Source organism: Haemaphysalis longicornis, unplaced genomic scaffold, assembly GCF_048455015.1.
Source record: "Haemaphysalis longicornis isolate Haplotype H1 unplaced genomic scaffold, Haemaphysalis longicornis Haplotype H1 scaffold_7, whole genome shotgun sequence".
Lineage (NCBI taxonomy): Eukaryota > Metazoa > Arthropoda > Arachnida > Ixodida > Ixodidae > Haemaphysalis > Haemaphysalis longicornis.
The window spans coordinates 85,623,418-85,911,775 of NW_027526422.1; the positions used below are offsets into that span (position 1 = coordinate 85,623,418).

A 288,358-nucleotide genomic window follows, 5' to 3' on the forward strand; every position below is an offset into this window, starting at 1 on the left:
ACGAACGCTACGTCGCCGCACCTGGCGGAATAATGTGGGGCTTATGCACGTCCCTACACAGTGGCTGTTGTTCGCACACAGAAGCAAGTTAGCCAGGCAAATAAAGGAAATCTTTCACGTCAACGATGAGGTCACGGATTTTGTGGTTCAAAGGGACAGACAACAGATTTTTGTCGAGTAGATTTTCTCTATTCCAAATGTAAAGGCATCACTTGAAACACCCTAATTCGAAGAGGGTTTGTATGATAGCGCCTTAGAACTTCTGAAATCTGAATTTTTACATCTGCCAGCATAGGTGTCCCGCCGAAAAGAATGCTGGCAACCATGACAGTCAGCCATGTGGCAACATAATTTTAACTGGTATTTTAAGAGGTATTTGAACTGGTATTTTAAGAGGTATTTTAAATGGTATTTAAAGAGGTATTTTAACTGGTATTTTAAGAGGTATTTCAAAACTTGCCCCCGACTAAAACAACAATAATGTTCAACATTTCCTATTTCTTTATGTGGGTTTTGAATCGACGGAATTGTTTGGACCGTTTGGACACGTACGGTAGTGTAACGTTTAAACACCACATGGCGCCACCTCTGAGACTTTAGGAATTTTAGAGCAAATTTGAAATTATTTCCGCCTGTTTATATAAAACTTTCTTGCGGTTACACCAGTACATAAAACGCAGGCTTTCGCACGAGCTAGAGGACATGCACTAAATAAAGATCGATGTATGTCCCTTTAAGTGCTCTGTGTTTCTGACTATGTCGTGTGCCGCGCGGTGTGCAAGACTGCGCCCCCCCCCCCCCCCCGCGGTGGCTGCTGCCTCGCAGAAGTGACGTCAAGCTAAACTAATCACGTGATTTCTTGTGACGTCACTAAATAAACCATATTGACGTCATTTGATGTCGCTTTTTTTGCGCAAACAAGGACGACCAGCACGGCGTTGACGGCGTGTGTTCTCAACGTTAGTGTGTCATGTAGGATTCCAGCCGTGTTTTCAACCGCAAGCTTGACACATCGTTACGTCCTTATCGCCTTGCACAGCGACTGCCTCGCAGCCTTTTTCGTCTTGTCTGGAGGATTGCCTGTAATTATTTAGATGGGGTATTTTTTGTGAACTTGCTGCTGCACGCCTTGCTAAGCCTGACGCATCCTTCTCTGCACGCTGCTTCGCACCGCTTTTCCCATGCTCCTAGAAATGTCGTGTTGCCGTTTAATATGTTGTAAGCTTCATGTTGTATTGTAGTTCGCATGCCATCGGCTTTAGTCTACCGCATTCGGTGTCTACTTGTGCCTCGCTACTTGCATGCCAAGCCTTGTGTTTTAATTCTGGTGGCTCAATGATAGAACGCGTGGCTAACGAGGTAGCTGGCTTTGATGACATGACAACACGAACGACGCAATATCAGCGTGTGCACGAATCAAGCATCGTCAGCTAGCGCAGGGCATTTTCGAGCTCAATCTGTCCTCGCATGTAGCTTCTGCAATTTTTCCCGCGGGTCAGTATACTACTTTCGCCGAGAAGTTCAATCGTCCTGATAACTCCGCGGAAATGATCTGTGCACGTGGCGCTGCAGAAGGTGTGCAGGGAGCGCAGCTTCACTTTCATAAGTGGCCTGGTGAATGGGTGAAGCCCAGCTGCCCGTCCACGGACAACGCCACTCAAGGTACGACGGAAACCACCCGCTGTCTGGCTGGCTTCCTTTTCAAGGAGGCTCGAGCTTTAACTGTGCAAGTTTTGGAGAAGTCCAGCCGATAAGATTTGACACCTCTGCTAAAAAGTGCTTTAGAGTTTGGTGTGAACAAGGTAAGGAAGTGACAATTCATTTATTAACAGCGAAGCTGTTTCGAAAGTCGCAATTTTTGGTGTCCGCAGCTAAAAAAACCTAGACATTGCCGAGCGCGGGCCTCGCGGCGACCACCTATCGTCCCCGGCACCCGTTTGTCAAGCCAAGCATACCCACTTAAGGAGATTGGCCAAGATGGGCCCACAACTCCAGCATTTTTTGTAACCGTGGCAACACTTCCTCTAAATGAGAAAGACTCCAGCGTTCGCCGTAATCGTGGCAACAGTTGCTCCGAACCAGAAAGACGCGTCATAGCGTACTCCCCTCCATGGTGATGACCAATGATTATCACTTCAACAAAAATGAAGGAAGCTCATACTTAAAGCAACAGTGATGGAGTAAAGGTCGTTGCGGTAGTGAAGAAGAAAATCAACTGCAATAGGGGACTTAAACCTTCTTGATGGTAGTGGAGGTTGCGTACAGCTACCTCCAAGTCTAACGCGTTAGTGTGAGCTTCCTCCGTTTTTTATTCATCTACGTTGTGCAAATTTGTTGCTTCGGATACCATTGTGCTGTCAACTTGAAAGTCTTAATGAAATGATAGGCAAAACTTAAAATGAGCTGCGAATTTTAAGCAATTTTTAGGCAGCCATCCTTGAATGCACAGGAAACAGATTTATAGCGCTTTGACTGCCTCGAAATTTTCCACAGAGGGTATGTGGAACTGGCAGTTAACAAGTTTGATGAAAAATTCTTATCTACTCAAATGCATGAAATAATGTGGCAAACGATAGCTAGGATAGCCTTTCCCCCTCGCCAGTTGTCTGCTAGCCTCAGGATTTTGTTCACAATTACCACCTGGCTTTTATTTCTCTTTCCTTTACTGCAGTGCCTTCTGCCTCCTCTAACCTGGTTAGGCAACAAACCTTCCCCCTGCGTCTGTTTTGAGTATGTATTTTGATAAGCTCGTTCCCTTTTTACTCTTTTGTTTGGCTTGTAACATAACATAACAATGCTTTCATTCCCCTCAGTTGGGTGGGCCAATAATGATGACAGCTCCTCTCGAGGACTTGAAGTCAATCCACAAATTTCAATTGGCTGTGACATCTATGTACTCATCCCGAGCACTCTGAGGAATTCAACTCAACATTAATGCTTGTATTCACAACTGATGGAGAGTGCTTAGGCGTCTGCTGTCTAAGCCTTGGGGTGGTGAACAGAAAAAGTTCCCAATTGTGAGTGGATATTTCATATTCTGCTGCCTTTTGACTCCGCGCTGTGTAAACTGTTTTGAAAAAGTGCTTAAGTGAATCTGCTTAGTGGTAAGAGCCATTATAAACTGATCCGCATTTCGTTCGCAATGATGCAAGGCTCGGCAGAGGCCAGCTGCTAGAAAGCTAATTCACGGGTTGTGTGTTGTGTGCCCATTACGTTTTTTTGTTTCTACTCGCAAACATGCATTTGAACAATTTTTTAAGCCAACAGGCTTAATAAATTGTTTATGGAGCTCAACTACGGGGAAAGGTTTTTGTCGAGCTTGACATTGCCCGCTTCCGAGAGTACTTGTTAATACTTTGTGCAGGACCTGGAGCCAAGGCCACCTGTGTGGATGTGAATGTCTGTTCAAGTTTGTGAAAGTTGCAGTACAGCTGGAAGGTGTACGTACCACGGATAGCTTCAACAATAAAATGACTGTACTGAACGTACTTTTGCTCTGGTATCAATGGGCAGATGGGAGCATTGATAAGTGTTTTTCTGTTGACATTTTTGTGACCCAAAAACAGGCTATGTTCTGGCACCCTGGCACATATTCATGAAAAACACGGAAAAGAAACAGGACAAAAAGAGCTGCTAACACATGGAAACTGTGTTAATTACGGCACCTTTCCTTGTACTTCAGTACCGTTTATTAGAGCTGCATTTTCCCCCCTAACTATTAACCAACTATCCTGACTTCACACCTTAATCCAGAAAACACGGTGTTTGTCAATGAAAAGTGATTCTGCCAAACTTCCGTGGCTATACAAAAAGTCAGTGAGTAGCTCTACTTTCTTTGCACAGTCTGTGGTGTGAAGCTCCCCTTTCCAACAAAATGCCATGATTTTTCTGAAGGATACACAACAGTGAAAAGAAAAACGAATACGCAAGTGATACCTTCTTGCACTACACTAAAGTCCTGCAGGAAAGCCAAACCACCAAGTGATCTTTTCGCGTCATTACAAAGCGCTGCATAGGAGCCGAGAAAAAGATTCCTTTTTACAGCGAAGCTGTTAGCCTCTCGTTGGTTGGAAAATTTCGTTTCGTAAACAAAAAAAAACCAGGAAGGACCCAGCAGTTCCTGCCCAAGACGCCAAGCGCATGCGTCAGGCTAATCAGGCGTGCAGCATATAGCTCAGTATTCGTGTAAATAAAAGGCACAAAACAAACATAAAACACGCATGATTGATGATAGGGCACCGGTCAAGAATGGAACCCCCTCCCCCCATGTATTCTGGTAAAGATTAGGTTCGCAGCTGCTCTCGAAAGGGGATGGGGGGGAGAGGGTCACGTCATTTGAGGGCTAGAGCATGAGTGAGGCTGGGCAGGACCCAGCAGGTCTCACCCAAGACGCCGAGCACATACGTCAGGACCAATCATTTGCCGCCAGAGAGGCCAAGACACCGAGCACATGCGTCAGGACCCAGCATTTGCCGCCAGAGAGGCCGAGAGCAAGCAAAGAGCCCGCCGAGACGACGAGGAGCATTTCATACCCTCCCCCATGAGCGTGTGTAGTGGTTTACAACAGCTGCCCTGGACGTCCACTTTTGCAGGGCGCGATGGCGTCCATCTTTCTGCTAACACCAAAGCTTTGCCGGAAATCCAAAACCTGTGGTTTCTGTCACTGCAGATTTGCTGTAAGACAGGCATGTGAATGTTTTGCAATAAGGCATTTGTTTTGTAAATGTTCACACCAAGATATACGAACATGGAGGCTCGGTAACAAGAATCTGGAGTGGGGTTACAGCAAAATGGGTTATAAAAAATGATAGAATACTGTTTGCTATAAATAGCAATTAAAGGTTTAAAATGGCTTTAGCACTAGTTAAGTGGCCTGTTAGAAATCATTGGCAAAAGCTGAACAGCAACATTTCATACACCTGCAATCGTGTGAAATAGCAACGAATGGTTTGGGCCCTAAATTCAGCAGGCATGCTTCAGCTAGGAATGTATGTTTACAGAGCACAATAATAATAAAGGCACGGGGAAAAATTCTCAGGCGAGCTTAGTTGAGTTATCACCAATGTATTTAGTAGGCAGTTGCGATAGTTACAAAAATAATTAAGAAATAGTTTGGACACCCTGACACATGGAAAAATTCACTCGCCCTGGTTTAGATTTTAGTACTGAGCTTCATGATCCGCATGTAACACCATCGATGAATGTTGCGCCTGCATCGCCTCTTCACAGTAGCTTTTACGGTAGAACACACAGTTTACTTCGAATAGAGGTACGTAAAAGAATATTGCATAAGATATTCATTTATATGCAAATTAGAAACAGCAGGGTTTTTATAACGAAGCTCGTAAACGTGCTGAATGACGGGGACGAATGGCAAGTTTACACTGCGTTTATAGCGCACGTCCATATTACTTCACTCCTGCCCATTATGCATCAATGTAGTTTGAAATTGGGATGTTTTTTTCATAATTTCTTTTGGTAAACTCACCCCATGACAGCCTTGACGTTTTCCTATCAATTACATTTGCAGCGCGCTCGCTGGTTATACCCATGGACACAAACAATCCATAGATGCTTTCACGTTCCAGGCACGTCTTAAGATTCTCTTTGACGTTGATTATTGGGCCTGCGCAGAACCCGTGGTTTTCATATGCTTGAGTGCATGTATGTGCATTGAACACATATGCTTGAGTGCATGTATGTGCATTGAACACATATGCTTGAGTGCATATATGTGCATTGAACACGATGGTCGGCCAAGTGTATTATTACCATCTGTACAGCTTCTTCTGTGACCCTATCGTCTGGGCGTCCTGAATTAAGTCGTTAAAGATTCCCAGGTGGTCAAAATTAATCCGGAGCCCTCCACTACGGCACGCCTCATCACCTGGGTTGCGTCGGCGCGTTAAACCCTACAATCAATCAATCAATCAATCAATCAATCAATCAATCAATCAATCAATCAATCAATCAGTCCTGAATTAAGTCCCTTGGCAAGAAGGGACACAGTAATGCCTGGCCAACATAGCATATACCGCAGGATATACAGCGAGAGGTGAAAGTTATGCCATTGCAGCTGCTATGAAATAAAGTGAAGCATACCTTTTTAAGGACCCAGGTCCTAATTTGTCATAGAATCATGTTTGTGCCAATTTGAGGAGTTGGATGCATGACGGAAACCACCCAGCCACGTTCTGGGCCATGGCCTATAAGAGACCGCTACCTCGGTCTCACTCTTTCGGTATCCTTTGTGTCGCAGATGTATTTTTGCCACATTTTATTGTTGTAACAAGGCTATCCCCTACAGCTGCAGTAGTTTCTTCAGGGAAATCTTTTCAAGCACTGCATTTAATGCATTTATGATGCTTGTGGCTCGTGCTCACAAGACTTTTCTGCTTGCAAAAGGTATCCTGCTTGTAAAACAAACTTTAAGCTACGATATCGTCCACTCGAAATATATACGAAAGTTGCGAAAAACTGCGCGATTTTCGGTAGCCTTCCTTACTAATATTCCTGAAGGGGAGATCTATGTAGTGGGTCGTACGCGGTACAGGTGGGGGGCACCAAAGATTACCTTTGCTAGTTATTCCTGGTGCTATTGTTTGTAATTGTAATTCGGACATGTGACTAGCAAAAAAATCTGTTGCCGCGTCTACCCATCGTCCTGAGCACTGTACGTTCTGGTCGATCTTTTGGCGCTGCTCAGATGTATTCATTTCGAGAACACACACCGCGACTTCAGGCCACCCATTTAAGCATTCTGAATTTGCCGTGGTGCAAACTGTTGATAGCTGATGCCGCCGCACCGACGTGCCCCAGCAGGTTCCCATAATTACGGTCGGACAGCCTTTTCTTTCGTGGAACGTGGGTTGTTCGAACGGGGCCAGCCGACTGCGCAAGGTCGTCTTACGTACGCTTAAATTGTACGCAGCTACCATTGGCGTACATCAGGCGGTTACTGGTCAACATTACTCGAGAGCGGTGATTTTGCTACCGTCAGGAAAAGTTGGCTTTGTCAACACGCGATACTTTACACAAGCAACGTTCTCCCATTTTCAGATAGTGTTTCTAACATTATGAACTCCGCTATATCTACGTCGTCGGCCCGAGAAAATTGGGGCTTCGTCCCACTTTAGGATACGCGATCCGGTTAATACGGCTGCAGCACCAGCAGCGCCGGCTGCTCCCGCAAGAACAAAAATAGTGTGTTTAGAAAACTGCTAGCAATTTATTATATTTTTAATTTTTATGACAAATAAACAAAAATGTATATTTCGTACTATGCTACGCAAAATAACGATATTATTATGACGTCACGCGGGGCAGAAGCCACGGCGTGGGGGACGTGTCTCGTACCCTGCGCGGGGCACGAGATGACGTCACTATGACGTCATGTTAGGCAGAAGCCACAACCGGGAGGGGGGGGGGGGCTGTCTCGTACCCCGCAAGGGGCACGAGACGCTACCCTGTGTTGCTTCCTTCAAGATGTTTCCTTGGAAACACGGAACGTGTACCATGACTGCACAAAATTGCCTTGGCCTGCCTGTTAGTGGCGTGTTTTTGTTGTTGTTGTTGTTGTTGTACCCTAATACTTTTAAGTAGATGCCCAACTTAATCTGCTTATTAGTGATCGACTACGCAAAAGTGCAATTTAATGGCGTTCTGCTACAAATATACGGCGGATGTCATTACAGCCCTAGTTTTAAGTCGGCGCTCATTCTGTGCGCTCTTTCTACGCTGCGTGCAATCGTGCTCGCCTTGTTGACTAATTTCTTAATATTCAGTTAAAAAAACCTTCACTCGTGCTTTTTGCTCTGCGCAATCCAAAGAGCGATACGGTAGCCGACGAAACTGCGTTATCGACAGATGTTTGGCGGCCGACCGCCCCGACAAAAAAGGTGCCCTTTTCTCCTTGTGGGAGTTTGCGAAATAATCTGACGTAGCTAGTATAAAGTAGGTCGCGGAGGAGCTTAACAGGTCCCCCGAAATAACATCCTCCTCTCGTAGCCCACAGGCCACTCATTGATAAATAAGGCGTTTTCTTTATTTATTTATTTTTTTTCGGAATGAGCCAGATCCAGAAACCGAAACTGAGTCGGATAAAGCTGCAGCGACAAGAAAAGTCGGAACCTTTCTCCTGCAAAAGGGGTGGCTAGAAAATAGTTGAGACAACGCCCTGAAAACGTGTATGCAGATCGTAGTTCGTATCGAAAATGAGCCAGATCCTGCTGTTTCACGGATCGAAATGAGCCAAATGCATTTGCCTGATGGCAGTTTTCTTTTGGCTTGAGTATTCAGACTATTTCGTGGGTGTTTTCGGTAATTTTTTTTTTCGTTTCGATGCTGGCTTATTATGAATTCAGACGGCAATTAGGCGTTTTGATATGAGGGCATCGAAAAACCTTCGAAAGCCTAGACTAATGCAGCTTCGCTGTAAAATGCGAGGTAATTCAAAGGCGCTCAAGCGGAAACAATCTGTGAGCATTACACTTTTATGCGAAACCCTTAGACGTCTATGTTTCAAGGCCGTGTCGTCGTCGTCATCATCATTATCATCATCATCAGCCTATCTAAGCCCACTGCAGGGCAAAGGCATCTCCCATTAATCTCCAATTACCCCGGTCCTGTGCTAACTGCGACCAATTTATCCCCGCAAACTTCTTGATCTTGAAGGCCGTGTAGAGAGGTATAATAAAGAAGTACAAAAAACCATTGTGAGGTTCAGAAAATAGGAGCGGCGCCGTGGAAGGGAGAGAGCAGCGCCGGAGGAGGGTTCTCAGAAAGGGCAACGGACCGCAGCACGTTCTGTACTCTCCTGGAATACGTCGCGGCGTGAGCTCAGAGCTTCATTCAACATTGGTATGGGTGGTGACGCAACAGGACCTAGACCCAGGCTGGAAAGACGGAGAAAGTACGTCACGGCAGAAGAGGCTGCAGGTCAGCTCTAAATGCCGTTCGTCGTAATCGCCGTCGGGTGGAAGCGGCTGTGGATGAAGCTGCAGCAGCGGCCCGACTAGAGGAACACCAAAGTTCAATAAAAAGTTTACCTTCAAATCACAAAACGCCCTACTGGACTTTCGCCTTCACATTCTTAGAAGGTTGCGGGCATTCCGCGTAACTTTCCCTATTTTCCCCTTTTCCGTATTCCCGCTTTAGGCGCAATGATCGGGCGGACACTGATTAAAGGTTTTAGCAGAGACATCGCCACAAGACGTTGCCTTTTGCTCGTATGTTTCCTCAGGTCGCCTTCGTTGCACAGCCTCGGCGTAATTTCGTCGACTCTCTAGAGCAAGATTAGCCGTACTTGTTCGAAATCACTCGTTCCACTCGTAGAACTGCTCGTACAAGGCGCGGCGTTATTCGTTATTCTTCGCTGCCCAGTCCGCAAAGCGAAAACGCACAGACTAATGCAACTGGCAGAACGCGCGATTGTGCCAGGACATAGGGACAGGGCGGCCGTTGTATGGCACCACCGTCGTTTCAGCGAACAGCGCCGCCCGTGGCGAACCGCTAGTCGCCGGTGGCGGTCAGCGCAGCGTAGTTGTGCATGGCTTTCTGTCGTTTTTCTGCGGTGCAGCTTGCAAAGCGTACGTAACTCCACGTGCATTTTTCAGATCAGTAAATCTTGAGCGCGGATGTGACGTTTACGAGGCATGCCATGTGTGTTATTTACGCCCATACTCAGTATTTGCAAATAGCAGACGACGCTCAATGCGCCAAGCTGGAAGTCAAGCTGGAAGTGAAAGTTCGTTGCTTCGCGCAATTTTTTCATGCCTGCATGCAGTTTCGCGAATCGAGGAGTATATTGCCGCTAAATGCTCCCACAAAGCCGGTGTGTGCAACCGATCTAGGAATGCTGCGGCGCTGGCCTTTGGCAGTTGATGACGATACGGCGTCGACGTCGTGCACAAGCGAAAGACAAATTTGGGCTGTGTCTTCGAAGATTTACCTCAAAACAGAAATTGTGACGGACGACGCTTCCGTAACCTCATTACCTACGGCTGAAACGTGTTTGATTTCACAGAAATGCTCTTACTACAGTCATCGGGAATCGTTGATAGAATAAATACCGCATGATAGTAGAACGTTATTGCTTGTCGTGGAGAAGCATTGCTTTACAAGAATTGTAATGGTTACTGGCTAGTTGGTAAATGGTTTTTCAAAAACCAATTCCTGCGTGGCTGAAGGACGAAAGACAGGAGGGTGCCCGAAACCTGTACTCAGCTTCACAACTGAATGCTGCGGTCGGTTTACAAGCAGCCACCTACGCTTGAAAAATCATGCACACCTCCGTCTAACGACGATGATGGTTTATCGCAAAGCTCTATCGTATGGGTTTCCTTGGTTGCCTTCTGGATTTAAACTTTGACTAGTTAAGCGTCGAATTTGACCAGCACGCAGTTTGGTCTTTTGATCACAGTGTCTTTGACTTTGACCATTGCCCATTCGATTTCGCACGAAGAAAGCTTTGTGTTCACCCGCCGCGGCTAAGGCGTTGCGCTAAGGCGTTGCTAAGGCGTTAAGGCGTTGCGCTGCTGAGCACGAGGTCGCGGGTTCGATTCCCGGCCGCGGCGGCCGCTTTTCTGATGGAGGCGAAAAGCAAAAGCGTCCGTGTGTACGAGATTTCGGCGCACGATAAAGATCCCCAGGTGGTCAAAATGAATCCGGAGCCCTCCACTACGGTACAATCAATCAAAGCTTTGTGTTCAACCATCATAATCATTAGACGGAGGGCTAGATGATTTTGCTGTTTAATTTTGAACTTCCATGCCCCCTCTCCAAATCTAAACTTCTTCCAGCGTGTTGGAAATGTGTCTGTGGTGGAGGACTCGGGCTCATGCACTCATATCTGAGGCAACTAATCGCGTGTTTTTGGTGTCTTCACCAGGCATTACACGATATTTTCAGGTACTCTGTAAAGAATACTTTAGCATTAAAAAACACCGGCTGACGTTAACACTGCCACATTTTTAACTATCGGTGCCATCCTTCATTCTACGCAAGGGGTAAAACGGGAAGGGGAGGAGGGATGGTTTGTAGCTTGGGCTGTTGAGTTGGTGAATAACTTTGGCTCTTGATAAAATGACCACCACAAAGGTGGGATTTCCACTTCGGCTTTCAGGCTCCCATGCTGTCACAGTGTCGCCCACCAAAACCGAAGGTGCAAAGCTCACGGTTACAGAAAGTGTAAACTACCGCAACATTTCTACTGCTACACGGTAATCCATCTCGCATGCAGGTGCATTTTTATTTAAAGCACACGTATCGAGGTATCCCAGTGCTAAGGCTGGCGTGGAAACCGTAGTCATTGAAACAAGTGAAGATAATTTAAAGTGGTAAAAATAAATTCTAATATTGCTAATAGTTTTATTTCTACTCAGATCGCGCGGAGCCAGGCGCAGAGCGCTGCAAAAAGCGCTCGTGTCAATGTAGCCCTTCCCCAACCTTACAAGCACCCAATAAGTTTGCGTAGCTGTTAGTGCATTTAAGAAGAAAATAATACTAATAATAGTAGTTTTATTCGTTCTCAGAACGGGTGAAGCCAAGCGCAGATCGCTGCAAAAAGCGCTCATGCCATTGCAGCCGATACCCAAATTTATACGCGTCCGACAAGTTTACGTAGTCATTACTGCATCTAAGAACCCAACACATCTGTCTAGACTTCGTTTCATCTCACATGTCTGCTCACAACGCCACCAAAACATACAAAGCACCGAAGCAAACACGACAAAAACAACGGGAGGCTGTGTAGTCCAATGCACCGGCTCATTCCACTGACGAGGGGAGCGCCGAGTGGTGGCGCCACCCGTCCAGCTGCCCGGTCCCTATGCCCGCGAACAAAGTGGGACGGTCGAGCTGGCCACGTGCCAGCTCTGTGGGGGCCGCTAGTGTCACTAGATAAGATACAGAGTAGCGTCAGTGAGACACGCAAGTCAACAACGGCGGTCATTTTGGTGTTTATCAGTGTTGCCAGATTGCCGCTTCTGCGGTCTTACCGCTGACGGGGTCATCTGTAAACAACGCTGCCCAAGACGCAGCAACAGGGCACCTTCGGACACACTTCTGCAGCTGAAACAATGCGAAGCGCGTTATCTTTGATCCGCATTTGGAATCGCGCGCAGCCGCAGAGCAGGGAGGACAAGCTCAGACTACCATAGTTGACCGACAGAAAACGCACGAACAATAAAATGGCGGTGCCCATGAACCGTCGCAGTGTAAACAAATGTCACGTGATGCGAACTGACAAATGATCACGGCGGCGGCACGGAACAATAGGATAAAAGAGTGTCGATACCCTGTAACCTTAGCAACTGACACTAGGGGCCGCATTCCAGCCCACCCGGTCCTCTAGTGTTTCATTAGCTCCGCAGCAGATGGCCGCGGAGCTAATGAAACAACAGACCGGTTTTCGATGGCATGAGCGTTCTAATGTGCGCATAAAAACGACATTCAAGCTTGCGTGCCTTCGAAAATGCATTTATGACACCGAAACATTGTGGGGGCAAGAGATGTAGAGAAGTAACTCTAATTACCTCGAGCGCCCGTCCATCCTATCGCCGAGGCCCGTATTGGCACTTAGAATAATGCTGGAACTTTGGCTGGCAGCCCTCACTCTGCCGCTGGCATTTGATTCATGTTCTCGCGGTGTTATCCCTAGAAACCGCTCTACGCGGCCACCGTGCATTTGCAAGACAATGGCAAGGCAACTCTTTCAGGCTATCCCGCAAGTGCAGATGTGTTATATTTATTCTCGCTTTTTTATCACGCGCTGTTTTTGTTGACCGACTTTGCCGTGGAAGTTCGTGATGGTGTTCCAAAAAACTAAGCGCATCAAAGAAAAAAAAAACCCGGGCCATCTCCACTAACGTGAAACCTGGGGAGGAACGAAGCACGCAGTAAGTGTATTCAAAGATTGTAAATCTCTCCTTCCACACGGCGCGCACTGATTGAGCGCGAAGAAGCGCCAATGGGAGGACCAATTGCGCGCTTATTGAGGCGGTGGCACCGCCTCTTGTGTTGAACCGGATTTAAGCCATTAAATGAGACAGACTGGCCGTAAGTCGTCTTCATGTCACACGCTGAACCATGCTAGGACATGTGCTTTACAGGAGAAAAACTGGCGTCTGAAACCTATTAGACGCGTAGCATCTCTTGCTCGGGGGGATGTCACTTGTCCGTGCCCCGTCCTCAGCGCCTCTGATGATGATTGTGGCAGGATGCCCCTATAGGGATTGGCCAACCAAAGAATCTATCACGAGATAGCTTCGCGTTCAACCACCGTCGTCATCTTCCCGTAGGGGAACCGCTGAAGAAGAAGAAGGAGAATAAGACAAAGCTGCAAAGAGGAGGGCGTGTACGTTGCTAATCCATCACGAGATAGCTTCGCATTCAACCACCGTCGTCATCTTCCCGTAGGGAAACCGCTGAAGAAGAAGAAGGAGAATAAGACAAAGCTGCAAAGAGGAGGGCGTGTACGTCGCTAATCCATCACGAGATAGCTTCGCATTCAACCACCGTCGTCATCTTCCCGTAGGGGAACCGCTGAAGAAGAAGAAGGAGAAGACAAAGCTGCAAAGAGGAGGGCGTGTACGTTGCTAATCCATCACGAGATAGCTTCGCATTCAACCACCGTCGTCATCTTCCCGTAGGGGAACCGCTGAAGAAGAAGAAGGAGAAGAAGACAAAGCTGCAAAGAGGAGGGCGTGTACGTTGCTAATCCATCACGAGATAGCTTCGCATTCAACCACCGTCGTCATCTTCCCGTAGGGAAACCGCTGAAGAAGAAGAAGGAGAATAAGACAAAGCTGCAAAGAGGAGGGCGTGTACGTCGCTAATCCATCACGAGATAGCTTCGCATTCAACCACCGTCGTCATCTTCCCGTAGGGGAACCGCTGAAGAAGAAGAAGGAGAATAAGACAAAGCTGCAAAGAGGAGGGCGTGTACGTTGCTAATCCATCACGAGATAGCTTCGCATTCAACCACCGTCGTCATCTTCCCGTAGGGAAACCGCTGAAGAAGAAGAAGGAGAATAAGACAAAGCTGCAAAGAGGAGGGCGTGTACGTCGCTAATCCATCACGAGATAGCTTCGCATTCAACCACCGTCGTCATCTTCCCGTAGGGGAACCGCTGAAGAAGAAGAAGGAGAAGACAAAGCTGCAAAGAGGAGGGCGTGTACGTTGCTAATCCATCACGAGATAGCTTCGCATTCAACCACCGTCGTCATCTTCCCGTAGGGGAACCGCTGAAGAAGAAGAAGGAGAAGAAGACAAAGCTGCAAAGAGGAGGGCGTGTACGTTGCTAATCCATCACGAGATAGCTTCGCATTCAACCACCGTCGTCATCTTCCCGTAGGGGAACCGCTGAAGAAGAAGAAGGAGAATAAGACAAAGCTGCAAAGAGGAGGGCGTGTACGTTGCTAATCCATCACGAGATAGCTTCGCATTCAACCACCGTCGTCATCTTCCCGTAGGGAAACCGCTGAAGAAGAAGAAGGAGAATAAGACAAAGCTGCAAAGAGGAGGGCGTGTACGTCGCTAATCCATCACGAGATAGCTTCGCATTCAACCACCGTCGTCATCTTCCCGTAGGGGAACCGCTGAAGAAGAAGAAGGAGAAGACAAAGCTGCAAAGAGGAGGGCGTGTACGTTGCTAATCCATCACGAGATAGCTTCGCATTCAACCACCGTCGTCATCTTCCCGTAGGGGAACCGCTGAAGAAGAAGAAGGAGAAGAAGACAAAGCTGCAAAGAGGAGGGCGTGTACGTTGCTAATCCATCACGAGATAGCTTCGCATTCAACCACCGTCGTCATCTTCCCGTAGGGGAACCGCTGAAGAAGAAGGAGAAGAAGACAAAGCTGCAAAGAGGAGGGCGTGTACGTTGCTAATCCATCACGAGATAGCTTCGCATTCAACCACCGTCGTCATCTTCCCGTAGGGGAACCGCTGAAGAAGAAGAAGGAGAAGAAGACAAAGCTGCAAAGAGGAGGGCGTGTACGTTGCTAATCTATCACGAGATAGCTTCGCATTCAACCACCGTCGTCATCTTCCCGTAGGGGAACCGCTGAAGAAGAAGAAGGAGAAGAAGACAAAGCTGCAAAGAGGAGGGCGTGTACGTTGCTAATCCATCACGAGATATCTTCGTATTCAACCACCGTCGTCATCTTCCCGTAGGGGAACCGCTGAAGAAGAAGAAGGAGAAGAAGACAAAGCTGCGAAGAGGAGGGCGTGTACGTTGCTCTCAGCCGGTGCACCAACGTCAACAGCCTTTACCTCACCAACGCTGACGGAGACTACCTATTCTACCGCAGAGACGACAACAGCGACAAGAACACGACGGACGAGTTTCGGCGCCTCGAGAACCACCGCCTACTCACCGTCACACAACAGTACTTGCGTGCCTTTGCCACCGGTGTGGACCCGGACGCGGAATTCCCTCTGGCGCTACTAAACACCAGATCACTCAACATAACGGCAACACAATGGAACCACACGGAACCCCATGATGCTTCGCATCCTCATCAGGGTTCCCCACGGAAAGATGGTGTAGGTTTTGGGTGGGGGGCGGAATTTAATAAATTTGGGTTATTAATGCTATTAAATCCTAATTATTCCTGTATGTTAAATTAGTTTAAATCATGTTACTTATCGTTGAACTGTTTTTAACGGATTTTATCCGTTATGCACTTGTTTTGTGACCATCTTTTAACAAGTTGATTTACCGTGACAACATGAGACGACGACCGGAGACGCCGACAGCCTGAGCCCTTTAGGTGCTTCGCCCCTACAAAAAGCGCTTCCCGTGGTTGTTATCAAACGCGGGTCTCTTGCGTTACGAAGCCAGCGTCTCTCCGATTGCACCATCCGGACACAGCATTCATAAGCAAACCGTGGCAAAACCGACGGCGTCGTTGCCACGGACGCCGTCGTTTCTAGGCCGCACTGCACGCTGGGAGATGAGCGGCTAATTTAAAACGGGCGCGCTGCAGACTCGTGTACCTGTTTAATTCCCGCAGCGCCGTTCACTCCGATGCTGGCGTTCATAGGCCGCGTTGCATGCCGGGAGATGAGCGGCTGATTTGAAAGTTGCTGAGAATTATACCGTGATGACAGCAGACACGCCAGCGGAAGTGAATCTGTATGTGATGAGGTTATGCGGCGATTATCTATGTGGTGAGGGGTTATTGTTTATCTGGTGTGTGTGAGGTAGGGTTTCTATTTGAGATAGCGTCAATCTCAGCCATTGGGTTGGGTGGGGTTTGGTTTAATTGGGTTGAGTGAGGGGTTGGATAGGGGGTGATTGGGAATGGGTTTCAGCTTGGTTAAGGGTTGGTTTCAAGTTTTCTGGTTTGGTTTGGTTTGTACTGACTGGTGGCAAGCCTCACGAGCACACATGTCCTCTTTAGGGAAGGGGTTGGTTAGTTTTTCCTTTTACTCAAGACGATTCTTCATGTATGTGTACATGTCTACCAATTACCATGTTTTTCCTTCCGCTCAATAAAAAGTGTTGTTTCTCCGTACAGGAACACCTGCGAACCACCTCTTCGTCTCTTTTTTTACTTGCGCTATAAGGCACCACAATGGCAACTACAATTAAGGAAACCACCGCTCAAGAATATATACTTCTTGGTTGCAAAAGAGAATTTGACGTCCGCCTCCATGCAATAGAAAGGAAAGCTGTACAGCTTTCTCAGAAACTTTGCAGTTGAAGAAAAATTCGTACTGGTCCAGGATGTGAACGTTAAACTTCGGATGCCAAGCATATTGTTTCACAGAATCGAAACCGAAACTGGTTTGAATTATAATCTTGGACATCGTCCAATCACAGTATACCTCGTATGGACGTCGCTGCTTTAGTTGGTGCGGCCACCACTGACCACGCATGCTGGTTTTTCCTCAATCGGGATTTATAAAATAAATACCGCCTTATCGACCGGAAAAACGAAGAAAAGTGTGCTTATTTGAGCCAGTCTACGCAACGCAACCAAACACAGAAGCTTGGCAACTTCACTTCAGCGTCCCTTTAAGGTGAGCGTGGCACCGCTAAAGGCGTTTTATGCCTTTAAAAGAGCTCGTTCCAGCGGCAGGCGGCCCTAGCACTTACTGTGAGCCAAGTTAATGAGACGCTAACGCAATAAGTTTATTTTTTATGTCGCTCAAAGAAAGCCAGGTTACTTCTGACCTATAAACTTCCTCTCCGCTTCTTGACGGCTGAGCACCTCTGCAAAGTGCCGAGCGGCGGCTGAACGGCTTCATAATATGCGAGTGAATTGATGAGCGCCGCCATTTATTGAATTGAATTAAAAAGCCGCGGTAAAAAGGCCGCCCGCACGCTTCTCCCTGCGTTACTGCCCGTCAAGGCGGTTCATTTTATATACCTTCCGGTTTTTAATTTCCCACTCACGTCTGAGCCGCCATCACATGAAGTTTTCCGACCTAAACATAAAGCAAAGATCGGAGGTATTTTGTTATTTTGTTACGGGTAATACTACCAACATCTCTCAAGCACTCCCCCCTGTATAACGTCAGAAATTTAATGAAGGCACGCTCAAGCATAAAAAGAAGATAAAAAGAAGACTGTTGTAGAGGTCCAGGTGTAAATTAAACGAGCTCTGTGGTTAAATAAAAAAGAGTAGGCAGAGTGAAAGGAAGGTCTTTACGGTGCGCTTTTTTTTTTTTCTTTTTTTTGCCGTTCTTTCCCTGAACCTAACCCCGGCCTCGTTAGGCATTTTGCCAGAGTAAGGTAGACGAAACGAAGAACGAAGCGTCGGCGAGAAACGCCAGCCTCCGCAGAGCAAGCGCTGAAACTACGTGCTTCAAGACCGCACACCACCCTGACCTGCACTACGCCTTAACCATATTCCTTACATTTTCCTTTATTACTGTGGTTAGCGACAAATCCATAATTCATTTATTAGCCTTCCTCGCAATTTTTCGAATAATAACTTGCGTCTATTCTGCATGGTCACACACAAAAAAAATTCAAGGACGGTTAAGCTTCGCTTTTAAGCGTGGGACGCGATAGCGTTACCGGGCCCCATTCACACCCCATTAAAACTTTCCGAGCGGTGAAAACTTTCCGCTCCTGCTCGCGTGCCACCTGTTAACGCCTTACGATCCACGGAGGTTTTGGTAGGTGCCGCAAGGTGGTGCTATATAAGATGTCTTGCTCACACCGATCTTGCTCTTGCGGTCAACGCCACCAACGGCGCCGTGGTTTATCCAACGCGGGACTTTTAATGCCACTAGAATTAGAAGCACGCTTTCCCGGATTTTTTAAACAAAAACAACTGAAAATGATCGGCATCGGTGTCGCAAGTTCGTTTCCCAACTTCTGCATTTGATTGTGAAGCCGACCTCGTGAAGTCCAGATTTTATGAGGGCGCGCACCTCAGCAAGGGACTCATATTTTTATTTACTTTCTGTTCGTGTTTTTATCACGACCCCCGGTACATGAACAATGTAGCCAACTCAAACCGATGAGCTCAAGCAGTGTTTCCCTTGATCCCCAATGACCCATCTTGACATCCGCCACCATCGCTAATGCCAACACCATTACCGCTGAAGAGGCATCCATAGCCCTCGCCACCACTACCATCCCCATTGACAACATGTTATCATCCTTACCGATTCTCAGCACCCCTGCCGTAACTTTCTCACCGGCTGCATTTCTCTCCCGCTCTCGAGCTTCTCCGGACGATCAAGACCTCTTCCCACACCCAAACCATGTACACCCCTCGTCATGTCCGCGATATCCTACTCAATTCCCGACGAGGACGGGCGACTTGACCGCTTCTCTCACCGACCTTCTTACACCGATATCCCCCCCCCCCCACCTTTACTGGCCTATTTCACTACAATTTATCAAAAAAAAAAACAGCTCAATATTAACCTAAGAAAACATTGGAATGTTGAGTGGCAACAAGAAGGAATTGAAAGCTACACATTCCAATGGACAAAGAATATTCACAAAATTCCGGACCACTTTTCCACCAACTATTACACGTACGTCACAGTTTATCACTGGACACAGTAGATTTCCGTTCTATTTTCATAGGTTCGCCATTACAAATAACAACATATGTAAATGTAACCTATCCAGCAGACAGTTTTGACCACTATTTACAGGACTGCCCAATAACAAACAAACACAGAGAACAACTTCTCGATATCCATTGAAATCATCTCGTAGAAGGAAACCAGAGCTAATAAAACATACAAAAACATTAAAAATTTCAGAAGAAGTGACAATACTAATTAACTCTAATATTCAACAATACTAACCCCTCAAATATTTTGTCACAATTTCACTCACATGCAGAAACAAAGTCAGCGGCAAATAACGCGATAATAGCTTTTATATCTTTTGTATTTATCATTGTTCTGTAGTGAGTCATTTTCTGCGTAATTATCTTATTAATTACCTTTTTCGTTTTTTTATTTTAAATCCAAACATTCATTTTCAATGTATTTAATTTACCCGTTATACCTCGGTGGAACGGGAAGGGTTTCAGTTCATGAGCACGTTTAATAAAGTTGTCATCAGAGCCGCCTCCATTGCACACCTCCTCGTCTGGCCCTCAAAGCCTGCCCTGCAACACTCGCCTATGGCGCAGACTCCAGACCCAAACATACTTCAAACACCCCTATCCCTCATGAGGTACCGCCCACTACGTACTCTTACAACTGTCCAACCTGCATTAGGCCCAATGCAACCAACGATCGCGTATGGGCGTGCTCCGCCCACCCAAATCCCATCCCTTCCCCCTATCCGGCCGGGGCATGTTAGTTAAGGCTAACCCGCTCTCACAGCAGAGGGACTAAGAAGAGGCCCCCAACCTTCATTTTATTTTATTTTTTATTACAGGCCAACACCAACATTTGCTCGAATAAACATTTATTATCTCTCTCCTTATTTATCGGCCCCAATGAATGTTTCAACAATTTTTTTTTTCCGAATTCTTTTTCAACTATTCGTTTTCAGCTGCATTCATAAATGTTCGCGCAGACACATATACACACACGCGCGCGCCGCGCGTACGCACGCACGCATGCACGCAACGCACATGCACACATGCACAATGTCTCTCCCGTCCATCTCGTCTGCTTGTGCTCCCATTTTGTTATGTCGTGTTTTCGCGGTAAGGAATTATGCCTTATTTGGCACGTACACCTGCACGTCACGGTCCTCGGTAGGTGAGGAATTGTCCCTATTGAGGCCAGCGACCATACCCAATGCGATGATCGCGTGTTATTCCCATGTGCCATATACTCATGTGTCACTTTATGCGGAGCGGTATGACTGACGACGACGATTATGATGATGGTAGTGGTGATGGTGGTGGTGGTGGTGGTGGTTTGGTAGGATACGTACTGGTCAAGCTATACCAGAGACTCGATCTATCAAAATTTTTGCAAGAGCGTAACGCCTTAGCAGTCGTCATTGTTATTTAGCCTTATCCGCTACAGGGTATGCTGAGCGCGATAAAAGTTTGTCGAAGAGTCTTCCTGCCGTACGGATGATACTGAGTACAAACTTTTCTCAGGACCAAAGATACAAAACAATTCGTTGCTCATAGATGGGTACAGGTTGTAGTTGTAGGAGAAATTACATCTCTGAGTTTTCTTGGAGGCTCGAAGCCCAAGACAACGTATCGGCCGTCTGTTAGAAAAGTCCTTACTCGCAATGGCTTCAGAAGCGGATACTTTTGCGTCACTACGTCAAATAAGATAGCGCTTAGAATGTCCCGATACGAAATCCGTGGGGCTCCAGCGCACCTGCTGGGTTCTGGCTTCTGCACTTATTGAGAAAAAAAAATCTCGCCATCTCCACGAAGTTAATGATGATGAGAGGGGCGAAGCTAAAATGCTTATCGGTAAAACCGTGAAACATTCGCCCACACATCATATAAAGACTCGACACGTCAAGCTTTCCACCGCTCCGTTGACAACCCCGTCGACGACGTCGATGTTTGTGGTGATTATGTAGGGCTTGTTTGGGACGATGAGAATCTCCATGGGTAAGCTTCCGCAGAGCGTCTTGTGTCGCGTACCCCCGGTATGTGTCTTCAGCTCGCAGGTGAGGAACGACAACCTCTTCTTCTTCCTCTTCTCCTTGTTGGGTAGCAACGAACGCGTTGAACGTTTTGGCCCCTTCGGCCAATCTGTGGTTGGCCGATCCCTTGGGGGATCCTGCCACAATCATCATCATTCCGCCGTGTATGGCAGCAACGAGGGACGGGACAGGGCCCGAGCAAGAGTATTGAGCTCGCAGACAACAAACGACAACCTCTTCTTCTTCCTCTCCTCCTTGTTGGGTAGCAACGAACGCGTTGAACGTTTTGACCTCTTCGGCCAATCTTTGGTTGGCCAATCCCTAGAGGGATCCTGGACCAATCATCATCAATGTGCCGTGTACAATCTGCCGTGTACGGCCGGGACAGGGCCCGAGCAAGAGGAGCTTCGCCCCTAAAAATCGGGAAAGAAACTCAAGGCTGCTTGTGTCTGATAATGCGAAAACCGAGCAACAACTCCAGAGCGCAGTTCCCGCCACTGAAGTCATGTGATTTTTGGTACCATTCGTGCTGATGCCTTCGCCCTAAGAAATCGTGCTATCGGAGAGGATCAAGCAAATTACCGGTACATAAGTTCTAGTGCTGCGAAATTCATACAAAACACGCCCGGGGCTGACCAAGGTAGACTTCGACAAACACGTAATCTACAAACTGCTCGCACGTCATTTATGTTGCCGTGGAGTGGCAGTGTGGCAAGGTGGAAAATGGCATACCTTTTGCCGGAGCACTACATGCGCTTCAAGGCTTCCGATATACATTGAACCCCTTCAGCCCTGGAATATTTATTTTCAGCAAAAAACAATAAATTTCTGCGTGTTTTCGTGGAGGTTTGGCCCTAAAAAGCACAGAAACGCAAAACTTAGCTGAGAGCGCAAGTATTTAATAATTTAGAAGCATGAGAAATAATTCCGTCATTACACAATAAATTTTTTTCGAGTACAAGAACTTTTTTACTGTTTTCCTAAAAGCTACGACAACCTGAGCGCAAAGGAAAAAATAAAGCTGGCAAACCTGTATTTCAGTTTTTTTACCCTCCTGTCGTCATATCTTGTGTCTACTGGAGCTCCTTCTTTTTTATAGACTCTAGATCTGCGAGAACTCAACAATGGTGATTTCTATCGCAAGGGCCAACCTTGAAAAAACTATTGCCCGGAATACTAACAGTTTTAGTTTTGTTCTCAAAGCGCTAGAACAAAATTTCTGTGGTTTAGTCAAATGACGACACCAGGGCCGGAAGGGTTCAAAAATGGGGGAGCACAAGTTGTTACAAAGGACGAGAAAAGAAGAAAACAGGCAGACGGTTTCTTATTTTTCTCTGTTGTCGTCTTTTTCCTCAGTTTTGCGCTCACTCATGGGAGAGGTTATTTACACCCTTATAGGACAATAAAGGTGCAAAAACGTCTAGTGCATTGCTGGGGAAAGAGAGCGACAAGGGGAAATAGGCCCGGAAGGGGCCGTATCCACAAAAGAATAGTACTTTGATTAAACGAAATGTATTACACCAAGATGGCAATTTGGGCGAGTTGGTACGAGTTCATAATGAAAAAAAAAACACCCAGCGCAAGAAAGACAAGGACAAACACAGCGCTACGTGTTTGTAGCCTTCCTCGTCCTCATCTTTGTTGAGCTGGTTGTTTTTTGTTGTTGTTGTTTTTTTGTTGTTGTTGTTGTTCTTTTTTTTTTCATTTTAGTAAACGAGCTATAGTGGGCCAAGCGTGCCACATTTCGCACCAAACGAAGTATTGTATCAATTTGACAACGATTTGTTTTGATCTGTCGTACGACCTTGCTCTCTCAGTTGACCCGGCTGCGTATTTCCAAACGCTTCGCTGCACAGAGCACTCACGTGACATGTCTGTTCGCCGATGGGGAACGGTAATTCAACGTGGTGATTGGCTGCGCCCCAAGCCTAAAGCGACCTAAAACATACCAAATCACCATTATTAACAAAACGACGGGAAGATTTCAGTTTAGAAAAATGAAACGTAGAAAAAAATAAACAATGAAAAAAAAAAACAAGAGATAGACGAGCTGAGACTCGAACCCAAGCCGTCGGCGCCAATACTCAGTGCTCTACGTGAAGGCTACAGAGCCAGAACGGCGGGTTTGTTTTAGCAGGCGCTCAAAAGAATAGCGCGCGCAGTGATATCACACCTGTCACGTGGGTGCTCTGTACAGCGAAGCGTTTGGAAACACGCGACCCGGCTGCCCGGATGGCGGGGCACAGACGAGTGCAGGTTTCTTGCAGTTGGGAACAGACAGATACCACCGTCTTCCAAAATTTGCGCTGCCAATTCCACGGCGTTCTAGTTACATACATTAAATTTGACTTTTTGACCTAAAAATGCTTATTGCCGGGGCTGCACATGAGTTGCAAACGGCACCTTTTCGACCCAGTGATATCCTCTTTTTTTTTTGACGTTTTATTTTTCTCTGCGGCAATCGGTTCGTTATTTGTGAGGCAACCATTTAGAAGTAATGACCACAATTTCGATGCTCTCTCTCGCAATTTTGAAAAGAGCGTATCGGGAATTAAAACAACGGCGATTGCCTACTTTAGGTTACTTCTACTATCTTACTTCGTTAGGCGCGAAATATGGCAGGCTTGACCTACTACAGCTAGTTTAATCAAAGTACTGTTCTTTTGTGGATACGGGACCTATTGGCCCTATTTCACCTTGTCACTACTCTGCCCAGCCATGCACTAAACGTTTTTACAGCTTTAATGAACAATAAGGGTGTCAATAACCTCTCCCATGACGAGCACCCGCTAAGGGTGTTTCTGCCGAAAAACAGTGTTGAAAGGGAAGGATATACAAGCAAAATTTCACAGCGTTCCACACACACACATAATTACTGATTCACAGCAGCACACATTCTTACCGCGACCTACTTACACTTTCAACGCGCATTAACAAATTCCCAACTCTTTCACATATCGACATATTACAGAGAAAGTGTCTGCCTACAGACAGTCTGCTCCCCTTGCTTTTGTAGCCACAGAATATAACCAATCGCGAGAGTTGTAGGCTCGTTGTAAAAATCAAACACTTTAGAGTTTATTACGGTACTATCGCCGTGTATGCAAGACAGTATGTACCTTTATAAAAACTTTTTTGAGTTAGCGCGAAGCTGGAACTTTGCGTTGAGTTACAATTTCGCGTTAATGCGAAATTCCGATCTCGGTGATATACATGGCCTGAATCAAGCAACTACTCAACACAGTGCCACACCCTTCCAACATCCTAGAGAAACGTAAGGTGTTCAGTCGGCAGCGGTGCACCCTTTTCGCTAGTCAGAATCGGTGGGAGGATGTCGGCACTTGATTACAGTCGGTGCAATCACCTTCCAACGTCTTCAAGTTACCACGAACACAACACGTTTTGGTTTATTTAAAAGGCTGTTTTCTACCGGTAACACAATAGCAATTTTCCCGCCAACTTCAAACAAATAACCGAGGTATTAAACAAAACATATTTAACATTGGAAGCTCTCCAGCCACCTCCCGGCATTTTTTCTATGACGTCACAGAGTCTTGTTTGTGCTATTGGCTGCCGCCGTCCAAAGCCAGCGCCAAGAACATGAATGGGAGATTGCAGTGGCAATTAATGAATGAATTTATTGTTAAAATGGAAAGGAAATACAACCAGCAGGCGTAGTTTGTGTTACCTAAGGATGGACACCGGAACGCTTGCTGGTTTTCCGGTGTCCACAGGTAGACAGGAAAGGGAGGAGAGACAGAGAAAAGGGAAGGATACATATATACGTATATACAAGGCTAATGAGTACATATATATACCATATATACAAGACTAAAGACTCAACACTATATATACAAGACTAAATACTAAACGCTAAGAATACTAAGAGAAAAAAAACCCGCGCACACCCACACACACGCACAAAAGAACAGTGGTTGCTTCCTCTGTCATAGGAATCGATAAAACACGAAAGTAAAACGTGCAGAGAAATCTGCAGCTGAGCATGATTTGCGGGTCGGCGGCTGTCTTGTGTGTGTGTTTGGCGAGCGACGTCCTGCTCGCGCGCCGCTTCGGCAAAGGTGTACTGGCGTCATTTCTGTGACGGATATGACGTCAGTGAAATCTTAATGTATCCCGCCATAAAACACTTTCGTGTTAAAATATAAAACCCGAAAACGAACAACCCGAAGTATAACGTACTCTTTAGTACTAAAGGTTACTTCCCCGCAAGAAGACCCTGTGTGCAGGGGTGCACCCTTTACAGGTCGCTTTCTTCGCTGTACTGGCGTCACTTCCGTGACGGATATGACGTAAGCGAAATCTTCGTGAATCCCGAATAAAACACTTTCGTGCTAAAAAATACAGCCACAGTTCAATTTAACTGGGGAAAAAGCGAAGAGCCTGGATGAGTCCCGAGGCGTAGAGGTCGGAACCCAGAGCCTCATGGCCTCTATTTCCGTTTTATAGTATCACTTGTATGCTAACGCGCAGTTAACGCATTGATAAAGATGTTTTTTTTTTATTGCCGGTCTATGACATATCACTCCTACTCATATATCGTCATTACGGAGAGAAATTTCAATGATCAATATTTCGTGCTTTCTTTCGGTTAAAGAAGGCTGGAATGGGGATGAGTGAGCTTTGAAAGACTAACTCTTTCAAAAGTAACAAACTTGTATTTTGTCTTCATGGTCCCTTTAACCCAGCCAATTTCACACCTTTTAGAGGGGACATAGGGTGTAAAAACGTGTAGTGTGCACTAGCCGCTCACACCTTACCTTCCCAACATTTTTTTTTATGCCAGCAACTCAGACTGTAGCACTCCAGTTGAGTAAATTGCCACAGTGTTTCCTCGTCTCCCGGCGCAAGGACAGAGCAACGACTCCCTCCACTAGCTATGCTCTTAAAATACCTCCTAATACTCCTCGCACCTTCCCTTTCCAACTTCCTTCCTTGCAAATACTCGCTGCTGTATTTACCCATATACTCGTGTCCATTCTAGACACTTCACTCGTTGAACTCTTTCTATCATTTGAGTAAAGGTTATCACATCTAAACTCAGTTATAACTGCCAAAGAGCACAATCATTATTTTATATGCAAAGTATACCATTATTTCGGTGCCGCTTTCGTGCCGTCGCTTTCTTCAATCCAAGATCCTTTCGCGGATCTGAACGAACTAGTTTGGAAATGAATTATTGCGTAAATCTACGGGTTCTCTTTAATCAAGCTGGGTACGATGGAGCTGCTTTATTATCGGTTCGAAAATGACGTTCGTTTCGGCTCGGACAATTTCTCGGCAGGGAACATTATTGTCACTCTCTACACATCGTCATACTGCGCACCTGTGCAGGGGAAGCGCCATGTTATTAACAACACTGCCAACATCATCATCATTACCACATCCACCACCACCATCATCATCATCATCATGTTTGTGTCCATACTTCATCGCAGGTTCGCTTTGTTTAAAAAGGGACAAACGTCATTTGCAACTAGACGAACGAGGTTTTCCCGGTATCCCTTAATGACACCTCAAATTATGTAAAAAGATAGTGATTTTTTTGCTATTGAAACTCATCAGGAGCAAGGGAATGCCGGTATGATATTTTCTCAGAGGCGAAAAAATTTAGTAAAACACACCGGCACTAGGCTCAGACGGAAAGCAAACAAATAATAATTAAAATCTTAAACATTGAAGATATCTCCATTTATAGACCCAGGGCCTTTAACGGAACTACTGAACGTTTTCAAATCACGATAACGTCGCCAAGGTATGAAGACACAATTTCAAAGCTTACGGCTGTTTGAATTTGGAAAGTCCCTTTTTTGAGACGGATTTTGATGGCATTGGTTCGTGATGAAGTCATCTTTGCTGCAGAATAACGCTTGGCGGTGGGTTCATATATCAACGGGTCAGTGTAAAAAGATCCCGTTCAAATTCCTGTGCTTTGAATTACGCTAGAGATAAAGCTCTCGAATTTTAAAAGAAGACATCTGTACTGACACAAGCCTTAGCACAGAAACGACCAGTTTTCGGGGTGCCCAATTTGTGTTCATGAAGGTGCTTATTTGCCTCCTCAGCTACAGTTCCCAATAACGCATGGTGACTGTGCAAGAAACCTGTCGTATATTAGAAAAGTAAGCACCCTCAATGTTTGACATTTCAAGACATATCATAAATTACGTTAGTGGACAATTACCCGACAGATGTTTTGTCTGCTTTGACCGAAAGATTCTTTGCTCATTGAGCATCGAAGGTACATTTTTCTTTGTTTAAAAAATTGTCATGTCCAAGAGACGAAAGCCATCGCGAACAACTATATAAGCAGACACCTCGGAAGACTAAGTACACCAAAGTCATAGATATTTCAACCAATTTACCTCGCTAAGTAAGTGCTTAAGTGTTGGGCGCAAGCGAAACGTCGCATTTCAACACTATTACAATCTCAAAACGTGCACTCAATGGCGGAAGTCGCTGAGTATGGGGTGACTTCCCAATTAAGAGGTTACAGCGTAGGCCCGACTGGAAACATGTTGTACACCTGTCTTTCAACGTTTTTAGTGTTACAGAGATTAGACTTATTCCGTGGCTCGGTTCTCCCCTGCGTGCAAGAAAGGTTTATTCGTCGTCCCGTACGAGGCAGGCAAAGAATTGCAGCAAAGAATGATCCTCATTGCGTCACACATGCCTCGGTCTGGTTTTCGGTCGTGCACCGCATTAGGGAGTGTGTACGTGCAGCGCGCGACGATGTTGGGAGGGCGCGGCAGCAGGTGCAGCGGGCGGAACATGGCGTCTAATTAACGCCTAAAAACACCAAGGCCGGGAACAACAGCCCGGAGAAAGGACAAAAAAACTAAAATACCGGGCTTGACAGCAGCACGGGACTGGCTCGACGCTGGGTTCCTTCGTTGCAGCAACTTTCTCTGGGCGAAATCGTAATTCATTTTTACTATACGGCCACGGCGGCGGGACAAGCGGTTGCGACCGAAGCGCTTCCAAGCGTTGTCGCTCGCGCGCGCGCACTTATGCCCGGCGACCGTGCGCGAGGGGCGGCTGGGTCTGTCACCCAACACTCGCACGCATCAAAACGTGGCGGTAAAAAAAAAGCAGGATAGAAAGAAAGAAGTATAAAGACGGGAGCTAACGGTAACTTGCCCTGAAGGAAAACAAAACGCGAGGCAAAGCGCTTGGGAAGGGAAACGGAAACACGCAAGAGGGCGACGTTACCCTCGGCGACGGTTGGGCGGCCTTCGCGGCTAGGTTGACGTGAGCGTGATAAAACCGCGACTCGTCGCCGCCCGCCATTTACGCCGCCGGTGGAGCCGCCCACCACCTTTTTCGTGGTTCTCGGAAGACGCGCACGCGCTGTTACAGGAATTTCTTTTCAGTCGCCGAGCGCGAAAGAAGAACAATGTTGCGGCGGATGGAAGCGCCAGAAGTGGCTGCGCTCAGGAGGGCTCTTCAGTCGGTGTGCATCGTCCTACTGCTTCAAAGCATCGCCGGTAAGCCGTTGATTTGGGCAACAGTGGTCACTGTTAACCAATGTACAACACTTATGTCCCGTCTGGGTTGTGCATAGACAATCAGCCAAATCAGCGGTTAACATGTCGAAAGAACACGTGACCGGTGGGGCACGGTATAATGACCGGTTTCAGATTCATTTATAAGGGTTCAATTCCCTTGCTGTAGGCCTAGTTGTCCCTATTACGGGTGCTATCAAAAATTGCCCAGAAAACCCTAAAAAATATTTAAAAACTTCTCACAACAGAACGCTTACAGGCAGACTCAAACAAAAGGTCACAATTTCTTTGCACTCGCGCTTTCGGCAGAGACACACCATCGAATTCGATTGGCAACATTTCCTACGCCATTTTGTATAACCTGTGGATCATGTGCATATTTGTGTACAAAACAGTTTAGCTAGCGTAGCGAGAACTTAACCAGCAAATTATTATTGCTCCAAACTGTCGTCCTCATGACCTTGCAGCATTATTTTCAACAAACGATTAAATCACTAGCGACGGCCTTGTTGCAACGAAGATCTGAGCGTTTACGAAAGTGTGAAACTTGCACTCCGCTTATGCATGCAGGTGCAGGGCTTCTGTTCGCAAACAATACCTCGGAAAGTTTGTAATGGCTGTTTCAAGTTGAAATTTCTTGAATCAAACGAGATGATGTCGTCCGCCAGCTCTGGTGTAATATAACTGCAGCAGTATTTTACTTACGTATGGTCGTATAGATGACCACTCGCAGCGTAGTGTTAGTTCAGTTGCTTTAATGAAGTTTCTGTATTTTAAAAAAGCAAAAAATAATAGGGAGCTCTGAAAAGTTGCGATAAAGCATCGTCCAACCTGGACCCAAATTCCCACAATTTGTTTCTCAACTCCATTACTGAACTTAATTTACAGGAGCTTCCCTGACAAATGTGACTTCAATACGCGCATTCTTTTACGTGTTTTTATTCTCCGAGCTGTCGGCCATTTTCTGTACCGTCTGTGTCCCGGGCGCATGATTTTCGACTTGCCGAAGTAACTAATGCTTTCGCAATTAAAGGATTGAGTATCATGTGAAAGCTTTCTTCTGCACCACGCAAGAACAGAGTAGGAGCTCAAAAGGATGTATTATGGGGCTAGTTGATGATGCTTCATATTGCATTGCGCTATGTATACAGACAAATAGGACGCTAACGGGACTGGGACGAGGTGCATCGGCATCGTCCCAGTCCCGTTAGCGTCCTATTTGTCTGTGTACATATATAGCGCAATTCAATATGAAGAGTAGAAGACACCAATCCACCAAAGAAGATGTAGGTGCCAGCGTTGGTGAATTTCCGTGAACCAATTTCTTGCAAACTAGCTTTGAAGCGTGTTGGTCTCGAATAGACTTCCAAATGGAGGATTACGCGAGCTGATAGGGCCTATACGAGAGCTAAACGCGGCTAGGTTGTGCTTGACAATGGTCCTAGTAATGATTACGCATTAAAATAGACATTTGGGAAGTTAGCAGCTTTTACCGATTTAATGATGGCCCCCAACTTATTGCACGTCTAGAGACCTTGCCCGTGGTATCATGTGACCCAGCGTATACGCCGCGTCGTCAGCGAGAAGACATATAACGGCGGAGTTCGAACGTGTATACAGACTGCCAGCTGCACCGCGCACGTTCGACCGCGAACACTTCTTGTGAAGCTAATGAATTCAACAGCAGCTGCGGCAGCGTTCGTCTAGCAAAATAGCGGAACATTCGTCATCTACTGACCCACCTGCGCCTCCTCGGGGCGGTGGCCGAGCAGCGCTTTGGACACGACGCGCGCGAGAAAGCCACACCCGCGCGTGTTGCCCTCATCACAGAACATGACCTACGCTTGGATGGAGGCAGAAAAGAAAGCCTGTCCGTTCAAACGTACGCATGTCACGGCATCCGGATCATCATCGTCATTACGAACGCCTTACTGACCTGGGCTACGAAACGCTTGTTTGCCTGAGAGAGAGTTTCTGATCACGGTGAGGCGTGAAGCAGGGAGCGGAATCTTTCCTGTCATGGTTGTGGATGACGAACAGGCAGACAGAATATCAAAGTTTTTCCTTGTCTGGCTTTATACGTTTGTCCCTCTCCTCATGACGGCGGAAGACGAAGACAAGGTAGGAATCTTTTTTTTTCCTCTAAATCTGGTGCTGCCTCCTTTTAATATCCACCACGAGAAATTACCCTAGAGAGAGAGAGAGAACAATCTTTAATGAAAACTGGCGATGTCAGCCCAGCTAAGATGCTTGGCTTGCTACGCCAGATGAGTGCGATGACGATGATGATTATAATGATGAAGAGGAATACATATGATTTTAACTAATTACAAAGTCTCATCAAAACTTGTGTCCTTTAGGTATGCCAATAAGGCTTTCGTTGCACGAGCGGCACGTTTGGAAGAGTTCCAAGGACCTAATACGTCCCTCAGTTCTAGTTTTGCGGACAGCGGCCGGCCCAGGGACACTGCGAGAGACACTCTTTGTGTAGTAAAGCGCACACAGTCACATATTAGGTGCTGGAGGTCTTCACGCACACCACACTGTGGGCACAGAGGCGAGGGAGACTGGTTGAGTTTGTAGCAGTAGTATCGCGTGTAGGCGACGTTCAACCGCATGCGGTGCAGTACTGCTTCATCATGCTTAGATAGTCCAGGTGGCATCTTAAAATTACAATGCGGGTCGATAGAGTAGAGGGGTGCGTAATTGCGGGATGCGTCTGCCCAAAGCGATCGCTGCATGCTCCATGCCACACTGGATGCAAGGGCTGAGGCATCTTTGCGAGAAAATGGCACCGGTATTTTTGATCCGCGTTGGTCATGCGCTGTAGATGCTGCAACGTCCGCCTTCACATTTCCAGTTATCCCGCAATGGGCAGGGAGCCACTGAAGTGCTATTTGATGATGCGCTTGCTGAGCTTGAAGATGTAAAGCTTGTACATCAAGCACAAGCTGATCCTTGGGGAAAGACGCCAGACATTGCAGTGCAGCCCGAGAGTCCGTGAAGATGGCCCACGCGCGTGCCGGCTGCTCGATGATGTGAGCCAAGGCCATCCGCAGAGATGCAAGTTCGGCAGCCGTAGATGATATTTTGTGGCTGAGCATGGCACTGAGGGTGGTGCGGGACGAAGGTATCCACACTGCGACAGTGGATGATGTGGATGACACCGATCCATCAGTGTACAGATGTGTATGACCTCCGTATGTGTTGTACATATATTCAAGAGCAAAAAACCGTAGAGCGGCAGGTGGAATATGCTCCTTTCGTGTAATTCCGGGCACCGTGGTCACTATTTTCATGGGCGGGAACATCCAGGGCGGGTGGAGATGAAGTGATGGCGGCTGGTAATGCTGCGGCAGGAAGTCGCACACTCTATGTGAAGGTCGCCAGTGAATATACGAGACGCAAGCGAATATACGCGGTGCAAGAAGATGAAGGAACCCTTGGAGATGAAAAACCAACAAGAAGAAAGAGCAACCAAAACTTTATATTCGATGATGGAACCCTTGGAGATGAAGTTGAAAAACGAACAAGAAAGAATAACCAAAACTTAATATTTGGCCATGTAGTTGTAACCGTGGCAACCTGAAATGACGAATCCTGTTGCAACTTTGCAATCAGCACCCACCGGATGTAGTGGCGTTGCAAGAAACGGAGATGGAAGACTTCAACTTTGGCGGATATCACGACCACGTAGCTGAATAAAGTCGAAGAACCTCCATATTGACGAAGAGTCGGCCAATGGCGCAGCAACATCATGTTGCCCTCCGGATAGAGCATAACCTGGTGGAGATTGTACTGAAGAAGACTCAGCGGAGTCTCTTTGACCTTAACGTGCACAGCCCACCGAGAGACCATTAGAAACGCTCCGTCGGGAACTTGTGAGAGCCCTGTGGAAGGTGACTTTAATAAGCCACATGTAGCTTATGTTTATCCCGACACCTAGCAAACAGGGGAGGCCGTGCACAATGCGGCCACGCGCCACAACGTTACCCTACAACCTAACAAGACGGAAGTCCCAACACGCAGTGACAACAGCGTGACCAGAGACACGTGCCCGAACCAAAGCCCACAGTGGATGCATATGGATGAGAACTTGGGAAGCGACATCCACATCGCGCAAACTACCATCCCGCACTAAAAAACTGCTCTTCGAGTCAGGCCATCTAAATTCACAAACTGGAATGCATTTTGTTTGAAACAGAAAGGTGAAAGAAGTCCTGAAGATGAAGAAAAGTAGACCAAGAACGTTATGGAAAGGCAGCCGAGGTACACCAAGACCGTCCAACTCAAGAACGTCCTACTGTAGACACGCCGGAGTAGACCCGCATCTTCTACACTCATGGGAGGTGCGTAAAAGGCTGACAAAAATGTGGAAGCAACAGAAGTGCAACGAGAATCCCAAGAACTGTGTGGCTAATTGCGATCACCAGTGAGACGGAAGAATACGCAGCAAGGCTGGCACATCGACATTGACATCAGGCGTGGAAAAGTAGCAAGGCACACTAAGCAACACGAAGGATGGCTTGAAGATGGCATGGGCCATTCTCAAGTCTCTCTTGGGCACGACGGAGGGGAGGTAACAACCAGGCAGCACATCCAGAAGCTGGTGCGCAAGCAACTTTGCATGGAGAAAGATATCCAGCGAAAGATCATCGCCAAGTTACTGGGTAATTGTAAAGACGAAACTACCATCGACACAGAACCAACCACCCATAAAATACACCCGAACCAAGAACTTGATTGACGGTTTACCATAACGTGGGTGGAAATCGCCTCGAGCAGGGAATCAGCTGCCCCAGCAGGAGGACGTCGCTGCGAACATTTCCGTCCACCCTCGTCACATATTCCACTCTACGAAATATCAATAATAAGGCACTGTGGGATCTCGGAGGTAAGGAGAGTGATGACCTGCTGGCGCATATCAACACGTTCTGAGAAGAGGGAAGACTACCGGCTGAATGGAAACACGCCGAAGGTACAATGATTCCCAAGCCTAAATAAATCAATCGAACTATAAAATATGCGGTAAAAATCTTTGACATCGTTCGCAAGAAAACTCTACGAAGACAACGTGCTGAACAAGGTTCACACCATAGCTGGGAGAAAACGGTCATTTTTCTACCACCATGTAGCTATCAACACAGGGTATATTGCTGCAGCTCAAGGAAAAATTTATCGACCAGCTTCAAACGCATAGCAAGAGAACCATCCTCTTCGTTAACGTAAAAAGAGCATTTGACAACTGCGAAGGAAATTTTGACATCCGTGCACCTGAGTTATAGCCGTACGGCTACTTTTCAAGTGGATGTCGAATTTTTCTTCGAAGAAACTTGATTGATTGATTGATTGATTGATTGATTGATTGATTGATTGATTGATTGATTGATTGATTGATTGATTGATTGATTGATTGATTGATTGATTGATTGATTGATTGATTGATTGATTGATTGATTGATCACAGGCTTTAACGCGCCGACGCTTAAAGCTCGCTATACAAGTATTTTATTGTTTTTATTTTTTCGTGATGTTTATCGGCCTTCACAAAGGTACTGTAATGCTGTATCCCTCGTTTTAATCGCATTGTACAGTCGTCATTGAGCTGCCAATTTGGCTCCCTGGCCCCTTCAAGCTGTAGCAACAGCTTTCTTGCCAGGGAGACCATCGACATTGTATTATGTTAAGAGGAAAAACAAATTTGAATTTGGATTCGAATTTGAACTTGACGCAACGCAGGCGATGAGGCGCGCGCCGTAGTGGAGGGCTCAGGATTAATTTGGACCACCTGGGTATCTTTACCGTGCGCCGAAATATCGAACACACGGGCGTTTATGCTTTTCGCCTGCATCAGAAAAGCGCCCGCCGCGGCAGGGAATCCAAACCGCGACCTCGTGCTCAGCAGCCTTCGCAGAAACTTACGCCACGTTGGGGAGTTCCCCTATGTCTAGCCGATCAGCATTTCACAACGTAGGCCACGACGTGATTCCTTTCCGTTTGACTAGTCACGACTATAAAAAACGCTTTCCGAACTACGTACCCGCCGCGGTGGCTCAGTGGCTAAGGCGTTGCGCTGCTGAGCACGAGGTCGCGGGTTCGATTCCCGGCCGCGGCGGTCGCTTTTCTCATGGAGGCGAAAAGCAAAAACGCCCGTGTGTACGAGAGTTCGGCGCACGATAAAGATTCCCAGGTGGTCTAAATTAATCCGGAGCCCTCCACTACGGCGCGCCTCATCGCCTGCGTTGCGTCGGCGCGTTAAACCCTACAATCAATCAATCAGCTCTCCGAACTACGTCAAAGACTTCCTAATGAACAGCACTGCGACGGTAGGTGTTGCGGACCTGCGAGCAGACGAACTTAATGTGCCAAAAAAAAAAAAAAACTATGCGCGGCGCCGTCGTGTCATTTTGGCTTTTTATCCTTGCCATGAGCTCCTTGCTGAGAAACTCAAAACATCAAAGAAATTCACCATGCGCAGTACGCGTATGACCTCACCGTCTGGACAACAGAGGTACCGGCAGGGCGACAAGGCAGCAAAAATGTGCACTGCAAGAAGCAGTTAACAAAACTGAGGAATACCAATACCGAAGCATAGCTTTTGTAATTCGTAAAGCTTTCAAGCTAGCAATGGGATTATCACCAACATCTGCAAAGTTACTCAATATGGGTGTCCAAATACCTGGGTAGAGGCGCAATCAATAAACTGAGGCAACTAACGCTAATCATTACGCGCCGTGCCTTACTAGTGCAGTTACGACACTAGTGCTGCTAGTGTCGCTATACTAGCGACACTAGTACTGCACTAGTGTCGCTACGACGTCGTATCGACGCTAGTGCAGCTACGACACCATCCCGGACGCATGCTCTCACAAATACGAGAGACGATAAGACCCAAACGTTCGCAGGGACATGCATCCACATTACGGCAACGAGCACCGGTCGGCAAGGAGGTTACGTAATGGGACACGTGAAGAAGCACCCACAAGCCAGTTTCTCTCTTCCAACTCCAAGATGCTCTAGCTGCCCGCGATCCGACGCGGCAGGCAAACTGAGGTGGAGCAGACGATGTGTCGTCTGCTCGTGATGGCGCTGCACGTACGTGCCCAAGAACGCGAAGCTAGAACGCTGATAATTGCTATTGAAGACGATAGTCTTTTTTGGGACCAGAAATTTTGGTCTGTCTGTATGTCTGTACGTCTGCCTGTCTGTGACTCGATTCAGCCACCCGGCCAAAGCAAAAGAATGCCTGCGCAATAGTCTTATATAGTCACAGCTAAGTCTACTTGTCTTGGTCCGGTGTAATGTTCATACTTGTCAACATTGTTGAAGAAGAACAAGACATTACGGAAATATGAGACAACAAATCAATACAGAAGTGATATTTGCAGTGTTCCTTTATAAAAATTCAAACATGCTTGACTTTTGCGAAATTAAATACTTCATCAACTTCAGAAAAAGAATTCACTCCGCCGTCGCCTGCTGTCACCCGCGCCACTATAGCTTCTGGCGCCATTTTAAGAAATCAACCGGCAACAGTTACGCAAGGTTCCACTAGATAGGTTCCACATTCTGCTTGCAACGCACGTGGAGTAGGGAAACGCGGTTCCATAAACGTTGAAGTAGGGCGCCTCGATTAACGCGCGTCTTCGCCGTACGGCAGCGTTCGCATCGAGACACCCGGTTTGGAGCAGTAGAACGCGCAAAATTTAAAATGATTTAAGCAAACATTTGGCGTCTTTACCTTGGGAGGAGCGCGACGCAAGATGAACAACATGAGAGGTGAGCGGTAAAGCGAAGGGAGGCATTTACTTCGCAAAAGCCGATAAAGACTATCGTCTTTTGACGTAATTTGCAACGAAAGGAGCAGATACGCGGCCAATTTTTTGGTTACTAATTGTTACAACCAATGTTTTATTTACAACGTCTGTCAGAGTCATTGCGAAATTCCTCGACTGCGTCGAGTACTATTGTCGATGCACCCAACCAGCCTTTTAAGCGTGTATCTAGGCGTCCGTTGTAGAGGCAGACGGGAAGCTGTTTTAACGCGTATCTTGATTGCGTCTGAACACGTTCTGTGAAGTGTGCACTGGCAGGTTGAAATGAGCTGTTTACCTCACACCTCACATGAACTGTTTACCTCACACCTCACATAGCCGGTGTACGACGAAACGATGTCGCATCTTACGACGATATTCACACGCCAATGTGCAAACCGCATTACTTGTACTTCGTAATTTTGTTCAAACGAACTTTGGTTCAAACGTACCGCGGTGACGAGTTCAAACGCACTTTCAGGCTTTCTAAAGGAACGTTCAGCAGCTCGCTACGAAACGTCACCCTTTTTCCCGTAATCAGTACAGGGACCGCCAGCAGAAACAAGCAGATAAAACCTTCGCCGTTGCACTTACCTATTTCGGGTCGCAAGCAAGCATGTGCACCACCTGCAAGAAAAAGAACCCATCTCATTTGCTTCACCGAGCGGTCGTACAAACATTTTCTTGACAGCTTCCAAACGTCGCCATTTGTATATACGTACCGTCAGACGCGAAAACCTGGTGTCTTCCGTAAAACACGGGCGCCCCGTCTTCGTCACAGGCCGGATACACCGGCGTCTCAACGCCGTTGACAATCGCGAAATGCGGAGGAACACCAGTCAACCCTGCCATTCTCGCCCTGAGCAGACGATCAACTCTATGGATCAACTGATGCAAAACCGAGCGAGAAGACGCGAGAACGCCAACGAGACCGCGAGACTGCTTTCGCATGCGTCGTCTGCACCATGCTCGCCTTTCTATCGTCTGCTAGCTGCTCGTCGCGAACAGTGAGAGCAGTTTGGGCTAAAGTCACTAAAACTAGTTCCAGTTCTAGTGGCTTTAGTTTGGGAACTACTTCCAAGTTTCAGTGTCTTTAGTTTGGGCAGCTTTGTGCTGCTCCCTGGTGCAAAACAAATACGACTGAACAGTTCCGGGACTGGTGGGCGGAGCCAACGCTGAGCTGCTCAGAGCTGCTTCGAGCAGACAAATAAAGGAGACCGCCTGCTTTCCGTGTTGTTTCAGTGTGGACCTCGGCCACGAGCTCTTCAGTCGCCCCTCCCGCTGCTGGAGCTGGAGCCGCTGCTGGAGCTGGGGCCGCACACGGAGCCGCAGCCGGAGCAGAAGCCGCGGCCGCCACGAACGGCACCGCTGGCGCCGCCGGCAGGGCTGGAGGCGGGCACCAACACAAGTGCACAAATGCCAAGGTAACGCATATACGTGCGAGAGGCAATCATGAGGTCCGTATTATACATGCATGAAGAAACACATGTCAAGCAATGACACTGCGCTGTTCTTGAATTTTTGGATACATATTGCCGCGAGCATATTTTCTTTGTTTCTTTACAAGCGCCTTGCCGCGGAAAACTATCTTATCATTTTCGAGCCGAGCGCGACTTCGCTTTTTTTGTCATGGGCAGCGACCGGCAATCTTGTTTTATAGGCAGAGGGCTTCACCCCGTCGACGCTAACCTAGACTTTCCTTCTTTCGTCGGCAATGTTCTACCGGGAGGCCGTTGTATGGCACCACCGTAACTTTAGAACTCTACGTCACTTCAGCCAACAGCGCCGCCCGTGGCGAAGAGAGAGAGAGAAGAACTTTATTTATAGATCCGGCAAGATGTAGTCAGCGGCCACGCAGGGCTCGCACTACGACTCTAGTGTGATTGGAATAAAGTCTCTTGTCACACCGGGCCTTGGACTCGAGGGAGGGGGGTGCCTTGACAGGGGTATTTGGGTCCCGCTGCCGGTGAGTCCGGCGTGTGGTCTCCCGTTCTCCTCTGTCTTGCCAGAGCCTCCTCGAGTTGCTGGATCGCCCACTTTTGCTGGTGGTAATTGTCCGAGCGAATGCACCGCTCTAGTCCCTCCGGGAGCGGGTCTCCTGGCACCCCGGCTCCCGCCACGCAGTCTTCGGCTTCCTCGCCCCGCGCGGGATCGCCCGTGTTAGCAGTTCTTCCACACCTAGTGATGTGGCACAGAGTCGCGAGTTCACTGTCACATACACTGCACACAGCACTCACGAAAAGTTCGGGACACGCGTGCCTGGCCCACGCGGGAGTCAAAGCACACTTCACTTGCAGGTGTCTTAGGAGCACCGTCTCCGCTCGAGAGAGGTCTCGATGCGGGTTCGGGTACTCCCTCCTCGCCTCCCGATGTCTTCTGAGGATATCCCCGTAGTCCGTCAGGACGGCGCTCGTTGCTTCTTCGTCAGGATCCGCGGTGACTTGCGTTTCGCCGGCCCGGCACATGGTGAGCTCGCGGGCTGCAGCGTCTGCGTCGTCGTTGCGGTTTTCGACGTTTTCCAGCCGGCCCATGTGAGCCGGAAACCACTTGATGGTCGTTACGGGGCTGTGGGCTCGCGGATCCCGCGAGGCCCGTCCGAGTCTCACGATTCGTTCCGCTCCTTCCCATACCGTACTACTTGCAAAATTCCTGATCGCCGTCTTTGAATCGCTCAGGATCGTCTTGACGCCGGGTGTCGCCAGCGCCAGGCCAATCGCCGCTTCCTCGGCTTGGCCCGGGGTCTTCGCCCTCACCGACGCGGCGTTGATCAGCTCGCCCGTGGACGATCTGACCACCGCTACGGTGAAAGCGTTCGCTGTAGTCGGGTACTTCGCCACGTCCACGTGGGCCGCGGCGTCGTCGTGTCTGTAGATCCTGGCCAGGGCTGTCGCCCTTGCTAGGCGCCTTTCCCTGTCCCTCTCCGGGTCTACGTTCTTCGGCATAGGGAACACGATGATACCCCTCGCCTCCTCGTCTCCGAGCGGTATTCTGTCGCTCGTGTCGCTGTTCTCCCCTCCTTTGGGCGGGTTGATGCCAGCCATGTCGAGGATGCTCCTGCCCGTTCTCGTGCAGCTCAGCCGCACCAGTTGGGACATGCGTTGGGCCTCGCTGATCTCCGAGAGTGTATTGTGCACTCCCAGATCCAGCAAGGCCGACGTCTTCGTCCCCGGGAGAAGTCCCAGGGCGCTCCTGTACGCTTTGCGTATGGCTGCGTCGATCTTGCCCTCCTCCGATCTCGTCCATCGGTGGAAGGCTCCTGCGTATGCGACCTGGCTAACGACGAAGGTCTGCAGAAGGCGCAAGAGCCCTCGCTCGTTCATGCCGTTGTATCTCGACGACACTCGCTTAACCAAGCGGGTCGTTATTCCGATTTTCGTGATCATGTTTCTCAGCGCCGTGGTGGTGGTTTGGACACCGTCCACGTGCATGCCGAGAATCTTGATGCCGGGGACGTGCGGGATGAGTTCGCCGTCTTCCGTTCGTAAGGCGATGTTCTTGGCCGCCTCTTGCGCCGCCGTCTTCCTGTATCGCCCCGGTGGCGGCAGCACCAGGAGCTGCGATTTTTGCGGTGAGCAGCGCAAGCCTGTGCTCGAAAGAGCGGACTCCACCGCTCTAACCGGCTCCTGAAGGTCCGATTCGATTTTCCCGTCGCTCCCTCCCGTCACCCAAATTGTGACATCGTCTGCGTATATGCAGTGACGAACGTCGGGGCCCAGCGCCTTCAGCCGTTTGGCGACCTCGATCATCACCGTGTTAAATAGGAACGGCGAGATCACTGAGCCCTGCGGTGTTCCTATGCTTCCGAGTCTTCTTTCCTCGAGCTTTCTGTCTCCCAGCGACAGTCTTGCCGTGCGATTCGACAAGAAAGCGCGGACGTAATTGTAAGATCTTTCGCCCAGGCCCAGACGAGAGAATTGCTTGAGGATTGCCGAGTGTTTGACGTTGTCAAAGGCCGCCTGAAGGTCTAGGCCCAGGATGGCTCGGTTGTCCTTGCCAGGGACGCCTCCCGGGGGGTCTAGTACCTCTCTCTGCAGAAGTAGCATGGCAACTTGCGTCCCCAACTTCGCTCTGAATCCGAGCATCGTGTCGGGGTAGTAGCCGTGCCTTTCCATGTAGTCGTTCCACCGGGCGTTGAGGACGTGCTCCAGGACCTTGCCCACGCAGGACGTGAGCGAGATCGGTCGCAGCCCCTCTATACCCGGTGGCTTGTTCGGCTTTGGCAGGAGAATTGTCTTGGACGTTCTCCACGCCTTGGGGAGAGTTCCGTTCCTCCAGCACTTGTTAAAATATATCGTGAGCTCCGTGATGGATTCGTCGTTGAGGTTTCGAAGGGTCTTGTTCGAAACACCGTCCGGGCCCGCCGCCGACTTGCCGTTGAGGGCTTGCGTCGCCCGACGTACCTCCCATTCTTCAATGTTCCGGTCCAAATGTGCGTTTGGAGGGCCATCGTAGTCCTCTTGTTGTTCCCTTTTCGTTTCCGGTAGGTATCTGTCGTTTAGCTGTTTATGCATTTCTTCTTCTCCTAGCCTCCTGGCCGTGGTGTGGAGAATTTGTGTCATGCGCGTGCTCTGGAACTCTCTGCCCTTGGTCTCGTCCATGAGCGTTTTCAGGAGTTTCCAGGGGCTGCTGCGGTGTAGTGCCCGTCTATCTTACTGCACAGCGCAGACCATTGTAGGTTGCACAGTCGAGCGCTGTGTTTCTCTATCTCTCTCCCGAGCTCCGCGATGCGCTTGCGGAGCTTTTTGTTGTGTCGTTGTCGCTTCCACCTCATCTGTAGCGACCGTCTGGCTTCCAGGAGGTGCGCTAGACGCGAATCTATCGCTTCCACCTCCTCGTCCGATTCGATGGTCTTCGTCGTGTCCTCCGCGGCTTTCTGGAGGCTTTTGATCCATTCGTCGATGTTTCTTACGCGGCCCGGCTTGAACTGCCTGAAGGCGTCCCAGTCCACAATCTTGTGCTCCTTGTTGTTACCTCGTCGGCCCTTTTCGTGGGCCAGCGGGATTTCCACCTCTAGTATACAGTGGTCGCTGCCGAGGTTGTGGCCGGTGTTGTTCCACCTGGCCGCTCCTCCCTCGGGAACCAGTGCGAAAGCCAGGTCTGGGTTAGTGTCGCTTGCTACCGACGTTCCTACCCTCGACGGCTGCGTCGGGTTCGTTAGCAGGGTGAAGCCTGCATCCGCGGCGTCCGCAAGCAAGTCCCTGCCTTTGGCCGTCGTGCGTTTGTACCCTAGCTCCAGGTGGCTAGCGTTGAAGTCGCCGCACACCAGCGCTATGGCATTGCCCGTGCCGGCCATTTCTCTCTTGGCCAGCTCTTGCGTTGCTCTGATCTTCCCAAACAGAGACTTGAATTTCTGTTTGCGATCGTACGGGTTACTATATACGTTCGCCAGCAGAAAGGACGTCTTGGTCTTCCTGCTTTCTCTCCGGCGTGACGACCCTTTGCCCGTGAGGATTATCTCCGTTACGCAGGTCTCCATCGCCATGTTCTTGTCCCCAAGAAACTGTGGGTATTCCGTGTATGCTAGCCCCTTCCTGATGAGGGTGCATACCCCTTGTGCTGCCCCTTTCCCGGCCGTCCGGTTGGAGGGGGGGCAGAAGTGCGATTTGTATCCCAGGAGCTTTGGTTCCTGCTCCATGTGGGTTTCCTGTAGTGCGATTATGTCTGGCCTCCTGTCCGGTTCCAGCAATCTGATGTGTTGCTGTAGGACCGCCCTGCGGCGTCGGAAGCCATTGGCGTTCCAATGCCATACTCTTATTGAGTTACGACGATCCATCGTTAGTGTTTGGGAGGACCTCGCGTATTTGACGCATCATGTTGTCGAATTGACACGTCACCTGCTTTTGAAGCTGCTCAAACTGTTGAGCGATTTGCTATTGCACCAGTTGGGTACACCTCTGGATGATTCTCTGCTCCATAGCGTCGAGATTTCTGTCCCATTTCTTGTAAATGATCTCCAGTCTTGCGATTCTGTTGTTTAGTCCAGCATAGCCTATCGGGCTCCGGGCTATTCTTATGCTGTGTGTGTTCTCCTCGGGCTTTACCGATGACGACTCTCCGTCCTTTTCGCTTTCTTCAGGAATGATCTCCTCCTGAATGGCTGTTTCGTTTCCGTTCGCGGCCGGTTCTAGCTTCCCTCCGGAACTTCCGCCCTTTCTGGCCTTCTTTGGTCTTGGGCGCATAGGAGGTTCCTCCTCTGACCCGTCTGTGGAGTCTTCCTGAGTCTCCATGTCGCCGCTTTCATTGTCCAGCTCCCCCTTGCGGAGTTTGGCTATCAAGATGTCCTGTTTGTTGATGTGTTCTCGTTGTTGATGGATGGTACGCTGTAGGGCCTCTGCAACGGCCTTCATCTCCTGTAGCTCTCTTTGGATCTTCGAGAGTTCCGTCTTTGTTTCTCGGGCTTCTTCTTTATTGTCCGCCACCTGGCTCTTTGCCATATTCTTGTTGTTTTTGCCTTCTGCCGGCACAGCTGCTGCCGGAGGAGTGCCTCCTCTCCCGCTGTCGGGTTCGGCTCTCTCCCTCCTGTCGCTCTTGGAAACCGAGCGTGGCCTCTGGGCGGGGCCTGCACTCTTGTCCCTCCTATTGCGCGCGTTCCCTTCGGCTATGACGTCAGCCCACGTCATACCCTCTGGCCTACTTTTGCTCTTGCTCCTTCCCCTTTGTTGCTGTGGGGGGGCTTCTCGAATCTTCTCCGGGTTTCTGGAGCTTCTTTCGATTTGGCGGGAAAAGGTCGTTTCCTTTTTCATGGCCATCTTGCCCGTCGCCATCTTGTCTTCTCGCTTGTTCTTCTCAGCCAAGCGAGCCCTTATCTGTGGCGGGACCTTGAACTTGTTCTTGCAGCTTCCTGCTCCGGTAGGGTGGGCTCCACCGCAAAGCTTGCATCTCGGTTTGCAGAAATTGACGTGTTCTTCATCGGGGTTGTTCCGCCCGCATGCAAAACACACCTTAACTTGTGGCGTTGGACAAACGTCTCTCCTGTGCCCGACTTTCCCGCACACTTCGCAAACCTCTCTGTGTTGCCTGTACAACGTGCATTTCGCTACTACTCCTTCGTACTTCACGTAATACGGGACTTTATCTCCGTCGAAAAGTATTACCACCGACTCGGTTCTACCGAGCCTGTGGGCCGCCAAAATTTTGGGGTTCTGCTTGTTTACGAGACTGCGAGTGATGTTCTCTTCCGTCTCGTCTACTCCTACGCCGCTAATCACACCTCTCGCGGTGTTTTCTGGAGTGCACTTGTAAGCGTATGCTTCATACGTGCGGTCTCCCAATACAATGTTTCTGATCGATCCATATCTAAAGGATCTCTCTTCGCTGGGTGTACTCAACACTGCAATGTTCTGTGCGAAGTTCGGGGCGATCGAGTCGTCCTGCACTTCTTCCATCGTTAGTCCCGCTGCTTTCGCTACGGCCGCTCTTAGCTCAGAGAGCTTAACGTTGTTCATTGCGAGTCCTCCTCGTGGTCTTATCACCACGCGGTGTTCGCTTCTCTTGGCGAAAATGGGCATTCTAGCTGCCTTTGCCATACTAGCGTTGACTTTAGCGACGTATTGAGCTTTTAGCTCATTTCGTCTCTTCTCTTTAGCTTTAGTGATCAAAGCCGAGGCTGCCCTGCCTGGCTTACCTTCAGACGGCGATCCTCGCTGCGGAGAGGTTCCCGTGCTCGTAGTGGCTTTCTGGCGTCTTCGTGAACCGACAACGATCCACCCCGCACACGAGTTCGTTGGATCCCGGTCATAGTCAGAACACAGAAAGTCCTCGTCGGCACCGTTCCCGGTAGAAACACCGTTCTCGAGGCTCGTCGAGGCGGATTCCGCTTCTCCTTGACCGTCGATCTCCGTTGGCTGCCTTCCGCGCTTACCGGTGGTGGTTAGGCCTAGCTGGCCTGTACCCCGGGTCTGCGCGGAAACCTCGTAATTTTCGGCTGACAAAGTATCCATAGCTTGAAAAGGGCCCTGGATCACTTGCACTTCTCCACCTTGGTCGATGAAGACTTCAGGCGAGGCCATCAAGGCCTCGGACTGCGTTTCCCCGACCGAGCACATGGCCGGAGCACGTTGGCGACGTTAGGCTTAGCGGGGTCGCCCCCGCCTCAGCCACTAAAACTGTCCTAATTACTCTAAAAATGGGTCTTCCGACCCAACTTAGGTATCAAATTGCTCCACTCACTTAGTAGAAAGAGCACCTGACAAAATTATTTCACCTGGGATTGATGAACCGCCGAAAAAGAGCATTCCCTGCGGAGCCGATGTGAATCCCGTCCGAACGCTCCGGCGATCGCAGCGCCGCGATCGCCCGTGGCGAACCGCTCATCAGTGGAATCCGGTGGCGGTCAGCGCAGCGTAGTTGTACATGGCTTTGTGCCGTTCTGCTGCGGAACGGTTTGCAAAGAGTAAATAACCACAAGGACTTCTTTCAGATCGGCAAATCTTGAAAGTAGAGGCGAACTTTACGAGGCATGCCATGTGTATGATTTACGCCCACACTCAATAATTACCAACAGCAGACGACGCTCAATGCGCCGAGCGGGAAGTCAAGCGGGAAGTAGTCCGTTCGTTCGTGCAAACTTTTCATGCCTGCATGCAGCTTGGTGTATCGAGGAATATATTGCTGCTAAATGCTTCTACAAAGCCGCTGTGTGAAGCCGATTCAGGAATGCTGCGGCGCTGGCCCTTCACAGTTGATGACGAAACGGCGCCGTGCACAAGCGAAAGACAAAGTTGGGGGGAGGGGGGGAGGGGGGGGGGTTCTAGGATTTAGCGCAAACAAGAAATTGTGATATAGGACGCTCCGTAACTTCATTAGCTACGGTAGAAACGTGTGTAATTTCGCAGGAATACGTTTACTACAGCCATCGAGAATCATTTACAGTATAAATACCGCATGATAGTAGAACGTTATTGCTTGTCGTGGAAAAGCATTGCTTTATAAGACTTGCAACTGTTTCTGGCTAGTTGGTTAATGGTTTTTCAAAAAACAATACCTGCGTTGCTGATGGACAAGAAACAGGAGGGCGCCAAAACTGTGCCCTCAGTTCCACAACTGAATTCTGCGGTCAAGTTTTACAAGCTGTCACCTACGCTTGAAAAATCATGCACTCCTCCGTCTAACAACGGTGATGGTTTATCGCAAAGCAGCCACTGTAGCAAAGCTTTCTCGTGTAGGTTTCCTTGGTTGCCCTCTGGATTTAAACGATGACTATCTGAGCTTTGAATTTGACCAGCACGCAGTTTGGTCTTTTGATCACAGCGTCTTTCACTTTGACCCTTTCCCATTCTATTTCGCACGAAGAAAGAATTCGTGTTAAACTGTTGTCATCGTTAGGCTGAAAGGTGCATGATTTTGCTGTTTAATTTTGCACTTCCATGACCCCTCTCCAAATCCTAACTGCTTCCAGCTTGTCGGAAATGCGTCTGTGCTGGAGGACTCTGGCTGCTGCACCCCTATTTGAAGCAACTAGTCGCGCGTTTTTTAGTTTCTTCACAAGGCATTACACGATTTTTTAGGTACTCGGCCAAGAATGCCTAGGCAATGAAAAGCACGGGCTGAAGATATTGCTGCCACATTTTTCAACTATCGGTACCAGCCTTTATTCCACGCATGTGGTAAAATGGGAAGGGGAGGGGGGATAGTTTGCAGCTTAGGCTGTTGGGTGGTTGAATAACTTTGGCCTTTGATAAAATGACCGCTACAAACGTGCGAGCTCCGCTTCAGCTCTCAGGCTCCCATGCTGTCAATCAAGAAAACCGAAGGTACAAAGCGCACGGTTGCAGAAAGAAAGTGTAAACTGCCGCACGTTTCCGCGGCCACACGTACGCTAATGATCTCATACATAAATGCTCTCTCTTCAAAGCACACGTATCGAGATATCCCAGCGTTAAGGCTGGCGTGTAAACCGTAGTCATTGAAACAAGTGAAGGAAGTGGTAGAAATGAATACTAATAATAATACCTTTATTTCTACTTAGATAGTGCGGAGCCTGGCGCAGAACGCCGCAAAAAACGCTCATGTCAAATGAAGGCCGTTACCAAACTTAGAAGCGGCCAACAAGTTTATGTAGCCGTTAGTGCATTTAAGAATAAATGAATACTAATAATAGTAGTTTTATTCGTACTCAGATCAGGTGGAGCCGAGCGTAAATCGCTGCAAGAAGCGATCATGTCATTGTAGCCCATACCCAACTTTAGAAGCGTCCGACAAGTTTACGCAGCTTAGTGCATCTAAGAACCCAACACATCTGTCTATACTTCGTTTCGCCGCACATATCCCCCCATAACACCACCAAAACATTCAAAGCACCGAAGCAAACACAGCAAAGAAATTGGCCGCGTATCTGCTCCTGTCGTTGCAAATGTCGTCAAAAGACGATAGTCTTTGTAGACATTTGCCAAAGAAATGCCCCCCTTTGCTTTCCTGCTCACCTCTCATGCTGTTCATGTACCGTCGCGCTCATCCCAAGGTAAACACACTAAAGGTTTGCGTAAGGCGATTTGAATTTACCACGTTCCACTGCTACAGGCCGGGTTCCTCGATGCCAGCGCTGCAGTACGGCGGAGACGCGCGTGAATGGAGGCGGCCGACTAGAAGGTTTATAGAGCCGCGTTGCCGTGTTCCACGTGCGTTCCGAGCAGAATGTGGAACCTAGCTAGTGGAACCTTTCGTTGCTGTTGCCGCGCCATTTTTCACATGCCGCCAGGAGGCGGCGGTTTTCTGCAGTAGATGTAGAATATCATTTGCTATCGAAAAACCAAGCATCCATGAATTTTTTAATAAAGGAATACTGTAAATATTCCTTGTGTACTAATTTCCTGTCTTATATTTGCGTAATGTCTTGTTCTTGTTCAACAAAGTTGACAAGTATGAACATATAAACCGGGCTTAGACGTTTACATGTGGCTGTGAGTATATAAGATTATTGCGCAATATCAATTTACTTTGGCCTGGTGGCTGAATCGTGTCACAGACGGACAGACAGACAGACAGACATACAGACAGATCAAAATTTCTGGGTTTAAGTAGCCCAAGAAAGACTATGGTCTTTAAAAACAACGGAAGGCTGCGTAGTGCAATGCACCGGCTCATTCCACTAACGACGGGAGCGCGGAGCAGTGGCGCCACCTGTCCAGCTTCCTGGTCCCTGAGAGATAAATGCCCGCCGGACAAACACAGCGGCATTCGATTCGCCGACGTTCGTCTGGGCACGACGCTTTGTTGACTGCTTCTACGTCGATTGTGCTTTCTTGAAGTTTATTGCGGAGCCCAAGATCGCACCAATAAACGTTCACTTCTACAATAACCTCGCTTCCTTCGCGGCTGCTGAACAATGGCTTCTCCCACACCCTACCGCTCTTGAGGCCACGCACTTTTGCTACTTATGGATGAACTGCTGCACATCATCGCTGTACAACTCTTCATTTCAAGATTTCGGGAAGAGCTCTGCTTGAAAAATCTGGTCATTGTCGTCCGGGAATAATTTTTGTGCAATAGTCTTTTCATGCGAGAGGAGGGGGAATAGTATCTGGGTGTGAAATCAGGTGAATATCGTCACGAAGTCAGAAATGACGGAGAGTTCTTGAATGAAATCAAGTTAGCTGGAACCCGCCGCATTGGCTCAGTGTTTAAAGGAGTACTGACACTAAATTTTCGTGTTAGGCTTTTTTCGCTGCTATGCGTGCCTACCAGCCCACTAATCATAGAATGACAGAGTTGACGGTCGAGCGCAGCGTAAACATTCATTTACGGCGTCGTTTATTCGTGCCAGTTTCGGTTTCGACAAAAAAACGCCGAGCGGCCGCCATGACAGGATGTATCACGTCACGTCACCATTCTTGCCGTATCGCTGCCTCTCTGGAAGCGCTCGCGAGCAAGCGCACGCGCGCGCCCAGACCGGTCGAGGTCTTCGCCGTCCCCACAGGCCCGGGCAGCATGACGTCAGTCCCAAAACCATGACGTGTACACACGCCCGAGCAGCTCGCGCCAACCACAGCCAGCGCCTCGGCTTCGTCACGGGAGCCCCGACGTCGGCAGTTTGGGGCACGTAGCAGATGATGTCATGTCGGCGCGCTCTGGGCTTTCTCGTGCGGGCGAAGATTAAAATGGATTTTAAATATGTTTCGCTGAACGGTTGCTGTTAAAACCTGCTGGGAGATATCTCCTGATAAAAAGGAAGCGTTTTAGATAGTTATCTCAGCTTTGAAATTTCGTGTCAGTACTCCTTTAAGGCGCTGGGCTGCTGAGCCGCAGTGCACTGCTTTTTTGATAAAGGTGAAAAGCAAAAACGCCTGCGTGCCGATGTTTTGGCGCGCGTTAGATTCCCAGCCGGTCAAAATGAATCCGGAGCCCCCCACTAGAGTGCGCTTCGTAGCCTAAATGCAGCTTCGGCGTGTTGATCCCCACAATCAATCAATCAGTCTGCTAGAGCAAACTTTTGCTCCGCAATGAACTATCAAATAACAAACGTCTAAACAAACAGCAGTTATACAAAGTGACATGGTCGATCGCGAGGCGGCAAATAGAATTCTGTGGCGTTCGTTCTGTGTGTATTAATCTTAGAGAATTGCGGAAGCATCTATTGTGTACGGAATGAAACAAAATCGCCGGCGGCGGTTCAACTTCTGGGACAAGCGGACCCTCCGCTTAGTTCGGGATAAGACAACCGTGCATAGACGCTGAGGCAAAACGCACAAAAACACAGCATGCTTTACGGCAATACAATTATTAATTCAATACATGCGGGCGTACCATGGCCTATTGTAGCTGCGTGTGTCCTTTTTTTTCAGAATTATATTGCGTCCTGTTTTCCGGTAGCGCCGCTGTTACAATGGCGAAGGCGTGCCAAAACCGACCTCCGTCGCCTCCTTCATGTAGTGGTAACGTGGTGAAAGGTCGGCGAGCAGGAGGGCTGCCCCCGTCGAACGACGGAGAGAGAGCCGAGAGCAAATTTAACTGGTTTGATGCATGGCGATACCAGACCAGCGATGATACAGGAACAGTAGCCTACCGGCGTGCTTACAGCATGGCAGTCGAAAGGGGCAGAGTAACGCTTTCAGTCGAGCCCGGGATGCGGATTGCTGGGCGCTCGTGGAAGTGCCCTTCTTAAAATAGTATTCCAAACGGTCCAGAGCACGCAGGAAAGAAAAGCTTAGAAGATGCCCCGATGGCTATCGGCGCATAGGGATAAGTTTGGAGAAAGTCACCTGGCTTTTTCACTCTCATCAGAGGTCACTGGCAACCGTGTTCTAGCAACGGCGCCTAAGGCTTACCGAGGCCCTACATCACTGTGAAGAAGCCCAGCCGGTAGCCAATGTAAGACCAGTCTTCTTATTTGGGCCCAATAAAGTATTCACTCTCTCTCTCTCTCTCTCTCTCTCTCTCTCTCTCTCTCTCTCTCTCTCTCTCTCTCTCTCTCTCTTCTTTATCTCTCTCCCTCTCTCTCTCTCTCTCTCTCTCTCTTGGCAGGCTGGGACGAAGCAGACGACAGAGGAGCGAGCGAAAGAAAATGAGGAAGCGTGCGCGCGCAAAATACAAGCAAAAATGGGCGACCTCAAAACATGGCGTTTCCGGCTTAGTAGAGGTGACGTCAGGGCCTCTCCTAATCGTTTCTTTCCTTCATGGCTCAGAGCCTTCCAGCGTATTGCGCACGGCACCGAAAAGTACAAATACACAAAATACTCTCCATGAGTCTCGGGATGCGTTCGCAGAAGCCGGTGTATGCTGTGCCGGAGAGAGGGAGGGAAAGGAATGGTCAAACAGGCGCTAGAGTTAGAGTGTACTAGAATCTAGAAACTAGAAGTATTCTAGTTCACTATACTAGAGTCAATCACACATAAATAAAAGCACTTGCTGAGCCGGAAAGGCGATGAGTCAGACGCCCCCGCCGTCAAAGGCTGCTCGGGCAAGCCCTAGCCCTGCATGCCCGAGAGGGTTCTGGCCGCGCCGCATTTTCAGTCGCATGAGCGCTGCAAGTGTTTTCCTCTCCCTGCACCAATACAATGCGGGAAAGCACCTAGGCGCACTCTCGAAGCCTGCGCACCAAGTCAACACACACGCGCACGCACGCACACGCGCACGCACACACGAACGCACACGCGCACACACACACACACACACACACACACACACACACACACACACACACACACACACACACGCACGCACGCACGCGCACGCACGCATACGCACAGTGTTAAATTGGCTCAATTCCACTGCTTCCAATCATAAGCAACAGAGACTGTCCAATCCGCTCGCTTTTATTTTCAATAAAGAAGAAGCAAATGAAAACTTTTTGCACGCGAGGGCGAGAAGAAAATGTGGTGATTGCGTTTATTTATTAATTACTGCATAGTATAAATAACCATGCTGAAGCAAGCTGTGTTGGCAATAGCAATAACGTTCGGTCTGGTAGTTCAAGTTCGAGCTCTGGAAGACATTTGGTAACCCCCGTTTTTGTTTTGGTAATGAGCATCGATGCACTTAAAAATCTTGCCGGCCGTCAAATCAACATAATGTAATTTAAGCCAGGAGATTTCGCTTAAAATAATTACGGCAACCCAAAAGCGTACCTGTTATGTAATGTCTGTATTTTCAAGTACGCTTCAAAATCACACGCCAGTGTATGCCACACGCAGGCGTAAATACGTAGGCTTATATAAATATTTTTTTTTATTTATTGCCAACATGTTCGTTAGTTTAACACTTGATACGACGCAATGAGAGCCTCATCTTTGCGGTTGCAGTGCTCGGAGTCAAAACTAGGTTTTATTAAACCCATGCCAAACACCGCAATACGCACATATCACCCTCGCATGGTGCGCATGGTCTTCTGCTTAACATGCACACAGTAAAAAAAAAATAAACCCGCCTGAAGTATAACGTACACTACGATGACGTACACCGAATAATGTCTCAAAGCTTAGCGTTGCACATTTATAGTAGTTTGTAAGCCCAATCAGACGGGGTTCTTCTTAAACCACTCCCTTCCGGCCTGAGCCGTGTACCACGGATTACGTCGCATGCGGCACCTTTTACGCCGCACCGGACACTCTTAAAGGAATCGAATGTTATCTCGCATTCAGCAACATATGACTGTGCTTATTTTTCAAGAAAGTAATTGCTTCTAGCGGAACTGCGGGCCTTTAGGCCACTACTGATGCTGGCACGCATGTTGCTACATGGACGCGTTCACCGTCGGCTCCGCCATTGCCGGTTTCCGAAGCGCCACCTGTAGGGCTAAAAAGAGCGGATATCCGGTTCCCGCAGCTTGTTACACAATGAGTTTGACGTTGCTTATGACGTCGTTAGGCTCACCGTTCAGGTTACCTGCGTTAAGCTTGAATATAGGCCGAACAAAGGAGATGGACAAAGGCTTTTTGTCATACTAGCGGTTAAAAGAAAGAGAAATCACAAAGCAAAAAGGATGGCGATGAAAATGTCAAAATATAGCCGGCTTGTCGTCGTACGTGTTTCACGACATCATCCACTCAGCAAACCTAAGCTCAGCAGCAAGAAACTCAGCGACACCAAACTCAGCATTATAACTCGGCAACACAATGCAGTGCGAAGTGATGTCGTATCGTCACGTCACGCGAAAAAGCTTAGGTGTCCCGATAGATTTTTTTTTCTTTCTATTTCTTCTAGTCTTGGTTGCATGAAACTCAATCTATTATTTTTACCCCTGATGCCCAATTGCGTCAGTGACGGTCATGGCCTCATTCTCAACGTGTCAGTGGCGGCAGTCGCTAGTGTTCATATATGCAATCCACGTTTAGTACACCAACACACCACTTCCTTGCGGCTATTATTTTCAACGACCTCTTTCTGTGAAATCACAGTCGAGGCGCTCATCCATCATGGCTGCAGTTGCTCCGAAAAGTGGCGAGAAGGCTGATGTACGTATTCTTTCCTTACTCCCGACTCATCGTTTCGAGCTCGGTTATCACATATACAGCAATTTTCCAAACTGAGTTATTGACCTTAGTTACGGGTCAAAAAAAACATTAGCAAAAATATTCATATGTACTGTTTTTTTTTTTCAGATTCTCTCTCTGCCTGTTCCTTTCACGTCTACGAATGGTCCATCTGTTTCTCGCGCCTCCAGGCTCTTTGCACATAACCAGTTCCGTTAGGTTTCTTCAATTTGGGCTCGTGGCCACGCAGGGGTTCGGTACAATGCGCAGGCTGACGGGTTAGCCATAATGATGCCTGATTGTTGGGACTGGGCATCCCACCGCAGTCACCAAGGTTGTGACGCGCATCCCAGCTTGCCACCGATGTTTGGAATCAGCCATCCCGACGCTGTCACCGCTGTTGGGACTGGGCCCTCTCACCGCAGCCACCACTGTTGCGACTGGCCATCCGAGCGTAGTCACCGATGTAGTGGCGTTGCCTTGCTCCGTCCGCTATCGACGCGGCGCAGAACAGAGCGATGAAGTTCTCGAGCCGACGAAGAGTTCAAGTAACATTTATATAGAGTGTGTACAAGGGTAACCAAACGTTACATGACTCGCACAAAGGCAACACCACCTCTCCACTCGGTGCCTCCGAAAAGAATGCCTCCGGGCGGGTTTTTATACCCCCGGAATTCCGATCTGGCCCCCAGAAGTTTTAATCGCTCCAATCAGGACTCTCGCAGGCCGAAGTTTGAAATCCAACGAATGGAAGTGAAGCGGTTGCGTCAGCCGAGCCGCCACGATGGGGAGAGGGAGGGCGACGCCCACGCCGTCTCCGCGAAGTCACCTCCAGGCAAGCAGCAACATGTCGGTCGTCGGTCGTTCACCCGATGCATGATTCGGCCGAGCCGCCGCGACGCCTCGTCCAAACCAGACCAAACCGCCGCGGGCGGTTTGGTCTGGTTTGGACGAGGCGTGAATCGGCCCCGTTGTTGGCGCGTCGCCCCGTGCAACGAATTTGCGCCGGGTGCTCTGGCATGGCACAACAACGTCGACTGGGAGTAACCTGTTACTCCCCTAATTGTTATTAGTGATAGGTATATATCGGTGTTTTTAATTCCTGCAGCTTAACCACCGCTCCAACTCCTTTCCACTCACAGATTTGTGAAGCACGATTGGTCGATACTTCAATGATCTTAGCTTCCCTGCTTTCTTCACTAACATGCAGTGGGTGTGTACAACATACGTGCTCACCTCACGACTTTTCTTTCACCTTCTTTTACTTCAATGAGGTAGCGAATCGGGCGAGTTGAAAAATTTTCATGATGGTAAGCGCAAACTAAAACAGGAAAAAAAAAGTTCTACTCTTCTTATTTGTCTTCGTTTGCGCTGGTCATCATGAGTTGCTCTACTTGTCACGCAGCTGTTCTCCGAATGCCGGGTGCACTGCGAGTACGTGGTCGAAGGCAAGGGGGCCTACTTCGTCTTCACCGACGGCGAGGATGGACTACCCTGCAAGGTTGGTTGCGCCGCGGCGCGCCTGTAGGGCACAGTACATTTGCAGGAGGAGAAGGCGTCATTCAATTGGGTATATATTACGCGCGGTAGATATCGCAAATGAAATAAAAGCAAGCTTATTGGTATTTCAATGTAGCGGGAAGACGCATATTCATAGCAGAATTTATTTCCCTTTCGAAAACACTGCACCACCATCCGCGAAACCAAATCCAAAATGTTTAGGCCGCATAATTTATGCGTTCTCTGCAAATCGCCCTCTTTCTTCACGAGCGCTATTTCGACCGCTAGGCGATTCACTTGACGTCATCAGTAGCGTAAACACCCTAAATGACGCTTTGATGAAGTCACTTCAGCTGGGCTTAGATTTTTACCTCCGGTAAACGCGAGAGGCGATTTGTGTGAAAGTTGAGCATATAACGCTGCCTCGTCGCGGGTGGACACAAACGTATTTGTCAAGCCGAAAACGGCCTCCGTCGGGCCAAGGTGGTTCTTCTGAGAAGCATGAACTGAGTAACGTATGACATTAAGCTATTCCTCATCACGGGGAAAGTGCAACACTGCAAGTGGAGGTTTATTTTAAATGGGACCCGGTCCGTACGAAAACTTGTCTCTCATATTTTCGGGAAAAATCGATCACGCGTCTTCACAAGCATGTGCGCCCCACCCTCAAGTATTTTTTTTTTGTTGTTGTTGTTGCTCTGCAACACTATAACCTCATATCAACTCACGACCGAAACATCTCTGTAGTTTTTGGAGTTACACAGCTAACACTATGAAGCACTGCCAACGTTTTTAGAGAAGCACTGTGGCATCACCCGCTTCTAGGTTCACTTTAGCCGCAACAATACCCTTTGCGCAGTGCTGCACGCTTTACAGGCACAATCCGCCCTTGGTGAGAACTGTAGTATATGCGTGGCCCAAGACCCCTGTGGAGTGCCGCCCAACCATTCAAAAAACATAAATAAATGTTTTGCCTGCCTCCTTTCCCACCTCCGTTCGTGGGAAACGTAGCTTTAGCTCCACAAAAGTGCCACCAAAGCTAACACTATAAAAAAATTCCCCGCATTTCCCCGAGGGGAAGAATGTGAAAGTGCGAATGCACGAGTTGAATTTGCGCGGTTCGGTAATGTTCGCGAAAGAGAGATCACACACACACACACAACTACAAAGAAAGAAAGATGCATTTATTCACAGACACCTGTTTGTGTTGTCGTTGTACTTGATTGCTAGAGCGGATCTCAGCTTTGAAATTTCGTGTCAGTACTCCTTTAAGCAGGTGCATTAGCCCTTCTCACGCCCGATTCTTGGCCAATCTCCCACGTGGGTATGTGCCATGTCAGCGGCCAGGCAGCGCGCGCCCATCTCCCCCCGTTGCCAAGGAAGACGAGGAGATTCCTGGACAATCCCCCACGTGGGTATGTGCTATGTCAGCGGCCAGGCTGCGCGCGCCCATCTCCACGTGCGAGGACATCGCCGGTGGACGCAGGTTCAGGGTCGCTTAAGAAGTGCATTGCACTTAAAATTTTCTGCAAGGTACCCTGTAGCCATAAATAAACCGTACGGTACATGTTACAACAAGTCGTCAAAAAATCAGCACGCTATTCGAACAACCGTTGTTTGTCGAGCGTTCGCCTACTCTGTCCTTTTAGCAATAATGAACCCTCTATTTTTCGCGATTGGCAGTCTGGGTGACACCGAAAGAAGTGCCTCCGTCTAACCATTGCAACGTCCTTGAAAAAAGGGTAGCTTTATAAGTGTTCGGCGTCAACGTTCTTTCTCGTCAACCGTCAAAAGAACGTCAACCGTTCTTTCTCGCATCAAAGGGACGCGAGGAGGAATGGTTTGCGTTACCGCACCCCGTTCATCAATATCCGGCGCGCAGCACTATCGATGTAATCACTGAGTCCCGAACTGAACGGAACGCGCGCGCAGCCACAACGCCGCCGATGGTATCCCTGTCATCTGCTGTTTCAGTACTGCTGGACGAAGTGATACTGTTGTCGCGACACGTTGCTCATATAAATCAGCGAAGCGTATCCAAGGTTACTTATAACTGCATTCTTGCATGCCTTCAAGCTCATTCCGTTCATACTTCCACATAATCAAGCAGTAATTTCAATTACATTTAAAATCTCCACTGATTGAATGAATACCTAGCGGCGGTAACGACAAGAACTTGAAGAACTAGTCACTTCTAGCACGTCTTCTACATGATTAAGGCGAAAGTGCAAGCTAGTTGTGGTGATAATGGGCATCCTCGATTTACCAGTCCTGGACGGTCCGCGGGCAGTCCGAGGACTGCGTTCGGACCGGAAGTCCCATAAGAATACATGCAAAAATCGAGCCCCGGATCGCGTCTCGGGCAGTCCGCGGACGATCCGGGACTGATAATCGAGGAGACCCAATGTAGTTCTCTTAACTTCACGCTGATGACGGCATTCTTCCTAACTAGAACGCTATCATGGCCGCGGAATCTCAGTGCACCGCCAGCATACACGGCGACACTGCAAAGACGGCAATTACAATCGTCCGAAACGCTTACGGCTGTAACTCGTAAACAGTTATTATTGTTTTATACTGATAGGCGGCACACCGCTTGGCCAATAACTACAGTGGAACTTCTTGAAACCGTAGCTTTCGAGGGTGAGGAGATGTTACGTATATGAAACGGTGCTTGTCGTAGCCCTGCGCGACTACTCTTAAATAACGCAATTACACGTTAGACGGGTACGCATTGGCGAAAGTTTTGGTCTGCCGTATCAGGAAGAGGGAGGTCATAAACAACGGCGCGGGCACGCCAAACGCGATGCAGGGGAGCAGGTTAACAATACAAATGCTTGCCGTGTGTCGTTAGCGGGGCGTTTACACCCCGAAACAAGCGCAACGCTAAGTGCAGAAGTCGGTCAGCATCCCTGTTTATTTCCCTTCGTTGTCTACACATACATGGTGCCGGGCTGTGCCATCAAAGACACAGTCCGCTAACCGTGTACTCACGGCTCAAAATCCTTTCACAGAAAAGGTGACTCATGGGGCCTGAAGTTGAACAACATCTTGAGGTTAAACAAGAAAGACCATGAGACCTTCGTGTACGTTTTTAATGCGAACAAGAAACTGGTTTAACCGAAAACGCATTTTAATGCCGCGAAAACGATGCAACATTCTGTACTAACAAATTGCCACAGGCTGACTTCACCACAACGCTGTAGAACGAGCAAATCAGCGTGACCAAGTGTGCGAATTTGGCGAATGACGAGGCCAAGCGTGCGATTAGAGTAAAAAATTGGCGAAGCTTGCACTAATTCGCGCAAGGCTTGAACCATAGCGAAGCTGCAGGATCTCCTTCTACGTGAGCACTGAAGGACACATCACCATGCATTGCATTAGGTTCGAAATTGTTAATTTACATGTTCCGTCGTTGCTTTTCACTGTGGTGGCAGTAGTCATCGTCATATCTATATCGTCGTCTTCCTCGTGCATGACTGGCGGGCCCAGATCGTTTTGTCCGCAAACTTTCACATTTCTCCCAAAGTGGAACACGTCAGAACGCGCTGGAACCGGCGGCAACCGGCTTCGCAAACTGGGCGTTTGTAGCGCGAGCTGTCTTGCGCTTTGCCCTTGAGGCACGGACGAACGTGAGCTGTTTTCTTGTTATTTTTTGCGAGCGCCACGCGCAAGCTCGGACGACGCCGGGCGCTCCTCGTAAAGCGCGGTCTCATGTACCCGGTACACGACGGCAGTAACTATGACCCGGAGTTTTCTGAAGCGCCGCACACCGCCCACATTACGGCCAGCAACAGCAGCTCCGCTGTTTAAAATGCAATGTGCGCTGCGACAACAAGCGCAAATGCACGCCTTGCGCTGTTGTTCCATCGCAGGGTCTATTTTTTACTCTGATGGCATGCCGGGCTTCGTCATTCGCGAAATTATCACTTTTGGTGACGCTTATTGGCCGTTTTAAGGCGTTGTGGAGAAGCCCACCTGCGGCGATTCCTTATAGTGTATTGGAAATACACAACGTAACTGATAAAAAGAACTGTGGCTGATTCGTCTCTCATAGGAATCGGTAAAAAAACGAAAGTGAAATTTGAGGTGAAATCTGCAGCGAAACGAGCATGATTTGCGGTTCCGAGGCTGTTTTTTGGGTGTGCTTGGCTGACGACGTCCTGCTGGCAGGTCGCTTCGGTAGCTTAGACTGGCGTCATTTCCGTGACGGATATGACGTCAGTGAAATCTTGGTGTATCCCGGCATAAAACACTTTCGTGTTAAAATATAAAGCCAGAAAACGAACAACCCTAAGTTTAACGTACTCTTTGGTACTGAAGGTTGCTTCCCCGCAAGGACCCCGTGTCCAGGGGTGCACCCTTTACAGGCCGCTTGCTTCGTTGTACTGGCGTCACTTCCGTGACGGATATGACGTCGGTGAAACCGTCGTGTATCCAGGCATAAAACACTTTCGTGTTAAAACAGGGCGTTGACGATATGCTAACTTTGTCAGAGCAGTTCAATCACTGAGTACATCCCTTTTCACTCGGGAACCACCTCGCGTCTTATTGCAGAACACTGCTTTAATGGCTCAATTCCCCCCGCACCGCTTGTCAATGCACGCAGACCCGGACCCTGGATGGTGAAGTCCTGGACGGCGCGTGTAGCCACGGTTTGTGCCTCGTCAAGAACGGCAAAGTCGCGGCCGAGCCCACCGCAATGCACGCGGCCGGGGCGCCGGGAACTGCGGGCGCGGCAGCAGCGGCGGGCGCAGCCGGCTCCGCAGCGCCCGCGGCCGCCACAGCCGCGCCCAAGGCTGCCGGCGCCGACGCGGCACACCCGGGCAAGCACAACAAGGCGTGAGCGCATTCCAGCGGTGCTCGCGAGCGTCGCCCCGGCACGACGAGCGATAACCACGCAAGCTAAATCCGCACATGCACCACATCGTCGCGGGCGACTCGACGCCGGAATGTGCGTTGTGGACTGTGGGGCCTTATTCCCGAGGCCGTGCCGCCGGTTTGGCGGACTTCCAGGTGATTCTGCGTCTGCAAGTTGTATAATCCATACTGCAATAAACGTGTTTGTTAGCTTTGAAAACGAAATCTCAGTTATTTCTATTACAGTGCAGCTGCAGTCGCCACTATGCTGAGAGGCGGTCTTCCAACGCAGAGACACTTTGCGGCGAAGCAACGTCGTCTCGATTCCGATTAGTACGATTTAGAAGCGGCGGCTCTCTCTTACTTGCGCCAGAAACAGCCCCCGTCGATGGTAAAGGTGACAGTGGCTGACAGAGGAGCGCAGTTCGCGCCCCTGCTCACGCGTTACGTGCCTGTAGCGCTCGCTCCTCCCAGCCGGCGCGCTTAGTCGGCTGTTAGGTCACACGTACTCGGGCGCTCGCTCGCCCAGCCGACGTGGAGTGGTCATAAAAAGCGCACGGCCTTGCAAATACATTTTCGTTTGCCTAGTAAATATTGTCGGCCTGGAAAAACAACTGAGCAAGCGGCCGCTTTGTCACGTTATGGAATAACTATAACAATAGCTAAATTCGCTGTCAACCGTCGCTCAATTTTTGTAGCAACGTGTTTAGTGGAACCAGACGTCCGTGTACACAAAAAGCCATTTTTCTGTGTCACTATAGTGCCTATGTGCGACATCCGACATCACAGCACCATCCCTTTCTTATAAAAAGTGAACTTGGCTTATATTGCATAAAAAAGAAAACGGCACGAAGCAAGTTTATTGAACGCGCTTTTTTGAGGCTCCCCAAAATGAAGAGGTAAGTGCGTCGAACGACAGATATAAAATGTGCCCGCCTTGATGGGGCTCGTTGTGCAATACAGGCGTTGGTGTGCAATTTCAGTCCGGGCCTCTCGACACGCTGTTCGAACAAAACGCTGCATAGTTCCAGTCGCACCCGGTCCTATAGCCTGGATGCGTTATTGCAGTATAATACGATATGCTTTCCTATGTTATTTGTTCCGCAACATCTTGCGTAATCCCTCGAGTCACCGTACTATATACGAGTTATTTGATATCTTCGCTCTTGCTGCCGTCGGTGTTGGTACATGCGAACTCATAAATCATCGCTTTTGGGAAAAGAAGGCCAGGTAGTCTTTCCTGCAAACGCTCCAATTTCGTCTTCAGGCATCCAAGGGGCCGCCTACGTTACTCAATGGCCGCCGCGAAGATACCGGGGGCACGAGTTGGGCCTTAAAGCTAATGATCGGCGGTGATGGATCACGCGCTGTCTGTCTTCTGCGCTATAGATGATCTTTGGCACGTTCCCTAGCAGTTTCCCAATCTTCCATCACCAAACACGGAGCTTTGTTGAACAAATATTGTCATTGTTTTATTTGGTGTTTCCCGTTGTTCATATCTGCTCATAAAAGGGGGTTCTGCTTTCCAAGGCAAGAAAAAAAAATGAAAAAAAGAAGGACCCGCCGTGGTGGCTCAGTTGCTAAGGCGTTGTGGTGCTGAGCCCAAGGATGTGGGTTCGATCCCGGCCGCGGCTGTTGCTTTTCAGATGGAGGCGAAAATCTAAAACACCCGTGTGTCGAAATTTCGGCACACGTTAAAGATCCGCAGGTGGCCGAAATCAATCCGGAGACCTCCACTACGGCGCGCCTCAGCCCCGGTGTACATGTAGCTTCGGAGCTACAACCCATTATTGTTAAGAAAGGGGGAGAGGCAGTACAAAACAGCTTTCCCCGTCCGTGCGTTCTTGTAGGAGGTTGGTCACGTGCCCACGCAATATATAGACTGACGCTCTAATAATGCTTGGCTTGACATCTTTTAGTTCCAAAGCATTGGATGCCACATTGCGCGAAAACTCATTCGCCGGCGTGACAGTTCGATATTATGAAAAATGGCCGTCGGCGCAAAAAGAAAAAAAGTAAAGGGAATTTAGCTAATTTGGGACTGGTATTAGAACCGGGCCCTACGTAATACCAGTCGAGCACACATCCCCTACACCACGGGCGATTTTTGTAAGTTCTAGGTCCACCCCCAGATGTATTGTGCCTTCAGGAGACAGGTGTCGTGGCCAAACTATCGGGATATAAATCCTTCCCCGACTCACATCCCATTCAGAAACAACTATTTTGGTTCATCGCAATATCCCTGCTGTACAACACACTCTCGAAAGCGAGATAGACCACGTTTTTGTGGAAATCATACCCCCCCAGAAAAGACGCCCTCAGTCTCTTTATTCTCAACGTTTACAGCAGCCCTCGCTTTCATAGGCATCGTTTTCATTCTCTCTTCAAAAAGGCTGCTCTTGTTTCACGGAAAAACCCAATCGTCATAACAGGTGACTTTAATGCACACCATCCAGCGTGGGGCTACAGAAAGAGCACTATCAAAGGCCGATCATTATGGGAAGCAGCACAACAAGAACAACTTACCCTCCTCACAGATCCCGCATACCCAACCAGGCTGGGCAACAGTGTTAGCGTAGACACTACCCCAGACCTAACCTTCAGCAGATATGTCAACCCCCAAGCCCAGTGGGTAAACACGCAACAGGATCTAGGCAGTGACCACAAAATACTGCACATCAAAGTCCCCCTTAAGCACATGTCCCGGCAGGTGAAATCTGCCACCATCGTTGATTGGGACGCCTTTAGACATGCCGAACAATCTCCTCGTCTCACTAAGGACACTCTTTCCGAGTGGGAGGACGGTCTGCTCAATCGCGTTAAATCGGCCACACGTGAATTAGAAATCGATGCGGACCTTCCCCAGCCAGATTCACGCCTCGCTCATATGTGGCAAGCTAAAACTAGCATGCAAAAACGCCTCTCCCAACAGAAACACAACCGGAACCTCCGAAGAAGGATCGCTCGACTCAATCAAGAAATAGAAAATTACTCTTTTAAACTTGTGACTCAAAACTGGGAGGCCACATGCGAGTTTATTGACGCCAATTTCAATTCGAAAAAAACTTGGAACATCCTCCGTCATCTAATTGATCCCAGTACCACTAAAACAGCTCAATCCCAATCCATACAATACCTAATTCACAATTTTGAAGGATCAGAGCAGGACCTTCTGAACTACATCACTAAGAAATATGTCCAACAGAGTCCACCCATTCAACACCCCTCATACAGAGGCAACTCGAACGGCGAATTGGATGCCCCCATAACTGAGGCCGAGGTAAATGCGGCCATACAGCGGCTGAACTCCAGATCGGCCCCCGGACCAGATCTGATAACAAATAAAATGTTGCGTAACCTAGACGATTTATCAGTGGAGGATGTCACACGACTCTTCAACGAATGCTGGGAGTCTGGTTCTATCCCGGAACGGTGGCGTACTGCCAAAACGATCCTAATTCCTAAACCCGGCAAACCACCACACGTAGATCACCTTCGCCCCATATCATTGACATCGTGTTTGGGTAAACTCTTCGAACATGTTATCCTTTCCAGATTAACTAGTTTTGCCGAACGGACACATCTCTTTCCGCCCTCCATGTTTGGCTTTCGCCCTAACTTGTCCACCCAGGATGTTATGCTCCAACTCCAGCACCATATTATTGACCCGGCTTTTGCCCCTGTGCGGACAACCAAGGCTATCCTCGGCTTGGACCTCACACGAGCATTCGACACCATCTCCCATTCGGCGATTCTCGCGGGTATAATGAACTCACATTTGGGAGAGCGGACGTACAACTATATTCGTTCTTTTCTATCGGACAGAACGCTCACTCTGCACCTGGGTCCCATTAAAACGTCCTCAATCAGTTTGGGAAGCACTGGCACTCCCCAGGGCTCGGTCCTGTCACCCTTTCTTTTCAATATCGCTATGAAAGACCTTCCTCCTTTACTGTCGACCCTACCGGACCTCCACCATTCCCTTTATGCAGATGACATCACTCTTTGGATCTCCAAGGGTTCGGACGGACACATTCAGGACACCCTTCAAACAGCTACCCAAATGATCGAAACATACACATCTAGCCGCGGGCTCTCCTGTTCTCCACAAAAGTCCGAGTTTTTCCTCTTTCGGCCCAACTCACATGACCCCCCCAACATCTCGATTACCACCCAATCTGGCAACATCATACCTACTGTCGACGCCATCAGGGTCCTTGGTTTGCGCCTCCATAGCAAGGGACACAACCTAGACACTATCCGAGAACTTGAACGTGGGGTATACCAAACTACGAGACTAATATCTCGAATAGCTTCAAAGCACAAGGGTGTCAAGGAGGGCAACCTCATTCGACTCATACAAGCCTTTGTCCTGTCCCGAATAGCGTACTCGACCCCCTTCCTAACCATGAAGCTAAGTGAACGAATAAAAATTGACGGCTTGATACGCAAATGTTTTAGGGTAGCCCTCGGACTCCCTCCAAAAACCTCCAACGACCGCCTCCTTGCACTGGGTGTCCACAACTCCCTTGACGAGATTGTTGAGGCGCAACGCACCGCCCAATTAGAAAGACTCACTAAGAGTCACACCGGTCGGCACTTGCTAGCTTCCTTAGGCCTTTCACCACCCACCTCCAACCATCAGCAATTGGTAGACATTCCCCCTTCCATCCGCCAAAGGCTCCGAATCAAACCTCTTCCGCGAAATATGCATCCCGTACACAATGAGGATCGCAGACTGGCTCGCGCGAGAGCCCTTGAAAAAGCGTACCCTCCAGGCTCCCCCACGCTATACACAGATGCAGCAACCTATCCTACCAGAGCGGCTGCTGTAGCCACAGTGGTTGACTCGAAACAAGTCCAGCTCGCTTCCGCCTCCTTATCTACGACATCCCCCACGGCGGGAGAAGAGATCGCCATCGCGTTGGCTATGACCCACAGTCCCCACCTTCAAACAACTATAATCAGTGACTCTAAATCAGCCATCCTAAATTTCCTTTACGCAAGAGTTTCCCCAGCAACTTTATCAGTCCTGCTGAAGGCACAGAACATTCGATCGCGTTCTTTCACTCTCGTCTGGGCTCCCGCCCATACCGCGCTACCTGGAAACTCAGCGGCCCACGAAGCTGCTCGAGCTTTGGTCTACCGAGGGCTCGATGGCGCCGCCAATGATAGTGAGATATTCACTCTACGGGACAGGCTGCACACATACGGGGACATCCTCGCCCATTACCGCTTGGAGCGTGCCATTTTTCCACCTCCTCACCCATCTCTATCCCGATCCTTGGCGGTCATATATCCGCAGCTCCAGACCCGCTCCTTCCCCACCCCTGCCATCATGTCAGCGATCTTTCCCGACACCTACATAGACGAATGTCCATATTGTTCGGTCCATCACGCATCGTTATCCCATATCATATGGGCCTGTGATAGCATCCCACTATCTAGGCACCGATCCCATCCCATTCTCCTTACTATCACCAGCGAGGCGCGCTGGGAGGCCACCCTGCGTGACCCAAACCCCCAAATTCAAGAAGACCTGGCCCGCTTGGCCGAAGGCACCGGACCCCTGCCGAAAAGGGGCCCTGCTGCCCGACGGACGACGGAGAAGACGTCGCCGGCCTAATCGCCCCAGCTGTGGCCAAATAAAGTTCAGTCTGTCTGTCTGTCTGTCTGTATGTCTGTCTGTCTGTCTGTAAGTGCAGAGCACTTTAGGGGCTCGCCTTGTCGTCGTAGCACGCCCCACGGCGTTCTGTCGTCATGGCGTCCCACACGAGCTTCGAAAAACAAGCGATTTATATAGTCATAACCACTCGAAACTCGTGAACCGCTGGCGCTTGTCATGCATCTCCCCATTCTTTAGCGCAAACGAAACCGCAGGTACATTTGAGGCAAAATACACGTAATCAACCCGCAGGCTCCGCGTTCATTTAGTTAGGAACGCTCGTTGAATTGGTTTTTACGGTAGTAGGCGGAAAGAAGTGGCATGAAAGAAATATGTGGCGCGTTCTAACCTGCGCAGTATAGGTGCCGGCCCGTGCGGAATGAAAACCAAGCACAAAAAAAAAAAATTGGCCGCGTATCTGCTCCTTTCGTTGCAAATGTCGTCAAAAGACGATAGTCTTTGTAGACAGTTGCCAAGGAAATGCTCCTCTTTGCTTTCCCGCTCACCTCTCATGCTGTTCCTGTACCGTCGCGCTCATTCCAAGGTAAACACACTAAAGGTTTGCGCAAGGCGATTTGAATTTACCGCGTTCCACTGCTACAGGCCGGGTTCCTCGATGCCAGCGCTGCAGTACGGCGGAGACGCGCGTGAATGGAGGCGGCCGACTATAGTTCATATCACAAGCTAGCTGCAGCACTGCGGAGGCTACATTGTTGTCCCCCTCAGGGCGCCTAACTCACCGCGAAGGAAGCGACAAAAGGCGCCGGCGCCGTGCTGTGCCACTTGCCGAGAGGGGAGAAGGGCGTGTCCTTTCAGGACCCCCTTCACGGTAGGGTGCCTCGATGCGCGCCCCCTACTTCACGGCGGATTAGGCGCCCTTAAACGCCGATCGAGGGTCTTTAGGCGCCCTCAGTGGGCGCACTATATATAGAGCCGCGTGGCCGTGCTCCACGTGCGTTCCAAGCAGAACGTGGAACCTAGCTAGTGGAACCTTTCGTTGCTGTTGCCGCGTCATTTTTCATATGCCGCCAGGAGGCGGCGGTTTTTTGCAGTAGATGTAGAATACCATTTGCTGTCGAAAAACCAAGCATCCGTGAATTTTTTAATAAAGGAACACTGTAAATATCCCTTGTGTACTAATTTCCTGTCTTATATTTGCGTAATGTCTTGTTCTTGTTTAACAAAGTTGACAAGTATGAACCTATAAACCGGGCTCACACGTTTACATGTGGCTGTTGCGCAATATTGCGCAATATCAATGTTACTTTGGCCGGGTGGCTGAATCGAGTCACAGACAGACGGACAGACATACAGACAGACAAACAGACAGACCAAAATTTCTGTGTTCAAGTAGCCCAAGAAAGACTATCGTCTTTAAAAACTCCTGCTCGCGTGTTTCAGGCAGGGGGCGCGCAAGCAGTGTGAAGGTTAAGGTCCCTGAAGTAATTTTAGGGACCTTAGTGAATGTGGGAAATTGAAATGCGTTGGACAAACCTCCGTTCAATTCATCAAGAGAGGAGGGAGACAGGGCGGCGATGAACGTGATTGGTGGTAGCAGTGAGCGGATGACGGCGCCACAGCCCATTATGGCGAATCACTGCTCTTCACTTCCGGCAGCTTTCGCATTGAGTGGAACGGCTTTAATTTTTCTTTACTTCATGAGAGAACACATATAAACAACGCCAGCAGAGGGACATTACATAGTCAAGCAGACAAAACAGCACCTAAAAATTGGGGCGAACACAAACACATCAGAATTCGGCAAAGACACACAAGCGTTCAAAAGAGGTAACCAGTCAGGCAAAGTTGGTCCTTGGCTTTAGCTAATTAGAAGTGGATGCAGTTAATGTGTTGCAGCCTTCGAATAAGAAACGTGTGTTAGAGGCATGTGCTGAGTAATTTGAGCTTGCCAACGACGGAACTAGCAAAGCATATTCACGCTAACAGCGTTAAGTATACGGCTACAAGAAACAAATAAAGGGCGAAGAAGGATATAACAAGAAATACGGAGAAAATTACGGCGAGAAAAGAAGATTATGAAGATGCTAGCGAGAAGACAACCCCTCCACTGGATGCCTTCAGTAGTAGTTTGACCATGCTATTGCTAATTGCAAAACTAGCAAAGCGCATTTCCGCTAATAGCGAATATGCAGGGCGAACAATGGCGATCGTCCGAGCCTCTCAGTCACACTAACACAGCTGAGAAGGAAACCACGCAAAACAAGAATGTCGATGGCAATGTCGCAACGTGTCTACATGTCGGTGCCGTCTCTACTGCGATAGACTCCGAGGCATCTACCTCAGCTCTGAAACGTAGTCGCCCACAGAAGTACGCCTCAGTCGAAGGGAACGCAAAAATGCCGCACGGCGAGCGAAGCGGCAGGCGCTCGCCGCAGCTAAAGCCACCACTAGCCGACGCCACAGCAACTGTTACTACGCAAAGATTATACGCCGGACATACCGTATCCATTCGATTCTAAGTACTTCCTTTTTTCCACGATTGCGATGCCCAAAGTGAGATGGCTGCTCAGATTCGAAAAAACTTAATTATCCCCCCTTAAATTATCCCCCCTAAATTAACTAGAAAACCTAAATTAAACTAAAAAACCGAAAAACCTAAATTACCCCCCCCCCCCAACACACCCTGGGCTTTACCACCCTACTACCGCTTCAGTAAACATAACTACATGCGCGCCTGCTATCATCTGTTGATAATAAGGTGTAAGTGCGGGGTTTCGTAAAAAAAGGTTCAGGCTTGCTACGGAAGTAGAGGAAGCGCAATAAAATATCCCTCACGTTTCGCATACAGTTCACCAAGCTGGGAAACAGCACCGCCACACGCTCACAAATAAGTTGCAAGAACTCTCGAATGGGATTTTAGAATACATGCATGAGACACTCTGCTATACACCAATCATTTAAAGTCGACTTCAATACTGTACGCAATGCATTGCTTGGGTGATTCTTTTATAGCAGCAATGTAAGCAGCCTGATACCAAAGTAGGAAGGCCATAGGGACTTTTATTAAATATTTCCATAAAGCTTTATCACTACAGACTAATATATATATATATATATATATATATATATATATATATATATATATATATATATATATATATATATATATATATATATATATTGTTATGGGCAATATAAGCAGCCTGATATCAAAGTGGTAAGGCCATTGGGACTTTTAATAAATACCTCAATGAGACATACCCCTGTGTCCATCGACACGCTATCGTTTACGATTCAGCACGCCGCTGCCCCGTACGCGCGTGCTGCAAGTTGGTGTAGTGTGGTAAAGTTCTCCTGTGCTGTGCATGAAAGCCTGCCTTCCTCGAACAGGCTACGACATGCCGGAGAACGTCCGCCAAACCGAAACCTTGCTGGCGGTGACTCAAGCCGTTGCAGTTACAAAATGCAAACAAAATTCCCAGCATTTCCCCGAGGGGAAGAATGTGAAAGTGCGAATGCACGAGTTGAATTTGCGCGGTTCGGTAATGTTCGCGAAAAAGAGATCACACACACACACACACACAACTACAAAGAAAGAAAGATGCATTTATTCACAGACACCTATTTGTGTTGTCGTTGTACTTGATTGCTAGAGCGGATCTCAGCTTTGAAATTTCGTGTCAGTACTCCGTTAAGCGGGTGCATTAGCCCTTCTCACGCCCGATTCTTGGCCAATCCCCCACGTGGGTATGTGCCATGTCAGCGGCCAGGCAGCGCGCGCCCATCTCCCCCCGTTGCCAAGGAAGACGAGGAGATTCCTGGCCAATCCCCCACGTGGGTATGTGCTATGTCAGCGGCCAGGCTGCGCGCGCCCATCTCCACGTGCGCGGACATCGCCGGTGGACGCAGGTTCAGGGTCGCTTAAGAAGTGCATTGCACTTAAAACAAACTGTTCATGCAGAGACAAGCAACTGCCAGCGGACGCCGCTCGCCAATATCTCCTCTTCCCCATCTCTCAGGCTCGCTACTGCCAGCCCTCACGAGCTATTTGTGCCGCGTGCAAAGCACTAGGAAAGCTATTTGACCGCTAGCGCTTGGGGGATAAATATGCGGTTACTCCAACCATCCCCGAAGAAGCGGAATTCCAACAGGTGGACTCCAGGCTTTTACACATGTGGGAGGCCAAAGAGAGCCTTAAAAAACGCTTCAAGAGGGATAAATGCAATAGGCCACTCAAACGCCGCATAGCGAGACTCAACCTCGAAATTCAAGAGTACGCAGACAAGCTCATGCTGCAAAATTGGCATGCTCTATGTGAGCGCACGGAACTCCGGATGGGCACGGCTAAAGCTTGGAATATACTTCGTCACCTTATCGATCCCGCAAAAAGTAAATCCGAACAGTGCACGAATATGGAAAAACTTCTCCACACGCACAATCGGGGTGATGTACACAAGACAATCCAAGAGATGCAAACTCGATTCACACCTCCTCCTCCGAGCGCAGAACGCATTCGATTGACAGCATCGGATCCCGCTGTCGCTCTGTTCGAGCCATGCTGTAAGCTCGCCCAGGAAGGAGCTGTTCCTGTATCGTCGTTGTTCATCTCTCGCCATGCAGCAAACCAGTTAAGTTTTTGCCTTTGGCCTTTTGTCCTCATCACCAAGGCAGCAGCTTTTGCTGACCGCTCGACCACCACGCCACCACACATGACGGAGGCGACGAAACCCGGTTCGGGAACACCTTCCCGAATGTAACATTATAGCCGTTTTAGAAGCACTAAAAGACTAGGGAACAAAGGAAAACTTCGTAACACTTCTAGAGGACATATACAGGGGGCTCAAAATTAAGTCGACAGGTCTTTTAAAAATTAGCTACAGAAGCTTAGATTTACGTGAGGACCACCTCTACAGTGAGGTTGTGCGCTCAGGGGGACACATAATTAGGTGGTAATGATTGATGTCGGTGGCTTAATTGGCTAAAATTGAATAATTAACTTTTTAGTGGCTGCAGTAAGCAGGCACGTTGGTATTGAGAAGTTAGACGCAATCGTGTTTCTACGTAGTTTCATTTGGCAGAATTCTTCTAGCGCATCTGTACTCCCAGATATCGAACTGCGAAGTTTCATTGCCGTTCGCACGATTACGCATACTAGACAGCGAAGACCGGCCCAAGCGCCCCCCCCCCCCCCCCCCACCTTTGTGCCGTCTGCTGTGTACGGTCTTTAGTTTGACAACTGGATGAAGGTATAGGCAAGAGGGATAACTGGCACCCTTTCAGTGTTGCCCATGGCGTTATCGCAATCAGATGTACTCGGAACCGCTATCGCAGCACTGAATAAAAGGGAGGGGCTCTGCACCGGTCTTCGCTGTCTGGTAGGCCTAATCATGCAAACCACAATTAAACTACGCGATTCGATATCTCGGGGGAGAGATGCGCTCGAAGAATTCTGCCAATGAAACTGCATAGAAACACGATTACGTCTAACTTTTCAATACCAACATGCCTGTTTACTGCAGCCACTAAAAAGGTAATTATTCAATTTTAGTATATAAGCCACCAACATCAACCATTACCACCTTATTATGTGTCCCCCTGGGCGCATAACCTCACTGTAGAGGTGGTCTTCACGTAAATCTAAGCGCCTAATTTTTTTAAAAAACTGTCGACTTAATTTTGATCACACTGTATAATGAATGCACGGGCAGGATAACTCTCCACAAGCAAAGCGATAAATTTACTATCAGAAAGGGATTAAGACAGGGAGATACCACCTCTCCAAAACAATTCACAGCATGTCTGGAGGGGTATTTAGGAAGCTTGACTGGGAAAACATAGGCTTAAGGATAAACGGAGATTACTTGAGCCATTTGAGGTTTGCGGACGACACAGTATTACTGAGTGAGACTGCAGAACACCAGCAAACAATGCTTGAGGAACTAAAATTAGAAAGCATGGCTGTGGGTCTGGAAATAAATATGAATAAATAATAAGCATGCCAAAAACGTTCTCTCCAGCTTAGGAAACGAAACGCTAAAAGAAGGAAAAGAATATAACTACCACAGACAGATGGTTAGTGCTGACCCCAACCACGCGAGAGGAATCCGGCGCAGAATAGGTATGGGTTGGGGAGCACTCGGCAAGCACTTCCAAAGAATGAAAAGTAAGCTGCCTCTGTCACTCAACAGAAAAATCTACAACCTGTGTACACTGCCGGTAATGACGTACGGAGCTGAAACTTGACGCCCTACTAAAAACTAGTGAGCAAACTCAGGTCGGCCCAACGGGGCATATAGTTTCATACAATAATATTATTGTATGAAACTCTATGCAACGGGGTAACAGAGTGGATACGAAGAGAAGGGAAATAAGGCCAATAACATGATGGAGGTATGAAATACGGAACTTCAAAGGTAAGCTGCGAACTCGAGCAGCGCGGGACAGGAGCGGTTGGAGGTCAATGGGGGAGGCCTTCGTCCTGCAGTGGACCTGAGTAGGGTGTTGATGATGATGGTGATAACACCACGCCCCAATAAAGTCGGCTTTACCACTTCACACAAACACATTGCTCGGAGCATACTTTAATGGGCACCCTTAAATAAAATATTGATTGATTGATTGATTGATTGATTGATTGATTGATTGATTGATTGATTGATTGATTGATTGATTGATTGATTGATTGATTGATTGATTGATTGATTGATTGATTGATTGCACGGTTTAACGCGACGAAACTACACAGGCGATGAGGCTCCGGGTTAATTTCGACCACCTGGGGTCCTCTAACGTGCGCCTAAATGTCGAACACACGGGCGTCTTCGCTTTCACCTGTATCTGAAAAGCGGCCGCCGCAGCCGGGAATCGAACCCCGGGCCTTGGGCTCAGCAGCACAACGCCTTGACTACTAGGCCATTGCGGCGGGTATATGAAAATATGAAGGTCCTAGGCCTTTTAATAATTACATGCATATGATCCACGTTATTCCCTGAGCCCCTTTAAATTCGGCTTCATTACTAGGTGGAGGCACTGGGGAGGCGTGTGTTTAGAGGAAACTTAAGCGTGGTTACATGAAAATATCGAAGCTCTGTAGCCTTTTGTTATTAGCGTTTTCTTATGCGGCGACAATGTGACACTTCAAGCGCTGCAGGCGGACACACCGGTTTCCCCGTTCCAGTTCACGCAGAAATGGTACGCATTAAAACAGCGTATCGTTACTGCATCAGACCTGCGGCCTCAGACATCATAGAGCGTGACAGCGGTAGAAGGACTCCTCTGGTTAGCGGACCTTGAGTTAAGCCGACAGAGCTGCCGCTATATGAGTGGAACGACCCTTTAAGAAGGCGTTGCTGAAGAGATGTTAAAGGTGCTCCCAAAAGTAAACGGCACATGGGTTGGAGATTTTGAGGGGATTTTTCCGCCATGTGCCTAGCCAGCAACCTCTAAGGGACTTTTCAAGAAAGTCAAACTAGAACAAAATGCTGGCAGCCGCATAAAGTAGAAATTATTCTAATTTCACGAAGCCGTGCTCCGTTTCCTTTTGGGGGGCACCCGTATACCTTTATCACTAGCAAATATTGCTTACACACGACTGCCGCGTGTAATGGTTGAGAGTATACCTTGCTTTAGTTAACCGAGCCTTATTGATAGCAAGGAGCCGTCCCTCTGGTCAACATTCTAGGCCCAGTGGAACAGTGATATTCATTGCGAGGAATTTTCATTCCAGTCAATTTCATATTCTAGGCTAAAATGAGCGAAACGAGTCCCTGTCCAGGGTGCAGTGAATTTTCACGGCATGTGCGTGTGATGTTCCCGCGAGAAGCGCCCTATGCCTCCTTATTTGAATCACTTAAGTGACACAAGCAGCCGTCACTTCGATTTAGTTTTTTCTAGACACATTTAATATCAGGTGGGTACAAACGAAAAAACCGTGCATCGATGGGCATAATAACCAGAAAAAACCTTGGTTTATTCCTCTATCATAGGAATCGGTAAAACACGGAAGTGAAATATGCAGCGAAATCTGAAGCTGAGCATGATTTGCGGGTCGGCGGCTGTCTTGTGGGTGTGCTTGGCGAGCGACGTCCTGCTGGTGGGTCGCTTCGGCAAAGGTGCACTGCCATCATTTCCGTGACCGATATGACGTCAGCGAAATCTTGTTGTATACCGGCATAAAGCACTTTCGTGTTAAAATATAAAACCTGAAAACGAACAACCCTAAGAAAAACGTACTCTTTAGTACTAAAGGTTGCTTCACCGCAAGAAGACCCTATGTGCAGGGGTGCACCCTTTACAGGCCGCTTTCTCCGTTGTACTGGCGTCATTTCCGTGACGAATATGACGTCAGTGAAATCTTGGTGTACCCGGGAATAAAACACTTTCGTGCTAAAAAAGAGTCGAAGAAATCGGCCGCACATTGGCTTATTTCGCAGCAAACGACGAAGACGATAGTTTCCCGCCGCCCCTTGTAACACCCTCTCCTCCAACCCCTCACGCTTTCCCCTCCACTCTCGACCCTCCCGTGATACGTACTGCAATAGAGGTTTGCTAAAACCAATTAAATTTTCCCGCGTTCTCTGCATTACCTGGCGATCTGTTGATACCTTTTTTCTGTGTTGTGCTTGGAGCTCCTGGGGACACCTTTTGATTTAGAGCTTGCTTTTATCTAGCCTCCCATCGACACTGTTTGCAACGCGTAATTGTATTCTTTATCCTTTAAATACTATCGTAAAAACCAATTCAACATAGTACTCTCGGTTCGTATACTTTGCGCTGATTAATGAGGACATATTTATTAGTTACGGCAGCAGTTTTAGAAATAGTAGTTCTGAACTTCCCTACACAATCGGGCGTTGTTGTTTTTCTTCATTTTTGCTCCATCCGAGCAGCAAAGTGGTGAGAGCAGAAGTTGAAAAAGCTTGGTGCATATCGCTCACAACCGAAAAAATAATTGTCAGTAGTCGTTATTTGAGGTAGTCGTAACCCTTAAATAACGGCTACTGAGAAATATTTTTGATGACTATGCAGGCAATTATAGGCAGTGGCCTTGCTACCCGGCTAAAAGGATAAACATGGGACGTCATCACTGTACTGAAATCCATGATCAGCGCACCTCACGTAAATGTGTAGCCTCCTTGTGTGTGTGTGTGTGTTTTTTTTTTTTTTGCATGCCGATATTACAGTAGAGTTTCAGGTATTTCAGTAAAGTCTGCTAGAGTGAGGGGCTGCACAGAAACACTACCGTCACTGACAGGGACGTAGGAGGCGCACTGGGAAGTGGCAAGTAACTAGTAACGCGTTACCAGTAACTATAGTTACTTTTTCAGTAACTTGTAACCGTAACTAGTTATGTTTCAACTAGAGGAACTTGTAACTTAACAATGTTACTTTTTTACACAGTAACCGTAACACAAAATACCTTTGCTTTCTTTTTTTGTAAAAATATCTGACAGCAACACTCGTTAAAGGCCGACGTACAATTCACGCTTTCCACTTTTTTGGACTTCCTCCTTTCCCTTATCATTTCCATCTTTCACCTTTCCACAACCAGGAAGCTTCTCTGGGTGGCGTTGCCACAACACGTATGGCTCTCCTCGCAGAGCCGTACGTGTTGTGGTAACGCTAAGGTCGCTAAGAGGATTATCTTACCTGCAGGAGACCGAGGTCGGAGGTGGGTCATCGAGGTATTTTTTAAAAACTTTTTCTTCGGCTTGAGTAGAGCGGCAATTAGACCCGCGAAAAGAGGGAAGCTCTCACTGACGTGCCCTGACTGACTTGGCCTTATCATTTATTCTTTCTTCTCGCTTTCTCAATCTGTTTGCACTATATCCTCTATCCTTTCACTCCCCTCTACTTCCCGTCCCCTGCACTGGGTTGTATGCAGGTGAGCTCCCTGCCGAGCTCAAAAATATCCCCAGCGCACAATTCACTTCTTTTCCCCTCAAACAACAAGCAGCTTTGAGAAATAGCTCATCCTATAAGATTACGTTGAGTTTCGCAAATAAATTTCCCGACACCAAGGGCGCATCAACAAAAAAGTTGATGAAACACACACAAAAAAGCACAACGATGCATGTGTTCGGGGTGCCGCATATATGTGTGCCCTCTTTTATGTTCGCTTCGTCTAGGGTTGTACCACGCTCAACGTACGTTTCTTTTTCGTTAATTGCGATATAACATTTAGTTTCACAGTAACGGAAATTAAAGTAACGACGTGACAAGTTAACTTGTAATTTGCAGAAATATTAATTACTTTCTGCAAAGTAATTACTTTTTGAAACTCTGGAACTGCAACAGTGTTACTTGTTTATCGACGCGATTTCTGCCGCGGCGACAAAGACTGGTCCAGACCAAACGACAAATACGATCGCTGGGCGACAAAGCGACAGAAATCCCGTCGCTATGGCTGGCTTTCGCCGCAAGTGGGAACTCGAGCCTGTAGTGACGTTGTCATGACTGATGGGGCCTAACCCGAGAAAATGCTATCTGAGAACACCTGGTTTATGGTTAATCTGAGCCCAACTGGGAATTTACTGTAGTGTTTTTCAAAAACCGATTAACTGCTGTCCTCCCTCAAAGATGCCCATTTATATGCCGCCTCGGAATTACCGAGAAAAGCCTTTCGAACATGCTGAAAAGGTTATTTATGGATAAAATGTGAAAAAGGAGAGGCCACTAGCAGAAGTAATTTGTCGCACCTCGCAGCGGACACTGGAATGCCTTGCGAGAATAGAATGCACAAATCCTGAAATCATTGAAACAAGTAAAAAAAAAATACGTGTGGAGGTGCCGGGGATCGAACCCGGGGCCTTTCACATGCAAAGCGAACGCTCTACCACTGAGCTACACCCCCAACGAAAACCCTGCGTGTATAATAGCGATGTCTATTTTCAGCCGTTTTTGAAAAAAGAATTGTTGCTTGTTGGAAGGAAAAAGAAATTTTCCTTGCTCATGTGCACATTAAAATTTTGGGAGAACGTTAAACTACCTTAAATACACATGCATTACTTTGCGTAGGAACGTTTGTTCTTGTACTGAAAGTACGCATCTGTCTACTTTTTGCCCACCATGTGAAATCAAACACGCGTAGTCGTGCGGAGATGCGGAGGCAGCGGATCAATTTCTACCGTTCGCAACTAATCATGCGGCGTCGTTATGAGGTTGCCTGTTTTGTCAGCCCCTGAGCATGAGGGCGAACACGCGGTCTAGCGCGGAGGCAGCAGAAGTTCGTACCGCCTACTGTACGACCTCATATCACTAGTCATACCGGTCATACGTCAATCCCGGAACGGTCCGCGGACTACCGGACAGCTGTGAAGGAAGGGATTCAAGGCAACGAGGAGGCCCACTGAATCGCCCAGGAGTAACTTCGTAGAATCCGCTGATTCAGCGGCGCATGCCGATATCGACGCTGAGGACGGTGCCGCTTTGGCGAAGTCCGAGCGGAAGGCCGTTCTTGAACACGAAGTGTCGGATGACCCTATTTTTTTGGGTGGGGCAACCCGTACAGCACTCTCAACTACAAGAAATGTGATACCGGGGCCCCATGCAGTACTCGGCATCTCCCGTGGGAATGTTCAGCGCTCAGAACGCTGCCTGAGGCACTTGGCCCGCTACGACCGGCAGACTAAACTTTGGTTGGAGTACTTTGGGTTCATGCACTTGGAGCTGCACGTCACACAAAGTACCTGCTTGACACTGCTGATCTCCAGAGAAGCAGCTATTTAACTTGCTTTTTGTTGCCCTTCTTTCCCACCATATTTGTTCTTTGTAATCTTCCAAGTTTGGTTCCGGCGGCCGCCGCACGAGGGCTATGCTACTGCAAAAAGGTCCACTGCATAGAGTTAATACTACTGGTCCACTGTAAACCTTTATCTCATAAACCATGTGTCAGTATACATGGTATACATTCAGATCATTCATAATGCATTCTATTCTATTCTATTCTACTTGACGGTTTGACGGTTGATTGGATGCACTTCTAGATTTTGCACTTCTCTTAACTTTCGTTAGAAAAGGATGGTAAGTTTTTCCAATAAGCGTGTATTCATTCATTCATTTTTTGTGGTACCTCCACTTCGATGGCAGTCCTCCGATGACCCAGGACTGGTACCTGGGTGCCCTTTTGTATGTGGCAAATATGAAGCCTAATGGCAGAGTAGGCGATTCGTGAAGGACACATGCTGCAGTGGCAGCGGGTTTTCCCTCTAGCAAGGAAGGACTCTTGTCAAAGATTAATAATATCAAAGAATTGTTGCTCAGCCAACTATTTCCAGCCCACCTTTCCTTTACTGGCTCCAGGACTGAGAATGTCAAAGCATTACCCACGCTTCATCGGTGCAGTTCTCTGGTGTGCTAAATATCGCCTGCAAAGAATTTATTACGTTTGAGCTTTAGAATGCCACACGCACGAGAAGAGGACTGACTGGTGTAGAAAAAATGGAGTTAATTGACATCCTGGCTGGTGGGTGAACCTCTATATGTGTGAATGCAATGAAACAACTAAAACAACGTTTACTTTCGTTTCGGCTGGTGAATCAGCCTTCACTGAAGTAATGTGTTAACAAAGACAATTACATTGTTCACCACTGTTATGCTTATCTGACCCACCTTTACCGGAGTGACAACCAGTTCAACAGCCGAAACATCGGTAAACACGACATTGTTTTTATAACACGAGTAATTCGTTTTACCACTATTCCTGCAGGTTCCTTGTGAATTTTCTGTACCGCAAGCTCGTATGCCCACATATTTGTTGAAAATGTGCAAGTAAAAGAGAAAGTACAGTGGAGAAAGCAATGCATTTATACCGAAGTGAACAAAAAAAATTTGCCATGTGGTTAGACTACCATACGAAAACGCACACAATTGAATTTGATTGGTACCAGAAAATGCATGGGAAAGGGGCGACCTTTTTGTGTTTTGCTTTCAAGGTGCACTTACGTAAGATGCACAAAAATTGGGGTTGCAGTTAGGTGGTACCTCACAGCTACGATGGAAGGTGATAAGTTGCTTTTCCCCAATTTTGAATCCAACTGCCGCAGCTAATGCAGGTCTACCGTAGTTATTGAGTGGACAGGCAGACAAGCAACCTCAATGGATTACATCAGTGATGCCAGAGCAGCTATTGAGTGGACAGGCAGACAAGCAACCTCGCTGAATTACATCAGCGATGTTCTCACCTTACGGTGGCATATCACGTATTGACAATTGCTCCAGAACCTCCTGTAGCTACTCCAGATTATCATCGTTCTTGCGGCATATTAATGTTTTGACATCTGCTTCAAAAACTTCAGTAGCTACTCCACATCACCATTGTTCCTCCTTCAAAATGTGTGGTACAGCTTCTACCACTAAAACCGCAATTTGTTTTCACAAGTGCATTTTTATACGCAGAGGCAGCTGCCTTCAGGCATGATCTAGCGCAAAGCCAGGTGTTGCTAAATGACCTTTAATAACAGCACAAGGAAGCAAGTGACAACCGAAAACGCTCACAAAAAGCAAAGCACTAGTTCATGCAGCAGCTTTGCTCACTCATTTTCACCTTAAAAAAGGTTCCCTACTTTTTCAAAGCATTGAAATGGTGGCGGGAACCTTCAATTGAATTTCTCAGACAGCACGTGCTATTTTCTCTTGTCATGTGAACGCGATAACTCCCCCCTGGTTTGCTTGGTCATGGTGACAACGTCCATTCTCTGTTAGAAACTTAGAGAATGTCCATTCTCTCTGTAGGATGCCCTGAATGGACAGCATTCATTTATTCTCCACACGTTCAGTTGGAGAATGAATTTAAGCAAACCCTGGGCCAGAAAATCACTCTCCTCAGATGTCAGTTGCCAAAAAAACAAATGATTCCCAAAATGCAATTTGGAAATGGCATGCTGTCAATCCACACATATAACACAAATGAAAATTCCAATACACTTTAACCAACTTGTACGTTTTCAAAGAGTTTATTGAGACTGCAAATGCACTGTGACCGTTGGAGAAACCAGCTGTGAACTTCTTGTTAACTTTTACTTCCCAATACTCACAAAAATTTGGAGCAAATCTTATTCCCTTTCTTCCGCGACTTGCCTGCTACCACGCTAGATTTGTTTTCTCCCGCATGTTCTTACATTCTCGCAATTTAGGATTTAATACACGTACACCTTCCACGCTAGCTGCTTTTTTAACGCAAAATTTATTATGCCGGGGTACACAAACCTCACCCACGTCATATCCTTCACGGAAATGACACCAGAAAAAGTTTCATTGGCGCAACGGTGCCCATGATCAGTCTGGCCTCAATGGGAGGTTTGGAACACTCTGCCAACTCAGCCATGAAGTCATGCCTGGATAGCTGTACGAACGCGCTTATGTCCTTCCCTCCAACTTCTACATTCAGATCCTGCTGCCGTCTAGGAGCGGTGAAGCGAAGTAGTGCGGCATGACGCTAATGAGCACCGATAGTTGGCGCCTCGATGGGGCGGTGTATAGCAGCGAAAGCTGCTGTATTTATCCGTCCGCCGCCTATGTGGAATGCCGCTGAGCTTGTGGAACCCCGCCGCCGCATTCCGCAAGCTGAGCTCGTCGCAACACAAGGGTCTGGCGTACATGCCATCGAGCAGGACCAATGTGGGCGCACCTTTGCCGAAGCGACCCGCCAGCAGGACGTTGCTCGCCAAGCACACCCACAAGACGGCTACCGACCAGCAAATCATACTCCTTTCGATGTAGCCGACCGTGACCCGCCGCGGTGGCTCAGTGGCTAAGGCGTTGCGCTGCCGAGCACAAGGTCGCGGGTTCGATTCCCGGCCGCGGCGGCCGCTTTTCTGATGGAGGCGAAAAGCAAAAACACCTGTGTGTACGAGATTTCGGCGCACGACAAAGATACCCAGGTGGTCAAAATCAATCCGGAGCCCTCCACTACGGCGCACCTCATCGCCTGAGTTGCGTCGGCGCGTTAAACCCCACAATCAAAATCAAAATCGATGTAGCCGACCGTGACTTCGCCAAACGATTCACTGACAACCCGTTCAGTTTCGTTCGCATGGTTTGCAAGTGCCTGGGGTTTCAATCGGATTTACGCAATGCTCCTGCACGTGTAATCCAGTGTCTAATGCTGATGCGTCTAACGGTGCCATGCAGACGAAATATGAATGGTGAGGTGCAAGTTCATATCGATGCACAGTGAACATTTAAATGCTCCTGTGAGCGCACATTTCACTTTCGTGTTTCACCAATTCCTATGAAAGAAGGATCAACCATATTTTTTGCCCATCTTTCCAAACTGTGATGACAACTCATATGATAAACCAACGACACCTACCTGTATCTCAACGAAGCCCTTTCTCTGCGATTATCTTCAACTTCATAGTTGGCACTAGAGTGAAAGAGCTTTCTGTGCCTCAACCACTTCAACTTTTCTCATGGTAACTCATCACTGAACTTCACAATAAAATGTCGTGGCGATCGTGAACAGCTTCACTTTTGCTTCTATTCCAATGGTGACATGCAACTGCAATAGCTGCAGCATTTCTCATACAGCAAACAGATAAAGAAGATTCAGCAGAACCTGCCGTAACAGGTCCCACCACAGACATACAAACTGCCGAAATAAATACACAGAGCGCATATTGGAAACAATGAAAGGCATACGGACTTTATTGGCTGCTTCCTACCCAAAGTTATTTTCTGTCAGAACAAGGGGAAGAAAAATACTGAATCAAGTAGCGCAATCATTCAGTAGTTGTGTGACACTAACGCTTTAAGATCGTAAAGAGTAGAATGGGCAATAAAATGGCACAGTCTTCCATTCTCCAACTTGCAAGATCAAAAAGCAAACACAAAGTTTGTGCATTAGCAAGGAGATGAGCTTCGCTGCAGTAACATACAATGAAAGCCAAGTTCACAAGTGGCACAACGAAGCCAGAAGTGCAAAAACGCAACCCTCCGATTCCCTATTTGGCCATCATAGAACAAGATGCAGGGCTAAAAGCTACCCCACACGGTCATGAATGAACCATACTTTTTTCGATAAAAGAAATCAAAGTGATAATGCCATACGGGGTTATTCCTGAAGCATTGCTTGGTTGTGGCAACATATGACTCCGGAGCCACGATTTCTACTCCCCAATTTCTTTTCTTCGGGCAAGGTGAAAGCACGCGTTACTTTTCTGGAAGTCCCATGGGCTGCGTTCAGTCTCGACAATGCAACCTGGCAAAGTGCGGGCGCTTTGCTATCTTCACGAAGATAAAAAGCCACAAAATTCCTGGAGACAACAAATGCACCTGCCCTGTTCCCAAAAGTATGAAAAAGAGAGTCTGATACCTTTGTGGCTGCTTTGTTTTAAACATTCTCAACCAATAGTGGAAAAAAAAAGTGTAACCTTTGTGCGTAGTACAGTTCACTGTCAACGATGCGCAGGAAATGTTGCGGCAACATTCTCACGCCAGTGCACTTGGCACATTTGTACTTCATGCAAATAAATTAGGCTCACCTTCACACATTTTCAGACATGTCAGCATTCGACGATCCGGAATATTAAAAATAATCTACCTAGCGAAATCATATCTGCACCAAACTTCCCCATGGCCACACAAACAAACAGTATGCCCATTTGGGAGCGCTTCCTAGAACTTCACCATGCAAGGGTTTTGGCTTTAAACACAGTCGAACTTAAACATGCAATGGAGTCAGCCAAAGACAGAAAAACTGTGCAGTTCATGTAACGCAGAGCAACAACTTTGAACAAAACCTTGGCGCTTAAAATCGGCACAATTTCACTGGCTAAACTAACAGGAAGATCGCTAAATCTTCATCTTAATTCAAACACTATTTCACAAGGAAACGTGTCGGTCGCAAGCTTGTCACAAAACATCCTGGGACCAAACTAACCCGATCACGCGCATTCAGAAGCATGTACTCAACAACCTACATTCCTCAACTTTTGCCACAAAAAAAAAAAAAAAAAAAAAGAGAGAGAGAGAAACACAAGCAAATAAAAAGTGCTAAACACATGTGCAGCAAATAACATCGTGACCAAGCACCTACGTATACCCTTCCTTTCAATGCTTTTCAAGCCAAAGGCAAGGGGCACAGTTAGTACACAAATTCTGGGCAAGTAAAATTTAAAAAGAAGCATCCAACTTCACGCCCCACTAGGATAGCTGGCTAGCTGGTAAAACTTGAGTTATGTGCGTGAGATAACCTGAAGCAGCACACCGCTCCATCGTCGCAACCCGTTTCTACGGTGTGAACACAACAAAGTTTTAAGGGGATGGAGGGGGCACAATACCACCCTCCCTCCTCCCACTCCTGCGGCCAAACACACTGCAAGGCTCACATATAGGGCATAGGCATCGGGTAGTGTGTGGTCGGGTACGGGGGAATGGGCGCAGCCCCGATGGGCGGCATCGGCGGGTGGTATGGGCCCCCGGGCGCGGGCGGGGCGGGCCGGCTGGGCGGGGGTGCGGCACCCCCCATGGGCCTGGGCATCCGGCGGGTCAGGAGCTCGGTCATCTTGTCCACCTTGATCCGCCGGAGGTGTGCCAGCTTGCGCGCCTCCACAAACTCCTCCAGGAACGACTCCACCGTCCGGTCGCCGTCCAGGAAGCTCAAGGCAATCTTCTGCGAGGAAGCGTGAAGCAGTGCAGGGCTGGTCAGTCTTTTGTTTCCTGTTTATTGAAATGGTGGGCTGTGCAGTCACCTGAAGAGCATTTGTGTGAAGTACGAGCATTGGGTGCTTACTGATGCCTCTGGGTGGACAAGAACTACAAGTGGACCTGCATGTTTGATCTGTCGCAGAATTAGGCTAGAAAGCTGCCACCCCTGCGTACACCAGCGTTATTCGCTATTTAAGGGAGTTTGTGTTAAGGGAAACCTGCCACTCTACACACTGCTGTACCACTGCCTACATTTAGCAGAGAGAGCTTTTTATGCCTCATTTGAGGATATTTTGTAAATTGTTCTCTTTGGCTGTATCAATGCACAATGTTTACAAGCAACAGAATGTCACCAACAGCTGTTTTGAGCAAGCTCATGCAACTAAAACTGCTTGAAACTACACTGCATGGTGAGGATATTAATGTTACATATTGTCACGTGCCAATCTGTGGGATGAGACTCATGAGAGCATTAAGTAGGACAGACATGCTAATCCCCCGCGTGGGTACGTGCCGTGTGATGGGCACAGCAGAGGACGACGAAGGAGCGCGTTAGCTAGCGGCTCGTGTGCTCGGTTCTTGGTCGCCATTTTTGCTAGCCACCAACCGGTGCTCTTTGTGTGTTTCCTCTGGCAAGTTAGGCACCTTGCCTAATAAATACTTTGCCCCTGCGTCTTCGCCAAGACAACTTCTCTGCGCCCCTGTTTGACAGGACGCAACACTGGTGGAGGTGCGGGGTAAAGTAAAGCGGGGTTAGGCACTGTGACCACTCCCAACCTGGTGCCTTAACAAAATATGGAAGACTAAGCAGAGCACGCGTTACTGCATTGGGGGAAAACACCACCAACAACAACAAAAAAAACAGATTCAAGTCAGATGGCAACTTAATTTATACTGACACGCACACATGGCCTTTGAAAAAATCTTCATACAGCTAAACCTCATTACAACAAAATTTGAAGGGGTGCCGCAATTTACTCATTATAAGCAATATCTCGTTATAGCTGCAGCAGGTATTTACTGCAAATGTTGTGCACTGTACTTATTTAAAACAAATAGCGGTTGAAACTGGATCTCGCCGCATGGCGGTACACAATCTGGAGATAAAAAGGAAAGGTCATGCCCGTGCTTTATTGCAGTTCAAAATACGCAACGCTCATTTCAAACAGACCTTGCTGCAAAGAAGTCTGTAACTGTCCATCAATGCATCTTTCTTATTCAAACGATGGCTCGCTCAGCTTTGTGCCTGATGAGACTGCTTTTGTCATAGCCGCCTTCTTGTCTAGCATTCATGCTGCTTGATCAGCACGCGCAGCATGATAAAAGATAAGGCTGAAGACACGCATACAACTTTAGCAACATGGCTCCCGTGGGCCACGGCGCACATTGGCGAGTGACAACAGTCGCAGATGCATTGGTGCACCGTCCAGCTTTGCACGTGTTGTTGTAGGATGCATGGCGGGAGTTTTGAACAGCTAAATACAGTTCTCTCGTTGCGCACTGTCTCAAATCCGCATTGCGCAGTCGTAAAATTGGCTAAAAATTTTATCTCCTAAAGAAATGTGTTCGTTATATCCGGTAACGAGCAAATTTTACCCCTAAAACAAGCTTTCAAATACACTGGTTTCAAGTATAAAATTTAAGGGGAATTACGATTTGCCTGTTATATCCATTATTTCGCTATAGCGAGACTCGTTATAATAAGGTCTAACTGTAGTTGTATGAAGCAGTAGCTGTTAAAACAAGCCCTGTCACATGACAGCCTTTTATGAATCCACACTTACACAAGACAGACATAAAATTAGGGTACAGCACCGCCGTTTTCTTCAAAGCACAAGGCTACACTGATTTTTTCTGAGCATTGAAGGCAATGACCAAAGAAAAGGTGTTCACACTAGAGTTTGTAATGCTCTACAAAGGGCTACTCCTCCCATGGCAAAGTCCACCCTCGAAAAATTGAGCAATTTCAGTGGCTGAACTCAATCTTTCAGTACACTCAGAGATGATCTGTATGGCACTCCCCAGTTTCAAAACCCCAAATATATGTCCCACTTTTGTACTCCCATAGCCCATTTTTTAAAATTGCGTGCTGAATTAAACAGTGTGGATCCCTGAAGATGCAAAAACCAACTAGCTACACTTCTGGCGTTGCTGTGTCCAACAACAGCACCAAAAATTGCCTTACTTCAGATTCTTCGTCTGCCTGGGCTGCTGAGGTTTGAAGCAGGGCCAACGTCGTCTCAAGGGATGACTGTCCGCCTAGGGAGTCTGAAAGGCATGAACGTAAGGCACCATCACTAAAACGCACTTCTGAAACCAAAGAAAAAATATCGTCTTCCATTCTGCCACTGCTTTTACTAGTTCAAATCGATTGTAAATGCAAGACGTTTACACCCATAGGCTCACAAAGCAAATTCTGTTTCAACACACTGCTCTTCAATTGGGACACCAAGCAGAAAGCACATTGTTTCGTTGAGAATTAATTCCGTTAGTTCCTGAGTTAGCGACGAAAAACAGCCACGATCACAATTAGTTACTGCCAAATGCTGAAAGGTGCCCCATCCCCAAACGATAGCCCACCGTGGAATTTGGTGCGATGCTCTTTTTTGCAACACCTCCAGCAGTTTCCAATTTATTGCCGAAGGCTAGCCCATTCCATGAACTGTAACTGAATTTGCTGCAATTTTTGGGTATTTCCCCTTCTCCTTCTACCACATTTCATCTTCTATTACCACAAGCAATGAATGAGAGGACCACGTACAGTACTTCTTAAAGGGACCATGTTACACTGTTTATCCTTATTTTACTTGAAAGAACCATCCTTTGATAACTGGCTTAACTGCATTCTCGCACTGAAAAACACTGCTTTTACACACACACACACACGCACACAAGATTACTTACATCGACAACTTAAATGGTTCTGCTACACAACATCCACAGTGATGTCATTTGTGAGGTACCAAAAACATAGTAATCAGTGTGTTCGCTCCATGCTAACATTCAAGCAGTGCAACCAAGCACCAACACAAGTGCTTTTGTCAGAGGCCACTATGGAATCTGTTGTTCCTCTATCTAGGTTAATTTTTTGAAATTTGTGCTGAAACCAGTATAATTTTATCCTAGCATGGCAATCCTTCGAATATGCCAAACATATTTTCTCTTGGTGGTATCTTTAATACCGCAGGCAAGCACTTTGACACACAGCCACTACTCCAACAACATGACTATGCACATGAATCCACATAAAAACATAAATGTGCCTCCCAGATAAAGCATACAAACTGTGGGCTGCCATGAAACTGCCTCCAAATAGAGATGTCCGCAGCAGCTCTCAGGTGACAGGAACGACCAACAATGAACTTATCATTTTGTCACAACCGAAATTTTGTAAAAGAGAACAAATTACTACAGAAGACAAAAACAACAGCCTTTTCTTACACGTGCGCCCACTGAGACATATTCCATGCCCGACTTTATTAGTTTCGGTGGCAAGCCTTTAACTTGACCATTGAAACAGCCCTACCTCCCACACTGCATTTCTGAGTTTGAAGTTTTAAGGCTGAGGCCATACATTTCTCTGAACAAAAATAACAGGCAACACTACCAGTCCCAACTGATTTGCCAAGGTTTGCTGCAAAGATGCTGAATTTTCACGTCTGATCAACACTTCGCCGACACAGCATGGCTTTCCTGTGAGACTCATTTTGAGACCACTAATCAGGAGAGGTGAGGAGACAAGAGACACAGTTGAACCTCGTTATAATGAACACTGACATAGCGAATTATCGGCTATAGTGAACTAAATACGAACTTTGGTTGGCCACGCTTCATTTCAATGACACTTATTCTTTTATGACGAAACTGAAACCGTGCGAGCCACCCGCGATATCGGATATAGGTAACGAAGAAATATTTGACCAGGAGGCCGAGAAGCTACTCGGGAAAAACCCTCTGTCGTCCAAATCAGGAGAAGTATAAAGGCCCTGGCCCTTTTGTTCGCGAACACTGCGGAAAACTCCATCCTGCTCAGTGCTGTGAGTAGCCACCAGATGAAGATCGCATCCTTCATCAAATAAATAAGGACGTGGGCCTGTTTTGTCAAGTTCTGTCGTAATTTCACCTACTTATGTTCTGGTTCATAGAGCTCGAAATGCAGCAAGGAGAAAGGTAAGGGCTACCTTGTTTACTGGTTCGAAACCTTAAAAAAATGCATTTTTGTATCAAGTATTTTTGCGCAAGCCAGATTGTCAATTCGTTATAGCAGATTTCTACCTCTGCTGTTAAAATGAATATCGGTTATAACGACCTAATTTGCTGTACCGATACTACTTCGTTACAATGACGTTCGACTGTACTACAAGGAGGCTGTTCCCTTCCCTCTTTCGAGGCGGAATCTGCCAGCACCCCCCGAGAAAGGGTGGGAGTGAGGGAGCGAGACGGGCAGCACGCACCGAGGGTGGTCTTGTTCTGCTCGGCCTCGGCCATGAGCTCGGAGGCCTGCTCGTAGAGCTCGCGCAGCTGCTGCCTCAGCTCCCTGAGCCGGGGCTCCCGGGAGAGGTTGAAGTCGGCCAGGCTCTTGTTGCTCGCCAGCAGCATCTCGCGCTCGTTCTCCGCATTCTTCACCTGCACAAGGGGACACACACACGACGTAGTGTCAGACTCATACCTCGCCAAAACTGGGCGCCACTCACTCACACTCACCCGTCGCACTCACTATGCGCCCTCCACCACTTGCACCCGCTCACGCTCACCACTCGCCGTGACCACTCACGCTCACTTGTGCTCCCGCTCACCACTTGCTATCACTCACGCTCACCATTCACCGTCCCCACTTGCACTGACTCGCGCTCACCCCTCGTCGTCTCCCCTCGCACGCGAGTGTGTGCAGCCTACTTTCCATGAGTCATGGTACCGAACATTTAGTGCATTACAGCATCAGAAGGCCATCCAAATCATATTCCTAGATCAACACGCCACCAGAGAATTAACTCTAGGGTGCCCCATAGCAGGAGCTCAGTGACAACATATTTCCAAGGCTAAATGCAATCCTGCCATTAACAACCATCACAGCGAGCGGCCCCTGCGATGAATAGCCAACAGCAAGTACAAGCGCAATAGTGGTGCTCACCGCGGTAAGCCCTGCAAATGGCGCGAGTAGTGTGAGTGCACTCGCAAGTGGTGAGCGGGGCTCTTCACGAGTTGCTCTCGCACTTCCGAGTGGCGAGTAGGGCTCACTGCGAGTGGCGCCGCACTCGCGAGTAGTGAGCGGGGCTCACTGCGCGTGGGGCTCGCACTCATTCGCATTCACACACGCCAGTCCAAAGTGATGGTGAGGCTCACTCACCACTCACTCATGAGGGGTGAGGGAGGGTTGTGTGAGCGCACTCGTGAGTGAGCCTGCTGACCTATGGGCAGACCCCACAGCCCCTCGTGCTATGAGGAGCACGCGAAACGCAAACAGCATAGGAAGTGCACCACCCTCCCTTTGACAATCTGTAACGAGTGGTTGCAAGGTTTTGATGCGAACATAACTCCCCTCAGCTAGATAGGAAGTGGGCTGCACTCTAGTAATCTGCTCTGAGCAAAGGCACCAATATATAATGTCTCAACTCTCAGCAATTGAAAGCAATTTCACTCCCGAGTCTCACAGCACATGCATTCGGTTTGGTGTGGCTTGTGGTTTCCGCAAAAATCAAATACTTAATGAAAATCAAATCCGCTTTTTATGCGATGGACACTATGCCCAACAATCATGTGGGGCTACCAATGCCTGCGGAGAGCTGAATCGGCCGGGGAAAACGTGTTCCAGCTCATATATCAATGTTTAAACCCTTTTGAAACACTAGGCAAGGGTGCTTAAATTTTTTAAAATATCTCTCTGGGCTCTTAGTTCTTTTTCTGTAGGAAATCGCTCCTTTGATTGATTGATTGTACGGTTTAACACGTCGATGCAGCGCAGGCAATGAGGCGCGTCATAGCGGAAGGCTCCGGATTAATTTTGACCACCTGGGGATCTTTAACGTGCGCCGAAATATCGAACACACGGGCGTTTTTGCTTTCCGCCTAAATCAGAAAAGGGGCTGCCGTGGATGGGAATCGAACCCGCAACCTTGTGCTCAGCAGCAGAACGCCTTAGCCACTGAGCCACCGCAGCGGGTAGGAAATGACTCCTGTTCTGCCTTGAGTCAAAAGCGGGTCTGATGCTTCAACCTATTTTGACTAGCACTGGTAACTGATCAATTAAGATTCCAGTTTATCAATGCCATAATGATGACCAATTGTTTCTACCAGCTAATCAGTTGAGATGACACGCCCAAATGTACAGAGTGCTTCCTGCTAAAATTCTTTTCATCACATGAAACTAAGTCCACATTCAAGTAACCAAGCTTGCATCATTACACCAAATTGGCAGCACGCCCAAGGAACTTCATGATAGAAACTGGAAGCCTATGGTGTAGCAATAAAAGAGAAAGACGTCGGTGTCTTTTTTTTTTGACAATGATATATTAGACAACTTCAAGAAAATGCGTTAACACACATCCCCAGACAAAACCTCTCAGTGCTTGGTAAGCGAACACTGGCAACTAATCTTGAAATGGCATGTGACCTTTGTCCTCTCTTTCTTATGGTGCTAAGTCACAAAAATGCAATGGCTTATTTAGTACATACGTCAGAGAATGTGAGAATGTGAAGAACCATCATTGTCTCAGCAACCTAATTCTTCAGGAATGTTTGAAGTGGTTGCAAATTCAACTTGCAATGGTGCAAAGTGCAAGTAAACTGTCATATGAAAAAATTACTTGGGTTCTAAAATCTTCTTTTCATTTCTGCTGGTGAGCACAATCAGTTAAAGAGAAATCATAAATCCATCAAGGTTTTACAATCAAGTGGGTTGAAATTCCGATCAACTATGTGAAGCTCTAATCCTGACCTTTGCGAGTATTTCTACAAAACAACAGGTTTATATGACAACGGCGCATGAGCCTCATAAAATGCAACAAAAAAGTTAGTCATTGTATTTCTCTCCCTGCGTTCAGTAGCCCTTCTACTGAATGTTGAAAATAGTGACACGGTAGGTGCACTAGATAATAAAATGTGACTGCAAAAATTTGATGAACATGAATGAGCATCTAACCCTAAGTTTACCTAAAAAAAAAAATAAAAGCAACAGTGGCAGTTTTTGCTCAAACAGTAATTCCAGCTCCAACATAAAATGAGCGCTGGCCTGCCAGGAATAAAGTAAATCCAACAAATGAAAAAGATTCGCTGAAACCTCATTAGAACATAACACTTTAGGCTGTTTATATGGGACAAAGGACATTCATGTAGAATCAAATGCCAGTCGGCATCCTAAATGTTGTTTTGAACCAGTTAATTAAGCATAAAACATACCGCACATAATATTTTTGCCTCCTCGAGAAGAAACAGTAATGAGGTCCCGCTGTTTAGTATTACTAAAAATGTTAGTGGGTTGGTCTTTCTTGTGGTGGCAGCGTTATATCACTGCACCAATAAAATTTCACACGTCACATTGCACAAATGAGCATCCCAAACGCAAAGTGATGAAGAAAAAAGAAGGTGTTCCACTCAACGTGAAAGCTGTCGGCAGTGCAGAGCAGTCATTTGCCATAATGGGCTGTGGCGCCGTTATCTGCTCACTGCTACCACCCATCACACTCTTCGCCGCCCTGTCTCGCTCCTCTCTTGATGAATGGAACGAAGGCTTGTCCAATGCAATTTGAATTTCCCACCTTCGCAGCGCTCGTGCACCCCTTGCCTAGAACAGCGCGAGGACGCTCGCTTGCGCACGTCACTGTTGACTGCTGCTTCGCGGCCTGTGTCTTCTTTGAGTTGCTAAGGGAGCACGAGTTCACTCTAATAACCTTGTTTTTCTTGGACAATTGCGTCGTCTTTGGCTTCGTGACAATATTTGCAATTACTGTTGCCTCACAGTTAAAGACACTGCAGGAGTGGGTATACAAGATCAATACGAACAAAACTAGCAGCACACTTGGTAGGTAGTTCCTTCAAGAATATCTTGTAGGTAAGCAAGGTAAGCGTTGCAATGAAATATCTATGTCATTCCGTAGTTCTGCTGTGTAAGGAAAAAATGAAAATTTAAAGCAATCTAAAAACGGCATGAAGGGTGTGATATCCGGGGGTTATATCTGTGAGTGGTTGCACCAGAGTGGTTGCCTATGCGGATTACCTTATTCACAAATTGCATGTGGTTGAAAATCTTAGTTCTATTTCAAGCATAATAATTAGTAGACAAAGCTGTTCGAGCAGGTAACGTGCTTTTGGTTATATCATGTCTGCCAGAATTATCGGCCACAGACACTAAAAGAGTAAATTTCATCTCTAGAGCGAATTTGTCAATTAAAAAAATCCACAATGAGCTGCAATTTCTCCTATCTCAAAGTGATTGTACAATTGATCCACAATGAGCTGCAATTTCTCCTATCTCAAAGTGATTGTACAATTGAACTGCATGCTAACTATATCATCTTATTTTCTACCTTATATTCCACTTTACATGCCAAACTATATGATTTCATATTGTTCTTCGTTAATATATTCCGCTTTACATATCCAACTATATGATCTCATATTGTTCTTCGTGAATATATTCTACTTTACATACCTAACTATTATTCCATATTGTTCTTCATTAAAGGAGCCATGAAGAGAAAATACAAGTTTGGTTTATTCAAAAGATTTCCTCGTTAGAATCATACTGACACTACTTTTAACGTAAACTTTGCTCAAATAAGCTACATAATTAAGAAAAAAGGGAATGGCCATGTGATCCACTAGCTCATTTCCCGCAACAGAACCTATGATGTCATACCAGACAGCTCTGCAATTGGCGGAGGGCGGCAAAAGCAAACGCAACGCAAATTACGCAGAGGTTATAAGCTTGCCGAACGAGCTATTTGCGCTTAAATTTAGGGCACGTTCTTTTTAAAGCCGTAAGAATGGTGGGACATACAGTGGAATTTACGACAGCACACGTAAACATAGAAGAACCGATGCGTCCTGCTGTTGCTACTGCGCGCACTATGCTTGTTTAGCTGCACAGATCTGCGGGACTTTGGGGTTGTCTCAGACAACACTAGCCTATTGATTGATGCAACGGTGTCTTACGTGACCATATTTGTCGAGCGAGCACTATGTTTCACGAAGCGATTTTCTCCCAGAATAAAAACAAGCCAGGTTTAAATACGGTCAAAAACAAACCAAAGTAATAAAACGGCTTGCCACGGTATGGTGGCGCCATCTAGGTTCAGTAATGTAAACAATCGCGCGAGTACCTCAATGCCAGCGCCGCCGTACAGGGTGGAGACACCCTTTGAATGGTCCCGTGCCGCTGCAATTGGGTAACGTGCTCAACGCGTTGTTCTTTTCGTTTCCCACGAGACCCAGCAACGCAAAACAGATAAGATGATTCAAACTTCGGCAGTTAACCACGTTGTGGCAATAATTTTAGCGCGGTTTTGATACAATGACTTGCTTTGTCAGCGAGCGAGTGACCCAAAATGGCGGCGCCAGCATATACATGTCTCCACCCTGTACAGCGGACGCGTGAATCAAGGGACCCTAGGCTGCAGAGCGGTCGGTTCATGTGATGTCATTGCAGACCACGAAAACACACAATTTAGCGGGAAAATCAAAATTTTAACTTAAATTAATTTCTCAGTGAATAAAGCATTGTTTGCATTAGGAGAAGCGCTGGGGGCACTATAAAACACAAAATCTTTCGAATAACACAAACTTGTATTTTGCCTTCATGGCTCCTTTAATACACTGCCCTTCAGGAGGCTGGTACCCCTGATTAACTTCTAGCCGGCCAATAAAGATGTTGTTCTCTCTCTCATTTTGTACAAAATCCCACTGTGACTGACAATGCCGCTAAGGAAGTATTTCTTGAACAGAACTCACTGTAGAGCTGTCTGCTTCGTGATGATGATGATGATTCCTATTGGTTTCCCCTTTGAAGCGGGGTGATGACATGTCTACCAAAAAGGACTAATATGACCATGTTTTACACCCTTGGTCAAAATACTTTCTTTTCCCTGTTACAGGTGGTAACTGTCCTAGGCAATATTCCCCTCTCTGCTTTTCGTCCACCAGCATTCTAATCTTCTTTTCGTCCCCTCGACAGCCTTGAAGTTAACTTCCTCTCTGATACCCTTAAATCCTAGGGCTTCTGAAAGCCCAATATTCCCTTCATGTAGATTTGGATGGATACCCTCACATTCTAACACTATGTGCCAGATAGTTTGTTTCTTTTCCGCAGACCACACATACCCCATCATTTTGTGAATACTTCCTCACAAAACTCTTAGTTTGCAGGCAACCTGCTCTAGCCTCAAAAAGCAAAGCACTGACCTGGGAATTATCGTAGAAATTTTCCCTTCTGATGTTCATCTTCTCAGCCCTGTACATCTCTAACGACGTTTTAGCCTCCATTTTGTCCCTCCATTTATTCGTTTCAATCTGCCTTGCCTCTTTTTTGGTTACCTTGGCTGTTTTGGATTCCCCACTGTTCTTTCCGTATTTCATCGTTAGCCTTCTCGTCTTTCTTAACCACTGCGTGTCCACGCTTTTCAAGTATAGGTACCTAAAAACCTTAGCTGCCCACCTTCGTTGATCCATGGCCCTCAACCTCATCTCAAAGCATATTTTATTCCGAGCTTCTCTAACTTCAAACGACGCCCAGCCCATATCTCCCTGAACTGCTTCGTTAGTTGTTTTTCCATGCGCGCCTAAGGACAAACGTCCTACCGTTCTCTTGTTTACTTCAAGGCCTGATAGAACGTCTGATTTTAAGCAGAGTACAGCATTCGCAAACGTGAGACCCGGAACCATTACTCCTTTCCACATTCCTCTTACTACTTCATATTTGTTATACCCCCACAGAGCTCTATGCTTTATTATAGCTGTGTTTCGCTTTCCCTTCACCTTAAGTTGCTCCTCGTGAGTACTTAAGTAGTTATCCCCTTCGTTTATCCACACTCCCAAATATTTATATTCCTTCACTCTAGGTAATTCGCCTTGCTGGATAGACACTACGTCGGTGGTAGCGTCATTGAAAACCATTATTCCTGATTTTTCTGCACTGAAATTTAACCCGAGGTCAGTGGCTTCCTGGCCGCAAATATTTATTAGCCGCTGCATATCGGTTTGGTTATCAGCTAAAAGAACAATGTCATCTGCGTATAACATTCCCGGAATATGCTGTTGTACCACTTCGCCTTGCAGCATATGGGTTAGGCTAAACCCTACTTGACTTTCTTCCAGTTTCTTTTCTAACCCTGCCACGTAAAGCATGAACAGTATTGGGCTCAAAGGGCATCCCTGTTTCAGTCCCCGATGGATGCTGACCTGCTGGGCGCATTTCTGTCCTTCCCAAGTAAGGTGCACTCTATTGTCTTTATAGATTGCTATAAGGAACTGTACTAACTCGTCATCTAATCCCTGGAGTTTCAGCATTCTCCACAGCCGTTCTCTGTATACGTTGTCATATGCACCTTTAATGTCCAAAAACGTAATCCATAGTGGTCTATTCTGTGCTTTCGCAATTTCAATGCATTGCGTTATCACGAACAGATTGTCATCCAGTCGCCTGTCTTGTCTAAATACAAGAGGTAAAAGTTACAGTCCCTAAAGAAACAAGTAAAACACAAAATGACAAGCAGTGCCTGCATATATCATTTCGCCTTTCCTTTTTTCATGGAACAAAGGAGTTTCATTTATTGCAGCCAAACCAAGTACAAGAATTCTCCCATAACTTTGTGTAAGAAAAAATACAGGCCATAAACAGTACAGGGGTGAAGTTTGAAAGCAAACAAGCGAGTGTTTCTGGAGTTTGTACTGGAGTGATGCAACGTTGTGCACTTTGACAGATGCAGAAAGAGCCTTCGTGCAACACAGAGCTCCCTTCAGATATTGATTTTTTTTTCCTCTTGTAGCCTCCATGCAGCCAGTACAAACTTGTGCTCAACCTATTATCTTAAATCCAGCATGTCATAGTGTTCACACTGGCTGAAGTACTGCTCTATTCATCAACTTTAGCTCTAAATATGCCGTTGCCGATATTGTGTGAGCCCCTTCTTTTTATCACCAAGTGAGCTTCTCGCTGTGCTTATTGCATAAAAAACACCACACAGCCACAGAAAGAGAGGAATGAGGCTGAAAAATGTGCGAATTTTTAATCTGTACATTTTTGAGTGACTGCCCCTACAGTGTGTTTACAGGCAGTAACAGAAACACAAAAAAAAGCAGCTTTACAGAAAGCGTGCAATTTTACCTATTAAAAGATAAACTTAATACAAGCTTTAAATCTTGTCCTCCTATGCAGTGTGAAAGCGCAATCATATAATAAGGCGACGTAAGCTAAGCCACCGCGGTTCTTCCCCCGTTCTTTGCCTAATCACAGGTGATGAAACTGTTGAAAAAGCTTGCGTCTTAGAAGCTAAGAAGGGCATGGAGTACCGACATTACCGCGCTATAACACGTGTTTTCACACGACACCCGTTTCTAGCCTAGTTAACACCCTTGTAGGGTGGTTTCCATACTTAGGTGAAAAAGCCGAACTACGTGGCACGCTAGTATCGGGAGCGAACAATGACAGCAGTGATTGCATTGTGAGGCAGCTCAATTGTATCCTGAGCAACAACGTGTTTAGAGAGCCTCAAGTCTCCACATCAAAAAAATTTCCGCTTTTCCCAAATGAACTGCCGCTGACAGGCATGAACGTCAGCGTTGACAGCTCCTCCACCTCGGCGAAAGGAAAACAGCGAGAACAGCGACGAAACACGTTTTGTCGAACACACACCTGCTGTAGATCTTTAACCATACTGTCGACCCGTCCATCGTCGTTGAGAAGCTTCTGCAGTTCTTCGGTGTTGAGGTGCTGGAAGAGGCCCAAGGCCGCCGTGTAGTCCGGGTTCACGTCACTCACGTAGTACGGCATGTCGACAGACCTGCGGGGAATAGGAGGCGGAGGCGGAGGCGGAGGTCGTTTATGGCGAGGCATTTTGTGCCGCGAACGACGACGGCCCGTCACTGGTACTCCACTGATCGCGACGGGACGTACGGCTTATCGCATCGCTTACTTCACAAGCGACGCGCACACTGAAATAGCCATGGCAACAGCCAATCATAGCGCACCTTCTAAAGTTACCAGTGACGTTGAGTGGAATTGCAGGAAGATGACGCAGCTTCAACAGGCGCCGGAGCAGCCGAAGTTCCCCGAGCCAGAATGACTCCAACATCGCGGCGGGACGGACCGACACAGCCGGCTGTACGAGGTTTGTATTACGGAACAACGGGCAGCTTACCTTCGGTATCAGGTGCTTTCAAACATCGGCGTGGTGGCGGAGTGCTCTATGAGGCAGAAAAATGTGTCAGTTGCAGTGAAAGGACAAGCGAAACGACTTTAAAAAAACGTCACGCCTCACACTCGGACCAGAGCAACCATCGAGCAACAACAAATGTTTACAATGCTTCTATGTTGCCAGATTGTAGCCGATCCACGACGTGGCCCTTTCGCGAAAACGAAACCGAAAAGCCAAAAAACTTTCAGAGTTTTAATTGCGTTTTTATAAAAAAAACGTAATTTAGTAATAATTTGAGCCATGTAGCATAGAAAAGAAAGTACATTTTATTTCTACAATTTTATACGCGGACAGCGCGAAACGCAAAAAAAAAAAAACATTGTTTTAGCGAAACAGACGTTGCTCTGGAATCATTTTTCTACGCTTACAGTTTAGTCTGACGCAAATTACTCATGACTGCCGATTGTAGCATTTGTCTGATGAACGAATACCGCAACAGCAATGTTTTACTTCTGTAACTTCATGGACTAAATGTGCTGACCAGAAGCAACCATGCAGGGCGTGCAAACATGCTGAAGCTTGAATTTCACGTATTGAAAAGTATTGGGAGTATTGAAATAGAGCCATGGCTGTGTTGATGTCGCCGTCCGTGAGCATTGGTGAATCAACCGTGATCATCTGACAGCAACCAACACCATTGAGTGGCTATGTGAGGAATCATGTTGGGCGGATGTGTCGACGTCACAGACATATCTATGACGTCAACAATCCACGTGAATTGGCCATGAGATTATGATGGAAGCTGTCATCGTTATTGGCCAAACCGCTGATGTTAGCCAACTAATGACATGCCAAGCAATGTCAAACCCATTGTATGCCAATGTACGTGCGAGTACTGGTTTACGTTGGACCTCAAATCATAGGTTAGGCCTAACGGGTTGGCGCATGCCCGTCTTCACAGCCGCATCTTGTGTCGTCATCAATGGGCTTGTAAGGCTGACACGTACTCACAGTCACAGCCACACAACATTGCAGCCAAGTGGGGCACTAGGGCAGAGCACACCCACATTCACTCAATACGTTCTTTTAATACCATATTATATTCATGCCACCAATGCGTTTCCACAGAATGGACTACTATATGGTGCTTCCGCTCTAGAAGTTATAAGAACCACCGCCAGAGGAGTCATTGCAATAACCATTGGGTTTACCGTTGCAGAACATTTAAGTAACAAAAATTTCACTGACAATCACGTCATGTATTAACACACTGCAGCAATAGTGAGTGAAGCCACGAGCTGGTTATTTCACCAAAGTAGTCGGTCAGTGATACTAATGCTGATGCGGCTGGAATCTTTTGTGTCGGGTGATGGTAAAGAAGTCAGCACGCCAATTAGGGTTGCCACCTTTCCCCGAAAAAAAAAACTGGCCCTTCGGGGGAGCCGTGGTATATAGAATGTTTAATTTGTTTTGTGTTGAAAAATGACGCCATGTTTTTGACATGCAGTGCCATTTATTGTAGCGTGTTCTTAGAGAGAACCCAACGTGACTACTGAAAGCGATTGAGAGCTTGGTTATTGCTCTGTATGTACTTCACTGAAAAGTAACCACAATTGCTGAACACGGCGGCAGCATTTTGTTGTTTTGTTCCTCCCTTTGGCCCCCTCCATCTCAGGCAGCGTGCTCTCCCGCGTATTTTCTCGGCTCGCGTGTCTTTGCGCAGCTTGTCGACACATATTTATCGTCTTAGTTGTTCAATTGACGCTTATAAAATGCCAGAACGGACATAATCACGGCACGAGGGCCAAAAAACCGGCGAATGACGGCCGGTTTTAAGTATGGACCGGCAACCGGCCCGCTGTTTAAAAAACCAGTCGGGCCGGTCCAAAACCAGGCAGGTGGCAACCCTAACGCCAATCCACCCTGTGAAGGTGGTCGGGAAGCGACGCTGTAAACGACACCCACAAAGATTACCCATGCGATGTCACTTGAATTCACACACGACTCTCTACAAAGAGTGAAACCAGACACAAGTGAAATGCACCGAACCACGTACACCTTGTATTATTTCAAAGATATATTCTTAGCTGAAGTCAAATCAATGCATGATTTATGACTGGTGGTTTGTTAAGTTGTATTGGTAAAGCACATGAGTGGAAACTTTTTTATAAAATGAAAGGAAGCTCAAACCCGGTGTTAGACAATCTCAATTCTCCGTCTCTGCCGTCGCCAACGGAGGCGAAGAGATCGGTGGCAGATGGAGGAGAAGTGAGATGCCATGCGTTGGTGTGAGCTTCCTTTAATTTTTACCAACTCCTAGCACATGCGGGCGCTACAAGCGCCGTGGGTGGAGCGCACAGTGGCACGGAAGGTCGCATGATGCTATCATGCGGCATTCAGCGAGGACTCTGAATGCGAGAGTGCACCGTCTGTCTCCCCCGTCTCCATGTGGACTTGTAGCTCAATCAGTAACACAATGGGCTCTCGCTCCATATCTCGATTCGTTCCATGTTCGATTCCTGGCGGTGCCAGTAACTTCTTTTATTTGTTCGCAGGAGTTTTCTGTTGACACTAACGGTCACGACAGAACCCTTGGGGGGGTAGAGGTAAAAAGCTTTGCTTTAAAAAACTTCGTGTCACTGCACTGTCGTAATTACACACGTCATGCCATCATCGCTCCAGGTGCTGTTGGGCTGGTTACATTGCTCTCATGGTTGGCTGCCCCACTGTCCAAGTGTAGCATTGAAAGAACCGCTCAGCAAGTTCATCACACACGCTCTTTACGAAGCTTCAATTTCATGCAGCAAGAACCACTGAAAAGCCCTTTGAGAGAAATCCGATCCATCAGTGGGTCACGTTTCCTAGAATGCATCTTCGAGCTGCTGATAGATTCCGCTCGCAACATTTAGTTTCATGCATTGCGAGGTCAATTTTGTAACAGTTTTTGCTGAAAGAGTTGCTTTTTCTTTTCACTGCCCAACTTAACAAATACAATCTAGAACTGCTGATACAGTAGACCTCCAAGTGCCAAAACTCTGCAGCCATTTAGGACACCTTCAAAACACGTATCTTAGGAAGGCTATTTGTAGCTCTCAACTTATTTCCTGTTGATTTTGCTTTTATGATGGTTGAACGGAAGTATTGTTCCCTATACTCTATCATCGCCAAGACCAACATGCTCAAATGTCCTCACCATAAAGAGACAACACAAGTCTAGTACATTATTGGCCATCTGGGACTTCTCCCCACGGGAATAGTACAGAATTAACAGTACTGGTTACCAACCAGCTTCCAAGAGGTAGGACAGTCAAAATGGCATGTTTATTTTCTCAACCCTCAGAATGCAGACCCCTGACCAGACCATACTGTTATCCGGTAGTCCAGAAGGGCTCACCCACGAATCCACAAGGCTACTACCATTGGCAACACCCGACACTATCACAGGCCGGCTCTCTCACAGTGATTGACGAGCTGCTTGAGATTGAGAACAGCATTCGAACTAAAGTGCAATGCAAATTAGTCGTGTACCAGGATTTAAATTTCAGAGTGGGGGTGGGGGACCATGCCTTGGAGAAAAAGGAAAAGAGGGAACGTACGAAAGGGAAAAAAAAAGCTAAAATAAAAGTACAAGAAAAGAATTAAGCAAAGCTAAACAAGGAATAGAGTGAAGCTATTAAAAAAAACAAGAACTTTCGGATGCCGTGGGAAGCTCTACATGACCTTCTGAATGCTGTGTTAATTTTCATTTTTTATGCACGGAAATTGGGAAATGGCTGATTATCATGACGAGAGCAGACATCAAGGCAACATGTGGTTAACGGCATACAAGGCTGTATAAATGTAATTATCACTAGACATTACCAGACGATAGGCGAAGTTTGCGATTTTGCTCATTCCACTTACAAATCCCTTTTTTTCCTCTGAGGGGGGGTAGGGGTGGGGGTGGGGAGGTGCGCTCACCAGTCATACAAACACTTCCAGCTATTGCACCTAAAACATACCTACATAACTTTGTACGTGTGACAAGTGGGACAGAGCTTTTAACAAGCATTTATTCATGGTACATAAGAATTGAGAACAAAAACTTTTCCAACTTTTGAAAGGTAGGTAAAAGGACCTCCAGTTAGTTTAGCAAAGCTGAAAATAACTCCCAGCCAGAAACAAAAAGTAAACATGCAAGCAAGAACTTCACAATATTAAATGTGGCTTTGAGAAAAAAACAAAGAAAGAAAAACATTATGTACAGGTTTCGGAGATGGTGACAACTAGGCAGCTCAGGGTAAAAAAAATAAACAACAACAAAAGCCCGTGTCATGCAGTGATCTGGCTTTGAAACACAAGCCACTGTCACATGTTTTCTTGAGACAGCTTGACATCTTTCTTACAGATTCAAAGGAAAACTTCTCTACAAGCGTGAAAGTGATTGTTACTGCTTAGAAAAGTAAACAGCTTTTCAGTTACATGTGACCAGGCTTAGTACAAAACACACACAACCTTACTGAAACCCTGGAGGAAAAATATAAGGAAAAATGGTTAACAATACAATGTCTGCAACTGTTTTGAACAACAATGGTTACGGCACAGTTAGGCTTTGGTGCAATTTTACTAGAAGTCGAGGTAGGCTGTGGCATCATCATATCAAAAACGAGCACATGACAGGTATATATATATAAAAAAAAAACAACGTTGACATAATCACTGAAAGCAAACACTACACCACTAAGTGGCAGTGTAGCACTTTTCGGAATGAACTCTGGAAGCTTTTATCTTTAATCAGCAAAACAATTGGGTAAATACAGACAGTCTTTCTATGCATCCATTGCTGATATGTTTGCCATCATTTGCAATGTCTTCTTGGGCCAAGCCTCTATTTAGTGCTGCTTCTGAATGAACAAAAGTTTAAAATAATAACAAGAGAAAAAATGAAAGCATGCAGTAGGCAAAGTACCCCAAATGTCGCTTCCTTTCAAGAAAGTGTCAGCATGATTCCAGTGACTCCTCCCCTCAAAAAATATGATGCAATGCAAGAACAATGGATCACTGTACCCAAAGAATCAACGTGAACATCTAAATTATTCAGATTGAAGGAAGGAAAAAAAAAAAAAAAAAAGAAGTAGAAAAACGGACCTGAAATTCTGTCAGTGACAGGAATGAAATTTTCCCCAAAGCACTTGACTACTGTTGAGGCAGGTGCTCAAAACTGCACAATTTGGAAAAACTTCAGGAGTCCCGTCTCGCAGCAGAATACTTCACAAGTGATGGCGATTACACAATGAGGAATAGCGCGACTTTCTGGAGCACATGAAATCCCTGAAAACATAGCTGTAAATAACTCGGTGTAGTGTGTGAAGCTGCAATTTATGCCAAAACGTGCGCATAATACAAACCACACTGATGTAGCATAAAACAAAATGTAATAATTCTGGTATCCCTGAACACCTCATGTAGGCGAAATTTAAACAACTTGCTAGTTCTCAAAACGAGTGAGGTAAAACTAACACTAAAGTTTCTCAAATTTCGACATTTCCATTACCCGATGTAAGACTAACTCGTGACTCAGCGGGAAATTTCAGCTTTCTGCACAACAGCGCGGAAAGCTCAACGACGATTCCACACGAGAATTGCCCCCATATTTATCTAATAATCACCAAAATTTCCATTATGCCCTGCAATTGGCATTGTTCCGAGGCAAGCTCCGCAACAACATAAACAAAGGTTACGGCTGAAACAACGAAGAAAGAGTGCAAAAAACGCAAGCAATTTCGACTTTCAAGAAAGACCAGAATAACAGTACAAGCGAACGGTTTTCTAGTCGTAGTCGACAAGCGTTGGGTCTGGCTCCTCGTCCTCCTCCTCCTCCTCTTCAGCGGGAGCCTCCTCATCCCCTTGCAAGGCAGACTTGCCAGCCTTGCCCGTCACCTTCTTCCCCTTCTTCTTGACAATGACGTCGTCCGTGGCGTAGGGAGTCATGAAGCCCTCCTTGTTCAGGGCACGGGTTAGCGCCGCTTTCACCTGCAATCATGGAGCAGTGTCACAGGAGTTATACCATGCCTTTCTCACTTGTTTGTTTATCTTATCTTATCTCACTTATCTTATCTTGAGTTCTAAGTGAAGCACGTCTTTACTCTTTCCTCTGTACAACGCAAATGCACTGCCAATATTGTTTGATAGGTGAAAGGGTGCTTGGTGCATTGCAGTTGCTTTCTCAGGCTGTTCTTCTGTAATGTCCTTGTGATTTTAATGGCACTGCTCCAAGTTTGGCTTGATTACCACGCTTCCTATTTTTTGAATTGATTGGGAACCCTGTGATGCCTGTATTTAAATGAGAATGTCAGCTTAGCCTGATTACTGTATGTGTCTCCTAGTAACTTTTGTGTTGATGTTGCTATTGTCTCCATTGTGCTGTGTATTGTGTTGTATTGCATTGCATGTGCATGTATCTTCTTTATATGTTTTGCCCATCCTGCTTGGACCATTCACTTGGACTGCAGTATTATGTAAGTAAATAAATAAATAAAAACAAAAGTAACCTAAAATGTTCGCGATCTAAATCAATGTTTCTAGTAACGAGAGCACTGCAGATAAAGGTGTGTTGAGAAAACATTGCAGCATTCTGATCACTGATGATCGCCTGTGCACGTCACTCTGTTGACTGCTTCTTAGATGCTTGTGTGTTCTTGTTAATTGCAGAGCACACAAGTTTTCTCCAACAAACCGTGTTTACTGAAAGAAGCCTGCATTGTTCTTGTCTCCGTGACAATAATATCAGAAATTATACTGGATTTCATGGGAAAAACTCGTGGGTTTTCAAGGATATTCAAGGCACTGTAGGTTGATTTTTGAGGACCACATTGTCTGTTAGAAATCTAATAATGACCAAAGTTCAGGCAGAGATGCAGGCTTCAAATGATGAGAAATCGTTAAAAAAAAAATTAAGTCGTGGCTTAGCTCGGCTATGCCAGGATATACGTAGCGTGAGCTAATGTTCAGCAATCCAGTCCAATCCAGTCGTCACTGCTCCTGCCCCAATTCTCTGCACACCCGTACTAGAATTGGATTGGTAATGCAATCCAATACAATGCACTTTAATCTAATCCAAATCCAAGCCAATCCAACCCAAGTAACGCCAATTCAATCCAATGCTTCTCGCGCATGCACAGAACGGCCCTTCACGGCCCACGCGAAACTGCTCAACCTCGGCCAGTGTAGCTTACTCTACAAAATGGGAACGTTGCTGGAGCCATGGTTTCAACAAGTGCACTTGCTTTCAGAAAAGCGCCTTTGTTGAAATGATTGTTTCAGCGATGTTTTTTCTTGAACATTTTTTTATGATTGCTAGTTATAAATATAAAGTCAAAAAATAAACCTCTTCCTTGCTAGGCTGCTAGCGCCATCTAGTGAAAACTTGATAAACCAAAATACGTTTCTTGTTTATTTTTTATCGCAGTAAAGAAGCGATGTAGTACAGTCAAAACCCGCGATAACGAAATCCCGCTGGTACGAAATTCCCGCGGCAACGAAATATTTTCGCATCCCCGGCGAACGTCCATAGACGCCCATGTATTTTATATCTCGCGGCAACGAAACGTTTTCGGAAGCTGATCCCGCGTTAACGAAATTCGGTGCAAGTTTGGTCGGCATTTTACCGACCCTTTGGAGGGTAACTGTATCCAGAAAGTGCTCAAGTGCACTTTTTTTGGACTCAAAAGTGCGTAAACTTCAGCCACAGCACGTTTGCATGGCCGCCGCCATATTTGTTTACAAAAGACCGCGCAGCCGGCGGCCGTGGAGGCAGCCTCGCAGCTGCACCACCAGAGGGCGACACATGGTGACTCAAGTCGCGGCTTTGGCTTGGGCTACGCTAGCCCACTACCGCTGAACAGAGCGCGTGCGTTTGTTGTTTGTGTGTGGCGATTGGCATGTTTGCTCTCAGTAAGATGCCTTCGCCAGCTCAAAAGTGGAGGTTTTTATCGCTACGAGATAAGGCAGCCATCATCGCCCAAGTCAGTGGCCCAAGGGAGGATAGCGCCGACGAGTTTGGAAACGCCCTGCGCGTGTTTCGCAACGCCTGCAACTAGCTCAACCATTTTGAAAAGCAAGGATCCCACCAGTTTTCAATGGCGCACGTGCGCAAAACAAAACAGTTACAGCTGTGACCTTACTGGACGTCTAGAAAGCGGTGCTCACTAAGTTTTGTAAACAGTATTGGCGCAACGAGGTGCCACTCTGTCTGGCAAAGTTCGTAAACAGAAGCTGGACTCCACTTGCATGATCGGACGTACTCGGTGCCGAGGGCCACGGCGGAAAACGTGCAGAGAAGGTGAACCCACGGAATGTTTTGGATGCGTTTGACACGATCTCGTTCTTGGGCGCGCACGACGACTAGCAATGAACCACTTGTACAGTGATAGCTGAACTGTGACGTTTTCTGCAAGGTAAGGCTCACGAAGTAATATAACCGACTTTAGGAAATAAATTTTTGGTTTGTGGCCAATTTTTCGGTCGTGTATGTTTCATTCTCGCGGCAACGAAATTCCCGCAAAAGCGAATTTTCTTGCTTTCCCCGGCGGTTTCGTTATTGCGGGTTTCGACTGTATTTCTAAATGAAGCAAACTAGGCCATTAGGAACATTTCTATAAATTTGTAGAACCTTTCGTATCGGTACCCGATGCTCTTTAAGCCCGTGGGTCATGAATCAGCAAGTCCCATAGGAATGTGATCAGGTGAGTCCCCCTTAATTAGCCCCACCACCTTGGGTTAAGTGTGCCATCCAAGGCTGCCGCCGTGACCTCCGCAGTCAGAGGACGCCCCTCACCTTGGAGTCCACGAGTGCCATGGGGTCCCTGGAGCCCGGCCACTGTGCCAGCTCGCTCAGGCTCTCCAGGTCGGCCCGCTGCAGGAAATAGTGCTGCATGTGCTCCACCGCGGTGGGAACCCCGTCGGCCCCCCGGTTGATGAGCGGTTGCGTCACGGCGTTCAGCAGGGGCCTCACGTAGTCCATCGACAGCTGCGTCCGGTCCGCCGACACACTGCGTGCACCGACGGAAGCGAACGTATGCTCAGCTGCCAACGCAAATAGTTCTCATCTACAAACTTCATGAGGGGCTCTACAACACAAGGCACACCCAATCGTCTAGACAGACCCAATCATTAATGAGCGAACCGGAATAAGCGTCCTCAAGTCTGATGAGATAGTGATCTAACAGTCTGAGGAAATGCCCGAAAGCAACGATGTAGAAATGCTAGCATATTTTGTTGTCATACTAGTGTTGTGTCTGAGTTTGAGTACAGTTGACTTATGTTCTAAACCCCCCAACCTAGTTCAATTTCTTTCGCTAACTCTTTCCTTTTGGTGCCATAGGCCATTGGACACGAAGTTCCGAAGATTTCAAACATCCCGTGGAAGCTAAAAACGGCGCCTTGCGGACAATGAATGCCACCTAGTGTATTTATTGGCAACTCCTTTTTCGATTTCAATATCGTTTGTTTACATTTTGCGTGCAAAGACGGTGCCGAGACTGAATTTTGAACCCAGGATAGCGGCGAGTTGCATGAAAATGGCGGCCACTTCACGGCGCACGGCGCAAAAGTGGACAGCTGTGGCAAAGACCTCGGAAGCTACAGCTGCGGATTTTTCTTACCCCAGCAGCAGTGATGACTCCAGCAACAATGTGGGTTCGTCAGATTTCAGTTCTGATGAAGACCCTCCCATTCAGTGGCCTCAGACTTCGACAAGTGCTGGGGGTAAGGTTCGGTTTTGACTTCGCACAGTATTTATAAACAAAACATGCTTCTTATCTTAAGACTGCGGTTTTACTTTCATGTTTAGGGCGGCAAAAATATTGTGTCATGTTACGTTACCACTTTCAAGATAGCCTGGCGCTCGTGTCAAAGCGGCACTGCGGAGCAACGCGTGTCACTTCTCAAAAGTGCTGGATTTTTTTTCTCGTTTTTTTTACCACTGGAGTGATAAGGATTTTATGTAAAAACACAAACAAGTACGTTTTGAGGCATATCTTAGAGACCAACCTACTCTTCAGTAGCTTCGCGGAGTGGCACAGCCATCAGGGCCACTAGGTTGGCGGCGCGCAAAAATCCAAAACTTGGTGTACAGCGTTAATGTATATACAGTTAAACCTCGATGTAACGAACTTCAATGTAACGAAACCCTCGATGTAACAAACCACGGAATTTTTCGTAACTTCAAGAGTATGCACACCATGTATTTTCACCCTCTGTGTAACGAAGTCCCGTTTGCCGGAATTTCAATGTAACGAAGTTTCATGGAGAACTAGGCAGGAAATTTAAGTTGTAGAAGTAGATTTTGGGAGACGCAAGCGCCGAAATGGGGTCTCAATAAAACGCGAACGGCAACACGGGCCGCCCGATGCCGCGGATGCAGCGAGCCACGGGTCTGTGAGCGAGCCCCTTGCCTACAAACTGCGTGGAGTGCATACACGGCTGGCGCACTGTTTCTGTCGGAGCTTAATCGTCTACGCGGGCATCAGCGTGAACCGCATGGAGCGTTTTCTTCCCGCAAAAACTCAAAACGCTCCCCGCAAGTCACAGGCGCGCTGACGCAGCCGCGGAGACCACCCGCGCTATGTGGGCAGCTCCAGCGACCGCTTCCAACCGCTCGCTGAAACGCCACTCGAGGGGCAAATGGGAGAGGCAAGCGAGAAAAAAAAAAAAAAAAAAAAGGATAACGTTGGCGAAATTTTCACAGTAAAACGTCATGCGCGCCGCTTACGAAAGCGCCCATCAAACATCCTCCGCGGTGGTAAGCCTAATCGCCTCTTGCGGGGCCGCCGCCGCCGCATGCCGCCGTTTCGCCCTTCGTTTAAGTTCGCTCATGCTTGTTGGGTTTCATCGTTCCAGCAAGCATTTGTGAACCTTTAAGAGCCTTGTGCGCGCGTTTTTTTTTTTTTTTCACACCCGCGTCCGCGATTGCGCTCCGGCGGCGGCTTCTGCGCCAAAAAGTGACTCGCGCTGCACGCGGCAGTGGGAGGAGCCTGGCCAGTTTCGCCAATGGGGAGGCTCGCACCCTATGGCGGGAGCTTCGAAGCGCTCGGGCATGCCGAAGATATTTGATGGGCGCTTTCGTAAGTGGCGCGTATGACGCTTTACAGCGAAAATTTCGCCCACGTTATACGCTTTTTTTTCTCGCATGCCCCTCTCGTTTGGCCCTCGAGTTGCGTTTCAGCGAGCGGAACTGGTCGCAGGAGCTACTCACTTCGCGCGGGTTGCCTCCGCGGCTGCGTCAGAGCGCCTGTGGCTTGCGGGGCGCGCTTTTGCGGAGAGGAAACGCTCCATGCGGTTCACTCTGATGCCCGCGTAGATGATTAAGCTCCAATAGAAACAGAAAGAGTGCGCCAGCCGTGTATGCGCGCCACGTTTTCTTTTGCAGGAAATGCTTCGCGGGATGAACACTTCATTAAAACCGCGAATTTCAATGTAGCGAAATTTCAATGTAACGAAGTAAATTACGAATTTTACCGACTTCGTTACATCGAGGTTTAACTGTATTGAATGATAGTAGCTTCGCGGAGTGGCACAGCCATCAGGGCCACTAGGTTGGCGGCGCGCAAAAATCCAAAACTTGGTGTACAGCGTTAATGTATATATTGAATGATAGTTTAGGAATGTAGAAACAACTTGTACGTCGTAGAATTCCTAAAGTAATTTTTAGACTCAGCGCAACTGCCTATATGTATTGGGTGTATACCTTTTGTGCATTTCTTTCTGTTTATTTGACCAATAAGCTGTACCTGCTGCTGCGTGTTTGAAAGAGCAATCTATTAGCTACAATTTCATGCATAGCAATGCTACATGTGTACAGTACCTCAAGAGAAAAAAAAGTTTTGTGGAAGCACTCAAAATCGGCCATTTTTCCGCATTAGTAACGAAAGAGTTAATGAACTCGTTTTTGATTACACCATTAAGCACCTGGACATTTCTACAGAAGGAAACAGTCCACGCTATAACAACAAAAGGGCTCTTAATCAGGTAGTTATTTGCCCTGAGTAGAGTGGAAACTGGTCTTGCATTTGTCTGCAGCAGAATCTTGCTTAGTGGAAGTGGCAGAGTTTTTCATAAGGAACATGCTAGCGAACTCCAACTTCCTAAATAAGTGCGAGGGGCCCCAGACATGCTTTCTTTCCCCCGTAACGAGTCTACTTTTGCTCCACTGCTGTCCACTTTACCAAAATATGAGCATGTTAAAATCCTGCCTGCACATAACTTCTGCCTTTTTGTTCCTGCACCATGTCAGCTTACTTGCATCTATCCAACTGTCCCACCATCACCACGGACAACTTCTGACCAGGCAACCCCATTTGCCCCAGCTTATAAGTTCCACAAAAGACGGAAGATGCCACCCTCTGCACTCTTCAACGATACGTGAATTGGCTGACGGAAGACTCAAATTTCTCAAAATCTCAAAACGCGACAGATACGCGAATTATTAAAGACACCAACTGCTCACAATCATGAGGCACGACAAGCACACTAGTGACCAGCCTGCTCCTTTCGCAGTTGTTCAAGCATGCCCCAATTCTGACAGCTTACAGGAGAAGAGGGATCATAACTTCCTCCTAACGTTGGTGAACGTGAATTAAATGGCACAGCCTTTTGGCGAGAGAGGAATTGTAATCGAACACTTATGTTGAGACAGATATACACAATCTTTTGAGGAGCAGTGCAGTAATACTTCCAGCTGTGCTCGTGCAAGGCATTCTTAAACTCACTGCTGCCCTCCCCAGGAGAGCAAGAGAGAGAGAGAGAGCTCCCACCGGGTGTGCATGTGGTGCTTGAGCTCCTTGAGCAGCCGGTGGCGCTTGTTGGTGGAGGAGTTCTTGCCGAACCAGGCCGGGAAAGTGACCATCTCGCGCATGTGGCCCCGCACCAGCTCCCCGGGCAGCACGCTCGAGAAGAAGGCCTGCATGGGCAGCAGGGACCAGCTGCCGTTCTGGCGGATCTGCCGCTCGATCAGGTCCCCGTAGCTGATGCTCTCCGCCGCCTCGCTCACCAGCAGCAGGTGCCGCTGCCGGTCGCCCCTGTTTTTGCCAGGGGGAGGGGGAATTAAGTTTTGGTGCCTTGGCGTCCAAATGTTCGCAAACATGCATTGCAGGATGGGGAATTAAGTAAAGCCACAAGCACCATTTCTGAAAAAAAAAAACTCTCCTTAAAGCACGCGTGCCTGCTCCCACACATGCACACACACAAACAGCCGATAACAGACAGTCCGAAAGCAGATGAAACAACACTTATTGGTATTGATTGACTGATTGTAGGGTTTAACGCACCGATGCAATGCAGGCAATGAGGCACGCTGCAGTGGAGGGCTCCGGATCAATTTTGACCACCTGGGGATCTTTAACGTTCGCCGAAATATCGTACACACGGGCGTTTTTGCTTTTCGCCTCCATCAGAAAAGCGGCTGCCGCGGCCAGGAATCAAACCCACGACCTCGTGCTATGCAGCGCAACGCCTTAGCCACTGCGGCGGGTGTTTATTGGTATTGGTAACAATGAATTATGGTTTGCATAAACATTTATGTAACTATTTGTGACCATCATACACTACTGACGAAGACGAAAGAGGTTTCCTGACCTTCTGCCACCTCATTTGGCTCCTTCCTACCGTGAACCGCCATCGTGCGTTTCATTCTGCAAATGGCTGGCTGCACTGCTGTTCCAAGTTGGGCATGTGTGGCCAAATTGGTGTCGTTTTCCCGTAGGCAAAAATCGTTTTTATTTATTTGGATCGTTTTATTTATCGTTGGATCGTTTTTATTTTGTTTTTTTATTCTTGAATAAAGAAGAAAGCGCTGCCCTTGTTCTTAATACACTACAAGATGCGACCCACTACAAAATGTACTACAAAATGTGACCTTCGTGTAAAGTTTGGGTGCAAATGGAGCAGCGGTTTGCTCAGGGAAAAATTTTAAACACGCTCACTTATCGACGTAACACCCTGGATATATATATATATATATATATATATATATATATATATATATAGAGAGAGAGAGAGAGAGAGAGAGAGAGCTCACTTGGCCTCAAGGGGCTGGATGTTGAGGTAGTTGTCCTGGACGAACAGGGGCACCATGTTGTAGTCGTGGAAGAACAGGGCCGCCTTCTCGTTCAGGTTCATGGACGCGCCCCCCTCGCTGCTGCACAGGATCTTGCGCACCACGTCAAACGGGCCCTGAACAGGTGGGGGAGAGAGCCACAAGACATGGACATGCAGCTCAGCTGGGTCTTGCTCTTCAAATCAGTGCCCATACTGTCGCTACTGAAAGAAAGTCTGGGTGAATACTCTACTCACTACAACACTGCGATCCAAGTGCCCTTAGATGCTAGGCCCCTCGAAGCAACATTTCCTTTAATTTTTCCCTCTTCTATTTCATCTCAGCAAGGAAACTCACTCTTCACATCATCATTTCCACATGCAATGTCCTGTGAGGCTTGTCAACAAAGAGCTCGATGTTTTCCAATGATTTTTAGTCACTTTTTTCATAACACACAGTTCTCTTTATGAGAGTTTTACCAAGGGCTCAACTGCCAGAGATGCATGCAACACTCAAAAAAAGAAACTACGCCCCTGCCAGATTTTTCACCCAGGCTTCTCAAGCCTGGAAGAGACAGCAGAATATCACCATCCCTGGTAACCATGACATACAATTCAAATCCAATCCACCGAACAAAAATGAAGATTAAGGTCTATTTTAGGCAGTGAAGGGAAGTTTTGGATTAAGCTTTTTGAAATTTAATGGTAGCCCTTCGGAAAAACCAAGCCGCAGACCCTCAAACCTGTAAACCAAAACACATCGAGTTTCTACAAATTCCATGCAGTAGTACTACAGTGGAACCCCGATAATACGACGTTCAAGGGACCGTGCGAAAGTGTCGTATGACCGGAGTATGGGTAAATGCCAGCCTACTAGACAATCGCATGCGACAGGTGGACTAAGAACTTATTTAAACTATTATATTTAGCACATTCTCGCATAATTTGCGAACCTTTAGCTAAAATCCTAAGATTCTCAAAAAAAAAAATTAAAGCCGTTCCACTCCATGAAAGCCGTCAGAAGTGCTGAGCAGTGATTCGCCATAATGGGCTGTAGCGCCGTTACCTACTCACTGCTTGCACCCAATGCAATTCAAATTTCCCGCCTTCGCAGTGCTCGTGCACCTCCCTGACTGAAACTGCACCAGCGGGAGTTCTGTTCTTTTTGTGCTTGCTTTTCCTCCCGCACGTGCCGGCGTTGCACCGCCACTTTTTTCGCCTACTACTGTAAAAACCAACCCAACGAGCATTCCTAGCTAAATGAATGCGGGCACTGCTGGTTAATTACGTACATTTTGCCTCAAATGTACCTGCAGTTTTCGTTGCGCTAAACAACGGGGAGATGTGCGACAAGCGCCAGGCATTCACAAGTTTTGAACGCTTATGACTATATAAACCGATTGGCTTTTGAAGCCTCTGAGGGACGCCGCAACAACAGCCACTACGCTGGAACGCCGGCCGGCTCTACTTGGGTCCAGCGAGTGAGTTACGACGGCAAGGCAAGATCTAAAGTTCTCTGCATTAAAAAAAAAAAAAAAAAAAAAAAAAAAAAAAAAAAAAAAACGCCTTTTTTTGTGCCTTCTCCCCTCCAGGGCGTCTGTGCCACGTGCCACGCAAACCCCATGCCATCCGGCACCAGCCTGGGCCGTGTGCCTCATGCATGCTAGATTAGCTGGGCAAGCGCACGCGGCTGAGCAAACTAAGAGGGGAAAAGGCGAGAGTGTGAGACTGCCAAGGCCAAGCGAAACAAACGACCTTGCGAGGGAGCGATTGAAAAAAAGGCAGTAAAGAAGGACCAGAGTGACAATGCAGCTTTGAAAGACACTGATTAGCAGAGAGAGGGGGACAGAGAGAGCGTCGTGAAAGAAACTTGGATCGTGTGGGCAAGGAAGTGGGTGTTGGGCTGCGTCGTATGTATTTTCACATTCAGCAGCTCAATGGGAGCTTTGAATTTGTGGCCCGCCTGCCACCTGCACTTTGCACTCGAAACGCCAACCTGCACATTGGCATTCTGCTGTTGCGTGGGGGGTCGAAGTTTAACTCCCACTCGCCAGCACCCGTGCTTGCTTGCATCTCTCTAGCAAGTGGTCTCCCCCGCATGCAGACCTTTGCACATCAAGTAGCGTCAAATGGGGGTTAAGAATAAAGAAAGGTCGGGACGAGGCAGCGAAGCGGTGTAAAAGATGAGAAAAACGCCAGTTTATTCCCACTAGGGTCCGTCGTATGATGCGGACTGCGTGCACTGCACCCTAGCATTGTATTGTCGGGGTTTTTAATGCATTGTTTCTATAGGGAGTTTGCCGGGACCGTGGTGATTCGTCGTAAGAAGTGGGTCATCGAAAGACCGAGGGACGTATCACCAGGGTTCCACTGAATCACCATTTAAACCGAAAACCAAACTGACACCTCAACTACTCGGTGGTCTGACTCCAGCTTCATTAAGTCAAGCCCTAAGAGCAGAACACATTAAACAAGTGCTTTACAAAAAATGAGGAGTACTGCAGCATGGGCAAACCGATCTCCACAGGCCTCACCAGTCGGATGTCCTTGGTCCCCTTGCCCGCATCAGCCTTGACCTGAGCTGCGTTGACGCTCTTTGTCCGAGAACTCCACAGTGAGAGGTTGTGCAATGCCTGGAGAAACAGAGCGCAAAGTCAGTGCTACAACCTACAAGGGCTGCTGCCAGAACCAACAACAACAATAGCTAAGCAAAAGCAAACAACAGAGCAGCAAGGAAAAAGTGGCCGTGTATTGCAAATTTGTTGCAATTTTGTTGCAAATGTCGACAAAACATGATAGCCAACTGGCACCACTGCCATGTAAACGCCTCCTTTCTCTTTCCCACTTACCTCTCATGCTGTTCCTCTCCCGTCTAATTTCTCCCAATATAACATGCTAGGGGTTTACTCAAGTCAATTTAAATTTACCGCCTTCCACTGCTCCAAGTCGGGTGCCGTGATGCTAGTGCTGCCGTACAGCGGAGACACACGTGAATCGAGGCACAGGCTACAACGTTTATAGAACCACGTTGCCCTACTCCATGAGCGTTCCCAGTGGAAAGTGGAGCCTATCTAGTGGAACCTTTCATTGCTGCTGCCGTTTGTTTTCTTAAACGCCACGCCGTTTGCTTTCTTAAACGCCACCAGGAGCTATAGTAGCGCAAGCAACAGCAGGCGACGGTTTTCTGCAGTGGATTAGTATTTCATTTGCTATCGCAAAAACGAAGCATCCACGAATTTTTTAATAAAGGAACACTGCAAATATCACTTATGTATTGATTTTCTACCTTATATTTGCGTAATGTCTTGTTCTTGTCCAACGATGTTGACATGTATGAACACTGACACCGAACTTCGACGTTTAGGTTTGGCTGTGGGTATATAAGACTACTGCGCAGCTTCTGTTTCACTTTGGCCAAGCGGCTGAATCGAGTCACAGATAGACATACAGACAGACAGACAGACAGACAGACAGACCAAAATTTCTGTGTTTAAGTAGCCCAAGAAGGACTATCGTCTTTCATGAAACATTGAAGGAGCCTCACCTGCCGCACGTCTTGGTTGGAGGCCATGACGATCTCTTGTACCACGGCGGGGCTGATGGTGAGACCCTCCTTGCACGCTACGGACATCAGCGCGGCCTGTCAACACACATGTGGGTCCCTCTGTTCTTGAAGAGGGTACGGACAACTTCACACTCAGAGCATCGCCCGTAACCTGACGTTATGCTATGCCAAAAGTTTCTACCTCGCATTGTGCATGGTATGGTAATGTCGACACTCCTGACTTGCACATCGCTTCGGCATCATGCGAGCAAGTTTCCATAAATTTTACACGGGTAGCTCATTTTGGCTCGTACTTTCTGTTTGCTGTAGCACGTCTTCCACTTCAAATATCGACTTTATGTTATTTTGGCCCCGGGCAGTATTTGTTTGCAAGCCTGCCAAACACAAACATAAAATGTCTGGCACTGTGATACTCCCAAATTGCTGCAACAGGGAATCAAATCAGCTGTGAACCATCAGCTTACAACCAACTGCTGCTTTGCTGAAATCGGTGATCAACTGAAAGATGAGCTTCAAATAATCAAACACTGATTGTCAGCACTCTTCCTTCCATGGTTCCCTTCTTCTGCTGCAAATTTAATTTGGTAACCGCTCCCATCACACTTTTAAAGCAAAACAAGCACAAAATTGAAACCAACAATTAAGCAGAAGCCTTTCACAACAAGGCAGCCAAATGAGCAAGCACCCTGACATTCCGAAAATGTTGCAACCGTGTTTCTTCATCGTGCAAGGCCTCTCCCACTATCTTGCCTATTCATAGTACGCACTCTCTTTTATCAGAGTTTTTCAACATAATTTTCTTGCCTCGCTGCTTGTTTCAGGAGCAAACATTTCATAGAAAACTGCGATCAATCAGTAGGGGAGAGAGCTGTTTGACTTAGACCAGTAGAGCTGTTTGACTTAGAAAACGCCAGTAGTTTTGTATCAGCAGTGATGCTACCGGCTTAGGCCGCTTTGGAGCAGCTTTTGGAGCAGGCAAAAATGCGTTTCGGAGCAGCAAAACCAGCTTTCGGAGCAGGTGCTGATAGAAGCAATTTTAAGACAAGTATTGCATTCATGATGGATAATCGCTAAAAGCACGCCCTTCAACGATAATAAAAAATTAAAAGAACCCAGAACATGAATATTGTCCCCATTTTCATCAGTCTCCTGAAGAATGTCTCCATTGAATGTCTGCATTTTGTTGTGCAGGGGCCTGCACAACAAAAATAAAAAAAAACAAGCTCTCACTTTTACACAATGGAAGATTTATTATGAACAAACTAAAAAATGCTCGTCACAACGAACATGCTACGTAAAATCGAGCACTATTGGAAGGCTATCGTGGGAGCACTGACCACCAACATCAGTAGCGCCGCAGCTTTGACTGCATAATTGAACATCACGCTCCTCCCTGTGTTGCACATGCATCACTATTTAGCAGCGTCAGCACTGCCACCGTAAGGGTCTAAAACGACAAGCCACCGATAGCACCGCTATTGTTTACAAAGGCAGCGGGCAGCCATTTCTGGCAACAAACATGCAGCACCAGGCTGAATCTTGCCCCTTCACGACACGTTTGCCGCAAGCAACCAAAACGCCTCCGTTAATGACAAGGTAGCCCATTGCCCCCCCCCCCTACCCCGAGAATATATATATGTTAATTCCCTGCGAGGCCACATGCGCGCATTTCACCTTCAATTTCCACGTATATGAATTGTATGCCTCTATGAACTCTACGTGAAATCTAAGACGGGCGTCGTCATATGCCTGCCGTACTCGTTAAGCTCGGAAACAACGTCAGGCGTCGTGAAATTGCTGTACTCGCTCGCCGGCACGCGGCCCGAACTATGTCACCATTTCCTGCCCATGCATACTATTGTCTCCCCCCTGCACTTTGTAAATTCTCATCTGTTCACAGTAAAATCTCGATGATACGAATCTCGCGGCACCGTGAAAAATATTCGTATAATCCAAAATTCATGTGAACAACACAGACCAAAAAATTAAGCACTAAAACAAGTTTTCGATTATATCTTTTCTTACTTTCGCGTGACGAAATCCGTGACGTTTTTCTGCTTTTTTTAACCTCCATGTCGCCGAGCGGCCCTTTCTGGACTTTCCATCTCCTCACTCGCGGTGCCAAAGCTCACTCGCTACAGGAGCGTTTTTGCACGCGATTTGTGCGCATCGGCGTTGTGCGCGCGATAGTTTCACGCCCGCGTCAGCAATTCGGCGCAACGCGCGACGCGTGTGGCAGTGGGAGGAGCCTGACGACTTGCGCCAATGGGAAAACGTACGCCCCATGGTGGCAGTTATGAAGCGCTCTAGACAGCCGGCTGGCTCCGCCGGAGATGTTTAGGCTTAGCACCCCGAAAGATATTTCATGGACGCTTTCACTAGCGGCGCGGATGATGTTTTATAGCACCGTTTTCGCTCACATTATTAGCTTATTTACCGCACAAGAAACTTCGTGTGTGCTTTGAGTGGCATTTTAAAGAGTGGTTAGAAGTGGTCTCCCGAGCGTCCCGCACCACTTCGCGACCGAAACCGCCGCCATGTTGCCGCGACCAGCCGCGCCCCGCGCAGCGCGCGGGCGGTTTTGCGGCGCCGTCAGCATGCCTGTGGAGTGCGCTGCACGTTTTGCGAGCAGAAAACAGCTTGGCCGTTCGTGGAGAAAGAGCGACAGAGAGGGCAGAGAGCCCATACGCCGCCGTAGCTTCCTCGCTCAGCAGTCGGGCGCCTCGCCGACTCGTTCTAATCATCCGCCGGGCACCGCAGGTCCGTTTGTAAGAGCCAAAATTTTTCCCATTTCAAACAGTGCAATTTCGCCGGGACTTATCAGAAATTCGTATCATTCCGAAATTCGTATCATCTAGATTCCACTGTAACTACAACTCCTGCGTCCTCATCTCTTGCCAACTTTTCATCCAGCACAGCTCCGCAGGCACCCGGTCGACGCGTACGCGCGCTGCTGTCGGGGCGCGTTGGCGAGTGAGTACGGCACGCATATCACGACGCATATCGCGGCCCGAAGACCGCGAGGCGGCCGGTCTCGACGGCGGCAGCCGATCTCCGGAGCCCAATAGGTGCGAAGCGCAGTTCAGGGAATTCAGTCTCGGGTAGGGGGGGAGATTTCACAACGTCTACGAGGCGCCAGCCGCAAAACCATGATCGCCGCTATCGCAACAAGGGCCAGTTTGCCTTGGTTTGGCTTGGATTGCGTCCTGAAAACGGTGCACCGCGATGTCACTTTCAATGGGGAACCTCAAGTAGCTAGTTTCGTTTCTGAAAGTCGGCGTACAACCTTGGGCGCAGGTTGGGCGCAGAATCGCCAAATTTAGAGGAAATATATCAGGATGTAGCAGCCAGAGCACTTGGGCGCAGTTTGGCGCAATTGGCGCAGCGGTAGCATCACTGTATCAGGGCAATTGGAAAGCTCTCTATTTTTATGAAATCATCATCACCAGCCTATCTATGCCCACTGCAGGGCAAAGGCCTCTCCCATAGATCTCCAATTACCCCAAGACTGCGCTAACTGCGACCAATTTATCCCCGCAAACTTCTTGATCTCACCTGCCCACCTAACTTTCTGCCGACCCCTGCCCCGCTTGCCTTCTCTAGGGATCCACTCTGTTACCCTTAATGACCAACGGTTATCTTGCCTTTGCATTACATGCCCTGCCCACACCCATTTCTTCTTCTCAATATCTACTAATATGTCCTTATACTAATATGACCTTATGAAATATTGACCAACAAAAACTTCAGCTCGGTGTTTGAATAGCCAAAGCTGTAGTACTTGGCCTATGAGGCACATCGACTGAACGGCTTCCGAGTTGGACTATGAAATGCTACAAACATGGAAAACTCAGCACCAAAGGCCAACCTATGCCCACCTGAATCTGCTTGACTTGCGGTCGTGGGAACCGCAGGTCGAAGCAGTAGTTGACCAGGGAGCGCATCTTCGGATGCGAGCGGTCGTTGCAGATGCACACGATGGGGATCCGGGTGGTCTTGATCAGCGCTATCAGCTCCTGAAGAAGTGTGGAGAAGCGGGGGGGGAGAAGCAAAGGAGAGCATCGGAATTAGTTAGGCAGGTGCAAAAGAAACGGCCAAGTCCAGAAACAACAGATCCATAAAAAAATCCCGGGCCATCTTGACTAACGTGAAACCTGGGGAGGGGCCAAGCATGCAGTGGATACCGTATTTACACGATTGTAAGACGACCCTTTTTTTCAAATTTGACAATCCAATGTTGGGGGGTCGTCTTAGAATCGAAATCGAACCATGTACCGCTTGCAACGACGAGAGACAAGAAATCAGGGGTGCTTCGAGGTGTGAACGGCTTTGCACGCTCATTTCCATGGTTACGGTAACCATTCTGGCGTCAATAAAAATGATGCACCTTTAGTAAGTTGGACCTAGAGCGACTAAACTCCCACTATCGCGTTCGGAAGTGTACTAGGCAACGTGATATGATAGTGGCTACGTTTGCACCGTGCATTGAATAAAGGGATTCGCTAATACTCATGTTGTTTATTAGAGACCCCGACGATAAAGCCGGTCGTGTTAGAGACGAACAAAATGCTTCGTGAAAGCGAGTAACGCGCTTACGGAAATTGCGAGCGGCTGCTTCCGTCAGCCGCCATGTTGTTTTAATCACGATCGCGCGTGGCTGCTGCCGGTTGCTTCGATTGTCATCTCGAATAGTTTCCCGCTCAACCCAAAGCGCATAGTTTTCCGCGTGCTTATACAAAAGCTTTTCTTTTTTTAGCATCTACTGCGCGCATTACGAGTGCCTTCATGACGAGCGCACGGCTCTTGAGGGAGCACCGATAATCGATGGAAGAGCCGCCGTAGGGGGGTATTGGTAGTTGACGGAAGAGCTTCTCTTTGTGATACAATTTTCTAAGCGGGCGCGTCATTTCGTCAGGAAGCCGCGAACTTACGCCAAGCGGGCGTGTGAGGAGAGCCTCCCTGGCTACTGTGTGCGGGTGGGTCCTCTCCGCATGGGCGGCCGTACCACGCGATGCCGTGGTGCGGTCGTTACTTGACGACGACGTGCTGTGGGACTGCAGCAGCAATGACGGCAGCAGCACCAGCGAGGACGATTCCAGCGACGATGAGTAATCCTCCGCAACCACGTGAATAAATTTCCCTTGTGTAAAATGCGCACGTTTTTTTTTTTTTTTTTTTGAGATGCGATTTTGGGGGGGTCGTCTTACATTCGAGTCGTCTTACAATCGTGTAAATACGGTAAGTGTATTTATTCTTGGCGTCTTGGCGTTTTTGCCTAGAGGTGAAACTGTGGGGGGTAGAGGTATACAGCTTTGCTGTAAAGGTCTTTTGTCTTTGAGGCACGAAGCTCTCGAGCGCGAGGCGTAAACGAGTGTCCCAGTGTTTTTCTAGTATGCGTTACGAAGTGCTCCAGCACGTAAACAGTGTCCCGTTGTTTTTTTAGTATGCGTTTCATTCTAGCGCGAGGCAGAAATGAGTTTCCCGGTGTTTTAGTACTGTGACTACATAAGATGAACGACGATTATGACGATGGCGACGACAGGAGACGCCAATAGTCCCAGCCCCTAAAAGGCTTTGCTCCTAAAAAAAAAGTTTGACACTACTTGAACATCCGTTTTACGCCATTTTAGTACAGCACTGCTTTCATCCCTTTGAGATTCGCCGGGTGGCCTTCGAGGACTGTCTACTGCAAGCGACCCCCTTTGGCCGTTGTGAAGTGTAACAACTGCTAGAAGTCGATGTGTCCAGGTGAGAGTTCGATAACAACGTGGGGAGGGTCAACTTGCCTGGACGCCTCCTCGGTCCTGGTTGCCTGCCATGCCGTCCACTTCGTCCATGATGAGCACATGCTTGGACGTCATGCCGGCCCCTGCAAGTGAGAAGGAGCACAACTGTCGGGCCTTGCACATCAATCCCTGCTCCCCACTGCTGAGTGTTGTTTGTTGGGCTATCTTGTGAACGTGCTAAGGGGAGAAACAAAGTGATGCTATCATAACAGGATATTGGGTATCTATGCCAATTACACAGCTAAACTGCTCGACTGCTCAGATTGCGCTGGTTCTGCTAATGACTGCGGCATCATGCATTTGGTAATCAGTGAACACAGCAAACGCTTCACATACCTGGAAATAACACTGCAGGACTTGATTTTTGCGGAGCCACACTGCACTAAGTGAAGTAATTTGCACAATCTGAACAACAATATTTGTGGCTGCAGTGCTCAGTCTTGTGTGACAAGGACACCTTGGGTCTCAAACCAACTCCTGCTTTCCACACTGCTTAGCTCAGACAAAGCTGGGATCCTCACTTTATAAGCGTACAACCAAACAAAACACCTTTCATTTGATAGGTTTTGTTCTACTGCTCCGGATGGCCATTAAAGAGGCAAACAAAAAGGAGGAGGAGGAGTAAACATTTGTTTGAGCAAGAGGCTATTGGGAAAAGGATGTGGTCAGCCTCGTATGTCCAGGAACCCATAAGCCTGCACCTTATCCAGGGCTCATTGCACCAGGGATTCTTGAAGCACCAGAGCCGAGCTGGCCAGCGCAGACTCCACTACTCAAGGGATGGGTTGTTAATGGGGTTGAGGTATGTCGTTGGGGGTGAGTTGCAGTGTGGGCAGTCTGGTGGGAAGAGGGACGGTGAGATCTTCAAAGGGACCTTGTAATTATAAAATGTTTCTGTTCGCAGTCTTTGGAGTACGTATGCGTGGTACAGTAAAACCTTGTTATAATGAGATGGGCTATAATGAACGAGTCGCAATTGCAAGTCCCCATAGAAACCAATGTATTTAAAACCTCATTGTAACGAGGTGAAATTTTCCCGTTACGGGATATAATGAACAAATTTTGTTAGGAAATGAAATTTGGGGCCAATTTCACGGCAGTGTGCAATGCGAAAACCATGTTTAGCAGTTCAAAACTCCCGCCACACATCCTCCAGCAATGTGTGCAATGCTGCATGGCGTGCCATACATTCGCTACACCCGCGAAGCCATCCCCACCTTCCTTTCGCTGCACATGGCATGCAGCCAGTGCATGCGGCACGCATGGCCAAGGCACGCTCCCCTGGCTCGCCTGCAAGCATGGAGGAAAGATGCCTGCGAGCAACTGTTTTCACTCGCCAGTGTGCGCCGCGAGGAGTCGCCTTGTAAAAGTTGTGCGCATGTTTTATTTTCTTTTTTGTCTGAGTGCTTCAGCCTTATCTTTTATTGTGCTGTGCGCATGATTCGAGCAGCATGATTGCGCCAGGCAGGAAGCAAAAGCGAAATACTATAGGGACCGGGCAGCTGAACGGGTGGCGCCACCACTTGGCACTCCCTTCGTTAGTGGAATGAGCTGGTGCATTGGACTATGCAGCCTCCTGTTGTTTTTGCCGTGTTTGCTTCGGTGCTTTTTGAGGGTTTTGCTAGTGTTGTGAGCCGATATATGCGGTGATATGCGGTGAAACGAAGTGTAGACAGATGTGTTGGGTGCTTAGATGCAATAACGGCTACGTAAACTTGTCGGACGCTTTTAAAGTTGGGTACGGGCTACAATGACATGAGCGCTTTTTGCAGCAACCTGCGCTTGCATTACGTACCAGTTGCCTCGTTACAAGAGGCAAGTGGTCAAAGGCATTCACCCACGCTGCTTAGCTGTAAAAGCCTCGCGCCTTGCATAATGAAAGTGGTCGCACAATTACTACACTGCCACGAACCTGCCCACAAATACAAGCAGTCTTTCATAGCCTTGCATAGTCATGTCTAGTTTTGCTCTCATCAGCAGCCCATTTTTGCAAAGTGCACTGTCTTGACTGCATTTGCCAAAAGTACCACGCATTTGTTTATACACTGTGCATGCACCTTTCTGGGAACACACACACGTATATATGTATGTATGAATATCAGGGGGAAAAAACAAGCGCATAAAATAGCATGAGTGAAAGTTGGACTCGCGAGAAGAATAACAAGTACATTTACATATGTGTCAGAACAGGACTTGCCTTCATCCCATCAAGGGTACAGATGTACATCACATTAGATTTGGAACGCATGGAATGGGATTTTCAACCTGTACGCGCTCTCTGATGCACGCAAGTCCCTTGCCGATACGTCAGTGAACGTCCTTGTTATTGTTTGTCCCGTGTGTGACTTTTCACTGATACTATACAGGGTGTTTCACCTAACTTTAGCCAGAGTTTAAAAATGTTTCAATGCACTCTAAGATGACGCAACCAAATGCATGTTGCTAACTTTTGTATGTAGTTCCTCACACTACTTTTTGTATGTTGCCTAATTAGGTAATTAGTCAATTTTAATTAGCCAACTTTTGAACCAACGATGCTAGGCAAAAAACACCAATTAGAAAGTTGCAGAGCGGTATTCAAAACCTCAGAATAAACACTTTCTGTGGTTATATCCATTAGCTGTTAGTGTTTTTCAGCGTGTTGAAGATGCCCGGGAAATACAAAAAATACCACGTGACGTGCCGGCTCGCGTGTCTTGATAACAGTGCTCCCAAACGTTGCTCGCACAAACTACCATAGGTGTGCCGCCGCTTAAAAAGTGACAGCGATGGTCCCGGTCGAGGCCGACGATTAAGCGTCGTAGACAATTAAGCGATTAAGACGATTAAGCGTCAGTAGTAGACGATTAAGTAGACGATTAAGCGTCACGGGGCGTTTTCTCCCCTCAAAAACGCAAAACGCGCCCCGCCTCAAGCCACAGGTGCGCTTACGCAGCCACGGAGGCCACCCGCACGATGCGAGTAGCTCCAGCGACCGTTTCTAACCGCTCGCTGAAACGCAACTCGAGGGGCAAGCGAGAGGGGCACGCGGGAAGAAATGCGATAACTTGAGCAAAATTTTCACTGTAAAATGTCATATGCGCCGCTTACAAAAGCGCCCATCAAATATCCTCCGCGGTGGTAAGCCTAATCGCCTCTGGCGTTGCCACCACCGCCGCTTTGCCCTTCGTTCGAGTTCGCTCATGCTTGTTTTGTTTCATTGTTCCAGCAAGCATTTGTGAATCTTTATGAGCCTTGCACGCGTGTTCTTTTTTCACACTCGCGCCCGCGATTGCAGGACGGCGGTGGCTCTGCCTCAGTCATGAAGCGACTCGCACTGCGCGCGGCAGTGGGAGGAGCCTGACCAGTTTCGCCAATGGGGAGGCGCGCACCCTATGGCGGGAGCTGTGAAGCGCTCGGGGATGCCGGCTGGCCAGACGATTGATTAGGCTTACCGCCGCGGAAGATATTTGATGGGCGCTTTCGTAAGCGGCGCGTATGACGTCTAAAATTTCGCCCACGTTGTCGGCTTTTTTTTTCTTGCATGCCCCTTTTGTTTGCCCCTCGAGTTGAGTTTCAGCGAGCGATTAGAAGCGGTCGCTGGAGCTACCCACATCGTGCGGGTGGTTTCCACGGCTGCGTCAGCGCGGCTGCGGCTTGCGGGGCGCGTTTTTGCGGGGAGAAAACGCACCACGCGGTTCACTCTGATGCCCGCGCAGACAATTAAGCTCTGATAGAAACAGAAACAGTGCGCAGGTCATATATGCGCGCCACGTTTTCTTTTGCAGGAAACGCTTCACGGAATGAACACTTCATTATAACCGCGAATTTCAATGTAGCGAAATTTCAATGTAACGAAGTAAATTACAAATTTTACCGACTTCGTTACATCGAGGTTTAACTGTAGTTAAAAAATGTGGCAGTGTCAATGTCAGCCTGTGCTTCTTAATGGTTTAAGTATTCTTTGCTGAGTACCTTAAAAAATTGTGTAATGCCTTGCGAAGAAACCAAAAGCGCGAGACTAGTTGCCTAAAATAGAGGTGCATCAGCCTGAGCCCTCCAGCACAGATGCCTTTCCGACACGCTGGATGCAGTTAAGATTTGGAGAGGGGTGCATGGAAGTGCAAAATTAAACAGCAATATCATCCAGTCCTCCATCTAATGACGATGACAGTTGAATGCAAAGCTTTCTTCGTGTGAAATAAAATGGGAAAGGGTGAAAGACGCTGCAATCAAAGACCAAACTGCGTGCTGGTCAAGTTCAAAGCTCAATTTGTCAAAGCTTAAATCCAGAAGGCCACCAAGAAAACCCACATGAGAAAGCTTTACGATAAACCATTATTGTCGTTAGACGGAGGAGTGAATGACATTTCAAGCATAGACTTTTCAAGGTAGCTTGTAAAACTCGACCAACCACAGCATTCGGTTGTGAAACTGAAGGCAGGTTTTTTGTACCCTCCTGTCTCTCATCCTTTACCAACGCAGGAATTGTTTTTTTTTTTGAAAAGCCATTTACCAACTAGCCAGCAACTATTGCAAGTCTTGTGAAGCAATGCTTTTCCACGGCAAGCAATAACGTTCTACTACCGTGCGGTATTTACTCTGTAAACGATTCCCGGTGACAGTAGTAAGCGTATTTCTGTGAAATTAAACACGTTTCTACTGAACTTCATGAAGTTAGGGAGCGTCATCCATCACAATTTCTGCTTTCGGGAAAATCTTAGAAGGCACCCCCAACTTTGTCTTTCGCTTGTGCACGACACCGTTTCGTCATCAACTGCCCAAGGCTAGCGCCGCTGCATTCTTGGATCGGCTGCACACACCGGCTTTGTAGGAGCATTTAGCTGCAAAATATTCCTCGATACAACAGACTGCATGCAGGCATGAAAACTTTGCACAAAGGAACGGGCTTGCATTTCCAGCTTGACCTCCAGCTTGGCGCATTGGGCGTCGTCTGTTATTTGTAATTACTGAGTATGAGCGTAAATGATACAAATGACATGCCTTGTAAAGGTTGCCTCCACGCTCAAGATTTCCCGATCTGAAGAAAAGTCTTTGTGGTTATCTACACTGCAAATTGCACCGCAGCTGAACAGAAAGCCATGCACAACTAAGCTGCGCTGAGCGCCACCGGCATTCCATTGACGAGCGGTTTGCCACGGGCGGCGCTGTTCGCCGAAGCAACGGCGGTGCCATACAACGGCCGCCCGGTCCCTATAACACTAGACCAGAGGGCGGCCATGATAAAATCCGTCACACCGGGCACGAAGCTGAGCAAGCCACCATTAGCATCAGAAAGATGCACCAATGTCCAATTACAGACTTTTTTTTGCAGTAATGTCTATTTGAAATGAGAGTTCCGTATTTTAGACAGCAATAAAGCAGATGCGTGACTTTTCCCTTTCATCTCCAGGTAGCAGTTATTTAGTTGTGTACTGCCATGCGGCGAGATCTAATTTCGCGTACTCTTTGTTTTCGATAAGTGCAGTGCACAATATCTGCAGTAAATGCCCGCCATGGCTATAACGAATACTGCTTACAATGAGCAAATCTCAGCACCACTTCAATTTCATTTAACCACTTCAATGAGGTTTAACTGTAGTTTGACAGTGAAGGGTGTGGAGGAGAATATGTTTTCATGTGTGTGTAGTGTGAAAGTAATGAGCTGCAAGCTGTTAGGAGCTGGACTGCTGGCTGAGGGTTCCATGCCACTTGGGGCGTCCTGTCCAGGAGTTAGGAATGCCCAGATATGCACGTTGCGGGCGGCAACACGTGCTGCCTTGTTCCCGACAAGGCCTGGGGCCCAAGCAGTGGTTATTTCGATGCCAACGGGAAGCTTTTGCAGGATGGGTGGAGCCTTTGGTGGCGCTGAAAGAAGCTGAACGCAGCAGGCACAAGCGAGGTGCCCACCTGTGAGCGTGAGGTTGCCCAGCATCTCGGCCACCTCTTCCTTGAGGCTCTTCTTGGACCGGGTGTCTGAGGCGTTCATCTCCAGGATGCTGTAGCCAGCCTCCTGCGTGGCCATGGGTTGAATACTGTATTTACACAATTCCAATGAACCCATGATTCCAACGCGCACCTGATCCACGTGACAGGGAAAAAAAGCTTTGTACCTGAATCCAATGCACATGCAATTTTAACCCTTTGAGGGTCGAATTTTTTCGCCAAATGCATCCCCCCCAGGGTCGATTTTTTTTATTGCTGATTTAAATTCTACGGACGAATCTATATCGAGAAAACATAATAAAATTTTTTTTTTGCGTGACCGTAAAGTGACAAAAAAATCATTTGTGTAGTTACATACATGTGGTTTATAATGGCGTTACACAAGAAAAATTCTAAATAAAAACGAGAGAGTAACAAGCCGGCCCCTTAAGAGTGAATCAAAATCAGATAGACATCAGTTTCGCGGGCGCAGAAAGCTGGAAGCGCCCGGAGGACAATACCGAAACCAGCCGCTGCGTGCGCGCCGGCGTGGCCGGATGCGGGAGCAATAGACGGAGCACCGCTCACATAAAAAAAAAAAAAAAAAGTTTTATCAGTTTTGCAGGCGATTTTGGTCTGTAGCAGGCGCGAGAAGCGAGAGGCACCCGGGTGCCCGGTGGGCGATACCCAGCGCGCCCCCTCGTTAGCAGATGCGCAAGCGATAGCTGGCGCGCCGCTGTAATAAATCATAAAAAATAATAAAAAGAGCCACCGGTGCAAGAAAAAAAATTGACGTATTTCCGAAGTGTGGCAGCACATGCCAAGCATGAGACATTGGCAAAAAAGGCACGCTTTTTCAAGATACAAGCAATGCCGTACACGTACGGCCGTGACCCTGAAAGGGTTAAAGGAGCCATGAAGAGAAAATAGAACTTCGTGTAATTTGAAAGAACTAAGATTCAGTATCTCACTCAGCTCCATTACAGCCCCAAAAGATGTTTTTTTAACAAAAAAAAAAAGCAAGAAGTATTTAAAAACTATCAAATTTTGTGCCACAGTGACGTGTTATAAGCAAGAATGAAGTCATACGGGCCAACAATAAAACATAATTTTCAGTGCGTTAACTGCATGTTAGCATTCAAGTGATGCGGTCAAATAGAACTAGAGGCCCCATTACAGACGTCCAGTCATGTGTCGTGGCGACAGGTCACTTAGGCGGCTGCCAATCGCACAAACAAGGTTCCGCGACGTCATAGAAAAATTGCGGGAAATTGGCTAGGGGGTCGCGACTGCTTCACACGTTCTCTTTAATATCTCCGTTATTTTGTTCGAAGATTGCAATGATATTGGTATCCTTGTTATCGGGACTAAGCAGTCTTTCTAATAAACCCAACTTGTATTTTGTCTTCATGGCTCCTTTAAGGCCTGTTTTTCACGAAAAAAGGTGCACATTAGAACTGGGTAAATACGATATAATGCTGAGCTCATGTAGACTAAGCAGTGAATGTTCGTCCAGCATCACAGGCGTCATTCAGTCAGTCAGACCTGACATGCAACTGAATACTGAGTCTGCTGATCCTTATCAATAAGGTGGGACATGTAGCACAGGAGTTATGCCAATAATATGAGATATTGCATCATGTAGCGGCATCTTGCAAATGTCAAACAACATCAAGAGAATCACTGCTGAAGCGAATTTGCTAACCATCTATCTGTGACTGCGTTTCATAGTTTGACTCATTTGATCTTTAATTCACTCATCAGCAGTATTCTTGCACTTCAGATACAATTTTAAAGCTCAGAAAGAAAAAAGAAAGGAAAGAAAACGCACCCACAACTACGTTGCACTTGTTGCAACAAGATTTCAGCTACCTGTCAAAATATAATGCAAAGAAAAACTTGATTTCCACCTCAATGCAGCTGTATGGCTACAAAAGAAAGCTGCCCAGCTTTCACAGAAACTTCACAGTTGAAGAAAAATCCGTCCTGGTCCAGGATTCGAATCCAGAAGGCCACCGCCTATTTTTGTAGCCGTATGGCTGCATTGAGGTGGATGCCAAATTTTCCTTCGTTGAAACTTACTCCACCTTGGAGATTCCCCTAAATCTGGTTGACCAAAATACTATAATGGCAGCCTCTGTTATGGTTATCTACATTTTTTTTTTCATTCAGGCACAACTTACACATGTAAAAAAGCCTACACTGTGTTAGTGTGTCACGCCAGGATTGTTCATGCATCCCTGCACTTGACATCACCAAACCAAAAAAAAGAAAAAGAGAGATAACGGAAGAAAAAAATACACCTCTTTAAACATATTTTCTTCTTTCACAAGCACAGAAAGGAGAGAAGGGAGGGAGGTATAAACTTTGTAGGCTGCACTCTCCTGACTTTACTTCTGCTCAGTTGGCAATGTTTATAACTCTCCGTCACATACCCTTATGTACCCCTGTAGAAGCAAGCCATGTTCCTAGGCACTTTCCAATGCATAAAGTATCTTTTTGCGGACAAGCAGTAAACAGTCAAAACGACCCCCATCTGGCATAGGCCAACATTAACTACAAGCGTGCTAACCCAGAACGGAAAACTGGCCCCAAATCTAGCCGGCCGGCAGCACGTCTTATGGATTTTCTGCAAGTATCAATCAAGAGTCTGGGTACAGTAGAAACAGGGTTCCGGACATCAAGAAATTCGCAGAGATTACTGCAAGACCAGGAAGCCAGGATTTTCACCCTGCTACGACTCGACTAGCTGCCACGACGAGCTTACCTTTGCTGCGAGAGTGGCCGTGGTGGTCTTGCCGACACCGGGAGAGCCGGACAGAAGTGCTGCCTTGAAGGCTGAGCCATCACCACCACCTCCGCCCCACTTGGCTGCACAAGGCGGGAAGAAAAGGGGGAAGGAGAAGACGCAAATTCTCACTCCCAACGGAAGCACAGCTGTTGATGCAGAAGGGCATGGAACCCCTCGATAAGTGCTCGGCACAACACAGCATTTCATAAATCAAACTACGAAATACGGTTTTGAGGACACCAGCTCACTGCGGCAAAACCTCTGGCGTAACACAATGGCTTCAGCTCGGCTTTTCGCTTACCAGGTGTACAGCTACCGCAGAAGAAATGAATCAAAGCTAACCTTAGAAATCCCTTCGTCCTGAACAAACTAAGTTTGTCTTGAAACAAATTTTTTTCTTTGTGAACTCAAAAAAAGAAGAAAGAAAAAGAGTCATATTTTTAACTGCATCGTAAGTGGAAAAGCAACCAAAATCAATCTGGGGCCTTATGCACCAAAACTTTAAATGAGTAGACTGTGAGCCTTTCGACAGTACCATGGCTTGGGTAGCTTATATCCCCAGAGGATTTTAATGGGCATAAAAAAAGAAATGTAGCAGGAGATCCACCACACTAAACAGAAGTTGAACATTCCAGACAAAGCAAATTAAGACGGGCCCCGAGCTCTGAAAAGTACTAGCTTTTAATAAATGCCCGCAAAGCCATGCTCGCCATAGCTTAGAGCAGGGGTTCTGGGCCCACCTAGTACCCCCAAAGAAACCTACAAGCCACCAAAAGGCTGCCACTGTCTCCTACCTCCTACACTGAGAGCAAGCAGCTGTTGCCTCGGGAATAAACTGAAGGCAGTAGAATTGCACTCATCCTAATACACTGGAAAGCATGCATATTGTAGATGCAGGTAAACGTTCGTTTGCTAACCATAGTGAGTTAATGCCAGGCTGTGTCATGCTTAGGGCTCCCCATACCTCCAACTGGGTCTACCTGGTTTCTGTTCAGTTCAGTTCAGTTCCTTTCAGTTTGCTGAAAACGGGGCACTGTCAAACCACCACGCGGGGACGGCAAAACTGGACAGAAGGAAACACAAGAGTCCACACAGCTTCCTGCCTTTCTAGGAATCTCGGTCGAGAACTCCTGGTATAGGGTAACACATAAGAAGCGCCCAGTGACCCAGCAACGGCATCTCAATGTGGCTCCACGAATTCACCACGTAACCACACCTGGCGGACCTGCAAGCGGTCACCATACAACGATCTTACAACTGTCCCACAAAAAGAAAAACAGCATTTTCAAAATCTCGTCCCATGCTGCTGCTGATGAATGTGGTATTGCGCTGCCTACGGAAGAATCTGAGCCGATCGATGCGTTTACATTTTTCGCAACGACGATATTTAGCAGCCCCACTGCAACACACAGGACAGTTGAAACTAGAATTCCTCAACCACCTTCATCTTCCCGACTCCTACTGGATTCTGGCCTTTGCACAGCATGAAACACATTCAAGGTTGATTCCTCTGCTGGAGGAATGGGTAAGGACGCACAGCAAGACAACAGGAACTGTCCTCATCGCTTGCACTTTCCCGCGAGAGATGGCCTCAGCAGCCTAGGCTTACAAATGCCCTCGCATGCAGTAACAGACTCACGCAGCGGCTTCTTGGGCCCCGCACGGCTCTTGTACCAGTTGCGCAGCCAGAGCAGCAGCTTGGCACAGTTGCTCTTGTCCCCCTGCTGGCCAATGATCTGCTTGGTCGTCTGCGGCCGGTACTTGTCCACCCACATCAGCTGCGGCACGTCACCATGAAGGGCGGGAGGAGGGAATCGGCATCATGAAGGTGGCAAGTGAAAAGAGCCACGCCACGTCGAAGAACTACTGTCTCAATGCCCCAAAAGCTCACAAACCCGTCTTTGAAAGGGACAGGAAACGGAAGCGGAAAACACGAAAACCTTGATGAATGTCACCCTAAAAAGCAGCGACCCCAACTTCTGATTGGTCCACAAGGACGGCAGCACGTTGTTGAGAAAGACGGGCGCAAGACCGGCATAACTTGAGGCTAGCAATTGGTGAAACATGTGTTTCCACGCACAGTTGTGTTCCTTGACAATACCAACAGCAGAGAGAGGCTCGTGATGAAACCAAGTTTAGACAGCAATGGGCAGCGAAAAATCGTCTTGGAATGTTGGCAGCATGTGGAAAACATGTAGCTAAAGCATGAAGAACAGAGAAGTGCTAGGCTCATTTTATGCTTATCCTCACTAAACAAGTGCACCTGCACAACAGCAGTTTTGAAACACGCAGGAAATGAGAAGAACTCTCGCTGCCTGTTCTCCTCGCACTGCAATGCTCCCTTGATTCACCCTCCAAAGTCCATTTTACCAGAGCTGCTCAGGCAATGTGGTTATGAAAAGAACCCACGTGCATTGGACCTCTGGACATCATGCACGCATAGCACCGATGCCTGACAACTAGTTTCACTTCTCCATCACGGTCCCAACATCCAACCTTACCCAGTTTCTCTCCACTTCCAATTTGGCTTAACGTTATAATCAACAAACAGTTTCTCTCATGCTATGCAGAGGTTCGCCCACAGCATGGTACAGGAAAGTAACCATCTGCATCCGCACACTGCAAGGGGACTGCTCACTATGCAATGACTCCACTGCAAAGGATACCAACTGAAACACTGGGAAGCGAAAGGATTCACACCACACGCACGTCGACAGCTGGTGAGAACCAGCTTGTGGGTTAGTGCGTGTCCATGCTTACCCACGAAAAACTCGATCATTATTAAGCACGTCTCAGAAATGGTGAATAGAGAAAGCCCTTCTCAATTCTACAGCTACAATTTTTCCTTGTGCAGATACTTGCCAACAAACCTTCGTGCTTTGTTTCGACCCCTTTTGAACAAACCAGTTTTTTTTTTCCTTCTCTCTACTCCGAAGCCCACTACTTAAAACAAAGCTCATTTTTCCAGTCTTTCAACTACGTGCACAACAAGCCAACAAGCACTCATGCATGTAAATATAAAAAAAAAAAAAAAAAAAGAAGAAAGAGGACAAAAAATGATGCCCATTCACTTACTGCCGGCGTTGGTGGCCTCTTACTGCTGGATGTGGATGGCACGTCGAGAGCTGCACTGCCATCCCCGGACCTCTTCGTTGGAGATGGTGTGGACTTCTTCATCGGCGTCTTCTTCTCGGGAGGGCCCTGTGGGCTGGCTTCGGGCTCCGCTTTCCGCTTCTTCCTTGGCGTTCGTTCCTCTTCCATAGCAGCTGCCTCCTCCTCCTCCTGCTCCTCCTCCTCGTCCACCTTCGACTTCTTCGCCTTGCTCTTGTCATCGCTACTCTCGAAACTTTCAATGAGCTCGTACAGCTCGTTCTCCTCGAGGATCTTCACCTTGCACTCTTCCGCCTGAGAAGCAGCATCCGAGAGAGGCGGCATGTTGAAGGGATCATGAAGATAACGTGCAAATTCAATTTGTTTGAAAGACTGGGCAGCACATAGCTCAATAAAATTCTGTTAGTTTAAAGGGGGTAGGTATTGAAAACTACCCACTTACCGTGCCTTCCATTACATGATGCGACAAAAGCCCTATGAGGAGCAAAATTTAAGAACGTAGTCGGGAGAATCAGCACCAAGGTACTGTAACAAAGTTGTATCAAGAAAAAAAAAATCGTTTTTGTCAGCAATGATTTTCCGTGGAAAAAACATGGCCTAAGCAGCAACAAAATAATACAAGGGCAGGGCCAAATTTGGATGACTGCAATGGAGGCACAAATAAATTAAAGTGTGCATGTGTACACACACATGCAAAAAAAAAAAAAAAAGAAGTCCTGGGCCCTTTCCACTTATGTGAAACCTGGGGAGGGGCAAAGCATGCAGTGTGTAAGTGTATTCAAAGATTGTCTCTCTTTTGCCATACAGCACACACTGCTTGGGCGCCGGAGAAGCGCTGGTGGGAGGAGCAATCACGCGCTTGCTGAAGCAGTGGCACCCTCTCTTGTGTTGAACAGGATTTAAAAGCAATTTGCACGCCCCATTTGCCCAAGTTTGGGGTAGTGGAAGGGGTCAATGCGAGAGCAGTACAATGCCCTGAAGGCTCGTCCTCGGTGATCAACGAGGCCTCGACACCAGGTAGGTAAGCCTTTTCTTGCTTCGACCGACTACCTCCGATCCGGCCTAGTGTCAAGAGCCAGTAGGCATGTGAGTATAGCACAAATTATAGCCCATCTACAAACAGCTTCTTCTTGTGCTTGACGGCTGCTGAAGTGGACAGGGAGCGTTCCACAAATCTTTAAATCATGTTAGCTTATTTTGAACCAGTTTTATCTATTATACACTTTTATTTTAGTAGGCGTCACGTTCTAGTGCGAGGTGTTAAAAACAAGTCTCCCGGTGTTTTAGTACCGTGACTGTATGAGAATACAACAACATGAGACGCCGACAGCCCAAGCCCCTAATGGCTTCACCCCTAAAAAGTGGCTGCTATTTTTTTGCCATCCAAAGTAGCAGCCCTCAATGCAAGTGTGTCTGTAAGCACGACGACACACTCGTAGCTGCTCTGCTCACCGAGGCTTTCCACGGTTAGAGTTCTACAGTTAGTGCTGCAAAAATGAAACAGGAAGGACATTGGGAGAAAAGGGGGAGCGCTGCATGCATTCGAAATGCCCATTGCACTCTGTCCGTTGAGATGAGCCCGGGGAAGGGAGTTACTGGTACCTTGCGTATCTTCGCCGGTCCAGAGTCCCTGCCTGCAATCAGGTAGGTGGTCTTGCGGCTGATGCTGCCGGTCACCTTGGCCCCGCACCTCTCCAGCAGGGCCTTGGCGTCGTCCCGCTCGATGCACTCCAGCACCCCTGTCATCACCACCGTCACACCGTTCAGGCAGCCCGGCGTGCCCTGGGAGGAAGGAGGGGAGGGTCACAGGCGTTGACCACACGTGCGACCACCTCCGCAAGTGCTGCTGTATGATGTGGCTTCCATGGCAAACTCTGCGGGGGTTGGGTACCCCGGCCCGTTGATACATATATTAAGATAAATATCTTGCCAAGTGGTGAATATTTGCTAGCAAGCAGTCAATATACATGCAATTGGTACGCATTAGCCACGGTGCAAGAATACACGCAGAAGGTGGAACACCCATTACAGTGGGTGTGGGAAAGTGATCGGATAATGTCACAATGAAAGCTAATGTGGACTGCAAAGCTTCGCACCTGCGATGCTAAAGGAGATGATAGCGTCCCCTGATAGTGGCCAAATTCACTCCCACCCACACAGTTGCTTCTTCCCATGCAACAGATCCCACTAGCTTCACCTGTGCCAACTGCTTGTGACATTATCTAGCCACCCCCGGAAGCAAAGTTTTCCCTCCTGTCTTGTTTCTTACTCCGTGACACTGTTGCATGCGCTTCTACGGGTCTATGCCAGGTTTGTGAAAGGCCCATTCAGAATTTCATTCATCACACGATGCTCTGCTTACAGCATCACACCCAAGCAACTCTCGCAGTATTAGTGCAAGGCCCAAGCACCAACCGCGATGTGACGTTACCTCAGGGATGTCACGTGTTCCCAGGAGTCGTGGCCCCTCCCTGTTCAGGTAGCTCTGGTAGCTGGCTGCATTTCCCCGGCGATTCGCCGCCGTGGCAGCGGGAGCTGGCTTCTCCTTCTCTGGCACTTCTTCCTTCTGTTAAGATTGAAAATGGTCAGAGAAAGAGGAGAGGTGGCAGGCTCATGAAATAGCTGTTGCAATTTCGGCGCAGGTCAGGCTTACAAGGTTAAAAGAGCCAATTTCGAGCGATGTCCTACGCCCTCTCATTCTGAAGACATGACTGACGAGCAAAGCTGATAAAGGTATAGGGAATGATTTGAGTAAAAAGGCTCCACCTGTTGTTTCACACCAATGACTACACAGGATGAGTAATCTCCGAACCAAGAGCTGTTGGACCCCACTGACATCATGGATAACCACGCGGAAGCAACAATACAACCAAGAGCAACACACCTTCCGGTCAAATAATTGCTAGATAACGGCACTTCTAACTAGGTCCTCATTTCAGATTACGACATCAGATTACTGACAGTGAAGGGCAGAAAAACCTTGGAACACCACCCACTCTCAAAGGGGTCCAAGACTGGAGGGTGTAGTTTTAGTATTAGCATATGCTATAACTAACCCATAATCCAGCTTGTTGCTCACAACAATGCTACTGTTTAAAACAAGTCTGCCGTACCTTAGCAGGAGCTGGTTTTTCCTTCTTCGGAACTGGTTTGCTGGGCGTTTTCTCATGAGCCTTCTTAGAGGCTTTCCTGGGGCTCTCCTTTTTGGGAGTGGCCACCTTCTCCGCCTTCTTGGAAGCAGCACTCCCAGGCTCTTTCGATGAATCTGCAAGTTGGAGCATCGAAGAGGCAGTCGTAATTCGGGATGGTTTAACCGAACTACGTAATCACTTTGCTGAAGAGCCTATGAAGATAAAATACAACAAGCCTGGTTCATTAAGAGGCCTGATAACAGTAATAGCAATTTTATAGAAAACATAAAAAAATAATAAAGAAATGAAAAAACAGAGATGGAGCAGCGGCAACTCCCGAGCCACTTTTTGGCCATTTCTCGATGACGTCACAGAACCTTGTTCGCAGAATCGGCAGGCCCTAACCAACACCACCGTTGAGAAACATGGCTGGACAATTGTAGTAAGGCCTCTACTTCTGTTTGACCGAATCTTTTGAAGACTAATGTTCAGTAACAATTGGAATACTGTTTTAGTGTTGATCAATATTCCGTCACTCCACCCCATAATGCATCACTGTAGCATGAAATTTAAAAGTTTCTTCCTCAACATATCCTGCTTTTTTTCTCAGTAAAAAAAAAAAAAACATCTTTTTTGGCTGGAATGGGTTGAATGACTAACCAAAGGGTATTTTTTTCCCCTTCAAATTATGCAAATATGTAGTTTGTCTTCATGGCCTTCTCAATGCTTGTTGCAAAATAGACCCTTACAAAAGAAGGAAAAAGACCAAGAAAGTAGGGCATTGACAAATATGCTAGCTGTTGAAGTCATTCAGAGCACATACCTGACGTTTCCGCCTTTCGTTTTTCTGGTGTGCGCTTTTTGTCTGCCTTTTCAGCTGCCTCCGGTTTTGGCTGTTGTGTGCTCCCTGTCAGAGAGTACAAAGATGATAATGGAGTTGTAGACCTCTGCCCAAGAAGAAGAAAAAAATAAGAGAGGGAAGAGAGAGGACAGACCAAATGAAGGAAGCTCACACTAGCGCGTAAGGATTGAAATTAGCGAAGCTGCACGGAATCTTCACTAAGTTTTACAATTGCAGCTGATTTGCTTCTTCTTCTTCACTGCCCCAAAGACCTACACTCCATCTTTGTTGCTGTAAGTGCAAGTTTTCTTCATTTTTTTTTTCTTGTTCCAAGCAGGTGTTGCAACAATTACAGCGAACCGCTGGAGTCTTTCTTGTTGCGATCAAGTGTAGTTTCTACGATTACAACGAAAGCTGGAGATTTTTTTTTTTTTTTTTGCCAATCTTGGCCAATTTCTTTAAGTGGGTATGCCTGGCTTGATGAACGTGCACAGGAGACACTGGGCGGTCGTCGCGATGCACGCACACGCGAGTGCTAGGCTCTTTTTTGGTTTCGTCAACTGCCGGGCGGCAGCCGCTTGCGTGCGCGCGCTCAGCAATGTCTTGGTATTTGTAACTGCGGACACAAAAAATTACGATTTGCCAAACAGCTTCGGCGTAAAAAAAAATAACAGAGAAGAGTGAGGACAGGCCAAATGGAATTTCACTGCAATATCTTCTTCAAACCCTTACAGACAACACCAATGCAATGAGCTGCACAGCTCTATGAAATTACATCTCTTTCTTTGATGTCCAGTTAGTACACTCAAGGTGTGGACCCTGCTTGTATAAAAGCTTTGAAGTGCGATTCCTATACATTATGGTAAGCAGTACTTGTTCGTGATAGTATTGCGAGCATTCAGCAGCACCTGTTACATTCGTATTTAAAAACGGCTCAATGGAGTCTCACAAAATGCTGCTTCTGTTGTTCAAAGGTCCGTTAAAAATACTTCATTTGCAGAACCATGAAGAAATCTAAAGATTTAAGCTTTAGTTATTGCATGTAAATTCGTTAGCTGGCTGGCCACAGTAACTATCTGCCTGCACGAATTCAACTGGGTGGGGTGACGACATTGTGAACACAGTAATATTACACAGTTCAAAAAGCTTTTATCAAATTACAATAATAAAAATACAATACTGCTTTTCAAAATTTGACAACTTACCTAAAATCTCTATGCAAAACTACTGCATTGTTTACATTTTGCTTTAACACCGGAATTTCACTGTTTGTGCCGAGAAAGGCAAGTAAAACCTATAATTTGGTTTGTTGCATTGCTTCCCCCAAATTCTTTTCTTTTACTTTCCTCTCCATTCGGTTCATTCAAAACCTCACTAGTGTCATGAATACATCGGTGTAGCAAAACTCTTTCTGCTGCTTGTGATTCAAGTAGGCGCAACACCTAATGTATATGGAAATGTATAAGGAAACTCAAAACAGAGTAAGACCTCCGCGATAACTTTTCAAAACAACAAGAGAAAATGCAATAAAGACAAAGATGATAAGAGAACATAGCCCGAATATATACGGACTATACATGCGCCGGGGCCAAAACTTCACTGTGTAGGTAACTGCCAGGACAGTGTGTTAAAGAAAAAAATTAAAGCTATTCCACCCAATGTGAAAGCTGTCGGAAGCCCAGAGCAGTGATTCGCCATAATGGGCTATAGCGCCATTATCCACTCACTGCTGCCACCCAATGCAATTCAAATTTCCCGCCTCCGCTGTGCTCACGCACCTCCTGCCTGAAACTGCGCCAGCGGGACTTCTGTTCTTTTCGTGCTTGCTTTCCCTCCTGCACGTGCCGGCGTTGCACTGCCACTTTTTTCTGCGTACTATTGTAAAAACCAACCCAACGAGTCTTCCTAACTAAATGAACGCAGGCGCTGCCGGTTAGTTTCGTATATTTTGCCTCAAATGTACCTATAGATTTCTTTGCGCTAAACTGCCGCTTGTCCCCATTGACAAGCGGCAGCACTTCACGAGTTTCGAACGCTTTGACTATATAAACCACTTGGCTTTCGAAGCCTCTGTGGGACGCCGTGATGATAGCCGCTACGACGGAACGCCGTGGAGCTCTACTTGGGTCGAGTGAGCGAGCTACGATGACAAGGCTAGCCCCTAAAGTTCTCCGCAATTAAAAGGCATTAGCGCAGGCCCCGCTGTATTGGCTCCAGTTTTCCTCTGTTCCAAGCAAGCATGACCCGATAGGGTGAAATCTAGACTCTCACGGATTTCCTTCACAATTCAGCCCTGTCCTAGATGCTACTGTAGCCACCTAGCAACAGTTTTGAAAAGCTATGTCCATCAAATGGCGGCTGCTTCGGTGTGTGTGCAGCCTAAAACGTAAGAGGGAAAGCTAGCCAGAGTGTTTACATGCAATCCAGTGACTACATGCTCTCTTAGGCACACACAAACACATGCAGTCAGATGTATAGAAACCGCACACGCTTTCTGTCCTTTCACTGTCTGCGGAAGATGAAGAACCGTACATGCAGAGTTCACAAGCCTGATGAATAGCCAGAGCACACAGCTTCTTCCGCTGTGTGCTCTGGCTATTCATCAAGCTTGCAGGACTTAACATCTGCAATGCTTCTTGATTGGGAGCGGTGGGATCGGGAGAATGCAGTCAGATGTATAGAAACAGCACACGCCTTACTTTTTGTAGGAGAGGTGGTGGGAGGCGGAGCCTTTTTCTTGGCAGGACTTTCGGCGGCCTTGCTGCTTTTTCGGGGGCTCGTGCGAGTTTCTGAGCGTTTGTCCTGTCAAAGCAGATTGAACTGTACCTCAGCAGGTGCAAAACTATAGAGCTTCACGGTGTGTCAAGAGAAGCTTGCGCTTACTTTCCAAAGCCAGAGCTAGAATCTCCAACTTCGCTTACACAAAGCACACTAAAGCAGCAGCTGCTACCTTTTTACCGAATGCTTAAGTAGGATTTTGAAAGGACGTGGGGAAGTCCACAGAATCGATCATACTACTCTAATCTGCAAGCCAGGTAACATCAAGATCTAAGTAGAAGCTTTTCGCTCCAACTAAATGACGCTTCACAGAATGCACAGCCGAAAATATTTATTGTCTTTGTTTGTGGACTCAACTTTTACTGGTTTGGTGCAGTCGTTCAAACGTGAAATACTACAGTAGCAGGCAGCATCAGCAAATGATGCCCCAGCTGACTTTGAAGATCGTTGCAAGCTGTTTTGGCATACTACCCAGTACAACCGACCGAATCACATAAATAAATAAGCACCTAAAGTGATACCACAAGGTTTGCCGACTTTACCCACCTCTTTCTTTTCGTCCAGCTTTTCAAGCGTCTTCTGGAAGTCCTCATCGTCATGCGACTCCTTTTCAGAGGAAACCTGCACAGAATGTGGCACGTGCCATGATAACTGTAAAAACCAGTCTCTGAGACCCATTTTTAACACCCTATAGATGACTGGTAAAAAGCGCAAACGCTCATGGGTACGTCGTCTGCTCCAGCCCCTTCCGGTTTAAGATCTCGCCTGGCCTCCCGTACACCGGCGGCTTTCACGTGCGAGTGTGCGTGTTGTTTATTCGTCACAGAGTACTTACCTTTCAGAGAAGCCCCTAGTAGGATTTATCGCTGTTGAACAATGAATGTGCGAAGCATGAGCATTTTTTTTCCCCGGTGGAAGCAGATAAACAACAAGCACACGCGCGCGTGAAAGTCGTTGGCGTATGGGAGGCCGGGAGAGCTCTCGAACTGGAAGTGGCGAGACTCCACGGGAGCAGACAATGTACCCATGAGCCCTTGCGCTCCTCACCGGTTGCCTATTGTGGCCCTTTGTACGTGAGAACAATGCTGAAAGGGTCATCTCACAACCCCTACCAATTATATTTGAATGCTATTTCTGTAATTTGAAATCCTCGCATTGCCAAAGACCAAAGCATAAAAGTTGGTGGGTCATTTTTTTGGTCACAGGGGGCCACCCTTTTTACAAATAAAAATACGAAAGAAAGAAAGCAGGAAGTCAATGCATGCATAAATAAAGAACTAAAAGAAAAAAGGTGTACTAGCCTAGTGCATTATTCCATAAAAAAAGCAATTACATGAAAGAAACGTAACGTCAACAAAAAGAAAGAAAACAACGAAGGAGAATAAAAGTGAAAAAACATGTCCATGAAAAAAAAAAAAAAATCATAGCCCCTTTCTTAAGAGGAATATAGTTAACCTTGTAATGCCAAACCAATGAAAACAATAGATAAAAATGCTAATGCTTCGTTACATTGTAGTTTGTGACTGAAACAATAAAAAACTCAAAAATTTTTTTTTCTCCCAGGGTTCCAAAATTACATAGTAGGTATATAATGTCGCATATACAAATTTACATGTAGGTATATGTATACCTACATATAAAGTGGGTATATAATGTATCATACACCCGGTAAAAAAAGTATATCATACACACATTGAATGTAGGTGCAGACTCACTGGGAGTGCTTACGGCGGAGGAATCCATCTTGCAAACTGCATTTGGGACTCAATGCAGCGAGTTATCGAGCTACAGATTTTTGAAAAACGCTTAGGAGGTATCAGAAATGATACTTGTGGGCATTTCTTGCCGGTCGAAAGGCCCAGGGGCGAGTAGAAAAAAAATCGAAAGATAGCGTACCTTATATGATACATTGGCCATTACAGGGTTAAAATGCGAGGCTTCCTCCCATGCAACCTGAGTCAAAGTCAAATCCCAAAATCCAAACTGCTTCGACTGCGTCGGAATGGCGCAATTGGATAGTCATCAGCTTCATAACGCGAAGGACCCAGGTTCGATTTTGACTACGGGAAGCAGTTTTTTTTTTGAGGTGCAATGCATGATCTAACAGTTATCATCATCAGCAATTCTAAACATGGCTTTCCCGCGGTGCATTTTGGCGTAACGACGGACGGCACGAGTGAGGCATAGAAAGCTCCGCTTTAAAACCAAGAGCAAGGCAACTGCTCTAAAGCTCTAAAGCAAATGCAACGCATTGTCCAAGCAATAAACCACTTAGAACGTCCTTGAAACGTAAGAACAGCATTTGATCTGTACTGGATTTTTGCTCCATGAGCAAGTAAATAAGGGCCATTTTACCACACAAAGCTAAGAGACCAGGAAGGGGTGGGGAGATAGAAAAAAAAAAAAAAAAAAAAAAGAAAAGCTTCCGTTCTTAATAGCATGCAAAGTCTGCGGTGTAAAGAAAAACACAATGCACCTTCCACATGCATTTTTGTACATGAAATAGTATGATTGTGAAAACTAAATGCACCCAAGGTTGCAGACCTTCCTGGCTTGTGCAGCCTTTAGGGAAAGTTTGGAGGCTGGAGTTGAGCTCGCAAAGAAGTCGTCCGCAGAGACAGGCACCAGCTTTTGGGCGGCAGGCTGCTTGCCATTGACTTTGTTTGCCGGCTTCTTTTTTGGAGAAGCAGGTTTGACCTCAGGCTCGGGCTTCGGTGCCGCAGGCTTCGACACAGCAGGCTCGTCTAGGTGTTCGTGGAGAAATAAAACAGGATCACTATGGCATGTGTGACATCAAAGGTTATGTCGTCAATTCTGCGCACTACTCTGGATGCCCGCTATCAAGAGTGCGAAGACCTAGCACTCGACTGAACCCCCCCCCCCCCCCCTTCCCCCTTTCCCCCAAGAAAAAGAAAATGGCATATTGGGTGTGTTGGTGCATAATTCAAAAATAGCAGTTAAAAAAAAAAAAGACAGGGCAGGGACAAGACGACAAAACAGTACCATCCTTGTCATCTTGTCTACCTCGTTTCTTTTGTTTGTTTTTTTTTTACTGCAAAGCAGATTACCTCTAAACAGCCAATAAAATTTTGATGTCCGCGTCAGCAGAAAACTCCCAGGCTACTACTGGCTACTGGCTACACAAACAAACTACTGGCACTCTCAGGGATTCAACCTGGGCCCGAATGTAGAAGCAGAGCAAGAGCTTGTCGTCTTGCCAACTAAGCTACGCCCACACAAGGAGACAGGGAGACAGACGGTGGTTTGTATTCAGCGTCTGAGGAGGGGCGGAGGGTGCGTTTTGGAAGCGACACTAGAAACAAGAGTGAGGGGGTGGCAGTGTGAGAGTTGACGCCATAGCCGCGCGTGCCGCCCACCTCCTCACCCTTCAAAAGACACTCCTCTCCATTTTCTTCTGGTCGACGCTGCTACGCTCGGGACCCGGCAAATCTCAGGTAACGGCTGGCAGAGCCTCTGCTTTACTCTTTGTAGAGCCGCATGTGTGAATTCAAGTGACGCCGCATGGGTAATCATTGTGTGTGTCATTTACAGCTTCGCAGTCTAGCCACCTTCACAGTGTGGATTGCAGCCAATTTTTTTTTGCACTGCTATCTTTGAGTGAAAAAAGGTCAATGAGACTCGTTAGGTTGCTGAAAATTCCACAGGCAATAGGGGAAAAGAAAAAGAAAAACACGAGACCAGAACAAGCCCAGGGTGCATTCGCTCTATGGAGTGAGGCAGTCAGAAAGTTAAAGCAATCTCCCCTAAAACTCAAAAAAGAGTTGTTTCTGGCTTTTACGGTGCAGCTTACTTATTTTTTTCTGATAAAAAAAAAATGACTTAACTGCCTGTTTCATAGTTTGTTTTTTGGTTGCAGTAACGACAGGCAAGGAAATGAAGAAACAGACAATTGAGACACTATTTTTGTGATAACTCCAATTCGTCAGTTTGCCAAGTGCTACAGCAATATGACAGGTTGTTGCCATAAACGTACAAAGACATTTCTGAAATTCGAAAGCTCATATATATATATATATAAACCTTCACAATTTAGAGAATTTCGACGCATTAATGGGCTTTCCCTCAATAGAGAACTTTGACCCATTAACGGGCTTGTTTGTTACTTACTAGAAAAGCCACATCTCCAACATACAGTTTTTCCCCAGGAATGCACGAAATCATGAAACAGCTGCTACAAACACGCGGCAGTCTCACCGCAATTGATTCACATTTTTTTTATGCATAAACATTCTTCGGCAACTCCACCTCGAAATCTGATTGTCCATCCGTAACGAATGACATAGCGGATCTACTCATAACATGGGCCACATGGGGCATCTAACAAAAGATGCCAGGGCCTCCACGGCAAACATACGCAAGGATGTATATGTGCGAATGTGAGGCCTTGGAAAGACTGCTTAGACGCCCCATCTGACTATTCCCACTCTGGAGCTCCTACAAATTTCTTGTTATCAACTTAGGGTTTCACAGACAAGCACTTTCTTGATACGATCCCTTTTAGGACGAGTGCACTTGTACTCCTGCTGCCGCAGCCCTGTGAGAATCATTTTTCAGTGCATCCCACCAACTTCCAAACTGCTTCTTTTAGCTGACCACCAAGTAATGACTTGAGTGAGTGGATGAGCGAAGGGAAAAGACCAAAAGGTGGCGTGCCTTTGTTACACAACAGTGCCGCATTTGCCAACTCACGAAGTGGGGTTAAGATGCAATGCCATTGCCAAGCTGAGATTAAAGGCTGCACAACAGCAGCCTTCCCAACTTGCATTACCTGGCCCCAGCGATTATCCCGCACTTAGCCCTCTGTAGAACTCTGCACGAATATTGTTTCACGACTGCTCAAAAGCTGCGAACAACCTATCAGCAGTTGCGGCGCCACAGACCCAAAAACGGTTCCAATGAAACGCAGAAAGGTTACCGTACGGGTGGTGCAAGCGTATCCACCCGTCAATACAAACATGTTGAAAGCGCAGAGAGAGATCCACCTTTCAAATGGCCGCTATCAGTAGAAATGCAACTAATTCTATCTCTTTACTTGTGAATTACTCTTGAAGCTAAAAAAAAAAGTACTCCCATAATTTAAAAAGCTAACTGCCACCTTTAATTTTTTAGTAGCGCCAGGAGGAAAGGATGTAATACCCCTGTCACACGGCAGATCTAATGACATTTAGAGCAAATGTCATTCGCTCTAAATGACATTAATTCGGCGCTACACGAGAATACTGAATGACATTTGAGGCGAATGACATTTAGCGGCTAACTGAGGTCCCGGACCTCAGTTAGTGGCCAAATGAGCAGCCTCGAGAGCAGTAGCGCGTCCCTAGACAGAAAAATTCCGTAATAAACCAGAGAATACTGTATCTAGAAACTGTCAGTAAACTTATATTTTCTTTTTTGTATTGTTGTTCTAATAAAGAAAGACCAGCAAGTACTAACAAAAAAGAAATACTCGTCCCCAGTGCGCGCGCTACCCTAATCCGAATTTTTTGCAGACTTGTCTCAGCTTGTGATGTCTACTGATGTCACCTAAATCGGTGGTTTTCTTGTTTTTATTTAAAAAAATATTCCTTTGTTACGTTTTTTTTTTAAATATCACGTATGAAAACATTCTAGATGCGCTTAAAATGTAATTTTGCGGCTTTGCGAGCTCGATAATCGTCACCTCTGTCACAATCAAATGACATTTGTTCCGCCGTGTAGACGCGCACTGCCGAGCCGAATGTCATTTACAGCTAATGTCATTCAGTTTAAATGACATTAGATTTACCGTGTGACAGGGGTATAATAACAGCAGTATACAAGTGTGGGTCCTTATACAGAAAGACACCAACGATGCAGAGAACTTGTGTGAACAAAGAAGTAAGCCAGGGTCATTTGCCACACTGTATTTCTTTTCTCAGCAAATATATCTACTTAGGCCAAGTAGTGGCCCCAGAGCCTAACCATGAGGCAGAGATAGTTAGAAGGATAAGAATGGGGTTGAGTGCATTCAGCAGGCATTCTCAGATAATGAGTGGCAGCCTTCCATTATCCCTGAGGAAGAAAGTGTATGACAGCTGCAGCTTACCGGTACTCGCCTACGGGGCAGAAACTTGGAGGCTCACTAAGAGGGTTCAACTTAAATTGAGGACGACTCAGCGAGCAATGGAACGGAAGATGATAGGTGTAACATTAAGGGACAAGAAGAGAGCGGAGTGGGTCAGGGAACAAACGCATGTTAAAGGAGTACTGACATGAAATTTCAAAGCTGAGATAACTATGTAAAACGCTTCCTTTTCATCAGGAGATATCTCCCAGCAAGTTTCAACAGCAACCGTTCAGCGAAACATATTTAAAATCCATTTTAATCTTCGCCCGCACGAGAAAGCCCAGGGCGGGCCGACGTGACATCATCTGCTACGTGCCCCAAACTGCCGACGTCGGGTCTCCCGTGACGAAGCCGACGCGCTGGCTGTGGTTGGCGCGCGCTGCTCGGGCGTGTGTACACGTCATGGTTTTGGGACTGACGTCATGCTGCCCGGGCCTGTGGGGACGGCGAAGACCTCGGCCGGTCTGGGCGCGCGCGTGCGCTTGCTCACGCGCGCTTCCAGAGAGGCAGCGATACGGCAAGAATGGTGACGCCATGTCATACATGCTGTCATGGCGGCCGCTCGGCGTTTTTTTGTCGAAACCGAAACTGGCACGAATAAACGACGCCGTAAATGAATGTTTACGCTGCGCTCGACCGTCTAATCTGTAATTCTATGATTAGTGGGCTGGTAGGCACGCATAGCAGCGAAAAAAACGTAACATAAAAATTTCGTGTCAGTACTCCTTTAAGTACATATTAGTAGAAATTAAGAGGAAGAAATGGGCGTGCGCAGGGCATGTAATGCAGAGGCAAGATAACCGTTGGGCATTAAGGGTAACAGAGTGGATCCCTAGAGAAGGCAAGTGTGGCAGGGGGTGCCAGAAGGTTAGATTGGCAGGTGAGATCAAGAAGTTTGCAGGGATAAATTGGTCACAGTTAGCACAAAAGCAGCATAATGGGAGATCTATGGTAGAGGCCTTTGCCCTGCAGTGGGCGTAATTAGGCTGGTGATGATAATTTCTTTTCTCAAAGCTTATTCACGTATACCAAAGGACCAACTAGCTGGTGATGTACTGTGGAATATTAGCCTCACTTACTATCCCGTGATAACCACCTCTGTCAGCGCGGTCTATGAAAGACGCGATTGATTGATTGTGTTTAACGCGCAGACGCAACGCAGGCGATGAGGCGCGCCGTAGTGGAAGGCTCCAGATTAATTTTGACCACCTGGGGATCTTTAACGTGCGCCGAAATCGCGTACACATGGGAGTTTTTGCTTTTGCCTCCATCAGAAAAACGGCCGCCATGGCCGGGAATCAAACTCGCGACGAAAGATGTGATTAACAAGGATCCAAAGGGAACTCACCATCATCGGAGTCCGACACTACCTTTCTACTCTCTCTGGCCTGTTTCTTGGGTTTCTTGGTAATCGGTTCTTCGTCCTCCGAATCTGTGTGAAATCAACAAACCCCGGCTGACAACCCCGCTCAAAATGGCCCCTCACTGTGTAACTACTGGTGTAATTGATGTTAAGCAATCACACGTGCAGCCCTGTCACGGCCGACTAACCGGAACTGAGCGTGACAATCCTTTGCCGAGATTTCTTTCCGGACTCCTTTTTTTCCTGAAAGAGCAAGAAACAGACAAACTGGATGCAAGTGCAGGTGGGAAAAAAGAATGCGCAGAAAGTAAGACAAAGTTGCGATACATCTGCACGTAAACCAGCAACAAGGCTATGTCAAGAATCATCACTCAGCACAACCCTAAATGAAAGAGCCCCAAAAGAATGTGCAAAGGGACAGGCACTGACAAGGCCCATGGGTATGCCTTTTAACTATTTGTGCAGTTCTCCAGAACACTCATCTCGCCGCCTTGTCTAGGCTAAGGAAGATATGCACTGGCCACCTGAGCAAACCCAAGGAGACTCCCCAGATTTCAGTAACTACGATCAGCTGAACCGGTGGTCAGCTTTTTTAATTTTTTATGATGTGCATTCAAGAAGGGTGTAAGAATCATGTGATGGCACCTGTATTTTTTATGACGGCACAAAGGAGCAGGGCTTTGTCCATGTGTGCACGCGACTTCCCCATCATCCATTTGTCACATGAGAGAACCACGTGAGAACAGAACAGAACAGAAAATACCACTTCCGAGCGGTATTTTCTGTGGTGACACGTAGCAGCACTAAAGCGCTGTGCATGCTTAAATATGTTCGCAAAGCATGGCTATTGTGAGCAAGTGAAGAAGGGGCAGGCCCGGGGACAGCAGAGATACCAGGCATTTTTGGCGGTGTATCCTCCCAGCTACATGTGCTAACGTATGCCCATCATCAACACCATTTCCGTAAATAATTTATAGCACTGACCCATCATGGCCCCATGGGTGTGAATCGGTGCATTGAATGCTGGGGTACCCTGTTGGGCGCAATTTATGCGTGGTGGTCGTTTTGTCAGGAAGTGAATATAGAGACTGGAAGAGGTCAAATGCACGAAGGCCCAGTCGCATGAAAGGCTGCATTTGTGTTTTAATGGGATTCATTTATGGAGAGCATGCCAGCCTACAAATTTTTCACGGTAAGATTAAACAGTGAAGATGTGACGAAATGATAAGATGACAACGATGTAGAGAGGCAGCCGAGTTCCAATGAGTTCCATTGACTGAGGAGTGTGTGGTCTGTTAGCATATTGACCTAGTACCACAGAAGCATACACAGCATCCTTCCAGAGAACCCTCAAACGCTGCTCGGCACATAGGATCCTATCAGGACGCTCTTGCGTGCACAGTGGCATCACTTACTACTTCATACACTACTACTCAAAGGAACAAGTAGATAGTAACTGGCTTGCACGCTAGGCTAAAGCAAAAATAAGCTCCCCGCTAAAAAAACAAGATTGTACAATCGAACCTTTGGAGCAGGTGGCTTCGGAGAATTATTTTTCTCCTTCTTCGGACTCTTTACAGGTGTAGGCTTTTTTGTACTCTTTACTGGTGCCTTCTGTTTTGCAGGATCTTTCGATGTCTTGCCCGGCTGTTTTGGTTTGCTTTTTTCTTCAACTTGCTTTTTCGGTTCGTCGGCTGTCCGTTTCGTTGACGTAGGACCCGCAGACGAAAAAAACTTCCGGATATCCTGTAGTCGAGGCCGTGTCAAGAAAACAGCATTTCAATTCACCCGCGAGATCTACGGTACAAGTGTTTAGAGTCTTTATCGCGCAGAGCTTGTGTATACTATAATAACAAAACGCAAAATGCCCTAATCAACAATAGAGCGACCGCTTATCTACTCTGGAAGACGCAGACTGCGCCGTACATATCACGTTGCACGATTGTTTCACTGAGTGTAGCAGATAAAGCACTTGAAACAATGCACCCTTGTCACCCTTATCTGAATGAGGAGATTACAAACCATTGTTCAGGTTCCTGTTAATGCAACTGTTGCGTCTATTATCAGAGGCAACTTGTGTGTGTTTCACTCAGCCGCAGCGAACAGGATAAACTCATCGTTTGGTGTTACGACAAAAACGGACAGTTCGCGCCATGTTCGCGCTGGTTCGCGCCATGATCGGTTGCCTTGGTTGCCGGCACGCGCTAAACCGCCTAAACTGCCTAAACATCGGGAACGCGCAACCAATAAATACAGGCACCAATTCATCAAAAAATCATAAATTTAAGAAAATAGAACTTTTAAGTAAAAAATTTAAGAGTTTTTAACAATATTTAAAAATTTTGAAACATGAAATGATTCAAAAATAGCTTTATTTTAGTTATAGTGTTTTTTTAATTAAAGCGAAGACAGCCCACTGTTTTGAGCAAAATATAGTATTACTTTTTACAAAGCATTTAAGTAATTTTTAATTGCTCATGCTTAGGTAATTTTACTGCCGTGACACTACGGTGCAGCGGCTGCAAATAATCAACGCATGTCATTGGCAGTTTGTTTACAGGCGGGGTTAGTGGTTAGTGGGTTGTGACTGTTGTCACTGTTGTTGCATTCCGTCATTCCTTTGATATTTGTCTGCGAGAACTGTCTCGGTTCTTCCGCGCCCACAATTAATCTGTGAAGACTAAAAATGGCCTTCGCCGGTGACGATTCCATCGAACGGTTGCCGGCATTCGGTATGACGTGCGGGGTCCTGACCGCACAATTTGATTTTATTAGCTTCTATGCTTTCTGATTAATTGGCAGACATTCGAACCAAGTTTTTCTGTAGTTACATCGTATGTTATGCGAGTCTGGCAGTAAAGCGTGAATTGCAATAGTTTCCAGAACAAAAAAAAAAGTTATTGCATAGTTTCGTTTCAAACAAAGCCGGCCCCGGAATTAGGTTTTCAGTCTATGAACAACGGAGCGCAATTTTAAAAAACTTACATACCGCAACATCATTGCAGCGCTTCCGGAATGTATATCGCGGGGTGCAATTCGAGCGCATGGCTTTTTTTTGTTGTTGTTTTGTTGCGACGGAGGCGTGTAGGAAAGGGACTATAGGTAAAAGAGAAGAATACTCAAAGTTTCGCCTCCTCCTGCGGCCTTCTACTCCTCACGCCTTGTGGAACGGGTCCGCAGTGAGAGAAAAGAACCGCGGGAAGGTATTCCATCATGAACAGCCTTACCGCGAACTCCTTCGTACGACAGATAACGGTGGAGCACCTTAGCAGCAAGAACAGAAACCAAAGTTATGAGATAAGGTACGCGGGCGATATTGCCGGGTGCTGCTGCGCAGATTGGATGTATGTAGTTTAGCTGCTGTCCTAGCTCGTAGCTCCTCTCTAAAAAAAAAGTGGTTGCAACAAGAATTGAATAAAGCTTCTGCATTGTCTTTGTGCTATGCACCAACTAAGGATCACTAAAATTAGGTTACCTACAACATGACCAGTCTTGGGCAGTAACTAGTTACTAGTAACATGTTACCGGTTACTATTTACTTTTTTCAGTAACTTGTAACTGTAACAGTGTTACTTTTTCTCACGCAGTAACTGTAATAGAAAATACTGTTCGTTGTTTTTTTCTCTTTTATAAAAAAAATTACCCAGCAGCAATGCTTGTTGAAGTCCGACATGCTATTAAGGCTTTGCCCTTTTTCGGACTTTTTTCTTTGCATATCCTCTCCCCTTTTCTCCTTTCCACAACACGGCTTCCCTCGCAGTTTAGAAGAGGAGGTTGCTAGGATGATTGTCTTCCTTGCAGAAGACTGTAATGTCAGTCTGTAATGTGGTTTTGCGTCTTGACATGAGCGGAGGCAAGAAAAAAAGGAACTGGCAATTAGACCTCCACCAGGGAGGAAGCTTGCCTGGCCTTTTTAAAGAAAGACCACCACAACTGAGACCGGGGAATTGCACCAAGCGTGCATCAACAAGAAAAGCTGATGGAACAAAAGGAGGCGTGCACAACGATTGTTATCATTGGGCTTAAGTGTGCCCCTTTTCGTTTCCCTCCATCTAGAATTTTATCACGCGCAATTTTGACCAGCTGCACACCTTCGTATGTTGCTATCAAATAGACTCTTATTATTTGGTTTGTGATCCATGTTAGTTTAACGTAGTAATGAAAAAGTAGCAACTTTACTTTTTTATTTAGTAACTGTAACTGAAACAAGTCACTTTTGAAATTCTATAACTGTAGCAGAGTTACCTTCTCAGCTTAGGTAACTGTAACACTGTTACTTTTTACTGGTAACATGCCCATGACTGAACATGACCCACCAACATTGGGGCAGCATTGTCTTCTGTAGTGCTGCGTGGGCCCCAGCTTTGCACAGGCAGCTATTGTCAGCTGCATTGTTATGGGGGCCATGAGGAGGACACCGTTCGTTCAATTTGAAAGAAAAACGAGCCTGTGGCAACTCGCTATAAGCTCTATTCCAGCCACAGAACATGTTTCTTTGACCGAGAAAATTGAGGAAATATTCAAAAACTCAAAAATTGAGGTACAGTGATGTAATATATGGCCAGGAATGACATAATATGGACCAGCACTGAAAACATACTTATCAGTGTTTTTTTTATGCCCCTTTCACACAGGAACTTTCAAATACGGATTGAAGTGAAGTGCGGTTGACTTCTCGAGCGCACTCAACGCCAGGGATTTATACACACCCCCCTAACACCCCCCCCCAGAAGGACTTCCACACCCCCCCAAAAAGATTCTACAACCACAAGCACCCTGCCTAGGAATTTATACAACACCCCCCCAAAATCTAAATTCTGCATAAACCCCTGCTCAACGCACCGCTGCTGCCACACGGCACGTTTCAATCCCAATAGAGCAGTTGCGCCGGTTGCACTCACGTACGCCAGACGGTGCCAAAAGTGTACTTTGCAGCCGGCATCTGGTAATTTTGCGCGGTCGTAGGTAGTATACGTATACGCTAAAAAGGATATTAACAATATTGAGAAAATTAAAAGGTTATAGCTGTTTGTTTTTATTTTCAACCGCTTTCGCCAGTATGACTTCCCCAACTAATCTGATGATAAACGACAAAATTCAAACTTTAGAATGCCGAAGAAAAATAGCAAGACTAAAATAGTAAGACTAAAAGAAAAGCATACTAGGCCTATCAAACGTCCTTGCTCCTCTATCTTCGCGTCCAACAAGACTATATCATTCACACAACCTCACGCCTATCTTTGCCCGTACTAACAATTTCAAATACTCTTTTTTTTTTCCCCTCGCACAATAATGAATTGGAACAAACTGCCACAATGAATCTTTTAGTCTGGTAATGTACTAAAATGTATTGAAAATTATTAAGAAGGTTGATTTTGATTTTGTGTCTTACTGTGCTGCATATATGTCTTATTTTTTGCACCTCTGTATTGTTACCCATTTAATCATGTGTATATGCCTCGTAACACCCCCACTCCTGCTAGACGCCCCACTACGATCGCCCAGTCTTGTTTCTTAGGTCGGTAGCCACCAATTACACAGACAAGATTCCGTTGCATCACAGCGCTGGAAAGTGGCTGTGGGGTCGCCACGGCTTGATATATTTCCGCAATATCTCGATTATTTATTTAAAGTTTGTGATAACATTGATATCATTGTCATCAGGACAACACAGTTTTATTGACCCAAACTTGTACTTCGCCTACATGACCCCTCTATTATTACGAGCCTCGCGTGACTACCGGTCCAGCTGTATAAGCCCAAAGTTCAGTCATGGCGTCTGCATTCTGGCTACCAGCTGAGATCTTTTCACATGGGTGATGGAAACGGGAGCGTGTGAACACAATCGCCTAACTTTGCAGAGGGCGGAGCAGATGGTGACGCACGCAGAGACGCGGAGGCCAGCGGCAAGACCGTCTTCACGTGCGACCTAGACGTCCTAGACGTGGTCGACTTCCCGTGCTTGGTGGACGACGAGACGCTGGAGTTTCTGCGCAGCCATGGACGCATCTTCTTCCTGTCGCGGGGCCCTCCCGGCACTGGCAAGGGCACCGTGGCCTCGGAACTGCACAGACTCTACCCGGAGAGCCGCATCTACTGGTCCGACAAGCTTTTCCTCTCACCCATGGCACCGGAGAGGACCAAGGAGACCGTGAAGCAGTCGCATGAACTCTGCCAAAGCAAGTAGGTGGTGGTGGTGGGCATGTTCTCCATGGGCAAGCTCTTTAAATTCAGTCTTGTAGAAGTGCATCAGTTGTGGAATCAGCCATAGTCGACCACTGTGTCACCTTTGCAATCGGTGTTCTCGCTTTGTAAAAGGGATATTGACGGCTAATGCTTGCTTGTCTGATGCATTTTTTTTTATTTGACAAAACTGAATAATTAGTTTGATACAGTGTCACGTTTGCAAACCTTCATTGAGTGTAGGGATTGTCAAAGGGATGGGCCGTAGATGGCACCACATATCCTAGCGGCACTGCCCTCGTCTGTAACCCCAACCAGTGGGAGTGGCAACCAAGCGCTGTACTAGCGTAACTGCATCATGAACTTACCTGGGTTGGTCATAGCTGTTGCAAGGAGATGTTTCATATGAATCTTGCAGCTCGCAATAAATTGGCAAAGCATGACCTGGTTGAGGTAGTAAAATCGTGCCTAGAAGTATTAATTTTTTAGTATCCCATTCGAGCTGTGGTGACAGTTCTTGCAATACCGAATAGCTTTTGTAGCTATAGCACTGACGTAGTTCATGTGGGGGGTTCTTTAACTCTTTCGTTACCGCGGGAAACGGACCAATTTTTAGGGGTCTAAAAAAAACATTTTTTTCTGTGCTAAATTTATTGGTGAGGCACACATTGCCATGACATAAAATGCAGATGATTCAACACCCTTTCCAACGACACCAGTTTTAATAACGTTTTCATAAACAATGATTGCGAAAAAAATTATCAGATTCAAAATGTTTGTCCAGGCGTCGAACAAAATTAAAAAATGGAAGTTGTGCATAACAAACCACCAGTAGTAGAAAAAATTTAGCAGATACGTTTTTTAGGAAAACATTTCGAAAACCCGTCCTAGAAAAAAATTGAGTTGCGCAGAACACTTTGTCAGATATAAAAGAAAATGCTAGGACGGATGGTGCCTGTGCCTTGTGGTGAAGCCCAACCTCCATTTCAAATTTTGCAATTTTGGATGGGTCTCTGGAAGAAATCGGCTGTTCTGACGATATTAAAGGCCCCAGTTAGTCCCCATATGACATATAGAAACACCTTGTCAATGATTACGGCCAGCACAAGATTCTAGGCAAGCAAGCGATGCTAAGAAATCCTCTTGGAGTTGAAAACCAAACTCGGTGGTGGATGCTTGTTGACATTCTTACCGCCACTTATCTGTCAGAACTTTCATTTGCAGTTTGTCAGCATCTTCTGTAGCCCTGCTTGCAGGAATGAGGTGTGATGCACTATAATCATGCCCAGCAAGCTGTCACCAAACAGCTGTTGCACTATGAAGAGAGTTCAGCACTAAGAACCTCGTACATTGCAGCACCAATGAACATTTTCGTGAAGAAACAATATCAAGCCTGTTCGAGACTGTCAGAATAGACATTCCGACTAAGAAGCGACACTAGACCTCTGGAAATACCCTCGTTTGGAAACTAAACTGGCCGCCGAACAGCTGGCGGTGTTCAAGGCCGGTTGAAAATACTCTCCTTGTCTGAAGTGATATCCGATGACTTAGTGTTATCTTTTGACTTTCAGCTGAAGCTGTTATTGCAAAAGTAAGGGGTGGGTAAAGTGGAATCACGAGAGGTGTGCTTTTTTCGAGGAACAGCAGCGGGCAATGGAGGTGCCATAGCAAATCGGTTTGAAGTTGGGTAACTGCGTAGTAGTGTCAAATATGAATTTCGTAACACAAGAACGAAACCAAAACTGCTGGAAACTGGCTGAAAATGCCAGGTCCACTTGTTAGACGTGCAGGGGACCCTCAGAAATAAGCTTTGGCAGAATAATGTTACCCTTTCTCCTAACCAAATATCTCTAACCAAACCTCTCAATGCTGTCAGATTACAAAACTGACAACATAATCTGCTATTTCATTTGCTAGGAACCTTTTGATAGAAAAAAATTGATGGCAATGCACATTAACCACGAGTGGCATTTGTCAAGTGCAGCAGCCACGGCCCCTTTTGCGAAAACACACGCACCTAAGCTGTCAAAAAACGCCGTCAAAAGTCTCCAGGTCACCGGGGCGGGAATATTTCAACTGATTTCAAAAGTTCAGCGCCTAGACTAACCACTGGGGCGCATTAGGTGTATGAGAAATGACTACAATGTCAGTCGCCAATAAAAAGCATCGATCACCGGTGATTGATTTTAATAGCTGTGATAACGAAAGAGTTAAGGTTTATAAGTCTTCGGCAGACACGCCGGAGTCTGGTAGGTCTGTAAGATTTTTGTTTTAGTTTTTCAGAACAACCAAGTCGTTCTTGCGGCAAATATTCCCCTTTACATTTTTCGAAGAAAAAGGTTTCTTCATCCCGCTGTTTGGTGTAAGCTGAGTGCATTGTAGCTTTCTTTTATTTGTGGTGTACTCGCGTGACAGGCGCATCCATGGCAAGATTCATGTCGTTGTGAGCTTGGCGGGGGCGGTTTGCCAGCAGAGAGGATGAGCACGTGCAGACCAAAGTTGCAGACAGGCGATAGGGTGGCTCAGCTTGCTCACAGCTCCACCAGTGGCACTCGAGCACAAGTGTAGCTGCTTTGTCCAGTCAAGCATGTGTGAAGGAATGGCAACCATATGCCTCCACACATCAGGAGCTTTTCCCGCTTGTTTCTAGGTGGTGCTGGTTGGTTACGATTATTACAAAGGACAGGTCAACTTGCTTATGGACATGTGAATTGGAGTGGATCGGATTGTGTAATTCATTTCAATCTCATGCCTTCCCTCATACTCTCTCCCTCTCTTTTCCTCTCAGCTCCCACACTGGGAGTGCAAGACTGCCGCAGAACTGCACCACTTGAAACCTAGGAGCGTTTACGATAATAATTTTATTTACTCACAGTGCTCTAATTGTAAAATATTAATCTAAAGTACATTAATGGCTGTATAGTTATTCACACAATAATACTTAGTGAAAATTCTACACTTCAAGTGTATGACTGTTGACATTTGTTTAGAGAATAAAATTTTTATATGTTCTTGTTAGTCCTGTATATATGTATCCTCCTCTCCTCTCTCTCCTCCCTTTCCTGTACAACTGTGTTCCCTATTCCCCACACCAGCAGGCGTTCCGGTGTCCACCCTTAGGTGAGACAAACTACGCCTGCTGGTGGTCTTTCCTTTCCATGCTAACAATGAATTCATTAATTCTTTCATGCGGTCCAAAGCCTGGTTCCCACTGCTTCCTACCTTTTTCTTTATTTTGAATTGGTTTCACTCAGGTAAGCACTGAAAACTTTGCATTGTGTATTTCCTATATATTTGTAATGCTATGTCAGAATTGGAAAGGAGGGGCTCATTGAAGGAACAGTCAGAAAGGAAGGCTCATCGCTGTGGCCAAACACATGACTTTTGACCCAGGGGAGCATGCTTTTCTCCATTTCATTTCTTTCCTTTCAAAAAATAAATGTACTTTGACAAGAAAAATGGACGAATTTTTTTCCCTTTGCCTTCCTTGGCATTCTCGACTGCTAACCTCCCTTTCTTTCTCTCTCTCTCTCTCTCTCTGTGCGTGCGTGTCTTCTTTTCGTAGCTTTTACACCGCCCTACTTTCCATTCCCGTTACGTCATGAGCAGTTGTCTCTCATTGGTGCATGTGGCGGATTTTTCATGTGCAGGATTGAGGAGTTCATGAAGGAGAACGTGCCCGTGATCATCAACCGGAACACCAACATGTCGGTGTGGGAGATCTCCCCGTACTTGTTTCTGGCTGCCAAGTACGGTTATACCACCATCATCCTCAACATAGACAAGAACCTGGAGTTCAAGCCCCAGGCAAGCATTTCTGTTCCTGAGTGAATATAGCCACGATTGTGTAGTTGGATGGAAGACAAAAGGTCTTCTGTTGGCTGCTTTGCACATGCAGGCTACACGTTAGATACGGGCAGACTGACGCCAACAGACCAGCGCATGGTACAAATGTTTTAGCTTGCTGGAAAAACAGATTTTGCCCCGATTAAGTGCTTTTTTTTTTTTCTACAGATTTGAGGTTGATTGAACTGGAGGCTCAACAAGCTTAGTGTCATTTATTTGGTACAGTGAAAGCAGGAGGAAGAATCGGTACTATGGAGGGTTGAAGTATGGCTGTCGGATAAATGTAATTTTACCAAGTCTGCAGCTGCTGCTTCGGACTCTTAGGTCTGTTGATGCAAATAGGGTACTGCATGCACAAACGTGATTCGAACACCATACTGCAGCACAGTAAGCAGTCTTGTCGACACAACTGTAATTGTACAGATCCAAATTTATGGTCATGTCTAGCTAAACACCTGGTTAAGGTTTCCTCATCTGTGAAAATATATTTACAGTAGAACCCCGCTCTTACGTTCCTCAGTGCCCCATTTTCCTGGCTGCTACGTTGTTTTTGTCTAGTCCTGGTGCAGCTCACATAGAGTCCCATGTACTAAAATCCTCACTGCTACGTCGTGGCTCAGAGTACGTTCCCGGGTCATGTGTCACAATCTGACACTCCGAACCCACCCAAGCAACACGCGTGGACCGCCCTTTTTAATGTTTCACGAGCCTTGGCCAAGATTGGCTACGAAACTGACTGCATGAAGCCGCATGCGGGTGCGATTCGTCACCACTAGATGGTACTGTGTTTCTCTATGCTATCACCCTCATCGCTGCGCTTACAAACGGAAGTTTCACTTCGGAATGCAAGAAGTGTGTGTTTGCCATAAAAGCACCACCGCATGGATGTCACGCGCTCTTGTCGTCATCTTGTGTTTCACCGTTGAACTTGCAACTGCAAACTTTGTCTTGCCTTGATGGTGTCGCGAAAACACAGTAGACAAGCAGCCAGCGTAGAACAGAGTTGACTTCGCTAGGGACCTTGCATTGCCACGCCTAGTGTCTTCCAGCGATCGCAAAAAGTGGCAAACCTACATTCTCGAGTTTTTTAAAGTTCGAAAGCCAGAGCGGCAGAAATACGTGGTTGCAAGTCAAAGCTATAGACTGCTTTCGTTCATTTTCGAAGGTTTCCTCACTGCTGCGTTTTTCTGGTTGTTACGTTTTGTTTTCCTGGTATGGTGAAAAACGTATGAACGGGGTTCCACTGTATATTGTGCTTCCTGTATACGTGCTTCCTGTATATTGTATATCGTACTGTGTACTGTATAGTGTATATTGTATATTGGAAGCATTGCACTGTGCTTCCTGTATATTGTATACAGGATTTCACTGGCTTCCCGCATGGTCACTGTATGACCCACAGTGCTGCAAATTTCCATTGGCTGTGACACTTCATGTGGCTCCGCAGCCTCTGTTCATAAAAGGAACAAATATGGAAGGGGTGGGAATGGAACCCAGGGAGGCACTGCGACGGCAAGTGACTTTTAACCACTACTGTAAGCAGACACCTTGTAGAAAATGGCGTTTTAAGTAATTCAGTAATGTGTTGAAAGAGCATTTTTGCAGAAGCATTAAGGGGCATCAAAGTGGACATGTCAAAGTTGGAATAGGGGTATAACACTGCGCAGGTATTTGTGCTACCGCGAGCAAACGCTTGCAGTCACTTGCAAAAGATTTTGAGAGTGTACTGGTTGGTGGGCTTGTCGTCAAGGTTGGTGCATGCAAACGCAAACATGGCATCCAAGTGCTGTGCTTGAGTTCGACTTGATTTAGTATTATTTCTCATGTATACACGTAACCATCCATTCTGGGCACTGCATCTCTAAACATTTTTATGAATCTTGTAAGCAATTCGATATATCGAATGGCCTGGAATGCAGTTGAACGTGAATGTGTCAAAGTATAGGGGGATTGAAAAATAGTTTAATACATCTAATGACTTGATAGGTGAAACACGGAAAGTAGATAAAAATCCCAGTGAGATCTTTGGCTGTTCAGTGTAAGCAGTAATTCGAAATAGCCGAGCTTTGAGCTGTTCGTGTTTGGGACTGTGGTACACTGATGGTTTTCCTGGTGTCTAAAGGCTGTTCAGCTGAGCCCTGTTGCACGCTTTCTTAGAGAGGCTAAGACAGGCATTGATTTTGTAGCAGATAACAGTGAACTAGCATTCTGCTTCAATTCATCAAGCAAGGCTGTTGCACCTGTAGTCTGGACCATTAAAATTGGATGTGCAAAAGCAGCTAGCAAGGGCACACCACTGAGCTAATCACACCTATACTGCTGAGGGGAATTGGTTGCGTATCGTTGTGCCAGCGCATTTATTCACTGCTCCACTGGGCTCAGCTCAATACTGTAGCATTTAATGAGCAGTCTGTAGTCTTTTGCAGCCTCTTGACAATCAGGGCCGTCCAGCTAGACTGAGGCAGTCACTGGTTTGCTGTCTCTTTAGCTTTAGTCATCCACTGTGCACTTAAGAAAGCCCTGGAGCCAGCCATTTTATCTGAAGAAAATAGCCACCCACCCGATACCCTTGGATAGGAAGGAAAAGTCAGTGGGATAGCCGCAGGGATTGGTGAAAGGAGGCTGGCCGCTGAAGATCTAAGAGCGTTTATCATCACCACCACCACCACCACCATTAGCCTATCTACACCCACTGCAGGGCAAAGGCCTCTCCCATGGATCTCCAATTATCCTGGTCCTGTGCTAAGTGCGACCAATTTATCCCCGCAGACTTCTTGAATCTCATCTGCCCATCTAACTTTCTGCGGCCCCCTGCCACGCTTGCCTTGCCTACTCTGTTGCCCTTAATGACCACCGGTTATCTTGCCTTCGCATTACATGCCCTGCCCACGTCCATTTCTTCCTCTTAATTTCTACTAATATGTCCTTAATATGCATTTGTTCTCTGACCCACTCCACCCTCTTCTTGTCCCTCAATGTTACACCTATCATCTTCGTTCCATTGCTCGCTGAGTCGTCCTCAATTTAAGTTGAACCCTCTTAGTGAGCCTCAAAGTTTCTGCCCTGTAGGTGAGTACCGGTAAAATGCAGCTGTCATACACTTTCCTCTTCAGGGACAACGGTAGGCTGCCATTCGTTATCTGAGAATGCCTGTCAAATGCACTCCACCCCATTCTTATCCTTCAAATTATCTCTGCCTCATGGTTGGGATCCAGGGTCACTACTTCTGCCTCATGGTTGGGATCTAGGGTCACTACTTGGCCTAAGTAGATATATTTGCTTACCGCTTCCACTGCCTCACGACTTATCTCAAACCGCTGTGCTCTCCCGAGGTTATTAAGCATTACTTTAGTTTTCTCTATGTTAATTTTCAGGCCCACGATTCCACTAAGAGCGTTAGTTGCTAAGATTGTTGTTGCTAAGTTAGTTGTTCAATTCTAAGAGCATTAGTTGCCATCAAATGGCTGAACAAATATTTGGGCTAGCTAAAGAGCAGGTGAATGCCGTCGGTGTTTAAACCATGGTGGTATTAGGTGAAAGAGGTCACGAAAATTTTGATTTACTTTTGACACAGGGGGGAGGTCACATAAAATATGATTTACTTTTGACACAGGGGGGAGGTCACGTAAAATATGATTTACTTTTGACACAGGGGGGAGGTCACGTAAAATATGATTTACTTTTGACACAGGGGGGAGGTCACGTAAAATATGATTTACTTTTGACACAGGGGGGAGGTCACGTAAAATATGATTTACTTTTGACACAGGGGGGAAGGTCACGTAAAATATGATTTACTTTTGACACAGGGGGGAGGTCACGTAAAATATGATTTACTTTTGACACAGGGGGGAGGTCACGTAAAATATGATTTACTTTTGACACAGGGGGGAGGTCACGTAAAATATGATTTACTTTTGACACAGGGGGGAGGTCACGTAAAATATGATTTACTTTTGACACAGGGGGGAGGTCACGTAAAATATGATTTACTTTTGACACAGGGGGGAAGGTCACGTAAAATATGATTTACTTTTGACACAGGGGGGAGGTCACGTAAAATATGATTTACTTTCGACACAGGGGGGAGGTCACGTAAAATATGATTTACTTTCGACACAGGGGGGAGAGGAAGCCGCTGTCACCTTTTTCATAGCAAGAACCAACAGCACGCGCACGCCTCCCCTTTGTTGTAGGTCCTGGCCATCACGAACAGCAAGGGCCTGAACCAGGAGTACATGCAGAACCGGCTGAAGCAGTTTGAGCAGGTGTACCCCTTTGCCACGGGCTGGTGTCCGAGGCCACGGGACGCCGCCAAACTATTGGGCCGCTACCGGAAACTGGCAGCCAGACTCGCAGCGGCGGAAAACGGCAAGTGGCTTGGTGCTCATTTTGGCAGAATCGTGTTCATCTCCTGGCGGTGGTGGGCTAGTTGATAGGTCGAGTTTACGATGCTGTTGCACCTGGAAGAGTGAGTTTATCAGCCAGTCTTCACCGACCCCTTTGTGCAAAGGAATCTTGTATGCACTCCCCCGACATCCACATTTGTGGTGTGTTTTTTCGGTGGCTCACTAAACGCAGAAAGTGGTCATAGTTGGCGGTGGTAGTGTCAATTTGAACGATACCAAAATGGCTGCCGCTGTACAGAAAAAACAAATTGGCAGCCCGTCTGCCTGTCAGAGTAAAGGCGCAAAAATGAAGTAGCAGTACAAAAGTCTTGATAATTTCTAGCCTTTCACCTTCAAACAACAACATACCAGACTTCAGCGCCTGAGGAATTTTCTTTTGTACACATTTCGTAGTATCCCTTATTAGGTCCTTGCTGTTGTCGAACTAATGCCCAGTTCAAGGTGAGCACCCTGTGTTCTGGCTGCCTCGTCTGCCTTTCGTGCTGTTCAAAACAATGCAGTCATCCCAACTTTCCTAGCCTTTCGTTTTGGTGACGCGTCATCAACTGGCCCATTGTTCTGTCTGTGTAGAACTGCGTATACTCGCAATTTTTTTTATTGTTTCTTTGAAACTGTAGTCACTCAGCTTTTAAATTCCCAAATACAATTAAAGCTCAACATTTTCTTCAATTGAAATTCTTACCTGGCATTAAACATTACCACTTTGCTTTCCAGTTGTATAATTGCGAAATTACGGCAGCTTTGGAGAAAATCTGTGACCTTTCTCTTTCTCTCTTTTCTGTTTTCCCGGCCCGGTTTGCAGTTTCAACAAAAGCAGCTAGTAGACTTGATCATTATCATCCTTACTAGCAACAGCTTATTTAGGTCCACTGCAGGACAAATGCCTCTCCTGTTGACCTCCAACCGCTTCTGTCTTGTGCTGTGCTGTGCGAGCCCATTCTTTGCCTCCGAATTTTCTTATTAAAGACGACAGCCTTTCTTGGGCTAATTTTGGACTGTCTGTCTGTGACTCGATTCAGCCACCCGGCCAAAGTGAAACAGAAGCCGCGCAGCAGTCTTATATACCTACAGCCAAATCTAAACGTCCAAGTCCGGTGTCAGTGTCCCTACTTGTCAACATTGTTGAACAAGAACAAGAAATTATGCAAATATGAAGCAGAAAATCAATACATAAGTGATATTTGCAGTGTTCCTTTGTTCAAAAATTCATGGATGCTTGGTTTTTGCGATAGCAAATGCAATGCTACATCAACTGCAGAAAACCGTCGCCTACTGTTACCCGCGCCACTATAGCTTCTGGCGGGATTTGAAGAAATCAACCGGCAACAGCAACGAAAGGTTCCACTAGATGGGATCCACGTTCAGCTTGGAACGCTCGTGGAGTAGGGCAACGTGGTTCTATACATGTAGAGTGCCCCGATTCACGCGCGTCTCTGCCGTACGGCAGCGCTGGCATTGAAGCACCCGACTTGAGGCAGTGGAACGCGGTAAATTTCAATTGACTTGAGCAAACCTCTAGCGTGTTATCTTGGGAGGAACGAGACGGGAGAGGAACAGCATGAGAGGTGAGTGGGAAAGAGAAGGGAGGCATTTACTTGGCAAAGGTGCCAGTCGACTATCGTCTTTCGTCGACATGTGCAACAAAAGGAGCAGATATGCGGCCAATTTTTTTGTCAATTTTCTTGTTTCATCCCTCCATCATGTTACTGGCCTTCCCCTTCTTCTAGATTGGTCTCTTAGTATATACTGTGTTGTCCTGGTGACCCACTTGTTGTTACTTCACCTCACTACATGGTCATCCCAAGTTCATTTCCTCTTCTTAATTCAAACTATGATATCTTCTGCTTGAATTTGCTTCCATGCAGTGGACTTGCGTGGCATTTTATAGCACTCTAAAACTCTGATACCGCTCTAGTGCTGGCTTATGCACATGCATCCACTTTAAGTACACATCTGCCACCTACAGAACTGTTGTAGATGCTGACACTATTACTGAAGCTGCCACACTCAGTGCTTTTCAATCCAATTTTTCAGGAGTCCCTGGCCCCCCTCCTTTAGCCAAAACAATTACGAGCCATTCCACTCTGTGAAGGTGGATCCAGTGAAGCTGTAATAAAGACGCGTCACTCACATAGTTGAAGAGTGTACACGTAATTATTACTTTTTTTTTTCATCTTGTGATTACTTTAATGAAACTTCAAAAAAACTAGAGGTTTTATCCTAGCAGGCAAATATGGGGCTGTCTGTTTCCCTCCCATAGAAGCCCATGTATTGACAGCAGACGGAAATTCTGTGACTTTTACCACTTCGCTGTGAACTAATGATATCAAGTAAATGAAACTCAATGTAATGATTGGATCGTGTTACGGGCACACTGTCAATAATTGCTTTTGCAAAAATTTTGACAAAGCGGGAGTTGAGCTCTTTTCTGCTGGGAATTTGCAATAACGTTGGCTTTGGTGCGGGGAGTTCTTGCTTGCTCTCACGAAAAATGCATGGAACCCTAGCGATATAAAGCAATTCACTCTGAAACAGGCGAAAAAAATGGGAAAAAGGCGGTTGTATTTGGACGCAGAGAGGTGGCAGCCTTTGCGTGCTATTAACTTAGCTGCTCCCAGATTTCCTGAAGCAAGACAGGAGCTAATAACCTGCAAAGGTCGCAGTGAGCACAGAGATTGCAGCCTGCGTAATACCACACATGCAGTCGTTACACTGATCAGGTGTAATAAAAATCTGGCAGATATCGCGTGCCCCCTGCTTTGCTCCCAATGCAGGAGAAAGGCGGCTAAGGTAGTACAGTTGAACCTCGTTATAGCGAAGTAGTATTGGGACAGTAACTTAGTTCGTTACATTCGGTATTCGTTGTAACAGTAGAGCTAGAAATCGGTTCAAACCAATCGGTAGTCTGGCTCCCGCAAAAATCCTTGATACAAAAACGCATTATTTTAATCTTAGAACCTATGATAAACAAGGTAACCCTTATCTCTCTCCTTGTGGAATTTCAAGCTCTATGAACCAGGTTATGAAATGGGAAATTACAACAGAACAAAGTTCATTTGACAAAACAGACCTGCGTCCCTATTTTTTCGAGGAAGGATGTGGTCTTTGTCTAATGGTGATTATTCACAGCACTGAGCAGGATGAAGTTTTCCACAGTGTTCATGAACAAAGGGGCCTTTTCTACTTCTCCGGTTTCGGACGCTGGGAGTAGCTTCTCATCGTGCTGGTCAAATTTTTCTTCGTTACATCCGATAGTGGACGGCTCTCACAGTTTCACTTTCATTGTAAAAGAATAAGTGTCGCTGAAATAAAGTGTGACCAACCAAAGTTCATATTTAGTTCGCTATAGCCGATAACTCGCTACATCAGCGTTCGTTATAATGAGGTTCCACTGTACCATGCAGTGGGTTGTCGTTGCTGTTGTGGCATTGCCGGGCTGATCTTCTCTTTTTTTTTTTTTTTTTTCTCTGAATATCTGGTTCCAAGTTATGGGATGCTGAACCAACACGAGCTGTGAAGGAAATGTGGTTTGAAGGTGGTTGTGGTTGAATGTGCAAACACATAACGATGCAGGAGGGGGGGGGGGGGGGGGGGGTGCATTACACAGGCTTTCATGCTAACCAGGGTGCCTTAATTTCAACTATCATTATGTGGCGCAATGCTCAAGCTATCTAGTCGTGCCGACCTCCTTGAATAATTGTTGCAGTGCAGCTCAGTGGACTATTGAATCAGTGCAGCTACTTGTTGCGGAATCATTGTTCATGCTGCTGCAGCATTGTCTGCACAGAAGCTGGAGGCCGACCGAAATTGTGAGCGAGATCTATGATGTGCAAACTTTTTCTTGTGTTTCATTTTTTGTGATGCACGCACTATGAAATTCGTCGAAGCTAAATGGATTTGAGGGCATGCCAGGTGTTTCTTCATTTTATTTTTGCTTATGCACTCCAGTGGACGTTGGGCGCACACTTGACAGTTAGCTGTAGTGGGCATGTTTTGCGGACTCTGTCCAGGTGCAAGCTTTTGCCAATTTAGCCAAGTAGAGCTTTCATATTAGCAAGAAATTGGCACTGCAACTGTTCCCTGACTGACTGCCAAACCCACGTGCCCTTGATTCTTGCGCAGGTGGGAACCTGCTGCCAATCAAGCACACTCAGATCTTCCCCTTCTGCCTGGCCCGTATCTGTCAGTTCGGCTGGCGCAAGCAAGACAAGGAGTACTTTCACAGTGAACCGGTGAGCAGCAGCTTTGCGCTCTTTTAAGTGCAGAGCGCTTTAAGGGCTCGCCTTGTCGTCGTAGTTTGCTATAACGCTCGATGTCAAGCGACTGCTGGAATTAGGCGGCGCAGCGAGATAATGGACCCAAGTAGAGCCCGGCGTACCCGGCGTAGTGCGTCCCGCAGAGGCTTCGAAAACCAAGCGGTTTAAATAGTCATAACCGTTGGAAACTCTTGAACTGCTGGTGCTTGTCATACATCTCCCCGTTGTTTAGCGAAAAGAAAACTGCAGGTACATTTGAAGGAAAATATACGTAATTAACCGGCAGCGCCCTCACTTCATTAGTTCGGAACCCATGACATTGTGTAGTGCCAACAAAACGACAGAGGACACAGGGAGGCGACGCCTCCCTGTGTCCTCTGTTGTTTTGTTGGCGCTACACAAAGTCATGGATTACCGCTGCTAACTAGCCCAAACCCAAACTCTAGTTAGGAACACTCGTTGCATTGGTTTTTACGATAGTAAGTGAAAAAAAGTGGCGGTGCAACATCAGCACGTGCGGGAGGAAAATCAAGTGCAAAAAGAACAGAACTCCCCTGCTGGTGCTGTTTCAGGCAGGGGGCGCGCGAGCGGAGGCGGGAAATTTGAATTGCATTGGGTGGTAGCTGTGAGCGGATAACGGCGCCACAGCCCATTATGGCAAATCACTGCTCTGCACTTCCGACAGCTTTCATGTTGAGTGGAACGGCATTAATTTTTTATTGTATTCCTGGGTTAGATAGTGGAAACGGTTTTGTCTGCACCGCAAGGTTGAGGGCTCCAGGGACTAGCAATTTCTGATCCCAACCGCTGTGACTTTGGCAGCAAGAGTGTTCCGATCCTAACACATGATTATGGCTCTCGCTCTTAGTTAACATGGGGAAAAACTATAAACTTGTCTTGCTTTGCACTCCAGGACAGCGTTTTAAAGCCTCCCTGACAAGAAGGTGTTGACGCTGCTTGTACTGTCAAAGCTAGCTTGCCGGCAATGCACGATTATTATGGAGCACCTGTGCTTCGCTTTGTATTTGCTTCATGTCATTTGCTTCGTATTCACTTTGAAAGCAAAAATGACTATTCGCAGATCCTTTGTACATCGGTTTTGGTAATGGTAGCTTGTGGTAAAAGAGCATTGTGGTGGCAACGTAAGCTAAGACTGCACTGTTCCTCAGTTCAGAACTGGTTTGTGCAGTACGTCGCTTTAATTACAAATTGGTTTCAGTATATTTGGAAAAGCTCGAGCACTGCAAATACATGGTGCGTGCCACACTTCGAAGAACATGCGAGGGGATTAGTTGAAGGCTCCCATAAGCATTGGTGAAATTGAACGATAACAGATTTTCTTTTGCAATGTCATTACGGTGTCCACATAGACAGTACTTCTGAGATGCTTGTTTCGCTACAACTAGGTTGAATGAGCCTAACGCAGCTGCGAGTACAGCAATGGATGCAGGCTGCTTTGGCAGCATAGTCAAAGCAGTAAAAGGCACCCAAGCTGGGACAGCGGCGGCAAGGCTAGATGTACAAGACAGGCCTAGAACAGAGCTAGGACAGGGCTAAACCAGTAGCAGCTCTCGAAAATATACTCCACAAATGGCGAGCTCTTGCAAAAAAAAAAAAAAATAATAATAATAATAAAATAAAATAAAAGGATGGTCAGCATGCAAAGCAAGCAGATGGGGACTCTACACAAATGTCCACTGCTGAACCCATTGCTTGCAGAGCATGCACCTCAGGAGAGACACCCAAGAGTTCCTTTGGGCCTGCACAGGCATAAGATAAGAGAGGCACTGACACCAAGTAGCGTCACATTGATACAGAATCTGTCATACTCGCCTAGAGCAGAAGCCAAAAAAAAGTTTTTTACCTCTCTACGGGACTTTGCTCTTGCTGTAAACATGCGAGCTCCCAATTCCCAAAAGTGGCCGAGTCGGCCTCCTCCATTCATTAGAGTTCATTCATTCATTCATTCATTCATCTTTCTGGCATTCATGCATGCTTGCCCCTGTCTGGTGTGTCATGCACTCCATTTTACTACAACAACTTTCAGGGCAGCTGAGTCAAATGCAGAGTATGGCAATATGTTTTTCCCCCTCTTGCAGTTTAGTGAACCAAGCTTTAAGTTACAACCACAAGGAACGTAAGAGTTTAAATCGCATGTAGGACATTTGTAAAAAAATGCTTGCCTTATACGTCCCTTACTCACGCAGGTGGCAAAAGCCTACGGGTCGAAGGACACCATTACCATACTCGGCTATGCCGTTCTCGATGAGCTGGTGGTTGCCGTGGTTCACCTGTCAGAGGCGCAGACAGTGCTCGCTGCTGGCAACTCGGAGGGACCACCTCTTCTGAACGCTTTGGATGACGATGACGACGACGAAGTCTTAGCAAATGCCTTTGGAAGTCGCGTGAACGTCCAGGAGTGCGACGAGGTGCGCTGCATCTTGGATCTCGATGACGTGGCGATGCCGGGTGAAGAGTCGGCCGACGAAGAGGAACCGCTGGAAGAAGTGCCTGCGTACAGTGAGCTTCCCCCGTCAGCGCAAGTGAGCTTCATTGTGCTGGGCTTCACTGGCGAGCCCATGTTGTACAGTGGAGCAGTGCACATTGCTGCCCTTGTCTCTGCGGATAACTGGCGGGACGCCGCAGCTGCCGACGTAGGCGGCGTAAAAGTGTACGGCGAGTCATACAACCACTGCATCGTTTTGGATGAAAAAGCAGTCAAGATGGACACCGTCTTTACGGGGTACTACCAGTCTCACACAACACGGTGAGTAGCTCGCTATGTCGTTACTATAATGACGTACTTTTATACACTAAAAGGTAGGGTTTCTCTCTTTTTTTTTTCTTTTTTTGAACTAATTAGGATGTTGAAAAGTGCCCCGCACTTCATCCTATTCTTCCCTGTAAAAGTAGTAGTCATGAAGGCCCTTAGAAAGGAAATCTCAGGTGCAGGCCTGCTGGTAGAATGTTGCTGCTATGCCCAGCCCTGCTCCACTGATAGAATAAACGTTTATTGACTAGAATCTCTTATTAAAGGAGCGCTGACACCAAAGTTTGATTTCTAAAAACTGATATGGCTCACTTCATAAAGCTGCCAAGTTGCCTTCCCACGATTATGGGCGTCAGACGTCGCTTGGAACCAATTTTAAATGAATGTTATTGCCGCAGTTTTTAAAGACCCGGAAACTCCCTGCTCAGCTGCTCCTGTGATGTAAGTACCGCTGGTGGTGGGGTGTGGCGTAGAAGCGTCCTGCCGGTCTAACTCGGGAGTGGTCTGTCCCTTCCTTGTGAGCGAGCGACATGCATATTAGTCGCAACAAAACTGACAACAACACAAATAAACATTTTGGGGTTTGGGGTGGCCTTTGTCCCGTTTTGCCCCGCCGGCGTCGTGAAAGGTTGCCTTCTGCTTTGAACAGAAAATGTGACGTCATGGCCGCCGTAGAGCCCCCGCGCTTGCTCCAGGGCTCGCAGTGGCCGAAACTGAAACTGACACCATGAATGGTGCTGTAATTCATAATCGGCAGCACTTTGACCACTTTTAACTCGTGCATTATGTTTTATGGGGTAATCCTACACATCGGACCCAAAAAACCGAAATACACAAATTTGGTGTCATTACTCCTTTGAGGGGGCTGTGACGAAAAAGTGCAATTCTGTTTGGTTTGGAAAAACTAGGCTTTGGTAACTCACTCAGTGCCATTCCAGCCATGAAAGACATTTTTGTAGCCGAAAAAAAATGCAAGAAATATTTAAAAACTTTCGCGTTTCACGCTAAAGTGGTGTAGTGTGGGACAGCACTGAAAACATACTTATCAGTGTGTTTACTGCACGTTAGCTTTCGCGGCCTGGTTATACGATCCGACAGAGGTAGAGGCCCCACTGCTATCCCAGCCATGTTTCTTGCCAGTGGTAGCCTTGGTTGGACACCGGCAATCGCACAAACAAGATTCTGGCATTGCGCTGCTGAACACAAGGTCGCGGGTTCAATTAACGGCCATGGCGGCCGCTTTTCTGATGCAGGCGAAAAGCAAAAACGCCCGTGTGCACGAGATTTTGGCGCACGTTAAAGATCCCCAGGTGGTCACAATTAATCCGGAGCCCTCCACTACGGTGCACCTCATCGCCTGCGTTGTGTCGGCGGGTTAAACCCCGCAATCAATCAATAAATCACAAACAAGATTCTGTGACGTCATGCAAAAAGGCTGGGGAGTCACCACTGCTTCATATCTTTTCTTTAATATCTCGATTATTTTTTTAAATTTTGCCATGAAATGGGCATCATCGTTATTGATATGAAGCTGTCTTTTTGGAGAACCAAACTTCTATTTTGTCTTCGTGGCGTTTTTAAATAATTACGCTGTTGTACTTTTGTTCCTCTGCTTCACGGCTGTCCCTGATGTGAGAGTTGCAGTGTTTGTTTTGCAGTCCGCAAAGAACATTGGCTGGCTTTAAGTGTTTTTGAATGATAATTCTTTAGTTGGAGCCTCCACCTTCATAGATGCGTAAAAGATAGTTTGCATTCTTTGCCTGCCTTTTCTTTGGAAGGAAATTTCAAAAGTGATAATGAGGAGAGGTTCTGTGACAACTGAACGATCATTGTGACGGATACTGGAACAATATCTTCTGCCAGAACAGCACGGTGGGAGTTTTTGGAGTGCTGTCTGTAGACGCAGTGTTGCATCTTCTACGTTAAGTAGCCCATTGAGCCAGCCCACATTAATTTTGAGACAGAACCCGCCGCGGTGGCTCAGTGGCTAAGGCGTTGCGCTGCTGAGCACGAGGTCACGGGTTCGATTCCCGGCCGCGGCGGCCGCTTTTCTGATGGAGGCGAAAAGCAAAAACGCCCGTGTGTACGAGATTTCGGCTCACGATAAAGATCCCCAGGTGGTCAAAATTAATCAGGAGCCCTCCACTACGGCGCGCCTCATCGCCTGCGTTGCGTCGGCGCGTTAAACCCCAGAATCAATCAATCAATCAATCAATCAATCAATCAATTTTGAGACAGATCGCAGCAAGCTCCGCTGTTAAAGGCCAACCGCCCTCATATTTCACCTTGGCCAAATTTACTTTGAACGCACAGTACACACGACCAAACCAACTGGGACACAACTGGTAGCTCCGTGAAATACATTGTTAATCAGTTATAAACGCTCCACCTGCCGCGGATCGCGTAAATAGCCATGAAGCGGAAGGGGCACCGCGGCTGGCCCTGCAATTTTTCCTACGGCCAGCCAGGAGAACCGGCCGAGCTCTGCTGATTGCACTTCTACTAGGACTGCGGCGAGGGCAAAGCGTTTAGCACAGGTTCGCTGCAGCCGGCCAACTGCGTGCGGCCGCTCGCTCGCCGGCTGGGCCGGTTGGAATGTCACTTCAGCATGGCTGTAATGGTCACGCTCTTCTCAATTTTGGTTGCAAAATCTCAGATTTTTGATGGTCGTGTGCACCGCGGATACGCGAATTTCAGCTGTCCCATTTTGTATCTCGCAGTATTCTTAGGTAGACCATACGAAACTAACGTTTTCAAGAGGCTGAAATTTTGAGTGCAGTTGGCCATTAATGACACCGCATGGTTTCTCAGGAGGCCCACAATCTGCCAAGCACTTGCGAAGCTGTAAATGCATGCTGCCGAGCATTTTCTAAGCAAAAAAAAAAAAAAAAGATCTGTATACCAGCTCATGTACTCTCTGCATCGGTCTGCGCAACATGTAAAGAATGCCGCACTGTTTTCGTGCAGCTTGAGCAGCCGCTGTCCAACGTGGTCAACTTCAGAGCGCGGCGTTCCTAGAGGAGGACTCCAGAACTCCTGGCGCAGACCGCCACAGAGTTCAACTGCCCAGCATTATGCTTCAAGGGGACGACAGCAGAACTGGCGCGAATCACCACGCAATTCAACCTCCGAGCGTCATGTTGCAAGGGGAGGTCGTCAAAACTGGCATGAAACACCACGTGGTTCAGGTTCCGAGCGTCAGCACCCAAGGGGAGGACACCACAACTGGCGCGAATCGCCACGTAGCCCAGCCACCTTTGACGCCTTCAACAGGGGTTCTCACTTCTGAATGAACTTAAATGCATGCTGCATACTCTGGCAGTCGCCAGGAGAGTGCCGTTCGTGTTGCTCATGCATAGCATGATCGTGATGTTGCAGCTTTGAGTGGGTGGAATCGTTACTGCCTGTTTGTTGAGCATTAGTGCATCTGTTTGTCAATCTCTGCCTCAAATGATACAGGTCCTGTTATTTGTTCTGCCGTTTGTGTTAGTCTGGAGCAGACTGAAATGTCAGCGTGCCTTAGGAGTGAAATAATAAACTTGCTGCTTAGTTATGCTTGTGATGAAATACCCCTTACGAGAGGTCGGGCCACAATCCTGCCTCTTCTGCTGCTCCTCATAAACTTTGGGGGTGGCGTGGAATGCAGGCAGCACCAAAGAACGTCATTCCTTTTTTACCAGACATCTGTGTGATATGCAGGCAACATGCACGGTCATTTTTTTTCTTGCAAAGTTGAACAAAACTGCCAACTTTTTTGTTTGCCGTTTTTGTCATTTGTGATACATGAGGTGAGGTGTGGCCAAAAAAACTACAGCGCTCGCCGTAATCGTGGCAACACTTGCTCTAAACGAGAAAGACACGTCATGGCGTACACCCCTCCAAGGTGACGCCCAATAATTATCACTTCCAAAAAAATGAAAGAAGCTCACACTTATAGCAACAATGATGGAGTAGAGATCGTTGTGGGAGCAAAGATGGAAATCGGCTGCAATCGGGGACTTAAGCTTTCGTGATGGTCATGAAGGTTGCGGACAGCTTTGCTTTACCTTAAAGTCTCACGCGTTGGTGTGAGCTTCCTTCATCTTATTCTGCAAGCTTTCGTAGGTATTCTATGCCCTTCAGAATTCTCCCCTTCCTACTTTGTGCCTACTAGTGGTGTGAATCTCTCCCTTCGCTTACTTCATGTGTTTCCATAGTGTATTGTGGAATGTGCTTGATCTCTGCAAAGCACAGGTTTCCCTTGTTGCATTGCCTTGAATCTTCGGTGTGTGTTTGTGCCTGACACCCTGCGAAAGCTGTAAGCCAGCACATCGACAAAAGTGAGATTGCAGTGCTGTCTTATGGACGTCTGTGGAAAAAGTAGGCTTGTGAAGAATGAGCAATGCGCTTTCTAAGATATGTATCTCAACGAAAATTAACCGATATAACCATGCTCGTGTTCACGCTTCATTTAATACAAGTTAATTCACAGTGGAGTGGGGTAAATGTTTATTGATCTAAATTTGCTGTCCCGCTTAAATAAACACAGTTCTATGGGCCGAACAAGATGATTCTTTAGAACCATACCAATCATCATCTAGTTTTCTGTGAGACTGGTTCTTATGCCAGTCACGTGAAGTTTGTGAAAGCACCTCTAAAGCAAGTTTTATTGGGAATTTATAAAAGAATCAACAGCGTGTCCGTCCGTTAAGATTCTCTACACTGCTAAGTTTTGTTACGCTAATTGGATCCCAAGTTCATTAACTCACTATTTTAAAACCTTTAAACTTTCGAGTAATTTCGTGTTCATTTGGTCTGGTTGCGACTACGACGACACGTCGCAGTGGCTGTAAAAACTACAAAGTGCAGTACAAAGTGGCCACCGTCTAAGTCTCTTTCGCTGTTGCTCTAATCATTTCATAACAGAAATGTTTCAGTTTAAAGTTTCCTGCGAGAATTCGTGCACACACGTGCCCTGTCTCTTCTCCAAACTCTCCCGTTCTAGCCTTTTACAAAATCAGACAAGCACGCCAAAATGCGCGCAGTTGAGTGAATGCAGACTAGGTACTCACCAATGCTATGCTGGAAGCTTCAGCAAAGTGTGGCAGCTTGTTGCTCACCGCTAATCTTTATCAAGTGGCACGGTCTCTGTAAATTTTGACCTTTTTTTTTAACAGGCCATGCACTAGTCATAGTTTGACTGCTGTGATTGTTGGCGTCTCTACTTGCGTTGTATTTACAAAGTGGAGGCCGACAGGGTAGCTTTATTTTGTGCTAAGGTTTTCTAAATAGTGTTTGAATGAGCGTTCACACTTTGTGAAACCTGTGTAGATGAGAAAAATGTCATGTTTAATTTGGGCTTCGTGTTGGCAGCTTTGAGTGTTCTGGGCGCTTAAGGGTTTTAAAATGCCAGAAATATATGCATTGAAATGAGTAATGTTCAGTAATGATCATTTGGTTGAATTTTGTTGTTCCACATGTTCATAATAAAATATTCTGAAGTGCTGAAATGTAAAAACATTTATTTAGAACAAAAACAATAATGTTTGGAGCAGAAATTTATGGCAAGTGTTGGAAAGCCGAAACTACCTATACCCCGCTAGTGCCAAATCTCGCGTCTGTGCTGGATTTCTGGACGAGTTGTATTTTTTGTACAAACCTTGTTACATTTTTCAATAAATTACTCAGTCTGCCTACAGCAGCAGTTTTAATCTGAAGAAAAAACTGAGCAGAGTTTCATTGCGCAACTCTGCAGGGACCAACCACCTTCCACTAGCTGTCCAAGGCAGCTGCCCATTGTGATGACCGTGGGTTGCAAAGCTCGCGTTTGTTTATTACCGACAGAGAGTCAGCACTGAATTCCGATTTCAGTTGCAAGGTGCATTTGTTTCATTCATCCTGAGCCGTCTTATCGGGGCAGGCAGTTCGGTTACGGCAGCAAATGAGGCCGCTATGTTTGGGCAGGCAAAATAGATGCATAGTGTTGTCCTATTCCAACTCCTTTAGCTTTTTACATATATGCACCAGCAATGTGAAAGGGCACTGTGACAGCATTTGTCATGTTGGCATGAAGGTGCAGCACTATCCCTCGTTTCATCAAAATCATGTCCTGGTATTGAATTGCATTACCTCCCCTTTGCCAAAACAACCCAGGCAACATATTTTCTGCATGCAGGCATTGCATACACAACAGTCATGGCACTGGAAAAGGAGCAGGCTCTGCAAATGGCCCGAGTAGCATTACTTGCAACACACCTCCAGTACAGTTCACTGCTTTCTTCATTTCAGTGGCCTCTGTAGCTAACTGGTGTCCCTCCCACCTGCCGAAATTTAATGCCATCGCTTGGTTGGGCGCGTTTGTTTCCCATGTCAAGTGTAAGAATAGCTGGCTGCAGACCTGGGCACAGAGGCATTCCCTGGTGCGTGGTTTCGTCAGTTGCATTACAGCTGGAAACGTAGTACTTGGCACACAGTACAAGAGTTCAGAACACTCTGCTGTAAGTTTTCAGAGAAGCCTGCTAGCGCCCTTCGATTCGTCGTGGAGTGCCTTTTTTTCCTGCCTGTTAATTGAAACGGCCATGAGTCAAGATTTCAGCATAAGTCCCTAGTTGGCCAAAATTAATCCGAAGCGCTCCACTACGGTACCCCTCATGGCTCATGTGTGTCTTCCGTGTGTTAAACCCTCATAATTTGAATGTGACTATGAACGTGTATGCTAAACACTATAAACAGCAAAAAATTGTGTATGTACAAAATGAATGTGGTGTTTAGTATTTGTTCTGAGAATAGAGGATGACGCCGTCTTGTTTATTGAACCAGAAGACCTGCAGAAAATGCCTCCGGGATAGCACTCGGAAAGCTTAGGCAAAGCGTTAAAGGGGAGTATGAATAAACCAAAAAATCGACAGACTGGCAGAAAATGCTGGCAGACGACGTATACGACTATCTCAGTCAAGTTGTCCGTGATGGTCCGCTGGGTGCTTTTGGAAAGCAGGTTACCTCTGTCAATAAAAAGAAAGATGCATACGTCCAGTAAACTGTTATGGGGTAACCAAATGCAGTGATTGTGGTGAGCAATGCAGAGCGTATGCAGCGAGCAGGTAGTGCAAGTGACAAGCCAAAAAATTAATTCAAGATGTGAGTGGTTGAAAAAAAAAAAAGCATTGGGGGGGAAAAAAGGTTGCATTTTTCTTCTTTTTCCAAGGATAGCATTTAAAAAAAAACAGCTTCTCCAGGGAAACTTCTTTTGATGCAACCAATCTGCAGTGAGGGAAGTGCTTCCTAAAATCGATGATTTGATGTGAAATCGTGCGCATATTTTAGAGCGGAAGCTCTGCTGGGACGTTAGTTATGCAGCATGTAACAATTCTGTTCAGTGTCAACAGAAAAATTTATTGGTCACTAAAGTCTCTTAGGTGATTTGAAAATGAAAGCCAATGATTGTCGAAGACTTCTTCACTGCTGCATCATGTCTGCGGTGCCGCCAAGTTCACTTAGCTGTCATGCGGCACACATCAGGATAATTCTTGTTCCATCCTGGCACGGTGCAGGGTTAGTGTTGTAGTGACCACACTTTGCTGCGGCTCTTGGAGACCCGGGTTCAAATCCCATTCGAACCCAAATAGGTTTCTATGTATATTTTACTCACTTATTTTATATTGTTACTAGGCGTGGTTATGTTGTTGGCGAATGGGACACGTGATATAAGGTGGACAGTCTACGAGACTCACTGCGATCATCATTTTACCCAGTCATTATCATCACGGCCGTCTCTCGCACTCAGCCTTGTTCGTCTTGCCTAATGCCTGTATCTCGCTGTACGAATCTTCCAAAATCTCTTCCCCGTAGCAATATTTACGGCGGCCAAAATTTTGTTTCATTCGTGTAGTCGCCAGCAACTACAGTCACTTTTCGCATTTGATGAGATATCTAAGGCCTTCACCTTTAAGAAGTATATCGAATTTTTTTATAGAACTGTGTGGAATCGTCTTTTTTCAATTTTTCGTATTCTGAAAAAAGAAGAAAAGAACCTGTCTTTTTCACGGCCCTCAAAATTTCATGAAAATTTGCATCTCTAAGCAAACCACAAGCGAGCAACAGCGACAGAGAGCCCCGTGTGGCAGTGTATTCATTTTTTCACTAGTTGCTCGCACAACCTAGCTGCTTACAGCACACACTCTTCACCCACCACAATCGCTGCATGAGGTTACTCCATATCAATTTACCAGAAGTATGCATCCTTTTTTTTAGTGATGAGGTAGACTACTGTTAATCTCTTCAGAGTGCCTGCCAAAAGCACCTCAGCGGATCATCACTGACAACTTGACCAAGGTCGTTGTATTTGTCAACCTCTTCTAGTATTTCATTACCTATGCTGAAGGGGTCACTTTCCGTATTTCTGTTTTTCGCGTCACTTACCAAAATCACTGCATGTGGTTACCACCCTTTGCGATGCAAAAACTTGGAAACTTGCTAAAGAGAACTTGTACCAGCCTAACAAGCCAAATCGAAAGAATGGTAGGATTAGATAGGACTGGACGCTTGCGAATGGAATTAGAATTGAGCGTCTTGAATCGCAGAAAGAACTCGGGTCGCAAAGAAGTGGAGTTGGGCTAGGCGTGTAATGAGGGTATCTGACAACCAGTGGTACAGAATGAGTACTGAGTCTCGGACGGGACTGATAACTTGATGGAGAGATAAGAAAGGTACAAGGTCGAGCAGTAAGGCATCTAGACATGACGAGCGGCACACATTTGGACGTGTAGCTATTTTCGCACTGATTAATTAGATATAGATGGCCAAATAACTCGACCGGCTTCTCAATGTGTTGAATGAACGGCTACACGCAGTAAATGCAAAGCCGAGCGCCAATAATCCTAGCCAAAAGTACAGCCTTATGAGGGCGCTCGGCCCGGGCAGACTGGAAGAGACTACATGAATGACGTTTGCGGCGCTGGGCAGGCATCCGCTGACACGCAACAACGCAAGCAGACGGAGATGATCTGTCGCGAGTCGCAAGGATGCAGCGCAGGGGCAGCCAGGATGCGAAACATCGTACACATCGTGCAACGCCATACAATTGATGCATCGTTTACTTATTCTCCGGAAAAGAATGCGCACTGGGGCTCGCTCGGACTCATAGCGAGGAAAGCCCCCCCGACTACCCGCGGAGAGTCCGAGATCAGATTACGGAAGTTTTCATGTCGAACCCTTTGGAGCATTTCAGTATATCCTAGGCACTATAATCACTATAATTTCAGATTTTAAATCTGCTGGGGCGGTATTCTCGTAACTGTCCCTTTCGAAAACGTCCCTTTTGCGCCCCTTTCATGGTGACGTAACTTCTGGTTAAAAGGTGGACGTTGGCAGCATGGAGAAAAGTTGGCAGTAGGTTTGCCGCGCTTGCGTTACTTCACTTCCGGTTGTTGGCTTTTAGCCAACCAGGACTCGCCAAAAGGGCCACCTATCTCTTTATCACCCCCTTTCTCCTCTCTAATCTTCATATCCCCCTCCTCCCCCTCCCCACCGCACTGGGTTGTATGCAGGTGAGCCCCCAGTTGAGCTCAATAATATCCCCAGTGCACTTCCTTTCCTTTTCACCCGAACCACCTAGTAGTAGTAGTAGTAGGGACACTAGCTGTTGAAAGGGACGCGAAAGGGACAAAACTCGAGAATACCGCCCCTGACCCTGACCCAGAGAGCTCTGCCACAGAACAGGGAGGATTGCTCTGCCCTGATTGCCTGCCACGCGGCTTGACATGGCTCGGGTTGGATTAGGCAGTAAAAAAGATTGGTTTATTGCATGGAGATAATAGTTTATTGCATATTATCTCAATGCTTATTGCAGTATGCAAAATAAATAAAAAATATAAGCGTCTGTGGTGCTTAGTATATGCCTCTTTTGCTTCAAATTCGAGTGAGAACATGCTTCTTTCCTTTGGGATGAGAATGGGAACGAGGACAATAGTTATGAACAATTTTATGAAACTACAATTTTTGTCCTTTTTTACTTGCGCTCATTCTATGTCTGCAAAAAGTTTCATTAAAAAATTCAATTTCAAAATTTATTTACAGTTGGCTTCCTTCCCGCCTATTTTCCAGCCGCTCCGTTTGACATCAGCTGTAAAGTTTCGTTCTCTGGTTTCGGTTTCTTGAACAACTGCTGGCTGGGCCGATCTTGATAGCGAGCTCGTCGAATCATCAAACTTCACCGACTCCGCGTCGTGCTTGCTCGGAACACGTCTTTACAATACGGACAGCATGGCAGCAGCCGCAAACGCCGAACAAGGTAGGTGTGCATATATCGCTATTGTTTGCGAATTGCTCTGGTATTTTGTAGCAAGTTTCTCTTTTGCAGTTGTCAGTGACAAATTTACAAAACAGGATGTTGTTCTCACAAAGTATACCTGTTGTTATGCACAGCGCGGAATATTGAACGCCGCCTATTTACCAGGCGCCTGGTAAATAGGCGGCTAGAACATTCAAATATTTAGCTAGAACATTCAAATATTTTGTGCACATTCAAATATGTGCATTTACAGGGGTCGTTACCCCGGCCGTGAAACACTTGTTGCGTGTCTTTGGATAGTGGCGATGGTTACAGGAGGTGTACTGTTAAGCGATTTGGTAGTTCATTTTAAAAAATAGCTACAGCGCGAATAGAAACAATTAGGACACAGAAAGACGACGGAACGCTCGAAGCGCTCGTGGTGTGGGAGCTCTAGAGACGGGGAGCGGGATCGAGGGACCCGAATTTCACTAGCAGTAGAATAATTAAGGCGCAATTAATCGCTCTGATATATTTAAAGCGACTTTTCAATTGCTAGGTGAAAGAAAATAAAATCTGGTGGTCCCGTGTACGCTGAAAATTCTGGCGCAACCCCATGCGCGTGCCCGAAAACACCATGTTGAACGAGTTAGGATGAGATAATTGGCTGTGTTTACATATGACGTAGCAACGCTAAGGGGGAACGGCGCATCGTAGACAGCAAAAAAAAAAAAAAAAAAAAGGTCTCTCGCAGCAGAGCGCGTGCGCGGCGAGCTACTGCTTGAAGCACAGCACAAGCAAAAACGGCGGGCAAGGGTGGCAGTGGTGCGGGATGAGCCGTACATTCTAGGGAGCCTAGGCTGTAACGTACGTGTCTAGGGAGTCTAGATGTAACGTGCTAGGGAGCCTAGGCTCCCTAGCTAACACGTTACAGCTTTGCTGGTTAACTATCTGTACGAAGTGCATGGGCGCCTTTTTTTTACCTAATTGTTTCCCATAATACTGCTGGGATTCACTGACCACTACAATTAAAATTTTATCAAGTTCAATTGGTGGAGATCAATTGCTCCTTCTGACATCACTGTAAGCAGCCGGCAGCACTCACAGCACCCCGGTATACAACCAACTCCAAGGTAAGCGGAAACATCTATGGTGTTGGTTATACGTGAGAAGGAAACATTGCAGGTTGTGGCGGGTAGTGTTGAACTTGCTATCGAAGAAAGAGGGCCATAATTTCTAGACCAAATGTGTGCTTGATTAATTGTTACAAGCTGTATGCATACAGCTTGTTCGAAGAAGAAGACTTCGCAGTGCTGCGCGATTTTGCTTCTAGCTCTACGCCATGATAGATGCTAGCACAGAGCAGCTGCATGGGCCCGATTTTAAGGCCCAGGCCAGGCCCAAGCCCGCTTTATGAAGACCGAGCCTGACCTGTAACACCTAGCTGGGGCCTGGTCGGGCCCGGGCGTCCTTAAGTAAGCTCAGCCTAGGCCCTGCCTGGGCCCATTGTCTTGAGCCCAGGCCTGGCCCGGACCCAGTCATTTATTTTTAAGCCTAGGGAGGGCCCGTGTTTGCGTGACCAGGCCTGAGGTTAGAGGCCAGAGGAAATTTGTTTATTGTATGTGGTTGAGGGTCTTCATAGCGGGCAATCAGAAGGAGCATATCTAGTCTGTGCAGCATATCATGGATCGAAATGCAAAAGTTAGGGTTAAGTAGTGCACGTAGTTTAGCTTCCACCGTATTCAGTTCACATACCACATCAGTGTAATAATAGCTTGTATTATTACATCAGGTACACTATCACCTTTGATGACCAGATTCTTGGCAACGTCACGTGGTTGTCTCGCCCACAAGTTGGTATGCTGAATTGACCCAGAATTAGTGTTCTCCGTGGTTGTGTCAACCTGTTTCACTGACGGGCCATCCCGTTTATCTGTCATGTGATATGATGCTGTAGTGCTGCAAGCTAACTCTTTGTTTTTCCACTATAGCAACATGCGCGTAGCAAGCAACACACTGGGTGCAACTCTGCAGGCTAAGGTTTGATTGCCATGTAATGAACTCAAATTTGTTTTGCTCTTTACAGTTGTGGTCATTCTGTGCACTGAACAACAACACAGCGAGCCAGCTGGGTTGGAAGCATTTCATGGTTACGATGGCCAAAAACAAACAAGGACCAGGAAGAAAACACACGGACGAGCTAACAACTCATTTTATTGTTTCAAAGGAAGACCTAAATAGTGCCTGTTTTCTTCCTGGTCCTTGTTTGTTTTTGGCCATCGTAACCATGAACAGCAACAGTAATAACATCAGTTTTTAGCACATCGGGCACTTATCTGTCCCCTTAAAAATTGCTGCAAAGAACTTTTAAATCTTCTTTTCATTACTTCATGATGATTTACTTTATGACTGATTTCTTTTCCTCATCACCAGCTGCCATTTTTCCCCAACGTGACCATGCCTTAAAAGTGGCACATGTAAAATGCTGCACCTGTCGCTGCATATTCAGTCATTCAAACCTTGCACATTTGTTGATTAGAATATGTCCTGCCATCTCATATTGCAACTGTCACTGAAGCTGTTAAATTTCAAGAACCATAATACGTGCTAGACTTATTAAATATATACATACATGTTTTTTAGGTGTGTGTTTGTGTCCTTGTCAGCTTTCAGTTGTGTTTTCTGTATGCTTACTTTTTAGTTTTAGCCTCGCACCAACTTGTATTTGGCACTTTTTTGTGCCTGAAACCTGCTGATACAGTCGTTTTGCAATTTTTTCTTGTTCAGTGCTTCACTCCCATAGCAATACCCTCCCAGTGATGGTCTTTAGGGGTATTTTGATTAAATAAATAAATAAATAAAGTAACTGATGCCAGCAGATGGCAGGGGTATATACATGAAAGCTCTGAGTGTGCCAGTTTGTTCTGCCATGCATCCAGATGGAGCGGGTGATGGCTTCTGGGACAACACCCAGCTGTTGGCGAGGATGGACGTGCCGTGTGTCAAGCACGACGAGACTGTGCACTTCTTGCGCAGCCACGGGCGCCTGTTCTTTTTGGTGCGGGGGCCCCCGGGGTCTGGCAAGAACATTGTGGCCGATGAACTATCCGAACTCTATCCGGACAGCAGTGCCTACTGGTCTGACAAAATGTTCTGCACACCCATGGCACCCGAGAGGAGTAGCGAGAAGTTGCGGGAGTCGCACGACTTGTGTCTCAGCAGGTGAGCCGTGCTGAGACTGTTGTGTGGGAGGCCGCACCCAAATTGGGATGGATGGGGGCCCGAACAAGCAACTAGAAATTTGCATAATTGTTTCATATTTTGCCTGAAGCTAGTTTGATAGTAACACTCTGTTGAAGGCAGACTAACTGCAGGCTAAACAAACATGGGCAGTTATTTTTAATCCTAAAATTCTTCCCCTTACGTCCGGCCCTTCAAAGGCAAAGTTAAATTAAGGTGTGAAAGGTTGGTGTTATAGGCAATTTGCAAAATGTGACATCACGGAGACGAGGTGGCGCATGCATCAGCAGTGACATCCAATATTTGTGTCGCATGCTCTTAAAAAATGGCCAGGATACAACTGTCTCTGGTGCTTTGCATCTGTATTCAGAGTATACCTTCTCTTTATACTTTCTCTGCATGAATACTTTCGCAATTATGCGAACATAAACATATTTTGAATGCCCATGCAGTTTGGAGCATAGCGTTAGCCAGAATGGCTCGTTAATTAAGCTAGCGTTAGCCAGAATGGCTCATGAAGATTCCCTATTGATTTTAAGTAGCACTCGTCTCTTCATAAGCTGCAGGAGGCCATTGTGAAGAAGGCTGGCAGTGATCGTTATGAAACTGCGATTTTCCCGGTTTTAGTCCTACCTCAGCCTATATGGAGGGTGCTTTAGCATTCCCTCACGACATTCTTCAATGCACACTGGTGTTGCTGCTGTATCTGTTAATCTCTGCGTTTGAATTTCTTGCAGAATCGAAAACTTTATGAAGGACAACGTGTCCGTCATAATAAACAGGAACACCAATGTGATGGTGTGGGAGGTAGCAAAGTTTCTCGTCCTGGCTGCCAAATACGGCTACACCATCATTCTCGTCAATATGCCGCACCACTTCAATTTAGATGCAAAGGTAAACTCTGCCGGGCGAAATGCTTCCAAGGCTATTTTGTAGGACTGTTCAGTAGGTAGCAATATTCTTCTTTAAGACAGTCAAATAATCTCCACAATGCAGCATTGTGGATAAACTACGTCATCATTAGGCCTCGGAAAAAAGAAAGGTGGCCCTTTTTAGTTCTTTGCTGCAGGCTTATTGCAATGCCATTTGCTTAAACCTTCATAGTGTAGATTTGTAGGTTTATAGTGTAGGTTTATTGTATCAGAAAGTGAAAGTGTATGGTGCAGAACCTTGCTGCTTATACCTCTTTTGGCTTGGGTATTGGCTTGGGATGCTCTTCTGGCTTGGGTGGCGACATCATTTTTCCCCACACACGAACTTCATTCTACCTAAACGTCCCACCCGGTGGTTACTATAGCATCAAAAATGGCCAATACTGTAAGCAAGCAGTGGCTCCAAATAGGGGTTAGCTGTGTGTGAAGGCTTTCTTCTGGCTTAAGTGTTTCATCCGAGTGTGAGACGGTGTTTGCTGTTTCCAAACATGTAACACTTTTTCACGTGTTTGCTTAGTGTTCTAATTGATTTTATGGTTGTTTTATGTTACCTGAAATAAAGGTGAAAGATCCAAAGAAGTGGCAAAGACTGGAAATAATAGGACCACATAGCCTTTTGGCCTGCAGCAAGGCTTCCTCAGACTTACTGTACACTTCAGCAAGGGTTCTCACATAATCAATGCAGTGATTAGGCTTCTGATGCTGTTAACTGCGTTTAGAAACAATCGCAATTTAGCTGTACAATGCTGAGTACCAATGTCTTAATGCAGGCAAATTTATGCAGTCACTAATGCAGCCATAATGCAGCTATAATAAAAGCTGGCGACTTCCAATGAGATGGGGGTAATTTGGAAAAGGGTATTTTTCATATTCTAGCATGGGGTGGTACGGTGCCACCAGCAGTAAATGGAACGGAAAGTTGGTGTTGTACCAGCATTATGACATGTGAGAAACTGGACAGAAGAAATGCTCAAGCTTCAGGTTTGTGCATATAAATTCAGCTCAATTATTTTATTTCACACAGTTATGCAGAGAAAACATTAGGGTCAAAAACATCTGAGCCCTTAGCGAAGCTGCTAGTAGTGGGCCCATGCAATTCGTTAACACACAAACACCAGCTTGGGGTATAGGACATGAACTAAATATCATTCATGTATTATGCATACAACAGAAGGTGGAAAACGATTTGGTTCTCCCCAAATGCATGTGATTTACAGGTACAGGTGATCAGGTGATCAATTATAGATTATATTTACAGGTGATCAATTATATATTATACAAAAGGTAGAGACTATTTTCCTCCGGTAAGCTTTCTGATCGTGCAACAGAAATCAGCGCTCTGCTTTATGCTTATGACGAGGCTGTAATATATTTTCGTTCCAATGTAGTTTATCCTGCGTTTACGTACCGTACAAATTGTTCACAGGTTGAATGCTGAAGTTTGTTTGTTTGGTGTCTGTTTCCTTTACATGGCGCCCTAAATTTACTTATTGCTTATTGCAGTTGCCTCTTTCGCAACCGCCTACAGACTCATTTCCCATTTCTCTGGCGGCACGCAGGTCTTGACGGTGACCAACAACAAGGGGCTCGACGAGTCGTACATTTCCAACCGAGTGCGTAAGTGGGAAGAGGTGCACCCGCTGGCCACGGGCTGGGCACCCAGGCCGAAGGATGCTGCACAGTTGCTGCAGCGGTACCGTCAGCTGAGGGAGGATCTGTGGGACAAAGGTGGTAAGTGTGCAGGAACTTCATTGTCTCATCTTCAGACTGCATGATTGCGCGGCGTGTAGGTTCAGGTTGCACGCTTTATGGTGCGGTTAGAGATTTTTAGTTGTGTGAGGTTTGCCAGAAGGCTACAATGGGCCAGGCTTACATTTACAAGCGATCATTCCTTTTTTTTTTTTCTTTTCAGGCAGGCTGTGCTAAGTAGATGGAGGCCAGTCATGGCAGTTAATGGGGGATGGGGTAAAAACATGGAAGCGACACATTAGTGTCAGGATCTTTTTTTTTTGGTTAGGCTAGACCCTGAAAGATCTTGACGCACAATTTAAAAAGAATGTGCAGGAACAGCCATCGAAACAATTGTAAATATGAATGAAATTTAGAAAAAAAAAAATAAGTAACTGAAATTTCTGACATGACGTAATGCTCCTTTGTCATTGGTCCGTGGAGGAACTGCTTGTCAGGGCTTAACACCAAAATTACCCCTTTGTGTGGGGCGTTGTGTCGCTGTGCCTATGCTGTCTCTTCAGTCTTGCATTGAAGGAAGTAAACATTTCACTTCGAGACTATATGTGGCAGTTTAACTTAGTTTTAATCGTTATATAGTGAACACTTCGTCACGGAAAACGAGTGTGGCATGGTTGTCCCAGTATGCGTTAAGGTAATCGTGTTATGCCTCAGTCAGAGTGGACATAGGCGAGAGCACAGCTTGGGTACAGGGAACACCTGACTGGGGCAGGCACTCACAGCCACTGCGTAATACTCAGAATCACACTTCTCTCTCAATCCCAACTGCACTGATGGCAGCCGGTGAACTGCAACAATGGGAAAAGAAAACGCCAAGAGAGGATGGTGTCATCATGGATTTCAGGTTTTCGCTGCCGGGTGAAGGGTTGGGTGAGGGGACATGTGTTACGAGTAAACATGCAAAATGTTCATGATCGCTGAGTCCCCTTCAAAGTGGTCATATCTGCCTTCTAGCCTCATCATGGGTGAATTGTAAGCGGTGGGAAACTGGTTTCTGCTTTTTCCATAAATGTTCACTCACACATTCTTCTGCAGTTTTGCTGGGAAACTGGTTTCTGCTTTTTCCATTAATGTTCACTCACACATTCTTCTGCAGTTTTGCTGGGAAACTGGTTTCTGCTTTTTCCATTAATGTTCACTCACACATTCTTCTGCAGTTTTGCTGGGGGGAGGGGAGACGATGGGAAAGTAAAAAAAGCTCTTAAAGCAACCAGAAAAGCGTGGCTAAATGCTGAGGCACCATTTTCAGCTGCCATCAGTCATGCTTTTCAGGCATCGTTGTGCTATTTTCTGGTTTTTCACAGGAAGTGTGTTGTATTTACTTCCGAAGTGAAAGATCAAAGCTCTTTTTGCAGCTTTACCCAAGATGATTTCATTCCATCGGCAGTTTCTACCTTGGGTAAAAAGTAACACACAATGCACACACGTTGTGAACGGCCCGATAGTCAGCATACGTTGCATGGCTGTGGCCTCACTATTTGCACCAATACAGAGCTGGAGGGGAGGGGGGGGGGGGGGGGGGGGGGGGGGGGGGGCGGCGTTTTCAAAGTGCTTGGATGATAAGCCAGGTCTTATTCAGTAGTAGAGAGATTTCAGCTTACCATCGCCGCTGATATTTGGTGGCCACTTTCACCAGTGGCATGGATGAAAATTCACAGCACAACCTTCACCATTCCCAAAGGCTATTTTTGCACACTTGTCCCATTGCTTGCGGGAGCTACACTCTAAGGCAGTCCTGTGTTTTGGCCTCCCCACAATTCAATAAATTGATCAGGGTATGCAGACAACAATAACATTTGGCTAAATTAGCTCAAATAATCTTAAACCAGGCTTCAAATTTTTTTCCTCACAAAAAGAGAGAGAAATGCAGATCTGCCATTAACTCCCACTGAGAGCTGTCACCCTTGCAGTATTTCTCTTCCGTTTTCTCTCGTGCTTCGTGGCTCAGTGCACTCCCACGCCTCTTCTTCCAGCAACTCCCGCACTGAAGGACGTCGCCAACAGCCACGTTTTTCCTTTCTGCCTGGCAAGGTTGGCTCTCTTTGGGTGGAAGTCTGCAGATAGCGATTACTGCAACAGCCCGAAGGTACGCACCACTGAGCACTGCACCCTGAATGTTTAATTACTATAGTCACGCGGCAGTAAATTGCTGTCTTTTAGCTTTTTTTGCTGCCACTTTTATTTCGTAGTGCTTGTGCTTCGAGCTGTTATACTGGGCTTGCGAGCCATTCCCACCATGTCAGAAAGCACTTGGTGAAGGAAAGAGGCCTATCCATGATTTTAAAATATGAAGGATCTACTAAGTATAAGGCACCAAGGATATTGTTAAAATTCGTGGTTTTGACATGTTTAGTGTAATAGAGTTGCCTGTGTAACATTGCTAGAGAGTGCACGGGATTTGCAACACTTCATTCTTCGAAAATAGTGGGATGTTTGTCGGCGGTAGTAAATGTTAGCCAGGAGATTTGTGAGATGTGCCGCTGCAGCGAGTGGAAAGACTGGGGTGTAGCTTTTGTCGCAACAAAATGTGCCCGACCCTTGGCTGACAGTTTAAACCCATGCACGGTGCCAATTCAAATGGGTTAATTCCAACTGTCAGGGTTACTCAGTATTACCAGTTGTGAAACTCCCCATAGGACCCACCATGTATCAAAAGCCGGTCTTTGGCTGGTCCCCCTTCGCTGCAGGGGCAAACAGGGACAGCATGGGGCATGTTGACCAGGGGCAGAATTCTCTAAAACGACGGGGCGTCGTTTTGAAACGACGGGGTAGCGCCATGCAAATGCATGTGTTCTTGGGTTGGGCCCGTCGCTTTGGGGTTCTCTGCAGGGAGAGTGAGCCGCAGAAAAGCGCTGTGGCAAGGGCGCGAAGCGACACCCACTGCCCCCCGTCGTTTCACTTGTCGCTTCGCGCCCTTGCCACAGCGCTTTTCTGCGGCTCACTCTCCCTGCAGAGAACCCCAAAGCGACGGCCCCAACCCAAGAACACATGCATTTGCATGGTGCTACCCCGTCGTTTCAAAACGACGCCCGTTTTTTAGAGAATTCGGCCCCAGCTTGTCATGGGTCGGCATAAAGTTGAAATGGTACTAAGTGCTTGTGGCTGCTGCGATGAGTCATACAAGAAAAACTATGAAAACAAAAGTAAACATTGCCTAATTTAATGTTTTCTAATTTGAAAAGCAAGCTTTATTTTAGGAAGTTGTGTTGTTGAGTAACTGTTTAGCAAAGCTCAGCTTTTGTACCCTAGGTACCGGGCCAATGCACTTAATTGCCTCTCAGTTTCAACAACACGGGGGTGCTTGTGCCACCTGGATTCTGGAGTAGGGTTTCGCAACTGGTGCACAATTCAAGAACTCTACCAACTAAACTAGAGGTGTGTGTGGATATGAAAACTGACACGGAGAATCGAATACAATAGTGATTGCGAATCGAATCAAATAGAACATTTTCAAATTTAAATATCATTACTGTAGTGTGTTTTCAGCTCCTGGAACGTAGCTACAAAAAAAGTAATACGATTGACCTAACACATCTGAGAGTTCATGTACTAGCGCTCGATAGACATCTAATACAAAAAAAAGATTAGGACACGACGGCAAAGCAGTCGTAAAAAATATGTGTCATGCACTGCTATGAAGAAAATGAAGAAGCGTTCCATTCGAGCTAACGGGGCGCACTTGTGTTAGGCTTCATAGCACATCTTTGGGGTCGTGCGAGAAAGCCAACCCAAGGAAGCTCGCCGTGCAGTGAAGCTTGAAGGCTCTCATGCTGTGCCCAGAGTAAAAAAAAAAGGAATATAAATATTACCCAGAGTCAAGGAACATAAATATTTGGGAGTGTGGATAAACAAAGCGGATAACCACTTAAGAACTCACGAGGAGCAACGTAAGGGCAAGGGGAAACGAAACGCAGCTATAATGAAGCATAGTGCTCTGTGGGGGTATAACAAATATGAAGTAGCGAGAGGAATGTGGAAAGGAGTAATGGTTCCGGGTCTCACATTTGCGAATCCAGTGCTGTGACGCTATAGCAGGCCTTGAAGTGAACCAGAGAATGGTGGGCCGTTTGACCTTAGGAGCGCATGTAAAAACAACTAACGAAGCAGTACAGGGGCGTCATTTGAAATTCGAAAAGTGCAGAGTAAAATATGTTTTGAGAGGAGGTTGAGAGCAATGGATCAACGTAGGTGGACAGCTAAAGTTTTTAGGTACGTATACATGAAAAGGGTCGACACGCAGTGGCTAAGGAAAACTAGAAGGCTAACGATGAAATACGGAAAGAACAGTGGAAAATCCAAGACAGCCAAGGTAACCAGAAAAGAGGCAAGGCAGATAGAAACAAATTTATTTATTTATTTATTTATTTATTTATTCAAAGTACCCCTAAAGGTCCTCACACAGGATGGTATTAGATAGGGGGTAGTCAATGCAGCAGAAACAAACATACGAACAAAAATATATACAACAAAGTGGAGAGAAAATGGAGAACAAAAATGGAGAGAAAAAAATGGAAGCTGAAACATTGCTAGAGATGTACAGGGCTGAGAAATTAGACTTCAGCAAGGAAAATTTCTACGATAATTTCAAAGGCAGTGCTTTGCTTTTTGAGGCTAGAGCGGGTTGCTTGCGAACTAAGAGCTTTGTGAGGAAGTATACGCAAAATGATGGGGTATGCGCAGTATGCACAAAAAAAACAGAAACTACGCGGCACATAGTGTTAGAATTCGAGGGTATCCATCCAAATCTAGAGGGAAATATTCGGCTTCCAGATGCCCTAGGATTTAACGCTAGCACAGAGGGAGTTAACTTCAAGGCTTTTGAGGCGACGAAAAGAAGAATAAAATGCTGGTGGATGAAAAGCAGAGAGGGGAATATTGCCTAGGACAGCTACCACCTGTAGAAAATAAGTATTTTGTGCCTGCCCTAAGAGCAGTGTTAGTATCAAACAAAGAGTGTAAAACATAGGTACAATGTTTTTTTCTTTTGTAAGATGACGTGTCGTCACCCGCTATAAAGGGGATACCACTATCAATCATCAGTCATTATCATCATTGCACCGCAGATATAACATTTATTGCGCTGTTATTCGTAAATCTAGAATATTCAGAAATTTTGAACACTTCAAATGGTAAAACTGCTCTGCAAATCCAATAAAAAACACTATTCGCAAAGTATTCGAAGTTCTGAATATTCACATACTTCTAGTTGCGAACCGTTCCACATTTCATTGTCGACACTTTGTGTGGAATACTGTGGCTGCATTCATGCTCTCAGTTAACAAATATGTTTTTGGATGGTGCTAAATACCCTCGGAGCAAAAGAGCAGCAAATCATCTCGGGTTAAAAAAAGTTGGCTCCAATCCACACTGTGAAGGTGGTTGGAAAGCAAAGCTGTAAACGACACCACAACAATTGGCCATGCGACATCATTTGAATTCACACACATGGCTCTACAAAGAGTGAAACCAGAGATTCTTCCAGCCGTTACCTTGGATTCGCGTCAAAAAGCGCCCTCCCCTTCCCCAGCCGCTGAATCAAAAACACAACCAAATTGGTATTCAGCAATTTAGAAAACGGAGTCCCATTCGTGGCAAGCTGTTCGCAAAAGGTAGCCTTTCTTTAGTGGCCAGGTGCCTGTATGTGGTTTGTATGCAGCCTCCGCCCCATTGGGAGTTTATTGTCCCGCACGCCGTGAAAGAACCATTGGCTGGTAGAGGGAGAAAGCTTTGCTTTAAAACTATAGTGAGTAAAGTGTGCGTCGCCATGCTGCCATGCAGACAAATAGGGTCTTCACTTCAGATATGACCTGACATCACCTGATATTTCCTCTCAACATATTGGAATATCTACAAAACTTGGCTTACATACATTTCTCATCCAAAAAGTTAATCGGAGTTAACCGGCCATTGCCTTTCTACCCAAGACATCGTTTACCTGATTGAAATAAAATTAAACCATCGTTACTTGCCTTATTATTCAAGCGTGCGGTGCTGTTTTGTTGCCGTCCCTCCAAAACCTGTTGGCCTGTGCAGGTGAGGGCAGCCTACGGGCGGAAGGACACGCTTCGTGTCTTGGGCTACGCCGTGGCCAGGGGATTCGTGTTCGCCGTGGCGGAGCTGACCGATGCCCAGAAGTCGCTCACCGCTGGTGTTCGCAACGATCGTGACAGCAGCTGTGGTGACACAGTAGGAGATGTGGACGCGCTGTCTCGGCGTTTCTCAGAAGGTCTCAGCACTCGGCAGTGGGAAGAGATCGCTTGCACTGTCGACCTCTCCAGACTTGCTGAGGGTGACGCTGGGGATGGGGAGGCGGACCTACTTCAGTGGATCGGTCACAGGTTTCTTCTTAAAGGTAGGGAGCGTAGGCTTCTATTTTAGCAGCACCTAGAAATAATCAATCGATCAGTGAATCGATCATGAAAATAAAAATGCTTTTTATTGATTGATGGATAATCAATTAATTACTGTGAATACATAACTACTCACCTCATTGACTGGTCATCTCATTGATTAAGTTATTACCCAATTGATCCACTTATTTGTTACTATATTGATTGGTTTGTTACTTGATTGATCGATCTTATTACTAAATTTACTTATTTAGTACTCAGTTGATTGATCAATTGATTATCGATCAATCAACCGAGTAATAAATAAATAAATCAATAAAGAATGAATGAGTCGATCGATTGAGTAATAAGGTAACCAATCAGATAATCAATCAACAGATTGAATCAAATATTGTTCACGTAGTAATTAATTGATTAATTATCAATTAATAAAACACTTTTTATTTTTACAAGTTTTTTAATGAGACATAAAAAAGCATCTGGGCGCAGCGAACACATGCAGCTTAACTCAGCACCATTTGATCTAGCAAAAATTTCCACACGTCATGTCACACATCATACCCATAATTCAAAAAATTTTCGTGAAAACAAGCGTCGTGGACGTTTTAAAAATATGTAACATTAATTTTTCTCGGGAAAATAGTTTTGCAAGTTTTGTAGGAAGTGTGGGCTTATGGTTTTGTGTTAGCTGCCATATGTTGTTTTTGTGTATGAGGTAGTTTCCACAACATTTGGAATCAATGCGCATATACAGTCTAGTCCACTTATAACAATATCCAAGTGCCAAGGAAATCCCTTCGTTATAACCGATAATTGTTATAAGCGGGTCGCGAAATAAAAAGACTGAACAGAGCTTAAAACCTTTTATTCGCATGCCAGCAAGGTCGTACTCCTACTAATCCGCAGAAAAGAAGCCACAGTCGGTCACCTTTGTTTGCCGCGTGTGAAGGTAGCGCCAATCTTTTCCAAGAGCATCTATAGGTGCTTCACCTAGCTGAGGTAAATGTCCTTGGCGGAAACAAAGTCCGTGAGGGTCTGTGTCACGCATGGGGCCTCCTACGAAGACACTACCTGAGTAGGCTGCGCAACCGCGTCATTAGAGTCGTCACTGTTGCACTTTGGTGCACAATATAACCGGATTCAGTCGTTATATCTGATATCGTGACACTGGAGCATTGTAATAAGCGGTTTATTTTACCATAGAAAGAATACAAAAGTTGACGGTGCCATAGCTGTTCATCGTTATATCCGATTTATTGTTATAAACGGTATCGTTATAAGTGGACTTGACTGTAGTATACTGTTGGGTCCTCTTGCAAGTGGGCTGGGGTTAGCAATATATCTAGATTTGCTGAATTTGGCGGTCTATAGCTTTTTACAAATTTAAGGCTAAAGTCACAGTTGCTTTGGTCACTTTGCTCTTTAGAAATTATTGTTAAGTGTGAGCGCAGTAAAAACGTTTTCAGAAAGTCAATTTGACTGGGAATATTCCTGAAGTGTGGAGCATATAAAGCTTGCTGGGTGGATTGTGCTGTTCAGGTGTTTTTTTTTTTGCCCGAAACGAATGTGGTACAATCATCGGTTTAATAAATAAATTTACGCTTTTCTTTAATCTGTTTAATCATTAATGTCATTAAAGTAAAAATTGTAAGAAGGGCCTGATATTGCTTCCTTGTGTTGGGACCTCATTACCTCATATTAGTACTTTCTTCTTTTATGTACAGTTAGTTTTTATTAATTTATACATATTCAAATCATGAGTCGAAATAAGGCTTTATAAATTTTAAGCAGGCGCCTCTGAAACCCCAGCTTTTTAATATGATAAGAACTAATTTAAAATTTTTAATTGATCGACTGCGTTGCTAAAATCCCTGTAAATTACCAATAATGTGAAAAGCGTTCTCAGAAAATTTTCAAGCATCATACCCTTCTGCATTAACATTGCTATTTTTGCAGGCCAATTTTCACTTAACTCGAATTGACATTCACTTACAAGATTGTTTCCCAGAAAATATGTCCATTTGTTTAAATAATATTTTCCCCTGAATTTATAAAAGACTGGTAAGAATTGACATCAGGAAATAGGTACCTCATCTTTTCATCGTGGTTTACATATTACAGTTGCTTTTGCTAACTGCGCAATGTTTATAACAGCACAAACAACTAAATTTTGAAAGATATGCATGACTTCACATTGGCAGCGTTTGAGTCTCACTGGACAACCAAAAAAAAATAGACATTGTAATTTACTGTATAACAGATTTGGTGCCCGTTTTCATTTGACTTGCAAGCTTTAACTGGGTGATTACTAGTACAGTTGTGTTAGCGCTCCTTTGTGTCCCCATGAAATTTTCCACAGCATATTTCAATTACCTTTAGGCCTATTTAGCCACTCTAGATAAGAGGCATTTGTGCATTCATTAACATTTTATGTTGTATTAGTTTCATCATTTTAGCATACCTGTAAGTGCACTAAATGGGATTGAGTCAGTGTGGCTTTTGATACGTCTGGGTTGGTCAATTAATACTCAGTTGTGTTTTCTTTTATAAGCATGCATGGATGTGCACATGGAGACTGAACTACCCATTTAGCAATAAAGTAGCATCATAAAAAATTAAAGCCATTCCACTCAATGTGAAAGCTGTCGGAAGTGCAGAGCAGTGATTCGTCATAATGGGCTGTAGCGCCGTTATCCACTCACTCCTACCACCCAATGCAATTCAAATTTCCTGCCTTCGCAGTGCTCGTGCACCCCCCTGACTGAAACCGCACCAGTGGGAGTTCTGTTCTTTTTGTGCTTGCTTTTCCTCCCGCACAAACCAGCATTGCACTGCCACTTTTTTTCACTTACTGTATCGTAAAAACCAACCCAACGAGCGTTCCTGACTAAATGAACGCGGGCCCAGCCGGTTAATTATGTATATTTTGCCTCAAATGTACCTGCAGTTTTCTTTGCGCTAAACAACAATGAGATGTATGACAAGTGCCAGTGGTTCACGAGTTTCGAACGCTTATGACTATATAAACCGCTTGGCTTTCGAAGCCTCTGGGTTATGCCACGATGACGAAACACCGTGTGGCTCTACTTGGGTCCAGCGAGTGAGCTACGACGACAAGGCTATGAGCTACGACGACCTTAAGTGCTCTGCACTTAAAAGAGGAAGTGAGAAACAGGTAGAACTAGCACTAGTATAGATACCTGGTTTGGGAATGCTGTATTCAGGCCACTGGTATTCAAAAGTATGTTTTCAAAGGTGTTCAAAGGTATGTCTTTTTTTACCTTTCCCTACCCCTCCCCCCCCCCCTTCCCCTATCCCTTTTAACTGCATTGCTGCCACCAAGACGCAGACCCGTCCAGCATTGCCTTCATGCCCCTCGGCTCGTGCCAAGGGACGGAGTACTGCTTCAGCAAGGCCGTGTCAGCTCCAAGAATGCTGCTGTCTTCAAAGATGCCCGGGTGGATTTCAGAGGCCAAGGCCCGAGAAGCGGACAGTGGGGCTGGTGTCAGAATCTACGGCTCAGCAGTCGACGATGTCTGCTTCGTTGTGGACGATGCCTCGGTGGAGCTAGACGTCGTCTTTACGGGCTACTACCAACCGCACACGACAGCGTGAGGAACGCCTTTCTTGCTGATCGCTGGCAGCTCCAGCATAGTTGTTCGAAGCAGTTTACAAAGTGTTGTTCAAGTATGTTTCTTACCTTTGTCTGGAAAGGAGGTTATCATACCCAAAATTCTTTGGCTGCTTTTCTCATTTAGTCGTCAGCAACCGTTATCATATCTTTCCTGTGAATACTAGATTAGGGCAGTTCTGGAAGGACAGTTCACTTCGTAATTAACTGCAGTCTTTCCACTCATATCTTTTCAACAGTGGAGACATTTCACCGTACTCTCACTTGTCTGTATCTTTACAAATGTGCAGATATTTCAATTTATTTTTTTACTACTTTATTTATTGCAATGCAGTGCTGCACGTGGCAGAGTTGGGTTTAAAGTACATCACTAGTATGTTTCAGACCAGCAGATGGATATCCAGCGCCAGTGAGTCTTACATTTCATCCTATACATACAACTAAGCTAAGTCGTGGTTCTCATTAGGGCTATTTCAACCATTCTTTTGAGTCTTGTGCAGTACCTTTTTTTGGATAAGAATAGTTTTATTACGTAGTATCTGTTTCTGCTTGGGTGAACTTTTGATGGGTATGATGATGATAATGCGCCATGTTTTCTGCACGCAGCCTCAGTCGCAACACCTGGTCTCAGAACCGAAACGTGTACAGCAAGTCACCAAGGCGCAGCGGCCCCTACGGGCCTTTCACCCGATTTCGCCGTGGGGAGGAATAACGAACATGGCTCAGCCCTGTGATACCGGGACTATCGTGAACCAGTGGACCATGTCGTCGGGATGGACAGAATCCAAAGGATGTTACTTACAGTACTTTAACATGTTTGTTGCTGTGCCAAGCATATACTGTGGTTTTTGCTGAACAGAAGTGAAAGACAACTCAGCGTTCACAATTTTATTAATGGGCATGTATTGTGGGGTGCAGCTGACCAATTAATCGACATTTGCTGTGCCAAGAAGCCATCGTTGATTGGCTGTGGAAGGTATGCACCTATTTTAGCCTTCGAACATAAGTGCCTTGTTTGCGTTCAACAAAATGAACTGCTCATACCGACTCTTTAACAAAACAAAACAAAAAAAAATCTGCGCACAGCAATGTGACACTTCTTTGCCAAAGAGAAATGGTATGCATTCAGCCGTGATGACACAAAGCTGTATTTTTATGCTGTTCTCAAAACTACTATGTACGGGGATTTTTACAATTAAAAAATAAAACAAGTATTTTAACAAATCCAAACGAGTTCTGGTTCGTTCAACAGGGTCGGGTTGGGTCAAGGCAGTAATTGCCAACCGACTAACAGTGGGCGTCACAGGGCCCGTCCTGTTATCTTGGGATACTGAGACATGAGAGTTTGTGAAGCCCCGTTAAGCAGCTCTTGAACTCCTGACCATAGTGCACAGTACAGGCAAAACTCGATCCACCGAAACACGATCTTATGAATTTCCTGATCTAACGAACGGATTCGGATTCCCGTGCAGGCGCCTGCACGGCTGAATGCCTTTATGAACTCAAACTAATGAAACAGCTTCAGTGCCATTTTCGATTCGATGAGGTTTTTAGAGAAACGGACACATTTAAAAAAAGGACCAATTTGGAATGTGTTTATTCAGAACACCACGAAGTTTATTGCTCCAAGTTGAGAAACAAAAACAAGGCGTCTAGTTTCGTTTTTGTAGAGCCTTCTAATCTTTCTAGCCTATCCCCCGGGCCCCACCAATTTTCTAAAATAAAGTTTCTCTACTACTACTCGCAATTTCTCCCAGCATTCGCGCATTCTCTAGAGTCTTATGTTCTGGGATCTTGCGAAGGAACCGCGAGGACCCTTTGATCGTGCTTGGTTACGGGCTACGAAAAGTCTGTCCGGTCAATGCTAACAAAGCGCATGCAGGCGAAAATCCCAGGCATTTTTTGCCAGGAAATAAATTCATTTCCCTGAGAAACGGCCCCTAGCGTTTTATTATTATTTTCCCTACATACTTTTAGTGCATTGCTAAATTACAGGCAGGCGATCACCGTGGTCGCCGCAATTACGATGTCATGGTAGCCGCTGGGATGCGCCTCCCTTTATACACGGAATTTCTGGAATCAAGTGCTGGTAAAAAATTTTAAGAAGTTGTCGATTTAACGAAATAATTTGCGGTTCCCGGTCACTTCGTTAGGTCCCCTCATATCCTTCACCTCAGTCTCTACACTTTTCCCTCGCATTACCTTCTCTGTCTCCATTCCCCCAACCACCACCTACAACCCGAGCTCCCTGAATGTCAGATCCTGGCTAAGTTTCCTCCCGCTCATGTCTTCCTTCCCTTCACCTCGTGCTCCGCCGCTTCCTCTCAGCCTTCATGTATTGCCATCACCCTGCTTATCGTTTGCTCCCCCCATTTCTCCCCTTTCATGTCCACTCCTTCGTTCAGTTACCGTCACCATCTTCCATTCTAGTTACCCGCCCTGCCCTCCTTCCCCGCGTTTGATATGTAACCATCCTACTCCATTTCCATTTCACGATCTTCCCTATTTCTCCATTCCCGGTCCCTTTTTACACTTTCTTCATATTCCCTTTCCTTTTTTGCCGCCTTGATCACTCTGTATCCCATTCACCCTCCTCCCGTTTCCTCTCCCGCTACGCTCTCTACTCTCCCCTTTCAATATCCCATTCTTTTTGTCCCATACCCTTAGTATTCCCCCTCTTGATATCCCTCTTCTGGCAGGGGACTTCAACCACGCGCCCACTACATTCGCGCAATCCCGTGCGTTCCTGTAGCTTTCTACAAGCTTTGGGGGAGAGATCTGACCAGCTCCAATATGGTGAGCACCTGTTGTTGTTGATGGTTGTTCAGGCTGAAAGAGCTCAAGGGGTGTTGTACTTAGGACTCCTGCCCATATTGCTTTGCGCAACAAATATGTGTATGCATTCTCTCTCTCTCTCTATCCCCTCCCGTTCATCCATATCCTCTGCTCTCTTTTCCAACTCTCCTTTCCCCTCTTCGCTCCCGAATCGCGTGCGAGGCAGCGCCCAACCGGTATGCCCAACGGTATGTTCCTGTACACCAGTGGTTTTCAGGGGGCCCGCGCACCTCCAAATTCCCGCCAAGGGATTTGAGGGCCCGGGCCAGCGAAGCCCGCTCCGTCTTCCACCATTTTCTCCCATTTTCCAACCTTTGCCGGCAACGCAGAAATGTGGCTTTAGTGCGTGATATATGTGCGGTTAGCTTCCCCGCACGGCACGTGTTTGAACGTCGGCTTTTTGCACAGCGGGCCAGCAATGCGGGAAAGCCAGACATACAAAAGACAAACTACGGTAAGCTACGTTTTGGCGACTTTTAGGGGATAGAAGGTGTTGTGTCTCGATGGGTGCATATGTTTGTAGATGCAACAGAATAAGGACACATTGCACGCCAGCCATTTTTTAGAGAGAGCCTCGTCCTTGGTATATCTGAGTATTTACCATAACAAAACATATATGGTCTTACAAAAAAAGTCAGGTTTGTCCCCGATTGTGAGTTTGAAAAATAGCAGCTGATTTTTACCATCCGATTTAAAAAAAATATAAAACCCGAAAACGGACAACCCTAACCATACTGAGAATTGGGTGGCTCAAGGGGAGAAGCAGATAAAAAAAGGACATTTTCTTTCATTCTTACATTTACTGGCTATTTACTTTATTAATTTTGAATATGGTTTCTGTCAACAAAAGAAAGCAAACGAAGTATTATAAAAAATCTAGGGAAAAACATGTTTGAATATTCATCAGAACTTGGTGTGCAAAAGGCTCCTTGTGATTCAAGTATAGTTCAGTCAAATTTTGGCCATCTTTGCGTAGCTTTGTAGCATGGCACCATTCTGGCCGGCATTGTGGCCACTGGAAAGAGCCCAGGAATTTTTCTTTTTTCGGGGGAGGTGTCCGTGCCCTTTGTGTTTCAAAGTAGAAAATAAGAGTTTCCCTACCCTGTTTTTAGTAGAACTAGTGAGCCTTTTACTTCTGATGCAAATGCGGGATAACCACTGGCTTCTGCGACTTTTTTTTTCTCCAAGGTTGATTCAGTCATGCTACACCTCTATAGAACATGCAGAGTGAGTAAAATAAACTTTTAGAGACATGTACCTCTTTGAAGCATTTTGAAGCCTAGCTGGGCAATTCTTGAATCAGCCTTCGATGGCTGGCAGGATATCTTGAAGGGAAGCCAAGTCCATACTTCCCATTAGTCGGAACACATCTGCAGAAATTCAAAACTGGTCTCCGTGTTCTGCATGTGCGTATAAAAATCAAAAAGCGTTCTCCCTTTATTTAAAAGCTATACTTTGACAGCAAAACAAACAATGCAAATTTAGGGTGCTTATTGTGTCAAAGCTACGTAATGAGGCTATGAGCCGCGTAATATGGTGGGCTCTGGATTCATTTAGATCCCCAGTTCATGTTCTCGTGTTGAGTGTTGCCACATTAGATGGGTTTTATTCAGTGTGTTTGTTTGACTTTCGAGGCATCCTGGTGGTCTTTCAGAAGATTGTCCTTGCACCCGCTTGCTTTGTAGTTGTGTTTTTTTGTGTTTTTCGGGACTGGCGAGTGGACGTGAGAGAGGCATGACGCCCTCCGCGACATGGAAAGTCAGGGGTGTTCCCGCAAGAGTCTGGGCCATGATTCCGACCGCTTCGTCGTGCTAAAACAAAGGCCTCACTGTGGTGTTTGTGTGCCGGCCCGAAGTCTCTACCTGGGACAAGACTCCCTCCTACACGGGCTGGAAACCAATGTCTTCGGGAGCTTCCCGCCGGCCGGAAATGCTGTTACGATCGGCGTATACTATTGGCACTGCGACGACCGTCTGCAATATTATCGGGTTCAATCGCTCAATCCTTCCGTCTTCCGGTTTTCGCCAGCCCACCCCCATATCGACGGGGAGCGACCCCGCTTTGTATGCAATGACGCGGCGGCGAAAGACGCTGCTGCTGGACACAAGCCGCTTTCAGCGGCATCACAGTAAACCAAACGCCCGCCGGCGAGGCAAGTCACAATGAGCGAGATTGTTGCACGGAGGGATTGAAAAAGAGGGAGGTTCCCGTTTGAACCCATTCCCATTTCACCCTTCCCGCTTGTTCCCTCCCGTTTCAACCCGGCGCAAAACGACCTTCCCGTTTCGCCCTTTCCCACTTGGCCCGTTCCCGTTTGAAACCGTTCCCATTTGAACCTTCCCGTTTGTTCCTTCCCATTTCAACCCGGGGCGAAAGAACCTTGCCGTTTCGTATTTTCCTATTTATTTAGCCCGTTCCCGGAATAACGTACCCAGTTTATGAAACGTTATAAAAAACATTTTCATATTATTTTTCATTTGTTCCCGTTTGTCGCTGCGATAGCATGCTCAGTACATCCAGAGTCCTTGACTGCTTTTCAAACCTGGGCTTCACTTTTTGAATATACAGACGATGAAATTTGGTTACAATTCAACTCATACCAATTAACAATTTTTTTAAATTAACAAAGCCTAACAAACAAATTAACAATTAACAAATTAATAAACAAATCTTTTAAATGAACTAACAAGTCTTTTAAATTAACAAACCAAAAAATCATAAAACCAAAAAGCCTAGAAAAGCGCCGCGGAAGCACGAATAAACAATAAGAAATCGTATTTGGCGGACTAACACATTTAATCGTTATATTAGCGCAAGTGTACATCAATGTCGAAAAGAAACAGATGAAAACTATAAAAGATAAAAAGATGTATAAAAATAAAGTAACCCTATGTATCTGGATACATACGCCACATCTGGCTATAAAAAAATAGCAGTCATGAGAACCAGCGAAAATTATAAACTTAGCTTTGCGTTTTATTGATTCTGTTTATTCTGGTCACTCTAGCGTACTCAATTTGCATAATAGGGCAAACCTTCAAAAACTGAAGCAGTGCAGGGTCGTCTCTATAGCCTAAATTTTCTTTACTACAGAAATTTAAAATTGTCGCGGGAATACTACCTCCAAGGACCTTTCAGACGTTCAGCCAGAAGACATCATAGTAAGACTATTAGGCAGCCAATCAGCTCAATTACTATTCGAAAGTTCTCTTTGTTTCCTCGTGCAATTTCTTACTGGAATACGTTAACTGAACGAACAGTGAACTCGGTATCGTTAGAAGAATTTTCCCCACGTATTGTAAGTATGTGTTCTGATTGAATCGTCGTATTTTAAAATTGGAATACATTACGAATGCATATCCTTGTTCGGACCCCTTTGCTCTTTTACATATTTATGTATTTTACTTATTTGTGCGGGGCGTTTTTAAACTACGCTAACCAATACTGATGTGCTTTTATGTTCACTCCTACATGAGCCCGACGAGGCCGTAAAGTATCAGTAAATAAATAAAAATATCTGCCATATTACTCACGTAGGAAAGGCATTTGTAGCCAATTATCAGATTTCTGCACATGTTTTTGCCTTTTTTAAAAGTCTCTCCTGTGGACATCTTTGATCTATAGATCTCTCGAACCCGAAGACAAAGCTACGCTCCAAACAATGAGCATAAGAGGGGCTGATAAATAAATTTCAGCTGCACGTACGAACACCAACTGCAGAAAAATCCAATGCGTGCATTCCTCAAGATATTGGGTATCTTTATAGTACACTTTCGCTGCTACAAATTTTGTGTCAAGAGGGCAGTATCGACCTAAGGCATTCGGAAACTTTTATCGGCCGGAAATACCGGTCGATTCCGCAAAATTTGGTGCATACAAGTTTTTAGTGCATGACCCGTTGCTTGTAAGCACATTTTGGGGAACAGTTTCGAAGACGGTAACGCATATTTTCAGAAATTCAAATGGTTTGCAACAATGCAGGTTCAAATGAGAAGGGCGCTTTGGGAGCGGGTTGTAACGGGAAGGGCGTTTTGGGAACGGGCTGAAACAGGAAGGGCCCAAACGGGAAGGTCGTTTCGGGAACGGGCGCACACGGGACGGGTCAAGCGGGAAGGGCGTTTCGGGAATGGGTTCAAACGGGAAGGGGTCGAATGGGAATGTGTTCTTTCGGGCTACACCCGAAAAAGACGCCTCTATTCAACAAGCGCCCGACGCCGGATTACCGACGGGGCACAGGCGTCCTCCTGTCGCTTCCACTTCGGATGGTCCCAAGGGCTCCGACCTTAGGAAGATTGTACCACGGAAGTCAACCTGACGCTGACCTGTGCGAGAGGGAAAGTTACTTCTATCGGTGAGTGTGTGGACGTCAATTTTAGTGCTACGGATTTTCGCGAATGGTGCATTTCTGAAAGCAGGGGGAGAAAGGGTGAAAGGGGGCAGACCTAACCTGGTTATTTAATAATCTCGCGCGCGCAGGAGCGTAGGACCTTGTTCACTCAGAAAACGCCATGTAAATTTCTGTACATAAAGCTGCCCCAACTCCGGACCAACGGACGCCATCACCGGTCACACTACCAGATCCGCAACAAAGGAAAGTCCACCAGCAGGCGTGATTTGTCCCACCTGTAGGGGCGGACACCAAACACCTACAGGCGTGGGGGATGGAGGGAGGGGAGGGAGGGAGGGCATGATAGAGAGGAGAGACAAAGGAGAGAAATTAAACACACACACACACACACACACACACACACACACACACACACACACACACACACACACACACACACACACACACACACACACACACACACACACACACACACACACACACACACACACACACACACGCGCGCGCGCGCGCACACGCACGCACGCACGCACAGAGAGAGAGAGAGAGAGAGAGAGAGAGAGAGAGAGAGAGAGAGAGAGAGAGAGAGAGAGAGAGAGAGAGAGAGAGAGAGAGAGAGAGAAGGAAAGCCCAGGAAGCAGCGCCCGTCGTCCTACGTCCTTCTTTGGTATGCTTCGGAATACGTCTAGGGCATGCGGAGTACGAGACAGTCTCCTTTTTCGCCAACCAGTGTGGTGCTTGCACTGCTGGTAACTGAATGATTGGGTGGGCAGCGGATGTAATTTTCGGAGGGGGGGGGGGGGGGGGCGTATGGTTGCATATGACCAATATTACCTCTCTGCACTCACAAGTGCCTGTTATATTGTTGTTGATTATGATGGATATTCAGTGCAAGGTGAATGCAAATACGCGTTCGTCATACAGGACGTAATTTATGCACGGGCACTTTGTGCCATGCGTGCATAGCCATAACATACTTTCTTTATATGAACCGGTTTATTATGATGAGCGGGACATCCACAATGACGTAGCCCACAAGACAGATTTTTTATTTAGTTATTCTTCTTCCCAATGCAAGAATAAATAAATAAATAAATAAATAAATAAATAAATAAATAAATAAATAAATAAATAAATAAATAAATAAATAAATAAATAAATAAATAAATAAATAAAAGTGTCGGGTTTGCACCTACCTGGGAACGAAATGTGGCTCAAGTGGGGAATCCGGCATTGCTGTTCAGCATGACGAGCATGCAAGAATTCTTTACTAGATTTTGACGAATCGCGCATGTGAGCACCTTGCAAAGATTGGCGCAGATTTTTTTTTTGCTCCAGATAAACTGAAGCATTCTAGACCCCAGAGCCAAGAACCCCCCTGATCTGAACCTCTTGGCCCTGGCCAATCTGTGCAAAGCATGCTTACCGGACTGGACACAGCAGAGTAGAACCGTGGGCCTGAAAATTAATATGCAGAAAACTAAAGTAATGACCAATAACTTCGAGACAGCGCAGCGGTTTGAGATAGGTGGCGAGGCAGTGGAAGTTGTAAGCGAATATATCTACTTAGGCCAAGTTGTGACCCCGGATCCCAACCATGAGGCAGATATAATTAGAAGGATAAGAATGGGGTGGAGTGCATACGGCAGACATTCTCAGATAATGAATGGCAGCCTACCATTGTCCCTTAGGAAGAAAGTGTATGACAGCTGCATCTTACCTGTACTCACCTTACGGGGAAGAAACTTGGAGGCTCACTAAAAGGGTTGAACTTAGATTGAGGACGACTCAGCGAGCAATGGAACGGAAGATGATAGGTGTAACATTAAGGGATAAGGAGAGAGCCCAGTGGGTCATGGAACAAACGCGGGTTAAGGACATAGTAATAGAAACTAAGAAGAAGAAATGGACGTGGGAAGGGCATGTAATGCGAAGGCAAGATAACTGTTGGTTATTAAGAGTAACAGAGTGGATTCCTAGAGAAGGCAAGCGTGGCAGGGGGCGGCAGAAAGTTAGATCGGCAGATGAGGTCAAGAAGTCTGCGGGGATAAATTGGTCGCAGCTAGCACAGGACCGGGATAATTGGGGATTAATGGGAGAGGCCTTTGCCCTGCAGTGGGCGTAGACAGGCTGGTGGTGATGATGATGATGATGATGAATCTGTGCACCCGACCTTGCTCGCATACGTATGCTGTGAGTGAGTATTACCCCCTAGGAAGTCCACCGCTTCGCTTCAGGCAAACCGGCAGATAAATCGTGGTTCCACCCAAAGCATTTTATACGAACCTGGGTGAATGTTTTCACCTTCGGAACTTCATAACCACATATATCAGTGTGCCCCTGCAACATCTGAAAACATCATTCCTCTCACCGAAGGAGTTTGGCCGCGTTATCATTCCCGCTTCTGAAACAGCAGGACTTGAACTCGGTCTCCGGCAGGACTGGGCTGTTCATTTTTAAGATATGTGCCGATAGTGTCTACACAGGCGAGCCAAAAAATACACATGATTGGTCGGTTACTGCTAACGGCACTTTACACCGACGGCCAACAGTATTTGCATCGAAGCTGAGTCAGGCGAAACGAAGCAACGAAGTTCCGCGATTATCTGCTACGCAAAAGTGAATATTGCGGAACCGCAAGCGCGGGCCGGAGAAGGATTCATTTCATGACTTCGTGTAGCGGAAAAAACGAACAAAGACAGCAGGCGGCGACGGGCGCAAGCCAAGCGCTTATGCCCGTCGCTTCCTTGTGACCTGTTCCGTTTTTAAAGACGATAGTCTTTCTTGGGTTACTTGAACGGGAAAATTTCTGCCTGTCTGTCTGTCTCCCTGTCTGTCACTCAATTCAGCCAGCCGGCCAAAGTGTAACAGATGCTTCGCAGGAGTCTTATATACCCACATACACATCTAAATGTTACGTTAAAGAACCCCAGGTGGTCAATAAATCCGGAGCCCTCCACTACGGCGCGCCCTCATCGCCTGCGTTGCGTCAGCGCGTTAAAACCCTACAATCAATCAATCAGCATCTAAATGTCTACGTCCGGTTGCAATGTTCATACTTGTCAACATTGTTGAACAAGAACAATACATTACGCAAATATGAGGCAGAAAATCAATACACAAGGGATATTTGCAGTGTTCCTTGATGGATGCTTGATTTTTGCGATAGTAAATGAAATACTATGTCGACTGCAGAAAAAAAAAATCCCTCCGTCGCCTGCTGTTACCTGCGCTATTATAACTTCTGGCGGCATTTTAAGAAATCAAACGGCAACAGTAAGATTCCACTAGATAGGTTCCACATTCCGCTTGGAACGCATGTGAAGTTAGGAAATGTGGTTCTATAAACGAAGTAGGGCGCCTCGATTCACTCGCGTCTCCGTCGTACGGCAGCGATGGCATAGAGGCACCCGGCCTGGAGCCGTAGAACGCGGTAAATTTAAACTATCCTGAGCAAACCTCTAGCGTGTTTTTCTTGGGAGGAGTGCGACGGGAGACGAACAGCATAAGAGGTGAGCGGGAAAGCAAAGGGAGACATTTACTTGGCAAATGTCGACGAAAGACTAACGTCTTTCCCGACATTCGCAACGAAAGCAGCAGATACGCGGCCAATTTTTGCGCTTCATGAAGTCACGGATAACCCTTACCAACTAGCCCAAACCGGAGCTCTGCTAAGAATTCTTTTCGACTCAGAGCACAGGAAACACCGCAAAATGGTACCGCACTTCTGCGTTCTTTTTTCGGCCGCCGTTATTCCCTCCGCGACATTTAAGTCGTTACTAATGAATGGCAAATTGTAAGTGAAGTTTTTTTTTATTTGATCGGAAATGCGCGAAAAAAAACCCCCTATAAAACCAGCACTTTTCCCTCCAGGCATATTGAAGCTGTTTTCTCGCTAGTGCGGGTTCGCGCAAAAAAAAAAAAAAGTTCTAAATTTATGGGCCAGATTTTATCGAAAAAAAAAAAAAACTGGGGCTGAAATAACTTCCCTGCCATTACACGGAAAAGTTTGCAGAACAGGCTTCATCAGCAAACAAAGAAAGCGGCGAAAAAATGTTCTTACAAGTCCACGAAAAACTTGTGAAAAAAATTGGCCGCGTATCTGGGGGGGCGTGCATTGTCCGTCTTCGCAAGGGCCACTGTCTGCAACTTGTTCTTTCTGGTGAAAGTGTGGTTCGTGATGCAAGCTATTCACTGTTCCCGTGTTCATGTGAATAAGTTGCATCGTATTTTTGCTGTATTTATTTGGAATTCAACATGGGAACGCACGAGCCGAAGTTCTCTCGCTGGGAGGGCTCGGGCTATCGCATATATACGTAAGACAAATTGTTAATCGTTTTATGTTCTTCAGGGGCTCAAACGACCCTTTCTTGTGAAGTTTTTACAAGTTTCACTTGCCAATGCTTTACCGCAGTTCATCGTTTCTTCATGCAACGAGGAATGGCCTACAATTAGAGGTTATCTGAAAGAAGTAGTTGATGCAGTTCGATTCCTTTCTGTGAGGTTTTCTTTGGATTATCTCTCAAATGTTTCCAGGAAGGGTTTGAAAAAAGATCTTAAAAAAATTCTATTTCCTGTACCTCTGTACCGAGCAGTGTACTCTGCAGGCCGAGGACAGGATGTTTTGTCCAGGGTGAAAGCTATGGTAATCCCAGCCTCTGTGAAAACCTTCTTTTTTAAATTTCACACCAACACACTCCCTGTGAAAACATGGATGGAAAAGCGAGGTCTTTTTGTTGCTTGGAACAACTTGTGCGTTCTTTGTCAAAAACCTGAAACTACAGAACATGTGTTTATAGACTGTTGGGATGCCATTTTCTTTTGGGACGTCCTCATGAGAGCCCTACAGAAGGAGTATCCGGTGACACCCTATGGAATCAGGTTCCTCAGTGTAAACAATGAAGACGATGTACCGCATGATATGATCATGCTTTTAGGGTTGTATAGTATACATCTGGCGCTCTCGAATGGCGGTGCGCCATGCGGATGTCAATGCGCAGACTGTGAGCGCATATTTCAGGGAAAAAGTGAACTATCTGTGCGAGTTGTACAAAGTGGAAAATCCTGGCGCGGGAATTTTGCCAGTGCTTCAAAAATTGACATCATTTGATGTTTATAATAGTTTCCGCCAGCCAAAACATGGCAGGCGCTTTTTATTACATCGTTGACTTGTAAAAATGTAAAAAAGGAAACAAAGACAAAAAAAACCTTGGCCGGGTGGCTGAATCGAGTCCCAGACAGACAGACAGACAGACAGACAGACAGACAGACAGACAGACAGACAGACAGACAGACAGACAGACAGACAGACAGACAGACAGACAGACAGACCAAAATTTCTGGGTTTAAGTAGCCCAAGAAAGACTATCGTCTTTAATAATCCGTGGCAGAAAGAACTTCCCTGTTCCTGTCGGTGGAGCGGGCGTCCCTTCTCGCTGCAGGCTAGCTCAGATCTTATCCAGCTCTCCATAATCGTCGCCCTTGCCGCCGTGGTTGGAGAGATCCACGAGTGCTGGACCCGATCTGTTGTGGCCGGGTTCCGACGCCTTCACAAGGGCGAATTGGAGGTTGTCTTCCGCTAGCCGCGCCTTGACCGGGTGCTCTGGTTTAGAAGGGCTCTTGTTGCCATGGCGCGACTTGGTAGCCACGCCCACGGATACCGACACGAGCAGTATGGCGAAGACAACACCTCCCACGATCGCCGGTGTCTTCGAGCTTCGGCGGTGACGCATGAGAGATCGGAGGTCGTCTCCGCTGAGCAGGAGCTTCGTGTGGGAGGACGTGCTGTCGAACATCTTCTCCCGGTGTCCTTGGTGTTCCTGGATATCTTCCTGAGGGAGCCAGAGGGGCAGCGTCGCTCATGGGAAGGAGGTCGCCCTTACAGCATCTGGAGGCCGGAGGAAGAGCAGCTGCCAAGATAGGAGATCCCGAGGGCCGCCAGAAGCGCGCCCTGCGCGTGAAGCCGTTACCAATATGGTGGTTGCGCGTGGTCCGAGGAAGACGAAAGGCTCGCGCCCAGATCTCTGGAGGAATCCGATCTGACGCTACCCACAACACCATTTTCCTCGACAATAAGCGTTTATCAACAAGGCAACTATAGGCGCAAAATCTCACAGTACTGGTTTGGTCCTTAGGTGGGCGCTGGGGGTGTCGGGGTACGCCGCCTTTACTATCCATGTGTACACGGAGCGTGCGGAGGCTTAATCATCTGATCAGAAAATGTCTACAGTCCTTTTGCGAGTATGAAATTATTGTAAGGGATCGGCCCGTCCGGAAGCCGTCCACCATTTACAGAGCGACAGCTCGCTCCTCGGCTTCTGTCAAGATACAATGACGTGATCGCATGGAGGTCTGAGGCCATGACTACAGCCACCCTTCGTCCTTTCCTTGGATCTCGTGCGGCTGCGTCTACGTATACTGTGTTGTTTTTGGAGGAGAACGTGTGGCGTATGACGTCCGCTCGTGCTTGAACCCCTTTGATGAAGGTTGGGGTTCATGTTTCTGGGTATCGGGGTCACGCTGAACCTCGGGCAGATTTAGTCAGGAATGTATGCTGCCATAGACATTTGCCTATCTAAAAACCCATATGATTTTTATATTGGGCCCATAAAATTCGTATAGGCCCGTAAGAATTCATATAGGGACCCATATGAATTCTTGTTGGCCGATATCATACGGACTTATAAGATGTCTACCCATAATGAATTCTTATGGGACCATATGATGTACCCATATGGATTCTTATGGGAACGCATGATATGGACCCATAATCGGTCTATTCCCACATGAACTCTTGCGAGCACATATCAATTTTCTGATTTGTTCCGTGTAACCAAGCTGGCTGATGCTGATGCTGAGTACGGGACAGAATCCTGTCGCCAACCCTTGTAGTGCTTGCACTGAACATAATTTATTGATTGGTTGATTAATTGCTTGGTACAATTTCCTGTATATGCTTCGCTGCCTGTGGGGGCACCACTGAAATCCTCTTAGCGTGTAAGAGTGGAAGCTTGACCGATTTGTGACGAAGACACGAGAGGAAAAAATACACAAATACGGCGCTGACTTACAACTGACAGTTTATTGTTTCACACGCGGCAAAATACCCACAGTATCAACGACAACTAAGGAAAGATTAATGCTATACAATACAGTCATGTCTCGTTAATATGAACCCCGTTAATATGGACACCACGCAGTATAGACGAAATTTTCAGCGACCGGTCTCTCGCCGTGAAATTCTGCGGGTTTCCATATTAACATATGGAAACCCGCAGTCCGGACTATGGACGACTGTTTTGGGGACGAAACGGGTACATACAGGCACTTATGTCTCGTTTTTATGGACACGGGTCCGCAAAGCAAAAAATAGAAAAGATGACTGGTGACCTGAGAGGTCCGAGGGCGTACCAGGAATTTACTTTTTGCCGAAACATGCAAAGCGAAGCATGCATTTATCTCGGATTGCAGTACCATCGAATTAGATCGAGAACATTCGTGGTCAGTGAACAACACTCTAGGCTAGTGACGACAGGGTGACACTCTTCCCTTATCAAACAAGATTCCCAGTGCGGCATATGCCGGAAAGAGCAATTCCTGAGGCTCAGGACAAGGTAACAGGACGATAATAGTTCGTGTTCACTACGCATAAAAGGCAAGGCTTGTCTGGTAAGTTCGGCGGAAGCAGCGGCTGGTGTTAAGCGTAACTTTCCCTTGTGTATCCTTAAACGATTCTTCCTAAAACGAGCTTTCCTTAAACAACATTCCTTAAAGCTTGTGTTTTTTACCATGATTCATTATTATGGACGACTCACACTATGTACGATTTTTCTTGGGAACGGAGGCGTCTATATAACGAGAAAGGACTGTAACAATCTGAAAAAATTCAAAACATGAACCCCATGATAACAAATACTGCAGGTACACGTCACGTCAGAACACACCACGTGTGGGTTCGTTTTCCCCTTCGCGACTGCTCATTTAAGATAGCCATAACCTTTGTTGACAGTAAAAAGGACGGCGTGCTCAGCAGTCAGTCGGTTGGTCGGTCGGTCGGTCAGTAAACTTTATTGATGTGAGGTACGTGGGAAGGTGGGCTACAGAATTAGGTGGGGCCCTCTTTCCAGGGCCCCAGTTTCAGCTACTCCGATCTTCGCTCTTTGGATACGGATGTGACGCACATGTGTTTTTATTTATTTATTTATTTCCCATACCGTCTAGCGCCAAGGCATTGCAGAGGGGAGCGGGAAGAACAATGCATTGTTGGTTGACACATCACGGCAATGTAAAATGACATCTTTTAGCTGTGAGATACAAAACAAAGCAAATCATCAAAAATTTAACTTACTCTACGCAGATATAAACAAAACTGTGCCAAAAAATGGCCGCGTATCTGCTCCTTTTGTTGCAAATGTCGACGAAAGACGATAGTCTACTGGCGCCCCTGCCAAATGCCTCCCTTCTCGTGAAATTTTCTTTCCTCCTCAACTCTTATGCTCTTCGTCTCCCGTCTCGTTCCTCCCAAGGCAACACGCTGAAGGTTTGCTCAAGTTAATTTAAATTTACCGCGTCCCACTGATCCAAGCAGGGGGCCTCGATGCCAGCGCTGCCGTACGGCGGAGACCCGCGTGAATCGAGGCACCGTACTACAACGTGTATGGAACCACTTTGCCCTACTCTATGAGCGTTCCAAGCGGAACGTGGCACCTATATAGTGGAACCTTTCATTGCTGTTGCCATTTTATTTCTTAGATGCCGCCAGGAGCTAAAGGGGCGCGGTCAACTGCAGGCGACGGTTTTCTGCAGTTGATGTATTTAATTTTCTATCGCAAAAATCAAGCATCCATAAATGTTTTAATAAAGGAAGACTGCAAATATCACATATGTATTAATTTTCTGCCTTATATTCGCGTAATGGTTTGCTCTTGTTCAACAAGGTTGACAAATGTGAACATTAACACCGGACTTATACGTTTTAGGTTTGGCTGTGGGTTTATAAAACTATTGCGCAGCTTCTGTTTAGCTTTGTCCGGGTGGATGAATCGAGTCACAGACAGAAAGACAGACAGGTATAGAGACAGACAGACGAATTCCTGCGTTTAAGTAGCCCAAGAAAGACTATCGTCTTGATTACACAATAATCATGGAAGTAGTGACCAACAAACAGCGAATAACACCTTATAAACAATAGTTGTAACCGCGTTACACAAAATCACGCAGGAATATTGCATTGCATAAATGCAGACAAGGTCTGGCGTAAAAGAGAATGGTTAGAGATGGAAACAATCTTTGATGGAAGGTGGTTCCATTCTGTAGAGGTATTGTGGTATTAGGTATGAGTGAATGATCGAATGCATTCGTCCGACAAAATGTACATTTTGTCGGACGAATGTACATTTTATCGCAGACTCCGACGCTTCAGAGATTTCACGTACGGTTAGGTTGCCATTTGTGGAGATAACCGAGCTTTGATCAAAGCATGGCGAGCTCTTGGCGAGCCTATTAACCACTTTGTAAGCACATTCTCTCTTATTTTTTCGGTTACGTTTTGGGCTGGTAACAAAACTTTGAAGGTGCTTTGTAACACATGCTGTCCTTTATTGTGTGCCGGGGTTTACCCGTCGGTAGATTCTCATCGGCTTCTCATGTGGCGGAGTCGCTAAGGACAAGTACCTCGTACACAGTCTAGAATGGCCGGACAAAAAAGTTGCCGTGAACCTTACTCGACTCACTCAAGATGCGATACCAAAGCGGCTTCTAAATAGTCCTCCTTATTTGTTGGATTGCGCACCTGCCCATGAGGAGCCAGAATATAAGATGAAGCGCCTTGGAGCCAGACGCCGGCAGGAAGACATTTAAATATTACTTGAATCACATGAGGATGAATAGGGGCAGAGCAGGGTGTTATCGTTTGAGGAGTCGGTGTCATTACTGCAAGGCTTTCTAGTTTCTGATTTCCGGGTCGTTAAGGCGTTGGAAAATGGCATTTTGAAGATAAGACCGGGCACCCAGAGGTTGAGCGCTCGTTAACAGTCAGTGATGACATGAAAGTCTCAAATTTTTAGAAACGAAGTCGACCTTTACGGAGGTGGTGCACCACTCCTTGCTTACTGTATGACAAGATGTTTTGAACAGTGTGGAACAGTGTAAATCCTCAGGTACCTGTGAGAAAGATGGAAAATTGGAAGCTTGTTTTGAACTTCTCTAAATTCTGAAGTTTCAAGGGACGACCTTCCGACACGAGAGAAAATCGAAGTATTCTCATTTATGATAGAACAGCTGCACATACTCCTTAAAGAAGGAGGAGCCTTAAGGTATTCAGCAAACTTTGTAGTATTTTCCAGCCTATTTTACAAAGTCTCCCCTAAGGCATACGAATTTGTGCGAAGCACTGAAATGTTCATCTTGCCCCATCAGCCTCCGCAAGTTTTTCGGCTGGGCGGTGAATCCGTGTCCATCCCGCCACCTGCGTTGCGGAGAAAATCAGACAGTTCAGCAGCTGCTCTGCCAATCCCCCTGCCATCCCACGCATACGCGCGAGCTACATCACCAGGAAACTCGGGGGTACCACAAGCCACATCCCAAGACCTGTTTTGTTCTGGACCAGGCTCCACCCGACCCAAGGTCGCCTCACTTCTTACAAACTTCCATAGAGGTCACTAGGCCTAGCTGATCATCTCTCGCACTATCTCTTTTCCCCAAAGTCATCCCAAATCTCTACCACTGCGGCTATTATTAGCTCAAGTACACCCCCCCCCCCTCTTCGATCCTGATCCCTTTTACAACTTATAACCTTGGTCCAACTTTTCTCTTTCTATACTCCCAATCTCTGTGACCCTTCTCCCTGGCCTAGTTACGGTGTTCCTTTTGAGAGAGACTGTTTGTTACTAAGACAACTTCTATCCTTCACCATCATTTAGAACAAGCTGTTCTACGGCTGGCAAAGCAGCATGGGACACAATCAACCTCGATCACCGTGACACCGTGCGATATCTGGGCTTGCGCCCAGCTTCCACTTGGAGTATTTTGGCTGTATTGACAGAGTGGCGACTCGGTGATAGCGGCACTAGCGACAGCCGGTAATGAAAGAAAAGCGAATCATTCCACAGCGTCGCCGGGACGTGCTCAGCGGAAGGGGTATATCCGCAGGCTGTGTTTATTCTTCGCTTCCGACACTTGCTCGTCTCTCCCCACTGGCTTGCGAAAAATCCAGGTCGAACCCTTCAGTGTTTTGCTATGTATTTAGTTTAGAAAGAAAGAGAGAGCTTGTTATCGGAAGAGGAAATCAAGATGTCTGCCGGCATATGTAAACACAGACATGGTATTTGGCAGGAGGCAGGTGAGAAAAGGCCACAGAGTTAAGTCAGAAAGAAAATAAGGGGAGAAAAGAGAGAAGAAATGATTAAAAAGGAAGCTGTCAACGTTCGATCCGAAAGAAAAGTTTGAGGACTGTGCATTTTTTCTCAATTTGTTTTGCGCCTAATGCTATGACTGCAAGCTTGAGGATATTACTGATGGAATCTGGCTATGTTTCATTGCATGTGCAACAGTATGACCTCATTTCTAGAGAACTATTGCATCTGCAAAGCTTGAGATGCGTCCGTTTAATATTACCAAATCTGCATTTACGCATGACTTAAAAAAGTGTTCCATTGTAGCGAATGGTTACGCCAGTGGTTTCACCTTATTTGGAAGAATTCCCTGTGGAACTCGATCACGCGAACAGACTCATCCATAAGTGTAATTCATTATCGCTTTCGGGTAGGAATTTGGCAAGATGCACAGCTCCCGAGCAATGACTGCTTCACTGCACCTGCACTTCTGTATGTCCAGTTGCTGCACGCCTCTCTCATGGCCGTATTCTGAGTCCCTCCTCCACTACACTCGCTCCCTCCATTCGGCTGAGGGGAAGAGTCCTCAATGCTTATGCATGGGGAAATCGATTTAAAGGATCTCCTCCACTGGAGGCTTGAGTCGAGGGGAGAGGGAGAGAGATATATCCTTTATTGCAGCAGGAAGACGCTAGGCCAAGTGGGGGAAGTGGGAGTAAAAGGTGGGGTGCTTGTGGCTTGGGAAATCTTGAAAATAGACAGTTAAAATTGAAGCTGGTTGGCTCCTTACGAAGGCGGAAGAGGCTGCGTGGGGTGACGAGAGCAGACTCACGGCTCTAAATTGCTCGCGCTAGACCGATTTCTAGAGAGTAGTGTACAATTAAAATCAGCGTGGAGGGTTCTAATGCGTGAGGGTCGATGTATGAGCAGGAGGCATTCGGAGGAGGATCGGAAGTTCTGCAGCACGTGAATTTCACAGTGCGAAATTAGGTTCTGGAGATTTGCGGGCGTGAGGGAGGCGCAGAAGGGACATCGAGGTGGCAGATATGGGATGTACCTCTTACGGCTGCCTGCCGCTCCTTTTGTTTCTCACGGGTATCGGCATTTCGTTGCCATCATTCCCACACCCTCATTTTTTGAAGCCGCGCTGACTGAAGACTCGATTCTACAACGCGTACAAGCGGTCGTGGGAGATAGGCCCGTAAAAGCAGACGCAGATGGCGAGCCACCCATCGACTTGTCGTCTCCATGGCAACGTCTACAGCGCCACAAAGGCAGCCTTCTGCATGTGCCCTTCCACACTCGTTCTCAGCTGCCCAGTCGCTCGCTCAATTGACAGAGCGACACGAAAACAAACAGATCGTCGTCGCGGAAATTTTGCCGACATGCCCTATCTATACATAGCTTGCACTGACGTCGCTGCGGCTGCCATCTTAGAGCCCTGCTTGCACGGTGAGAGGCTGTGAACTTATCTGCCGCTGTTATATCGAAAAGCGCTATGAAAGCTGAGAGAAGTACTACAGACAGGGCTCTCGTGATGTCACTTGTAAGCGATCTATTACTCCCGCATTAATAATATATAACAAAGCAACTGTAATATGACGAAAAAAATGACAGCGTGCTTTTAGCAACACCAGGTGAAAGCTTAAAGTGCGGCGCCTCCACTCAACAACTATTCTTCTACTTGCCCTAACTTCCTTAGTGCGAGCAGTGCATCATATGTTCGTTTATCTACTGAATTAGAGCTATGCAGTGGCACTATGCACTGTTTTGCACGACACTGCCCTCACCTGCACCAGTTAAGGTTCAAAAAATGCCTGAAGAGTAGGCATTGTGCAGGCGCATACATACAGTCGGCGTCATCGACGTACCAGGCCTGGATAGTCCATGGGCAGAATGAGGACTGCCTTCGGAATAGATGTCCCGTATAGGAATGCATTAAATATCGAGTGCCAGGTAATTCTCGGGCAGTCCGGAGACCAGTCTAGGACAGATAATCGAGGAGACTCAGTGTCTCCCTTTGCGTAGGTTATTGCTATCGCATTCCTCGCTTAGCAGTACGGAGGTCAGGGGGTGGGGCGCCGCCCATAAAGATTTTTGTCCCAACCAATATTTTGTCTCCACACAAAACAAATGAAGCATCTCTCTGTACAAACGGTTCCGCACTCTCCGCTTTTATCTCTCTTGCCCGTTTTAGAGGTTCCAGAGGAAGGGGTCATGCATACATCAATGGGCAGGATCGAATGCAGCTAGGATTTTGAATTTCGCGCCAAAGCTAGCAAATTCAACGCACGCTATACGCGACGTGTTCCGAGCACTAAGAAAGCGCTTGAGACGTCCACGTGCGTGCTTGCGCGTGCCAAACGATATCCAGAAGGCATAGCAATGTGCATACTGCAAGGGAACTACGAAATAAAGGCGGCCAACGTGTCCAATAAGCATTAACATGCGCGAAATCATGTCACTGTATAACAACAAACAACACAAATACGCTACTTTTATTTAATATCACTACTTTTAATACTACTTTTATTTAAAAATGGCATACGCTTCATTCTTTCTTAGTTTAAAGATATCAAACTCTCAGCTCACCAGCCTTCAGAAAAAGACAGCACTATCGAACAGGAGAGAAAGCTTACACAACTACGTACATCAACAGATGCTGCGGAAACGATTACCTAGACCACCTTGAAGGGTTGTACAGTTAAACGAAGGCGTTTATAAACAAAGTTGACAAAAACTCGCAATTTTTTGTTACATGCATGCTTTTGTTACATGTAGGTTTAGAGTTAGGGCTCGCGTGAATGAAGCAGAAACGAAATGCTATAGACATCAGTGATGGCGGATACACCCCTCAAAGATTTATTTCACAGTAAAAAACTGCGCGATTTGCGCCAGCTGTTTTCCCACGAGGTTAGTCACTACGCGGCACTCCAAAGAAGCGAGGTCATCAATCAATCAATCATCAATCAATCAATCATTGGTTTATTTCAAGCATAGGTACATTTGCAAACAGTGCTTGGACCCTTAGCCAAAGGCTAGTTGTGGGTCCAAATTCGGAAATGCATAGTTATAAGCACTCATTGTTATCAATCAGTGTATAAACATACTGTCAGATGGTAACTACCAATACAACGTCATACATAACACGTGATGACTATTTGAAAAAAAAAGAAGAAAGGCCGCGAACTTTGCGACTGTACGCAAGTGATCGTGCTGCGATCAAAAAGGAAAAAAAAAAACAAAAAAACAAAACAAGTCTAGTGTTGAGGACACTCATGGGCATATAACAGCCCCGTACTCAGCCCCGTACTCACAAACGTAATTTAAGCAACACTTTTGCCTTTTGATACTTTTCGGTGCCTTAACCCGTTTCAAGGACCAAACTTGTGCTGAAAGGGCGCCTTTTCGCGAACTTGATGCTCTTTGCCTCACTCAAAATCGTTGAGGGGATGCCAGCTGGGATAGTGTACATGGCGGCGAACGTTCTTTTTTCTTGCCGGCGGAGACGGCATTTAAAATTGCGAGTTTGTCTCGAAAAGACAAACCGTCTCTTTTTCTGGCATCACAACTCATCATCGAGAACCGACACCACAGATGGCAGCGGAGACGCGCGACTACACGCCGACAGGCAGACCTAACACCTAACCAACACCGCACCTTCTCTGGAAATGCACAGTGGTTTGCGGTGCGGAAGAAACTCGGTAATTTAGTGCATTTCTCCAGCCGATGGTCAGAAAAGCTGTAAAATACAATGGTTTATCAGCGTAGCGAATTCGTTACATAGAGTTCGCGAACACATGGGTTTTAGTGGGGCTGCCAAGGGGAATCGAAAAACTTCGTTAAATCCAGAAATTAGCTACGTAGAGGTTCCGTACATTCACGTTTAACTGTTTAACTGTAGACGTATTTTGGTTTGTTGTAGGTGTCGCTGGTTAAATTACAGTGTTTGCTCTTGGTTTCGAAAACAGACGACAGCAAACGACAATAAAATTGTTAAACGTTACCGATTTCTGAGTAAATAAACTAAGATGCCCTTGAAGAGGCCGTGTGGGTGCATAGTTGCTAAACCTTAGTGACGTGTGATTTACGTCGATAAATTCCCTTCAATCCGGTTGTGATTACAGAAAAGAACAATTGCCATCTCAAGCAGTCGCAGACGATAAATTTATAAAATGTACATACAGTTAGTTTTATTGTCTTCGCACTCTCTCCGTACCTAACTGCTATCGAATCCCCAATATCAGAAGCCACATTTCTACTGCCATAAATGTTCACTAAGCAATGGTTTTTCGTTTATTATTTAAGGAGTATAGCGAAGGCCGACCGCTGTCGTGTAGTGCGTGTGGTCCGATCATTGTGCGAAAAAAAAAAGAAATACGAGTCCTTGCTCTGACAAAATAATGAATTTTTCAGCATATCACTCTCTACACGAACTTGAGGCCAATTGGCAGATACGTCAAGGAAAATGGCTTTCCTATTTTCTCGAGGCTGTCTGAAAAAATAAGGCACCTTTAAAGCTACGCGTCAGTGGGCACGTCTTTTTTTTTCATACAAACCTTTTCTTTTATCGTGAAAACTAATTTCTCGATACACATTACGGAGAACCTACCGTCCGTGGAAAAATTCTCACTCCCGGGCAAATCCTCAACGTGGTTCCTGTACAATTATAGAGAAGCGCTATAAATCGTAAAAAGAACCCATAAGAGGGTAGAACGGATGTGAGCGAAGGAACAGGGAGATAAAGGAAACGAAAATGAAATGCCGGGTGCGGACGCAACTCCTGAAGGGAATAAAGGAAAACATCCGAGTGTGTGTGTGTGTGCGGTGGGGAGCGGAGGAGTAAGAAAGAATCTCTGGAGATTCAGTGGAAAGCAGCCAAAAGTTGCGATATCCAGACCTGTCTGCTCTTACCGCTGACAGATGGCGCAAGCACGCACACCATCTCCGCTACCGCGCTCTTAGGGCCCGGGAGGCGTTTCCTAGGCAACGGGCTGGCGTCCCATCCGTCCCAATTCTGGAAGGGGCCGGATTGTTATAAGACGTCCGCTCCTCAAAGAGCACGCTGCCATTTGCGTATGGGCCGGACACCGCGAAGTCTGCCTGATGGAGCCCCGGAGGCCAGCACCTGACTTGCCACTTCTGGACCTTCAGGCCGAAAGCCACACAGATTCGTCGAAACCTGAGCGGGAAGAACTGACCGCGTGGAAGCATCAAGGTACACATTTGTTGCAGAACTTTCATTAGAAGGTGACGTTCGCGATTAACTTGTAGCTTATCAACACGAAGTGCAGCTAAAAGTACGCACTCCCGCGCCTTCAGCGCAAAACAGCTACAGCCACATAACGGTATCTTAAAAGCCATCAAGCCAACCTCCATGGGTGAGTAACAAAGTCCACCGAATTCTTTGCGTCCACTGTTCCCCTTTTAGTTTTCCTGCAACAAAGGATAGTGCGTACGTGCTCATGGAGTGAACAGAATAGTGCTGCTTGTTATAGATCCACAGCAACTGCAGACTGGAACACTTGATCGATTTTGCAAAATCACCCTGTTGATGCTCGTGCGTGGTCAGGGCTCGCTTTTGTATGTGGGCAGTAGCTGGAACGTAACACGTAACCGTCTCCACTGAACGGTCGGAACGAAGTGATTCTGGAGGCCTTGCACGTTTATTCGTGCTGATGAAGCTGTGCTATCCGCAATGTTTCACTGGGACATTCAGTTTTGTCCAATTCAGTTATTTTGCACGAACCAACGTCTTGCATGACATAATCAAATAGTTCAACAACTTCAGCGGGAGCTGGCCATTTTTGGCCATTTTGTTAACAATGATGCCTCATTTTTGTGTCTGGTTACAAGGTTTTTTTATTGAACTAATGGCGAATGAAGTAGCGAAATTGCTTAAGCTGTAAACTTCAAACGCTTGTTTGCGTTCTGCGTGTGCTTGAATTCAAACGCGTACGCGGTTGTTCGCGTTCCGAGTACAAATAATGTATTTATGTTGAATTAGTCATCGGTGAGAACTCCATGAAAACCTCTACGTATAATTTTCTTGGAACTGAGTTAGGCATTGCAGAACAATTTTTGTGTACATAAAGTTAGTGACCGTTAAATAAACATTCTTGACTGAAGTTAGGTGAGGACTCGAGGTGTTATGTGCACAGCGTTGTCAACGTGTAGCTCCGCAAGTGTAACTCATTCGTTGAATACGAGTCTATTGATTCGATGCACAACCTTCTGAAATAGACTAAAAAATCTGCCTCAGCATAAAGAAGCATTTATTTGCAGCTGAACTCTAGCAAACTGAGGAACGAAAATATTCAGTTATTAGCCTTTTCTTCAAGTGTTTTTATAAAGGTGATCTTGACATGTGGCTGATACTCTCAAAATTACATTTGTCGCGCAACCGAGCAAACTTGCTGTCTGTACTCTGCACTAAAATAGCCTACCAAAAAACTGGCGAAGCTTGCACTAAGTCGCGCAAGCCTTGAGCCGTAGTGAAGGTGCAGGATTTCTGTTCACGTGAGTAGTGAAGGACACATCACCACTGCGCGAGCCGGGGACGCTAGGTGGTCGCCGCTAGGCACGCGCTCACGAGCGCTCGGTATTTACTTGGTATTTGCACCACTCGGTACGGCCAGCTACAACCGCTCGGCTGCTAAAAAACAAAACGAAAAAAAAAAATCAAACAAAAAAAAGTGAGTGCAATAATATGGGTTAAGAAGGAGATATTTGGCCTTAATTGGTATGTGCGGGACGTCGGCGAAACCAGAGAAACAAAAAAAAAATTAAGTAATAAAGACAGAGAGAAATAGAGAGAGAGAAGATGCAGAAGATGCAGAGAAGATGCAGAGATGTACTGGATGCAGTTTTTTGTTTGCAGATAAATAATGTAAATGCAACCAGAGGCGAAGTAAAAAAATGACAAATTCTAATAAAGGGCCGCTAATACAACACAGAACCATACTTGCTTTCTGTTGCACCAAAATACTGAAGGCAGCAGAAGTACACAATTTTTCCGAGCTCTGTGTTGCCACTGACGTCATGTGGCGTTGGTGGGAACTAAAAAGTATCTTATTTATTGGAACATCATAACGACATATTTTACAGCAAAGCTTTTAATGTCTCTGTTTCCACACATGTCCGTCAGCGAAATTGCGTAGATAGGCAATCTTTCATCTTCAAAGCCGGTTTTAAATGCAGAGCATTTCAGTAACTCACGATGTCACCCGCGTTGACGTCCGTAGTCCGCACCGTCGTTCCCCCCTCCCTACTATATAAAAAAGAAAATACTATCCGGCGCCAGGTTTCGATCCCTCGACCCTGCGGGCGGAACGCAATGTACATGGTGCTCTACCCACTGCGCCACAAAGCCGACACAGAATGGGACGCTACTAACGCGCCTTATATCCTTGACTCATTCAAATTACTGCTGACGAGCGCTCTCTCGTCAGCAGTTGCCACAAGTGCAACAACATTAACGTAACGCAAACTACTTAACGTCGTGCGCCCCCGGAAATGCTCTGCATTTGATCGTGCCCCTCGCGAGGGGGATGTTTCACTGCGTCTTCCTACTGGCCAGTACACTCGTCGCCATCTGTCGGATTTTTGTGTTGCCCTGTTGAAGCGCTCCTGGAGTGGCATTTCGGCCGGTGTGTTTTGTTCTGACATGAGCACCTTAAAGGGCCTCCAGAGCGGTGTTTTGACAGGTGTGTTTCCCGTCCGAGCACGCGCTCACCACCGGTCGCTCCTTTAAACGTGCACGGGAAGGAGGTTTTGAAGGAAGGCGCAGACAGGCAACTGTTACTCAACTTTGTTTAGAGCTTAATTTCTTGCATTTCTTTCCGTGTCATTTTTTATTTGTTTTCTCTCTAATTGTTGGCTTCCCAGTCTCTCACATTCAGCTCACTGCATTGTAATCATCCCTATCTGGCGTAGCAAGCACTGCCGCTGGGAGAGCTGACCTCTCCAGCCGACATTAGAGAGTGTTCTCTCTCTCTCTCTCTCTCTCTCTCTCTCTCTCTCTCTCTCTCTCTCTCTCTCTCTCTCTCTCTCTCCGATGACATGCCATTCGTGCTGGTGGGAGATTTTAATGTGGACGTCTGACGGCCTGATGCAACCTGACTGCTGTACCCCGTTGTCGAGTAGTTTGGGTTTGTGTGTTACACAAACAGTAACATGCCTACCGCGCGGGAGGCAAACGGGCAGTCCAATGTGTGTCCGCTAGAATTAAACTCTAATCCTTCCAAGTTTCCTTCAGCTAATTAAACTAGAAAGTACGGCGAATGGCAAAGTACACGCAAACGTGTTTTGTTTGGTCCACTCCTTGGGCTGCGACCAACCTCGCTGGTCACCCTTCTTCGCTGAGTGGATGGGCGCTGCATTTCTAGGGGTGAAGCCCCTTAGGGGCTGGGGCTGTTGGCGTCTCCTCTCGTCATCGTAATCGCCGTCTCGTGTAGTCACGGTAGTAAAACACCGGGAAACTCGTTTACGCCTCGCGCTAGAGAGCTTAGTGCTTCAAAGACAAGATACTTTTACAGCAAAGCCGTATACCTCTATCCCCCAACAGGCGCCAACAATACACTTATACGCTGCATGCTTCGCCCCTCTCCAGGTTTTTGTGCGTAAATACAGGAGACGAACACAGTGTCCAAAAGTTGTGACAAATACAAACGAGAAAACTCGCGAACATTCACTGTAATTTTATCCGCGTTACGACGGTTTACAAGTTAAAATTCAAATAAGTTGACAACGTTGTTCTTCGGTCGATTACAGTCGTGAGTTAGGCCTACCGACCAGCGCCTGTGAGGGTTCGACCTTCGTCGGCAAGACAAATGACGTTGGGAGATCCTAGATAATATCCCCCCTCGTATGTGTTCTTGGCGTCGCAGTACACGAATTAAATCGGGGCTAGAAAATGGCAAAGTAATATCTAGGCCTCTCTGAAAGGTGCTGTGGGGTAGTTTGTCTTTAACAGACGGTGCACCTGGGAGTAATGTCTTCGAAGGGCTTTCCTTCACCTTGCAAGCACAACTTGTCGTAACTCGGGAGTAATCAAGACGGTCGTCTCTCTTGGCTACAGCTTCCTTCGGGCAGAAAACACACGCAACTTAAAGGGACACACAAAGTGAGTTTCAAACATTGTCGAATAAACTTACAACAGTAAAGTAAAAAGGCGGAGGACACTTTAAATGTACAGTTTAATGAGAAAAGTCTATTCTAAAGTGCCTCTTCGGTCGTGTCTAAAGTGCCGCTTCGGTGCTGACGTCGGCTGTGATGACGCACTGGCAAATCCCCGATGCAAAATTTTAGCCCATTGCAAGAGCGTCTAGCCTGTTCAACCTGGGCGTGCACAAATAAAAGGTGGACAATAATCATTAAATGGTCTAAAATTATTAATTCGACCTCTGAGTTGGCACGAAAACACGGTACAACCATGTGACGCCGCATATGTTGCTCGCGCGGCTGCAACGATTGGTGCACGGGGTTTTAAAGCAAAGCAGTTTGCTCTTAGACCATGAATTCCCGTTCCGGGGGAGGGCACCCGAGCCGGGAAATGCCCATGGACCGAAATCCGGATAGGAAGAGTGGGCGGAGAGTGGTAGCAGCAGAAGTGCGGAAGAGGGTGGGTGTGATGTAGGCGCTGCATTTGAGCAGTGGAGAAGGGGCAGGGGACATGGCGTAGCACGACCAGAGCAGCGGAAAACGCGGGTGATAGAGAGAGGGTGCGGCCTCGAACGCGACACAGCCGCTTCCGCCGCCAGTCACGCGGACACCGCCGGGCGGCAAGACACAGCAGTTTCGTGCACTCCTTCGGATGCCTGATTGATTACGAGGCTTAACGACCCACAGACAGACAGACAGAAAGACAGACAGACAGACAGACAGACAGACAGACCGAAGTTTCTGTGTTTAAGTGGCCCAAGACAGACTATCGTCCTTAAAAATAATCTGAAATCAAATTACTCATTACCGACCGAAATTGTGAGTGCGAAGGCAGTCAGTGAAGTAAAAAAACATCCCCCTCGCGAGGGCACTATCAAATGCAGAGAATTTCCGCGGGGGGCGCGCCTGCAAGTCGTATGGATTACGTATTGGTTGTTGTTGTAATTGTTGTCTTCCAGCGTAGACATTGTCGATGAAGTCGATGGTGAAACGTGAAACGTGCCGTGAACCCCCTGCCGCGGCTATGACGCAACGTGGAGCGGCTATGACGCAACACAATCCACTTTAATCCAATCCAATCTAATCCACTTTAATCCAATTCAAACCAATCGAAGCCAAGCCAAACCAAACCAAGCCAAGCCAATCCAAAACAATCCAATTGAATCCAATCCAATGCCCCTCGCGAGAGAGTGTTATAGCGCCGAAATCGCGCCACCACACGAACGCGTGATGTTGACGTCACGATCACGCCACAGATGTTAGCGACTGGAGCGCGCGCGAACGACATATGTGGTTTAAGCACGAACCGACCGCGGCGAGAGAGCGCGATGCGAGCGCCCCCACCTGTTCTTGCGCGCGAACCGACTGTTGCTCAGCGCGAACCCAACGCGGCGAGAGAGGGCGTTGCGAGCGGAGAAAAGGCGAGGAGGACGCGGGGGAGAGGGCGCACCTGTGGCCGACGGTTGAATGAGTCAAGGATATAAGGCGTGTTCGTAACCTTCCATTCTGTGTCGGCTTTATGGCGCAGTGGGTAGAGCACCATGTACCTTGCGTTCCGCCCGCAGGGTCGGGGGATCGAAACCTGGCGCCGGTAAGTAGTATTTTTATATATAGTGTAGGGGGAGCGATGCGGACTACGGACGTCAACGCGGGTGACATCGTGAGTTACTGAAATGCTCTGCATTTAAAAAAAAACTAAAGCTGAAACTTTCTCTGTAACTTCAGAAGTTGAACGGTGTCTATAAAAATGTCAGGCGTTGGAATGTCATCGTGTCCCCACACAAAGATTCAGAATTGAGGACAAGGCTTAACCTGACTTTTTTTTCGCGCGAGTTCAGTGACGCCGTCTGGGAAAATGTCAGGGGTAGGAATGTCACCACCGGAATAAGATTCGCGACCGATGAAAGACTTCCCCTGTTTTACCTGCAGGTTGAGACACGCCGGCTAAGAAAAAAATCTTAGGAACACAGCCAGCTTGCTCTGAACGCCATCTTTCTCGCATGCCACTCATCTACATAAAAAAAAAGAAAAACGCCAGGCTAAAGCGGTCACAGATGCTTAATTAAAAGAAAATCATGAGGTAAAGAGATTTACACTTATTTATTAAGTGCTACAGGAAGGAAAAGGCGGCGTCTACAAAGGTCGACGAAGTAGCGTAGCTTAGCGCAGGTGTCTCTTTCTGCCACGTACGCCCTTCGCAAGGTTTTCGCGCTTAATTTTTGTATATTACGGAGTACCAATTAGATAGAACACACACTCTGTGGGCAGGAGCAAGGAATTCTGGTCACGATCTCGTTTCACCACACTGAACACTCCAAATGTATGGCCTCACTTCTGAAAAAAGTTCTGACCTTGACTGGAACCTGCGGAGTTTACTAAGTTGTCGTGACGCTTCCCAGAAATTTGGCTGCACGGACAGGAAACTCCCGCGCAGGCACGGTTTTAAAGGAAATCGGCAACACTTTCGATAAACGCTTTCACTCTTTCCTTCGTGTCTGGAAACATTGTGAAAGCTGTAATTAGAGAGTTTTAGCTGACCGTTTTCGACGGTCCGCTCCGGTACCGGCGGCTCGCTCAGCGCAACCGGAGCCAATGCCGTTTGCCGCCAAGCGCGCCACGCATGCGCAATGGCGCTCCCGCTCGCTGCCGGAGCGGAGCGGACCGTCAAAGAGGGTCAGCTAAAACTCGCTATATTGCCAGCACTGCCGCCTTCCGCAAACGCAGGTCCGCCTTCCGTTTCTGCTTTGTTTTCAATTGCGGCGATTTTTTTAAATGCAGAGCATTTCTTAGCCTCGCCTGTTCCTGCGTCGGACGGTGCCAACAGTTTCGCGTCCGCAGCAGGTGCGCCTCTCCTTCCCTCCTCTCTCTCAACAGCAGCTGGCGCGCGCATGCGTCGTAGTCAGCCCGTTCGCTCCGTCGCGGTCTCGGCCTAACAGGTGCGTGATAGCAGCGCGGTGGGTCGTGGAAGGGCGCGCGCTGCTTGCGCATGCACGCTCTCCCCCCCCGTACTGCTCTCCCTCTACTGCGCGCGATGCAAATATAGCGGCTAGCGGTCGCTCGTGTTTCAGTCACTGCGTTGCTCCTTCCTTCCTTGGTTGACGCTCGTGCCCACGTTTACTCGTGTCTGCTACTCCAGCATCACGGAAGAAGCGATGGAAGCAACACTGCCTTCAATCAGTACTGAGGCCCCAATGCTCTGCATTTGCTCGTGTTCCCCTCGCGGGAAGGCGCGGGAATTTTTTCAAGTGGCTACCCATTACGTTTATTGGTGCAACTGCAAGGAAGCCGGCCAATAGCCGCTTCCGAAGAACGCCAATCGTAGAACACCCAGACCGGGAAAGAGAGAAAAACCCTTTGAGCAAGTTTCGAAGTTATCTGATGGTCAAAAACAGCAGAAATTTTTACCTGAGGTAATTTGTGACCTCCTTTTCTATGTACTGAATGCGTTTATTGACTTTGTTCTTACAGAATTTAAAATTTAGAAAAAAAGTTGAAAAACGTGTTACAGGGTCCCTTTAACGTGTCATAGCGCGAGGCCCCGCCGACCACACCGCACCATCGGTGCTGTAACGTCTTCGGCGGTTTTCCCCATGCTCACCTGTATCGGGTATCGGGCAACCGCTATTACTAGTGCTGCGTGGCCGATGCTGGAAACTCAGTAGGGACGAGTGTTTCCAGGTTTTCCCATTCCCCCTTCCCCAGTATCCTCTGGGAGGCGTAGAAAAATGAATTGTCACAACACAGTCTCAACGCCAGCGGATATAGTTTCTTGAAGAAAAATTGCGTGTACGCACTGATAACAAAATCATTGTATCGGATATTGCGAAAATTGAGTGCAGCATCACGACTTATATGTGCCCCATAATGACGATGTATTGCGGATATTTTGGCGATATTACGTTATTCTTGCGAAGATTTTTGCAACCGCGTGTCTTGTCGACGGTTGCGCTGAGTTCCTGTTTCTGTGCACAATACTTCGCGGACTTTTTGACGAAGTTCTGTCTCCTTACTTCGTTGCGATTACTGCGTGACCATTTCTCTCTTTCTCGCGGGCAACTGTTAGGTCACGTATATCTCCTCGTCGTGAAATGTCTATTAGGCCGCAATCGCTACCGATTTAACGGCGTTCACGCGCCTACATACCAATGATCTGATATTTCGGTCGCGGAGCACGCTTCTCGGGGATATCACCGACTAGTCATTCTGCGTTATCATGGGAACAGCTGCTGCCTCTCCTTGCTATAGTAACGCTCTCTCTCTCTTCGTTACCATGGCGACGGCGCTGGTGGCCTGGCTGCCTCCGCGATAGAGCCGTGGCCGTCGCAATCAGGCATGATCGTAATATTAAAGGGCCCATGTAGAAAAAAAAAAGTTTATTTAATACGAAAGAACTAGCTTTGGTACCTGACTCAGCTACATTCTAACCACGAAAGATGTACCTGTAACCATAAAACATAACAAATATTGAAACACAAATGTCACCCAACAGTGAGGTAATATAGCCCGAGCGACCTAATATGGTCCAGAACTAAAAAAAAAAAACATTCATCAGTGCGTTCATTGCACGTTAGCATCAAAGTAATAATATCAAATGAACAACTACGAAAGGCCAGTCTTGTTTGTTGGCGGTGACTTGAATGCGCGGCTGCCAATCGCGAAGACAAGATTCTGTGACGTTATAGAGAACTCACCGGAGAGTGGCTGGGAAGTTCCCACTGCTTCATGTTTTCCTTCATATCTCGATTATTTGTTTGAAGTTTGCAACAAAATTCATGTCATATTTATCGGGGCCAACAGTCTTCTTAATGGACCAAACGCGTTTTCCTCCATGGGCCCTTTAAAAGCTATGCTGTATAGATTATAGATTATAATCATACGTTAATAAATGATTATAGATGTATCATATATTATAGATATTATCATATAAAATATATATTATAGATAATACCATATATGAAATGACTACAGATAGGCACATGAGATAAAAAAATTTCACCATCTTCCCGTAGGGGAACCCTGAGTAGTATGTGAAGCAGCCATGGGGTCGACTCAAGTTCCCATTAGTTTTCAGTTCGATTGCGGTGTTGCGGGAGGAGAATGAGGGGAGCGGAGCGCGTGCGCGTCATTTATACCGCGGAGCTACAGTGGCGCCCCCAGCGAAGTATGCAGCGGCTACCGTTGCGTCTCTAACCCTAAGCTGCTTCGCATTACCGCGCGCGAAGCCGCAGGTGTTGCCATTAGTTGCGCAATCCCGGAGAGGAGAGGAGCTTCGGAGAGGAGAGGAGGAATGCCGGAGAGGAGAGGAGGAATGCCTCGCATACTACTGAGGGTTCCCCTACGGGAAGATGACGACGGTGGTTGAACGCGAAGCTATGTTGTGATGGATTCTTTGGTTGGCCAATCCCTAGGGGCATCCTGCCACAATCATCATCAGCGGTGCCTGGCCAGGCATGCGCAGTGGGGGTGCGGACGGCGGACAACGACGAGGGACGGAGGGACACAGCCCCGAGCATGAGATGCTTCACATCTAAAAGTTTGCGAAAATAAATTGGTCGCAGTTAGCACAGGACCGGGATGATTGGAGATCTATGGGAGAGTCCTGCCACGCAGGGGACGTAGATAGGCTGATGATGATGATAAATATCTATCATTCAGGAAGTTCATTCATTTCTTTTTTTTTTCTTCCCGCAGACAGAAAACCGAAAAAATATTTCGAGCAAGTGTACTTTACACGAAATCCTTGCGCTCCTCGGTTACTGCCTACAGTATATATAGTGAGTGATTACGGGGCCACTAGCCTGCTCGCGGAGAATGCTGGGCCCGTATGTACACATGGCTTGCACATGACGTCAACAGCGCCCTTTCTGGTGCCCTGCTGTCGGCCCTCATCTCGAGCGCTGCTCGCGATAAGGGCAGCAGGTAAGTTCACGGCCTTGCACAATGCGTGAGGCGCACCAACAATGGCAGCTACCATCACATCGGTTCAGGCATTCTACATGCTAAACTTTAGAAAGATATGTGTCAATAATCCACAGCGAAGACTGGGTTCCTCCGCATTCGCAAATTAGCATTTTTTTCGCGATCTTAGCTTGGGCATTAAGATACTTCCGCGAGAAAAAATGTCACAGTGCGATTCACGTTATCCGTCAAGCGTAGCCTTACCAGGACTCGGATGTTGTGTGTGGATTATTCGACGTGTGAATGCGTGTGACAAAATTTGCTCCATCGCTTGCTCCTCGCGTTCTGTTGTCGCGCCCCGCCATTCATGCAGAATGATCACCGGTCGCTTCAAAGTGCTCTGTCAAGAGAGATGAGAAGACCGCCGTACCCTTTGCACTCTGTTAACCGTCTTTTTCACACCTATGAGCATTTTTTCGGGCTTTTTGTAAACGCACGACCGCATTTTAGTGGGGCGTTTTTTCCCCGGGATACCTAGCGAATAATTATCTAAAAAACGGTTCTGTACGCGAAAAACGTGTACCATAAAACGGAGGTGTGGAGTACTACATAATAGAGTTTCTCTACATAGCGCCATAATGGAGTTTCTCTACAAGCGTTGCAGGGGGCGGCAGAAAGTTAGATGGGCAGATGAGATCAAGAAGTTTGCGGGGATAAATTGGTCACAGTTGGCACAGGACCGAGGTAATTGGAGAATAATGGGAGAGGCCTTTGCCCTGCAGTGGGCGTAGATAGGCTGGTGATGATGATGGTGATGATGATGACATAGCGCCATAAAGAGAAACTCCAGTAAATGAGATTGAGGGATTAAGTGTATGCTTCTATGGTGCCGCACAGAAGACAATTCCGCAGGCTTCAAAAGGACTGCATGTTAACAGGGAATTTTTCTTGTGCGCTGGCTCGCTGACCTGCATTCAAGATAACACCCAAGATAACTTCGATAACACCTAAGCACTTCTTATGAGTTGTTATTCTGGCAATTGGGAAGCAATGATGCACAAATGAACACCGCTGAGAGTCAACACCAATCTACGCACGTCAATCCAAATGTAACCTCCAAACTATGCTCCGCGGATGAACGTACATGGACAGTGAGGCTGCAAAACAAGTACAAGATACAAAACGGGATTGACCGGGATGCTGTCTAAAAGAGCTTGCACGAAACAAATCAAAACAGGCGTGTGCTTAACCTATGAATTAGCGAACGTCTGAGCTTTACAAAAACTGCAAATACTAGTTTTATCTTAACGGACAAAAATATGGGGGCTGTACGTTTCGCGGCGTAGTTGTGAGAAGTCATGTTACATTGTGGCGATGCAGCAGGGATTAAAAAACACACAAGAAGAAAGAATGAGACAGCGCGGGCCCTGACTATTACCTGACATTTATTGAACAGGGGCACACATTTATGGAAGAATTTAATCAATACTGCGCATGAGCACTTATCTCAATACCGTCACAAATTCAAACTCTAAATAAAAACAGAAAAAGACAACGCTCCTGCCTACATTCAAGCTAACAATCAAGGAATTGAGGCAGTCTCTTTTTACATGAAGGTACATTTTCATTCAGGTTGCCTTAAAACGGCGACTGATAATTATCTGTAATGCGTGCTGAGCTGAAACTACCCACAGTTATGCGCTCGCCTGAGCAGCAAAGCGCGATACGATTTGTTTCCGTACAATTTCGGTGAAAAACGAGTCACACGCCCTTTTCAGAGATCGTGCGCCTCTTGCCGAAGTCCGCATGTTAAAGGTAGACGGGGAATCCTGAACGTCTACAACTCTAGCGGGAAGTAACTAATACCGCGAAGTGAACTTCGGCGTTATGATAGAGTCGCTTCAGCGGCCAACTGCAATGTTATTTTAGGGGGCGAAGCCCCTTAGGGGCTAAGGCTGCTGGCGTCTGCTGTCGTCGTCGTAACCGTCGTCTCATGTAGCCACGATACTAAAACACCGGGAAACTCGTTTACGCCTCGCGCTGGAACGTAACGCGTACTCAAAAAACATCGGGACACTCGTTTACGCCTCGCGCTGGAGCGCTTGGTAACGCGTACTAAAAAACACCGGAGCACTCGTTTACGCCTCGCGCTAGAGGGCTTCGTGCTTCAAAGACAAGAGACTTTTACAACAAAGCTGTATACCTGTACCCCCAAACGGTTTCATCTCCGTTGGAGAAAACGCCAAGGCGCCAAGAATACACTTATACACTGCATGCTTCGCCCCTCCCCAGGTTTCACGTCAGTGGAGATGGCCCGGTATTTTTTCCCCCAAGATATCTTACGACGCAAAGCGTGTTCTACTGACGGACACAATGAAGACGACGAGGAGGAATAAACTTTATTTGCAGTATGCAATTTAAGAGTGGGTGGTGATCGCTGGGCGCAGCCCAGCAGGGACTTCTGCAGCGTGTTCCACCAGGACTTTTCAAACCCGGGGGTCGAAAAAATCCTGGGTACCGAGCCGTATACAGCTTCGCTATAAAAACGTGGGAACAATAATAGTTGAAGGTAAGTACGCGTTTGAAAGCTTGAATCAGCCTAGAAATGGGGTATAATAAAACCTTGCGGTGAGAAAACATGTGCCAGTAAAAAAAGTATGTTCAAAATTCTAAGTCCACATATTTATACTTGGAATCCAGATGAAGCGCAACTAACCAGTGAAACCAAGGTGCCTATCCTCGATACGGTGCGAACAACATTATTTTACTTGTGTCGACTTCCTAAAAAATGAGGAAAGAAATATGATCGCATCTAAACACGCTCCCCGGTGAACTATTTCTGACGACAACGTTTCTCAAAATTAATGCTGTTATCGTCGCTATAGAAGCTTATGTATATTCACGATCACGTTAAAATTAACTCCTCCGAAATCTTTCGTCCAGGACAGGCGTATCAGGGATACAAAAAATAATAAGCAGAGCTGGCGGGCTTACAGTGGCGAGCGCATGGTGACATCCATCCGGATTCTATGCATAGAAAACGGGGAGACAGCGAAGCCTCTGTTTTTCTTCAGTATGCAGATGAGCTGCTTATGACGTTCGCATATGTGCGCAACGACCTCCGACGGCGGGTCCTTCGAGGATCCCTGACCTTCAGTCGTCTTCCAGTCGTCGTTTCGATGTGCAGGTTGCTGCCGTGGCAGCGATATGCAGGGACAGATATTTAGTAATAACGACAGACCAACAAAAAGAGCAGCAGGTTCGAGAAGTAAGCGAACCGCCCAGGCTGACGTCTGCCTCTGGAGGAAAGGAAAATATTTATTCCAACTGCGGTTTCTCTGGGTAATCCGAGCGGCGCTAAGGTCTGCCCCTTGTTTAGTCTTGCGAGACAATTTTGTCAGGCTGGACCGAAGTCCTGGATCTAATAAATCGCGGTGTGCCGAACGCGCCGCGCCAGGCGGGAAACAGGAAAGGGGACTTTTGCTACGAAACAAAAAAGTGAGTAGTCAAGCAACAGCAAGCTCGAGTTACTTAACCTTCTTTGTATTTTTTTTTGTATGCTTGCGCGCGCACGCGTGTGCGCGCACGGAACTCTGACGCACGTGTCTATTATTTTCGATGGCTAAAATTTATACGGGTATATCGGCGCTATGTTCTTGAGAGGGAAAACATTATTATTGAGCTTTATATGTCTCATGGGGCGGTTGTGGCACCTGGCTTGTTCCAGGCGGTGAAATCAGCAGCTCTGATGACTGAACAGGCTTCCACCTCCGGGTCTGAGCTTCTCAGTGACTCCTCCCTTTTTTCATCAGGACATCCCCAGGTAGTCAGGACATCCCCAGAAGATGTGGGGATGGTTTGCCAGTGCACCGAGTGCAGGGCGCTCTGGGGAAGGATATAATGTTCGTATGTGTGCATGTGCTTTTGTGTCTCGGTCTCAATTCGTAAGAGGGATATTGATTGCGCTCCTCGTTTAGTTCATCAAGCTAGTGGGACACAGGATGAAAGCAAGTTTCTTTTAGAGGGGCAAAGATTTCGTTAATTTTTAACCTGGGGGCCAAGCGCTGGTGGTCTTGTTATGGCTGAAATCTTCCTCCTTAGTTTTCATATTTTCTGCGCATTTATTTCATTGCTGTCAGAGACTGCTGGCAAAATGAGAAGAGAAATGAAGCCTCATTCACTGCCGCGGCCGCCGCCACCGCAACCGTCGCCGCAAACTTGAGCCGAACTGACTGAACACGGTCTCTTGTGCTCAGCGTTGACAGCGGGCTTCGATGTCGCAAGGTCACGGAGCAAGAACAAGACGTCAGATAACGTCACAACGGCCAGATAACGTCACAAGCCCTCGTCATACGTTAAGCTAGCGGCATCTGCCGCGGGTGAAGAAACTGCGGGGCGGCCGCTTTCGGCGTTGCACTGCACAGCCACGGAAAGAAGTGCGGCCGCTATTATTTCATCCATCAGGTGCCGGTACACTATCGTTCAACGTCGCAGCGACGAATCTTTGCAGTCCGCTTTGGTTTTCGTTGCGACATTATGGGGTCGCTCGCCCGCGCTTATTGCGATGGGACGCTTCGCCTCCCATATATTCTTGCACCGTGCGCGTGGTGCAACCCGCGGCACGTGGGAATCAGGCGCGCAACTCTTGAGCTACGCGATTTACAGGAACGCTAGGCACGTCCGCCGGCGCACGCCACACCGCGGGATAGCGGCCGAACTAAGCGTCGGTACTATTCCCACTGGAAAGCGCGTGAGGTGACAGGTAACGTTATGCAGTCGGCGCGGCTGGGGGTAACGTGAGGTCCAGGTGGCTGCGCTGTCTTTCGAGCAGGTGTTTGCGCTTCTCGTCGTGATTTGTCAGCGCAGGAGAAAATTCTCATGCATCCACCACTGAATGCTTAAATAATTTTTGTATTGTATGTGTATATGGTCGGGACGCAAATGAGGACGCGGAACTTTCTGCAAACAAACAAACAAACAAACAAACAAACAAACAAACAAACAAACAAACAAACAAACAAACAAACAAACAAACAAAGCAAAACAAACAAACAAATAAAAATAAATAAATAAATAAATAAAAATGTGAACCTATACGTTGGTAATCAAAGCTTACATAGGCGTACTGTTGGTTAGAACAGCGAGAAAGATTGTACTATATAAAAAAGTCAGCATTTTTTATAATGTCTTGTATGTTTTGTCGGAGCTCTTGCTGGAACACACTGCGATAGAAACTACGCAAGTTTATTGGAAATATTCTTTACGAGTTCAAAAAACGTCTTATACGCCTACAAGAAATTGTTGAAGGATCTGATGCACAAGTGTTCTAGGTGGCAAGCAAAGAAAGTTTTGTCCATGTGCGTTCATAAGCGCGTTCTAATGAATCTTGCTTGTTTTGTTTAATGTGCGTGAATCTGAATCAGCATCAATTCCTTCTCTTACAGAGTTGCGCAATGCATTTATTCTGGTACGAGCTACCTTGTGTGTATGTAACACTGTTCTATGCTTCAGGGTACGCGTAAATACTTTTTCTGGTAAGTCCTTCTAACGCTTGCGCGCGAATAGGTTCAGTGGTTCATTGAGCTCGTTCACTGAATAAAATCATTTAGTTGATTTGGAGTTTACACGCACAGGCTTCTCGTGGTTAGCCCTCAGCACTTGCGCACTTACTGATCCCCATGGTTATCGCTGCCTTCATCATCGTCATGTGCAGCTTTCCCGCTCATGGCAGTCCTTTCATCAGCGATTACTCCGTAGTTCTTCAGCGAAATGTAAAGTTATTTTGCGCAGCTAACATTGGGGAGGGGGGGGGGGAACTTGCTTTGTGCGCAGTTTCAAGTCTCGCACATTGCGCGACTAGGTTCCTGAGCCATGGAAACTGTCCCATAGAAATGCATGGGGAGTAAGATTTTACATAGAATTGCACACAAAATATTCAGAATCCTGGAATTTTCTTTTAGTATTATGATGTTCACGTTGACTCCTTGCTTTATGCGAAATATCTCTTTCGTGAAGTGGTTTTTCTAGGTTCCTGAGAGGTCGGAATTTTGAGCGAGAAAGCTGGGTATGAATAAAACAACGGTCGAAGCCTTCTCCCGAAAGCTTAGGTTTCAAGGAGGATTACTTTTTCAGTTACGCGACACACCTCACGTCCGCTTAGCAGTTTTAAGTACCTAGGATGAGAGGCTGGTTTTGGTTTTTACAGCGAACGACATTAGGCCTGGGTGGGAGGATGGGGTTGGTTTCTGGAGTGGCAACGTCGAAGCCATTCATCCCATTCCAGAATACGCTTTCATCATGTATGTTTACGTGCCAGGCTGCAAGCGGCGATCTCTACGTTTCGTACGTGCGAGAGTATAAGACAGATTTCTAACGGGTATTGTGTTGACACGCTTTTCACTACGGAGAGGTGCAGCTGACCTTTGAGTGGCTTGGCGGTCCCAGCCTCATTCAGGACAATCACTCCTTACGACCTTGCAGGAGGGCTCGTTCTGGTTGCAGCCTCGGCGAGAGAGTCGTATGTGCGTCCGTGGATGGCGCTGCGAGCTCGCAGTGGCCGGGCCTGACTTAAAGATGTCTCACCTGATCACATTCCTATGGAACTTCCTAATCATGACCCGCGGGCTTAAAAAGCATCGCGTACAGATACAAAATGTTTGACAGATACATGAAGGTGTCGCTAACGGCCTAGTTTTGTTCTTTTAGAAATATATCACTTCTTTACTGAAATAAAAATTAAACAAGAAACACATTTTGATTTATTTAGCTTTCACTTGATGGCGCTGCCTCTTTAGCAAGCGAGAGTTTTAATGTATTTATATCAGTACATAAGTGACTTATTTGCAAAATAAGTAAAGTAGGCAGTTTGTAGCATTTTCATGGATCTGTAAAGCTTTCCCTACTGGTGCGCGATGGTTTTTAAGCCCATGGGTCGTGAAGTAGTTAGGCCCCATAGGAATGTTGACGGGTGAGTCCCCCAGGACGAACCACACGCGCAAAGAAAGACGCACGCGCCTTTCTTTTCTCCAAAACCGGTCCTGCCGCCGCCTTCTTGCGGGTTTTTGACAGCTGATGGACCGGTTTCCGGAGAGGGAAAATGGGTTGTTTCGACTTGAATGCGCACTGCTAATATCTGCGTGTTATCGGTGGGCGCGGACGTGTCCCTGTGGTGCGGGCTTAGGGTATAATGGGCTCTGGGAGTTTAAACTCTAATGCCAAGGCGGAAGCCATCATGGCGACAACTGTTCGATGTGCTTGAATTTGCGCAAAGCGCTGCAATAATTCAGCACAACTAACATTAAGGATGTGACTGCTAGAACCGCGCATGCACACCAAGGTACAAAAATACCCTATCGAAGCTCTTCAACATTGTAAAGGATGTTCATAACAGACAGCATATAATGTACAATGTATTAAAACATGTGTTTAACATACGAGATTTCGGCGCACGTTAAATCCGGAGCCCTCCACTATGGTGCGCCTTATCGCCTGCGTTGCGCTGGCGCGTTAAAACCCTACAATCAATCAACCACGTGTTTAACACCTCACGGCTCACAAAAAAGATATTTTGCCATTGTTTGCAGTGTAGCCGCGGCAAGGCGAAAAACAGATTTTTCTTGTGTTACTCTCTGGCCCCGGGGAAAGAAATGGGGCGCTGCCTAAGTGGGTTACTTGCAGTCTTATAGCGGAAGTTCCTATTGTAGTGCATAAAAATGCATGGATTTTTCTCTGGTACGTTAAACATAAACGAAATCTTAAATTCACAATTTCCTCGATGAAGTTCCTGACAGTGCATAATACAGTGGGCTCCCGTTAAGTGGCCCTGGAAAGGAGCATGATAATTTGTTCGTCTTAGCAGAAGTTCGTCTTATCAGAAGCCTCACCAAAAAAGAATCGGCAACACGCCCAGGTGCGTGCAAGTATGAGTCTTGAAGGCGGTGAGTGAAGTATCTTACAATGAAGGAAAAAGACAAAAATAATTTGAGTGCGTAGTTTGATAGAAGGCTGTCTTCAAGTACTCCTGACTTATTTTACCCATGCCAAGCGGCGACGGAGAGCATACACTCGCTACCTCAAGCGACAACGCAGCAGAGACAGAGAGGGAACTCCTCGCTTTCTCGGCGGTGACGCGGTGGGACTCGCGACGCGAACTCACATGCTCCCGCTGAGAAAGGGTATTGGTCAGGGCAGCAGCTACGTTCGCGAACAGGAAGTATCGGTCGTCGCTTTCTTTTTTACTTTTTATCCTCCTAGTTTCGTGCCTCTCTCCTCCAGAGCAGAGTGACCACAAAACTCGCCTTCGCTTTTTTTTTGCTTTCCGCTGGCTTCGAGGGTTGGAAGGTGGGGGAAGTGGTAGCTTTATCTGAGTGTCTTTTTCTCGCGCCCTCCCTTCCTCCGTGGCGCGAATACGCTTCGCGCTGTGGTTTTCTTTTACTTTTACTTCCCCTGGTCACGTGAATGTTCCGCCGCACCCCGCCAAGACTAGCAAGTTCACTACCCAGAATCTCCAGCAGTGGTGGTCACCCCGAAAGTTGTTCGTCTTAACCGAACAGTACCTGCAAGGCTGTTCGTATTAAGTGGATATTCGTTGGCATTGGGTCTATGGAAAAACAAACAAACGTTCTTACATTGTTCAGAATAAGCGAGAGTTCGTCTTAACCGAGTTCGTCTTAACGGGAGTTCAATGTATGTTTTCTCCTTTTTGTTTATGACTTCGCAGGTCCGCTGTGGTGCAGCAGGAGTGGCCCCGCAGTTTTGCTTCAAGGCCTTCCCCTACGCTCCTGATATAACCAAGCCATGGCGTTTCCCGCTGGACAGGACCTTAGGGTCGCCATCCAGCAGGACAGTTCACTCAGCGCCTACTTCGGCGCAAGAAACTATGCCGGCAGCTTTCCTAATTCCGTCCACATGAATGACTTGTGGGGTGCCCTGCGCTTCGTGCGATACAGAAACACTGCCGCCACTTCAGCTTTTGTCGGCAGCTCGGATGACGTTCAGCTATCATCATTCCAGTACATCGCGCTGCAAGCCCACTACCTTCTCTTGCTAGTCATCATGGTACCGAGTGTAGCTGTGAACGGCCTCGTGTTTGTGCTACCGTACCAGCGGGTTTCGGTGCGCATGACGTCCAACAAGTTCGTCCTCAACATGGCCGTTGTGCACCTCCTTCAGACGTTTCTAGTGCTCCCGTTCGTGTTTGTGTCCGCCATGCTTCGCCGATGGATATTCGGGGACATGTGTTGCAAGATTCACGGCTCACTGACCATCTTCTTAGCCGTGGCCAATGTTTTTTCAATCCTCCTCATCGCCATAGACCGAAACTGTGCCGTAAACAGCCCGCTCCGCTATGCCATGACCATAAAGAAAAGGCGTTACAGCGGACTGATCGCCTCGACCTGGGTCGTCGCCCTGCTCTTGTCCCTGCCGCCCCTGTTGGACCTGTGTGACGTGCGGTACCAGGACAGCTGGGTTACGTGCACGGTTACGTGGTACGATTCGAGTCTCTTCACTGTTGCCTACTCGTCCGTTCTCTGCGTGATCGGCTTTCTTGTGCCTTTCATCTGGGTCGCGTGGATCTACGCGTCCTTGTACAGGGCGGCTAGGCGCAACAGTGCCCGCGCCCGCCTTAACAGCGTCAATGCGACGAGCAGCGCGGAAATTTCCTCGCCGTCATCTACAGGGTACCAGGGTGGAGGCCACCCAGCGTTTCACTTCCCGAGGAGGATGACCTGGTCGAGGCGGTCGCCTTCTCTCGTACAAGCTTCTGCACTGTTCGGAGACGAATGGAAGGCCGTGCGCACCAGTGTTCTAGTCGTCGTGTCCTTCACCGCCTGTTTTTTTCCTTTCTTCTTCATGACCCTACTGGAACTACACGCAAGAATTAGCAACACGGCGTTTAGAATGCTCCCGGCTATTGCGATGCTACTTCTCTTCTGTTCCACGCTAATCAGCCCGTACCTGTACGTTCTAAGGAACAAGGCTACGCGCAAGCTCGTTCGCAAGATGTTCTCTATTAAGCGCAAGCCAAGCTTCTTCTCTCCTCAAGGTTACCACTACAGCCACCAGAGCCCTCCACCGGAGCGCAAGTGCTCGAGTGAAACCATCCCGACTCAACGGAGCGTTGTTTCAACGCGGTCCGCCAGCGTAGACTACCAGCGGCCAATCGTAGACAACTCGTCCTACAGAAAATATTCTGGTGGCTGGAAGGTTGTCAGTTCCACCGCACATTCAAGGCAGTCCCTCTCGGAACTGACTTCAGCTATTATGACGCAGCCGCTCAACGTAGATGAGACGGGGCAACAGCGCCAGAAGGCGGTGTCGTACCTCAATCACGGGGACGGGGCTGTCTTGCGTGCAGCAGCTATCAGCGACGGCTGCTATAGGCGGGCATCTCTAGAGAGCTCACACGTACTTCGCACAAAAGTGTCGGCCGAGTTTCAGTCCCTCCCCCGCCATAAATCTCTGAAGATTACCTCAAGGGTGTGTAGCGACCGCAGATCATCGTTGGGTCTCCAGGAACGCTACGCCAGCCGGGAGCAGTTCACGGAAACTTGCGACAAGCTGTGCGGGAATGGCCAGGGAGAGTGGAAGAGCCACTTTGTCTCTCAGCACTACCGAGCCAGCAACGCCGAACAGGAGCCGCAGAGCAATGTGCCCTCTCAAGGAAATAGCTTTCAAGTCTACAGACCGGCACCGGTGGACACAAGCAGCATCGCGCAGATCCACCACCATTACGTGTCCGCCGCTCGCGCGCCGTCGCCTTCAGGCAGATACAGACGCCGGCGACCACTCAAGTGGGGTCAGTCGTTTGCCGTCGAGCACGAAATGGTTGCGGCTTTTCCTCCGCAGAGGATCTCCCAGTCTTGCAGGACGTGGAGGTCTCGCTTTGTCGGGGCGAGGAGTGGGGTCGCGCACATCTCCAGTGGTGCCACGACAGCGCTGCAATCGCTGTCGTTCAGAGACTCTCTAGACATGCGCATGATTAAGTGCCCATCGCCCGTGTCACCCACGCGTGCGTCGCCAGCGCCCCGCTATCCTCCCCGTCAAGCCCCTCGCACGCAGCGCCGATCAGCGTCGTCGCACGGGTATCCTTCGACTCCCGTGCGGGCCGTCTCGCAGGAACAACGTACCACCCAGAAAGCACCTGGATGCCAGGACCGGAGGGACTCTGGCTTTGAGGAAGGCGCGATGTGTGAATGCCAACTGTGCGGTACTACCGTTGATGCAACGGGCTTCATGGAGGCGGGCAAATGCGTAGAGCGGAAATAGCGGGATGAAGATTCTCATTATGGCTGGCTGCGCGACTCAAGTCCTCGGCTGTAGCCAGAGCACGAGAGTTATAGATATACTGAACCAACCATTTAGACTTAGCACGGGCCTCAGGAGGTTGTAATCACTTCTGGTGCGTACAGTGCGTGTGGTACGCAGTGCGATGTTACGCCGAAGTCGTCGATGTAAAGTTCCGGGTTTTATTTCTTCAGCGTCGTTTCCCTCCAGTGATAGAGTTGAAACCATTACTCACTCACTGCTGTGCTGTTTATAAAGCGCCCTAAACTCCACCGTGGACAGGGAAAGAACTGCTGCTAACTGTAATTTACGAAGAAATATGGACATACGACACTGCGCTGTACGTTGACATCGCAGCTTGTTTAAGACTTGCTGCAACAGTAAGCATAAAATTTTGAATTTTTTTTCTATTTTCTTTCATACGGGGCTTGTTACGACACAACAATCATAAGCTAAATAGTTATTTTTGAAAGAAACCTAAGCTTAGCATTATCAGCGTGCACTTGCGATGTTCATAGACTTTAATTTATTATGCGCCTAACATAGGCAATGAATAACACGCAAAAAATGGTTGCCGTACATTTTATACATTCTTGCTCATGCAGCATATCACGGGACACACAAACTCACAATAAAGCGAACCGACTGCCATAGTGTATATTCTTGCCAAAGTTTCTTGTGCGAGCAAGCAAAATGTGTGAGAGAAATATATTACTTCCTCCGCAAAATCTTCTTTCTATAATTTAACACGTTTTCCGTAGACATTTCCGTACCAGGTACGAGTTGTAGGTCGGCAACGAACAGGCAACTTATTTTCAGATTAGGTGCCTTAGTTTTACCCAGTGAATGCTAATACATGTAGTGCTCTCGAACAAAGCGTACGTCACAATTTTTGAGAAAATGTTTGATTTGAGCCTCAGGCAAACTGAACTAATTTTCTGTGCAAATAAAGTGGAACTAGCGCTCTTCAAAAAACAAACGTTTTGCCTGTGTTTCCATGACTCAATTCTGTTTTTGTTTTAAATTGTACGGCTGGTATCAAAACCGTGTGCTGTTATTCACCCTGTACTGCCTACAATACTGTGTTCTATATATTCTTCGCTCGGCCTGTTGCTGTAAAGAGTGTCTAGCAACGTTTGTGTACATAGTTTCCTGCAAGGTGCATTTGCTCGCTCCTGAGAGCCTGACTTTTTCGTGGAGGGTAGAACCAACGAGTTCTGTAATTGACTGTTTCCGCTTCGCTGTTTGCTGCAGTACTTGCAATACTGTGTTCGACAAAAATAAAAAAAAGCAACTGAGCTCATGCGGTGTCGTGTGTATTGTTGAACATGCGCAGTACAGCAGTAAGCTCAACAATAGGACTGGCAGATCTTATTCTCTATTTTTAATGCCGCAATTCGCAGATAAATCTTCACGACAGAGCAATAGCTCAGATTCGATACCAAAATGCAAAAAACACTTTGCTTGTGACTGAATCGTTTGGGGTTAAAATGGCCCCCTAAAATGGTGCAAGTATTTTAGATGCGATGCATCTCTTTCACCCGCCTTGTCCCTCCGGCGTAGTCCGGCGGCGTCCGCATCCCTCCCCCATTCTCCTCGCCGAGCCAGCTGCGCTCTAGCGCCGCTCTCACCGCAGCGCCATCTGCGTGTTAGCGCTAGGCTGCGCTCGCTCCGTCGCCGTGCCAGCTGTGCGTGGGTGCGGGTTAACACATGCGCATGCGCTGCTCTGCGCTGCTCTCTCTCATTCCCTTCACCGTACATATAAACGCGGTAACTGCGCCGCTCCGCTAAGTCGTTCCGCCGGCGCTCCTCCGATGACATCCTCCGGTGACCGCCGATGATTTGAAATGGAGACTAACAGGCCTGATATCGCGATGGTCGGCGCAACCGTAACAAGCACCGGCCACCCCGATAAAATTTACACCATCTTCCCGGGAGGGGAACCATAGGGTAGATGCGACGCATCGGGGGTGAACATGCTGCGTAAATTGTACACACAACAACAGCAATCCAGACGCTAACATAACGGAAACGCAACGGCAACCCCCGCGATGCGTCGCATCTACCTCGCGGGAAGATGGTGTAAATTTTCTAGTTGTTAAGCTTTCGTCTTGCTAGTGGTCCCACCGGTGCACCAGTTTTTTGTGTCACCAGAAAAAGACCGTTTCGGTGTCTTTTTCTGTCGGTGTTTTTATCGCCTTTAGAACGCAGTAGCGGAACAACATACAAGCATACCTTGTAAAAGGTATGCTTTTAGTTATGAAGTTACACGTCATAACTAATCAGTCTGGTTTTAGACATTAATTGATTGTTTGGTGTTTAAAGGGACCCAGAAAAGCTTTGTGAAGGTGGCAATCAAATGCATTCAGGTGGTAGAACACGTAACGGGGGATTTTTGAGCCAAGTGTGAGCCCCGTACGTTGTACGGATAATTTGTAAACAATTTTTGAAGATTGCCTTTCAAAGCCGATGAGCGCGACGCCGCAGCGAGCCGACCGCGGCTGACGCAACGGCGAGGCGCCCCCCTGATTCGGCCGATCACCGGCCGCCGGCAACGTCCCTGCCATCGGCTTCCGGCTGCTCTTCCTCCTTCCTGCGCGATCCCGAGGCAAAGGCGGGTCCGCAGCGATTGACGCGTGCCTAGGCGCAGGAATGTAGCTAGCAGAGAACGGAAGTCGAGCGTCGCGATGTCACATGGCTATTCCCAGTGTTTCCAGCTGCTTTGAAAGAAGCAGAGAGGGAGAAGGAATCGATCGGCAAGTGGGGAGAGGTGCACATAATTGCTTCTCGCGCAGCTAATACTGAATGTAGATCAATAACTCCAACGGCATTGCATCGCTATATTGGTACTACGCGACAATACAAGCCTTTTGTAACTTTTACAAAAGGCTTTTCTGGGTCCCTTTAAGTTTCTTGGAACATTCCGAGTACTTTTGCTGGTTCTTACGGAATCTTGAGCCTTCAGAGCTACTGGGGGTAAAAAAATTAGGGTAGCTCACACTCACGCGTAATACTTGAAGGTAAAGAAGCTGTACGCAACCTTCACGACCACCACAATGGTTTAAGTCCACGATTGCAGCCGATTTGCTCCTTCTTTGCTGCCGCAACGACCTATACTCCACCACTGTTGCTATAAGTTCGAGCTTCCTTCATGTTTTGGGAGTGATAATCACTGGACATTACCTTGGAGGGGTTTACGCTATGACGCGTTTTTCTCGTTCCCAGCAAGTGTTGCCACGATTACGGCGAACGCCAGAGTTTTTTTTTTTTTGGCCAGTCTTGGCTATTCTCCCTAAGTCAGCATGCTTGGCTTGACAAACGTGCGCCGGACATGCTGGGCGGTCACGCTGCGAGTCACGCACACACGAGCGCTCGGCATTTTCTTGGGTTTTTTTTTAACTGCCGGGCGGTCGCTTCGAGGAACGGGCTCAAGTGCGAGCGCTTTTTAACTGCCGACACCATACACTAATGGTTTGCTCAACAGCTTCGCTGTTAAAAAAATTGAACAAAGCAACAAAACTGAATCCACAATTTAGGTAGTAAAGTAAGGCGCGCACAATGCTGGCTTTCGATTGATTGGATTGAATAAACTTTATTTAAACCGGTAGAACGAAGTTTTTACGCGCCGCGGCGCGGGCCTCGGCGTCGTCCTGGTGGCTATACTAATCTGAGACGTCAGCTCACAGTTGCCGACTCGCGAGTTTCATGCCTTCCGAGCGCCCGCAGGATCTGCTGGACGGCCCAGTGTTGATGGTCGTAGGTGTAACTCCTTGCGGCTTCTGCAAGCCGTGGCGGGATGGTTCTTGACGTCGCTTCCATTGGGTTCGTGACACAGTCCCATAGGATGTGCTTCTAGTCTGCAGTCTCCCTGCAGCAGAGCTGGCAGTTGTCAGTCGGGTATGCCTCCGGATACATTCGGTGCATCAGAGCGGGGGCGTGTAGTGACACGGTTTGAAGCTGCCTTAGTAGCACTGCCTCCGCTCGGCTCAACCCCGGGCCCGGAGGTGGGAAGGTCCTGCGAGCCAGGCGGTAGTTTTTGGCGATTTCGTCATAGTCTGCCATTCAGTCCTTAGCACCGAACCATGTTGGATGGTCAGTTGTGGGGGCGCAGTTGGTGAGTGCTCGCGCCTCCGCGTGTGCCGTCTAGTTGTGGTTTGCGTTCTTACTCGACGCGTCCTTGCCCGCATGCGCCGGGATCCACTTGACTCGAAGAGTTCTTGGGCCTTCTAGACGTGCATTGCGTAGCACCTGCAAAGCTTCTTTGCAGATGCGTCCCATGGCGTAGTTCCGAACTGCTGTTCGTGAGCCGCTGATCACCGACTGGCCGCCTGCGTCGGTAATGGCCAGGGCGATGGCACCTCCTCTGCGCGTTCTGCATCAGTGCACTTGACGCTTGCCGCCGTCACAGTGTCTCCGGTGGTGGCCTTTATGACAACGGCAGCGAAGGCTTCCTGTGGATATTCCGCCGCATCTACATAGCCAGCGTGCTTATTCTGGGCGTGTAAGTCGACGAGGGCTCTAGCCCTTGCCGTCCTCCTGGCCTTGTTGTTGTCAGTGTGCATGTTTTTCGGTAGAAGATATGCCCTGATCCGGCGACGTATCTTATCCGAAATGGTGAGTTTGTTGTCAACACCGCTGTGGCGTACATATCCTCTGTCTTCTAGGATCTTCCTTCCAGTCCTCGTTGTAGATAGACGCTCGAGCTGGGCCGTACGTTGTGCTTCCGCTATCTCCTAGAGCGAATTATGCACTCCTAACTTGAAGAAGAGCGGTGTGCTTGCGTATTAAAGCAGGCCTAGCGCGAACTTATAGGCCGTCCTAATGATGGCGTTGATCTTATTACGCTCGTGTTGTAACTAGTTGTGGTATGCCGCGACATACGTGATGTGGCTCATCACAAAGGAGTGAACTAGTCTGATCAGACTGTCCTCCTTCATGCCAGCTTTCCGTGATGTGACTCGTCGGATGAGCCTCATTGCGTCCGCGGTCTTGGCTGTAATGCGTGTGATATTTTCGCCGTTTCTTCGGTGCTGTTCGATGATCATTCCGAGTACTCTGATATTGCTGACTTCGGGGACAACTTGACCAGACCACGTAGTTATCGTGATCGTGCCTTGTTGTCTGTCCGTGATGCGACCCCTCCGTGGTGGTATAACTAGGAGTTCTGATTTGCTTGGAGAGCAAACAAGTCCTGACCCATCCAGATGTTCTTCCATGGCGCCGACTGCTTCTTGTAACTTGGTCTCAATGTGACCGTCTCTACCCCTGTCATTCCACAGTGTAATATCATCGGCATAGATTGTGTGCCGGATCCCCCACTGTGGCGAGTCTGTTGGCTACTCCTATCATTACTAGATTGAATAGTAATAGCGATATCACGGACCCTTGCGGAGTGCCAGTGCTGCCGAGCTTCTTATAGTCGAGTTGTAAATGACCTGCCCTTAGCTGAGTGGTTCTACCCGTTAGGAAGTCCTGGATGCAGTTATAACTCCGTTCACCCATGTTGAGCTTAGAAACTTGCGACAATATCGCAGAGTGCTTGACGTTATCGAAAGCACTCTGGAGATCCAGCCCTAGGACCGCCTTATTATCTCTTGAGGCACCGGAGTCGTCAATGATTTCGTGCTTCAACTGAATCATCGCATCTTGGGTACTTAATCTCTTTCGAAAGCCGATAACCATGGTTGGGAATAGTTCCTCGCTCTCCAGGCTGTCATCGATTCATGAGGACATGCTTTAGCACCTTGCCTACACACACATGGGCATAAGATTGTCGGTGTCCGGCGGTTTACCTGGCTTAGGGATGAGAAGGGTCTTGGCTGTTTTCTACTGCCGCGGCAGTGATCGTGTTTTCCAACACTATTTGTAAATTTTGTTAGGTTTTCAATTGAGTGGTCATCGTGGTTCCTGAGAGTATTGTTTATTACTTGGTCCGGGCCTGCTGCAGATTTGCTGTTTAAGTCGTGTGGTGCCACTCGAACCTCTTCAACATCGATTTCCCGATCGAGCCTTTAGTTTGGTAGCCCTTGGTATGGACCATGTAGCACAATTGGGGTAGGCAGTATTTGTCGTTGATTTTCTTGAGTACCTCCTCTTCACCGCGTTTCTTTATGACGCGGTGCATAAGCTTGGTTAACCTATCACGTTGATGGGACTTGTATTTAGTTTCATCCAAGAGATCGCGTAAGATGTTCCAGGTCCTTCCGCAATGCAACTGTCCATCCGCTGCGTTGCAGACCTCATTCCACTGCTGCACGCAGAGGGCGCGGCAGTGTACTTGGATTGCCCTGTTGAGCTTAGCCACCTTCTTTGTGAGTCGCCTACTGAGCTGTTGTTCTTCCTACGTTCCAGCAAGGACCGTTTGGCCTCGATGAGGTGTGCTAGTCTGCTGCAATTTCTGCAACCGTCTCAATGGTTTCTGTCCCTTTTCGTACATCCTCGGTAAGCTCTCTGGTCCAGGCTTATATGTCCTCAATTTCACAGTGTTCCTTGGGACTACGGTCCCTGAAGGCGTTCTAGTCGACCAGTTTGTGCGTCCTGATGCTGGCGTCGTCGTAGTCTGGAGTGTTGATTTCAGTTAGGGCACGGTCGCTTCCCAGGTCGGCTCCCGGGTTGGCCCAGGTAATTGCTCCTTTATCATCGTTCTTCACGAACGTCAGGTCAGGTGTGGTATCCTTACAAACCGAGTTTTCGATCCTGGTTGGATTTGTCGGGTCCGTTATGAGCCTGTAGCCGAGGTCCGTGGTGTCTTGGTGTAGGTCTTTTCCCTTAGCTGTGTGTTTCTGATAACCCCAAGAAGGGTGCATCGCATTGAAGTCGCCACACCCTGTGAGTGTTTTCGACCCGCTGCAGTGCTAACCTGAGTAGCAGCGTCTTGAACTTCTGCTTCCTTTGTGATGGTTTGCTATATACGTTGAGGAGGTATAGGGTTCCCTTCTTCCTCTTGCCGGGTATGATCTGGGTGAGCGTGTGCTCAATTTTTGCTTGTCCTTGCTGTAATTCATGTTCGACGAGCGTGAGCCCCTTTCTGACCAGTGTGCATATGCCCCTGCCATCGGCGGGGCCCTTGTACACCCTATAGCCGGGAAGGGACGGGGCGTCGGTGAGTGTTTCTTGCAGTAAAAATACATCTGGCTTCCTTGTGGTGTGTGCGATATGTTGCTGGAGGGCCGCCGTCTTGGAAGCGACGACAGTTCCACTGCCAGATCGTTGAACCTGCGGTTGTTGCTGTTGCGTTGGTGGCCATGTTTGATTAAGGTTGAGGAAACTGTATTGAAGTTTTGAATCGCAAATTGTACCTAAGGAAACATGTTTTGGTTACCAAAGTGTGCGCATTAAAAAAGTTTTGGATCTCGTTGTGACAGAGCCGTTCCTTCGAGCGTCGAGGGCTACAGGATGTTGTCACAACGCGGTAGTGGGGCCAGAGTAATTTGTATCCACGTTAATAACTGACAATCAGCGTTTATATGAACCAATAGCCCATGCAGGGGAAGGAGGGGGAGGCGAGCGCCCCCCCCCCCTCTCCAACACACACCCGAAGTTTTTGGGACGTGTGTGATTTTCAAGGCTGGATCAACCCCGAGCCGTTTGTACTTTTGGGTTTGTTTTTGTTTTTTGTTATTTATTAATCTTGTCCGTTATTAATATTATTTGGTCATTTTTGTTTGTTATTTTCTCAATTTTTAATGTCCCCCCCCCCCCCCCCTGAAGCAAAATCTTGCTAACGGCACTGATATGAACAAATGGCCAAATCTGCTGTGCTGTGTAATGGATGGTGCGGTGTGAGGGATTTTGCGGGACTGTTGTTCAAAATCGTCTGGTAAAGCACGTGCAACCCCTGCGACGTGACTCAATGGCTAGAGCATTGCCCGAAGATGCGGCTCGGATCCCACCCATCGCGCCCTTCTTATGAGCTGGAAAGCGATAACGCCCGTACGCCCTATTTTTCCCTGTTAAAGACACCCAATTCGTCTAAATTAGTCCACAATCCTCCACTACGACCCACCTCGCGAATACGGCGCCTACAAAATGACCATCTCGCGGATTGGAGGCCAAGATCACCTCCATTCGACAATTGTGCAGTTTGCGTGGTTGGCGTTTCACGATTGATCCTCCGTCAATATTTTAGGTTCGTGTTTGGGCTCAATTGCTTTGTTATTTTTGCCTTCGTTGAGTGAAGGTGGCGTAAAAAGATATTTATTGGTTTCGATAGTTTATATTTCACTAGTTTATTATTTTTAAAATTTTTAACAGAGCTGTTTAGGCTTGATTTTGGTACGGTGGCGTTCGGAAAAAAATATATTAGGAAAAAAAAAAAAAACTTCCGAGACGCCTGGCACGACCTTCGATCAGCGCCCGGCGGCGTCGAGGCTAGCGCGTAGGCTTGGCCACGTGAGGAGCTCCCGCCTTCATCGTCGTCGTGTAGCGACCGGCGCGCCACGGTTCCGCCGTGCCGAAGACGATGACGCCGAATCTGGCTAGCCATCTCTTTACAATCCACGAGTGAAGACGGCCACTGGACCAGCTGACGAAGATGCGGAGGTCTATTGAGGTGAGGACGCGCTACAAGATTTGCCCTACGCGGCTATGCCGTCGGAAGGCGACGACGAAAGCGATGACGACGATTGCTACTGAATGAAAGTGTTCATAGCTTTGCACTGCCGTAGTCCGGCTGCTCGCTTTCTCCTAGTATCTGCTGGGTGTGGGGAGAAGCTAGGTTGAACCACATCTCTGCTGCTCTTCCAGCCTTGCACCACTGGTTCAAGTTGTGCCATTTTTTTTTGTATTTTCTTCAAAACTTTCTTCGACCAATTATCTGTTTACACTGCAGTCCGACGATCAAATCTAACTTCGTGAATTATGCATAATTATGCAGATGCGAAGGTTAAATGGAGGTTGCCTATTGTAGGCAAGATAGCTTACGCACTTAAAATTGTGAAAGAGGACAAGATCGGGGAATAGGCGTGAGAGAAAATTATTGCCATGTTCAGGGAAGATGTCACTACACGCCGTCGTAGTCTTCGTTCGTTCGTTCGTCCTCCAAGTTGCGCTGTCCAGCGAAAAATGGGCCAAGAAAAAAGACAGTGGTCTGCTTTCTTTTCGGAGCGTAATGTGCAGCACCTCTGATAAAAGGCTGATTGAAATTTCCGAGACAAGCCCGCTGTGAAACATTCTAAGCGACATGTACAGATTAACTTAGATCTGTACAGGTGAAACAAAAAGTAAGCGGGGCACGGGTTAGTGATTTTGAGAGGATTTCTCCGCCATGCGCCTAGCCAGCATCTTCGAAGTTATTTTTACAAGCGAAATACCTTAGGGGCTCGGGCTGTCGGCGTCTCATGTCGGCGTCGTCGTCGTCTCATGTCGTATTCTCATGCAGTCACGGTAATAAAACACCGGGACACTCGTTTTAAGAATGCACTTTATAAGCGACCCTGAATTCCGTTGACCGCCGTCCGTCCACATAGCAACAGCTGCGGGTGCGCGCACTCCTCGTCTTCCTTGGCAACGGGGGGGAGATGGCACATACCCACGTGGGGGATTGACCAGGAATCTCCTCGTCTTCCTTGGCAACTTGGGGAGATGGGCGCGCGCTGCCTGGCCGCTGACATGGCACATACCCACGTGGGGGATTGGCCAGGAATCGGGCGTGAGAAGGGCTAATGCACCCGCTTAAAGGAGTACTGACACGAAATTTCAAAGCTGAGATCCGCTCTAGCAATCAAGTACAACGACAACACAAATAGGTGTCTGTGCATGGCACATACCCACGTGGGGGATTGGCCAGGAATCGGGAGTGAGAAGGGCTAATGCGCCCGCTTAAAGGAGTACTGACACGAAATTTCAAAGCTGAGATCCGCTCTAGCAATCAAGTACAACGACAACACAAATAGGTGTCTGAATAAATGCATCTTTCTTTGTAGTTGTGTGTGTGTGTGTGATCTCTCTTTCGCGAACATTACCGAACCGCGCAAATTCAACTCCTGCATTCGCACTTTCACATTCTTCCCCTCGGGGAAATGCGGGGAAATTTTATTTCAACTCCTCGCGCTAGAACGTTTCATTTACGTGAGCGAAAACCCATGTGAAAAGAACACACTGGGACACTCGCTTTTAGTTCGCACTTGCTTGCTTGCTTTTATTTCGCTCCGTACTTGCTCTAACTTTTAAAATTTGCAGTTCTCCATTTCGAATTTCACTTCTCAGTCTTCGTAATTTGGATGTCGCGTATATCAGCGCGCGCCGTGTTGCAAGAGAGAGACTGACAATCTTTGAATACACTTATACACTGCATGCTTCGTCCCTCCCCAGGTTTCACGTTAGTGGAGATGGCCCGGGTTTTTTGAAACCGCACTGGTAAGCATCGAGAAGTTTGATTGTAGAACGAAGCTTAATTTGTTTAAGAAAGTCATTGTAAAATAAAACCCGGTGGTGCGTGCTCTGTTTATGCTGGCAGCCGCAAAATATGGGAAAATATTCTAATTTCCCGAAGCTGAGCTCCGTTTACTTTCGGTTGCACCTGTACACGTCATACATTATTCATACCTCGGTCAAGCTGCTCATGTTGTAAGCGATAGTCTCCTAAAGCCCGCATAAACATCATGGTCAGATGCAAAAAGCAATATGGCGACGCAATTGGGTTCCGTCTAGAGCATATTTATTTCATTCATTCAGCACTGCAGGCTGGAAAGTCCCAGGAAACTCCTTGATACGGCCTCTTTGAGATCCGGTCTCCTTGATTGCAATCGAGAGTAATACCTGCATTTTGCATGTTTATCACGGCAGCCATAAATGCGAACAGCTAATGCTTTAAGAAGCGTGACCAGATGAGAAAGGAAGATTTTTAGAAAAGGAGAGAGTGTTCTGTAGGAAAACTGGCCAGGTCAGCCCTGTTAGGTGTGGTTTCTACGCAAGCGGGCTCACTGCTACCATGCCTTCACGAGCGCGCTTTAGTTAACAGTGGCCCCAGCATAAACAGCATACCAGCTTTCTATAGCCGGTATTCAATGGCGCGGAATGCATGCAGGCAACCAAGTGTGCGCCGCCATATCTGTGGCCAAGCGTCTGTTGCCAGGCGATGTTGTGCGCCGGCCAACACCCTCTGGCACAGCCCGCAAATCAGGCACCCCTCTTCTCCTCCATGCAACTGTGTGAGTGCGCCCACGGCCGGGCTAGAGCAGCGGCGTGCGCGCGTTGGTGGCGGAACTTTACGTCGAGGCGGGGCTGCATTGCTCTCGCCGCTGCCGCCGCCGCTGCGAAGGCCGTATCAACACAGCGCGCGCCGCCGCTCTAGCCCGGCCGTGGTACGCCGTCACTCGTTACGTCGGGCTCCGCGGGATGGCGGTGCTTGTCCATGCTAAGCACGAGTGTGAAACACATGACTGTTTCACGTTACAAACTCTACCTCACCGAACGCACAGTATTCCCTCGAGTTCAATGTGAGTGCGATTAATAACATCTCTGTTGACGCCACCGTTTAGAATCGGATTAAAACGGAGCAGATGACGCACGCGGGTGTTTTTTTTTCCTTCGGCGTGCGGACGCAGTGGCCCAAGCATGGACCCAAGCCGCGCCGTGTCCTTGGCGCATCGGCCATGTTTGTGGCTGTTTCCAGTGTTGCCAGGCGAAGAAATTGACCGCTAAACTTTTCAACGAATAGCACCTATAGAGCGTGACCGCTTGGGTGCCCGGATGTTAGGCTCTAACAGGTCCGCCCAAGGTATACTTAAGATAGTCGATGTCGAAGGGCGGTCTGTAATGTCAGGCTTGTGTCCACATGGTATTTCTTTCAAAAGCCTGCCACATGACGCAGCGGACTTCAATGCGCTAACTTTGTCGGAGAAAATTTGTATTCCTTGACGGCCAACGAGATGATCGAGGATCGTGACGCAATTGCAGGTGGGATAAGCAAATCGGGGCAGAAATGTGTGAAAGGCGGCTACAAGGGTGTTTGCAATGAAAGTCGAAAACTCGCTGGCATTACCAAACCAATGAAAACGTGTGGACCGATTGAATACGCGAAGGAGAGAGTCCAGCGTTCTTTCGGAGGTCAGTGGAACGTTTTACAACCTGAATGGCAGAGCTTTAGGTTGGTAAAAGGCCATGTATTGTTACGAAGATAGTCTTTCCTTAAATTAACATGTCGTTGACGGAAATAGTGCAAAAAAAAAAAAAAAAACGCAGTGGTGGTCTACTAGAGAAGTATTATGCGACGACAGGGCATTCGAGAGCGCCGTCAATGCTTGAAAGTGGGTATACATCTGTTTCCATCACTTCGGTAAGTCTCGTCAGCTGTTTGACCTCGAATGAGCCCGGCGGCGGCAGGAATGATGCAGAAGCTTAAGTGAAACACGAAAGGGCACGAGCGAACAAAAGCAGAACAGCCGAGTATATGAATAATGATTACCAAAGTTAATAATGATTAATATATATTATGACTAGCAAGGTGAACTAAGGTGGATAAGCTGGATTAAAGTATATTAAGATGAATTAGGATGAATTAGGTGGAATAAAATCAATTACGATGGAATAATGATTAGTGATTTATAGTAATGATTTGTAAGGTGGGATTGAAGTGAATGAAGATGAGTAAAGAAGAATTGAAGTGACTTACAATAAATTAAGGTGGATTAAGATAAATTGAGATGGGTTAAGGCGGGTGATAGTGAAGTAACAGGAATTGAAGTGGATTAAAACAGGAATTGAGGTGTGCTGCAATACATTTTGAACGGATAAAGATGAAATAAAATCGATTAAGATAGATTACAGACAGGACAAAGTGAATTAGGATGAATTTTGGTGGATAAAGTTAGAAGCTTGATTAAGGTAAATTAAGATAGATTACAGGCGATAAAATAGCGTGGTTGCTGTATCGCCGCCCGGACGTGTATATAAAACGCACCTATCACAATTTTACGCCAAGCCCTCGCCTTTAAAGGGACAGACAACCGATTTTCGTCGAGTATATGCTCTATAGCTCACATGAAAGCCAGAGTTTTATTTAGTGAGGTAACTACAAGCAATTTATAAACGCATTGGCAGAAATAATCTTAATTTGGCACTAAACGTTCCAAAATTTCAAGGGTGGTGGTTCGTGGTGTAGTAACTTGGTACTACAATATGTCCCTGTCACGTGACCTTCGATCCTTGCAGCTACTGAAACTGCGTGCCCCCAGTTGCCACGGGGCACTGAAAATACCAATTACAGTAATCCCGAGTTATAACGAAATCGCTTTACTCTAAATATCTCTTTATTCGAAATTTCTTCTGGTTCCAATCCAAACACATGCATTTTGGACCGCATTACTCTAAGCGCACGAAGAGCGTGACCCGCTTAGAGCGAAGAGGCGAGCGGGGGTGTCTCCGAGTGGCGGCGGCCCAGCGGCGAGTCAGGCTGTCAACATGTCGGGTCAATGCAAGCCGGTGTTTCCCCTGCGATTTCCTCGAAGCGGTCATGCTCTATTCGCGTAATCCGACTTTAGACAAAAGGTCCAAATGCGTAGTAGGGTCATTGAATTTTGTTCCTAGACATTGGTCAATGACGCGGGCGCGACGGTGCGCGTACAACGGCACTCGAACCGTAGAATTCGCCGCGTCGTCGACAACGGCACGCCGAAAAACTCTTGTTTCGCAAAGATCACGGCTGCACACCTCGGAAAAAAAAAAAAAAATGTCCAGTAGTGATCACGCAAAGTCCCTAGTGCGAAACCAGTCTGTTTTCATGGTTGCGCTCTGACCCAGAATGAGCGGGTAATCGTTTTTTGAGCTCACAAACACAACCTCAGACGCAATCTACGGCATTTGCGGCCTTTCCCAGAACGAAAATCTCGTAGCGTTCCGTGACGCCCCTGCGCCTCTATATACCTGTTGCCACTGCCTTTGCTCCTCATTCGCTCTCCAGTCTGCGAGGCGTTCGGACGCCAGTCACAGCTCTTCACGGTGCCGAATCACGGCGACGACAGCCTCGTGCAAGGCGTCGTCAAATTGGAACAGGAGTTGGTCGCGCCTGGCAAGAACTTAATACAGTCAAAGCTTACTGCCTTTTTTGCACTCGGATTAAAGTTCTGCTTCTCTGAATACATTCTATTTTTATTCCTCGCAGTTGTGGCGTAATTAAAGATCAACTGCTTTAGTTTTTCTTGACTGGACGCTTATATCAAAAAAACGCTTATAACGAAAATTTTTCCCGGCCCGCTGACTTTGTTATAACGGGGGGTTACTGTACCTTGTTGATATCTTTTATGCACATTCCAAATGCGTGCAAGGGCATATCTTGTTTTCATCCCTCTCTTTCCCCCCTATTGCCAAAGGGGGAAAGGGTAATTACCCTTAAAATTTTTTTTCTCGTTCTGTTTCTTGTGATTTTTTTGCCGATGTCACACGCGTGCATGGGCATATCTTGTTTTGACTTCTGTTTCCCCCCGTTCCCACGGGGGAAACGGGGAATTACCTTGTTAAATTTTTTCTCCGTTCTGTTTCTTTTCTTGTTTGGTTCTTTTTTCTCATGTTCGTACCGCGTGACTGTGGGTTCTTATCCTTTTTTTTCTTTTTTCCACTTCTCCCCGCCTCCCCTCAGTTCATGCCAGGTTCGTCGTCCTCTTCTTGTCCCCGTCGCTTTAAATATGTAACACCGCTGGATAGTGGACGCTCCCTGGGCATTCTGAGATATCGCGCTCTGTGCTTCGAAGAGCTAAAGAATGAAGCACTGTTCAAATACATTGGTTTATAAGGCAAGGACAGAAGCCGTAAGGCCTGTACATACGTGGGCACAGATACAAATGCATCCAGCAGTTTGTTTTCCGTCGCTGAGTCCTCTACGGACAGCATTACGTGTTCTTTAAAACGCCGAGTTTCATGCTAAGAAATGGTGGACGTCATGGTCCTGCGGTGGTTTGTTTGTGGCTATGGACTTTATAAGATAATATATACTCGCTAAACCACAGAGAAATATGCTAACAAGTAAGGTTTAAACTGCCTCTACCCCATTTGTTGACAAACTGAAACAGCCAGGTTCACGAGAATAAAAAAAGTCTCGCTTCATTCACTTCCTTGAAAGCACTGCAACAGAGGAAAAAAAAAGCGAGAGAACTCAATATACATTATACACACAAGTTCGTGTACAGTCAAACAGCAATACTATCCAATGATAGCCTATCTGGTTCTTCAGTCCCCGGTAGCTGCATTGTGCCGCGGTCGCCAACTCGTCACACGGTACATTGAAGCGCGTTGACGTCGGTGATGCCGGAAATGGCCGTCTGATACGCGGCGACAGCGCCAATCCTGCTGCTTCCGGCCAATCCATTTCTCAGAGAGGAGCATTGGTTCTCCCAGTCTTCGCACTCGATGTCGAATAACGCGAGGCCAAACTTCAAACTGGCGAAGTAAGTCTTCACGCTCTTGCAGTACTGAAAGAAATGGTTACCCACAGTGGAAAATGATGGCTTCTACATTACAGTTCATGCCCTGCCGGAATATAAAGAACGAATCACACCTTAGGAATAAATTTCGCGCGTTGCCTACGAAAGCAATTCCACAGCCACACTAAAAATCGATTTCAGAACTTCTCGTTAGGGTAATGGGCAGGCATTTGAGAATGGAATGCGTGAACCATTCATCCCCCTTCCTAGTGACTCGGCGCGATGTGCCCGCCTTCCTCCGGCTTTTGGGGCCCGCAACATGGCGTTTCTCTCAGGCCGCTCGCAAATGCTGGCAAATTCTGGCCTAATAAGGCTGGCATAAGTCAATTGTCGCGTTTGCTGGCTCCAGCAGAGGCGTTGGGCCTCTTTCACTTGTTGATAACCAGTGTGGGAATTTTCTGTGTGCATAAGCAGTGGGCATGCATAACCAGTGTGGGCATAACCAGTGTGAGACGATGCCATGTTTTCTGTTCAGCGCACCTCTTAAGTTTTTGTCAGGCCTTGACTTCTTACAGCTCATATCACACCCCACATAGTTTTACCCCTGGTCCTATACACTAGCAACCTTATTTTATCTTCTAACCACTCTTGGTCCTCATCATGGCCCAGAACACCAGCCGTCCTCGTCGCCTTTGATTTTATTCGTGTTCACTCTAACCAATTTTAATAGTCACCTATTCATGAAAACACTTTCTTCGCGCTCTTTGCCCTAGTTGGCCTTGCGCCATTAACATTCAAACATCATCATCATCATTTTGTCGCTGTCCTTCGCATTCCATTTGTGGCCGCGCACTCGCTGCACACTACATTTTACAACGCGTACAAGAGGCGACGGGCGCGCCAGGAAGAGGATGAGGTGATCCGCCACTTCATAGACTTTCCTTCCCAGCAATTAGGTGGGCAACAGCACGCAAGCAGTGCCATCGCAGCCAATGCCACGTTCGAATCGGGGCTGGGCTTGACGTCGTCTGTCCCTACGTGGGTTTTTGTTCTTAGTTCTTCGGCCGCTCTTTGTCTGCGCATCGAAGGCGCAAGTTTTCGCCTAGATGCACCATTTATGGCTCATGCAGTAGTGCAAAAAAATTTTGCCCGACCAGATACCTCTATACGGCTGCACCGGCAGCTTGGGAGAAAAATCATTCCATGTCCGGGGGTAAACACTCCGAGGACAACAGGATTAATGTTTCTTGGACTGGCATTTAAATCTACAGCCGAATTTTTGAGAACGCCGTTCAGAGCTGTATGTAGTAGCCTCGTGTTGTTGAAAACGCCATTTTTTGCATTTCGTGAGCAGTTAATTTTACTTTAATCGATCCTTTCCAGTTATTTGTAGTGAATTAATGCCAACAAAGGATGTTGTACAAAAACAATTGTGTGTACCGCTTCGTTGAATTAGGTGGCGCCTATTCTGAGTTGATCGATTTGATTGTAAAATTTATCGCCCCGACGCAACGAAGCCGACGAGCCACACCGTAGTGGAGGGCTCCGGATTAATTTTGACCACCTGGGGATCTTTAACGTGCGCCGTAATCTGGCACACAAGGGAGTTTTTGCTTTTCGCCAGCACCTATTCCTTCTCCGTCTCCGTAAAACAACAGGAAACTTGAAATTTGATGTGACTCCTCCAAAAACGTACTGATACACAAATTTCTGGCCAACTTCAAGATAGCACCCAGTTGGAAAGCCTAAATTAAGACATACTTATGTTTCTAATATACCTCTTCGTCAGGAGCCTTGTAGAGTAAATGTGACAAGGCAAATAATAAAACCAGGCCTTATGACAATCTACACTTTTTTCTCCCAGGGGAGACGAACGGGCATAAGATTCATTCATTCATTCATTCATTCATTCATTCATTCATTCATTCATTCATTCATTCATTCATGCATTCATTCATTCGGCTTTATTCACTTTTGTTTTACATAGTTTTTTCTCTGGTCTGCCTAGGTACCGAGTGCTTGTTGCCTTTCCAGGCAGTTGGTGTAAACATACGCAAAAGTGAATAAGCACCCCCACAAGTGGGCACACTCACATGAGACAATGATGAAGAGCCAGCCGTACACGCAACGTCTCTGAGGCTTTTGATGTCGCTAACCTCACTGTTACAAGTTAGCGGCGTTATTATCCATCTTTACGTTGGGAGAAAAAAAACGTATAGATGCATACCGTCTTTTTCGCGACTAATTTATTGCTAACAAAGGGCCCGCGCTATGTGCACTGTAGCTAAGCCGCCCGCTACGCCCTCTCCAATGGCCAGAAACGACACTTTGTGATAACGCTGAGCGATAGACGGACAGCCGTCTCACCTTTGTGGAGATGGTGTGGTTGGTGTCGTAAGTGACCACGGAGTTGGTGTTTGCCTTGACAGAGAATTCTGTGAGCTGGATGTCGTGCACAATTGGCTGGTCGTAGAATTGCTCATTGCAGAACTGAAATAGTGAGGCAAGAAAGGTGCGCGTCCATACTAACGAGGAGGACCAGAATGACCAAACAGCACGGGCGCGCAGGTTGTCACCAACGAATCCGCGAGTTTTTAATGCGCCTAATCTGATCGTCAGTGCTATGGTTCTTCGACGGTTTGGTCTTGATGGTTTGATTCGCAGGATTTTATTTCAGGGGTGAAAGCTGTTACAGCAAAAAAAAGGGTACAGATAGACGTCAAAGGTAAAAAGTAAAGAAAAGAACGCAAGAAGAAACAAAAAAAAAAATAGCCGCGTATCTGCTTCTTTCGTTGCCAATGTCGACCAAAGACGATAGTCAACTGGCGCACCTGGCAAGTAAATGCCTCCTTTCTCTTTCCCGCTCACCTCTCATGCTGTTTCTCTCCCGTCTCGTTCCTTTCAAGATAATACGCTAGAGGTTTGCTCAAGTCAATTTAAATTTACCGCCTTCCACTGGTCAAAGTCGGGTGCCTCGATGTCAGCGCTGCCGTACGGCGTAGACGCGCGTAAATCGAGGCACTCTACTACAACGTTTTTAGAACCACGTTGCCCGACTCCACGAGTGTTCCAAGCGGAACGTGGAACCTACCTAGTAGAACCTTTCGTTGCTGTTGCTGTTTTTTTTAAATATCCCCTGGTAGCGCGGGCAACAGCAGGCAGCGGTTTCTGCAGTTGATGTAGTATTTCGTTTGCTATCGCAAAAACCAAGCACCCGTGCATTTTTAATAAAGGAACACTGCAAATATCACTCCTGTATTGATATGCTGTGTCATATTACCGCAATGCCTTGTTCTTGTTCAACAATGTTGACAAGTGCGAACATTACCGCAAGACTTGAACGTTTAGATTTGGCTGTGAGTATATAAGACTATTGCGCAGTTTCCGTTTCACTTTGGCTGGGTGGCTGAATCGAGTCACAGACAGACAGACAGACAGACAGACAGACAGACAGACAGACAGACAGACAGACAGACAGACAGACAGACAGACAGACAGACAGACAGACAGACAGACAGACAGACAGACAGACAGACAGACAGACAGACAGACCAAACTTTCTGCATTTAAGTAGCCCTAGAAAGACTATCGTCTTTAAAATTTAAACAAGCTTAGGCAAAGCATAATCTCAGCACCAAAAAAAGAAACGTTTCTTTCAGCTAGCTTACAATCCTTATAAAACCCTCTTATCTAGCCACGTTCAAAGTGGGTAGGTGTGTGGTGTGCGGTTTAAAAGGACCGTGCAACACTTTCGATAAACGCTTTTCCTCTTTCCTTCGCGTCTGGAAGCACTGCGAAAGCTACAGTTATTGCCAGCGCGGAGCGGCACTGCGTGATTTGCTCGTCGCACCAGATACGCCTTCAGTTTCCGCTTTGTTTTGTGGCTTTATGCTAACACGAAAGTGTTCTTTGCCCGGGTATACCAAGATATTCGTGACGTAATATCCGTCATGGAGGTGACGTCCTCAGAAAAAGTGCCATTTACGTGGCGGCGCCTGGTTTCGAGCCCACAACTCTCTCGCCGCAACGGGAGTTACAGAGCGATCTAATCACTGCGCTATAAACGGAGACGTGAACAGCTGTACGAACGCGCCTTATGTCCTCCGCTATGACTTATTCAGATGGTGATGCCGTCTAGGAGAGGCGAAGCGAAGGAGCGCATCATGACGCTAATCAGCGCCGACAGTTGGAGCTTCCATGCAAGCGCCTTTAAAGGGGCCGTGAAGAGAAAATGCATGTCTTTGCTTAATTTTGTCTACTTGAACGACCTTTTAAGAACATAAATCCCAAATATTTTCACAATTCATGGCTTCTGGAATTTAGGAGGCGCCTTTGAAATTCTTGTTTTGAGGCGCATCGCAAGCGACCATGCGCCCGTCGCCGGTCGGCAGCGCAACTAGCAGTGAAGTCATGTCAACTACATTCGAAGATTGAACGCGTTTAACGTTATTTGTTTACATTGTTCCGCAAAGCTGCAAACCCGTATTTTAAAAATCATCATCATCATCATCATAATCATCATCATCAGCCTATCACTCCCACTGTAGGGCAAATGCCCCTCCAAATATTCTCCAATTGCCGCGGTCCTGTGCTAACTGCGACCAATTCATCCCCGCAAACTTCTTGATCTCATCTGCCCACCTAACTTTCTGCCGCCCCCTGCAACGCTTGCCTTCTCTAGGAATCCACACAGTTAACTTTAATGACGAACGGTTATCTTGCCTTCGCATTACATGCCCTGCCCATGTCCGTTTCTTCTTCTTAATTTTTACTAATATGTCGTTAACACGCGTTTGTTCCCTGACGCACTCAACTCTCATCTTGCCCCTTAATGTTACACCTATCACCTTCCGCTCCATTGCCCGCTGAGTCGTTCTCAATTTAAGTTGAACCCTCTTAGTGAGCCCCCACGTTTCTGCCCCGTAGGTGAGTACCGGTAAGATGCAGCTGTCATACACTTTCTTCTTCAGGGACAATGGTAGGCTGCCATTCATTATCTGAGAATGTCTGCTGTATGCACTCCACCCCATTCTTATCCTCACAACTTGGTCACAACTTGGCCTAAGTAGATATATATGCTTACAACTTCCACTGCCTCGCCACCTATCTGAAACCGCTGTGCTGTCCCGAGGTTATTGATCATTACTTTGGTTTTATGCATATTAATTTTAAGGCCCATTGTTCTACTCTGTTTGTAGAGTGAGGAAAGCATGCTTTGCAATTCGTCCCTGGAGTTACTTAGCAAGGCAATGTTATGAGCAAATCTGAGGTTACTGAGGTATTCTCCAATAACCCTTACTCCCACCTGTTCCCAATCCAATAATCCAATGTTCTGAATACTTCTTGTAAACATGCTGTGAATAACATTGGAGAGATGGTGTCTCCTTATCTGACGCCCTTCCTTATAGGTATTTTATTGCTCTCCTTACGGAGGGTAATGGTAGTTGTGGACCCATTGTAGATATCCTCTAGTATTATTACATAATGCTCATCTACACCCTGGTTCCGTAATGCCTGAATGACTGCTAGGGTTTCGACCGAGTCAAATGCGTTCTCATAATCTATGAAGGCTATATATAGGGGTTCACTATACTCAGCGCCCTTCTCTATCACCTGATTGATCGTGTGAATATGATCCATTGTTGAATAGCCTTCACGGAACCCTGCTTGTTCTGTAGGTTGACTGAAATCTAAGGTTGGAGAAATTCTGTTAGCGATTACCTTGCTAAGTACCTTGTAGACTACTGACAGTAAGCTTATCGGCCTGTAATTTTTCAAGTTCTTCATGTCACCTTTCTTATGGATTAGGATGATGTTCGCGTTCTTCCAAGATTCCGGTACACTTGCGGTCATTATGCATTGCGTATACAGGTTTGCCAGTTTTTCAAGTACAATTTCTTTGCCATCCTTCAAGAGCTCTGCTGTTATCTGATCCTCACCAGGTGCTTTGCCCCCTTTCATTTCGTTCAAAGCCCTCCTTACTTCTGTCGTTACTGGGGGAATGTCTATCTCCTCTGGACTACTTTCTCGTTCGGCATTATCCTGGATGTCCCGGCTGTACAGATCCATATAGAACTCCTCGGCTACTGTGACTATTTTATATCTATTTTTGATGACATTGCCTTGTTTGTCTTTAAGTGCATACATCTGATTTTCCCCGCGCCTAGACGCCTCTTCACTGCTTTCAAGCTACTTCCGTTCTTTACAGCGTATTCGATCCTGTCCATATTATACTTCCGTATGTCAGCTGTCTTACGCTTATTGATTAACTTCGAAAGCTCCGCTAGTTCTATTCTCTCAGCTGGGCTGGAGATTGTCATGGTTTGCCGTTTCTTAGTTAGATCTTTCGTCTCCTGGGAAAGTTTACCAGTATCTTGTCTAGCCATCGTGCCCTCGACTTCTACTGCACACTCCGTGATAATGCGGGTAAGGTTGTCGCTGCCTTCCTGTGTCGTAACTCTGCTTCGTCGGTAAGAGCTGAATATCGGTTCTGCAGCGCAATCCTGTATTCTTTCTTCTGCTTTATGTGTTACTATTAGCTCATTAATCGGCTTCTTTCGTACTAGCTTGTTACGGTCCCTCCTCAAGTCTAGCCGAATTTGAGATCTTACCATACGGTGGTCACTACACCTTACCCTTCCGAGCACTTCTACATCCTTTTCGACGCCAGCGTTATCACATAATATTATAATAATATTTTAGAAATAATGCATCCGTTATTCGTTGCCAAAACAGTTTTCTATCCACGCGAGCGGGGTCGTGACCGCTTCAGTTGACTGGCAACATTGTAGCAGAACTCAGACCTACTTGCTGTTTTTACAGTTCGTAGCCAGTTTCCCTGCTGAATTTCACGTTATTTTGCCGAATTCTATTCGGAATCTTACCTTTTTCGCATGAAATCGCACAAAACCGCTCAAGCAAGAAAAAAAAAAAAAAGTGCGCCGTACGCGATTCGAACTTGCGGCCGCCGGGCCAGCCTAGTCAGACACTTTGTCCCCTACACTACCATTTTTTTTGTTGTTTCTACTACACTACCGTAGTTTCTTTTATTGCCTTCTTTGCGACAACACAAAACGCACTGCCCAGTACACAAATTAGTAGCTCCAGCCACCAGTCGGATGAAGGGAGTGGCTTAAAACATCTTAAACTGCGCTAGAACATCCAGAATGGGTAACCACTCTGGTTCTTCCGGCATGACTGTATACACCTCTCTTATATAAGCAACGCTTTCAATGAAGTTCTCTCGCACTGTGCTAGCATCCTCTTCGGCATTTTGAACCGCCATGCGAGTTTTCCACATAGAATGCAGGCTAAGTGCCATGAACATATCATAGGGCACGCCTCCATCATTGTTTACTGGTAAAAAGCGAATGCCATAAGGCGTTAATGGTAAGTCTTTTTTCAAGGATCGTTGGAGGGTGTCCCAGTGGAACACCGCTTCCCAACAGTTCAGAAAGATGTGCTCAATTGTTTCTAGCTTGTGGCATTATCGACAGTTGAGTGTCCATGGGTGTACATATAGTCCTTTTTCCTGCAGCCAGGGTTTTGCCGGTAGCGTGCCGCTATGAAGTTTAAAGAAGAAAGATATAACAGATGAACGTACTGGCATTCGTTTCACTCTTTTTAAAACATCTTTTCCTGAACCCACTGCATACAACTGACGATAAACCGGAACAGGCAGACACACCTCAATCATATCTTTGTACAAACGTTTCCGTGGTACACTACTCAAATACTCCGAGGAAAACCTAACCCTTAAAGGCCAACTGCACTCAAATTTCACCCTGGCTAAATGCCTTCGAAATGTGTAGTAGGTACCATGAGAATTACTGCGACACGACCGGTAGCTCTTTGCAATGCGTGATTATTCAGTTTCAGGCACTCAAAATAACGCCCTTGCAGACGACAAAGCACCTGCCGGCGTGTCGCGCAAACAGCCATTTAGCGGAAGTGACATGCTAGCCGTCCAGGCCGATCGGCCTGCCTCGCAGCGGGAGAATCCAGGAAACTCGTATTTTCCGCCGCTACGACTGGCCTTCATGGCTCCGAAGAGGCTTCGTTAACCGTACGGTTCTCTCCTTTTCGAGTGTCGTCGCGACATTATTATGCCTGCGCGGTGTGCTGCTGTCGGAGCGCATGAATAGTGCCGTGCTTGCGGGTCAAGCGCTCGCTTTTCCGCGCGCCTCCCACGCCCCCCCGGGCAAGTTGCCGGGCAAGTTTCATCATGGCGCCGACGTTGTAGCTTTATCTGGCCCTTTGCAAGCCTGCTTTATGCCGACAGGTTGTGCAGATGAGGGAGAACTGTGATTGGCTTCTTACTGACTTACTGAAACGTCACTTCACGAGTTGAGGAGGAAAGACTCGGTAAACCCGTAACTGCATTTGTTTTCATATTTGCCAATATCGGGCAACGAAACGGGTATGCATTGTTTGTTTACCAAAGTTCCACGGTTATAAGTGGCCACACAACACAATTTTTTTGAAAAAAAATTCCCCCGCATTTCCCCGACGGGGAGAATGTGAAAGTGCGAATGCACGGTTGTCGGCCCGCTTGCGGCGCTTGCGCTCGGCCCCCGCAGCCCACCGCCTCGCCGCCTTCTCTTCCATCTCTTCTATCGGGTTTGTAGTATCACGTGTACACCACGCAGTTATCAAGCCGCTATAACGCCGCTGAGTCGCCAACGCACGCCGCTGACGACGTAGTTTGAATGCGTTAAAGATATAAGGCGCGTTACTCACACTGATATCAGCGTGGCGTCCGTGGCTTAGTCGGTAGCGCGTCGCGCTGCGGCCGCAAAGTCCTCGGATCGAAACCTGGCGCCGGATGCTGTTTCTTTTTTAAATAGAGGAGCACTGCGGACGCCGACGCCGCCGCCGCCGCCGGCGGTGGATGGTTTGGGGTCGCTTATAAAGTGCATTCGCACTTAAAATCTCTTCACTATTCCTTTAAGCCCCCTAAGCGCCTTCGTGTACGGGGGACGCGCGTTAATTGAGGCACCCTCCGCTGTTTTGTTGTTTCTTGCGCGTCGGCGTCACTTCGTCTGGCGGGGTCAGGCTCTCGAACTCTTCGCACATGAAGGAGGTTACTTTAACATTCAACTGCTCCTGTGAAGGCAGCTTTCACTTTCGTGTTTTGCCGATTCCTATGCAAGAGGGATCAACCACAATTTTTGTAAAGTTGCTATCGAAAAGCGTTCACTGCGGCAACTGAAGGAAAACCACCCAACAGACGCTACATGTTCTGAGTGACGTAATTCAGGCAGTCGAATACAGAGGTCGGCAAACTCACTCATGAGTCCACTCACTCAGACTCATTTGGACTCAAACTCACGCGTGAGTTTGAGTTTGAGTGAGCGCGAGGCTAGTGTGGCATGGTGAGTTTGAGCTTGAGTGAGTTTGAGCCGAGTGATCACGACTGAGTTTGAGTCCGATTGAGTTTGAGTCCATTTTGAGTTCTGAGTACATTTTGAGTTTGAGTCCATTTTGAGTTCTGAGTACATTTTGAGTTTGAGTCCATTTTGAGTTCTGAGTACATTTTGAGTTCTGAGTACATTTTGAGTTTGAGTCCATTTTGAGTTTGAGTTCATTTTGAGTTCTGAGTACAATTTGAGTTTGAGCTCATTTTGAGTTCTGAGTACATTTTGAGTTTGAGTCCATTTTGAGTTTGAGTCCATTTTGAGTTCTGAGTACATTTTGAGTTTGAGTCCATTTTGAGTTCTGAGTACATTTTGAGTTTGAGCACATTTTGAGTTTGATTACATATTGAGTTTTGAGTACATTTTGAGTTCTCCATTTGGAGTTTGAGTACACATGAGTAGCCTAGCAGGCAGCTATGGTTGGCTGTTAAGTTTCATGCGTCACTGTGGGCTCGGAATTGAAGTTACCTGCGGGTATGGCACCAATCGCGATCTGCATGATCGGTTGGGAGGGAGGTGGTGTCTGATTTTTTTTAGTTTCTTGTTGAATTTTTATGGCCATAAGCACTTGCTGTATACCTAATTTTCGCGGCTGGGCGCGTGAGTGATAATTGACTGGTGAGGTCATAAAAAAGGGTTGTCTTAACTTTTCCTCCTGACGGATCCACTAAGAGCGTGGGAAAGGGTGGTGGGAAAGCACACGGCGGCGCTGGCGTGCTGGTTGTTCGCCTGCTACTGTTAACGGCTTGATATACTAGGGGTCACAAAGGAAGAGGTGAGAGCCGGGGGGAAATGGGGGCGGGGGCTGTCCTTTCTACTGTTTCAAATGAATTAGCTGAACTGACTGGCAGCGCCCCTTAAGACAGAATAATGACCACATTAGATTGGGTGAAAAGTGAAACTGATGAGGCTAAGGCGTGTAAGGTATCAAATGAAAGGTCCGGATTAACGGAATCACGCGGGGTAAATAAAAAAAATGCTTCCTGATTGTAGTCATCAGGCAGTCATAATGAGTCATAGATTGGGTTAAAATTCAAAATGACGCTGCGAGGGCATGTGGGGAATCAAATTCAAGGTCTCGATGTGGGGAATCATTCGGGACGAACATGAGATATGGATATATCATGACGTAGTCATGGTAAATCAAAGATTCGGTTAAAATTCAGGTTCATGACGCTAGGGCGTATCAAATTAAAGGTCTCGATGAGGGTAATCACGTGCTTCCTGATTATTATCATGACATAGTCAAAATGGGTCATAAATTAGGTTAAAATTCACAATGATGCCACTGGGTGTCCGGGGTATCAAATTGAAGGTTCCGATAAGGAAAATCACGCGGGACAAAAATGTGGTAGGGCTATATCATGAGATAGTCATGGTTAGTCATTGATTGGTTTAACGTTCAAATTGATTCCGCTAGGATGTGATGGGTATCAAATCAATGGTCTTGATGATCCGAATCACGTGGGAGAAATACAAAAATGCTTCCTGGTTATAACCATTAGATTGTCATGGCGAGTCTCATATTGGGGTAAAATTCGAAGTGACCCCGCTAGGGAGTGTAGGGTATCAAATTTACGGTCTTGAAGAGGGGAGTCACGTGGTACAAAATAAAAAAAAGGCTTCGTAGTTCGAATCATGAGATGGTCATTATGACTCATAGATGGGGTTAAATTCAAGGTGAGGCCACTGAAGCATGTGGGGCGTCAAATTGAAGGTTCCAGTTAGGGGAATCATGTCGGACACCTAAATAATGCGTCCTGGTTACAGTCATGAGTCATGGTTAGTTTGACTGGTATGAATTCCATATGACCCTGCTAGGGTGTGTGGGGTATCAAATTAAAGGTCTCGTCGAGGGGGTCACGTGGGACAAATATGAAAATGCTTTCTGGTTATAATTATGAGGATATCGCAAAAGGTACACACTCCCCCTCCCACTCCCACTCCCACTCCCACTCTCACTCTCACTCTCACTCTCGCTCCCACTTCCACTCCCACTTCCACTTCCACTCCCACTCCCACTCCCACTCTCACTCTCACTCACACTCTCACTCACACTCACACTCTCACTCTCACTCTCACTCAGTCACAGTCACACTCTCACTCTCACTCACACTCTCACTCACACTCTCACTCACACTCACACTCACACTCTCACTCTCACACTCTCAATCTCACACTCTCAAACTCTCACTCTCACTCTCTGACTGTCTCAATCTCTGTGAGGCCATGTGAGTTCTGAATTCATTTTGAGTTCTCAGCCCATTTTGAGTTCTGAGTTCATTTTGAGTTTTGAGTACATTTTGAGTTTTGAGTCCATTTTGAGTTTTGAGTACATTTTGAGTTTTGAGTACATTTTGAGTTTGAGTACATTTTGAGGTTTGAGTACATTTTGAGTATTGACTTCACTTTGAGTTTGAGAACATTTTGAGTTTTGAGTCCATTTTGAGTTTTGAGTTCATTTTGACTTTGAGTACATTTTGAGTTTTGAGTCCATTTTGAGTTTGAGTTCACTTTGAGTTTGAGTACATTTGAGTTTTGAGTCCATTTTGAGTTTTGAGTTCATTTTGAGTTTGAGTACATTTTGAGTTGTGAGTCCATTTTGAGTTTGAGTACACTTTGAGTTTGAGTACATTTTGAGTTTTGAGTACATTTTGAGTTTTGAGTCCATTTTGAGTTCTGAGTACATTTTGAGTTTGAGTCCATTTTGAGTTCTGAGTACATTTTGAGTTTTGATTACATTTTGAGTTTGAGTACATTTTGAGTTCTGAGTACATTTTGAGTTTTGAGTCCGAGTGAGTTCTGAGTTTTGGGCTCAATGTGAGTTTGAGTTTGAGTGAGCGCAGATGTGCTGCTCAGCATTGAGTCTGAGTTTGAGTGAGTGGTGATTCGAAAAAAAAAATTGTGAGTGAGTTTGAGGGAGCCGCGCCAACTTTGCCGAGGTATGGTCGAATAACGTCAAGAACGGGAAAGAAAATATTTTGAGCGAGTTTCCAAGTTATCTGATGAGCATAGAGCAGTAATGTTTGGCTGAGGTACTTTGCGACACCCTATTCTAGGTACTGGGTGTGTTGGGTGACTACGTTGTGCGAGCATTGAAGCTTTAAAAAAAAGTAGAAAAAAAGTGTTAGAGGGTCCCTTTAAACAAGAATGTCTTGAATTGGGCTGGTAAAAAAATTCTTTTAACTCCTTTGAGGACGTCGTGTTTATGACAAGGCAGGCAGCATTTTTCCAAAGAAATATAAAATGGCTGACTGTCTGGGTAAGAGCAGACAGCGAAGCCAAATATGTTTGGTGCGTAGCTCGAACCAAAAAATTACTATATGTTGCCGTTGTTCGATGGATTGGCAGAGTGTAGTGGCCTCCGTCATTCATATCTGCTCCCGGGCTCTAAAATTCTGGCTGGCGTTAGGTTTAGCTGCAGCGACCAGCGTCTTTCCTCGCAGTGTGGCAGTTTTGTGCTGCCTTTCATGTTATTCTTGGTGCATCGACGCAATAGGTCATGTTTCACAGCTGTTCCGCCCCTCGTATAGAGAAGTCAGGGTCAGCCGCAGTACAGACAGCAGAGACATGGAGGAACGTGTCCGGTGGGGCGATTGTCCTCTCATTACCCTTGCTTCTTCGAAATTTCCCCTCTGTGTGTACTATGCCTGGGAGGATTAGCCGGTCACCCTTTGCTGTACATACACGCCACAGCCGGGTACACGTGCTTCGCAACTCGGTTAATAAGCCTGCTCAAATCACTCCTGTACGCCTTCAGTGGCGGGATTGTGCCCTCCTAGTTTCTCCTTGTGATTGTTTTCTCTTTGCTTTGGTTTCGTCACAATGAGCGAAAGGGTCGAAGAATCGCCCCGGTTAACCATACCTAGCGCAAACACGCTTTCGTACTTGCGTAATCTAAATGCGCCCGCAGGCCTTCACAGGTGCGACTTTGTCCCCTCGTTGCCATTCTCATGGCCCATTGCCCTTTTCGGCCACGGCGGCAACCTGTGTACAGGCAATATTACCGCAAAGTTATACGGGGACGAAAATCTTTTGTATGAGAAAGGTGAGTGTCGCATCACTGCGACGACCTTCCGTCGGTGCAATCAGGCCCCGCCGTGGTGACTCGACAACAAAGACATTGGGTTGCTAAGCACAAGGACGTGCGTTTTATTCCTGCCGCAGCGGCCGCTTTTATAGTGAAGGCGGGAAACGGCAACGCCTGTATGTGGAAATTTCAGCGCGCGTTAAAAATCCCTAGGCCGTCAAAATTCGCCAGTGGCTGTCTACTCGTAGCGCAGTGTCAGCTCCGGCGTGAGAAACCCCAAAATTTTTACGAGAAAGTTTCTTCGACGCCATTGCAAAGTTTAACAAACGTCAGACGGCTTCACCACACGGAGGGGGGGTGGGGGGTGGGGGGGTAGGCAGTGAACACGACGTGCCCGGCCGACCGCCTGGCTGGGAAGACGGCGGGCGTTTGCGGCACCGTGGCGTATGCGGTCAGGTAAGCAGACACGTACTCACCGTCGCTGTTGAGTTAGGCCTTCTTTGGGGATCAAAGCAGTGTTTGTACATGGGTGCAGTGGTCACGTTAACTTTGTAGAGTCGCGTGCAGAGCGACACCGAGACAGCCAAAGGCGTAGTGTCCAAGATCTGGGTGAATTTCGTGTTAAAGAGCTTCAAGAGTTCATCCTGGTCGAGAAGAGGGAATAAGAGAGGGACGATTAGGTGTAATCTGGATTCAAACTGCGTTTGTGAAGGTGTCAGTGCATTGATCGTGTTGTTTGTGCGCCAAAAATACGCCCCTACGGCACTCTACTCGTTTCTCTTAATAAAAGAAAGCAAATGAAAACGCTTACGTTGAGGGAGAACTTATCAAAAACACTTCTCAAACTACAAGGTGAACACTGGCTTCTTTTCGCCGAGTCTGTGCACGAAGCTCGCACCTCATGGTCTTTTTTTTTTCATCGCTATTATGTGAGTATTATGATAGGAAATAACATCACGTCCATCTACAAAACGACCAGGTTCGCATTACACCATACTGGCACAGGAAAGAGGGGTAATTACGCCGCCAGCCCGTACGAAAATGGGTAAATTGACACAGGAACCAGGGGACCCGGGCCAACACCCATCTGTGGCAAACGCGGGCGCAACTTATCGTCTGGGTAAAGCGTTTAAAAGGCGCCTTAAACACATGTGCCTCGAAAGGGTGTCTTGATGACTTGGCCACATGAATATGTAGCTTCCACCGCTGACATACCATGGCATCGTGCCAGAAATCGCTTCCCTCAAGTACACAGCACGAGCATTCAGAGTAAGCAAAAACTGCCTTCGATCTTCGCTCCCTCTCTACAGAAAGGAAGCCTCTATGAGTCCACTAGTGATGTCATTCGCCCGTAACTCATGCTTTGCGGGGGAACTGGTCGAAGCTGCCGCGATGTTTGCGCCACTTGCATTGCTTAAAGGGACCCTGCAACACTTTTTTCAACTTTTTTTGAAATCCTAAATGCTTGCAGAACGTAGTCACCCAACACACCCAGTACTTAGATTAGGGGGCCGCAAAGTACCTCAGCCAAAAATTACTGCTCTATGCCCATCAGATAACTTGAAAACTCGCTCAAAAGGAGTTTTTTCTATTTCCCTGTCTTGACGTTCTGCGACTGCTGGAATTACGCCGCAAGGCCATGTAGCGGCTGTTGGCCGGTTTTCGTTCAGTTGCAAGTTGCAGCAATGAACGCTTTTCGATAGCAACTTTTAAAAAGAAAGGCACAAAAACAAAGCAGAAATGCAAGGCGCATCTGGTGCGACGAGCAAATCACGCAGTGCGGCTCTACGCTGGCGATAACTATACCTTTCGCAGTGCTTCCAGACGCGAAGGAAAGAGTGAAAGCGTTTATCGAAAGTGTTGCAGGGTCCCTTTAAGCTACACAGCAACATGGTCAATTGGTCACAGAATCGCTGCGCCGCAGCGTCTGGATGAAAGCTTGAAAGGCAAGCATTAACCCATTCTCCTTTTTCCCCTCTTCCCTTCCGGCCCCTGGTCTCTCCCTGTGTTAATAAAAGACTCACTCATTCACTCATTGCGGCGCAAGCTGTATACCTCCCCGCTCCCCCTCCGTCTTTCGGTAACTGCGGAGGGAACTGACAAAGTGACTCGGCTGGCATGGCTCTCATAAACTGGACGGTCGTTGCGCACCATACTGCAGCAGCCAACAAGCGAAGTGGAATGCGCCTTGCAAGGAACGCGCCGAATTGTCGCTCAGTCACCTTTGTACCTGACTGCCGCTGCGAAGTTTACTCCGCTCGACCTTACCTGCTTCGACCTTACTGAAGCAAAGCACGCCAAAACATGCGGAGTGCCGTGTGCGCACAGGCACCCCTCGCCAGTGATGATGGCGCCCCCTAGTAGCCGGTCGTGCTTATGCGGACATGTAATTTCTAGGCGTGCGAACAGGTGCATGGTTTCCGTAACGAAATTTCAGACAGTAGGGGACATATACATATATGTATTAAGTTGGTTCTAAACGTTGGAACTGACGAATGATTTTAAGCTCGCGAAGACGGGGACGCGAATTAAGCGGTCTTTCGCCCGCAAGTGAGCTTGCACTGTAATTTCCGCTGGGCCGTGAGACTTACTGTCCGCGTGGACGCGAGAAACTCCGTAGAAACTGTTTCCACTGGCAGTCGATTCCTTTTCCCCTGCAAAGCCCATTTCAGCCACTGAACAACCGACCAAGCAAAGGGCCGCCTTTCTCCGACTTTGCTGCGCTGAGCATTTATTGAACCTCTGCAGCAGCAAAAGGCGCTTCAGGATCCACGTAAGAGTCAAAGCCAAAAGTTGCGCGTCTTGATATTGACGTAGATATCACGTTCAGAGAAGAAATTGCGTCACCCTTACGTTATGTGGCGCTGTTTCCTTTTAACTTGACTGTGAGAAGTGCGCTCAGAGGATGTCCATCAAACGAATGCTGCTCACCATGCCTAGTATGCTTGGATTCTTACTTCCAGTGATCACGTACGGCGCGCCTCCCGTCACCAGGCAGTCAAACTGGAAGGGGAAGTTCACGTCGAACTCGTACTCCAGCATGTGCGTGATCAGAATAAACGCGTCCAACTTTAACGTGGACTTGCTGAAATGACAGAAAAGGTTGTGCTCGGTCAAGCCGCGCCAATTGACAGTCAGGGAAGAGGTTCCTGCATACACCGACGATTTTTCTGGGGGTCATTCCTTTGCACTGGGATAACATCACCTCGCCGCGCACATAGCCACAGTGAAACGGGCAAATGTCAGAGCGTAGCAGGATATTGTATTTACATTCAGGCGAATATTAATGCACAGCATTCTTTCGTGAGTGCCCACCGCGTGTTACGCCCTGCGCTGGCATAAAAATGTACGAATGGCAAAAGTACCACATTTGACCGTCAAAATTGCGGAAATGAAGTTAATTGGTGGAACGAAATTTTGAAAACGAAGAAATACAAAGAATTACAAAAATGAATGGCCGAAGTAAAAAATATCGATCTAATAAATCTGCTCCAAAATACGAACGCTGGACTAAGAAAGCATAGAAAAGAACGTCGAAAATGGGAACTAAAAATAGCGAAAATGGGACAACCAGGTCCTGTACCAACACAAAAATGCATAATTTGCGGATATCACTCATTTAACCGTTATAATGGAGATTATTGGTGAATATGAACTTTAGAAAAACTAGAAAATACAAAAAGAATATAAAGAAGACTGAAGAAATAAAAAAAAAATGTCGCTGTTATACATATCCTCCAAACAACGACGTTGGACTAAAAAAGATAAAAAATACAATTGGAAATATCAATAAAAATAGCAAAAAACGAGCAAACAGTGTTACGCCTCTATATTCCACCAAACGCATAATTTACGAAGTAACACATTTAATTGTTATAATCGCGAAATAGTGATTGAACCTATAGGTCGAACGAAATTTTGCAAACCAGAAACACGAAAAAGGAGGTTTACAAAAAATGAACCAACGAAATTAGAAATATGCATCTTGTACATCTCCAAAAAACGAAGGCTAAACTGAGAAAGGCCGGAAAAGAAATTTGGAAATGGGAATAAAAATACTGGAACCAACTGCGCAGCGCACTGGCGACATAACACACTTAATGGTCATAATAGCGGTAATGGAGGTAATTTCAATAAACAAAAAATTAGAAAAATGAAAGAATAGCTACAAAAATAAACTGAGGAAATAAAATGTCTGCATTTTATACATTTCTTTAAAACGAACAAAATAAAATGCCTGGAGAAGGACAAAAACGCCAATAAAAAAATCGCGAAAATGGACCGTCCTTATACTGCTGCATCCGCGCAAAAATGCATAATTGACCAAGTAAATGCATTCAATCGCTATAATAGTGGAAATTTCATAATTGGAGAAAATAACCAAAAGAAAAATTAAAAATTTAACATCGCCCTACGTATTCGGCTACTTATAGCCAAATCCAGCGGTAAAGAACGCACAATGCAGACAGCGGCGTAAGAATTCTACGCATTAGTAAATATCTGAATTTCTGAAGAATTTTTAGTTTACACATGCGAATGGTCGTATAGATTAGAGTTACTTTACAATACTGACCACTTCGGGTATCTTTTTACGTTTACCCGCCGCGGTGGCTCAGTGGCTAAGGCCGCGGGTTCGATTCCCGGCCGCGGCGGCCGCTTTACTGGTGAAGGCGATGAGCAAAAACGCCAGTGTGTATGAGATTTCGGCGCACGTTAAAGAACCCCAGGTGGTCAAAATTAATCCTCAGCCCTCCATCCACTACGGCGCGCGTCATTGCCTGCGTTGCGTCGGCGCGTTAAACCCTACAATCAATCCACCTTTTTACGTCAGGTGAAATTTTTTGTCAGCCGTCCCGAACAGAAACAATTTATTTACTTGGCTATTTGCGTCCCTACATTCTTTGCAAGTCACCTATTGATACCCTGAGCAAGATATTTTGAGGCAGCAGAAACGACAATGTTGCACGTTTTCACCCATGCAAGATATGGGTTAGGGCGGCGGACCGACGCTGTAGCCCGAGCGTGGCCGACACTGCTTCTGCGTTCGGGACGCCGCCCCCACTAATTGCTGGTAACGACTGGCAGAATCTCTGGTTTCACTCTTTGTAGAGCTACGTGTGTGAATTCAAGTGACGTCATATAGGTCATTGTTGTGAATGTCCTTGGAAAGCTTTGCTTTCCAACCATCTCCACAGCGGGGATTGGAGCCCATTTTTTTTAGAGGCTGGGTTGTTATCTAAGTTCACACGCTGTCCCAACTAAAAACTGTTGTGAAGCTGCCTTTTGTGACAATGTGGAAGGCTGCGGTCGCCTTTAGTCTTTCAAAGCAATTTGTCGCGAAAATCACTGCCCATTGCCACCGCTGTAGCCCGGCCGTTAGTCGGGAGAAAGAAAAACGAAGAGGAGCGTCTTTCGAAGGGTGAGACAGCGGAACCTCGCCACCCTGATGTGCTAGCTTGGGGCTACGACCCCGCGCGACACAAGCGCAGACACCGAAACAACTCCGCATGTGAGCTTAGTGATTTCCATTTATACAGATTTAAACTAGTTAGTTTATAAAATTTGCGAATTGCGAGAAAGTTGAGGGAACTTTTAAATCACTATTTCTCAGAACGTGTTGCTACTTTTCCCTTTTGCAATACCTCTTAAAGCGCAACCGAATTGGTATTCACCAATTTAGAAATCGGAGTCCCATTCGAGGCAAGCAGTGGGCAAAAGGTAGCGTTTATCTAGTGGCCAGATGTCTGTATGTGGTTTGTACATCTTGTTTTCCCGCCCTGCAAACCTATCCTTAACGTATGTTTGCCGTACGACCAGTTAATTCCGTCGGGTGCGGGTTACCCTGGAGGTGCTGTCGAACAAGTTAATCAAGCCGTGCGAACGCACCACGCAATGGACGCGAAGCTGCACCAAACCGGCCCAAAACAAGCGTCGCTAAAGCAGACGACAAAGCCGTACCGCCGACGCCACCGCCGGCGAGCTGGCACTTCCGCGCGGAGAACGCTGGGTAAATTCTCCGCGCCATCTCTAGTGTGCTCCGTCCATGAAACCCTCCGCGTCATACCCTTCCCCCACCGCCGCCTCCACCGCGTTGGGAGTTTGTAGTCCTGCACCGCACGAAAGAACCATTTGCTGGTAGAGGTAGAAAGCGTTGCTTTAAAGAGCACTGTCATGACGGTTTGGCTATCAACGGCGAAGCTGTTGAGCGAGCAAATCGTTTGTGCATGGTGTCCGCAGTTAAAAATACCAAGAAAAGGCCGAGCGCTCGTGCACGCGTGCCTCGAGCGCACGTTCGTCAAGCCACGCACACCCACTTAGGGAGATTGGCCAACATTGGCCACAAAGAAACTCCAGCGTTCGCCGTATCGTGGCAACACTTGCTATGAACGAGAAAGACATGCCATAGCGTACGCGAATCGCGATTGTGCGAGGCCACATCCAGCTTTCGCTGCCGAGTGCCCAATTTGAATTTCTACCTTCACCGCGCACGCATAGCGCCTTCGGCCATATGCGAGTTTTGTCAACAAAATAAGACGATTGAACATTTCCTGCTGTCTTTCCGGTGGTTCTCCTCTCTCCGAAATCTATTCCAGGAGGTTCCCCTCCGGCGCCTGGGTCTTTCCTTGTCTGTTTTGAATTTACTGTCATTTGGGGCATCGGGCTTAGGTTTCTGCCACGGGGATGCTTGGCGCGCCCTTCACGCTTTTATTTCACAATCAGGTCACCTACCCTGTTAAAACACGTCTCGTGCTTTCTTTTTCTGGTACGTGTAGTACCGGTTTTGCTTCAGTATGTTATAGTTTTTTTCTTGGGTTCTCAAAATTATTAACATCACGTCCCGCACATTCTCCACAGCTCTATTTTACCGTTAGTTTGAACTTTTAACCATTTTACCAAATCTGAGTACGCGCCTTTGATTTCAACCAACCAACCAACCGACCTACCTACCGACCTACATACCGGCCTACCGACCGACCTACCTACCTACCGACCTACCTACCGACCTACCGACCGACCTACCTACCGACCTACATACCGGCCTACCGACCGACCTACCTACAGACCTACCTACCGACCTACCTACCGACCTACCGACCGACCTACCTACCTACCGACCTACCTACCGACCTACCGACCGACCTACCTACCGACCTACATACCGGCCTACCGACCGACCTACCTACCGACCTACCGACCGACCTACCTACCTACCGACCTACCTACCGACCTACCGACCTACGGACCGACCAACCATCGTTCGTTCGTCCTCCTGTCGCTGTGCGCATGCGCTCTGTACCGCAGAAGAGCCGTGACTTGTATGTAGAAGCTGGTGTAGGTGACCATTGACTGCACATGGCCCGACCGCTGATATATTTCGCACGGACGAGGAACAGGCCGCGCCTCCAGAGGCTCGGCGTGCATGTCATCTGCTAGATACGGTAAGTCGCGCTTTCAGAGTAACGTGCGAAAACGTCGACCAAAACAACGAGCTCACCCTGGCCTTGCTCAAAATAAGTTACTTGTAATGCCAAGCCGCCGTCACCCGCGATACCACAAACGATACTAATACTCAGCTTTGCGTCCGTCAATGTTCACCTACAACAGCTTCGCCACTCACGCCCTGGGCGTGAGTGCAAGCTTCCCTGAATTTTTTTCACAATGAGCGAAACATGCGCATACGCAAACGTATACGCACATACGTGCACACATGTAACCACGCATGCACATGCACGAACATACCTATACATCAACACACACACACAACAAACACAACACAAACACACAACACACACACGCGCGCCCGTACACACACGCGCACACAGGCACACACACGCGCGCACACGCACACGCGCACACGCACACACGCACCTAGAAGCATCTACGAGCACACACACACACGAGACCACTTGCACGCGCACCTATGCACAGATCTATGCACATACGCAAACAGAACGGGGACGCAAACTCGCGTTTGTTCCCTTATCCAGGAAGTTAGTTTCCTGTCCCTAAGTGCTACTCCTAACATTATTCGCTCCACAACCCGTTGAGCCGATCTAGGTTTGCGTTCCATTTGTTTAGTAAGGCGCCAAGTTTCAGCTCGGTATGTCATCGCCGGCACTCTGCACTGGTTGCATATTTTTCTTTTGAGTGATAGGGCTAGCTTACTTTTCATTATTTGGGAGTGCTTGCCGAGTGCTCCCCAGCCAATACCTATCATGCACTGGATTTCTGTCTCGCGGTTGGGGTCAGCACTAACCGTATGTCCGAGGTATTTATATTCTTTTAGATGCAACGCATCTCATGTTCGCCCCTCTGTCCTTCCTGCGTCTGCCCGGCGTTGTCCGCACAGCTGCGCCTCTCCTCCTCTCCTCTCTCCGATAGCGAACGCTCTCTCCCAAACAGCTGCGGGTCGGCGCAGCGCGCTCTCACTCCGTTTCTAGGCCCGGGGGGCGGCGCTGTGGATGTGCAGTACTCTCTCTCCGCGCTCTCCTCTCCTTCGGGCGCTGGGAATATAAAGCGGCATGCCGCGCTCCGACGGACTCAGTCGACGGTCGTCCGCGTTACGCTTGCACTCTCTCGCAGTACTCGACGAATCGTCGAGCCCCTAACTGTGCACTTTACGGACCACAAGACACTAAAATAATAATAAAGACCGTACTGCAATAAAGACCGTACCTGAGCATACGTGTACTGCATGTGCATTGCATGGTGAAAATGGAAAATTACGCCCAACCCCCCTTCGCGTGAGAATCCCTGCTATAAGCGTAATCAATACGATGGAAAACGCCAATGGAACCCCCCATGAGATGCGTTGCATCACACCAGGGTTCCCGCGAGCGGAGGTGGGCGTATTTTTTGCTTCTTTTAGCGCTTCATTTCCTAAGCTAAAGAGGGTGCTTTCGGCATGCTCATTCCCCATTACTTTAGCTTTATTCACATTTATTGTTAGCCCCATTACTGTAATTTCTGATTGCATTTCCTCAAGCATTTTTGGCGGTGTTCTGCAGTCTCACTCGGCAATACTATATCGTCTACAAAACTTAAAAGTACTCAAGTGTTCTCCGTTTATCCTTAATCTTGTGTTTTCCCAGTCGAGCTTTCTGAATACCCCCTCCAGTCATGCTGTAAACAGTTTTGGTGAAATATCTCCCTGTCTTACTTTCTTTCGCATTGGGAATTTATCGCTTTGTTTGTGAAGTGTTATCCGGCCGCTCATCTCATATATGTCGTCTGCTTTCAGCCCAGCTGCAGTGGGTACTTAGTCAAACGCTTTGTAAATATATTTTTAGGAATATTGCTCGAATATTATTCCAGCCTGCTTTAGCGCCTCCACACGGTCAGGGGATACATGACTCATTATCTGACAAAGTGTCTGTGTGTTTTATGCCACAGAAACGTTTTACTGATCGTTCAGGTCAGCGCAATTTCACGTTTTAATCATCTGACGGCTATCCAAGAAGTTGTCATCAGTACTTTTTGGATTTTCGATCTCAAGATATTTTTTATGGTTAGAAAATATTTCCTTTTATTCGAAATAATCAAAACAAAACCAGTTGGCGCTATGTATTAACATCGTAAAAAGCACCACGATTCCCTTAGGCCGAATAGTAGCACAAGAGAAGGTTATTCTCAGTGTTGCGATCGGCGTACTGGTATTGCGACGATCGTCTGCAATGTTATCGGGTTGAATCACGCGATCCTTCCGTCGCCCGGCTATCGCCAGTTATCCCAGAGCGACCCGGCTGTGCATGCAATGACACGGCGACGCAAGACGCTGCTGCTGGACCGAAGCCGCTGTCCGCACCCACCGGCGAGGCAAGTAACAATGACCGAAAACGTTGCACGGAGGGATTGACAAAGACATCGCGTGGCATTGATCTTTCGGCGGTAATCGAAGTGGTCCTGCCTTCTTCGACTGCGAGCCGCGCTTCTGGGGTCCCCTTGTTGGCGGGTCTGAGACGCCGCTATTCAACGAGCGCCCAGCGCCGGATTACCAACGGAGCCCAAGCGTCCTACGGTCGCTTCAACCTCGGATGGTCCCAAGGGCTCCGACCTTAGGAAAATTGCACCACGGAAGTCAACCTGACGCTGACCTGTGCGAGAGGGAAAGTGGCTTCTATCAGTGAGTGCGTGGACGTCAATGTCAGTGCCACGGATTTTCGTGATTGGTGCGTTCCTGAAAGCAGCGGGAGAAAGGGTAAAAGGGGGCGGACCCAACCTGGTTATTTATTCTCGCATGCACAGGAGCACAGGACCCTGTTCACTCAGTCAAACGCCATGTAAACATCTGTACATTAAATTTCTTTCGTCGTCCTACTCGGCCCCAATGTTTGCCCCAACTCCGGACCAATGGACGCCATCACCGGTCACGCTACCAGATCCGCAACATCAGTCAGCTGATTAGACTTTCGTGATGATTCGGACCCGTGTCGAAAGCCCACGGGTGTTGACTCAGTTAGGTCCGAAAAGGCGATAGTGTGGCGTTATTGATTCCAAATGGGGACGAAAAATTGTTCGACCTAAGTAACTGGGGTACATTTTTAAGGAATGTTCAGGAAGTTTGATATTAGTCATGGTTCGAAACAACCGAGTTGGGATAGCGAGAAAACTGCCTTGGAATGAAGGAATAGAAACGGGCAACTGGGTTAACTCCACCCGATTCCTCTTCCTCGCGTACCAGATGCAACCTCGCGTCGGGAAAAGTTATGATGGCACAAGTTCTCACGAGTACATCATCCATACAATAACGGATGTTTAAAGTGAATTGACAACAGAATAGAGAGCTCCAAGTAAAAACAACAAAAGCAACTGAAGTCCTACACCAATTTCGCATCGTGACGACACACAGGCGCGGGGGCGCTCTCGTAAATATACTGACAGTCATCATCGTAGCGACGACTCAAAAGATTGGGACTTCAGGCGGCAAAAGACACTTTTATCCCATTTTGCTTGGGGACATGGCGCAGCCAATTTATAACTCGCCCTGTATGAACCGAACATTTGTGGACAGCACTCACTTCATAGCTGCGATGTATCCCACAGTAGTAGGACTTGGTATTCCCTGCCAAATTCGCACGCCCGCGATAATGAACCCGCGACCTGACGACGGGTGGGCGGCCTGCAGCTTTGTCTGCTCTTCCCGGAACAGCTGAAAAAGCAAAGCAGCAAGCGAGTTAATGTCTCTTTGGTCTGGTTTCCCAAAACAGTGTTGCTAGCGTGAAGCAAGGGCTTACTGGAGGTATCACCAGCGTCAGCGACCAAAGTGAGGTTTCTACAGAATTTTAGAACCAACTACTGGGCGGCTAGGGAGATACTCGGAAACGCGCGTTAATGACATATTAGTAGAAATTAAGACGAAGAAATAGATGTGGGCAGGTCATCTAGTGCGAAGGCAAGATAACCGTTGGTCATTAAGGGTAACAGAGTGGATCGCTAGACAAGGCAAGCGTGGCAAGGGTCGTCAGAAAGTTAGATGGGCAGACGAGAGCAAGAAGTTTGCGGGGATAAATTGGTCGCAGTTAGCGCAGGACCGCGGTAATTGTAGATTAATGGGAGAGGCCTTTGCCCTGCAGTAGGCGTAGACAGGCTGGTGATGGTGATGACTGGGCGGCTACTATTTTATAAGAACATTTCGGAAAGAACTGAAGACACTCGAAGAAAATCACAATGAAGTGGAGAACGCTCAAGTGAACCCACGCTTTATGCAAAAAGTTGAATAAGTGTGTCGTTATTTTTGGTACCTTACGGGCTTTTCAGATGCAACGGACGACTGTAATAAAAAAAAATGGCCGCTTATCTGCTTGCTTCGCTCCAAGTGTCGCTGAAAGGCGATAGTCGCCTGCCGTACCTGCCACGTAGCTGCCACTTCTGTCCCAGCCACAGTCTCACGCTCTTCTCCTCCAGTTGAAAAAGTAGATTTAACATTCCCGCGTTCTGACTGTAGGGGAGCCATTTCTTGTTAGTGTTTCTTATTGTTCGCGGTGCGACGTCGAGGATCTAGCTCGAGCTATTTGTATTTTTGGACCAAAAAAATCAGCAGAAATTCAGAGAATTATCTGCCAATTCGCACGATTTCGACGCCGCTTGTCTACATAGTAAACTTTTTTCCAGCCAGATTTGGCAGTGAGTTGTCAAATTTGTTGGGTTCTTTTTTATTTTAAGTTTTGTTTTGTTTCTTTTCGTCGCTGATGTTAAGTTGCAACAATATTATTCAGTGTTAATGCGAGCTTGTTGGTACATTTGGGTCACTTTTACTTTGATAACAGCGCTAGGACAGGGCTGAAGGAGCGCCCAGTCTCGTGCCGCCTCCTCTATGTCCTGTCTTTTCTGATGGAGGCGAAAAGCAAAAACGCCCCTGTGCACGAGATTTCGGCGCACGTTAAAGATCTCCAGGTGGCCAAAATTAATCCGGAGCCTTCCACTACGGCGCGCCTCATCGCCTGCGTTGCGTCAGCGCGTTAAACCCTATAATCAATCAATCTCTGTGTCCAGTCCTAGCGCTGTTATCAAACTAAATATTCATTATTCATCTTTATTCGTACGTGCCAACCAACAGCGCGTGGCCTGCTTTTTAATACATGAGACACTATAACGCTGCAAGAGCCAGTTTAAATGCCGACAGATCACTGTTAAAGGGACTCTGAAACGCTTCGGATAAATGCCATCACTCTTTCCTTCATGCCTGGAAACATTTTCAAAGATATAGTTATCAAAAGCACGGAGCGGCAATTTGCCCACCAGCCAGGCCAACGACGCGGGACCCAAAACAACAACTGGTGGCAACTGCTCGCCCCGCCGCCGGGTCACCTCGTCAAAACCCGAACTGAACTTCGGAAAACAGGTGAGCTACCCGAGCGCCTCCCACCCTGGCTCGTCGCACCCGCTCCCACCCCTTCCTCCCTCCCATGACATCCTTAAAGAGCCTTCCTCCCTCCCATGACATCCTTAAAGAGCTTAACGCCATTAGGGCGGAAATGACTCTCCTTCGCCAGGAGAACGCAGCACTCAGGCAGGAAAACCAATCTCTGAAACAGAGAATTACTCCTCAAGTGGAAGAAGCTCCCTCTCCCTCTCCCAATCCCCCACCACCCAAGCGTAAGGCAGTTTCAGACGACTCCCAGTCCGCACCCGCCCTGTCGGACAGAGAGGAACTGGTGGGCAAGCACCTTACCGCTATAGAAGACTCATGTAAGCAGGCGCTCCTGGAGCAAAAGGCAGAATACTCCAACTTTTATCAAGCCCTGCAAGGCAATCTCTGCGTTGTTCAGGCCAACATTGAAGAACTACGAACAGAACTGCACAATTTCACGACGGAAACTTTTGCCCGTATTAACGCTTCCACGGCCCCTCCTGCGGTGAACAAGCCCCCTTATGACACCACGTATGAGCAACAATTAGGAGGTGCTCCGAGTCTGGCTGTGGAATTGCAGAGGGTACGCCCCAATCTGCAGATGCTCATTCAGTCTACGGAGTCACCCCCTGTAGTTATTGTTATACAGGAAACAGGCACTGCAGTTAAGCTCCCGGGTTACAAGGCGTTCCAATGTATAACCAATCCAAAAACTGCGGTCTTGGTTCAACGGAATGCGCCAGCTCAAAGATCTAAGTTCGATAGCGTTGATGTCGCTCATGATCTTGCCCTTAGGATATACATAGTTAACGTATATAGCAGCCCCAAAGATACTGGGTACAAATTTGGTCACATATTTTCTCTCGCTAAGCAGGCAGCCCAGAATCACATGCTGGTCATAACAGGGGACTTCAATGCCCCTCATACTGCTTGGGGATGCTCTCATTGTACAAAAAAGGGTCGCTTGATATGTTAACAAATACAAGCACACAGGCTTGTCATTGAGTCAGATTCCTTGATCCCCACAAGAATTGGCAATAGCGTCCAAAAAGACTCCTGCCCAGACTTCACTCTCACTCACAAAATCAAGCACTGCCATTGGACCTGCACTGATTAATCGCTGGGCAGCGATCACTTAATTTTTCAAACGAATATCTTCCTCGACGTTACCATTCCGCCGCAAACCAGACAAACCTATTTTACTAATTGGGAGGAATTCCGGAACGTCCGTGCTAATAACCCCTCGCAAGAAGTTAGCACCGACAACTTCCAGGACTGGGTAGACAGAATCATCTCCGATGCCCGACTTGTAAGCACTCGCTTAGACCCAGAAATTCCTTCGGATGTAATAGACTCCCGGCTACAGCACATGTGGGAAGCATTCAAAAGCATAGAACGCCACTGGCGCAACAACAAGCACGACCGCAAACTCCGCCTGAAGCTAGCTGAGTTATTTAAGTCCATACAAAACCACGCTGCCCAATTAGCGCGAGATCGATGAGGCCAGATCTGTGATCAGATGAAAGGAAACTTCAGTATGAAACGAACATGGTCACTTCTCAGACATCTTTTAGATCCCGAACGGTCCAAGACAACTCAGTTGAATCGACTATCCGCCATAGTTCATAATTTCCCGGGCACAAATCAGCAACTCCTCAATGAGGTACGCTCTCTTTACATCCCGATAGGCGATAGACAGGCTCTTCCGTCCTATTCAGGGGAAGCTAATGCTGAACTAGATGCTGAAATAACGGCGGCGGAGGTACGAGCCGCCCTCCTCCACATTCGCCCAGGGTCGGCCCCAGGACCAGACGGCATCACAAATAAGATGCTCCGTAATCTAGACGACCAATCAATTTCAACACTTACAAAATACTATAACCATTTTTGAAAAGTCGGTGTTCTAAGTCAGTCCTGGAAGCACTCAAAAATTGGCCTGATACCAAAACCGGGGAAGCCGCTCAATATTGATCATTTTCGGGCCATCTCCCTCACTTCATGCATTGGAAAAGTACTAGAGCACATCATCCATGTTCGCGTTATGAATTATCTCAACTCTACTAATTTTCTTCCTGACTCCATGTTTGGCTTTAGATCAGGATTGTCCACTGACGATATTCTTCTTCAACTATCCCGAAAAGTAATTACCCATCCGTCAAAAATGGACACGGCCGCTGTACTTGCCCTAGACCTCACGAAAGCCTTTGACCGGGTATCACACAAGACAATCTTGCAAGGGCTGGCAACAGCCTCCCCTGGAGAACGTACTTACAACTACGTCGAGGACTTCCTCACGTCTCGCACTGCAATTATTCAGGTGGGAGACGTCACATCAGACGTTGTTAAACTGCCCTCAGTTGGCACTCCGCAGGGTGCCGTACTGTCTCCGCTTTTGTTTAATCTCGCCCTCCTCAACATCCCCAAGAGGCTGGAAAGAATCCCGCACCTTCACTTTAGCCTGTACGCGGATGACATTACACTCTGGGAACCGAGTGGTAGCGATGCCCTCATAGAAGAAGCCCTACAAGCTGGTGCACAGGTGGTTGTCGAAGAGGCGGTGCGGCAGGACTCAACTGTTCATCTCAGAAATGTGAGCTCCTTCTACCCGCGAAGCGTAGATCGGAAGCCCCACCGGACATACAAATTCAGATTGGGACCAACACCGTCCCAACAGTAGGAAGTGTTAAAATTCTTTGTATATTCATGCAGCGTAACAGATCAAACACTCAATTTATATCGCAAATTACATCGCATGTAAACCAAACTATCGGCCTAATTCGACGAATAACCACCCGTCACAAAGGACTTAAGGAGACAGAGACTCCAGCTGGTACAAGCTTTCGTAATAAGCCGCATCACCTACTCACTCCCTTATCTTCATGTAACAAAAACCGAACTGCAAAAAATTGATGGCCTCATTAGAAAAGCTTATAAGGCGGTGTTACGAGTGCCCATGCACGCATCCACTGCTCCATTCGAACGTCTGGGGGTCTATAATACCGCGGAGGAACTCGTGGAAGCCCATCATATTAATCAACTGCGGAGGCTTTCGGCAACCTCCACCGGAAGGCACATACTAGATCGTCTGAAGCTGCACGCCCCTTTAATTACTGATAAGAGACTCCCCATTCCCCGCGATACGCATGCGTGTCTTATAGTCCGCCCCATACCGCGCAATATGCACCCCATTCATCACAAGGGTCGCAGGGAGCATAGAACACGAGAGCTGCGCCGGCACTTTCCAATAAATCCAGGCATACTTTATGTCGACGCGGCGGACTATCGACACCACGCCGCATACGCAGTGCCAGTAGTCGACCGACCAAATGCCCCCCTATCACCTCCCTCTCTGTCCGTACCACCTGTCCCGCGACGGCGGAAGAGACAGCAATTGCTCTAGCCTTAACTCAACGGCCAGCCCCCGGAGTCGTAATCTCTGATTCGAAGAAGGCCGTTCAAAATTTCTCCTGGGGTCTCATAACCCCACAAGCCCTCCAAATTCTCTCCAAAAATCCACCCACCACCCCGATAGAACTGATCTGGGCCCCAGCGCACACCGGTGTGGAGGGTAACGAGGCGGCCACGCTACTGCTCGAGAACTCACTATCCGAGCGGGCCCCAGGCTTGTCCCCTCCCACGGTGCCAGATCGGCTCGAGATAGCCTTCTCAGCTATCACGACTTGGTCCTAGACTACCGTCTCTCCCGCCGCGCGTCTCCCCCCGCGCATGTCAGACTTAATAACTCCCAGGAACGCACGTGGTGGCTCTTGCAGGCCGAAACTACGCAGATGACACCGTTCGAGCTTGTCTACGGAAGACGGCCGACTACAATGCTTGACGCCATGCTTCCGCATGTAGAAGACGACGACCTCAACGCCGACGTCCAAGGATACCTTCAACGTGCGGAGGAGGCCCGCCAGCTCGCTCGAGTTCGTATAACGGACCAGCAGCTGGTGGATGCCGGCCGCTACAACCTCCGACGCCGAGACGCCGAGTACCAACCAGGGGATCGTGTGTGGGTTTGGACCCCCATTCGACGACGCGGACTCAGTGAGAAGCTTCTGCGACGGTATTTCGGACCCTACCAGATTCTACGACGTGTAGGCGAATTAACCTACGAAGTGATCCCCGGTGGTGATTCCGGCACATCACGACGACGCACGCGACCCGAAGTCGTCCACGTGGTTCGCCTCAAACCGTACTTCGCAAGATGACGAACCCTGTTGTTGTTTTGTTGTGGCTGTTTGTTCGGATTGTCGTTTTATTTTAGCATCGGGTCGATGCACTCTTAGAGGGGGGGGGGGTAATGCCGCGAACCATGTAAGGGTTTGTTTATTTATTGTTTGTTTTTAATGCCCGGCCGCGTCCGGCTCTGTTATCTGTGTCCCAGGCGAAGCGCGTGTTCCATTCTTTATTTTTATGCCGCACGGGCTATCTCATTCAGATAAGCAGAGTGTTTCGCCCTAACGCCGCTAGCCCAGAATAATCTTCTGTGATCTACAATGTTCTGGATGTGAATCGACGTTTCCAGAAACTCTCGCGCCGAAAGATAAAAGCCTGCACAGCAGACGCCGTGGCATTCGATTCTGCGACGCTCGCCGACGCAAGTCACTTTGTTGACCGCTCTTTCGCCGCCTCTGTATTCTTTTCAGTTGTTAGGGGAGCACAAGTTCGCTCCAACAAACTTGTTTCTCCTTCAAGACAACTGTGTCGTCATTGGCTTCGTGACAATATTCACCCCTCACTATTTCCCTCCCTCAACTGTCCTTCGTGCGGTGCTCTAGCCACCGTGTCGCACTCCATGTGGGCATGTCCTAATGATCCCTTCCCCTCCATAGCGTGTGACGAGCAGTGGGAGGGGGCGCTGGGTAGCTCGTATCCGGGGATCCAAATCTCCCTGGTGAACCGAGCCACCGCTGTCGCCGTCAGGCTCATGCCACCGGCCACCCCGCCCTCTTAACTGGCGTATACAATAGTTTCTCTCTCTCGCTCTCTCCGTTTGACTCGTTTGACTGCACGCTTGAATGACAGCCATGAGTTAAAGCCCTGAGTGATAATGATTGATTGATTGATTGGGGGGGTTTAACGCGCCGACGCAACGCAGGCGATGAGGCGCGCCGTAGTGGAGGGCTCCGGATTAATTTTGACCACCTGGGGATCTTTATCGTGCGCCGAAATCTCGTACACACGGGCGTTTTTGCTTTTCGCCTCCATCTGAAAAGCGGCCGCCGCGGCCGGGAATCGAACCCGCGACCTCGTGCTCAGCAGCGCAACGCCTTAGCCACTGAGCCACCGCGGCGGGTGTGAGTGATAATGTTTTTAACACGAAAGTGTTTTATTCACGGATACACGAAGATTTTGCTGACGACATATCCGTCACGGAAGTGACGCCAGTACAACGAAGAAAGCGGCCTGTAAAGGGTGCACCCCTGCACGCAGGGTCTTTTTGCGGGGAAGCAACCTTTTGTACTAAAGAGTATAAGGGGATAACTACTCAAGAACTCACGAAAAGCATCTTAAGGTTAAGGAAAAGCGAAACGCAGCTATAATGAAGCATAGAGCTCTGTGGGGGTATAACAAATATAAAGTAGGAAGTAGTAAGATGAATGTGGAAAGCAGTAATGGTTCCGGGTCTCACATTTGCGAATGCTGTACTCTGCTTAAAATCAGACGTTCTATCAGGTCTTGAAGTGAACCAGAGAACGGTAGGACGTTTGGCCTTAGGCGCGCATGGAAAAAGAACTAACGAAGCAGTACAGGGAGATATGGGCTGGGTGTCGTTAAAAGTTAAGCTGGGTGTCGTTACGAGTAAAATGTGTATTGAGATGAGGTTGAGAGCCATGGATCAACGAAGGTGGACACCTAAGGTTTTTAGGTACCTATACTTAAAAAGCGTGGACAAGCAGTGGTTAAGGAAGACTAGAAGGCTAACGATGAAATATGGAAAAACAGTGGAGAATCCAAAACAGCCAAGATAACCAAAAAAGAGGCAAGGCAGATTGAAACGAATAAATGGAGAGAAAAAACGGAAGCTAAAACGTCATTAGAGATGTACAGGGCTGAGAAATAGAACATCAGAAAGTTAAATTTCTATGATAATTCCTAGGGCAGTGCTTTGCTTTTTAAGGCTAGAGTAGGTTATTTGCCAACTAGGAGCTGTGCGGGGAAGTATTCACAAAATGATGGGGTATGCATGGTCTGCGGAAAAAAACAGAAACGTGTTAGAATGTGAGGGTATCCATCCAAATCTACATGAGGGAAATATTCGGCTTCCAGAAGCCCTAGGATTTAAGGGTAGTACAGAGGAAGCTAACTTCACGGCTGTCGAGGGGACGAAAAGAAGATTACAATGCTGGTGGACGAAAAGCCGAGAGGGGAACATTGCCTAGGACAGTTACCACCTGTAACAGAAAAAAGTATTTTGGGCCTAATAAGCTTTTTATGCCTGCCCTAAGCAGCGCTAGTATTAAACCAAGAGTATAAAACATAGGTATATTAGTCCTTTTTGTTAAGATGACATGTCATCACCCCGCTACAAAGAGGAAACCAATAGCAATCATCATCATCATCACCAGTACGTTAGATCGGGGTTGTTCGTTTGCGAGTTTTATGTTTTAACACGAAATTGCTTTATGCCGGGATACACCAAGATTTTACTGGCGTCATATCCGTGACGGGAATGACGCCAATACACCTTTGCCGAAGCGACCCGCCAGCAGGACTTTGCTCGCCAAGCCCATCCACAACACAGCCGCCGACCCACAAATCATACTCAGCTGCAGATTTCGCTGCACATTTCACTTTCGTGTTTTACTGATTCCTATGACAGAGGAATGAACTGCAGTTTTTTTTTTGAAACATTAGGAATCACCTCACTGATGACGTTGGCTAGTGGGATGTTTTGATGTTTGTATTTGCTTCCCGTTGCTTTCAGCGCTTTGGTTTATTCTGTTAGCAGGAGACGCGGAAAACTCTGAAACGTGAAACATTTTTCGTGAGAACGACGCCTGTCGGAGTCGCAATGAAGTGGAGCAAGTTATCAAACGCCGTTTTTAAAGACGATAGTCTTTCTTGAGCTATTTACACCCAGAAATTTTGGTCTGTCTGTTTGTCTGTTTGTCTGTCTGTCTGCCTGCCTGCCTGCCTGCCTGCCTGCCTGCCTGTCTGTCTGTCTGTCTGTCTGTCTGTCTATGACTCGATTTAGCCCCCCGGGCTGTGAAACAAAATCTTTGCAATAGTCTTATACACTCACAGCCAAATCTAAACGTATAAGTCCAGTTTAATATTCATACTTGTCAACATTGTTTAAAAAGAACAAGATATTACACAAATTAAAGACAGAAAATTAATACATAAGGGATGTCCACAGCGTTCCTCAATAAAAAAATTTATAGATGCTTGATTTTTGCGAAATGAAATACTACATCCACTTCAGAAAAAAATTCACTCCGCCACCTGCTGTCGCCAGCGCCACTATATAGTTTCTGGCGGCATTTTAAGATATCAAGCCGCAGCAGTGACGAAAGGTTGCAAAAGATAGATTCCACTTTCTGCTTGGAGCGCAAATAGACTAGATCAACGTGGTTCTATAACCGTTGTAGTAGGGAGCCTCGATTCACACGCGTCTCCACCGCATGGCAGCGCTGGCATCAAGACACCCGGCCTGGAGCAGTGGAACGCGATAAATTTAAAATGATTTAAGCAAACCTTTCGCGTCTTCACCTTGGGAGGAGCGCGACGCAAGAGGAACAACAATGAGAGGTGAGCGGGAAAGCTAAGGGAGGCATTTACTTGGCAAATGTCGACAAAGACTATTGTCTTTTGTCGACATTTGCAACGAAAGGAACAGATACGCGGCCAATTGTTTTCAAAATATCGACCACAGATGTAGGTTGCCTTCACGGCTTCTTTCAAGCTTTTGGAGCAGAATGTGCGCCTGATAAGTTGGTCCATACGCTGATGTGTTCGCTTGTCGTCTCCGTGTGCGGTGGTCAGACGCATAATGCTGGTTCATTGCATTGTAAAAAAACAAACAAAAAAGAACACGCGAGTCTGCAATCACTTACGACAAAGCTATGCATAAGCTTAATCTGGACTGCGATCTCAGCAGGCTTACTACTATTTTTTTATTAATCCCGAGAGGGGAATTGTGTCCGGCATCTTTATTGAGAGGGCGTCTGTGTCTCGCAAAGAAGTGAAAGATGGCAATGTGCGAATAAAATCGCGTAGTATGGTTCGTGAAGGTTCTATAACAGCACGTTTCTGCAACATTAGCAAATGCTACTGCTGAACTTCACTGTTGTAGCGAAGCCAATTATTTGACCTACATTAAAAGAAAACACGTTATGGGGGATCATTCCTTTGTTTCATATTTTAATATTGGAAGTTTATTTGCCCATGGATGAACTTATGTACGATGTTTAAAGCGGGGCAGTGAAGACAAAATGCGAGTTTGGTTCATTCAAAAGATTGCCTCGTTAGAATCATACTGACACCACTTTTAACGTAAAATTCGCTCGAATAAGCCGTATAATTAGGAAAAAAGGAAATGGCCATGCGACCCATTAGCTCATTTCCCACAACAGAAGATATGCTGTCATACCAGCCACCTCTGCAATTAGCGGAGGCCGGAAAAATAAAACGCAAATTAGGCAGAACTTATAAGCTCACCGAACGAGCTATTTGCGCTTAAATTTGGGGCACATTCTTTTTGTATCAGTAAGAATGGTGGGAGAAACAGTGGAAGTTACGAAGGTACACGTAAACAGAAGTACCAATGCGTACTGCTGTTGGTACTGCGCGCAATATGCTTCGCTTAGATGCGCAGCAATGCAGGGCTTTGGGGTTGTCTCAGACGACACTGGCCGATTGACGCAAGCGACGGTGTCTTACGTGACCATATTTGTCGAGCGAGCACGATGTTTCACGAAACGTATATTTTCTCCATGAACAAAAGCCATCTTTAAATACATTCGCAACAAACCAAAGGCAGAAAGCTGCTTGCCGCGGTGTGGTGACTCCATCTAGTTTGAATAAGAGTAAGCAAGTCTCCACTCCACACCAAGTTGAGCTGAAAGACCTGTTCTTATGATGTAATTGCAAACGGCGTTCAAACACACATTTTGGCGCTAGGATAAAAAATGTAGCTTAAATTGATTAATTTCGCGGTGAATATAAAGCATCGTTTGCTTCCGGAAAAGCGCTGGGGGCACTATAGAACACGAGATCTTTCGAATAATATCAACTTGTAGTTTGTCTTCATGGACCCTTTAAAAATCGTCACTCGTTTGAGACAAAAAAAAAAAAAAAACGCCGTACCTTGAGTAAGTCCAGTGCGCTTCTCATAGTGGCTTCATGTATTACGATTTGGCTTGTGAGGTTACTGGGCGAGCATATGTCAACAATGGCATAATGTAAGACCTTCTTTGTCGTCCAGTACTCCGTTAGCTTCTTCGTGGCCACTCCACTGCTGACTCTCGTGGTCACTTCGGTTACTTTTCTGAAAAGTTGCGGA

General features: G+C 47.0%; 6 protein-coding genes and 1 non-coding gene across 10 annotated transcripts; 4 read left to right on the forward strand and 3 right to left on the reverse strand.

Moving 5' to 3' along the window:
* The first annotated feature begins 28,095 nt into the window (after positions 1-28,095).
* Positions 28,096-58,862, forward strand: LOC144144562 (uncharacterized). Of its 2 annotated transcripts, none has more exons than XM_077676072.1 (4): positions 28,096-28,560; positions 37,635-37,816; positions 53,703-53,798; positions 58,407-58,862. In XM_077676072.1, the coding sequence occupies exons 1-4, from the start codon at positions 28,470-28,472 to the stop codon at positions 58,641-58,643; spliced, it is 606 nt and encodes a 201-aa protein (XP_077532198.1). In that variant the 5' UTR covers positions 28,096-28,469; the 3' UTR covers positions 58,644-58,862. The 2 variants fall into 2 exon arrangements, with proteins under 2 accessions (XP_077532198.1, XP_077532199.1); XM_077676073.1 differs by lacking the exon at positions 28,096-28,560 and adding an exon at positions 37,057-37,399.
* A 16,201-nt stretch (positions 58,863-75,063) lies between these two features.
* On the reverse strand, positions 75,064-75,135 carry Trnaa-ugc (transfer RNA alanine (anticodon UGC)). Its single transcript has one exon. It is a non-coding gene; the product is annotated as a tRNA-Ala (tRNA).
* A 4,765-nt stretch (positions 75,136-79,900) lies between these two features.
* Positions 79,901-95,484, reverse strand: LOC144146037 (vacuolar protein sorting-associated protein 37B-like). 2 transcript variants are annotated; one of them, XM_077677958.1, is made up of 5 exons: positions 95,279-95,484; positions 94,774-94,921; positions 86,384-86,555; positions 84,115-84,197; positions 79,901-81,894 (listed from the first exon to the last, which is right to left on the reverse strand). In XM_077677958.1, exons 2-5 carry the CDS (start codon positions 94,909-94,911, stop codon positions 81,607-81,609), a joined length of 681 nt encoding a protein of 226 aa, XP_077534084.1. In that variant the 5' UTR covers positions 94,912-94,921; positions 95,279-95,484; the 3' UTR covers positions 79,901-81,606. The 2 variants fall into 2 exon arrangements, with proteins under 2 accessions (XP_077534084.1, XP_077534083.1); XM_077677957.1 differs by lacking the exon at positions 95,279-95,484 and having other exon boundaries at positions 94,774-95,061.
* Positions 95,485-99,307: 3,823 nt separating this feature from the next.
* Gnf1 (germ line transcription factor 1) lies at positions 99,308-148,144 on the reverse strand. Of its 2 annotated transcripts, none has more exons than XM_077677959.1 (23): positions 147,711-148,144; positions 146,246-146,467; positions 144,910-144,964; positions 144,707-144,790; positions 139,797-139,996; positions 137,799-137,873; positions 137,174-137,276; positions 134,457-134,540; positions 133,616-133,767; positions 132,934-133,068; positions 132,105-132,284; positions 130,467-130,796; positions 129,031-129,169; positions 127,368-127,471; positions 124,586-124,688; positions 118,697-118,779; positions 116,789-116,926; positions 112,890-112,985; positions 111,880-111,978; positions 109,329-109,483; positions 108,067-108,330; positions 104,091-104,304; positions 99,308-101,287 (listed from the first exon to the last, which is right to left on the reverse strand). In XM_077677959.1, the coding sequence occupies exons 1-23, from the start codon at positions 147,765-147,767 to the stop codon at positions 101,084-101,086; spliced, it is 3,276 nt and encodes a 1,091-aa protein (XP_077534085.1). In that variant the 5' UTR covers positions 147,768-148,144; the 3' UTR covers positions 99,308-101,083. The 2 variants fall into 2 exon arrangements, with proteins under 2 accessions (XP_077534085.1, XP_077534086.1); XM_077677960.1 differs by lacking the exon at positions 147,711-148,144 and adding an exon at positions 146,744-146,933.
* On the forward strand, positions 147,251-170,605 carry LOC144146039 (uncharacterized). The gene is made up of 7 exons (XM_077677961.1): positions 147,251-147,453; positions 150,583-150,904; positions 154,555-154,711; positions 158,947-159,121; positions 163,282-163,391; positions 165,623-166,182; positions 169,153-170,605. The coding sequence occupies exons 1-7, from the start codon at positions 147,408-147,410 to the stop codon at positions 169,472-169,474; spliced, it is 1,692 nt and encodes a 563-aa protein (XP_077534087.1). The 5' UTR covers positions 147,251-147,407; the 3' UTR covers positions 169,475-170,605.
* A 5,671-nt stretch (positions 170,606-176,276) lies between these two features.
* Positions 176,277-193,563, forward strand: LOC144146040 (2',3'-cyclic-nucleotide 3'-phosphodiesterase-like). Its single transcript, XM_077677962.1, has 8 exons — positions 176,277-176,452; positions 179,371-179,653; positions 180,409-180,565; positions 182,163-182,334; positions 184,326-184,438; positions 188,386-188,704; positions 192,046-192,313; positions 192,940-193,563. Exons 1-8 carry the CDS (start codon positions 176,425-176,427, stop codon positions 193,043-193,045), a joined length of 1,446 nt encoding a protein of 481 aa, XP_077534088.1. The 5' UTR covers positions 176,277-176,424; the 3' UTR covers positions 193,046-193,563.
* Positions 193,564-234,631: 41,068 nt separating this feature from the next.
* Positions 234,632-237,174, forward strand: LOC144146385 (uncharacterized). The gene has a single exon (XM_077678341.1). The coding sequence runs from the start codon at positions 234,703-234,705 to the stop codon at positions 237,172-237,174; it is 2,472 nt and encodes an 823-aa protein (XP_077534467.1). The 5' UTR covers positions 234,632-234,702.
* Positions 237,175-288,358: the final 51,184 nt, after the last annotated feature.

Bases quoted from the DNA above. Each gene is read 5' to 3' on its own strand.
- Gnf1 (XM_077677959.1), bottom strand. From the start codon at position 147,767: ATGCGCTCGAATTGCACCCCGCGATATACATTCCGGAAGCGCTGCAAT. The intron at 139,997-144,706 runs GTGAGTTCCCTT...ACGAACACCTAG, and splicing joins AGTGTCGGACTCCGATGATG to ACGAGCCTGCTGTGTCGAAG. The intron at 134,541-137,173 runs GTAAGGCGTGTG...ACTCTCTGACAG, and splicing joins CACCACCTCTCCTACAAAAA to GGAGCACACAACAGCCAAAA.
- LOC144146037 (XM_077677957.1), bottom strand. From the start codon at position 94,974: ATGCCTCGCCATAAACGACCTCCGCCTCCGCCTCCGCCTCCTATTCCC. The intron at 86,556-94,773 runs GTGTGTGTTCGA...CCCCTTGTGCAG, and splicing joins TGGTTAAAGATCTACAGCAG to GTGAAGAATGCGGAGAACGA. The intron at 81,895-84,114 runs GTAAGGCAATTT...GCTTCCTCGCAG, and splicing joins AGGCAGACGAAGAATCTGAA to AAGATTGCCTTGAGCTTCCT.
- LOC144144562 (XM_077676072.1), top strand. From the start codon at position 28,470: ATGTTGCGGCGGATGGAAGCGCCAGAAGTGGCTGCGCTCAGGAGGGCT. The intron at 28,561-37,634 runs GTAAGCCGTTGA...GTGTTGTTTCAG, and splicing joins ACTGCTTCAAAGCATCGCCG to TGTGGACCTCGGCCACGAGC. The intron at 53,799-58,406 runs GTTGGTTGCGCC...CAATGCACGCAG, and splicing joins AGGATGGACTACCCTGCAAG to ACCCGGACCCTGGATGGTGA.
- LOC144146039 (XM_077677961.1), top strand. From the start codon at position 147,408: ATGGCCTTCGCCGGTGACGATTCCATCGAACGGTTGCCGGCATTCG. The intron at 147,454-150,582 runs GTATGACGTGCG...CTAACTTTGCAG, and splicing joins CGAACGGTTGCCGGCATTCG to AGGGCGGAGCAGATGGTGAC. The intron at 154,712-158,946 runs GCAAGCATTTCT...CCTTTGTTGTAG, and splicing joins ACCTGGAGTTCAAGCCCCAG to GTCCTGGCCATCACGAACAG.
- LOC144146040 (XM_077677962.1), top strand. From the start codon at position 176,425: ATGGCAGCAGCCGCAAACGCCGAACAAG. The intron at 180,566-182,162 runs GTAAACTCTGCC...GGCGGCACGCAG, and splicing joins ACTTCAATTTAGATGCAAAG to GTCTTGACGGTGACCAACAA. The intron at 188,705-192,045 runs GTAGGGAGCGTA...GCTGCCACCAAG, and splicing joins TCACAGGTTTCTTCTTAAAG to ACGCAGACCCGTCCAGCATT.
- LOC144146385 (XM_077678341.1), top strand. From the start codon at position 234,703: ATGGCGTTTCCCGCTGGACAGGACCTTAGGGTCGCCATCCAGCAGGAC.